The sequence below is a fragment of the Tauraco erythrolophus genome, chromosome 18, assembly GCF_009769465.1.
Source record: "Tauraco erythrolophus isolate bTauEry1 chromosome 18, bTauEry1.pri, whole genome shotgun sequence".
In the NCBI taxonomy this organism is placed as follows: Eukaryota; Metazoa; Chordata; class Aves; order Musophagiformes; family Musophagidae; genus Tauraco; species Tauraco erythrolophus.
In genome coordinates, this window is record NC_141482.1 from 15929826 (window position 1) to 16189880 (window position 260055).

General features: G+C 56.5%; 8 protein-coding genes and 1 pseudogene across 18 annotated transcripts; 6 read left to right on the forward strand and 3 right to left on the reverse strand.

Moving 5' to 3' along the window:
- Window positions 1-45040: 45040 nt before the first annotated feature.
- Window positions 45041-49304, forward strand: RGS19 (regulator of G protein signaling 19). Its single transcript, XM_086622857.1, has 5 exons — window positions 45041-45103; window positions 45278-45415; window positions 47044-47118; window positions 48019-48253; window positions 48848-49304. Exons 1-5 carry the CDS (start codon window positions 45087-45089, stop codon window positions 49034-49036), a joined length of 654 nt encoding a protein of 217 aa, XP_086478983.1. The 5' UTR covers window positions 45041-45086; the 3' UTR covers window positions 49037-49304.
- A 3619-nt stretch (window positions 49305-52923) lies between these two features.
- Window positions 52924-69618, reverse strand: TCEA2 (transcription elongation factor A2). Of its 6 annotated transcripts, none has more exons than XM_086622670.1 (11): window positions 69526-69553; window positions 68411-68503; window positions 68108-68317; window positions 66942-67004; window positions 66183-66288; window positions 64656-64746; window positions 58688-58821; window positions 57127-57183; window positions 56260-56414; window positions 55767-55913; window positions 53203-53869 (listed from the first exon to the last, which is right to left on the reverse strand). In XM_086622670.1, exons 4-11 carry the CDS (start codon window positions 66993-66995, stop codon window positions 53768-53770), a joined length of 846 nt encoding a protein of 281 aa, XP_086478796.1. In that variant the 5' UTR covers window positions 66996-67004; window positions 68108-68317; window positions 68411-68503; window positions 69526-69553; the 3' UTR covers window positions 53203-53767. The 6 variants fall into 6 exon arrangements, with proteins under 6 accessions (XP_086478795.1, XP_086478796.1, XP_086478797.1 ...); XM_086622671.1 differs by having other exon boundaries at window positions 68411-68478; window positions 69526-69542; XM_086622669.1 differs by lacking the exons at window positions 68108-68317; window positions 68411-68503 and adding an exon at window positions 52924-53196 and having other exon boundaries at window positions 53798-53869; window positions 69526-69618.
- A 16897-nt stretch (window positions 69619-86515) lies between these two features.
- Window positions 86516-89602, forward strand: SOX18 (SRY-box transcription factor 18). Its single transcript, XM_086623040.1, has 2 exons — window positions 86516-86924; window positions 88752-89602. The coding sequence occupies exons 1-2, from the start codon at window positions 86516-86518 to the stop codon at window positions 89600-89602; spliced, it is 1260 nt and encodes a 419-aa protein (XP_086479166.1).
- Window positions 89603-107680: 18078 nt separating this feature from the next.
- LOC104377930 (ammonium transporter Rh type A pseudogene) lies at window positions 107681-109075 on the forward strand (annotated as a pseudogene).
- Window positions 109076-114978: 5903 nt separating this feature from the next.
- On the reverse strand, window positions 114979-117351 carry C18H20orf204 (chromosome 18 C20orf204 homolog). Its single transcript, XM_086623168.1, has 5 exons — window positions 117346-117351; window positions 116669-116803; window positions 116363-116425; window positions 116092-116244; window positions 114979-115134 (listed from the first exon to the last, which is right to left on the reverse strand). Exons 1-5 carry the CDS (start codon window positions 117349-117351, stop codon window positions 114979-114981), a joined length of 513 nt encoding a protein of 170 aa, XP_086479294.1.
- Window positions 117352-122195: 4844 nt separating this feature from the next.
- Window positions 122196-148165, reverse strand: PRPF6 (pre-mRNA processing factor 6). Its single transcript, XM_086622864.1, has 21 exons — window positions 148081-148165; window positions 147015-147183; window positions 145954-146072; window positions 145253-145331; window positions 144440-144616; window positions 143464-143619; window positions 142666-142760; window positions 141797-141953; window positions 141431-141593; window positions 138489-138607; window positions 137616-137834; window positions 135592-135714; window positions 134295-134416; window positions 133019-133157; window positions 131916-132035; window positions 130546-130722; window positions 129578-129711; window positions 128996-129087; window positions 126806-126920; window positions 124650-124776; window positions 122196-123528 (listed from the first exon to the last, which is right to left on the reverse strand). Exons 1-21 carry the CDS (start codon window positions 148149-148151, stop codon window positions 123376-123378), a joined length of 2826 nt encoding a protein of 941 aa, XP_086478990.1. The 5' UTR covers window positions 148152-148165; the 3' UTR covers window positions 122196-123375.
- A 9499-nt stretch (window positions 148166-157664) lies between these two features.
- On the forward strand, window positions 157665-168758 carry SAMD10 (sterile alpha motif domain containing 10). The gene is made up of 5 exons (XM_086623034.1): window positions 157665-157695; window positions 163047-163231; window positions 166713-166881; window positions 168020-168160; window positions 168736-168758. The coding sequence occupies exons 1-5, from the start codon at window positions 157665-157667 to the stop codon at window positions 168756-168758; spliced, it is 549 nt and encodes a 182-aa protein (XP_086479160.1).
- A 14899-nt stretch (window positions 168759-183657) lies between these two features.
- Window positions 183658-210331, forward strand: ZNF512B (zinc finger protein 512B). Of its 3 annotated transcripts, none has more exons than XM_086622897.1 (17): window positions 183658-183778; window positions 187441-187520; window positions 188284-188412; window positions 188757-188929; window positions 189093-189346; window positions 189558-189559; window positions 190126-190201; window positions 192481-192615; window positions 193958-194082; window positions 196568-196660; window positions 197528-197626; window positions 198354-198626; window positions 199281-199472; window positions 206122-206223; window positions 207236-207298; window positions 209608-209706; window positions 210038-210331. In XM_086622897.1, the coding sequence occupies exons 1-17, from the start codon at window positions 183658-183660 to the stop codon at window positions 210329-210331; spliced, it is 2310 nt and encodes a 769-aa protein (XP_086479023.1). The 3 variants fall into 3 exon arrangements, with proteins under 3 accessions (XP_086479023.1, XP_086479024.1, XP_086479022.1); XM_086622898.1 differs by having other exon boundaries at window positions 198354-198524; XM_086622896.1 differs by lacking the exon at window positions 189558-189559 and having other exon boundaries at window positions 190130-190201; window positions 198354-198641.
- Window positions 210332-216244: 5913 nt separating this feature from the next.
- Window positions 216245-238120, forward strand: UCKL1 (uridine-cytidine kinase 1 like 1). 4 transcript variants are annotated; one of them, XM_086622651.1, is made up of 15 exons: window positions 216245-216303; window positions 224000-224193; window positions 224802-224908; window positions 225131-225301; window positions 225558-225629; window positions 226852-227041; window positions 227512-227573; window positions 228942-228958; window positions 234777-234875; window positions 235195-235288; window positions 235733-235795; window positions 236121-236243; window positions 236602-236709; window positions 237059-237215; window positions 237774-238120. In XM_086622651.1, the coding sequence occupies exons 1-15, from the start codon at window positions 216254-216256 to the stop codon at window positions 237848-237850; spliced, it is 1584 nt and encodes a 527-aa protein (XP_086478777.1). In that variant the 5' UTR covers window positions 216245-216253; the 3' UTR covers window positions 237851-238120. The 4 variants fall into 4 exon arrangements, with proteins under 4 accessions (XP_086478777.1, XP_086478775.1, XP_086478778.1 ...); XM_086622649.1 differs by lacking the exon at window positions 228942-228958 and adding an exon at window positions 232373-232392; XM_086622652.1 differs by lacking the exon at window positions 216245-216303 and adding an exon at window positions 220332-220399.
- Window positions 238121-260055: the final 21935 nt, after the last annotated feature.

Here is a 260055-nt window from a genome sequence, read left to right on the forward strand (position 1 = left end):
GCACTTAGGGAAAATCGTATTTCAGGACCAGTGAGACACATCTCACCATGAGCTGCTGGACAGGGAGCATAGAGAGGTGTGAAGAAACCAGGTAAGCAGAAGGTGTCTGGATCCAGGGCCAGGCTGGGCTGGGGCAGGCTGGGCTGGGACAAGCTGGGCTGGGGCACGCTGGGCTCTCGGCTCTGTTGGCCAGGACAGACACGGGAGCGATGCCCGACGTATCCTCACAGCTGGGTTAAACAGCCAGGAAAGGAGCCCCAAAGCCACACACACGGGGCTGGGAAGTAACAGCAGGTCCCTGGGCCAGGATATCTCAGGGCAAGGGAGAGAGATGGAGGGTTTGGGTCTGCCAGGGCAGGGGAATGGTAGAGCCAAAAAAAGGTGTGGGCATCCAGGTGAGCTGAGCAATGCGGGGGGACGGATCTTGCTGCTCGCAGGACCTGGGTGGTAAAACGCGTCTTTCCAACATCTCTCCTGCTTTCTTCAGCTCTGTTCCCCCAGCTCCCCTGTTTGGGCAGGGACCCATCCTCACCCCAGGCGGGTAAAACACCGAGCACGATGCTCGCTGCACATCACGGGGGGCTTCAGTGCAGGGCAGGGGAAAGCAGAGCCCCCGCCAGCCACAACACACCAGGACACAGCCCCAGTTACCGCGCTCATCCCAGCCTCGCCCTGGGCAGACATGGCATGCAAGGGCAATCCCAGGGGCTGCTGCAATGGGCTCTAAACCACCAGCCCCGCCAGCTGCTTTGAATTTTCCTTGTGTTTGCAAAAGAAAAAAAAAAAAAAGAATTAAATGGCCTTTTAATAGTTATTCAGCATCGCTCCGAAGGCTTTTTTAGCTGAACTAAAATGTATCACTGATGCCTGGCTGGTTTGCATTAATAACCCAAAGGGGAGATAAAGCTGGCTCCATTCGTGTGTCAAATGCCCCAGGGAGCTCAGCAGAGGCAGCGGGCGCTGTGCATGGGCTGGGAGCTCTGACAGCCCGTCCTCGGTTTATTCCCAGCTTGCTGGCATTGCAGCCAGCTGCTGAGCCCATGCCACCCGCCAGGCACTGCTCCCGGCTCCGCTCAGCTGCCCACGCTCACGCCGGAGCTGCCCTCTCACCTCCAGCTCACACAGGTTTGCATGTACCTGGGAGGTTTGGTGCAAAGATAACTGCTCTTCTTGTTTTAAGGTCAATCTTACCAAAGTTCTGTGCAGATAAAATGCTCCAGGTGCCAGGGCTGCTCCCAGGTCCTGCGTGGTCCTGCCCTCTCCCAGGAGAATGAGCTGGGCGCACAGCAAGGGGAAGAGGGTCCCAAAATACGCCTGGTGGCACCGTATCAATCAGAGGCTGCAGCGGGTGGATCAACCCCAGCTGCACCAGGAGAAGGCAGCAAGAAATCCCGCAGCAGCACCGTCCATCTTCCTGCCAGCACTTTCCTTCACACCCCATCCTGCCACCAGAAACAGGGCAGAGCTTCCCAGTGCTAATTTACTTCCTAGGAGGGTGTAACGAATTTGTGCAAAGTGCAGCATGATTACAGCTCATTTTAGCATCTCTCTCGACCCGGCACGGCACAAGGACCCGTCCCTCTGCCCCTGGTCCACGCACCCAGAGACGTGCGAGTCCTCCTAAAATGCATCAGGTCAACAGTATTCACCAAACTCAGCTCGCTCAGCATCTTTGTGCCAGCTGGCCTCAACCTCTTCCCTCTTCCTCTCAGGCTTTGTCAGGTTTAATTAAAATTCCTATATACGGTTAGTTCTTTCACTCAGGCTATTCTCTCCCGTGTGCTCTACTGCCTCGTTGAGCTCAGTTCATTAGGAATCCATCTCTTGGTGAATGGCACCATATTTAGGAGGCAATATCTGGCCTGTGTTTGTGTCTGAATGGGTCTATTCATGCGTCCCCGTGACAAGAGGGGTGTCCCAAGGACCCATTCTCCGTGCTTCCAAGGAAAAATAGGGGTTTATTTCCATCGAAGCGACGGTTTGCTTCGCTGGAGGAAATTAGAGTCGGGGAGGAGGAGGAGATGGAGGTGAGCCTGCCCTGCCTCTGCACTGATTGCTGTCGGAGTCGCAGGTCGCACTGCCCAGCACACTGCTGGGACCAGATGTGCCCACCCTGAGCACACCAAGTGCGTGGGTCTGTGTTTTACTCATCCTGAACCCAGCAAACACCTGCAGAGCTTCTCTCTTCCTCCCTCCCTGGGAAATCCAATCTCACGTGGAAATGGCATTTGATGCTGCCTTCTCTGGTCTTGCACACCAAACCTCCAGGGTTCCCCATGGTGCCTCTCTGATCCAGTGGGTTCAAAACAGGACCATGGGTGGTCTGCAGGGGATGAAGGATGAACCTTCTAGAAGAGAAGGAGGAACAACCCCTGGAAGAAAAAGCAACAGAGAAGTCCCTGCCTGTGGCAGCCCGAGACCAACCCCGGAACTGCCGTGCAAACCCCCAAGACTCTGGCAGCTGAGGGCTTCACAAGGGCTTGTCCTCGGTCCCCAAGACACCAGCCCTCTCCTGCTGTGGGCAGCAAACCAGCACAAGCAGGAGCCTCAGGCCAAGCACTCTGGACACGAAGCACTTTTTGGACCTAATTCAATCTTGAGCCCAGAATTCAGGTATGTTCCAGACATGGAGCGGTGAAGCAACACAACAGTCATAGATTCATAGAATCATGGAATGGTTTGGGTTGGAAGGAACCTCAGAGATCATCTAGTTCCAACCCCCCTGCCATGGGCAGGGACACCTTCCACTACACCAGGTTGCTCAAAGGCTCATCCAACCTGGCCTTGAACACTTCCAGGGATGGGGCAGCCACAACTTCTCTGGGCAACCTGTTCCAGTGCCTCACCATCCTCAGTGTAAAAAATTTCTTCCTTAGATCCAATCTAAATCTCTCCTCTTCCAGTTTAAATCCATTGCCCCGTGTCCTGTCACTACACGCCTTTGTAAAAAGTCCCTCTCCAGCTTTCCTGTAGCCCCTTTAGGTACTGGAAGGCTGCTATAAGATCAACTTGGAGCCTTCTTCAGTCCTCCTTCTCTTCTTCCTCCACCTCCCAATCCCCATCGTCCTTAGGAGGACACAGGTTCCAGCAGGCTCCTTTGGTCCCCACTCCATAAGCTGAGACACCCCCAGCCCCCCAGCAGCCCCCTCCCCTGCCCTCTCCAGCCGTGCTGCCCCTCCACACGCTCTCCGCTCGCAGCAGTAGCTGCTTGCTCCTTTTGGCCATTCGCTGCTGGTTGCCATCCCATACATTCCCTTCCATTTAGAGATATTGTCAGTTGAGAAGTAGAGCTCAGATGTTTGTTATTTGTAATGTCATTCCAAGCCAAAATACGAGGCAGCACTGTTTAGTCTTTCCCCCCCCAGCTCTCATCGCTGAAGTATGGCTGCTGAGTCAGCATTCTGCATTACCCAGCGTGGCGCATTCCCCACGGACAGATGGCAAACTCTTAACTCTTCGAGCAGCTCCTAGATATTTTTACTGCCTCTTGCTTTTTCCCCTCTGTTTGTTTTTCAAGCTGAAATAAGCAGAGTGATGGGAAAAAGAAATCTCCTGCAGAGCATTGCATCAGAAAGCAGATTCCCATAAGGATGCATTTCAGTGGAAACAGCAAGACCTCCAGGTTTTGGCAGGGGCTGAGCCCTGGATTACCCAGCACAGCAGCGCTGGTTTCCCGTGCTGAGCACCTCAGCAACCTCCTTTGGTCTGGCCACCCTGCCAGCACCTTCCTGACCCTCTCCCAGGTCTGGTTTCTCCTCCAAGCAGCATGAGCCCACACTGCCCGCGGCACTGGCTGAAAGGTGAGTGGGGACAGACAGAGCCCACTCCCCCTCCCCACTGCTGGGCAGCATTTGCCATCCTTCCTGCACTTGGCACCTCTGCCAGAGCTGTTTCCCGGCCCTCATTCATGCTTGGTGCAGCTCCTGGCTTTGGAAGATCTTCCTTGTTTCCCCAAGAGCCCAACACTACAAAGACAAGGAGAAGCTCTCTGCCTCCAGCCCTGTCTTTGCATATGAACAGGCTCTCATCCTACAAGGGCCACAACTCATCCTACAAGGGGCAGAGCACGGGGATCAGCAGGAACCATTCAGGAGCAAGCTGGTTTCTTCCCTCATGTGATCTTTGAGGTCCCTTCCAACCCAAACCATGCTGTAATTCTATGATTCTATGATTCTGTGTTGCTGAGAGCGCCGCTGCCTGCAGCCTGCAGAGCACTTTCCTGGAAGATAATGTAATGCCTAACAAGGAACCTTGCTTTTTTTCTTACTATTATTAGATGTGTTATGTGTCAGAAGAGCCAGGTCAGCTTTGACTCACTCCAATACCCTGAGCAGCAGAGCTGGCTCTTGTGATTGATGAATATTTCTCACTTAGTGCTCACATCCGTGAACGAGGTGCTAATGCTAAGTAATGCCCTGCAGCAATTTGTGCATTAGGAAGTGGGAGAACATTAGCAGAAACTTCCCTACTGTTTTCTCAGGAAAGGGAAGAGCTTTGACAGGTGGGACAGACATGAGAGCCCATCACCCTATTCCTCCTTTACCCCTAAGAGAGTAGAGGGGAGCTTCGGGGACTTTTTAGTAGAAAAGAGGTAAATGTGTCAAGACACAATCAGAAGACGTTGGTTGACTCAGATAATATCTAAAGATGCTGCAAGCACAGACCATCAGACAGTCAAGAAAGCCCCTTCCAAATTGTCTTGGGCTTGTTTGAGTTGGGCTGGTGCCAATCAGGCGGGTCACCCCAGGGGTGTGGGTGGCTCCCGGCAGGCAGAGCTGACCCAGGAGCACGCTGGTGCCCGGCCATGCCACGGTACCCTTCCCCAGTCAGAGATGGGCAGACCCCCAGCATCCATCCAGGCTGGCACTGCGGGAATGTTATGGGGATTTGGGAACATACGGGGATTTCCCGCCCAGCGTTTTTACTGACTTCTGGGGTGGCATCATGTGGCCCAAAGTCAAGTTCTCTGAAATGGGGATTGCGTCACCGATTCGTGTCTCCCAGCAACTGTGCTGTGTTATGTGCTGCAAAGCAAACTGCCCAGGGCCCAGCAGCTATTTTTAACTCCAGGCAGGCCATGGCCATAGGACAAATTCCCAGGAAAAACAAACACCTGACGCTGCTTTTGGTGTGCCATAGCTGAAATCCACTGAAGACAGAGCAAAAGTGAAGAAATCCCAGCTGGGAGGATATGGGGAAAGAAGAAAGAGCGCAGCAAGGCAGCAGTAAGGTTGTGTTACTCTTTCCTCCCTTAAATTTCAGAGAAATCACTAAGACCTTCCTGAACTGAACCTTTCCCCAGGAGAAAACAGAAAGGATCACAGCAGGAGGTGCAAACGTGCCTCTTCTGTGGTCACATTAAAACCACCCTGGACTGCTCATCTGCAGTTCTTGCGAGAGCTGCGATGAGGCACGCGGCACAGCCCGGGGCTCGGAGAGCTGCCGCGAACGTCGGCACACGGGGATGCCCATCAGCACCGGCACGGGGGAGCCAGGATGAGCTGCTTTACAAAGAAGCTCTTCACATCTCAACATAAAACTCCTGTTGATATGCACCTGCCTCGCTCCTGCCAGAAGAGAACAAGGAGATGCTTTCATCCTTCCGCATGAGCAGAGAGGAGGCTGGAGCCCAGCATCGGTACGTTAATGGAGAGAGAACTGCCTTGGCTGTCGAACAGAGGCACTGCACATCTCAGCAAGCCCATCGCAGCTCTCTGCCGTTGCCTAAACGAGCTCATTCAGCTGGCAGGGAAATGGGAAAGACTCTGCTGACACCCTTCTGGGACACCACAGCAGCTCTGCCTCGATTCTGTGGTGTCCTCTTTGCAACCAGCTGCCTTGAGACTGGTCCCGAGCTGTTCTGCAGGACACGTCCCGTTGGTAGAAACAAGCCCCTCACCACCCACCACGGGGACCAGACCCGGGCGTCCAGCCAGCTCCAGGCCCTCCAGCGTTTCACTAACACCCATCAGCGCAGCAAGCCCCTGTTGGCAGCAGGGACCTGGGGCAGAAGGCATCTTCCCAGCCTTGCTCCATTCACAGGCAAAAGCTCTACCCCACACTTGCTCCCCTGAAGCAGGTGTCCCATTGCCAGTCCCCATTCAGCAGCTTATTTATCCTCTGGGGTAGCTGCCCTCCCACAGCTGTAAGGAAAAGCCGTGGTGTCCTCTGTGCTTTGGTGTCCTCTGTGCCTGGGGCCAGGGCTGGGCATTTGCACTGGAAATCCCACCCGTTTGCTGGTGCCCCCCAGGCCTGGGCAGCATGGTGGGCTGGCAGGGACACAGGATGCTGCTGCCACCAGCCTGTGACGGCCCCATCTCCCAGCCTGCCGACCACGTACCATTGAGAGCAGCCGGGCAGTCTTCGAGCCAAGTCCCAGGCAAGACCCTGGGAAAATATTTTGCCCTGTCCAGCCACCAGCCTCCTCTCTGCTCACAAGCAGGACATTTCCCATTCGTGCTATTTAAAAGGACCTTGGCTCAAACACCAGCAGCCTGATTGTCTAGCCATGGTGAGAAGAGAATTAGAGAAAAGCTGCCTCTGACCCCAAAAGCTTACAATTAAGAAATAAAATGAGCAATTAACAGGACAATACACCTGAGTGGCACTGAGATACACAGACTGAGCAGGGCTGCAGTCCCGGCAGCTGGCACAGCCAACGGGCACCGGTGGGAAGCGAGGGGGGCATGAGGGCAGCCTGGAGGGGTGAGGCAGAAGAAGCAGGAGAGGTGGGAAAGCAAGGCCTGAAGGAGCATCCGAGTGGATGCATGCTGGCTCACCACGAGTCCATTGAGGCCAAAAAAGGGATATTGCAGCAAGTGGAGGGGGATGTGATGAAAGAGCAGGCGGGAGTTTTAGGTTTAGCAAAGGCTTAGCAAGGTTATGCAAGTCCTTGAGGTGGTCAGGAGATGAAGACACAGGAGGAGGCAGGAGATGAGGACAGCACTGGCAGAGGAGCAGCGCCCTGGTGCTGCTGAGCTCAGGGAAACGCTGAGCTGAGAAGGAGAGGTTAAAAATTCAGATTTTGCCATGTTGTGCTTAAGCGGGTGGTGAGACATTCACGAGATGTCAGAGAGCTCCTCTGAGACAGGAATTTGGACAGGGAGAGGAGAGCCCGGAGTCGGGATGCATGCCTCTGAGTCATCACCATAGAGATGGTATTTGAGTGTAGCTGCAATGAGATTACCCAGAGACACAGCGCAGGAGGAGGGACACGGCTCGGCGAACTCCCGTGGCAAACCAGCCTCCAACGACAGCCGAGGTGTTAGCCACCGAGGGGGACAGCAGGTGGCCAAAGCCAGGGCAGGCTCCGGGCAAAGCCCAGAGCCAGACCACAGCCACAGCCCTGCCTCGCCTCGGGAGCGTGGTCTGCGCCCTCTTCAGAAGATGTCCGTCCCTTCTCCATTGGCCACACGGGAAATCTGGGTCCCCAAACCATTAGACACCAAACTCAAGCATTTCAAAGGGGACAGAGCTGAGCTTCAGTCCTCCCTTTGGAAAACAGAGGGAAGCCCCACACTTGCATCCCGCAGGGGAGCCACAAGGAAAAATCCTAGGACAGTGAAGTGCCCAGTGGCTCCAGCGCTGGGGTCGGGGTGAGGGGGCAAGAGAGATCTCAGGGCAGTGCTGAAACGGGCTGCTGTGAAGTGACACAGCAGCTCCAGCGCCACTTGGCCAGGAACAGAAACCCCACATGGAGCAGAGCTGATGGAGAGGCTGAGACCTCTTGGCTTCCTCCTCCAGCATGTCCTCGCTGATCTCCAGGACCTGGAAGAGCCACCTCTTCTCCTCCTTCGGGCAGGGGTAGGAAGAAGGGTGTGCATGGTGCTCTGGGCATGGTACCCAAGGATTTTGCCCCCAGGCTTCATGCCCCGAGCTGTGGTTAGTCCTGGACAGTCTGCCCAGGAGGTGGCAGGATCAACTCATCCATGGACGAGGGCTCTTCTGCAGGAGGGGCTGGCCTTGGGACAAAATCGCTGGTCACGCAGTTCTAACCCGTCACCTCAAAAGGAAGCCAGAGCATCGAAGCTTTGGAGGAAGAGGAGAGGAAAAGACCATTTGAGCTTCTCTGACAAGCAACCACAACTCGGGAGAGCCGTTTCTGCAATCAAGGCCGACGCTGGTTGGGGTCACAGTCGCGCTCAACGCCGAGGCTAGCGTGGGGAGGGCGGCCAAACTGGTGTCGCAGGAGACTGTTTCTCTCTGCTCCCGTTTCAGATAAATAACATGAATCAATGGAGAGGAGGAATACGTCTGCGTTTCCAGCCATCCCTCCCCACCCCCGGCATCCTGGTCCCTGGGAGAGCATTTGAAAAATTGCAACCGCTATAATTAGAAGTAACACTCACTTTCCAAGAGGAAACTGTGCAAAAGGTTGACTTCCTCTTCAATGCCATTTCAACTCGTTAACAGCTACGTATCTGCAGCTCCACTGGAGAGGGGATTTGCTGAGCAGCAGTCTGGATCGCTAACAAGGAATAAAGAGTTTCCTCCCACTTTGATGAGGACAAGTCGCTGCAGGCGCACGACACCAGGTACTAAGATGCAGAGGAGACTGTGCTACTCTGTCCTCTCCCTCTGCAAAGAGCAGAGGCCAGAGGCATTTTCAGTTACTCATTATCTCCTCACTATAATGGATTGCCCCCCAAGGCTAATTGACACTGCTGCACACAGCGCCAGAGACATCGGGAACCTCATCGCTGGAGCTTTCAACAGAGCCACAAGTCACCAGCAAGCTCCTTGTGATTCCATACAAGGAAATATTCACAACACACAACAAAAATAGCCTCCATCACCACATGTTATAATCGCAACGGGGAGCTCCAATCTCTGCAGTGATAAACGATGCCCTCCCTCCTCACCGAAGCACGCGCCCGGAGCGCTCTGCAAACCCCGATTAACCCTCCCGACGCCCCGAGGATGGGCTGCACAGACTGCAGCCAGCAAAAAAGTGCGGCAGGGAGCCCGTAGCAAAGCCTGGACAGTACTGACCATTTTCTCTTCTCCAATAATCTCAGTAACACAAGGCCAGTTTACAGTGTGTCTCGCCCTTCCCAACCTTTCTGAGACATTAAGGCCAAAAGAAACCGCTACATTTTCTCCCCCTCCAGAGTTATTTTTGTGCTGAGCCCAGGAACTTGTGATGGATAAAGGCATCTGCAGAAAAGGGGATCAGCCTTAACTCAGAATTATCAAGAGGTAAAGAAACTCCCCACTACCCTTGGCAGCGTCCTCCAGTGGTTAAATCTCTCGCTATTCGAAATGTTTGCCTTATTTCTGATTTGAACTCATCTGCATTTTGCATCCAGATGTTGGTCCTCACTAAGCCCTACTCTGCCACGTTACAGAGCCACCTACTCCTGTGCAACGTTATTCAGGCAACACAGTCAAATCTTTTGGATAAGCTAAAGGCAAAGGGCTCTTTCATCTCCCATTATAGAAAGACACCAGATCAGTTACTGAAAATGCTCCTCCAGCCACAGCAACTCGCGATGATGGAGCCTTGGGAATTTCTGCAATGAACTTTATTGCTCAGCCCCCCAGCCCCTCATTAAATTCACCAAATACTCTCTTTCAAACCACCGCTGAGACGATGGGCATTTCAGTAGTCAGCCCCAAGATGGTTTTCTTAAGATAGAACTAGGCTCAGTTCATTTGTCTACAAAAAAAACCCTTAAAAATAATTTTCCCAAACTTTTTCAGACAAGTAACTGGACCCCATTTTTTTACTCATGTAAATCCAGCTTCAGAAGTCAGATGTGCCATTCCTGTGTCATTTGCTGCCTTTGACCTCCTCTGTAATGCCAGAATGAGACGTGTGTGTCAGCCCCAGCTGCTGATTCCTCCTGCCTCCCCCAAAAACATCTGCAAGGCAGTGAGCGGGTTTCTATGGAAGCTGTGGCTCCCATACAAGGCAACCACTCCCCAGCCAGCGAAGGACAGCTGGAAAAGCTTGACCAAGTAAGAGATTTACTTGGCTGAGCGTCATTTAATCCTCTACAACAGTGGGGGAAAGGCAAAATACAATTGGGTCACCTAAAAAAGCAAAATACCATCCCGGGTTGCTTGTTTACAAAGAGCACTTGAGTTTCTGCAAATGTCACGCTCATCCCCAGACAAGTAGGGAGGAAACTCTATCTGGTGATAAGTTAAATGTCTTCCCTTCTCCCACTCGCTTCAGAGGGAAGTGCACCTCGGATGGATAAGGTCCTCCACCAAACGTGCAGGTGTCTGCTGCATGGGCTGTGCCCACCCTTACAGCAAGGCCACACGGCCGGGGTGGGCAAGCAGGGGTTCCTCTGTGGCATCCGAGATGCAGAGCAGCCGGGGTGCGGCTGGCAGGACCTCGAGGAAGCTCAGGTCACTCCGCACGCGCCGCTGCAGACCTGGCCTCGCAGCGTTTCAGAAGAGAAAGGCACATGTCAGGCAGATTAGAAGGTGATAGATAGGCGGACAGGCAGGCAGGCTGCCTTTTAAATAGTCTTCATATTTTTCCCATGACATCTGTCAGCAGGAGTTTAAATTATGATTCTTACTTACAGCTTTGGAAGGATTTAAAATGCTTAAATCCTTGTTAAAAACTAAACTAACAAAGCTTGGCTGGATACTACATTTTTTAATCCACAATGAAAGCAGTGCCCTGTATTTTAAGGGCTGCAGAGCTCTCATGGAAATACCCTGCAAACACTGAGCTCCTCCTGATGATCAACCTGCTATGAAAGCGGTTTGGTGCCAGGTTCAGATGCTGGCTCTGTTATAGCTGTGCTGAAGTGAGCCCACCAAAAGTGCCCCCTCCTTCTGGGTGAGGGATCCGAGTCTGGACGTGCAGTTTGTCCTGTCTGGAGACACTACACACGCACTAGCTTTGATGGAGAGAGCCCGTATGCTGGCAGGGATACGGGAGAAATCATTTACCTGCCTCTCACCTCAGTGAGTGCAGGGAGAGGGCAACAAGTCCCAGAGCTAAATGCTTTCAGCAGGACAAGCTGCTGCTGCCCCCCATACATCCCACGTGCTCTGCTTCCCCTACACCTAACTGCGGCAGCACAGGGGTCCCGCAGTGCCTGGCACCCTGCTAACGTGGCCGAGCACTGCTGGGGTGCTCTCCAGCTGCAGCTAGGTCCAGAGGGTCTCTGTCTGAGCAAGAAGCAGGAAGGTCTGGAGAGGGGTCCTCAGCTCACCAAGCCAGAGCGGCCCTGCCAGTGTCCCCATGCCCAGACACAAGAGGGACATCACAAGCGAGGCAAGTCCCCGAGGGCATCACTAGCCCAAGCCTTTGGAAAAGCCCATTCGTCGCATAAACCACAGATGATAAAGCCCCAGGGGGGACCTTCAGTTCCCGCTCGCCTTTACTCATCATCCTCTTTGAGACAGCCAGTTTGACTTCCACCTTCCCGTGCCGAGCATAGCCCGCTGTCTGCAGGAACTGCACTGCTCGCAGGCAAGCCCCAAACTTCCCAGCTCCTGGCCAAAAAACTGAAGCCCAGCCAGAGCACGAGCAAGCCTGACACCACAGCAGCTTGGAGACCATCACCCTGCCCAGCGCTGTCCTCCTGCCCTGCGCTTGCTCTCGTACTGCACCATGGGAGAAGCAGCTCCATTCTGGTTTATCCAAAACTGTTGCGCTCTGATGGGGAATTACGGAGGCGGATCTATTAAGGAAGGTGAAAAAAGGGACAGGGGTTCACCCCACCAGCGGCAGTGCCCTGTGTGACACATGGGGACATCCTCGACACGGGGACTTCCCCGCCGGAGGAACACGACCGCTGCCAGCTGCAGCCTGTTCCCCATCCAGCCTGCAGCTGGATCTCATCGCCGGGGAAACGCTTCTGACTATTCTGTTGATTCTGCTCAAGACCATAATCATTCTGCTAATTGTTTGGGTTTGGGGTTTTTTTTTAGCAAGCTCCTATTTTTGTGAGGCCACGTGCTGCGCTCCCTCTGCTGGCAGGCTCACTTGGGCTGGAGCAGAGGCTGCCGGGGAAGGGGAAAAACAAATCCCTGCTCCAACTGCCTGCAAAAAGTCACACCACAAACCCTTCCCAGGCTCTGGCTTCGCTAAATGTGAGGGTTAGGACCTGAGAGTGCCATCCTTCTGCCAGCTTTATTCCTCACAGCCTGGTTATGCTGAGTCTTGTCAATAAAGAGAAATGGGTGGCTTGGTGAAATTCAGGTTATCTTTGCTTTAGATGGAGAAACTCTTACACCTGGAAGTCATGTCGACAGCAAAGAGACAGGCTGGTGTTGCTGATGACGGTTTTGAGCTGTGGTGCTCAAAGGAAGACCCTTGGTACGAGTAATTACCCCCATGACAAACTGCGAGCAAAACCATGAAAGCAGATCTCAGAATCATAGAATCATGGAATGGTTTGGGTTGGAAGGGACCTCAAAGACCATCTAGTACCAACCCCCCTGCCATGGGCAGGGACACCCTCCACTACACCAGGTTGCCCAAAGCCCCATCCAATCTGGCCTTCAACACTTCCAGGGATGGGGCAGCCACAGCTTCTCTGGGCAACCTGTGCCAGTGCCTCACCACTCTCAGAGCGAAAATCTTGAAAATCTTGATTACAGAAAACCTCCTGAAGGGCAGGAGGCATCTCCCAAGGAGAAACAAGCGGATGCTTCAGAAAGGCGCCTTCCCAAGCCCCGTGCCTCGCAGGAGAATCTCAACGGCACCTTCTCCAGCTGCAGGCTGCGTTTTTGTTCCGTGCATGCGACAGACACCACTGACCACGCCACGACGCAGCGTGGCCGGCGGCTGCGACACGGCTCTGCCCAGCACGCGGCACGAGCGCGGCCAACTCTGGCAGCACCGCGGCTCACGTCTGTCCCAGACAGCCCCGGGCGGTGGGCACGGCAGCAGCTGGAAGCGACACACGTGGGAAGTGTTTGACATCCTGCCAGTGGATTGACAGATATTTGGGGTTGGGAGCAGGACCTGGGGGTCAAACTCTTCCTCAGGATTCACTCAACCTTAGGCTCCCGGCATCACGCTGTCCTAAAAACGACCCCACAGCACCCTGTTTTCCTGGGGGTCCTTATTTTCTTTGGTAATTTGAGCAAAGCCCAGTGCAAGAAAGTCCCTTACGCTCCACAGAGCGTTCCTCATCCACAGAACTGGTGTTGAGAGCCTCAGGGCCACCTCCCCTTTCTGGAAAGGCGGTGAATGGGATGAAGCCCAGGGTCTTGCAGCATTTACAGTGCTACTTTCATCATCAGAGCAGCAGAGAAATCTTTTGATGGACATTTGTATAAGCCAGCAGCCAAGTCATTAACCGAAGAGCAGGGGAGTTTTTCATCAACCCTATTCAGTAGGAAAGTTAAGAAATGGTAAGGGCACTCTTAAAATCAGCCAAATAAAAGGAAAGACATCCCCCCATATAGACACTTTCTTGCTAAAACTATTAATAAACATTGCACATTGCGTCAATCTCTGAAGGTCAAAGCAATCTTTTTCCCTAGTGGAAGCTCTTAAAGTTTTTTTGAGCTGCATTTTATGCCTAAATGTGTTTCTTTAATGAGTGCAATCTTACATCTGCTCAGGTAAAACGGGTTGTTGTACATTTGCTTTCTTCCGTAGCTTTATTACGCCTATTTGGCTGATGATGCCCAGCTAAAAGAAATGAAAGGAGCCGAGAAATGAAAATGGAGATCCTGAAAGTATTTGTCTTAATAACAATAAAAAAAAAAACAAACCAGGCACATGGAGCAGCATGCTTCAACACCTGTTTACTGAGATTTCACTGTATGCCTTTTCCTAACATAAAACCCACTTAACTAACATTAAAAAACTTAATTCTTCTGCTAGACAAGCCATTTGCTTCCAACTATAACATGCAAAGGAAAAACAAAACGGCTGTGAGCTGCCTAAAGGGGCACAAAGGCTGCCTGGCACAGACACGCTGCTCCAGAGCCCCAAGCAAGGCATCCCACGGCTGGGGCACGGAGCAGGGAGTCGGGAATGCTAAACACAGCCCAGGCCTGCAAGCAGGAGCCGCTCGTGGAAAGCTCTAAAACACTCCAGTACGCAGCAAATTAAATCATACCAAGCTGCTCGTATCTCCGCTGGCAATGAGAGGGCAGCAAGAGAAACTCATAAATGAGTTTGTCCGTGAAAATAACGATAATTATGAAATATTATTGCAGCAAAGTGCCACGAGGGGCCTGACAAGAGCAGGGCCGCAACGCTGAGGCCTGCAGAGTGCTGAGGGGCGGCCTGCCATGCCTGGGCAAAATGGTCGTAGTTGTTATTATTATTATTATTATTATCATCATTATTATTATTATTATTATTATAATATCAGGACCATGCCAAGGGCTCCAGGGGAGCGCCAGGGCCCGGCCCGGGAGCAGCAGGGCACACCGGCTGACCGGCTGCCGCAGCGGGCCGGGCCTCACCCGGCCACCCGCCACCATCCGCCTCCCGCACCGCCGCCATTTCCCCCACGCCCCTAGCAACCGCCCCCTTAGCAACGCCGAGCCACGCCCTGCCTCCTCGGCCACGCCCCTTCCGCATAGCCACGCCCTCTCAGCCACGCCTCTTCCGCACAACCACGCCTCCCTCAGTCACGCCCCCTCCGTCCGTCGGCGTCGCGCTCCCGCCGGCGGCCCGGCCGCTGTCACGTGGCCACGTTGCCTAGCAACGCCGTAGCCATGGCAGCGCTCGGGCACCGGCGGCGGGAGCGGGCCGCGGCGGGCCGCGCAGGCGGGAAGGGGGACGGGTAAGAGCCGCCGTGAGGAACGGGGGGGACCGGCACCCCCAGCCGGCCTTGGGGGTCCGGCCGGCGGGGTAGAGGCCGTGGTGAGGGGCGCAGAGGCCGCCTGGCCCAGCGCGCGGCCTTCCCCAGGGCCCTGAGGCCTAACACTGGCCTGAAGCAACGGAAGGAGGAGTGGGGAGTGAGGAGGGGAAACCTCTGCGGCCGTGGGCAGCCCTGGCCCTGCTTCGCTGAGGTGCTGTTACCGTGCCTGGACCTCAAAGGAAACCCCAAATCTGGGGCTGGGGAAGGCGGGAGGTGGGGAGCCACGGGTCTGGGCGAGAGCTGTGCTGTGGTCCGGGTATGCCACTAACGGGGCGACAGGTCCAGTCCCCAAAAAGGAGCGTTGTTTTTGTCTCTTTTTACATAAATGTACTGTCTGAATAACGGTGGGCAACCGCCTCTCAGGGAGAGGTCCCTGCCATACCTTTTCCCACGACACTGAACTGCGGGATACCAGAATTTAAAAGATAATCCCCCAGCAATTTAGAACCAGGCTGTGTTCTTCCATGTGCAATTTCTCCCAGAGCCTCCTGGCGCTAAAATAAATAAATAAATAAATAAATAAATAAATAAATTCAGGCCTGTTTCTTCAGTGCCCACGAGAAATGGGACTGACAGTGTTTGAACCCAAACGCCTGCTGTTGGGGCCCCTGAGGTTGCTTGTGGTCAGCTCCAGCAATGTGTTAGTTACAGAGGTTTTCTAGAGAGCTTTGCTGGGTTTGGTCTTTTTTTTTTTTTTTTTTTTAAGTCTTATCATGTTTTATTTAGGAGGTGTACTTACTACAAAGGATTCCTGAGATAGAAGGGACTTTGTGCTGTCAAGAGGAACATCAGAAAAATTGGATTTCTGTAGCTCTCTTCTCATACCCTATTCCCTTTGTATTATTGGCAGTTATGTAATGTTAAAAGAATCTTAAGCAGAAGATGTAGGAAGACACGATCTCTGCTCCCAAAACCTCCTGTTTGGAGTTACAGAAACAACAGAGTGAGTGACAGGTGGCAAACGACAGGGGGGAAGAAGGCTGGAAGAGTTCTCTAATTCTATCAGTTTAATGAGTTCTTTCCTTATCAGCTTCAGCCCTTGTCCAGATCTGCTCAGTGGCTTTTCTTAGAGGTGGAATGACTATGAATTAGTGTGTGGCAGCTCCTTTTGTTCCGCAACTGACCACATTTTCCACAGCTCAATCTCTAAAGAGCTGAGCTGGTTTCAGAGCGTAGCTGCTGAAGCCAGGGCGCAGATGGCAGCTGAGCTCTTCTGAAAATCAAGCCTCGTGTGAGGCCACGGGGCCTGCACCCACCCAGGCAATACCCACGGCATCGCAGGGTGCTTCCAAGAAGTTTCCACCCTGAGCCTGTCCGTGGGTGGAAAGCCAGCATGGGAGACAAGACAGCCACGATGCTCGCGCTGGGAGCCTGAGTTCAGACCAAACTTTTGTGGCTGCATCCGCACCAGAGCAGCAGCGCTCCAGTGTCTTGGGAAGCACTTTGCACTAGCCTAGGAAATGTGATATGGTGTTTTGGGGAAAATCCTTCTTTCCTTCATTTGCCAAAGGGTTTTCTGTCTGGGAAGGCAGTGCACTGAAGCAGAAAATCCCTGCTCTCCACTCGTCTGCTCAGGGAGTGGATCTAGGTCAGGAAAGGCGTCTGTGGGGATAACCTTAGCCCCAGGTCTTCCTGCTTCAGGGCTCTTTGATCACTTTTACAGTGGTGTAGAATGAGACCCCTCACTCATCTCATGTCTACCATCATGAAAACCACTTGGACCACACAAATACGAAGGGCTGACCTCCTCTTGAGAACCTTGACAAGCACTAAACCTCAATGTGCAACCATTTATAGAGCTTTAACCCACACGAAGGCCACTTCCATCAGCAAAGACAAACCTTGAAACCAAAAAGCCAAACTGCAGGTGCACCTTGTTTATTAGGCAAGGGTATTTTTTTTTTCTCCAGCAGATTTGAAACTGAGTTGTGTTTTATAAATTGCAAATGTAAAACGTGACTATATTTATTCCTATTTGTCCATGATGTTTTCTTAGTGTTGCAAAAGCTTTCCCCTCAAAGTTCTTAAGATGTTTTTTTCTTTGCTGTAGAAGTCAGGAAGTGAAGTGACATTCTGCATGGAAGACAGAGGCACGCAGCACATTTCACGTGCACGAGGACAGGCAGGGCAGGCGCCACTGAAGCACGGGACCTTCCGAGCCACACAGCTGAGCGGGGTGTGTTTCCCTTGGAGACTTGTCCCTCCAGTGCTTAGGTGACTCCTAGCAGGAAAATATATTTTAGTTTTGTAGCAGAAGTTGACAGAATTGCTGCATTACTGCATTTGGGGGTTTCAGACACATGAACAGGCAGCTAGGTCTGCACTGGCTCTGATTAAATTAAGTTCTGTGGAGTCAGTCTCCTGAATTTCTGTCGGCGAGTAACAGCACGGAGGCGAAAGCCTGCCTTTTGTTGCAGACTCACTAATATAATGTTTTAATGAACCATTTAGGAGTGAGCCTCATGAATAACTGTTTTATTCCGAATTTGGAGTTATTTAAGGGCACTGATAGAAATTTAAGCTTTGTCCAGCTTCGCGTGGCTGCTGACCTGATTTTCATTACTTAAAAGCTGTATTGATTAGCTGAAAATAATCCGAGCTGCATTTCCTATACAGTGAAAGCAGCACAGAACAGACTCTGTGCAGAAATACACAGGCCTTCACAGAGAGGATGCTGAATACACACACACACACACACACAAATGTGTGTGCAAATCCTGTAGCTGCATCCCTCTGCATTGTTGGTGTGCAGTTAGCTCTAAGTGTGTGCAGAACTGTAGGAAATGACTGGCTGGAACTGAAACTGTTTTCCTTTGCAGTAACTGAACCTGTTTTCCTTTGCAGTGACAGGAGATGCACACGCCATCACTGCCATCACGCCAGGCTGTGCACACGCAGAGCTCTTCGAAACTTCAACTTCTGTTGCAGCACAGAGGTGTTGTGCTGGTGCCTTTGAACCTGTGCACCACATCAAGAGCAAGGAGGGAAAATCACATGCCAAGGACCTCAGTAAATGTGGATTTATCTTGTTTACGGTTAAAAATGGCAAAGGCGGCCTTGGGTTGTGCAGAAGTCAAGTGCTGTGCCCTGTTTCCATAAGAAGGCCTTCTCCTGCGTGGCCTGCTCCCCACATGATCTGTCGGGAGGCAAACAGGACTTGGGGGAGGTGGGGCCTTCACCAGGCAGCTCGGTAAGACTTCAGGAGTTTCAGTTCCTGAACAGGTTTTGTAACACCATGGCCCTGAAGCAAGAGATGACGAGGCAGTTTGGCCATGTTTAGGCATGAGGTTTCCAGCAGAGCTCCCTGAGCTGTCCGTTTCCAGCAGAGCTCCCCGAGTTGTCCGTTTCCAGCAGAGCTCCCCGAGTTGTCGCAGCAGCAGTTGGTGGTGTGTTAAACACACGCTCAGACACGTCTGACATCCCACTCGCAGAGTCCAGTGTCATCCTTAAAACCACTTCCTCCTCCTCGGCAGCAGCATCCTGTGTGATTTCCTGCGTTGTTTTGTAAGAGCAGTACAGATGAAAGGATTCCTCGTTTATAGAAAGCCATTTTCTGTCTTTGCTTTTAAATCTACTTACGAAACTCCTCTTTAAAGCAGTTTTCTAACAGATTTTCTTTTTTTCTTCCCTTTTTTTTTCTTTCCTGGAATTCAAATTATTTCTCTTTACAGTCAAAATCCTTTGGCTTGTTGGTGTTGGTGGTGTGTTGAGTTTGTTTTAATGCAGTCATCGTTAACATAGAAACCCCAGAATTCACTATTTCTGTAACAAAGTATATTTCCTGAGATCTGGCACAGCAAAGTTTTTATTGCATGCACAAAAGCTAATTTTTCACTTAAATCACTTACTGATCTTAATAGCTACAAACATCTTGGGCTTTATTTCAAAAAGAAATTAATTTCCTTTCCATCCTCATCCAAAAATCCACCGTGAGGAGCAAATGTATTCAGAGTAATTTGCATGCACCCTGCACCACTCCTACTATTGTTAGGATATCCATCCCTCCCTCCCTCCCACGGGCACGTAAAGCTGCTTACTCAATGCTCACGGCCAAACTCTAATACTACTTTGATGGATCCTAAATTGAGGTAAGTTGGCATCTTCTGGCAGCTCCTGAAACTAAGCTTTGGCAGAAATTTAACCTGCTTTACACTCCATTAGACTCTTTTAGTCTCACTTAAACTGCCACCCACCTTCCATTGTGTGTTATAATCCTTCCAAACACCCTAAACTTTCCTCTTTTGTATTAATATGTAAATGAAATCAATTTACCTTCCTGCTAGTCGTGTTCAGCAGGGTACAAATCAGTCTGAGGAGAACCCAGCTGAGGCAAAGGCAGACTGCAGACTGCTTGTACTGCATCATGTCCCTCTGCTCTGAACATGTTATTCTCCGTGTCTCGTTGGCTTGTCTGCTTAGAGTCAAACCAGTTTACTCTTTCTTTATTCAGAACATTGTCAATGAAATAGACTCGAGGATCTGTGTAGCACAGACAAAGCTGAAGGCTTGTTAGCACTGTGGGGACCAAACGCGTTTGTTGCTCCTGACCAACACCGTTTCCTGTGATAAGAATAGTTTCTGGTTACCACAGGCTGTCACTCACATATTTATGCACAAATTCCAGTTTCTGAGAACTAAACGAGTATGCCTCGGGCTGCCCTGCGTGTGAAACTTGACAGGTTTGGTTCACACGGCTTGGTGAAAAACAACCTCGGCTCCCGCAGTTCATCCATGGGTTTGTACTCATTCTCCCCGGGTCGTGCAGCTCCAGCAGGCATCTTGCCACATTTCGACTGTAATATCTATGTTTAATCCACCTTTGGTATAATTTTCCCCTGCAGCCATTAGCCACCTTGCATTAATACGCAGTCAGCTGTGTTTTTTACACTGAGGGCTGAAACCAGGAGCTAGACTTCAGGTTTTATTCTAGAATACTGGAATGACTCCAAGGAACCTGTTTCAGTAGCAACAAGCTAAATTCAACAGTAGTTTCTGTTTTACACAGACTGTTTCCACTTGTTGACCTAACCCCACATAGAATATATGTGATGCTTTCTGAGCAGCAGATGTAGTGAGACTCCTTGGTCACCTGAGCAGTTGATGTCCAGCGGCTGGTACCTTCTTCATCGTTTTCAGCCAGAAGTGTTCAGCACGCGTAAGGCAGTATCCAGCATCTTTGCCCTTTTTATACCCGTCAAGGTCATGGCATCCTTTTGTGGCCTTGACTCATGCCCTCAGCTCACGCTGCAGCTGGGTGACCTCGGCGTTTGGACTGAGATTGGACCGCAGTTCCAGGAACGCTGCCTGGACCGGCTTGCGCGCTGGCATGAGCTGGGGTTGCTCCAGCTCCTCAGCGGAGCTGCACTGACTTACTCTGGCCAGTGCCTGGCCACCTAGTTCCTCAGATTTCGGTTTGGTTTAGGTCACAGGCTGCCTTGGCATTGAGGACGGCCATGAATCGCTCAAGATTCTGATATGGTCTGAGCTACTAAAACAAAACACAAGCCATGGCAGACTTCTCCTGTGATCGCGGAACATTTACAATCTTCCTGGTTTACCTTGCAGGTGAAATTATTCCCGGTTAAGTTGCCTTTCTGGTGCAGCTATTCTGCCTCCCTCCAGAGACGGCTTTTCTCAGAACATGAAAACATCGTTCTGTAATCAACTGAATTGGACTTTGAACCCCGTGAAGTGGCAGGGACTGAGCACACTGTGTCCATAATGCCCCATCTGTCTTCTCTGAAGCTGTACAGAGCACAGCCAGAGGACCTTTGGGCTCAGCTGAAAACGTTACACTCGAATGAAACCTGAACTAAAAATAGTAATTACTGGAAAACAAAGGGGACAACCTGACCCCGCAGTTGGCAGTCTTAGTACAACAGCAGTGATGTGTAATTGTCTGCATATTTCTCAACTACACTTGAGAGCAGCTTCCAGGAGCTTCCGAGCAGAGATGCACACACAACTCTGGCAGATGGTTCCTCCTTGAAGGAGAGAGGGCTCCTTGGACTCTCCAGGCCACATCCCAAATACAGACTAGGCTGTTTGGCACATTGCAGCTCAACTACTGGCAAACGCTCTCAAGTGGACCAGACCTGACTCTTTTCCCTGACAGCAGAGGACTTCAACAAAACAGCAAAGCTCTGAATAACCCTGGTAAAATAAGACTGGCTCATTGTAAGACTGGTGCCCTGTGCGATGGCAGAAATCTCGGTTTAGGTCAGGGACCTGCGTTACTAGACAGTGAACAGACATCCTGCAATCAAGGTGGAGAAAACAGGTGTAGTAGAAGAAAGGACAAAGGTTTGAGTTTGCTAGGCTTAAAGGACAGGTCAGCATCAAAGCCACAAGCAAGTGCGTGTCTTCTGAGCCTGAAAGCAGTACTTTGACTCGCTGGCCATGCTGAAGAAACTATCAGTACTGTAAATTAGTACTAATGTCAGTGACATCTCTTCTAGCTGCTCCCTTGGTCAGACGGCCTTAAATTTTTCCATGTGAAGTGTACCAGGTAACTCAAGAAACCTCTGTCCTCACAGGCAAACATAATTCTCCTGTCGTCTTCTTCTTTTTTTCCTTTTAGGTTGCTTTGCAATTCACAGCTGAAATAAAGATGACTTCAAGACAGAGAGATTCGCCCGCACAGAGGACTATTCCCAAACCAAAAGCATCCCTCCATTTAACACAGCCCAAGAGAGGGCAAGGTGCCTGGTGTTCGCTGAGTCCACCGCTGAGAAATGAAAACCGTGCTGGCCTCCCACATCTTCACGATGGATACCAGTTACTTCAAAGAAGCCAAGCCTAGCATAGACAAAGAGCAAAAAAAAGAGAGCAGAGTCGTCAAGCTGCTGGGGGCTGCAGAAGCCCACGATCACCTCGAAACCTGAGATTCTGCTGCCGGGAGCTGAGGATGAGTTAGCCACGCCAGGATCTCAGCTGGGATCAGGCTGTAGCGGTGAGAAGCAGGGCTAACGGATGCAGTGTATCAGTCAGACTTGTTCAGCCTGTCCTGAAATGTCACTTTTCAGGTGTTCTCTGTATGATTAGAACCAGGAAGAGCAGAAATAAAAAGTACATTTTCATTTTTCTCCGTGTGTTCGAGTTTCTCCACTGCTTTTCATGGGGGGCACCCTCTAATCTGTGCTGTGAAATGGCATTAAACTGAGGGAAAACATTGCAACAATTATCATAAACATTGGCAGGTGGCAAAATTCTCCTGCCTTATGATAGAAAAGACGTGACATTTGAAATGGAAGTTTGTCCCGCAGTTCTATGGTCCTTTATACCAGGTTTGAGCACCACTGGATCATTTAGCAGGACAAATCCAATCCAGATCGTGCCTGGGCACACAATTACGTTTCTGATGAATTAGCCAGAGTACATAGTACAGCGTTCATGCTGGCTTTACGCCGGCAGCAGGAAGGACAATATCTAATCTGGCACAAAGCCTACCAAAACAGACTTACTGTGGTAACTTTGAACAATTTTGCATGGGATCAGGGTGCTGGGTTGGATGCTCTAGCATTTTGTATCCGGGAGCCCCAGAGCCAGATTTCCTGTATCATCAACCTGTGAACACCTCTGCTCTGGAGACAGGCTGAGAGAGTTGGGGCTGTTCAGCCTGGAGAAGAGAAGGCTCCAAGTTGATCTTATTGCAGCTTTCCAGTGCTTAAAGGGGCTACAGGAAAGCTGGAGAGGGGCTTTTTACAAGGGCGTGTAGTGACAGGACAAGGGGCAATGGATTTAAGCTGAAAGAGGGGAGATTTAGATTGGATATAAGGAAGAAATTTTTCACTCTGAGGGTGGTGAGGCACTGGCACAGGTTGCCCAGAGAAGTTGTGGCTGCCCCATCCCTGGCAGTGTTCCAGGCCAGGTTGGATGAGGCTTTGGGCAACCTGGTGTAGTGGAGGGTGTCCCTGCCCATGGCAGGGGGGTTGGAACTAGATGATCTTTGAGGTCCCTTCCAACCCAAACCATTCTGTGATTCTATGATTCTATGACCACTTTTGCACCGTTTGAAGTGTCTGTTTCTCCATAAAATTTTCTCTTATTATACCTCCTCACGCGAGCCCCTTGTCCCGTTTGAGGTTCTCGTTGTAGCCCATTGTAGCGCTGTGCTGTACGTAACATGGATTCAGGATCTCTCTCACAACAGCCTTTCACTGTTGCTCCCGAGGTCCTGCAGAACTGTTTGTGCATGTAATTGTGTGTAAATCTTGTAATGCACATATCCCAGTTGTTGGTTGGACTGGCCCAATGGACACACACTAGCTGGGCCTTGCTTGTGCAGTTACTGGAATGTTGTCTGTGCAGCCACAGGAACTGTCAGCGCCGATCTCTCCATCTCAATCCATCTTTCTAACGGTCGTTAGTGGCATCTGATCCCTGAAGGGACCTATGCTCCTGCGTGTCTCCATCATACAGAACTGGGCTTGGAAAAGGCTGTGCTTGCTCTCGTTCACGGAAGGTGCTGTTTTCTAAGAAAACCGACCGACTGCCAGGCTGGCATTCCCTGAGGAACTTAGAAGAATCTACCCTCTGAGCTGGTTTAGCTGCTGACGCTTCTCCTGCAGTCAGTTTTACCAAAGTAATCCTTCGAATTTACAGCTACAGGCTGGAGTTTCACTGTGTAGTCTTTGGGAGAAAACCCATCCTGTAAAAGTTGCTTATTTTAGAACCCACAGCCTCAAGGAAGATATTTTTCCCTAATCCTAAACTAAATGATATCATACTTGGCTAGTGCTGTAACCATGGTACTGAAGTTATTTATGACTCTGAAATTAATGCTATAGTTAGCAACACTGGAACAAGGTTTCTTCTATGCTACTGTCCAAGTGCCTCCCTCCCCCAGCCCGAGGCTACACTGGAAAGCAAGACAGAATGTCTCCGGAGGGTCTTTAATTTGCAGTAAACAATGTCAGCCTTTGCTGATCTCCGAAACTTGGCAACACACAAGTGGATATGCACAAAGATGCGTCTTCTAAGCAAAACAAAGCACTTGGCTATGTTTTCATTGATCTTATTTTGTTAGGAGATTTATTTGTTTTTGTTTGGTTTAGTTCTTAAAGTAAATGTTCATTTCCATGAAAGGACCTGGAACTCCAGCGCGCCGAGCCAAGACTGGCAGGAGGAGGGAGAGCTCGGGTGTGCTCTACTCATCAGCTCCAACATCAGGGAATCACCAGGAGGGCAAAGAGGACAGGTCAGCTTTTATGCCTGGGACACCGCGAAAGTCACCTCATAAAAATGGCTAGCCTGTGTATACAAGATATCTGGGGACCAAACCAACATTATTCCAGTCTGATCCCTTTGAAAACATCCCAGAGAGGGTTGGGAAGAATCCAGCAAAGTAGAGAACAGAAGAAACACAGAAAACCATGCGATGCTGAGTCCCTCCTGGTCAAAGATCAGGCAGCTCCTTGCTTCCCCGCCGCAGATCACTGGGAGCAAAGCTCAGCCGCATCCCAGACGGCAGCTCGGTGACCCGGCACCTCCGCTCCCATAGGGAACCCGTGCCAGCAGCAGCAGCTCCTGCGGGCCTTGCAGAGCAGGTCAGGGAACGAAGAGAACCATAAAAGAAGCCTGCAATAGAAACATTGCAAACAGAGTTATCAATAAAGGGTGAAACGCAAAAAGAAGAACACAGCAGAGAAAGGAGAGCCAGGCAGAGAGTCAGGTAGTGTGAAGTGATGGGATATGGCACTGGGAGGCAAGGGCACAGGGCAGCCTGGCTGCTGATCCACGGCACAGGGCAGTTTGAGCCAATTTAGACATCTGATGTCACCAAGGAGGTAAGCCTGTCCCCCTCCTCAGTGACTGCTTTCGGAGAGGACACTGCCCCATGCTGCGTTTTTGGTCACTCTTGCCACTGCCATGGTTCGGTTTGATGTAACGCTCTGGCTTCACGTCAGTTCTGCTGCCTGAATTGACATTTTAAGGCCTTTCTTTGAGCACCGGTTTGACACAGGGTCTAATTCTGCTCACCCCAAGAATAACAGGACCCAAATCCCTACCGCTGGTTTAGAGCTTTTCAGATTGGACCCTGATCTGATTTACAACTCAAGTTGATGGAAGAAACTCTCAGGGCCCTCACTGAGAGGTAGATAAGGCGTTCTGGGAGAACTTACTGGGGCAGAATGCAGCATTTATTTGGGGTTTCAGTTTGATTTTGCTTTACAGTCGAAACTTGTGATTCCCAGAGCCACAATTCTCCCATTGCCTTCATGGGATTTATATTGGAGTCACTTGACCGGGTTTTGCTATGTCTAACATGATTGCCTTCTTTATTTGTGCTTTTTTCTCTTATTTCTCCTTTTGACCACAGGCGAAGGAAATAAATCATCTGATATCCTGCCAGCAAACTGCCATAGGGCGCTTTGAGACGGGAGGCGTTTCTCCTGCCCCGAAAGAGCATTAAAAAAAAAATAAAAAAAAATATGGCTGATAACTTGGACACGGTTCAAGTATGTTTGTGCACATACCAGCAGTTAAACTGATTTCTTCTACTATCTTATCTGTCCATTTCTGGTTTTAAAGGGGAGGAAGTTTGGCAGGCAAGTTACTCTTGGAATGCGCTCAGTAAACCATGGGCGAGAGAAGTGAAGAGCATAAATAGAAATAAGCATAGGTGCAGCAGCTGGGAGCCTGGCTGCTGCCTTCTATTCCTGGCTTTCCCCATGACTCACTTGGTGACCTTAGAAAGCCACTTCACCTCTCCCTGCTCCAGCTTTCTCACAGGCAAAATCACCCATGTCACAGGTCACCCCAGGTAGAGGGACCCAGCGTCCCCCAGCTGGGCATCCTTGGAGGAGAAGCCTCATCCTGCTCCCTCTGCCAGCCCCATGCCGTTCTGCTGTGCGGGGTCAGGGCATGGCAGACGTGGCGCCTCCGTGCCCGAGGGGGGCTGGCCACTGTAACCGAGTGCATTTTGTGAAGCTTTTTGGGATCCTTCAAGGAACGGAAAAGCACTATAACAAAACGTTGCTAATTATAGCGTGTCAGCGTGCACCACATTCCTGCTCTGGACAGAACTCTGCTATCAGCCAACTTAATTAGACATCACCTTTGGTAATTGTGGCCAAAGCACTGAGCAGAGCCAATTTGCTGCTCGCTCTCCATTTCTCCTTAGTCAAGACCAGTTCCTTGACAGTGACAGCTAGACCGTGAGACTGTTCCTCTGGGCTGTGTCTGCTCCTCTGCCCGTGCTCCCCAAATGGCTCTCTACTTTATTCCTGCCCGCCTGGAGCAGATTCCTGGGATGTTAATGCCGGATACAGCCCTGGCCTTGGACGGGCAGTCCCATGGCTGGAGCAGGATGGAGCTGCACTACTGCAGCAGGAACCTGCAAACACCCCAGGATGGGCCACTGGGCAAACAGACCCCGTTTTTTCAGGAAAGGCTTTTAGCGGTGTTTGGGAGCATCCCGCTCCGTACACCTCAACGCCGAGGCTTTGGCCACGGTGCGGTGCTGGGATGGGGGAAGGCTCAGTACTGCAGCAAAAGCCACAGAGCCCGCGTGCACTCGTGGCCCCTCTGCGCTCATCAGGACCAGCAGCAGCACAAAGACATCCTGGATCAATCTCATTTCTGTATAAAAACAGGAAACTGCCCCTCCCTTCGCCAAAACAGAGGAAGAGCTGCATGGCCTGTATCTGTGTCACCGAGAGAAGGGGCAGGGGAAGGATTCAAGACTGAGAAAAAATAAACCCTTTCCCTTCAGAAACTGCCTCCCACACTGGACCGAGCGATTTAAAGTAGGGGTGAGGTTCTTGCTTGTGACACTTTTACTTCTGTAATGCAAAACGTGCAGGGATGTCAAATAATACCGTCCCTCTATCCCATGTCCCTTACAGAAAGAAGAGGGGAAAGTGAGAAAACATCTATATTCCTACTTCTTGTCTTGATTCCCCTGCACTGAGGCGAAGCTACCACCGACAGATATAACTTAGGAACTGGCATCTAAGCCAGCGTTTCCTCAGCGCACAGCTCCCAGCTCTCCTTTACTCCATCATCTCACACCACCTTTGTGCGTCAGAGGAGTCACACAAAGGCAACGCTAGAAGATGAAAGAGGTGAAATATTTATTAGAAGACCCTGAAATTTTGAGGAACTTTTTAGAATAATTTGAGGGACTTGATGCATTGGGACAGAAGTCCAGGAATAGCCAGATGTTTCAGCTACCAAGTTAAATAAATTGTTTCCCAACTCGTGCAACAGCTTCAGCTACAGTAGATGGACCTTTGGTGCTCGCGGTGTAGAAGAGCCAGGGGAACAGGCAGGTTGGCCACGTGAGTTAGCCCAGGATCTTCCCAATGCAAATCCTGCAACTTGATTGTGTTTGCTCTGGAATTGCACTCACATAAATCAGGATGTAATCAAAGCTTTACCCCTTTCAGTGTCACCTGATCAATTAGAAATAGAGATTGTACGGTGTTAAACCAAAAAACCACAGACAAAAATTGTTACTCTGCATATAGAAGTCGTTCTCAGCTTAGCATGTATGTGAGAAACCTCAAAGTCATGAGCAGTTTTTCCTGACAATGAGTCCTTGCTGTGTTGAAACAGAAATATCAGAATGATATTTGTTCCCCCAGTCATAAGCATCATTTTCTTTGCCTGATGTTTGTAGCCATCAGGTCAGGTACACTTGTGCTTAGATGTGTCCACAGAGGAATCCAACCTGCAAATAAAGAACTGCAGCAGAAGTTGTGGTTTTGGTATTACTGCACAAGACTGAGATCGTGTGAGAAAAACACTTTCCAGTTCAGATGGAGGAAATGGAAAGCACAAAGATTCATTACTTTGCTATTCAACAGAACAGATTTCTAATGAACTGTGTCTACCAAACAATTTTGAGATGAGGAAGTGATGGAGATGCTTTTCACGCAAGTAGAATAAAAATCAGATAATGTAGTTCTCAGACTAGATCGCACAACCAAGAATATATTTTACATTCCCCTCTTGTGCAAAGTATTTTCATTATAGACACTTGACTTTGACTTCTCAAACCTTCCCCTCAAATACTCTCTTCCCATCTCTAATCCTGTACATCAGCTTCCTCCTGCAGCCGAAGAGCATAGACTTTCCACTAGTTCTCCACCATAGCAGCAGCAGCTGTTCCACCTGCCTGGGGACTTTGGTACAGAGACCAGACCAAACCATGCTCATTTTTACAGGTGGAAGGTCATTTTAAAAAGTCAGAGATGCTTTTGAACTACCACAGCAGATGTAGGTTGGAACAGACTGGCTTTGGTCTAACTTTTCCAACCCTCCATCTCGTGGTCAAGGAAAAGGCACAGCTGTCCAGATCTCCTCTGCCTGCCTTGATTTCAGCCAAAAGAGTACATGGAAAAGTCCAGCCACCTCAGTTTTGTCCTTGTTGTCACCACTTTCAACTTCTTTCTGACATACTTCATCACAACTGTTCAACCTGAACAGATTTCCCAGAGAAGTTCTGGATGGCTCATCCCTGGAAGTGTTCAAGGATGTTGGATGAGGCTTTGAACAACCTGGTCTAGTGGAGGGTGTCCAGGGGGGTTGGAACTAGATGATCTTTGAGGTCCCTTCCAATCCAAACCATTCTATGATTCTATAACCTTCTCCCAAACTGTGATGAGAGTTTGAGAGAAAGTTTGTAGATCACCGAGAGGCTCAGATGAAAACCGTGGTGGTGACATGGATCAGTGCACCCAAGGGCCCTGACAGCTTGCACCACTGGCAGCAGAGCTGATGATTCCCAGTGATTCCTTCAAGGAGGACATCTCGACAATACTAAGGGCAGGCTTTGGGGCTGCGGCACCTGAACTGCTCATAGTCCCTAGTCCAGCTGGCTAATGCCAGGACTAGCCCTTTTGGCTAAGGCTTCTGCTGAGCTCCTCCTCCCTGCCTGCACCCCCCAGCTTGGCACTAAAAAGCAAACAAAAACAGCTCTGTGAGCTGCACAATTTGCAGAATCTGGCTTTCAACAGGCTGGCGTCTCCTGAGGGACTGACCTGGGTGCCTGAGAGGGCACAAACTCTGCCTGAAGCTTTTCCCACGGTTTGGGCATCAGTCAAACGTCAGATCCGTGCGGATTCTCTAGTGTCTAAGAAGGTCTGACAGCATGTGTTGGTCTTTCTCACAGTTGCAGCCCTGGCAGGGGCTGCACTTACCCAGCGGTTTCTAAGTGCGGGAGCTGAGCTCTGTATCTCTGTCCGTTTTGGATAAAACTAGCCAAAGGGTTAAAAAGTTCTTAAAGAGAGGAATTTGGAAGAATATGAGTGCACTGATATACAATGTGATTGCACAAGCTCTGTTACATTAGGAAAACAAAATAATCGACCCTTTTCCCCCTAAACATGATAGGATTTATAGTTTATGTTGCTCCTGGTAGTGCAAAATCCCCTTCTAAACTTTGCTCCACAACCTGAGGAGAGTTACACTCCAGAACTTCACGTTTTTGCTTTATCTTCAAGCTTGAGTACCGGAGAGACAATCTTTACACTTCAGGCCTCCGTGAGAAAAATGTGACCACGACCAGAATGACTCTTGAGTCAGCATGTGAGCAGCCCCGGGGAGCCATGAGCTATGCAGCTTTGTAGCACACCTGACAGCTAAGGTAGAGATTAGCATGGGAAACATGGCTCCGACATTCCCTGGGAAGCTCTGGGGCCTTAGAAGAGCAAAAAAGGCTATAAAAGGTGCTCAGGTATTTCTCAAAAAGAAATAAATTAGCTGTGATGGGACTGCACAGCTCCAACCAGGTATTCTGCACAGACAGCTGTGCAACTGAGACACACCGGGTGGATTTACACCCCGGAGCAGGGCTGGTCTCTGGGGCAGCTCTGCCTCCTGCACCCACACGTGCCAGCTCTTTGCACGCACAGAACCTCGCCGTGTCCTGGGGCTGCCGTTGGCGGCCAGGAGATGCAGATGCAGGGACAGGATGAACATGACCTTTACAATCTCGGCGCTGACAAGCGCTTCCTTCGGGCTGACAGCTGAGCTGCTTCTCCTGTAACTGTAGTAGCTCAAGTGCTGATGCTTCCTCAGAGCTCCAGACCCAGGTGCATCTTTTTCAGTCGCTCCAGTCAAACTACTGCTGCTTGGAAAGGTTTAAAAGGCTCAGGTAGCCGGTGGGAGAAAGAGGCTTTTCTAAGAGAAAACATCTCAGCAGCCTCCATACATCCAGTTTCATTGCTCACCAGTCTCTCAAGGAACACACAAGCTGGAAACACCCTGGGAGAGCTCAGCCCGCTCTGCCGCACCAGTGAGGCCGGTATTGCCAAGCGCTTTGGAGATGGGTATTGAGCAACTGTCGGCAGGATTTCTCCATCGAATGGTGCTTTGCAGCCCCATCGGGAGCCTTGCTGTATCTCAGTCCTGACACAGGCTGACTCCTCTCACTCTCAGATATTCATCAAAAGAGCCTTACTGCTCCCTAGCACCCTACCTGGTGTTACTGGACTTCTCCTTGGGGAGGAAAACAAACTTTGCAGGTGCTTGCTGGCATAGAATCATAGAATCATAGAATCATAGAATGGTTTGGGTTGGAAGGGACCTTAAAGATCATCTAGATTCAACCCCCCTGCCATGGGCAGGGACACCTCCCACTACACCAGGTTGCTCAAAGCCTCATCCAGCCTGGCCTTGAACACTTCCAGGGATGGGGCAGCCACAGCTTCTCTGTGCAATTTGTACCAGTGCCTCACCACCCTCAGTGTGAAAAATTTCTTCCTTATATCCAATCTAAACCTCCCCTCTTTCAGTTTAAAGCCGTTGCCCCTTGTCCTGTCACTACACACCCTTGTTCAAAGTCCCTCTCCAGCTTTCCTGTAGCCCCTTTAGGTACTGGAAGGCTGCTATAAGATCACCCTGGAGCCTTCTCTTCTCCAGGCTGAACAGCCCCAACTCTCTCAGCCTGTCTCCATAGCAGAGGTGCTCCAGCCCTCGGATCATCTTTGCTGCCTCCTCTGGCCCCGCTCCAGCAGCTCCATGTCCTTCTTGTGTTGGGGACCCCAGAGCTGAACGCAGCACTGCAGGGGGGGGTCTCATGAGAGTAGAGAGGCAGAATCCCCTCCCTCGACCTGCTGCCCACGCTGCTCTGGATGCAGCCCTGGATACAGCTGGCTTTCTGGGCTGCCAGCGCACGTTGCCAGCTCACGTTGATCTTCTCTTCAACCAACACCCCCAAGTCCTTCTCCTCCGGGCTGCTCTCCATCCATTCTCCACCCATCCTCTGCTTGTGCTTTGTGCTTCACTCGCAGTTCCCCGCTGCCCACGCTCTCCACGCAGACCTCACCTCCGCTCACCCAGCGCTCTCTTAACGGCAACACCGTTAATTAAAGAAAACACCCAGCGAGAGCCCTGCTCCGTGCTCTCAGGGCACGCGCTCTCCCTTCGGAAATACCTAGCGGGTACCAAACGGATGCGGCATCAGCACCTAACAGGATGATGCCCCGGCTGCCCAGGTGCTCCTATACTGAAGCTGCTCTGCAAAACGCCCTTATCCTCGGCCGGGAGAGCGACGGGGACCGAGCCGGGGCCCCGGTGGGGCCCCGGCTCGGTCCCCGTCGCTCTCCCGGCGGAGTCGGGCGGCACCTTCGGGCGGATCCCGCTACTGCATCGCCGGGCGCGGGGGCTGGAAACCCTCCGGAGCCGGCAAAGGATTTGGGTGGGAGAGCCTGGGGAATGCGTTAACAGCTTGGAGAGCAGCCGGAGAAGCTGCTACGGGACCGGTATAGGGTGAAGTCGGGGCGGGGGGTGTGGGGGGGCAGCACTTTTGCCACCGACTGTCACCATTCGGCGCAGAAATGGCTCGAGTGAGGCTGTCGCTGCCCTTCTTGGTGTCTCCAAGAGCAGGCAGGATGCTGCTTGTCCTTCCCAAGGAGCTCCTGCTCCAGTCCTGGCTTCACAGCCCAGGCTGGCACCCGGCGAAAGCAGCTTTTCCGAACTCCAAGCCGAATGGGAGCAGGGATCCTGGCTCTTTATTGCTAGAAAAGATGTGTTTCCCTCCCCATTGTCTGCATGTTTCAAGAAGGGGGTGTAGGCCCAGCTAGAAGCACAAACTGCTGCGAGTTTCGCTATTCATCTTTCAGAGCTCCAAATATTTTCTCCCAATCCACACTTTCTTTTTAAAAAGGTGACTTCTTTTAAACCAAGCACCCACGGTCTTTTCACCACCCAAAGGGACGGACTGGCTCGAGAATCACAAAGAACCACAAGCCCAAACGTTCATGGAGATTTCTAAAAATCCCAAACACACACTGCAAAGCAGTTCCTGGAGGTGTGGGAGCCTTTACGGGCATTTGGGAGCTTCCAGTAAAATGAACCACTACAGCAAAGCAGAGAGCTGGCAGCCTGCTCGCATGGCAGGAGGGAGCAGCCTGGCAGCACCGGAGCTGCTCCAAAGATTTGGAAAAGTTGCAATGGGAGGAAGGACCTTGCTTTGTCCGCAGAGGTCCTTGGGCAGATGCTCCCTGGGCAAACGCCTTGTAGCTCTCACTGGAGTGGGTAAAAAAGGGGAAAATTGGGCATATTGGAAAGAGCAGGTTGAAATGGCGGGAGGCAGAGTGGGTGCTGCGCGCAGGGGCCGGGGGGCTCAGCTCGGAGACGCCGCTGGCACGGTCGGTGTCGGTGTTTTCGGTCATATGTAGGGGCCTGATTTAAACATGTTCCCCACGTAGCAGAGTGCACATCTCCAGGATTGAACTAGACAGTGGTTTGATCATTGTCTCTCCCAGGGAAATGGGTTTTAATGAGGTTTTAAATAATAAAGTGGGATAATTTCCTTGGCTGGCAAGATCATTAAATTTTTATGCCTCCTTTCTCTCCCAAAGTTTTATCACCCTTTATTTTTAGTGATGCACAATCCCTCCTTTTGAAAAAAATAGAAAAATAAAAAAAAAAAATAAAAAACAAAACCAGAGAAACCACTGATTTCAGGAGAGCCACTCCTGGGCAGGGACACTCAGCCGGGAAGCAGGCCTGGGGGCAGCTCCACAGGCTGCCCGGCCCCACGTGCCAGGGGTGGGCGAGGACCCCACTGGGGAAGAGGGACCTCCGGTGCTGGCACAGGGTGTCAGTATTGGGTGCTGGGTGCTGATGGAGGGTGCTGGTATTGAGTGCAGGGCACTGGTGCTTGGTGCTGGTGCCGGGTGCCCATACTGGGCACTGGTGCAGGGCGCCAATATTGGGTACTGGGTGCTGGTGCCAGGTGCCAGTATGGGGTGCATGGTGCTGGGTGCCAACACTGGGTGTATGGTGGCAGTACTGGGTGCCAGTATTGGGTGCATGGTGCTGGTGCATGATGCTAGTGCTGGATGCCAGTACTGGGTGCCTGGTGCTGGTTCTGGGTGCCAGTACTGGGTGCCTGGTGCTGGGTGCCAGTACTGGGTGCCTGGTGCTGGTGCTTGCCGCATGCAGTAGGTGCTGCTGCAGGGTGCCGATGCTGGGTGCCCATGCCGGGTGCTGGGCGCTGGGTGCGTGTGTGTGTGTGTGTGTGTGTGCGTGTGTTTTGACGTGAGGAAGTGCCAAAGCTGCAATTGCTTTAGGAAGTCAATCGCAGGGGCCGGGGGACGCGTGCGCAGTGCAGCCGCTCGGCTCCGCTCCGCTCCCGCTGCCTCTCCCTCTCCCTCCTCTCCCTCTCCCCCCGGTGCCGAGCCCGGAGGCAGCGCAGAGGCGGTGGCCGGGGGGCAGCGGGGCAGCGGCGGCCGCGGACGGGGCTGCGCGGCGGCGGCGCGGATGCCCGGCCCGTGAGTACCCCCCGCGCCCCGGCTCGGGGCCGCCGCCGCCCACGGGATGCCGCGGGGCGGGGAGGGGAAGGGAGGGGAGGGGAGGGGGGTGGGGGGGGTGGGAAGGACGGGGACACGGGCCCATCGCCCCCTCTCGCGCCCCGTGCCCAGCCCAGCCTCCCTCCCCGCCGGCTGCGGGCGGACCCCGCTTTGCACGGCCCCCCCCTCCCCGTCCCTTTGCACGCTCCCCTCTGCATGCGCCCCCCGCCCCGGGCATCCCCCTCCTGCACCTTTCCTCCCCCGCCCCGGGCACGCACCGAGCACCGCGGAGCGCCGGGGTTGATGGAGAGGTGGGTCGGGCTGGGTCTGTGTGTCTGGGTGTGCGTCCGTGTGTCCGGCTGCTGCCTGTCAGCAGCCCCGGGGGCGAGGGCTGGGGAGGGGGCAGCGAGATGCTCCGTGGGGACCGGCCGGCGGGGCGGGGGGACTCCGAGCACCGAGCGGGGGGGGGGGGAAGGGGAGGGGGGACCTCCCCGCCGCATCACCCCGGGGGAGGGCAGGGCTCCTGCGAGGAGGAGGAGGATGGAGGGGGAAGGAGGGGGGCACCTTCCAGCCACAGGGCCGGCTGCACCGGGGATTGCCCAGCCCAGGGGGAGAACTTGCAGGGAGGATCCCCCCCCGCCAGAGGCCTCCCCCGTTCGGGGCAGCCCTGGCCCTCCGTGCACCCACAGGTGGGTGCCAGGGTGGCCATAGAGCATCCACACGCCCGCTCGGCCAAGCAGGCTGCCCGTGCGGCTCCCCGTGCCCCCGATGCAAAGGGATGCCATGGATTGTCGTGGAGAGCAGCAGCAATGGGGAGCTCTGACCTGGCCAGGGAGGTTGGCTGGGGTCAGAGTGACGACAGACTTCGGTCCCCGCTGGGTCCTCCAGCAGTGGCACGGCCAAAGGGTTGGGCGGAGAGACCTGGCTTGGTGGTGTCCGGGATGCAGCTCTCCCCCGTAGGGACATGCCATCCAACTGTTGCCCAACATGAGCCCAGCGTCCGTCGTGGGATGCCGCGACTCGGAGCCACGTCCCTGTGGCCGAGGGATGGAGAGGGTCAGGAGCGGCTGCCAGAGCCGCTCCACGTGTGGATCACGGTGCGTCTCTGGGCACGGAGAGGTTCCCCCGGGAAGCTCCCTCTCCCCGCTGCTTCCATGAGGCTGCTCTGGCGCGGATCCATGGCCTTATTTAAGAAACTAAACAAAAGTGTTAAGTGAGTGGGAGGGATTTCCCTGCCGCGAGGGGAGTTCATTCCCTTCTGGATGCGTCTCCACCATCGCCGTCGATAGAGACGCTCGTCCCGTGCCACGCTGGATGAGCGGAGCCCGTGGCGTTTGCTGGCCTGGTGGATATCGTTTTCTTTGGGAAAACGGGTCGCCCCAGTGGGCACATATTTCAGAATATCTCCCAAGGGAGAGTGCCACATCAGATTTCCCTACAAGGATTTTAGCTCCTCCGCGTCAGCCCTTCCCCACAAATGACTCAAGCCGCTAATCAAAATACAGTCGTGTTCTTCAGCGATTAAACAAACTCCACCTCACAAGATTATAGTGGAGAAGCAGAAATTTAGTGACACGAATCTATCTCAGTCAGGGTGCGGGTGCCCATTTCAATATTGTTATTAAAAAAAAAAAAAAAAAGAAGGAACCGAAGGCAGATAATCAGATAATGCAACTGAAACCCAGAGAAAGTCAGGGAGAAAAATACCTTGGCAGAGTAATTAATGCTGAGTCTGCCCGAGGTGCGGGAGCAGCACATCTCTGCCGCCTCCCCGAGCGCATCCTCTCCTGGCTTTGCTTCTCCCTGGTTGTAGTCTCATTTTTGGGCTGGACTTGGGCTGCAGCATCTTGAGTTTCAGCTGGGCTCGTGCCAAGGGGGCTGGTGGGCTCAGTGCTCGGGGCTCTTCCCTGCCAGCAACAGGTCTGGAGCGGCCAAGCAGCCGCCGTGTCGCTCCTCGACCTCTGCGGAGCGTGGGCTCCGGCTGCTGTGGCTTTTCCTCTTTTTTCCCAAATTTTTATCCTCTGGATAAAATTATTTTGGCAAGTCAGCTCAAGAGGAGGTAAGAGCCACACTCGGCGCCGGCACCACTCCTGAGCCATCCCGTGGGCTTTTCCCTGCCTTTCCCTTCCAGCTCCTGGGGCCGGTTTCTTGCACCAACCCCCCGGCCATGCCCGAGCACCCCGAAAGCAGAGCAGCAGCAGTGGCAGCGCGAGGCTGGGAGGCATCGCTGCCTCCGTGCCACCGCTCCCGGGGTTCGGCGCTTTGGGCTCTCGCCTGGAATAACAGCGGCTTCCGGGTGTGCCCGTGCCCACGGCCTCCGCCGAGACTTCCTATTACTCAGTTCCTTGTTCGTCTCTGCACATCTCTCTGTGTCTTTCCATTACAACAGTTCTTCAGAGTGGGGTGGATCGGAAGCTGGTTGTTTCTATACATTATTTCATAGCCACCTCTTAATTTGGGGGAGGGAAAAGATTCCAGACATTATCACCGGTTGTTTTCATCCCCCAACATATGACAACGTGGTTTTCCCCCATGGGAGGACGGGATGGGGGAAGTGTCCGACATCTTCTGTGGTGTAAGAGGGGAAGAAACTGAACTCGCCAGCTCGTGGGGATTCCGACAACCCCGTGGCAGACCAGGAAGCTGCTTTGCGGTGGCCGTCACTGCCCCTGCTCCAGCCGGCTCAGGGAACGGGCATCCGGCCCCGCAGCATCTCCCTTTCCATACCGTCCTGCACCCAGTGCCACCTGAGCCTCATCCGGCTCGTTTCCATCAGTGCTGGGCTCAACCAGCCCATTTCTTTCCCCAGCTGCTTCGCCACGAGTTGCCCCGTGCAGCACAGGGAGGGTGACCTGCAGAAAATCCCGCATCCTTGCTGCTGCCGCCGTGCAACCGCAGCATTGAGCCGCAGCGTTGTTTGCAGCAAATAACTCCCTCGGCCGGCTCTCCCCACGGTGCCCACGAGGGTCAGGACACCCCTAACTTTTCACGGGGATCGGACATCCATGAGCCATGGGGTGAGACCCCTGTGCACCCTCCCAGCCCGCCCAGGTGCTGCGTGGGGCCTGGGGACACAGGACCTGGTGGCTTTGGGGTAAAACCACAGTGAAGGCAAAATCGTGGCTCTTGCTGGGTCCAAAGCACCGTGTGAAACAAGGCAGCAACCCCTGGGTTTTGACTGACCCTTCGCCCTTCTGCAAAAGCCCTCTCTGGGAGCACGGAGAATTATTTTATTTCTGTTATTTTTGGCTGGAAATCCACTGGGTTCCTTCTTCGGGGGGGACCGGTGGCAGGGACCTCCTGCCTGTGACTTCCCCCTCCCCAGCCGCTGGGGTGGGCACGGAGGGTGATGCCACAGCCCAACCCCACTGGCTCCTCCGGATCCGTGGGACCTCGGCCATCCGGGATGAGTTTATGGGGAGAGGCAGGGAGCTCTCCGCCTCTCGCCCGTCTTGCAAACCTCCTGCCTTTGGCCATTTCATGGAAGCAGAGATTGAACCAGGGCGAGGGTGGAGCAGCAACAACAGGGAAAACACCACCACAGTCCTTTGGGGTTCAGCTTTAACGTTCACCTTAGACATGGAAAAAAGGGGGTTTCCTGCCAGCAGGAAAATGTGTGGTAGAGTTTTATACCAAGCCGCCCTTCCAGTTCTCCAGCCGCGTGGAAAGAGCCTCGGTTGACCTTTGGAGGGCTCTTTGCTCAGACTGTGAAGACCCGCTGGGTTTGGGGGCCCGGCTTCGCCACGCTCCACACTTGCTTGTCAGTGCTTGCCCGCTCCAGAGGCAGAAATGCCCCGGAGCCTCCGATGTCCCCGCGCGTGGCTGTGCCTCTGAGCACAGGGCACAGGCTGTGGGTGCACAGGGTGCCCGCGCCCGGAGCCGGATTTACCGGCTGGTTCAGTATAGAGGGGGTCAGGGAACCAGCAAAGGGGTTTGGGGTAAAGGGTTTGGGTTTTCCCATTGCTCCCCCTCCTGCAGGCGTGAACCCAGCGGGGCCCAAAGTCGTTTCCTCCGGCAGAAGGCGAATGCCCAAGCAGCGTTTCAGTGCAAAGGGCAGGAGAAGAGCAAACAGGTACATATTGGTGTTAGCGGGCAGGAACCCCGGAAAGGGAAGGGAAAGCTTTAAGCTAGGCTTGGAAAACAAGAAAAAAACATGGAAGGATGCTGCCTGTCGGTCTGGTGGGGGTTTCACCACGAGGAGGGAGCTCGCAAAGGGGATTTGGGGCCAGGGCAATGTATTGCTGTGATGGTGGTGGCAGGTGAGCTGCTGTGTGCTGGTGATACAGCCGAGCCCCGCAGCATCCGTGGGCTCGAGGAAGGGCATCGCCGTGGCCGGTCACATCAGGGTTCTCACTGAGATCCCAGCACGGGCCAGTATTGTGATCTGAGCCCAGAACGCCTGCGGTGGGCACCCACCCATGGTCAGGCTCCTCCTGCCCCAGCTGTCTCCCACAGTGCTGCGTACAGGGCTCATCTGTGTCCCTTGGGATGCTCCAGAGCTGGGACAGGGCATCAGGTCACCAAATCCCCCCTGCCTTGCGTGTTTGCCCACAGGAGGACTCCTGCAGAGTCCTGCTAAACCCTTGCTGGTTTAGCATTGGACCAAAGTTTGACATGGGAGGGAGTTTTCTTACTGGTGCAAGCAGAAGCTCAGCTCTGCAAGCTCTGGACCCGTGGTGGCATTGGGTCTGGGGCAGAGGGGCCAGCCCTGTGTGCTCAGCAGCAAAGCATGACGTCTGCCTGATGCCAGACCCCAAAAGGCATCCATCAGGGCTGGCAGCGTGCAGGCAGCGGGGCTGGTGCTGCCCAGGTGAATAAACCATGGTGGGCAAATGTCCCTGGGGTGCAGCGTTTTGGGGTGGTCCCTCATTCCCAGCCCTCCTCGTGCTGGCGTGGCCCTGGCCTGGCCAGTCCCACCGCTGGTTGCACTGGCTGCCGGGCTCAGCCCTGCCCTGACCACATCAATGGGGCGCGGGGCCACGCTGCGGGCAGGGAGTGTGGCTGGGGAGCAGGGCCAGACCTGTCCTTGGCACAGCCGGACCCACCTCCCGCCCATGCTGGCTCAGGCTCCCAGTCCTCCTCCCTGTGCCCGGCTGGCTCTCGGGATGCAGCTGGCGGGGTTTGTTTCTTGTTGGGGCTGGGGAGAAAATTGCCCCTCGGCTGCTTCGGGGAGCGCTCGGAGCCGCGGTAAGCGACCCCTTTGATCCAGCGTTTCCTGGTGATGCAGAGTCCCTCCTTCTCACCCCAGTCCTGGGTTGATTCTCTGTCTGGTTCCTCATTTCCTTCGAAGGGGTAATTCCTTGTCTTCTTATCCTCGGTCCAGTTCTATACCCCGAATTACCGCTAAAGCCCCCTCCCCTGCCCTGTGGTCCCCCGGGGACATGGTGCTGCCCGCACTGGCGTGCGCTGGGATAGTGACAAGCAGGTCCTGTGCTGGCAGCACCCCGTGGACAAGGAGCATCCCGCAACCCACCCAGCTCAGCTCTCACCCCGGCCACATCGATGCCATATCCCTGCTTTTCCTCTTCCCTTCCCTCCCGTCAGCTGCCGGGCTCGGTCCGTGCGGTTCAGCCCCTGCTGAGTATTGATTACCGTGATCTTTCTTCTCCTTTGGCACGGATCATTACCAAATGCTTAATAGGAGTCTGCCTTAACGCCGCCGCGATACCTCTACTAATAGAAACATAATTGTCAGGGCTTGCCTTATTAAATCCCCCAGCTGATTGTCGCGGGTGCTATTTTTACGCTATGAAATAATTAACTCCGTTTCTGTGCAAGAGCTGGGGCCGGAGGGGAGGGTGCTGGCAGCGCTGTGCCCATCGTGCCGCCTGGCAGCTCGTGGTGGATGTCTCAGCCATGGTGGCTGCACCAGGACAGAGCCGTGGGTCCGCTCGCCTCTTTCCAGCGGGTGCTGGAGAGGTTCCTGCGGTCCTTTCGGGAGGGCTCGTGGTGGGGTTTGGCTTGGAGGATGCTCAGTGCAGAAATACACCGCGGCTGCAGGTGGGGAGAGGGGCAGGGAGCAGAGGAGCCGGCTGGGCTGGAGAAGGACCCTGGCATCATCCTCTTCCCGGCAGCAGAGGTGCCCACGGGGCTGTCGGCCCTCACGGTGCGAAGGACTTGGGAGGTGCTGGGACATGCTGCGGCATCTCCCGGTTCCCATCACTGGGACCTGCCTTTCCAGTCTCAAGGGATGGCAGAAAAACCACTGCCGGGCAGAGGAGCTCCCCCAAAAGGCATCTGCACGCTGACAGCACCACGTGCGCGGGCACATCTGCCAGCGTTATCGGCGACACGCGCTCGGCGCAGCAACAGGGATGCAGCCACGTGAGCACCATCACCTCCTCATCCCGGTGGGACCAGGGCAGCGACCCGGCTGGTGCCCGGGACCCCTGGCACCTCCGTGGTGGTAGCACCCTGCCCTGTCCCTGCAGAGTGGTGGGACTCGAGCTTCGCCTCTTCAGTCTTTTTCTAACAGATTGCTAAAGGAGCCGGGGGGAAAGGCGGCTCTAAAAATAGCTCCTAAAACTTCCTGCGCCGCTGGCAGGTGGCTGGGGCAGGCTGCGGGGGCGGGCGGCAGCTGTGGGGCTCGGCGGCGGTGCCCGCCCGTGGGGTAACCCCGGCAGAGCGGGGCCCGGGGGGTGCCCGTCCCCCACCGCTGGTTGCCCTCGGTGGCCGGTTGCAGCCAGATTTGGCAGAGGTCGGAGGTGATGGGTTCCTCCTGGGAGGAAGGCAGGAGGACGGCGGGAAGCTGCAGGCTGGGCTCAGCCCTTGTTAGACACCGGAGAATCCAGCGTGGCCGTGCGGGCGGCCGGGGCTGCCGAGCTCCGCTCACGCCGAGCCGGCATGGCCGGGCTGCAGGTGATGGGCGTTGTGCCCTCCCGGCTTTGACCCATAAAATACAAAAGGAAGGTCCCGTCTGGGGCTGGAGGCATCCGGGAATAAAAATATCCTTGGTGCCAGTGCGTGCCCTGAAACCGGCGAGCTGGGGGTGCTGGGGGCTGCCCTGGGGGATGGTGGGCACCTCTCGGAGCTGGCCCTGCCCGCCAGCGGCAAAGGGAATCCTGGAAAACCATGTGGAAAATCAATGAGGTTCAGGTGGCTGGAGAAACAGCGGTGCCGGCGGCTGAGGATGGCAGCGATGGGTGCCAAAGCAGAGGGCGACTTTTGGGTGCTGGGGGGTTTCCATTCAGACTGGGTGGGCTTGGGGGCGGCGGCACTGTGGCCGTGTTGGTTTTTGGGTGCCGGGCTATGTGACGTTGGGAAGAGGAGAGAACAGCTCGGCGTCCCCGCGGAAGGCGAGGGAAGAGGCTGTGCCAAGAGGGCACTGGGCCGCGCCGGTAACGGGCACTTGCCGTGGCTGGGCACCTGGCCCAGCCCTGAAGCCCCGGGGCAGTGTGCAGGGGGTGCTGGCATCCCCCAGCTCCCTCTTTTCCCCTTTTCTCCCGTTTCCACCTTTCGGGAGCCCACACGAGCGAGGGAGCAGCCGCCAGCAGAGCCCACAAACCGGTGTTGGTCACTGCTGCAGTGCCAGGGCCAGAGCCCCCTCTGCCCACAGCGGTGCCGAGGGCAAATTTCATCAAGGAAAAGGAGGTTGGGTGTCTGATTTCTCTCTTTTTTTTTTTTCCTGAAGAGGAAAAAAAACCAACCAACTTTGTTTGTGAGTCACTCTTGGCCGAGGGAGCCAGGCTTCGCGGGCTGGCACATCCCCACGTCGCAGCTCTGACTCAGCCCACCCCCAGCCACCGGGCTCCGTCCCTCGCTGCCCACCTCGCTGCCGGCATCCTGGCTCCGCGGGCAGCGCCGGAGGCACCTGCGGCACAACCCAGCCCAAAAGCACCATCCCCTGGACGCAGCCATGGCTGGGCACCGGGCACCGCTTCGGGGACGTATCCTGCCCATCGCTTCTCGGGAAAGCTGCACTGGCTGCTTCCTTGGCCACGGGGCTGTTCCAGCACCGGTGTGCCCAGGCTGTGTCTGAGGTGCCCAGCTGTAGCTGGCACCGCAGCGGGTGCCAGTCTATGCCAGGGAAGCCTTGGCTTGGCTGCCCTTGTGCCTGCGGCAGCTGCTGGATGCATCCAAGGGGTGGGAAGCAGGAGCACGACCCGGCTTGGCCGCCGGCGGGGCTCACTCTGCCCGGCTCATGCCCTGCCGGGGCAGCCGGCCCCGCGGCGGAACGGCGAGGAGAGCAGCCGGGCCCTGCCGGGGCTTTCCCAAAAAAGGTCTGAACTCTTCGGTTGAGTTTGCCACTTCCCTTACCACTCCCTTTCCTGTGAGAGGATGTGTTCGGCCGCTTTTCTTTTCTCTTTCTCTCTTCGTTTCTCTCCCACCTCCCTGACCTCAGACCCGGCGGTCCTGGCGATGCCGCACACCCCCTAAGCCAGCCGGGGTCACCCTGGCTGGCACCCGCCGCCGCCGCCGCCACGATGGCCAGGCTGCAGGTACGGATGCACCGGCAGCTCTCCCGCACCCCCTGGGTCCTCCTGCCAGCCACGGCACGGGGTCGGGTGGGCACACCGGGGGCTTGGCACAGAGGGTGTCCCCGCACTGGGGTGGGCACTGGTTTGTGCCGCGCTCTGCAGAGCTGGGGTGGGCTGGAGGGGGATGTCGCGCTGCTCCAGGCATCGCTCGGGGAGAGCAGGGTGCATGGAGGGGTGCTGTTCCCATCGCTGGTGTCACCCATCACCTTGGCTTTGCCCATGCGGGCACCCCGATGCCACGACTCCTGCTGTAGCTGGCACAGGGCAATTTTAGCGACCGCTTTGCCCAGGGCGAGCAGGGCACACGGATGCTTCGTGTGCAGCTGCGCAGGACAGGGCTGACCCTGTGCCCAGCTGGGAGCGGCCCAGTGGAAGGGGAGGTTTCCCTTTGAAAGGGATTTTGGGCAGCGTTGGCTTGTCTGGTTGCGTGGGGGGGTCCCTCTCTATTTGGGGAGAGGACGGGGCGGCCCCCAGCGGGGACATCACAGGCACGTGAGCTGGCGCAGCCTGGGGACACCCAGCACGTGGGAACTCCTGGGCTGGGTGCTGCAGCCGCTGGGCACCAGGCAGGGCTGGCGAGGGCTCACGGGGGGCTCAGGGAGCTCACGGGGTTCGGGTAAGGGCAGTTTTTGAGGCGCCTCTTCTCTCTGTTGGGGAAACGTCCCCTTTTTGTCAGCCTTCCTCTTTTCGCAACCTCGCACGCGCGCCCTCGCCTTCCCTCCGGCGCTCGTAGGCTCCACCGCGCGCCGGGACTTCCTTATCCGCCGGCCCTGGCAGCCCCGCAGCGATGCCCGGCCCTGGGGCAGCCGGAAACGGCCCCACGGCACGCAGCCCCCGCCGGTGGGGTGGGGTGCTATGGAGGCGTGAAGGGTGGGGAAACCAACCATGCAAATCCAGAGCACACCGGCATCGCCGGTTGGTGCAAATCCAGAGCACACCAGAACACACCGGCGTTGCCTTTCGATGCAAATCCGGAGCACGCTGGCATTGCTTTTTGGTGCCAGGGGGGTGTTTGCAGCCTCACACCACCCTTGTCTCCCCATCCCCCTCGGTGCAGCCCGTGCAATGAGATGGCCCCGGGTGGGTGCCGCAGCACCCAGGATGGGCAGGGAGCTGATCCTGCCTCCTGGCCGGGTGCTGAGTGCCCCCTGCGGACGCGGGGACAGGATGCTCCGTGCTGGGGATGCTGCTGTCCCGCTGCCTCGCTGGGGCATTTCGGCTCAGCCCAGTGCAGGTCTGCTCGGACCGAGGTCAAGCACCGGCTGCAGAAGCCTGGGCATCCCCCCGGAGTGATGCCATGCGCTGTCCCCTCGTCCCTGTCCCTTGGCCACCCCAAAACCACCTGCTCCGCACCCCAGGGCCATGGCAGAGCTGGGACCCCCTTTGCTTCGAGGCAGGGTTTTCCCAGCCTCCTGGTTTTCCTCCTGCTCGCCCCGTTCCCACAGCCTTGTCACCATTTGCCATAATTAGTGCCACAGCCCCACTGGGAGCCGTGCCCAGAGCTGAGCTCCCCCCACACCCCTGTGGGGCTGCAGCCCCCCAGCAGCCCTGGGCACGGCAGCATGGCCGTGGCACTGTGGGGTGAGCGGGCTTGGCAGCGAGATGGCGCTGGGGTGGGCAGGGGGAAGAGCGGTTGCTGGGAGTGGGAGATGGTCGGGCCGGGGGATCCGATGGGAAGGGAAGAAATTGGGGGGTTAAAGGGACGGAGGGCAGCGGGGTGCGAGAGGGAGCGGAGCCGGCTGCGAGGTGGGTGACAAGGTCACAGCCGTCCTGCCAGCACTTGGGGCTAAAAATAGGGACAATTGGGAGCGAAAAGCAGACTCTCCTTTTTCGTTCCTGCGGGAGCGATGGGAGCCAGCGGGAGGGTGTGCCAGGGCTCGGGTGAGGAGCTCGCGGGAAGTGCTGCCAGGGGCCGTGCTGGGGATTGGGAGGGGGCTGCACCCACTGGGGCAGATCTTGGGGATCTGGGAAGAACCCTGTCCCCAGCTGGAACGAACATCCTGGCTCCATCCCGCTCGCTGAGTCCGTGCGGGACTCAAACCCGGAGTGCTGAGACCTGGCGCAGCTCGAGACAGGGATGCTGGGGCTGGGGCGGCTGGGGGGCTCTCCCTGCCTGCTGCCCCCCGCTCCTCTTCCTTCCTTCTGCCAGAGGAAGGACTGTGATTGCTGCCCGCCGCCCTCGGCAGGGCACAGGGAGGCAGAGCTGGCTGTGACCACATCCTTACCACCGCCCCGCGCGGAGGTGGGCACTGAGCCCCGGCACCTGGCACCGCTCCTGCCCTGGAGCATCCCTGCTCCGGGCTCGACGGGTGCTGCAGGCAGGGACAGGCAGGGACAGGCAAGGACAGGCAGGGACAGGCAGGGACAGGCAGGGACAGACAGGGACAGGCAGGGACAGGCCTGTGGGCATCATGGGGACCATTCTGCAACAGCGGTGCAGAGCGCTGGGCTCGGCCAACACTTGGGACGGGGCGAGTTTTGGTTTGATGCCGGGAGCTGTGATAACTCCCCCCCCCCCCCCACGCTGTTTCCTTCCACTCACATGATGCCGTGGAGCAGCTCTGACTTCCCCATCCCGGGCCCGAACACGCCGGGAGGTTCTGGCTCTGTGCACCCCTGGCCATGCCCATATCTTCTCCACAGCACGGGCACGGCCAGGGGTGCACAGGTGGGTGCTGCTGCCCGCAGGGCTCAGCGGCACCGCCAAAGCCGGGGGGTCCCAGGCGATGCGTGGGGCTGGCAGAGCATCTGCCGCTGTGTCCCCCCTTCTCCTTTCCTTCCTGCTTCCTTTTCTTGCACCCGTTCTCTGCCTGCCATGCCCCAGTTTGCCACCACTAAAGCTTTTGCTGGCACGGCGCAGCCCCCCCAGAGCTGCTGGAAGCTGGGGGGGTCCCTCTGCGAAGGTAACGGGGTGCCGCTCCTCTCCCTCCCCGCAGGCTCCGTCCAGGAGGCGGCAGGGACGTTAGCCGGGGGGTCTCGGCAGCACGGCTCACCCGCGGGCTGGGGGGAGCGGAGAGCAGCACAGGAGCCCCCGAAGCACGACCCAACCCCGTCCACCGTGTATGAGGCTGGGACGCAGGTGAGGGGGTGACCATCCCGGGGCTGGCGGCGGGGCGGGATGGCAAGTGGGAGCCAAAACGGAATCACGGCAAGTCACTGCATGGGGGTCCCCCGTTTGCCCCCCAGTGCTTGCACGGGGAGGGGATGACTGGCAGCTGCACGCTCACCCTCTCCCTGCCCTCTTGCCTTCCAGTACGCAGGACCCGCGTCCGCAGAGACACCCCTTCCGATTGTCCCGGCATGAGACTTCTCCGACAACGGTGCAACCCGCCAGCAACCACCGCCCCAACGCCTGCTGCTTCTGCTGGTGCTGCTGCTGCAGTTGCTCATGGTACGTCCCACCCCCCCCCGCCCCAGCCCAAGGATCCTGCAGGGGCCGGCGAGCATCACCCACCCACCCCCCCCCATTATCTTCTGATGTTCAAGGGTCCCATAAGCGGGGGAGACGCAGGATCCTCCGTGCTTTGTGCGGCACCAAGTGCTTGGATGCGGCTGCTGTCCCAGCACGGGTTCAAGGGAGGTGGGTTCCCACCCCCTGGGTGCTCTGCCGAGCTGCCTGACCTCCGTTCCTTGCAACTCGCCCTTCCTGGGCACGCGGCCGCTTGCCTGCGGCTGCACCTCCCATCCTCTCTGAGGATCCCCGGCTCCTCGTCCTCTGGATAACCCACATCTTGGAGAGCCCGTCTGCTCTTCTCCATCCTCAGCATCTGCCCACTCCGAGATTGCTGATGGCTCCGGACCACCAGCAGCGCTGGGCTCGGAGGAGCAGCAAATCCCAGAGCTGAGCCCAGCACCGATGCCTCAGCCCCATCCCTCGTGTGTCCCTGCGGCTCCGTCTCGTTTCCTCACATTGGCAAGGCAGTGAGGGTGCTGAGCGGGCACCTCGCAGCCTGCCCCGAACATCCCCCCCCAACACCTCCCTCTTGGTGGCATCCGGCTGTGGGCAAAGTGACCCATCCCTGTGTCCCTCCTCCACCTCTGCAAGAGCCCGTGAGCGGAGCTGGGATAGAAATCCCTCCTGTATCTCGCTCCCAGAGCAAGCAGTGACCGGTGCCAACCATCCTGGGGCTCGGCCATGCCAGGCAGTGAGCCCTGGCAGCAGCGACGTGCCCACAGCTTCGCCCACCCCGGCCACCCAGGGGAGAAGTTTGCACATTTAATCTTGTGCGAGCTGCAAGGGACAGTGTCGCAAGCAGGAAACGCTGCGGTTGGCGCCGCCGAAATTCAGGGGCCCGAGGGAAGTTGGCTGGAGGCTGTTCCCCCCTTGTGCCACCGGCACCACCGGGGGCGAGGGATGGGGCTCAGGGGACACCAGCAGCCCCCAGCCCCAGCGCCACCATCCCACACTCAGCTTCCAGGCTGGACAAGTGCTGGGGTGTCCCGGGAGTGCAGGATCTGGCCCTTGGCATTTCCCCATCTACCCTGGCCACCGGCTTCCTGGACAAGCCGGGGCCATCACCAGCTGGAGATGGTGATAACTGGTCGTGGCGGCCGAGCGCAGCGCGGTGCTGAGCCCCGATAGCCGCAGCCCTGGGCCCCACAGCTGCCCCCATTTATTTATTTATGGGTGTTTATTCCTGGTGGTTCATGACGGCTTTGCCATGGGCTGAGCCGGCACTGACCTCTGCCAGCTGCCACTGCCCAGCCCCACGGCTGCTCCAGCTCCAGCTCGGCCCTGGCACGTGTCCTGGGCAGCAGAGTGGGGCCGGTGCCACGGCAGTGCCCGAGCACAGGGAACACCCTTGCGTGATGACAGCAAAATTGCACAAGGGAGCCTGGGTGCTGCCGGGGCGGCGGATGCCAGGGTGGGCAGAGTGCTGCTGCAGCCAGGGAGGAGATGGATTGGGGGGTGCTGGTCCCTGCAGAGGAGATTCAGTGGCTGCGGCCAGTCGAGGGGTCAAGGTGGGGGGTCTGGGTGCATCCCCAACACCCCTGACTACCTTTCCATCTCCCCGTTAGGAACGAGGACCGGGAGCGAGCATGGAGGGCGTCCCGGGAGACCAAACTGGAGACCATCCCAAACTGTGAAGCGTGGTGAGTGCAGAGGCAGCGCTGCAGGGGTGGTGGCTGGGGGGACCAGCATGGCACAGCACGGCATGGCACCCACTGCCACCTTCTAGGGCAGCCAGCCCCACATCTTCCCTGCTGGTGCATACACAGGGAGTGGGATCGGGGTGCCAGGACTCAGGGGTTCCTGGTCCTGCTTCCAGCAGCGTGTCCCTGGTTCCCACTGAGAAATAGGGAGCCCAGAGCCACACTTCTGGCCCTTGGACCCCCTGCAAAGGGAAACTGAGGCACACAAGGACCTCAGCAGCTTCCAGGCAACATCCCAAGGGCAGAGCCTCATCCTGTAGGCACCCTGCTTCAGGGATGCCCTGCTCTGAGCACCCATTCCCTAGGGGATGAGTACATCCCCCTGTGTGCAGTCCAGCCATGGGTGCTCTCTGCAGCGCCTGGTGCAGCAGGTTAGGGGTCAGATGTGCTAATTAGCCACTGATAATTGCTGATCCTGCCCTGCTGGAGCAGGTAATGAGCATTTGCCAGGGAGTAGCCTCCCTCCCTCCCCCAGCTGTGACGGGTGATGGACCCATGTCGATGTCGGTCTCTCTCTGGCTGGGGCTTGGCACGGGAAGGGATTCTGCTTCTTTCTACGTTTGTGCAAAGCCAGCACCAAAATACGTCTCAGCTTGGGAAATTCAGGAAAGCCAAGCCCACGCTCCAGCCCGGCTGAGCGGAGCGGGGACAGGCCCTGTGAGCGAGCTCCTAAAGTCTCCGTAATAACCAGAGCCCACAGGATCAGCCTCGGCGTTCGGGCACGGTCCCTCCAGGATGGGACCAGGGATGGGCACGGCAGGAGGGATGCAGTGAGGACCCCTGGTCCTCCCCAGCTGGCCGTAACGCTGTCCCCTTGTCTTCCTCGTGGCCACCTGGCAGCACCAAACCCACGCCGGAGGAGGTGCGGGGCTGGGCACAGTCCTTCGACAAGCTGATGAAGAGCCCGGCGGGTCGCAACGTCTTCCGGGAGTTCTTGCGGACTGAGTACAGCGAGGAGAACATGCTCTTCTGGCTGGCGTGCGAGGAGCTCAAAACCGAGTGCAACAAGCACACCATCGATGAGAAGGCCAGGATGATCTACGAGGACTACATCTCCATCCTCTCACCCAAGGAGGTGCGGGGCAGAGCCCCTCCTGTGGCTCTCGGGGAGGTGGCTCAGGCTAAAATGGGGCTGGGGGGTGTTTTTTAGGGAAAGGGCTGTGTCTGGGGTGCTGCTGCAGCCCTGCGGCAGTCTGGGGATGGGGTGGGTGGGTGGGGATGGGTTTGGCAGGGTAATGGGTTTGCTTCATGCTTGCAGACGGTGGTGGGGAGGGCATCGCCAGCCCCCCAAAACCCCCAGGGTGCAGCCGGCAGCGGGTCCCCAGGTCGGGTTGTGCTGCGGGGCCGAAACCTCACGAGGGCACCAGTGGGCTGAGATGCCGCATCCCGGCTCCCTGCATCCCCAGAGCCGGGACACCAGGGTGGGAGCACCCCGACCCACCTCCCTGTGCCCAGCGAGGGGACACGGGGAGGACCCGGAGACCTCCTTGCAACCCCCTCCAAAACCCCCTGGCTCCGGTGCAAATATCCTCCGGGATGGAGCACAACCGCGGTCTCCCCGCATCTGGCCACGTCAATACCCAATTTCTCACACAGGGGTGGGTGCTGGGGCTGGGGGGGGTTGAGGGACCCCTGGTGACAAACCCCTGTTTCTCTCCCTGCTGCCCAGGTGAGCCTGGACTCGCGGGTACGGGAGGTCATCAACCGGAAGATGCAGGAGCCGTCCTCGCACACGTTCGACGACGCGCAGCTCCAGATCTACACGCTCATGCACAGAGACTCCTACCCTCGCTTCCTGAACTCTGCCATATACAAATCGCTGCTCCAGAGCGTCTCCCGCTCATCCTCGGAATCCTAAGGGCGCCCACCAGCCGTGGGGACGCTGGCAGGGACACAGCGACCCGGGGGGGGCTCAGTGCCTCCTCCCCTCTGCCGCCCTCCCTGCCAGCCCCACAAGTTTTTAGCTTTTTACCGATGAACCGTCACCCTGGTTTCTGGGCCACCCTCCAGGACTGTCCCCGGGGCTGGTGGCACTGTGGCAGCACGGCCCAGGCCGGCTCGTACTACTGAACCCCTGCCCCGTCCCCGCCGCTGGCCGGAGCGAGCCGGGGGAGCTCGTGGGAGCGCCCGGGCCGGGCTCCCCCTGCACCCTGTTTTGAAGAGGTCACTTTATCCCCTCTCCACCACACCAGGGGACACAGCACGTCCCCATTTCCCACCTGAGACCCAGTTGGGGACTGGGTTAGGGTTTTTTTTTGGGGTGGGAGGGGGGGTGAGGTCGATTGTTGTTGGATTTTGTTTGGGGTTTTTTTGACCTTTTTATTTTAAATTCTTTTTTTTTTGTTGTTGGCTTTTATTGAGGGGCTTGACGGGTGGGAGGGGGGGTTTGACAAGCGTCTCTGTACATATAAAAACTCGTCAGGTTTACATCGCTCCGTCTGTTTGAAGTGGCCCATGGAGCAGGGGGCAGCGCTGCTGCCCAGTTTGTATTCCCGGAGGATCCAGGGGGCAGCGCTGCTGCCCAGTTTGTATTCCCGGAGGATCCAGGGGGCAGCTCCAGGGCTGGCTGGAGCAGAGGGCAGGCAGCCCCACTAAGGTCTCAGCCCCCCATCTCTGAAGCTGTCTGACTTCAGAGGGGCCAGAAGGGACAGTGGGGCCATGAGGATGTGCTCAGAGGTGGGCAGGGGGTACCCTACAGCTGCGTCCACCAGTCCCCAGCGCACACGTCAGCACTGGTGCAGCCCCGGGACACCACACGCTTGTCACCCCAAACCCAGAGCATCCTGCATCCCCTGTTCATGGACCTCAGGGAAGGGGAAAACACAACCTGCAAGCACCAGGACCCCAAAAGCAAAGGCTCCCGGGGGGCCCACACCTGCCCCACCAGCGGGGAGAAGCCCACAGGGCTCTGCCCCTGTGCCCCAGGCACAGCTTGGCACCAAGCAGCGGGCGGGCAGGACTCCACGCAGGATGGGAAATGGCACAGGGATGATATTCTCTATGTGTGTATTTTTGTATGGCGTGAGGAATGGTTCACTGGAGCCCCGGCACCCAGAATGAAAACATTTCTGCCAGCAGCCCCGTCCCCTACGCCGAAATGAAGCCAACACCAGGGTCGTGCCAAGGCCAGGGTCCTGCCACCCAGCACCAACCTCTGCTTTTCCTGACCCAGAACAGCCCACAGTTTCCTATTTATCTACCCCTTCCCCTCTTTTCTCTCTCTATCCCATTCGAAGGGGGGGGGGGAAAGAAAGAACACTGGTTCTTTTTATTGAAGATATTTTTTAAACAAACAAAGAAAAATTCTCTCGGCTTTTTTGTTTGTTTGTTTGTTTCCTAGTGGCACAACTGGGTGGAAATTCATGTCAGTAAGATTTAGTTTTGTTTGCCAAGCTGGAAATACAGTTCAAGAAAATGTATTTTTGAGAGAGACCAGAGATAGATTGTTTGTGCAGGAATGTCAGTATTATTATTATTTGGTTGTTATTGGCAGGTTTTCCCCCTACAAGTGCCGAGCCTGCACCGCGACAGGCCCGCGGCATCCCAGCCCTGCACTGGGGAGGTTTTGGTTCTGGGTGCTTGGCTTGATCTGCAATTAAAGGAAACATTTCATTCTCCACACGTGGCCCCAGCTCAAGGTTGGGAGGCTGAGCATCCCTGAAGCTGTGCAAGAGCATGGCAGGGGGGTGGCACTCCGCCTCTCCGCACACCACAGGGGTCTCAGTCCAGGGAGGACCCCGCTGCTACTGGATAATCTGGTTTGTCTCTTGCTCCCAATCCCAGCATTTTTAAACACCTTGTAAGCAAATCTTTGCTTCCTGGACACCTCTTTATCCAGTGGTGTTCCCTTCACTGGCTCTCCTTGGTGTTATCCCAGAAACTGGCACAGTAAGATGCCCTGAGACGTGGTACCTGTCCCTCGGTTCGAGGGGCTCCTTCTGCTCGGGACTCTCTACCTAATTCAGGATTGTCAGCAAACTGCCCGAGCTCAGCTCCCCTCCTTCCAGTAACCCCAGAGAGGCCACAGCAGCCGGTAATTAGCTGGCTCCCGTTCGCAGCCCACGAGCCAGAGCACCCTGGCCAGCTTCGGGTTTCGATCCTGAAGCTTTTTTTTTAAGCATTACTGCCAGGACACTGTTCCCTCCCAAGCCTGGCTTGGATAATCCCATTCGCCACAAGACTCGTGAGGCTTAAACGAGTTGTCAGCATCTTTGAATCTTTTCCTTCTTGGGAGACTTGGCTGTACCCCGTAAAGTGAAAGCCCCAAGCGAAGGATCCTGTTGGGAACTCTGCCTCCTGTTGGGAACAGCCCTCAAAGGGGCTGTGAGCACATTTTCCATTGCTTTCATGTGGCTGCTTACTCCTCTCTGAATATCTCCAAGGTCTCTGTTGAATGTCTGTAGTCTCAGCATGCTGAAAAGCCAGTGGAAATACTTGTTTTTCGCTCTGGAATAGGAGAATAATGCCGTAAGAGATGGGACTGCAAATGCTCTTGCACAGCTGCAGTGCAGAGTGCTGCTCCTGAGGCCTTACTGGGGTCCCTCAAATGCTGCATCCCCCCAGTTAAACACGAGGAAAGAGAAGAGGGATTTCAAGTCTCCAGCTGAAAGCTGTTGTGAGGACAGACAGAATTTCCCCACCAGGTTCTAGTTACCTCCCAGAAGGAGCCTGATCCTGCAGGTGCCCATCACCGGGTCGTCTGCAGACATGGCACCTGAGGCTTGCCTTGCTATAGCTCCTCGTCTCACCCCTTCCAAGCACGAGCTCCTTCAAGCCTCATCCGTTTCTAGAGCCAAGTGCTACCAGCTCCCACCGATATCTGTGATCTCTACATCGTCCAGGTCCAAGCCTCCAGAAAATTTCCTGCATTTGCAGCATTTCCCCTCCTCCCGAGCCTCTCCAGTGAGTCCCTCTGAAAATTCAGGCTGCCTTTCAGCCACGAAGCCAAGAGCAGAGCATACACAAGCAGGAAAGTGCCTGGGATTCCCTTTTAACACTCCCACTGGCTTCCCTCCACTTCCCTTATTGATGGCTTCTCCCTGTACCAAGATTAACCGTTCCAGGTTCCCCATGTGATGGCCATGGGGAGCCTTCCGGAAGGGAGCAGACCCTCCCTGCGACTGCCCTGACCTTCCCTGCTCCCAGCCAGGGGCTGAGGGAGCTCTTGGCTACAAGGGTCTCCTTCCACAGAGGGATGGAGTGCTAGGAGATGCTAACCTCACCAGGGCCTAACACACCTTTCTCCCTCCTCTGCTCCCCCAAATCAACAGCTTGGGTCTTTGTTTTGTGGCTGGTGTCACCCTGCTTTCAGCCTCACATTCCCATCTTTGCAGCAGCCTCTGCTGTTGGCATTAAAAGGCCTGGCATGACAAGACGTGCATCACTGCGAGATCAAATGAACGCTGCCAAGATGGAAAGCAGCATCCCACGGTGCCCCAAAAAAGCTGCATTCCATCAACAGGTCTTCTCAGCCAGGTGAGGAAGACCAGTACTGCCCACCCAGCCACCCCAGGACTTGGCCCAGTGTTTTAGGTCACTAAATACTCATGAGTTGACTAGGAACGAGCCTTCATGCACTGAGGATGTACCTACAAGTGGCTTCTCACTTTCCAGTGGTCCAAGCAGCGTTCAGTCCTCATCCATCTGGCCACTGACCATCTGCCAAGCTCCCCTGCCGCAAAAGCAAAGTACCACACACACAGAGTTCAAGTAAAAGTCGGAAACTGACAAAAAAATGTTTAATATTAGTTTCGAAGAAAAAGTGACCGTACTTAGATGAGAAAATAAACGACTAACGTGTGTTTAGTGAGCTCTCCTGCCAACCTGCCAGCCCACAGCTGTGGCTCTCCACGGGGGCCCACGCGGAGAGGCAGGGCCTCCCCGCGGCTGCTCGCCGCGCGTGACAATGCAAACTCACTCGGGACACAAAACACAATGGCCGTGGGAGCCGGCGGATGGAGGCTGCGCTCGGGTCTGCGTTTGGCTGCCGCTCGTGGGCCATGGCACATATCAGCAGAACTGCAAGAGAAGGGAGTTTAAACCCCGATTAGAAAAACCTCACTGCCAAGAGGAGCTGCGGGTCATGCACGTGCTGCCTAGAAGAAGGTAAGGATCCAGTGGTGGTCTCGTTTCTGAAGCTGGCAAGGGCTTGGGGGTTCTGCAGAGGCAGGGGCTAAACCGAGCTCCCGTTTGCATCTCTCGGCTGTGGCTCTTTGGCACGTGGTAACGGTGCCCTTTCTGCTCACTGTTGACTGGAAGATTTCTGCTCACCCCCGAGCTCTGCGCCCGGTACAAAAGAACGGCTTTAAAATCCCAAATGTCATCGCCACCATCTCTCAGGGGGCAGAGGGAACATGGTAAGCACTGTGAAGTTGGTCATGGCAGAAGAGGGGGTGTGAGGAGGGAAGCAGGGAATGCGAAAGTGAGACTCGACCCCAGCTGGTCTGCAGAGATGGGATGAACCCAGGAGCTCTTGCCTCTGTGCTGGGAGGAAAGATCACTTGCTAGAGCCATTCACCGTTTGGCAAGCACCTCTGAGGGCAGCAGCTAGGCATCTGCAGCATCGTGGGTGCAGCCACCCTAACACCCCTCAGTGCCAGTAATATCCTTGGTGCGCTACCTTCCAGCGATTCCCACACTCGTTGCACACGACGAAGGTGGTCATGGGCTCATCGGAGCTGCGGGTCTGCACCTGGGGGAGGACAGGAGGGAAATGAGAGCCAAGCACGGCACACGGCCCCGCAGCGGGGTCACGGGGAGCTCCTTGTCCCTCTGGCCACCAGGATTCGTGCTGGGATCACATTGTTGGAAATCAACGAAAGCAAGGCTTGGGAGGGCAAATGGAGCTTCCCTGTAAAATGAGCGTGGTTATTGTTTTACATGCATATACAGCTCTACACACATCCCATGACCCCTCTCTAGCGTGACACCACCCGGAGCGACGTGTTTTGGGGCAGCAGGTATCCTTCCTCACCCCTCTCTGCTGCCCACTCCTTGCAGGAGGCTCCGGAGGTGGACATACCCACAACCAGACCCTCCCCATACTGTCCCCCAGGACAGGATGCAGCCAGAATCCAGACCACAAACCCCTCAGCCCATCAAGCACGTGCTCCACAGCGACACATAAAAAAGCACTCAAGCCGTTCCCTTTTACAGACCAGTCCTACGTCCCGGCCTCACAGGAACACGCTCTGGGTTACCAGGTTCTGCACAGTTCCAGTCTGGTTTGTATTTAAGCCATTAAGGCACTTTGATATTTAACCCAGATGTGACTGCTGCCTCTGACTGGCTCTTGCCAGAAATACATTCTTTGCTAAAAAAATCAGATTTTCGTGGCATTTGAATATCGCAAGGCAGATCTACGCTGGAAATACTGGCACTCCCTGCACAAGTCAGACAGCAGAACTATGTCAAGGGGCAATTACAGTGATCTGCATGTGTAATTATCCAACATGCAAGAGTCAGATATTTGCATGATGCAGATTAAGCATGTTTTGCAAGCATGCTGGCATAGCTAGATTCTGTAATTCTCGACATTACTGCCTGGCTTCAAACGCTCTCATAAATGCCAGTCCATCTACTTGGCACTTACAACATCTCAGTCACCAAACAGCAGTTTCACTGGAAAACTAATAAAAAGAGAGAAAACCTTCTGGTATTTTTATTTGGAAGACACTGCCATCACCTGCCCCAATTCCAGGCAGTCGGACTCCAGTCCACTACAGGTGGAGATGGAGTCCCACGTGCCACCGAGGCGAGACACAGCGCAGGCAGTGCTTCCAGCTGACTCACTGGGCGCGCTGCGAGCCGGAGGGAAACCCCCAGCCCGCTGCCTGCCTCTCCTCTGCGCCCGCACGCCACGTCCAAGTGCACGAAGGAGTCTCACTCGGCACCGGCATGCGGGGTTGCTGGTGCATCTTTGGGTATCTGCACATTCTGAAACACTGACTCACAGCAAAGGCACGTTTATCTCCAGATGCCTGGTGCAAACGTGGGAACCAAAAAGCACTGGTAATGCACAAGCTGCACAGCAGCTGTCCGTGGAGGAGAAAAATCCCTTTTGCCTGCTCACATCGCTGCTCCGTTTATTTCTTATGTTTCACCTGTTTCATGCTGTATGATTTTAAATAAGTTGAGATTTGTCCAGCCACAGCTTATCTACATTCTTAATTTGCACTTTTTAATATCATCAACATGCCTGCCTCGCTTTCTGCAGTCTCTCTCCTCTACGCTACCCACTCCTTTGTCTGAATCTCCACATTCCCAGCACCTGCTTTCCATGTGCAGCTCTCCTGAGCTGCAGCACTGTTGGATTTTGGAAGCTTCCTTGGTGCTGCACCAAGCCTGCTCTTGTACAAACGAGCCAAAAAAAGTTACACAAACCCCAAGGAAAGACGTGTGTAAAATCATTGCACAGAAGCAGCACATTTTAGAGAGCCTCGAGCATACAAAAAGGTTCTCCCCATCAGTGGCAAAATTTGTGCCGTGCTGCAGGGCCTGTCACGGAGCAGCAAGAGCTCATGACAGTGACAGATCATGTCCTGTGCAGAGGCCAACAGTGTGGAAGCTGTAGGAGCAGGAAGACTAACCTGGGTGTAGGTGCAGTTCTTCTTCTTGCACTTCCCACAGGTGAAGAGGTCAGTCTGCGTCCCTCCTGTCTTGGCCATCTGATGTTCCCGGATTGCTTCTTTCGTCATGGCTTTCCTGATCTCTTTCAGCTCATTACTGGCCATTTCCTTTTTTTTAAAAAAAAAAGCAATAAAATCACATCTGTCCAGTTTTACCACCACACCCACTACAGTGGAAAGAGTCAACAGGACAGAGTGGCCTACCAGATGGGTATGAAGACAGAAAGCCTTTCATTGCTGGCTTCTGGTTCATACCTAGACCCCCATGATGATCCAAAGGCCCAACAGACAACTCTCCACATTGCAAACCCCACTGTTAGCTCGCTCCCCACGCCCTCTGGCAGCAGCAGCTGAGAAACCTGCAACCCTGGCAGCAGAGCAGCCCCTTGCTGCAAGGTAAACCACAGGACACGTCCCCTGTAAGCAGCAAACTCCACTCCTCAGGCTTCCTCACCTCCGAGGTCATCACCGCGATCTGCTCGGGGGTAATGGCCCCACACAGCACGTTCTTTTTCAGCTCAGGATTTTTAGAGTCCTTCAGATTCGAGATGCGGCTCCTCACTCGGTTTTTGTATTTCATGTCGGTGTTCTTGACGTCTTGGTATATGCGTACACGGCAGTCAAGGAGTCTGCAACCAACCCAGAGGACTCCGAGTGCTTTTTACACCACTCGTGAACAGCAGGGACTGTTACCCACTGCCGGGACACAGATGAGGGTGCTGGGACCCAACAGCAGTGTCTGCTCTGGGAGGTTAATGCTGGATTTGAGAGAAGGCTTACACAATCCCAGAGTTCAGGGGCTTTCAGTTCTGGCTCTTTCACTGTGCTGAAAATAGTCTTTATTCCCAGTTATGCTCAGGTTCTTCAACCTGCTCTCGCAGCAAGGTAGTCTCAGCTGCAACCCCTGCCCCACAGCCTCCAAACCAAGAAAACTCCATCTTTCTCCCATTGCTTTTGTCTATTTCAGCACACTCTCCTCAACAGGGAGGCACAGGGAAGTTGTGTGTATTTGGAAGCAGAGCTAAGAGCAGGAAACAGCATTTTGATGGGATTACAGTCCATTATGGTGCAAACAGGAAGGAAATAACCGCCATCGGACCAGCAAGGGGTCTGCCCTGAGCTCCCAACACCACACTGGTGGTTTGTTGGTGAACCAGGGCTCAGCCAAGCAGAGCTGCAACCAGATCCAGAGCCCTGACAAGCAGAGTTGCAGCAGAACATTCATGCAAAGAAAGACTGTCCTTTTTTTCCCTCCAAGCACATTAATTTCATGGCCTGGGGACCCGCAGGCCCTTGAAGAAGCCCTGTACAGGAAGGATATATTCTTCAATCTGGGCTGCTATGTGCTCACAGTCGGCGCCAATGGCAATATAGTCGTCTGTAAGACACGAGAAACATGAGGTCAGTGACTCCCAAACCAGGCAAAGGGTCCCAGGCTCAGTATTTCTGATACACAAACCTAGATAGTTTGCTATTTTGATTTATCTGCTCCTTCCATCAAATGGCATCTTGGCTAGCTCTAGCTTCCCTTTCTTTAACCCTTTTGAAGAGGGCAGTGATGAAAACAGACCGATCCAGCCAGTTTATGCTCCCTGCCTCTCTAGGAGAGAGACTGCACTAGACGAAGCTAACAAGAGCCCGGCCCTCAAAAGACACAGTTTTCCAATATATTCTTGATATAGCTGAAAACAAATATATACAGGCAGGAATTGAGTCTCACCAGATACTGGTGTCAACAAAAAGTAGCTCTGCTCTCAGAACAACAGTCTGGCAGGGCCTGAGAGCACGCAGCATCAGCCAGGCCCTCGTTTCTCTTCTCAGGTCATGACTCTGTCTGCCCCTTCCCTCTTCCCTCACATTCTTCTTGCCAATTAAACAGCATCATTTCGAGTGCAATAACTGCTATGAGTTTGGACACTGGGTATGGTAACCAGCACCATAAAGCAGGGAAAATGGGGCAGAACAGGGCCGAGCTCAGCAAACGACTTGAGGGGACTATATCCCAGACTTCACGTGGAAAGGGTTTCTCTAAGAGTTATACAAAGTATTTAATGCAGCATATACATATAAACACACGCGTGCACATAGGAAGGCTAGAAATAAAAACTTTGGGGACTCCTCCATCTGCTGTCTACATTTCTTGGCTCCAAATTTGTAAAAGTCTGCAGTGCTTAGACCCCAATTTTCCAAAGGGATCTGCAGTTTGGCCAGAAGCACATTGCTCAGCTTGAGGTGTTTAAACTCTGACTTTCAGAGATGCTGAGCACCTGCACTTGCCTCTCATTTTAGATGGCACAGCCTGAGTGCAAGAGAGACCTATTGCACCCCACATCCGCAGAGGACCACGGTATTTAAGGGGCTCCAGTCTGCACAGGCAGGGGAGTCTAAGGGCAGACAGTGCCTGGCATAAGCACCATTGCCAACAAATTCCATGGATTGAGTTACAGCTTCATTTTGTGCCCCAAAGGTAAGCAGAGATGACAGCTTCACTTCACAGCAATCAGACAAGACTGAGACCTAGAAAGGGAAGCAAATACCCACACACTTCAAGATGAAAATTCTGGCCAGACCACCCCAGGCTGCAGAGCAGAAGACCCCACGTAGCCCCACGTTCCTAACAGCCATCACCTGGCACATTGCCATGCCTCTGGCTCAGGTCCATGCACAAGTGCCTAGAAATGTTTCGATGCCAGCCAGTTTGTCAAAGGGGTGACCAGTGGCTAGACTGAGCCGATGGCAATAATCCTTTGACAAGGCTGCTCCAGAAGAGCACATCTAAGAGTAGCTGGCGCTGACCTACATGCAGAGGTCTCCATCAGAAAGTACCAGGAGCTGTGAAGCACTTCAGGCAACGCAGGGTTGCCCCCTACCCCAGCACTTACCATCAGCCTGTAGAGCTGTTGTCAGCATTTCTCTGCATTTGTTGCGGACAGCGTCGCAGGTGACGGGCGCTGGGGGGAAGGTGGTGATTTTGGGGGTGGTCGGAGTCTTCGGAGGCTCCTGCCTTTTGGTGGAGCTAAAAGAGAAACTTCACCTGTCAGAATACCTCTGTTCAGGTCACTAAGAGCAGAGAAGGGATCAGCAGGTATGTGGCCAAGCATCCTGTTAATCATAATACAAAACCAGTCAGAGGAAAACAGTGCAAAGACTTGCCCCAAATCAGCACACAGTGCAACACAGCGACCAACACCAACGCAGGTACGAGCTCTCCTGTGGACTCTGCTGAATGCAAATGGAGGGTTTAATCCATGAAACAAACCTGCCAACCAACTTCTGTTATTCAACACATCGCAACTGCTGCACCACTGGCCATCAAGAGAAAATATTACAAAGCCATTAGATGCCATCAGTAAGTCAAATACACTCAGGACCTCCTGAGAACCCCAGTGCTCCCTCAGTCTGGTAATGCAATGCACAGATTCATGGTCCTTTATTTTCTCTTACTTCATAGGACACCAAGTCCATAAGTGCTCATAGCAGAAAGGGAGCAGAAGCCACCACTCAGGTTAATCTCAGCTGGTTCCTCATCTCACATCCTTTACTGCCAAGCTGTCAGACACAGGAAAGAGTACAGCTAGACAAAAAAGCACTTGAGCTCTCTGTAGCTGTCAAGGAGTGCAGCAGGCTGCCTTCTGGGCAGAAATCAGAGAAGTCTACGCTGGCCCCTCCAGCAAAAGGAGCTGCCATGCTAAGGAAAAGAAAGAAAATGGCTCCTTCAGCTCCAGTTTAAAAAAAAAAACAACCCAACAACAACAACAACAACAAAGCATAATACATAAGAGGATCTTTCTTTTTCCTGTAATACTGACAGGAATCTTTGATTACTCATCCCACAGAAGAGCAGCACCCCTACACAACCACACACGGCTCACGCAGGTGCCAGGCTGGCAGAGGACTAATAAAGACTGTTTCACTCACAAAAATAACTTCATTTCCACCTGCAAGGGAATGCAAACACCTGCCTGCTGTGGCTGACTCAGTCCGGGCATCTGCCAGAGGAGCCGGCTGGCAGGACCGAAGGTGAACGACCACCGCGCCGGCTGGGCTTGCACGCACCACGGCGAAGTTCTGCGTGCCAGAGAAGTAACTCCACGGAGCAGTGCAGCTGGATGGACACCCACGGTGTGGAAACATCTTGTCCATAAAGCCTTACATCTGCATGTAGAGTTAGTTAGCCCTGCAAATACCACTGGTAAAAGATTTGGGCTATTATGATTCCCAGATGATTTTGTAGAGCTGCCTTCCTTAAATCTAGGCAGCAGAACTGCCAATTTTTCAGCAGAGGTTGCTCTGACTTCGGTGTTTGGGCCACAAAATGTGCTGTATTTACAGCCAATCCTGGTGACATTAATGCAGTAAGAGGCAAAGGGCAAAGAGAAACCCTGATATTTCACCCATGGCATATCGGCAACATCACCTTGAAGATGCAAGTGGCTTGGCAACTGCTGTTAAGCTGGGTCACTACTGCCAGTTCTTTGCCATCAGAAATACATCTGTTATGAACAGGCACTTCCACTACACTGTCCTGGAAGGGATTAGTCAGCCCACAGAAAAACTGCGAGGCTGGAAACTTTCTGAATCTACTGCTGTAGAGACAGAGTCAGAGAACTTCGGGGACTTATCCTGGGAGACCTTGCTGCTGCTGCTCAGTTCAAATCCAGTCTGGCTCTGCAGTGCCTCAAAGCCTGTAGATCATCATTAGGGCTACTGGATTCCTGCAGCTCAAAACCTCGCCAGGTCCTTTTAAGAAGCACCCACCACTGCACCTTCAGCAAACTGTTGAGCTCAAACCCTAGCAGAAGATTAATTTCTTGCTCAGATGAAATAAATGCACTCTACGAGGGAGTGAGCTTTACTGTAGTTGTCTTTGACCAGTCGCTGAATAAAACCCACTTTTTTTGCCAGCTAGTTTTACTGGTCAGCACTGCAGGAGGCTATTAAGGAAGAGATTTCATAGAACGTCAGGTTGGAAGAGACCTCAAGGATCATCTGGTCCAACCTTTCTAGAGATTTGCATCCAAACAGCTCAAAACACTCAATGGAGTTTACACTGCACATATTACAAAAAAAAAAGAAACAACTTATCTTGCAAATAATCAATTAGATCTTCTCCCATCTGGGATGTACAAATCACCACCAGGTACTTCGTGCTCAGGCTATGCACAGATCACAGGCAGCACACATGGAGGTGTGTATGGCAAAGCACACACAATGCAGGAATAACTCATCCAAAAATCACAGCTGATCGTGTTGCATAAAAGTTTGGGAAAATGAGACTTCCCAAAGGACAACGGCAAAAAGCCTAGAAAACATATCTGCAATAAAAGGAAAGACTGAAGGAATTCGAGTGGCTTGCAGCAGGGAAAACTTAGAGCAGACAAGTCCTAAAATACCTTAAAAACTTGCGACAAAGATGGTAGGAAAAATCCTCCATCCTTGCTAAAGACAAAGGCATGAAGAAACAGTCTTGGCATGCCAGGTTTTGATTGAGAGCGAGTTTCAGACTGTAAATGATTTAGAAGATACTGCCAAGGGCAGCTGTGGAAATGTCTGACCCTGAGGGTTTTTAGGGTTGTCAAAGAAGAGCTTCGAGAAAGACCTGTCGGGGACAGCTTGGGCAGAGGTTGTGCTGTCCTGCGAGGCAGTGGCAGGAGAAGCTTTCCTGAGAGCTCTTCCAGCTTTAACTTTTGTCTCATTTTGCAAGCAACAGTGACTAAACAGATGTTTATTCCCTGGAGGTGGGAAAAAAGCTAGACAAGATGCATGGTTATCCCACTTCTGTTAGCTGATGAGTAAAGACACACTCGCCTACGCACATACATGTCACACATGCCCTGAGATGAGAACTGATCACTCACAAATTAGGTGAAACAGACTTTTCAGTCATTCCAAAGACTGTACAGAAAGTTATTTACTAAGCTTTAGAATCATAGAATGGTTTGGGCTGGATGTTACTTTATAATTAGAATAGTTGGGAAATAGACCTCGAACACACCTAGAAGACTTATTTCAGGAAATCCTTGTGGTTCACACTGTTCCTGTTAAACGGGAGAAAGATCTTGGAAATCTACCCAGTCAACAAAAGTTTATACATAAAAAAAGGCTACGCTGGAACAAACTGGTGGCAAAGCCACTGCCAGGGACTGCAAGCAGAACTCAGGGCAGCACTAGAAGAAAATCCCACGGAAGAGCTGAATTCAGGCCACAGATCCAAAACCTCCTAATAAAGGCAGTTTAGAGAATCCTGGAAAAGAAAAAGCTTATGCAGCCAGAGACAGAGAACCACTAGACACAGCCCATCATAACGTCCTACATTAACGGTCCAAAATACTGCAGCACAACAGAATATGCTTTGGATTCCAGTAACACAGCACACAACTTCACAGGTGCCAGCTCCACACCGCGGGCTCCGAGCCTCCAGGTCTGCAGTGCTAGCTCTCCAGTCACTACAGACAGATTTCTACATCTGTGTTCCAGAAAGCAAGACAAGTTGCAGGCCAAAAGCTATTCAAGTACTTCTCCCTGACAGAAGAGGAATGCCTGGCCGAAATCTATCAGCCTAAGTGGCTGAAATAGCTGAACACAAGCTGGTATCTCCTTGGTGTCTCAATAGCAGCCTCGTCTGAACCAGCTATCACACACAGAGCAACTAGTCTGACTCCCTTCAGCATAGCCTGTGCTTCAAGAACAAAGACTCTTCGCCGCTAATAATTTCTATTTTTTTTTGGTCAAGGCAGATCAGTGAGTTCATTTTGCAGCACTGGAGAATAAGCATTCCTGTCTCTGTAAAGGGAACCTGGCTCAGACTGACATCAGGAGCTAACCACTTCTGCTGGTGTATCCTACGCTAATCCATTTGCTTCTGTTTATCCTTCACAACCAAGGGGATGCTTTGCCATTCAGGAGATGGAGGCTGAATACATGCAGAAAGCATCAAGGAGAACAAAAAAAACCCCTGCAGTATCTGCAGCACATCCTCAAGGCACAGCATTAGCAACACAAGCCAGAAAGCTCCACTCTACATAACTGTCTGACTAGCAAGGAGACAGGGGGGTTTGCCTCTCTACCTATTTTGAGTGAAGGTGCTAAAAGTCTCAGCCTTCAAACCAGATGTCCTAGCAGGCTCAGCTAGTTTTGCTCATGAAGTGCCTACTACCACTGTACCCAGGGAATGCCTCACACTTCCTTCCCTCCGGGCTCTGCACTCCCTAAGGAGTTAAATCAGATTCTCCAAGGGTTAAATCAGAAGTTTCCCTTTTTCTTTGAACACCAATATTACTTCCTGGCTTGAGCAGTACCAGTCAAGTCAGTAATACTTGTCTTCTTCTTTCCCCATAAGGAACAGCCAACAAGTACTTCCATGCAGGCTTCTGCCCTTACCCTGGAGGGAAATCTGCCTTCCCTTACCAGTAAGGGCAGGCACAAAGGCTCTTGCCCATGGCTGACTCAGTTCCTACCCTCATGAGCCCTACCATAAGTCTTCCCTGTGTCCACACCCTGGGGAATGCAGTACCAGTCTGCACTTTAGAGGACAGGGATTATAAAGAGAAGGTATTTGCATCCCAAGGCTGGTGATACTGCTCAGACTAACTCAGCTTACAAAGCAACCCCTTCTCCACTATCAGAGAGTGCTCTTTGGCCTCCAACCTTTATCTCCTCTCAAAGGGAGGAAAGGAAACAGCAGTCAGGAAGCCCCATCCTACTGCTTTTACCCCCATATACCACTGTCACACACCAGACTGCCACTGGATGTGTCATACACACAGATCTAGACAGCCCCAGTCCCCGTGTTGCACTACATCACTACAAGACTCCATTCTGGCTGTGAAGTCTCCCCAGTACTTTCAGTGCAACGCTCAGCAAATCCTTTTTCACATTTTATGGAAGGCAGATCACTTGAATTGACTTGCATCTTTGGTTATGTAGCTCAGCATCAGCAGCCTTCTCCATCAGCAGCTCTGTGCAGAGCTGCAAGGGGTCACACCAAAGTGCCAAGCCTTGAGAGATCTGAGCAAAAAAGGAAAAGGAAAAGCAAAAGGTAGAGACACAAAAAAGTGACCAGAGGCAGGCTGCAAACATGGAAGAGCCTGTAAACCAGCAAGACTATAGCCTTCACACTCTACATCTTCTGGCAAGCTTGGGAAATTGCCTAAATGGCTTAAGGGTCAAACCTGTGAAGCACACATCCTGCTGGGATCTGAGGAGGAGAAGTCTCTCGCCCCTGGGACAAAGCTTTAAATGGCACTTGCCTCCACTCATGGGCTTGGCACGCGCAGCCACAGGCAGTGAAAACGGGATGCAACGTTCAAGGCATGGCAAGAAGCAAGCATGCAGCAGACCTGCCAGATGGGCGGACATCGGTCCAGAGTGGCAAGAGGAATTCTGCTGGGACTTGTCCAGAAGAGGACAAAGAAATGGAAGTTTTACTACAGCGATGTATGAATCAATCCCATCCATCTCTTGAGATTGCAAAGGCCAAAAATGATCTTCACTCTAAGGAGTTCGAAGTCAGAAATAAGCAAAAATACAGGCGAATGCAACACAAAAAAGAACAGAGGAATATTTTACTAATGGAAAAACCAACACATAACCAAGAGCAGAAAAGTATGAAATAAAATGTGAATAAAATCAAAAAACTCACTTTGTTTTGTACATGTATATTTCTCCATTACAGTTTATTAAAAACACCACACAGATCATCTCTGAAGAAGTCTACACTTCTGCTGTTTCTGATCAGGAATTTACTACACAAAATCTGCAACTCACAACACTGAAAAAATAAAAATTAATGTAAGGTGCCTTAATTCAAACTCTGCAACAGTATCCTCTTTGGTTAAAGGGAAGCATTACCTGTGGTCTCTTGAGTTACCAGTCTCCTTCGAGGAAGATGTTGGCAAAGACAGGCTCCTCTTTTTCTCCTCGCTTTTTTCCTCAGAAGCATCTGTATTCCAAAGAAGAGAAATGGATGCTCGAGGGTTCAGAACTGGTCTTTATGCTGCAACCCTGCACACACTAATCAACGTCTTTACACTAGACAGCGTTGGCCGAAGGCAAGTTATTATTCTCCAAAAATAATCCAGAGAAAGGATGCCCTTAAGGTCTTCTACGCTTTCCAACAGACTTTGCCTCTAAGTAGAACTAATTCAAACAAAAGCTTTCCTCACCAAACTCACGAGCTATCACCTTCCCTTCTTCCTCACCAGACACGCCTCATCACAAAAGGTTCCTTCAGAGACACCCTGGCTGCTGAGCACAGAGCAGATCAAGTTCTCTAAAGCACCACTAAAAGCAGCATCTCCAGCCAACACCACCCGAAGGGCCAGTACAGGCCAGTCCTTCTGGGAACACAACTTCTAGTGTTTCCCCAAGTGCTGTTGAAAGCCAGTAGCACAACCCTGGTGGAGAGGACTTTCACTACACTGTAGAACAAGTCTGACCCTGAGGTAAACTGTCTCAGCCCAGCCAAAATACATCAACCCTAACGTGGAAGTGACAGTCCCAGCCAGGACAGGAAAAGTGCTTCCAAGGCTCATGTGGCCTTTCAAGAAATGGGGAGCCCTGGGGTGCAGACTAGAGCCAGCCGCACATTTCCCTTCTTCTCAAACACCACGTCACTCTTGCTCTTTTTACACACAGCTGCCCCAAAGATCTGTTTAAAAAAAAAAAAAGGAATGTTTGAATTTCACATTGGGGTACTTTGCCACACACACGGTCTTGCTAGCAGGACACGGGTAGAGCCGCCCTTGGATCCCAGCGCTGCAGATGCCTCATTCTTTTATCACAAAGGTAACTAATCTCTTCATCTGTAATTTTGACATTAGTCTGTGCTACATCAGCACTAAGATTTCCCAGACAGAATGACAAGCTACTGCTCTTCCTCACTGTCCATCACCACGAAAGCCTCCCCAGCAGGAAACAGTCCATGTGAACCGGTCTACGAGGTGTTAAACTAAGGCCCTTCTATAACCCATCGCCCAAAACGCATTCCAGCATTTCTCTTTCCAAGCCGTTGCACAAGGCCGACAGCACACGCTGTATTAATGCCTCAGAGCACACGAGTGGGGGCGGAGGGTTCAGAGTGCAGATATTGTTTCTGCAAATAACGCTGCTAATTATTACATGGACAGGTACGCGATAAGAATGGTCCTGAAGCTTCCTGTGCTCTTTCTAGGACGAGCTAAGCTAAACAGGAGCCAAATCTAGAGGAATGCATGGTCGGAGGCAAAACTTGACAGACAGAGGGTGCAGTTGTAAAGGCTGATTTATCTAGAATATTCTGTTCAGATCAATAAATAAGCTTTTATGAGACACCCAGCCTCCCACAGAAGCCAGCTCCTTCACAAGTTGAATCTGACAGGAACATGCTGATTTTCTTACCTAGAAGTTTCTTCCAAGATTTGATGAGGGATTTGGCAAGCGATATCACTTCTTCATCTGTGCTCTGCTTTCTCAGGGCGTTTACTGACATCCCGATGCGGGTGGACTGCAAGCGAACATCCAAATGAATCATTCAAAACCAGATTTGTTATTTGTTACTAACCGAAATCAGAAATAAGCATGACGAAGTCAAAGCAATGACCAGGAAATGAAGTACCCAAGGATGTGCAGAATGATTTTCTCCTTACAACTTCGGAAGAGTGAGATGACACTCTCCAGTTTACTCAAACAGATCACAAGCCAGACATCCAATCACCCACAAATACCTTCTCCGCACATCTGTGAGTGACATTCAAGCTCAGAGTTAAAAAATCTAAGATGCACATCTTAATCTCCAAATTGTAACTCTGTTCACATCTCCCCAGTGTCCTGAATGTCACCATTACAAAGACTTAACGAACTTCTCTCACCACTGTCCTTGGTGTGGTCTTTCCTCTTTTTGAAGCCTAAGAAAGGATTTGAGCAGTTTCCCACCTTTGCCTCATCAGCTGTGCACAAGTTTTAGGCAGCCATGGTGGCCCAGAGCTATTTCATCACCAGTCCAAAACCCAAGTTCAGTACTACTTTCTGGATTTATTGTTTATTTTGATGTTTTGAGTGAAGCAAGAAGTGAGAGCAAACCTATTAAATTTATTTAGATAACGTTTTGAAGTCATCCAGATGCAGACTTCAGCTCTTTACCCTAACTGTGCAACTCACCTGCAATAAGTCCAAAGTCATAGGCATATTTTTCAGTTCTTTCAGTAAATCCATTGCACCATCCTGGAGAGGAAAAGAGAAACAGAATGAGCACCTCAGCTTTTAGTAAGGAAATGCAACAGCTTGGGAATAAATTCAGAAAGTTGAATTCAAAGGGAAAAACACCAACGAGCCTTCCCTAAAGCATCTGCAAGGTTACTGCCGGGATTGCTGCTCCGGACAGACAATAGATCCTGCAATCTGGAGGTGCCTGAGTTATGGGAATGGGCTAAACAGAAGAGCACTGGAGCACTACAGATCTTTGCTGGTATATGGTACAACTGCAGCATTAGCTTATTATCCTTACCTGGCAAGCTGAACATTTTTAACACCTGAAAATTACACTCTGAATCACAACTGTCCCCTCAACACACCACTTGGCTTGCAGGAGTAACCCTACTACCAGACTCATTATTTTGGGGGCCTTGATTAATGACATTAGCTCAAAAGAACAATTCAGCATAGTTACAAGAACTTAAAGCTCAGAATTACTGTCCAGAGCCAGTATCCTCTTTCTACAGCACAAAACTTACTGTAGCTGTTTCCTAGTTTTCAGATTATTACTCCACTCCGCTCAGGACAAGAAGTGACACCAGGGGCAAAGCCATCAAGCAGGAAGCTGAAGAGCTAATCACTTGAAACTCATTATATGAAGTTTCCTTGCATCAGCTCTGCATTCCAGAACCCAGATCCAGAAAAAAGTCTGACTAGGCAACCTGCAGATACCTAAAACTGGTAGTCACTCAGAGAAACGGCAGGGACAGAGGCACTAGTCCCTCTGCAGCATCACTCAGCAGCTCACAGCTTAGAGCATGTCTGTCTCCATTCAGCGGGCTCTTTCCTCCCGTTCCCCTTCCATCAAACAAGGCCTTCCAGTGTTCACATTTAAGAGCCAGTTTAAAACACCAACCACTCCAAGCTCATCAGCAGCACAAGCCCTACAGAGCCCGTCCTCGGATCCTGCCCTCCCTACGCAGAAGGGCCCTTTCCCGTTCACCGCAGGAAGCAATCCAGCTGCCAGTGCCACCCTACAGAACAGACGCCAAGAAAGCCAAACCAAAGCAGAGTCAAAGCTTTCAGCGTGCACACAAGCGACTCACACCAGCATAAACCACACGTTACCGTACCAAATACGAGCGGCTTCCCACTCAGGCAGTTTCACACCTTCCCGTTCCTCCAACGGCCAAACGGACTCCGTTAAATCCAGCCCTTAACATACAAAATGATTGGGAGACTCCTGTCTCTGTTAGCAGAAATGAAGCCACTTGGCACAACGGCAGCAAATGGGGATCCACGCAAAAAACTAGAGCAACAAACAGGTATTCCAGGCAACCGTCCTGCAGGAAGAGTTCGCAAATTAGCCAACATGCAACAAACACACCGTGGTTCAGTACCACGTAAAATGCCAACCAAGAGGAAACATTGCGTACCGCTCGTTTAAGAAGCTGTCTCTTTCTCACTGAGGCTCGGAAGCAAATCCTGCAAGGTTGCTCCTTTCCTATTTCAACAATGGTGCTGAAAATCTGCCATCATCGGGAACAGACATCACAGGCTGCGGTTTAGCCCCAACACTCTTCCCTGGGTTGTTACAACAGCTGCACAAGTGCCAGCGCTCACCCCATCCGCGGCTGGCAGGGTCGGTCCAGCATCCCAAAGTTCACATGACGACAGCACCCAGCATCCCACCACCCCCCTAACCCCTTCTCCTCCTCACCCACCGCCTCCCACTCCCCACAGCCCTCCCTGGCCCCAAAAGCCCTCTCCCCCACCCCAAACGCAGAAGTACAGCCCACCTCCGTCACAAACCCTGGTCACCCAGCTTGCTGCCTTGGCACTTGCATGATGCTGTTTGTACTCGTGCGAGCACCGACTGATGTATCCCACAAGGAGGGGAAATGCTCGCTGCTGTCCCCCCAGACAGTCACACCAGTCTGCGAGCCCCCCAGTGCACAGAGGGCAGCCAGGCCAGTCCTCCCCACCCCAAGCGGAGAGCAGAAGTGGTGCTTGCATGGGATGGGGATGCAAGAAATTAATACAGAAGCGTTCGGGTTTTCTCTGAGGGAAAAACAGAGCCCCAGGCCAGTGGTTGGGGGGACCCCCGTCTTCCCAAGGGCTCCCAACCGGGCAGGGGAGAAGGGCTGAGGATGCTCCCCGGGAGGCGAACACCGCAGCAGGCAGCACAGGGTGACCCCAGGGTGCTGAGCTGCGGGGCAGGGGGTGCAGGAGGCCCGGGGTGGGGGGCACGGGGTGGGAAGGAGGGGTTCCCACAGCACAGCGGGGAGCGCGGAGCAGCGCCCATCTCGATGGGGGGGCAGGCTTCTGCTCCACCATGATAACGACTGCACGGAGAGGGAGGTCCCCAAAATGGGGGCCGGGGAAGGGGGAGGCCCCCTCAGCTGGCAGCCGGGGCATCCGTCTCCGCGGGGCCGCCGTCCTTTCTGCCGTGCTGTAGGACCCCCCCGCGCTCCCCCGGTGCCAGAAACCGAGGGACGGGGAGGCCTCGCACCCCAACCGCGCTGCGGGGGCCCGGGCCGCCGCCACTCACCGCGCTCTTCTTGGCCACCATCTTGTCCAGCCGCCTGGCGATACGCACGATCTCCTCCTCCCAGCCCATTGCGCCGCTCCCCGCGGCGGCCGGTCCCGGGGGCCGGTCGGGGAGGTGGGGGCTGGCGGCGGCTGCCCGGTGCCCACCGCAGCCGCCGGTCGCGCAGTCCGGGCGGGCGGCGCGCGGGGCACGACGGGACTCGTAGTCCTCCAGGCGCCCGCCCGCCTCTTCCCGGCGCGCGGCCCCGCGGCGGGACTACAGCTCCCGGCGTGCCCCGCGCGCGCCGCCCGCCCCGCCGCGGGGCACTGTGGGACATGTAGTCCGCCCCCCTCCTGAGGAGCCGCAGCCGCCGCCCTGACGGCGCGGTGAGGGAGCTCTGTGGTCGGGAGCTCTCGTGCTCTCCCCCCGCCCCGGTGCCGTTGCAGGGTCTCTCCGACCCACCGAGCATCGCCCGTGGCTGCGATCCCGCGGCGGGTTAACCCCGCGGCCCTGGCTAAACCGAGACGCGGGGCCGCGCAGCCGGGCCCGTGCGGCCTCAGGGAGTCGGGAGGGGTTAACAGGAGAGCGGCGAGGGGCCGGAGGGGCCGCGGGTGCCCGGGCCGGAGCGCGGAGCCCCCCTGTAGGTGGCACTCGTACACTGTGCGAGGGCGGCGCGTCCCCCGGGAGCTGCGCAATGGCCGCTCCCGAATGTGGCTGCTCCCTCCAGCTGGTTCCTGGCAGCGGGAGAACTGCGATGCCTCTTCCTGCACAGCCGGCCTCGCAGCCCTCGCCAAGCGCGGGTGTTTCGGAGAGGGCCCTGACTGTGCTGGTAAAGAGCGGCCATGTCCTGCCCCGGCAGGGCCACAGCTCGAGCGAGAGCGTGGAGATGTGCCATGCGTGGCCTCCGGCTGCAGAATTCCATGTTGGGAACCAGGGCTCCCAGAGCTCAGCTCCAACCCTGCTGTGTCTCGTGGCAACTGGGTTGCTGAGGGCAGAGTTTAGTGTTACCAGCACACAGAGGTGGGGAGTGTCGAACGGATCGGTGCTAACCCTCTCCTAGGTGGCTGTCTCCCAAACTGCCTGTTAGGTACCCAAAGCTGCCAGCTTGCTGCTCTTTGCGGCAGGTCACACGGAGTCGGACAGATCTCCGGGATCCCCTGGAGCAAGAGCTGCTCCCCAGATGTGCGAGACACGTTTCGATTCATCCCCGAACCAACAGAGGTGGCCCCAGACCAAACGTGAGCTCCAGACCCTCCTGGGCATGACACTTGGAGCTACCTTGAAGCCTCTTGGCTTGGCCCCATGTTTGTGAACACAAGTTCCCTCCAACCCGCCGTCTGGAGCCTCTGCAGCATCTGGAAAGCCTCCATCCCTTGGCAGGGTCTGGCCGTGGAGCAAGGGGGTGCCATTTTGGAGAGGCCCACCTCTGCGAGGGAGCAGGAAGCAAGTCCCAACAAGGAGACCTTCTGGAGCTCCTTGGAAGCGGGCAGCTGCCTGTCCCGCGTGTGGGGTCGGGTCACGCCGGTCCTTGGCGTCAGAGGCGCGCTCGAGCGGCACTGCTGCCGCTGTGAATGTGGTTTGCAGCACTGCGACGCGAAGATGGTTCCTGACCACAAGTATGGCCGGGGACGTGTCTTGAATTCCAGAGCACGCAGTCACTGATGCCGAGCGCCGTCACCCCGTCGCTCCCTGCCTCCGAGCGAGAAACGTGTCACCCCGCCAACGCCAGCCTCCCGCCGCGGCGGACCGTCCTTGCCCAGGCCCCGCCACTGCCTGGTTGGCAGCGAGTCCCCGAGGAACATAACGGCATGAAATCCTCACGCCTGCAGCCCTGTCCGCTGCCTGCTGGGTGGCAGAGGAGAATGCCCCCTGCCCCTGGACGCCCACGGGCCCAGGCCAGCTCTGCAGCCTAACCCTGCCAGCCTGCGGCTCCGCTCTTCCCAAGGGTTAACAGGAGAGGCGTTTGCAGAGCGGGGAGGGTTCCTGGCTGACCTTGGCTGGGAAGCAGTGGTGGCGTCTCTCAGCCCAGCCCCCCCGAGCATGGAGCCGGTGGCCGGAGCGCTCCCCAAGCCTGGGTGGAGGTAGATCCAGAGGAAACTCCACCTCCGCGGGAGCCAACCTGCTATTGCAGGAATTCCCAGAGAAATTCCCGCTTGGGCTGATCTGTCAACGGATCCATGAACTTTCTTTTACCTCTTGTGAAAGCAGCTACTTGAATGTGCTAAAAACAGAGCAGGGGCGAGTCTGTCGCTGGAGCTGGGCTCGGGGGAGAGGTTGGGAGGGGGCTGTAGCTGCCCCCCACACACCGAGAGGCACCGCGGAAGTCTGCATCCATGGTGCCTTTGGCAGCTCCCCTCGGCAGGCAGAGCTGCTGGAGCCAGGGGAAGAGTTTGCTGCAAAATAAAAACCTGGTTTTCCCACTGGACTAAAGTGACTCTCAGCTGATTTGAACCTCGCAGATGGGCTGGATCGAGTCAGAAGAGCTTTCCTAGTTTCCAGTATCCCCAGTAGATTGAAGTCATAGAATCATAGAATCCTAGTTTGGGTTGGAAGGGATCTCAAAGATCACCTAGTTCCAACCCCCCTGCCATGGGCAGGGACACCCTCCACTACACCACATTGCCCAAAGCCCCATCCAACCTGGCCTTGAACACTTCCAGGGATGGGGCATCTACAACTTCTCTGGGCAACCTGTGCCAGTGCCTCACCACCCTCTGAGTGAAAAATTTCTTCCTTATATCCGATCTAAACCTCCCCTCTTTCAGTTTAAAGCCATTGCCCCTTGTCCTGTCACTACACGCCCTTGTCCAAAGTCCCTCTCCAGCTTTCCTGTAGCCTCTTTAAGTACTGGAAGGCTGCTATAAGATCACCCCAGAGCCTTCTCTTCTCCAGGCTGAACAGCCCCAACTCTCTCAGCCTGTCTCCAGAGCAGAGGTGCTTCAGCCCTCAGATCATCTTTGTGGCCTCCTCTGGACCCACTCCAGCAGTTCCATGTCCTTCTGCTGTTGGAGACCCGAGAGCTGAACGCAGTACCACAGGGGAGGTCTCACGAGAGCAGAGTAGAGGGGCAGAGAGCACCATCATTTGTTTGGAGATCAGCCACCAAACCCCCTACTTTCTCTTGCTCCCAACCACCAGAGGCTCCATCTGGTCCACTTTTGGAGAAGACAGAGACAAGAGGCCCTCCTGGGCCCAGCCTTGCCCACCTACTCACCACAAGACCCCCGGGGAAGCTCTGTCCTGAGACACCCCCTAACTTCAGGTGTGCCCAGATCTCCAGGATGTCAGCCTTGGGATCACGGCTCGTAGGGACAGGAGGGTTGGCTGTCCCTGGGCCATCACGCTGCGCTCCGAGCTGGTAGCGAGAGACCCCATCCAGGGAGCAACAGACAGCAAGCAGCTGGTAGACCCCAAGCCCTCCTCCAGCACCATGAACGCCAGCCAGGAGATGGGAGCAGCTGACATAGGCTCTGCCAGAGCAGCGCTGATTTTGGGGAGGGCTTTTGACGTCTCTCCGCTCCTTTTCGCCCTCGTGAGCCGGCCTTGGCAGTGGCGAAGGGCTCTGGGCTCTGCTGGGTGGTTCGCTTTTGGCTCTCAGCCGTCTCCACCTGGCAAGGCAGCAGCAGCGGCGAGGCTCCTGCTGCCTGCACGCGTTGCTGGCGAGGATGCCCGCAGCAGCCACCCTCTTGCACTGATGGTCAAGCCTTTCCCAGCACTGACCTTCCTGGGAACGCTTATTCTGCTGTCCCTCCCTGAGTGCAGGGCAGCTCAAATGTGGGAGAGGAGGAGGAGAGAGACAGGAGAACCAATCCCCTAGACGTGAGCTTGTGCCCAGCCCCAGAACAGAAGCAGGGATCCTGCCTTTTGTCCCCTTCCTTGCTGCAACTGTCTGATGTTCTTAGTGTCCTAGCCCTGGCATTAGGGACGTCAGACCCTAGAGGCCAAAATGCTCCATCCAATCACTTAAGAAACCTGAAGAATTTGGCCTGAATGGTGACTCATGTTTCTGTCTTGCAGACCATCCTCTTTTCTCCCCTGAGGAGCCAAAGGACCTTTCCAGACCTTGTCTGGTGGCACAGGTCCTCCTAATGCAGCAGAAACCGGCATGGCTCCCAGGAGATATCGCAGGCTCTGAACATGCTAGTCCGGCAGAGCAGCCCACAGAGGCTCTGTGTCCTTCACTCTCCCCAACTTCTCACTGCATCTGGCATCTGTCCCGGAGCTGCTGGTGAGCAGCCCATGCCTGGGGACACTACCATCTGGACCTCCTGGGACAAGCCCTGCACCGGGAAGGGCTGCAGGATTTGGCTGCAGCGGGCAGCAGCCGCAGAGGGGAACGTGGCCAGGACCACCCCACGTGGTAGTCCAGCCTCTGCCACCCTGCGAAACTGGGAGCGTGGAAGGGAGAACGTGGAGGAGATGACGGTTCCCCTGGGCCCTGCTCATTGCGAGCACCAGGGTGGAGTTTGGACCTCCAGCTTTGCAGATGCTCTTCGGAGACACGTTGGATGTTCCCTGAATCTCCTCCTTCTAACGATTTTAATTATACTGGCTGCTGTTCAAAAGAATAATGGCAGGGGGAGGAATAAGTGCTGAGCAGCAGCCTGTCACGCTTCGCAAGGTGTTCTCAGGGCACGCTGGGCCAGACAAGCAGCTGGCACAGAGCTGTGCCAGCCAAGTGGGTGCAGGCTGCCTTGCCACACCGGCCAGCGATGGGCTCTGGGGTCTGGGCTGCCCGCCGTGTGCGTGAGAGCATGTGCAAGCGCTCAGGTCTCCTTTCTCTCCCCCTCTCTGTCTCCTTCCATTCGCCTTCATAAAACATAGGAAGTTCAAGCCATTCATTTTGCTATTTGTGTCTCCCTCCCCACGCCCCGGTTCCCTCCCTTGCCCCCTGCAGCCTCTCGGCTCGCTGCTTGCCCAGCATCCTTGACCCCGAGGAGTCTGGTGTGTATGCACTTCCCTTTTGGCCCATGGAAAGCGCCACGCTGAACTGGTGCCTTGATAAGTCTGCTGTGGGAAGGCAGGGGCTCCTGGGCTCTCACACAGGGCTTTCCCATGTAGCATTTCCTATGCTGTCCCTGCTCGCCAGTGCGATCTCCAGACCGGGGCGGTGGGGAAGCTCACCGGATGGCCGTGCCCCTCCGTGGCAGCAGGTCTGTCCTCCTCGGGCTCTCATGACTTGCTCTGTGGCAAAAGCCACGAGGAAGGTGGCATCCCAAGGAGGAGGAGGATGGTTAGCTTCTCATGGACTAGCATGGCACCTCCCAGCTCACCTACAGCAAAGGGCTTCAACCCCCCCAGCCCCTTCCTCACGGTGGTTTTGCAAACAGAGCTCTGATACTGTCTCCCACAGAGTTTGGGATCGACGGGACCTATGTCCTGCCTGCAAAGGAGCAAGCACGTGGCTGGGCAGCCAAGGCTGGGACAGAGAGCTCAGAGGGGCTGGAGACAGGGAGCGACTGGCAGAGATGGAGGAAGGAGAGGCTCAGCGAGGAGGGCTGGGCAGCATGGGGGAGTCTTTTCTCAGAAATAACCCCCCCGAGCTGCCTTGCAAAGCACAAGGCCCTCTGTGTTTCCGATGGGGGCTGGGGGCCATGGTGGTCCCTCCATCACTGCCACCACGGGGGCACAAGGACGGTGCCCACGCAGAGGCTGTACTGACATACACCTCCCACTGCCCGCCAGCGAGGCAGAGGGTGAAATACGGGCAGTGGACAGGCAGCATTTCCATGGATGGAGTGAAAGCTGCACCTGCACGGCTGCAGGTTCCCCACGGTGAGGGTGCCCATGCTCGAAAAGCTATTGGAGCTCCTAGGGCTGTGTCTGGATTCATCTGAGGGTGCTACTGGGTGAACTGGGAGGATAGGGAGGAAGAGTGTGCATGGCCGAAGTCAGCAGAGCAGGCGGCTGCACCACGGCGTGCCGGAGGGCGAAGGCAGCGTGCTCCCTGCCCCATGCTAACCACATGGAGCCAGGTCACTGGGATTTTGCCGTGCCCTCTGCTCTCCAGCTCTCCCCGTGGCAACGGCACCACCAAGAAGAGCCTCCTCCCGCTTATCGCCCCATCCACTGCCCCACCGCCGAGCACCGAGCCCTGATCTCGTCTGCGTGCCGCACACTTGCAGCTCGAACAATAACCTCCTTCCCTGCCCGACACAATTCCCAGAAATGCACAGCCTCCTGCTAAAGCCTCCCTGGGGGAAAACATGCCAGCCGGCCTGTCGGCACCAGCGCGCACGTCGCTGCCAGCCGCTGGCAAACACAGCCTGCTGCGTCCCCGGCGGGGACACCTCTGCGAAAAACAAGGGTGTGCTGGGTGGGGTGGAGGGAGAGGCCGAGCTGGAGTCCTTGGAGCCATCCTTTAGCCAGCCGTGCTCAGGAAGTCCCTCTCCCTCCGGGTGTTGGCACCCAGACATCTTGCCACATCCCAGCCACCCCGTTCTCAGTCCCCGCCGCTCCGCTGCCCTCACCCTGCCCGCTCCAGATGCTCACTGGGTTCACGGGGGCTGCTCATGGGGCCAGGAGGCAAAATCGAGCCTCAGCTACCCAGACTGGGAAGGTAAAGATGGGGCTGGTGCCTCCCCTTGCCCCAGCGGACCCCTAGCCCGGAGAGGCTCTTCTGCATCTCAGGGCATCACCAAGCGCCTCACTCTGCCGGCGCTTTCCCTTGGCACGTTTGAGTAATCGCTTTTGCTGCTTCCAGATGGAATATCTGGACACTGGGCAGGCATGGCTGGATGCTCAAGGCTGGTATCTACCCTGCCCCAGCTGAGCTGGGAGTGGGAGATGGCCAGGCCAGCAGCTAGCATGGCCATCCCTTCTCCAAGGGCTTCCTTGGGGGCTCGCCAGCCTGGCTGCCCCACGTGTGTGCCATGTAGAGGAGCGCAGGGACAGCCCTGCCTGTGTGGGCAGGGGCACGGCAGCGCAGTGGTGCCAGAGCGGTGCAGGCTACAACCAATGCCCGCCGGGGTTTTCCTCCCTCCACATCCCAGAGCGATGCAGCAAACACGCCAAATCCCCGTGCGAAAGGTGCAACGTGGGCACGGTCCCGCAGCTCACACGTATGGGAGCAGCACCCGGCACAGAGCCACGGCTGGGATGCCAGCGCGGGTGCAAGGCGCGGGGTCCCCGACCCAGGAGGGCCAGCCATCCCAGTGTCCCTGACCCAGGAGTGCCAGCCTCATCGCGTCCCTCCCGCAGGGTGCATTGTTCACGAGAACGCGTGGGGAAGGCCGAGGAGGACAGACTCGCTGGCTGCGTCGGGCTTCCTGCCTCCCGGCCGCGACTGCCGCCTGACATCATTGCTCCCGGTGGGAATGGCCGTCCCGGCCCCGCTCGGCCCCTGACACCAGCTGATAAGTTCCTGACCTCCTGCCTGGCTTTCCAGCTCCCCACAGCCCCCTCCGTGGTGTGGGGGCTTTAGTGCTCACTGTGCCCCTGCCACCATGGCACAACAGCTGGCACACCTGTGTCCTCTTCCTCACCACCACGGGCACGGCAGAGGTGATGCTCCCCGTCACCTCACCATCCACCTCGGAGGGTGCGGGATGGTACCGTGCCTGGGTCCTGGCATCCTGTCTGTTGACCACCCCTTCCCTGTCCTCTGCGAGCCAGGTGGCTGAAGACCCTCCATCTTGCGCTCTGGGTCCTGCATCCCTTAAGCATCCTCTCGGTGCCCTTACCGGTGTGTGGCATCCTGGATCAGGACCTTGCCTGGGTCCCAGGGGCACAGCACAGCATTGGTGTGTGGCATCATGGATCAGGACCTTGCCTGGGTCCCAGGGGCACTGCACAGCACCTGGGCTGGGGCAGGCAGAGCCGCTGCTGCCCAGGGCAGGATGGTGCCCCCACCCCACTCATCCTCCTGTCCCAATCATCCACTCACACATCCAACCCAGCCTGGGAGTGTGTGTTCTCCAAAACCCCCTTGTTTAGATCGACAGGGGCCCAGGAAGGCTGAGGAGGAAGAGTGTGGGGGCTATGTGACCTGGGTGCTAGAGGGACTCTTCACCCTGCGAGAAACGCATGGTGGTGCCACGGCCCCTGTGCACCAGCCCCGGCTGGTGCAGGGACACCGACCTTCTCCCCACCACCCTCGTGTCTGCCCAGATGACAGCGGGCACTGGGTGCAGCGTGGGCCGAATTGCCCATCCACCCCGCGCACACCACCGAGGGCTTTTCCAAATACACAGACCTTGTAGTGAGAGGGTGCAGAGGGATTCCGCCAGCCTCGGGCTGGCACGGCAGCAGCCCCCCCTCACCTGGCAGCCCCCTCAGTCGTGTACAGCCTCGATTTTTTCCCTGGGTGACTTCTCAGGAGCTGGCAGAGCATGATCTCGGGTGGACGCTGCAAACCTGCCCCTGCCCTTGCCCAAACTCGCTGCCATCAGCACTTGGCTGCAGCTGCTTCCAGCGCTGCTCTACGAGTTTTTCCTTGCAGCCCAACCCCCCCCGCACCCCCCGCCGCCCCCGGCTCCATCCTTCTGGCTCCAGCCCACCAGGGATGGAAGGTTTCTCCTTCCCGAATACAAATAGAACTGTAATCTGCTAAAGCCCGCTGTTGATCCCGACTGCATCCTCCTGTCCTGAGCTTTCCTACAGCGCCCCTTTTATACCGGTAATAGCACCAGGCTCCTTCTCCCATCATTGTTGACTCGACAATGAAAACTGTTTGGATTGTTGTGTCCCCGAAGCTTTGCCAATAGCACATGTGTCCCGAGCTGATAGCAACAGGCTTTGGCAAGGCTGCGGCTCCATCAGATAAGAGCCTTTAACCTTATTTCTGCAGCTCGAGCACGCCACGCAGGGCTGTTCTGCCGGGAGCCTTTGCTTCTCCTTCCCGAGTGCTCTCAGATCCCAGCGAGGTCGGACGGGCCAAGCAAGAGGGAAGCGGCCTCGGCTTGGGTGAGAGAAGAGCCCTGGAGGGAGATGGAAAGATCGAGCCGCTTTCCCAGGCAATTGAAGGGCTAAACGCGCGCTGGTCCCCTGCCTTCCTCGGGGACCCGCTCCACCCCGCCGTGCTCCACCTTGGCCCGGCTCCCGCGCACAGCGGGAGCGAAGTGGAGGAGAAACGCTGGAACCCGGAGGCCCTCGCACGCTCCCGCCTGGCCCGTGAACAAAGCCTTCCCCTTGGAGCCCTTCCCCGCTGCCTCCCTCCTGCCCCCGGCCCCCTGCACCCTGCCAGCCGCGGGGATCCCCAGCATCGCCGTAGCCTTCATCCCTGGACATCCACGCCGTCCTCCTCCTCCCACCCCGCATCCTTGCGCCAAGCCCCCCTGCAGCCACCCGCAGCACCCCCAAGCCCCAGCCCCGCTGCTGGGGGGTTTCGCTGTCGCGTTCCCTGAGCTGCAGCACAAAGGATGCTCCGAAATCAGAAAGCGAAGAAAAAGACGCTGCCTGTGGCAAGCTTTTAAATCTAATTTTTAGGCCAATTTATAGGGGGGGATGTCACAGTTCTTGCAGTTTTGAGCTGCAGATGCAGCGTGTTCATGGTCATTTCCCTTCCCTTGATGTCCCCAGTACAAGACTGAAAAGGAAAAGTTGTTCCTCTGCTTGCAGGGAGGGAAAGCTCTCAGGCTCTTTGCTTTATTCTTAGTATTATTATTGTAATTATTATTATTGTTCTCTCTCAGGAAAGAAGCACTCTGTCAAAATTACCCTGATACATCCTGCCCTTTGCTGGGGAGATTGTTGTCTCTAAAGGGCCCAAGGAGGGGCTGGGAGGCCCTATGAGCTGCACAGCACATGGGGAAACTGAGGCACAGAGCCATGGCAGTGTCTAGAGACAAAACCCCTCTTTTCAACTTGGGTTTGGCACTGAGGGTTTCCCTGTCTGTATGAAGGTGAGGTTGCTCTCAGCAACATCCTCATCCTTGCTGCTGGGCGGTGAGAGCCTTGGCAAAGCAGGAGAGGTGGCCATGAGACCCCACGGGCAAGGAGGTGGGCTGTGAGTTTCAGCAAAGGTTGTTGGTGCCGGGGGTGCTGCAAGGGGCTCCTCTTCCTCCAGGGATGCTGCAAGGGGCTCCTCTCCCTCCCGGGATGCTGTAAAGGGCTCCTCTTCTTCCAGGGATGCTGCAAGGGGCTCCTCTTCCTCCAGGTATGCTGCAGAGGGCTCCTCTTCTTCCAGGGATGCTGCAAGGGGCTCCTCTTCCTCCAGGCCTGGCTGGGGCGATGCTCAGAAACCAGGTGCCTGCCTTCCAGGGATCCTGTGAGCAGAAAGCGGTGGGTTCAGGGGCTGCAGATGAAGCAGGGACTGGGGAGAGGGGAGCGCGGCGCAGCCAGCAGCCATCTGCCATCCGCGGCGGCCCGGTGAGGTAATGCCTTGCACTGAGTTAAAACGTGTCGGGAGCCACGGCAGCTCTTGAGAACAGCAAACCTTTCCAGATGGAGACGTCCTACGCTGCTGCCTCAGCCCTCCCAGCGAGGAAGAGGATGGGCGACCCTCCCACTGCCGGCCCTGGGGCTCAGTGAGTGCAGGGGTGCTGCCAGCTGCCCCCCTCCCTGCTCGCCTGCCGCTGGAGTTTTATTTTAGGGGAGCAGAGAGGCAATAACCGGCTCTGCCCTTGCTGCCAAGCTCCTGAGGACTGAGAGGCGAAGCGGTGGAGGTGTGATCGCTGCGTTGCTTTCCTTAAATTCCCCTCCTCTCCCCTGCTTGAAAGTGTTATGCTCATCCGTGATGTAGCACAAGCCCATGAATCCCTGGTACTTTCAGTCGAATGATGCTGGAAGAGCAGAGGATGAGCAAGCACGCAGCAAGGCACGGAGGTCGGGAACCTGGAGAGCAGAGCCCCGACGAGAAAGGTTTCTGCAAAAAGGGGAGGGGGTCTGGCTTTTCCCTGGGGGCATGTCATGTCCTGGCTGTGCCCAGCGTGGCAGGGCCGTGCTGTTGGATAAAAGTGGGGGACACACTCGCCAAGGCCATGGGTGAGGGTTCACTGCTCCACGGAGAGAGGCCACGGTGAGCTGCACCCGGCCGCGGTGCTGGTGGGCACGTGTGGCTGCAGGGCCACAGACCAGCAGCCCCACCCCACCTCCCCCAAAAAAGCCAGGCTCAGAAATCCTCCTAATTGCAATTTTCCTTTCCTTTCTCCAGCACCCAGGAGGAGGTCAGGCGACCCGGAGCAGCGAGCCCGGGGAAGCAGAAAGAGCAGGAGCGCAGTTCTTGGCTGCGTCTCCTGCACAGACACCAGCGAGCAGCATTTTCTGCCAACTCGAGTGATGGAAGCAGCGAATAACCCCGGTGTGCCCGGGCTCCGCACAGCCCAACTGTCGGCCAGCTGCCCGTTCCTGGGAGGACGCGGTGCCACAGGCAGAGCACATTTTCTTGCTATAATCGAGAAAAGAAATTGTGCCGATCGGAGCAGCTGAACAGCAGCCAAATCTGCTTTTCGGCGGCTTTTCTACACTCTGTGTTCAAGTATTTGGCATGAGCAGCTCTGCATTGAGGTAATTCATTAATGCTGAACCAAAAATGTGTTTATGGGAGTCTTGAAATAGTTGGTAGAAGTGTAAGACTTTCCTTCCTAAAAGCTTGGGCTCTCTCCGTGATGGGAACCGGGTATGAAAGCAACCACGGCTGCCGCAATCAGCTGCCAGCGAAGCGGCTGTGCCAGCGCTCACCCGCGTGCCCCGCGCGCGCCCGCCCCGGCGTGCTCAGCCCTCCTTGCGCACTGTGCCATGCCGAGGCCTTTCTGCAGCATTAGCTTGGCTGTAAGCACCCATGGGTGGGATTTGCAGCAGCTTCGCTCATGCTCGGGGGGCTGGGGGCTGCACCCCGGGTGTCGGGGGAGCAGGTTGGGAAGCAAACACGGCGGGATGTGGCTGGAAGTGCAACACCTGGAGCTGATGGGACCATCACCGGAGAGCCAGGGCTGCGCAAGAAGGGGCTGTGGCAGGGGAAGGGGTGGCAGGACAGCCCTGGGGAGGACCAAGGGCTCCGGCCACCGCCCAGGGGGCTGTGGTGGCTGCGCCGTGCCAAGCAATAGCTTTTCTGAGTTAACTGTGGGTTTAGGTGCTCGCACAACGGGCATTGCTGTTGTCGTTCCAGTTATGATCCTGTACAAACAAGGCTGACCTCTGGTTATTGAAAAGAGCTGAAAAAGAAAGACAACTTTCTCCGCTTCCTTGGATGTGGTGCCTGATTGCCGGGCTCGGCCGGCGTGGTCCACACCGCACTGCCGGCTCAGCCCTGCGGCTGTCAGGGACCTGCCGGCGTGGGTGGCAGTGGGGCAGGGTGGCAGCGAGCACTTGGGCCAGCACACTCCCACTTGGGCAGAGAGCCACTGTGGCCCAGGGCACCTTTCCACTGTCCCCAGTGCCCTTTGCTTGTCGGATGGAGCTGGAAGCCCAGAAAAAGAGCAAATGAGCGGAAAACAGCTGAGCCGGCCATTCCCAGGGCTGGGGCTCACCAGGAACACCCGTTCTCCATCTGCCCTGGCTCGAGTGAGAAAGAGTCTGGTCCCTGGCTGGGGACAGAGGGGACGTGTCACCCTTGCACAGGCATGTGGCTGCTGCCAGGTTGCTCCAGGATGCCATACCACATCTGCCGGCGCCCAGCAGCCCCCGGCCAGCTCGCTCGGCGCTTGCCAGCTCTGCCTGACCCACTGAACTATTTGTCCACAAGGAAACCGGGCGCTGAGCTGGGCCCTGGAAAAAGGGAGGCTCCGGCGAAACGCGGAGCATTTCCCAGCAGATGACTTCAGCGTCCCCGCGGAGCTCACACACAGCCCTGGCCCCGAGTCCTTTGCTCTCCAGGAAGCTCCTTTCTTCGGGAAGCCTTTGTTCCAGCAAGGCTGCAGCTGCCCCGGGGGAACACATGGGACCCGCCAGCATGGCATGGGGGCACCTCTCCGGGCACCCAGGGAGTCACCAGCCCAGGCGTCCCACGGTGGCACTGAGCAGCCCTGCTCGGGTGCCCTTGCTCCCCTCAGCCCCCCTGGTAAAGGGGGAGCATCTCCTCGGGATGAAGAAGTGGGTGTGGGTGTAGGTCACATCCATCCTACTTGGCTGCACCACTCTAGGTGCCCATGTGGTGTGGCCTCCAGGTAATTATTGACTGTAATTAATAAGAAATCTCTTCCTGTGAAATATCTCATTCATCCAACCAGATACACCTCGGCACCAGCCCCACACCGGTAATTGCATGGTGATTAATTCGTTAGCAGTGTGAACACACCTAGAAGTGAGGCTGGTCCATGTGGGTGATGAAGAAGGTGCTGGCCACTGCAGGAGGGTGCAGTGCCTGCACCCAGACCCGGGGATGGATCCTGCTCCCACTCCTGCCCTCTTGACTACGCCCCTTGTGCCTTGCACCCTCTGCAAAAGGAGAACAAAAAGACATTTTCCCATCCTAGTTCGGGGCTTTGCTGCCGCTGTGCCGCTGCCAGCATCCACCTGGCACTCTGCAATCTGGATGCAGATTTTGGGGGTAAATCCCTTGGATTTGGTCACACAGCCCCTAGCCCAGCCTGGAGCTCCTGCACCCACCCAAAGCCATCAGCAGCAGAAATAGCCATGAGGCTCGGCCAGCAACGCTCACTCTTCCCTTCTTGCCATCCCCACCACCCCGCCTTGAGCCCCTAAATCCCTGAGACTCCCTTGGGATGATCCAGCTGGTGCCACATCTATTTTTAAGCGGGTGGGAGCTCGGCATTGGACCTGGCTGGGAGGAATAACCAGCAGCCAGAGGCGCAGGCTGGGGGCAGGGAGGGAAAATGCCTTTGTGCTGGGGAGCGGAGGTGGCCGTCCCCGCCACGCTTCCTCTGCTAGGTGTGGTGCTGGGCTGCGCGGGATGCTAGGAAGGGAAACCGGGGGCCGGGGTGGAGGCGGCGAGCCGTCAGCCTAATAAAACTAGGGAGGGGGGAGAAAAAAGGGAAAAAAAAAATTAAAAAAGGGAAAAAAAAAAAAATACAACTCCTGAGGTTGTGTGCCGGGCTTGGGTCCAGCTCGCCCGACGCCAGGCCCGGCGAGGAGGGCGCGGGGAGAGGTCACCCAGCTGGCGCACGCCGATCTTATCTCTGCCCACGGATGTCCAGCGCTTCCTCCCCACGCGCAGCCGCAGATGCGGCCGGTGAGGAGCTGGGGCCGAGGGTCACCAGCCCCCAGTGCCATGTCCCCATGTCCCCGGGGCAGCGAGGTGAAAGGAGGGGTTGTGCTGCGGGGGTTTCGTGTGTGTCCCCCTCCGGGAAAGCTGAGCTGGGCACAGATCCTGTGCACTTCACCCGCATCCCGGCTGGGTGGGGGTGATTTTGCTCTGTGGGGCAGATGCTGGTTGAGGGAAGGGGGAGTGAAGCAGTGCGGCATTGCCCCCTCATCCCCCTCCTGAGCCAGTTCAGGCATTTTTGGGTGCTTTGCACCTAGGCATTTTTGCACCCAGGCATTTTTGGGTGCTTTGCATGCTGCTCCATCCCTCTGTGCAGCCCTCCTGTCCCTCTCTCCCTGCTTTGCAGCTCTCATCCCTCCTCCTCCAACAGCCGTGCCCTTCCTTTCCCCCTCTGCCACCCTCCCTGGCTCTTCCCCCCATCCCTGCACCAGGATGCAGCACGAACAGCAAATGCACTCCACGGCAGGGTTTGCACCACACATATGCTCTGAAGTTGAAGCACCCAGCTTTGCTCCCTGGGCAGAAGAGGTCCCAAAACCACTCCAGTGCAACAGACAGCAGCACCACTGGGACTGCCCGCCCCACACCATCCCTGCGTAAGGAAAGCATGGCGAGCCCACTGCCATCCCAAAAGCATGGTGAGCCCACTGCCATGCCAAACGCATGGTGAGCCCACTGCCATCCCATGCGGAGGGGGCCCAAGCTTGGAGCGGTTGCACAGAGCGGGCATGAGGCTCTGCCGCTGCCTCCCCCTGGGAAGGTTTGCCCTGGATCTTCGCATCATCTAAAAATGATCTAAAAATCTGAGCTGCCCTCACTCCCATCCCTCTGCAGCTCATCCCCACCACATCCCAAATGCCAACTGGTGGCACCAGGTCCAACCCTGACTCCAGGGCAGTTCTGAGCTCATCCAGAGGCCAAAGATGCTGCCAGGGCCATGTGGATAGATGCAGCCCGGGACAGGGATGTGCCTGGGGTGTCCCCAGCAGCTGCCCAGAGCTGCTCACTTCACCCCACGAGTAGCCATGTGCCCTGGGCTGGGCATCCCCCCAGCACCCACCTTGCTGCTCCCAGGGCAGAGGCAAAGAGCCAAAGCCTCTGGCAGCTCGGGGGCTCGGCTCCGGGCAGTGGCACGTGGCTGCTCCTCCGGCGTGGCGATGCTCTGGCTCCCTGCTCGGCTGTACAGCCAGGGCAGGATGGGGGAGAGCGGAGAGGAGGCTCCTCGCAGCCGTACGGGCTCTCCCGTGGACTGGTGCTGATTTGCTCTTGCAAAATATTAATAAGAAGCTCCAGGAACGTGAAGGAAATCTAGCCCAAAACCTCTGTCGCTCCCGGCTAGCGATTGAAGAATAAGTGAGACAAGATTTTTTTTTTTTTTTTTTTTTAAAGGTCTTTGTTTTGTTTAGGGTTAACAGCAGATCGGCTTTTTCAAATCACTTCCAGACACACAGAAACCATGGCATGCAATACCCCACCGCTGCGAGGAGGCTGGGAGCCGGGCTCTTGCGCAACCCAGCGCCCCAAGTCTTTCTTCCAAACGCTGAGGTTCACATTTCAGGCTGGGATCTTGGGCACATTCACAGTGGAGGGGGCTTGGAGGCACATACCCAGAGCTGGGGCATCTTTCGTATGTCAGCCCGATAGCCTGGGGGGGGTCAGGGAGCAGGGACATGGTGCAAACAGATCTTCTTGCTTGACAATAGGTCCTGTGGTTCCTAACTCCTCCGTGCCAAGGGCAGGAAGGGCACTCAGAGCACCTCGCCTGACGCTTGGAGCCTCAAATCTCTGCTGGGTGGCAGCCGAGTGAGCGGAGCAGTGACCTGGCAGCGGGGGACACGCTGCTTCCCCGCAGCTGCGGGTGGCAGCGTGCCGCGGGTGTGCTGCTGTGCCCACGACCGTGCCAGCCCCAGCAGTGTGGCTCGGGAGGCAGGTTTTAGCTGCAATCCCCCAGCTCCTGGTGAACCCACCATTCCTCAACAGTCCCTAGGCTGAGAGGCTGGAAACACGTTTCTTTTCATGTGAGCGATGCTTAAAAGCAAGGAGCCATTTCTCCCTGCCCAGCACTGAAATTCCCACCAGAAAATTGCCAGGGGAAGTGGGCTCGCCTCTGCCTGTGCCCCAGGGCTGCTCCCGACCCTGGACGGGGAACGCTGGCCAAAACACACACACGAAATAAGCCCTAAGAAAAATAAACGCCAAGCCTCAAGCATCCCTGTCCGCCTGCAAACAGGCAGCCTGGCAGGCGGGTCTGAACGCTGGGCTCGGCGGGGCTGCGGGAGGTGCGGGCGGATCGCGGGGAGCCCGGAAAGGGGCTTAAGAAGAAAAAAAAAAAAGAAAAGAAAGAAAAAAAGAAAGAAAAGAAGAAAGGAAAAGAAGGCAGAGAGAAAAAATTAACAACCCTCCTCCTTGGAAGGAAGAAGGGAGCTGGGTAGCCGCGTCCACAACGATCCCAGCCCGGCCCTCCCCGGGTGGCTCTTCCTGCTGGTGCCTGGGGACGCCCCCCTTCCTCCTCCTTCTCCTCCCCTTCATCTCCTCCTCCTCCTTGTCCTCCTCCTCCCCCTCATCTCCTCCTCCTCCTCCTCTCCCTCTCGTCCTCCTCCTCCTCCTCCTCCTCCCCTCCGCTCCGCTGATTGGTCCAGCCCGGCTATATTTTGCCCCTTCCAGCCCAGCATCATCCCAAAAGTTTTTTTTGGTGGGAAAAGGGGGGAAAAAAAAATAAAAGAGGAAAAAAAAAAAAAGAAAAGAAACCAAAACAAACCAAGCCGACCCCAAATTCCCCCCGAAGCGCAGGCGAGGGAGGCGAGCGGCGGGGCTGCTGCTCGGAGGCTGCTGGACCCGGTGGGACGCGGCGGGACCCGATTTTCTCTCCGGCACCCGGTCGGGTCGGACACAAAGTGCTGTCCAGCTGGAATGAATATATCTGAGTCTAACTACTGCCGAGAGGAGATATCGCAACCCCGGGGCGACTGTTCATGGGTCACCGCCGCCGTGCCGGCCGCTGAGCCCGGGCTCGCCTTCCCGCGCCCCCCGGGAGCCGCCTCCCCCGCCAGCCGCACGCCCAGCCCCGAGCCCGGCTTCGCCTTCGGCCCCGGCGGCGCGGCCCCCGGCGCGGCCCCCGGAGCGGCCCCCAGCCGCACACCCAGCCCCGAGCCGGGCTATGGATACAGCCCCCCGGCCGGGCGCGCCGAGGGCAAGGCTGGAGAGGATTCCCGCATCCGCCGGCCCATGAACGCCTTCATGGTCTGGGCGAAGGATGAGCGCAAGCGGCTGGCGCAGCAGAACCCCGACCTGCACAACGCCGTGCTCAGCAAGATGCTGGGTGAGCGGGACGGGCTGCGGGAGGAAGGGTGCGGGGCTGGGGATGCGGGGATGCGGAGGTGCGGGGCTGGGGATGCGGGGTGACGGGGGTAGGGAGCTGGGGATGCCGGGGTAGGGAGCTGGGGGTGGCGGCTGCAAGAGTACGGGGCAGCGGGATGCGGGAATGAGGAGCTGGGGATGCAGGGATGCGGGGATGTGGAGCTGGGGATGCGGGGATGTGGGGCTACAGAGCTGGGGATGTGGGGATGTGGGGTTACAGGGCTGGGGATGCGGGGATGTGGGATTACAGGGCTGGGGATGTGGAGCTATAGAGCTGGGGATGCAGGGATGTGGGGCTACAGGGCTGGGAATGTGGGGATGTGGAGCTATAGAGCTGGGGATGCGGGGATGTGGGGCTACAGAGCTGGGGATGCAGGGATGTGGGGTTACAGGGCTGGAGATGCGGGGATGTGGAGCTATAGAGCTGGGGATGTGGGGCTACAGGGCTGGGAATGCGGGGATGTGGGGTTACAGGGTTGGGAATGCAGGAATGTGGGGCTGCAGGGCTGGGGATGTAGGGATAGGTGGTTATGGAGCTGGGGGTGCGGGCTGCAGGAGTCCAGGGCAGCAGGATTACGGATACAGGGCTGGACATGTGGGCTGCAGGGGTGTGGGGCAGCAGGATGCAGAGTTACAGGGTTGGGGATATACACTGCAGGGGTACGGGGCTTTGGGATACAGGGATACAGGGCTGGGGATGTGAGTTGCAGGGGTACGAGGTATTGGGATGGAGGGATACAGGGCTGGGAGTGTGGGATGAAGTGGTACGGGGCACTGGGATGTGCGTTGCCAGGGTACGGGGCTGTGGGATATGAGACAGTGAGATATGGGATGCAAGGATATAGGGCTGTGCTAGCCAGGCTGCCAGGGTACAGGACTGTGGGATGCAGACTGCGACGATATGAGGGTGCAGGAGCTGGGTTACAAGGTTGGGGTGCTGCAAGGTTAGAGGGCTGCGGGATGTAAGCTGAAAGGATCTGGGACCAAGGGATGCCTGCTGCAGGCTGCAAGGATGCAGGGCTGCGGGATCAAGGGCTGTGGGGTGCAGCGCTGCAGGAGTGTGGGATATGGTGGTGGAGGATGTGGGAATATGGGGCTGTGGGTTGTGGGATGTGAGGATACAGAGCTACACGTACGCAAGATGCAGGGAAATGGGCTGTGGGTTGCAGAGATACGGGGCTGTGGGGTACGCAGCTGCGGGGCTGCAGGATATGGGAGTACAGGGCTGCAGGATGCGGGATACGCGACTGTAGGATGCGGGATGTGGGAACATGGGAAGCAGGATATGGGTAGATGGAGTTGCAGGATGCGGGACTACGGGAAGCAGGATATGGCCAGATGGGGCAGCAGGATGCGGAGACACGGGGCTGTGGAGCGTGGGGACATGGGATTCGGGACACAGGGCTGCAGGGTTTGGAGGTGGGGGATTGGGGCTGCAGAGGGGCGAGGCTGTGGATGCGGGATGCGGGGAAGCAGGCACCCCGGGGACTAGGCTGTGCCGAGGGGCAGCGGGAGTCAAAATCCCCTGTCTGGGCAGAGGGGTTCCTTCAGCCCTGCCGGCGCTTTGCACCCCCCATTCTCCCACTGTGCCGAAGCACTGGGCACGGCTCGAGGCTGCTGCTGGGACAGCCTCACTTGGGCTCCCATTCCCCAGCCCCTCCTCATGTCAGCTCAGGTGCCGAACCAGCCGAGGGAGCCCGTCCCACCCCAAGGGTGCCCTCTCCCCAGGTGTCCCAGCCAGCACCGGGTGGCCGAGCCAGTGTCACAGAGCTTTGCTTTCCTCTTCCAGGCCAGTCATGGAAGGCGCTGAGCGCCAGCGACAAGCGTCCCTTTGTGGAAGAGGCAGAGCGGCTGCGAATCCAGCATCTCCAGGATCACCCCAACTACAAGTACCGCCCAAGAAGAAAGAAGCAAGCCAAGAAAATCAAGAGGATGGAACCCAATATCCTCCTGCATAACCTTTCCCAGCCTTGCAGTGACAACTTCAGCATGAGTCACCATGGCGGCAGCCAGCCGGGCCACCCCCAGCCTCCTCCACTTAACCACTTCAGAGAACTCCACTCCATGGGGTCGGATATTGAAAACTATGGCTTGCCAACTCCTGAGATGTCTCCCTTGGATGTCTTGGAACAGACCGAGCCGGCGTTTTTCCCTCCGCACATGCAGGATGACTGCAACATGATGCCCTTTCGGGGCTACCACCACCATCACCAGATGGAGTTTCCCCAGGAGAAGTGCATGGGGCGGGACGTGGCCGTGCCCTACGCGCAGACCCCCTCGCACTTGGCCGACGCCATGAGGACTCCCCATCCCTCCAGCATATACTACAACCAGATGTGCTCGGGAACTCAGAACGGGCTTTCCGCCCACCTGGGCCAGCTCTCGCCCCCACCCGAAGCCCACCACATGGAGAGCGTGGATCACTTGAACCAAACCGAGCTGTGGACAGACGTTGACCGCAACGAGTTTGACCAGTATTTGAACATGAGCAGGACTCGTCCCGAAGCCTCGGGACTCCCTTACCATGTCTCCCTGTCCAAAGTGACTCCTAGGAGCATCTCCTGCGAGGAGAGCAGCTTGATATCCGCCTTGTCCGATGCCAGCAGCGCCGTTTACTATAGCCCCTGCATCACCGGTTAGGTCGGCCCTGCCACCCAGTGCTCTCCCCAGGAGAGCCCAGACTCTCCTCTAAAACCAAAAAGCCATCCTCCTTTAACCACGAGCTCCGTAATATTTAGAGTATCTCATTAAATGCATCGCTTTCTTTCATTTGTGGTATTTTTTTTTTTTTTTTAATTTTGGTTGGTTGGTTGGGTTTTTTGGTTTTTTTTTTGGTGGGGCTGCTTTTTTTTTTTTTTTTTTTTTTTTTTTAGGAGAAAAAACCCATGCTGAACTCACTGATACGCCGTATAACTATATAACACAGATAGACGCCTTCCCCACGCACTAGCCTGCCTGCCGCGCTCCCCGCTCCAGCCCTCGGCAGGGCATAGCCATAGCTCCCACCGGCTCCAAGGGGCATTTTTAAGCCAATTCCAGCAAATCCTGCCTGGAACAAGCACAGCCAGGATGAGCCCAAGCGACCTGCCCCCAGTATTTACCCCACGGGCTGGCGAACTTGCCGTGGGACACACAGGACACTTCGGAAGACTTTGCCGGGACCGTTAAAGAGTCGGCGCCCATTAGGGGTGGGCTTTAGGACAGTTTTTACTGTATTCTCAGCAATATATTTTAATTGGGCAACAAAACTATATTTTTACTAAGCATTTTTATATATAAAATGGTATTTAATGTCTTTTTTTTTTTATTAGACTTTTTAAAAATAAATCAAGGGATATCCATGAGATCTAAAGCATTTATGTAGCAAAGCTGGATTTTTTTTTTTTTTAAAAAAAAGGGGGGGTGGGAAAGGAGATATTTTGTGAAAAGGGAATGACAATGTAAATATTGTGGAACAATTGACTGGAATTTTGTACAAAAGAAAAATATGACTGCAAACACTTTTATTGTCTAGAACTGTATGGAAAGCAAACTGTTTTATATTGGTTAATTATTAAAACATCTTCATATAATTGTTCCCATCTTGTGTGCTTGTTGTGTGAACACATATTTTCCGCAAATACATGTTGTCCCAACCATTTCCAGATTTTTGTATCCGTTGATTAATGTTTTGACAACCTGGCAAATGTATTAATTTCCAGGCTGCCGCCCGCCCGCCCCGGCAGCCGCCTCGGGCTCCGTGAGCCGGCGGCTCCGGCAGCGCCGGCAGCGGGATGGGATGCTGGTGGCCGCCCCACGGCACCGCGTTGTGCCACCCAGAGATGTGCTCTGCAGGAAAAGCAGCTGTTCTCAGATTAAAATATAATAAAACGTGATATCCTCCTCCGAAACGAGCCTTGGTGTGGTTATTATTTTGCCAGCGCATCGGTGCGCGGTCCTCACGGCTCACCCTGTTTTCCCATGAAACACCCCAAAAACAGAGCCCGACTGCTCCGATGCCTTCACTCTGGTCCTCGGAGCTGGAAGAAAACCCTGAGTCCCAGAGCTCTTCCACCTCCCAGCCCTCCTGGCCTCTTTTCCGGCTCCGGCAGCCAGTGGGTCTTGCTGAGCCATCGCCGTGCCCGGCCAGACCCTGCTTGGAGCCGCTGGCACTTTGCCGGAGCTTCATCCCCCTCCCATGAATCCCTTTATGATTTATGGTATTTTTTTGTTCAATTCGAGAAGGAGAAATGACAATCTGTTGCATAAAACCCCGGTGGCATCCGTTCCTTGAACGCCAAGTGATTTAAACCAGGCTGATATCGCCAAAAAAGGCTATTTAAAAAAAAAAAAAAAAAGAATAGAAGAGTTTTTTTGTTGTTGTTGTTGGCAAAGAATTGCCTTTTAGGGGAAATGGATATTTAACAAATGACATTAATTTTCAAGCTTCTCCTAAATTAAATTCACATTAGTGTTAACAGGACTAAATCCTGACTCCCTTTTTTTTGTTGTTGTTGTTGTTTAATGCGAAGCGCTAATAAACGGGACCACTTTGGGGGCTGGCGACGCGTTCCCGTTAAACGCCAGAAAGGCGCTTCATTGTCTTTCCATATACAGTATGTAAAAAGGGGGAATACATGGAAAAATGACCTCACTACCTACACGGGAGGGCTGGCGGGCGCCCGGCGGGTGCCAGAACCCGCGCGCCGCAGCAAACAAACACGGCACCAAATGAGAAGCATCCTGTGCCGCCGCCGATGACTATGAAAGGAAACAGCCGTCTATAGGCTCCATCCCGCTCCGCTCCCCGCAGCGGCCCGGGAGGAAGGAGACCGGGAGGAGGAGGAGGAGGAGGAAAAAAAGAAAAGCCCTGACTTATTTTCCAGCCCTCAGCTTCCAGGTACCTTCCAGGCGAGGATGCGATCACTTCCCGCCGTTCAAAGCAGCGACGCGCGCGCCGGCCCTCGCCCAGCTGCCCCGCGGTGCCGGGGGAAACCGGCTGCGCGTCGCATCGCGGAGGAAGCGTGAAGTCACTTTTCTGCAGTAGAAATTTCCTTCTTTCCCCACAGCTCAGCCCGTGCCAGCTCGCCCTCTGATCTTAGACCATGGCTAGAAATCCTTGGGGTGTTTTTTTGGCTGCGTTTCCTCGCTCTGGAGCAATTCGGGTCCGGCGTGCCCTGGTTTTGGGCGCTTGTTGGTGCCGGCAGCGTGGCTGGGCATGGCAGGAGCTTTCCCAAAACACCAGAGCTGCAAAACTGTTGAAAATATAACTTGGCCATGGGGCTGGGGAGAGGGAGCCGGGGGATCTTCTTGCTTTTTGCCCAAGGATGCTGCGGCAGGGCTGGGATGGATACCGGCCCAAAAACCACGGGGTGATGGATAGTCACTCCCATCCGTAACTGGTGCACCAGGGATGCATCATGTTGAAGCTGCAGCTGCTGCGTGGCTGCAAAGGCACCGAGCAGTGTCAGGGCCATTTGCAGAGACCTGCCGTGCCCATCCAGCCCTGGGTCATCGAGATCCATCACCACGTTCCAGTTCCCCGGGTCTGCACGGCTCTAACACTGCGTGGCGTTTGCCAGCAAAGCCCCAGCTTGCTTCTGCACAAAGGCAGGCAGGGCTCTGCCAACCCTCCTGCCTCACTCAGCCCTGGGTGGTTTTGTTAATAACGAAGCTGAATTGCCATCGAGGGCACGGGCAACGTGTGGCTGCCCCGTCTCGCTGGCTGACCCTATCCCAGGCCATGGGCAAATGAAGGAAAAGGAGAGAGGAAGAAAACAGGAGCGTGGGCTTGGGTCAGATAACGAGGCAGAAGGACCAGTGCCAGACCCCAGGTTCTGTGTACGTCACCTCTTCCCATCACTCGGGGTTTCGCACCACCTTTTCACCTAACTCCACCTTTTTCACCTAAACTCCCTGGTTTGATGTGAAATGCCCCAAGAAGTGCCCCAAACCGGGCTGTTCCTCCCGCCTCGCCCCCGAGCAGGCAGCGCGTGGCTGGTACCATGGCGGTGGTCTGGGCAGGCGCCTTCCCGCGCCATCGGAGCCGCAGCATCAAGGTTAGCCGCAGCCAGGGCAGGATTTGGCCCTTTCCAAAGCCAGGCTTTGGCTGGGCTGGTTGGCACCGGGGCTGGTCCGGCTCCGTCAGGAGGGCAGAGAGGCAGGCGGACCCTGGAAGGGATGCTGGCTCCTTGACGAGCTTTAACCGCTCTGCTAATTAGCTGCGTTCCATTTGATGCTAAATCCTCTGTATTCCAGTTCCACTTGGCTTTGCCTGTTGGGTTTGCTCAGCTCAAGGTTAGTTCACACAAACAGAGGTTGGAAAACCCACCTGGGGCTGGGCAGGGCTGTGCCAGCCGTGCCCACCCGGGATGCATCCTGCACTGCTCCAGACCGGGGCCAAGCAGAGACAGGCAGCCCCGAGCACTGGGAGAGCCTTTTTATTTTTACCATCACCCCCTTTCCCAGCCCCCAGCCCCGCAGAGCCGCGCCAGGACTGGGAAACCATCCGCCGGCGGTTGATTTCGCTGCGAGCCGGTGGCTCAGGTGTGACATGGGACTGGAAACGGCCGGGGCTGAAATAGTTTGGGGATGATTTCACTGCCGTTATGGCTCAGGCCGGAGCTGTTACCGCGCAGCCCCTTCCGACTTTTATGACTTAATCTCTCCAAAGCTCAGGGCCTGATGGTTTCGGACTGGGGAGGAGGAGCGAGGGGCTCTTAGCAGGTCGTTACGGCAGAAATATGGCGAAGGTATTTGGCAGGTACGTGTAAAACATGACAGACCCATCCTGCCGCCTTTCCCGGGATGGCTGCTGGGGAGGGAGAGGGGGAGGCACAGCCAGGACCCGCCTGGGCTGTATGGGCAGGTGGCACCTGTCCCACGGCCCCCGGGGCTGTGGGGTGGTGGATCCCCCCGGGACTCGCTGCCCCTCAAATCGTGGCTGCTTCTGCAGAGATCCCCCGTGTGTCGTGACACATGTGGGTGCCACCGGCCCCGGGGCAGCGTGTGCCCCGTGCACACCCATCCTGTCCTTCCCGTGCCGTCCGCCACGGTGTTGCGCACCAGGGACAGTGTCAGGGTGGCATGAAGAGTGTGTGCGTGCACCCGCGTGTGCATCCGTGTGTGCGTCCCAGTGTATCCGTGTGCACGCGTGCGTTTGTGTGTATCAGCGTGTGTGCATCCGCGAGCATGCGTGCATCAGTGTGTACGTGCATTGCCGTGTGCATCCGCGTGTGCACACATCTGCGTGTCTGCTGGCTGTGCACACTGTGTCTGAGTGCACGTGTGCATGTGTGTAGCCATGTGTGTGCATCTCTGCACGTGCGTGTGTCCTTTTTTGCATAGCTGCACGTGTGCGAGCCTGCGTCTGCATCCGCGTGCGCATCTGTGCGCATCCACGTGTGCAACTGTGCATATCCTCGTGTGCAACTGTGTGCGTGCATCGGTGTGTACATACACACGTGTGTATCCACGTGTGCATGTGCATCCATGCCTCTGTGTGTGCACACATGTGCGTGTTCACGTGTGTATCCATTCATGCCCGTGTGCATCCATGTACGCGCACGTGTGCGCGTCCGTGTGCGTGCATGCGTGTCCGTGTGCGTGTATCCGTGTGTGTGTATCCGTGTGCACACCCGTGCGCGTGTGTGTTCCGCCGGAGGTTCGCTGGTCAGGTTTATAGACGTTCTGGTGTTTTTATGGCATTATAGAGCGCTGGATGACATCACTCCAATATTAAAACAGCATGTGCTAGCCGGCCTGGCCCGGCGATCCGCGGCTCCGGGCTCGCCGCTCCCGAGGCCGAAGCCACGGTGGAACTGGGGCAAGTGGGACCCGTCTGGGTGGCCGACGGCAGCTCCGAGGCAGCCCGAGCCGTCCTGGCCCGGAGAGTGCCGGGAGGGGAGGGAACGCCGACACGCGCCCGTGGCTGCGCAGCCTCGATGAAGTCGTCTCAGCTGGGATGTTAAGGGGGAATTAGAGCTTCTTGGGCCACATATTTTGGGAGCCCACCACCACACGTCCCCACGGTGGGGACATCGGTGGGAAGAGGATGATGCTGCCGGTGCCGGTCGCCCACCCGCGGCACCAGGCTGCGGCTCTGCAGTTAATGATGGGATTTTATTCTTTTTTTTCTTTCCCTCTTCCACAAAAAAAAAAAAACCGAAAAAATAATAATGAAGATTTATCAAAACCAACCTGTTTGTGGGAAATGGCTCCAAAACATTTCCTGACTCGAGAAAAAGAGCGTTGGAAAAAAAAAAAAAAAAAAGTTTCCAGGTTTTTTACGCGGGAGGTAAACCATTTAGAGATGTAACGGCGTTATAATGTTGCAGAGGTTAACCAGAGGGAAAAGGTCGAAACGCAAAAAAAAAAGTTTCAAATGTTCCCAGCACAACCTTTCCTGAAAAGAAGTTCCCAAACCTTCCCCAACTTTCTGTTTGCAGCCCAAGTTTGGGAAAGGAAATATGTGAAAATCTCAACGCTCCTCGCGGGACAGGAAGGGCCCCGTTTCCTCCGCGGCCGTGCCCGGAGCGGCCGGCCGGGCGGCAGAGGATGCGGGGTGGGGATGGATGCCCGCCCCAGCTCCGCTGCCCAGCAGTTTCGTGGTGCTGCCAGACACGTTGAGCACCACTCCGCTGCCCGCTGCAGGCAGGGAGGGCAGCTGCCTGCTGGGAGCTGGGGCCACGGTGTCGTAAATATTACGGATTTCGTGAAAGGCAAAGAAAATAAGCCAGCAAGGAGTCCTTAGTGCACCCTGGAAAGTCTGTGCAGCCTGAAACTTGGGGTTTTTAGCATTTCCCTTGCTGCGATGTTCAGCCTCTCCGTCACCGGTGGAGTTCTGGCTGTGGTACCCCAGCTCCTGGCATTGCCCCCACTGGCCCTCGCCTTGGGGCCACCACCAGCCACTGGGTCCACAGCCCTCAGTGCCTCCTCACCCATCCACCTACCAACATCATGCTGGCATCCGCTCTGGACCATAAGGGAGGCAGGTTTGGTCCTCATTGCATGAGTCTTGGGTGAGTATGGGAACTTGCTCTCACCAGTGGCTCTCAGCTCGGAAGAGCCCCATCGATAGCCATCCGAGCCACTTTGTGGTCCTCTTCTGAGCTGAGTCAGCAATGCACTGTACCCAGAGGACTAAGGATCACAGAAAGGTTGGAAGCACTTGTCAGAGGTCACCTAACTCAACACAATACAACCCAACTCAGTGCAACACAACCCAACACAACCAATGCAACCCAGCACAACCCAATATAACTCAACTTGGCCAACCCTACCCAAAATAAGCCAACGCAACCGAAGGCAACTCAACCCAACCCAACTAATCCAACCCATCTTAACCAACATTACCTAACAGAACCCCATCAATCTATCCCAACCCAACCTAACCAACTCAACCTATCCTATCTAACCCAACCCAACTCAACCTCCTGCGCAGAGCAAGTCTCCCCATCACCCCCCATGCAGTCGAGCTCAGTGCTTCTGGGATTTTGCAGGGGTCTTGGTGGAAACCTGTCTTTCCTCTTGTGCTCAGCAGCCCCTGGGGGTGTGAGCCCGGCAGGGAGCTGAATCATGTCCCCCCTGCCAGCGCAGGAGCGTCACAGACTGTCTGAGGCTCGTCAGGAGAGTCAGGCCAGGCCGCACGGGGCCGTTCTGGGAAGCCATCCAGCCATCCGCTGGAGAGAGGAGTCTGCCTAAAAATGACTCTCCTGGCTCCTCTCCACGCTCCGACCGTCCCATATGGAACAAATGTACATTTTCCATCAATTGTTTGTATTTTTCATTAAAGAAAGAAAGGGAAAAAAAAGAAAGAAAGCAAGCGGGCTATACATATACGCGAAGCATCGGTGACAGCAGATAGGCCCCATCACGGAGAGGGAGAAACACTGGCCGGCGTTCAAGAGACTCAAACGTATGGTATGAAACAATAAATTTTAAGTGTGTTTTGACATATTTGGTGGTCTCTGCCTCACGCTTAATGAGCGTTGGTCCACGTTACGGGGGAACCGCACAGCTCGGGGTGGTTGGCAGGCTCTCCTGGGCGGGGGGTTGGTGGCCAGCGAGACCAGAGGTAGACGTCGAGGTGGTCCCAGCATGTGTGCCCTGAGGGAACGGCGCATGGGGACGTGGCACGGCGGGCTGCGCCGGCACGCTCGGACGGAGGGATGCTGCGGGCACCGCGGCGCCTCGGCATCCGCGGGGGATGAGCTGCGGCAGCGACGATGCCAACTTGCAGGAAGAAGCACCAGGAGGTGGAGTTGGGTTGAAGTCGGTGGGGGATGATGCGATGTGATGGCCCAGGGCAGCATCCCTCACCAACGCAGGGCTCGGGCAACCTGTGCTTGTGTCTCCGGGCCGGGTCTCGGCTGGGCTGCTGCTGCCTTGCCTGTGGGAAGACCACGGGGTCCCACATCCCCATCACCGCTGGGACAAAGCCCGAGAGAAGGGGAGAAGCGGCAGGAGAGGTGAGCGCAGCCCTCCGCGTCCCCCGCCGCTGTGCCAGGCTGCCCGGCTCCCCCCATCTGACAGAGCTCCATCAGAAAGATGGACATGAAAGTGGAGCTTGGCTCTGGTTTCTCTCTCATTCAGAACATTCAAAAACTATTAACTGTGGTGGGGGTAAGCAAGCAGCTGGTTTTAATATCGTGCTCTTCCAATTGTGTTGGGTTTTTTTTTTTCCCCCTGCTTTTCGCGAGCACTTTAAGTGACATGGTTACATGTATTTGATTAAAAAGCTGTAATTCAACGAGTGCGTTTTCTTGTACTGTACAAAACGCCTTAAAGACACAGGATTTATTTACGGTGGTCTCCCGCTTTTCCAGCTCTGCCGAAAGACAAGATGACAGGGAAATCGCCGAAGGGGGGGGACGGAGAGCGGCGGAGGGGGACGTGCGATCCCGCCGGGCTTTCCCAACACAGGGACCACGACCGGATCCTTCCCTCTGCTGTAAGGCTCAGCCTGCTGCCACCAGCTTGGTCCTTGGGCCATCCACTGGTCCCGAAGGCACGAGCCCCTTTTCCATGGCCCTGAGCCCGGGTCTCAGCCCACGGGGGCTGGCAGAGAGGGCACAGGGAGAAGAGGACATCTGGGTTTGTCCAAACTGGCCCCCATCTTGCCCGCAGCGAGATGCCGCAGGAGCTGGCAAGGGGGGAAGATGTTTTCTGCCCGTGCCCACCCCCTGCCCGCGCAGGGACGCTGTCAGTGCTGAGGAGCCCATCCCAAGACAGCAGCTCCTTTTCCTAAGGAGGAAAAAGCTTTTATGAGATCCCAGCAAGGAGCTGTGGCCCAACGCTGCCGAGAGCCCTGGATCATCTCCCATTAACCCCAGCATCTGCCGCACCACTGCCACGGCCTGGAGCCATGAGCACCCGTCCCCCATCGGCTCGGCTGCTTCAGAAGTGATGTGTTTCACCCCAAAAGGCAGGCGGGAAGCTGCGGAGGAGGTGGTGAGAGAGTTGGGGGGCTGCTCTGCAGCCCCTTGAGCACACCGATAACCCCATCTCCCCACTCGGCACAGCTTCACCCCTGTCAGCCAGATTTGCTTAAATATTACAAAAAATACCCCAGCAAAACCTCCACCTCACCTGCCCCAAAGCCCCCAACACGCAACCCCGGGGACAAGAACAGCAACCCAGCATCACCCAGAACCTCCCGGAGCATCCTGGCCATCCCCCCCATCCCTGCCCGCGTGGTTGGGGTCCTCCCGGCTGCCGGCTGTGCCTGAGCCGTGTCTTTTCCTCGGCTCGCTCCTGCCCGGGGATCACCTGCAGTTCAGTTGATTTATGAACGGAGAATTTTTCAAGCTCCGTTTCCTTTTCATTGTTGTTTCAGTTGCTGCGCTCCCTTCCGCCCGCCTTTGAATAACTCCTGCCACGCTGCGAGCGGTGAGAAAGGCAGCGAGTAAACACTCACACTCGGCCCGGGACCGGGGGGCAAGAGCCTTCTCCCCTCCCTGAAACTGGGGGGATGCGGGGCTGCCCACCGGCTGATCCCTCCTGCGGCGGGAGGATGCTGGACTCGGAGCGACCGAAGCGCGAGAGCGCATCCCTCTTTTCCCGCGGCTGCGGTTTGGGATGGGGGAGCAGCATCCCGGCCCCCCCGCCCCGCGGCACAGCTCCAGGGAGGCGCAGTCCCGTGGGGATGCTGCTCTCCCACGCCGAGGCTGGGGGGGGTGGTGTGCGGTGGGTGGTTTTACTGGAGGAACCCTAAAAAGTGCCTCTGGGAGAGGAGTTCATCTCCCCGCAGAGGGCAGGGACCCCCGGCCCGGGGCTCTGCCCCAGCGAGGCTGGGCTGAGCAGTACCCAGCTCCATCCCCCTTCTCATGCCAGGGTGATGGCCACGGGGGGGTGGTCTTCCAGCCGATGTCACCCACCGCGGCGCAGAGAGGATGCTCTGGAGGGAGCTCGGGTTGATTTACAGCAAAACCTTTAAAGACTAAAAAAAAAGAAATAAAAAAAAAAGGAAAGGAAAGAAACCGCATCTGCAATCTCAGCTGAGCCCACAACCCATGTCCCCACTGCTGCCACCTGCCAGCCCCGCTGCCACCCCTCTGCCCCCCTCTGCCCCCCTCCAACTCCATCCCAGGCCACCGAGGAAACCACCCCCCCCAGCACAGACCCCCCCCTCCCCAGGCCTGGAAGGTGGGCAGCTGCCCGTCCCTGCCTGCGCCCATTGTCCTGCCCTTCCTCCCCGCGCCCCGCAGCCCCCCACCACCGCCCCGGGCCCGGGGGGAAAACAGGAAGCTCTCCCCAGCGCGCTGCTGCGGAAATGAGACAAGCGGGCTGGAGCGGCGGCGAGGACGGCGGGAGGAAGCGGACGGGATATTTGGAACCGACGGCGAATTCTTGGGCTTATCTCTGCGCCGCAGAGGCTCAGGAGTCCTTACAAAACAGCGCCCAGCTGGAGCGAGGCCCGCGGTCGGGGACGCGTCCTCGTCCCCGTGCCACCGCCCCGGTACCCGCTTGGCAGCGGGATGCTGGTGGCAGGGAGGGATCCCCCATCCCGGCGTGGTGGGTGGCACCTGCATCCCATTGTGGTTGTGGAAGGGACCCGGCGCCTTGCTGTGGGGTGGGGAGGGGGACGGGCAGCCCCTACGCTCAGTGGTTCCCAGGTTGTGTGTCCTGTGCTTCATCACGGACTTGGGGACCGGGGCACCCCTCAGTATCCCTGAAGCCTGGGCAAAACTCCCCTTGTTTAATGAGCCCCGGGGCACAAGTCCTCCCTCGCCCATGGGGAACCCTTCCCCATCCATCCCGCAGTCCATGCTGGGACACCTCAAGCTCATCACCTCCCCTTCCCCTCCCGCGGGCACCGGGGCAGAGCTGGGATGCAGGATGCGGGTCCCCTGCCCGCCCTGCCCGCCCTGCCCGTCCCGCAGCCCCCCACACCGCACCGCCTGCCCGCGAAGGGTTACAGCCAGGCTGCCCTGCTCCGATTCAGCCCCTCCAGCTGCTGCTCGCCGTTTTGGTGGGTTTTAATTATTTTTCGTAACAATGCCATGTTACTTTATATTCAGCACATCGGGCCCGGCTGGGGAATAGAAAGCGGGTCCGGGCTGGGAGCGCCCGACCCCAAGGCGAAGGTTTCTGCAGCACTTCCCAAAAGTGGGCAGCTGCCTGTGGCAGGCAGGAGAGCGGGGCCAGGTCAGTGGCATCATCCCAGGGGAGTCAGGGCTGCCACCAGCACCCAGTTGGACTTTGGTGGGGGTCAGCCCCTTGTTTGTTAATTGATTGTGGAAATTGGGCAGGAGCCCTGTGGCGGAGGCAGCTGGCACACCCCAAGGTCAGCACTGGGAGCAGCTCAAGGTGGAGCATTGCCTTTATGGTGTGTCCCCACACTCGGTGGGGACCCCCCGGCCAAGGGCACCCAGGGCGATGGAACCAAGGAGGCACCTTCAGAGCTGGAGCGCGCTGGCGGTGCGGGCGATGCCCATGGCTGGGACCCGCTGGGGAGGGCTGCCACGGCCAGTGGAGCTGAATTTGGTGGCTGGGGAAGGGGGGGGGGGCCAGGGTGTGAGGGGTCACCCTGGCAGAGGCTGAGACTCCTCCTCTGCGGGGAGGAGGACAAAGGATGGAAGCGGCTGCCCGGTTGCAACACATCCCCGGCGAGCACAATGGAAATGCCATCCTCTGTCTTGTGAAACAGGAACCTCATATGATCTCGCTGAAGGCTGGGGACACTCTTGTAGGTCTGAGCGTGACGCTCCCCGCGCTCCTTTCTCCAGCCGGAGGGGACTGGGACGGTGGGGACTCCCCCAGCACATCCCTGCCCTAACGAGGACCGAGCCGCCGCCGCCATCCCCAGCAGCACCAGGAGCAGGGGTCCAGGGGTGACCCGATAGCGGGGGGAAAAGCGATGCCCCGCAACCCACCCGGGGGCCAAAACACACCTGGGTCCCCCCCAGCGCTGTCGAAACACCGTCCCACCCACATCCGCACCCGCGTCGAGCAGCCCCCTCCCCACCACCGGCCCCGCTCGAGGGCTCCTAAATCAGCTGCGTTGGCCCTTTATGGTCTTGACCCCAGATTTAATTAGACCCCCCCGTTTCCTGCCTCCATGAAAAATCACTTCCCCGAGCAGGTGGCTGCGGTACCGCCGGGGCTGTTGTTGTTTTCTTCGGGGTGGGGGGAAGGTGGTAAATGGGGGGAAGAGTTTGTTGTTTATTTTTATATTTACAAAGCGCAGCTTTTTCCTGGTGCCGGGCATCGGAAGAGTGGCAGGATGTGACCTTCATCCATCTCCTCCTCGCTCACACAATACGGCCACGAGCGCCATGGGCCGTCGCCGGCATTGTCCCCCCACGGCCGACGGGCACCTCCCGCGTCGCCCCGTCGGCACCTGGCGCCCGCCGGCACCCGGCACCACCGCCGCCACCGCCGCCGCTGCCCCCCAGCTGGGCCCCGCCGCTCCACACATGCACAGGGAAAAAAAAAAGGAAAAAAAATAAATAAATAAAAAAAAAAATCGCAAGGTTGCCGGTTTCCTCTCTGGAAAACAAGCGGGAGCGCCAAGCGGGGCGGCAGCGTGGGAAGGTGGGAGCGGGATCCCTTCGGGTTCCCCCCCAGAGCCTCCCCTTCTGCCCCCGCCTTCGCCCCAAGTATGGGGCAAACGCCCCTTCGATCCCAGCCAGTGGGGCAGCCGGGCGAGGAGGGGGTGCAGACCACCTCTGATGTCCCCCCCCCATCCCAAGACCCCACCCAGAGCCCAGTGGGGACTCGCAGAGCGGGTGCTGCTCCCCATCCCCATCCCATGCGGCTTCTCTGGAGCACCCCGGTCCCTGTGGGGCTGCAGAGGCTCTTTGCCAGCTCCGGTGCGGGCAGAGCAGGGCTCGGCACAGGGCTGGCAGTGCCCGGCCCCCCCGCACCCAGCGTGGGACGGGTGAAGACGTAAGGAAGAGAAATCTGCTTTTTTTCATCCTTCTCAAGAATATTCCGAGGGCTGCGCTGCCGCTTGTGCCGGGGAGAGACGCGCTCCGGCCCCGGCTCCATCCGAGTTTCTGCAAATGAGCATCTGCGGTGACGAAGCTGCGGGGACAAACATCTGATGTGACACCCCCCCCCAAAAACCAACGCAGGCACTCGCGTGCTGCTCTCCAGTGGCATCGCTGCCCTAGATAAAGGGGCATTTGCTGCGCTGTTTTGCAGGGACAAAGGGTCTGTCACTCAAAAGCATCTTCCCCAGCTGGTCCCTCTGCGCGGCCGAGCTCTGCTCCGGAGCAGCCCCAGACCCCAGGCCAGCACTGCCCAGGGGGCTCAAGCAGGCGTTGGCACAGCGGTGCCCTGGTGTGCCATGTCCCCAGTGCAGCCCCAGAGCCCAGCGTGGCAAGCTGGCATAGGGCTGGTGTGTCCCTGTGCTCTGCTCAAAGTCCTGTCCTGTGGCAACGAAACCCTGCTGCTTCTGGAGCAAAGAGTGGTGACAGCACTGGCACAGCATGGCATAGCACGGCATAACACAGCATAGCATGGCATGGCATGACACAGCATGGCACAGCATAGCACGGCATAGCACGGCATAGCATGGCATGGCATGACACAGCATGGCACAGCATGGCATGGCATGGTATGGCATGGCATTGCATGGCACAGCACGACATGGCACTGGGGCAAGCCTTACACCTGCAGAAATGCCAACCAGACTCCAGCATCCCAAGGCCACTTTGGTCTCAACCCGGCCGAGCGTGTGGAAGCAGAGCCGGGAGGTTTATTCTTTATCAATCCTTTAACCCACTGCCACCCCCATCCCATGAGCCCATCGGGCCCCATCCTGCTCAGGGGCACCCACGGGAGCAGGTGCAGCCCTGCCGGGGTACAGCACCCACCGCCCCAGTGCAGAGCCCCCTCAGCACCCACAGGACCCCCACCCCACGGGACCCTCACCCAAGGACCCCCACTCGCATGTCTGGCGGGCCATGGGTGCCCACCTTGGGGGGGGTGGTGGGGGTGGCACGCTCGTGCCCGCTCTGCCCGGCACAGTTGGTTATCGTTACGTTTGGCACCAGTCGCTTCCATTGGGCTCCATAGGGGAGGGAGAGAGAAAAAGGAAAACTCAGCTCAGGGCGATTTAATAAGTTCAGCGTTACGAGCTGGGGAAAAGCTGTGGAACACACAAGTGGTAACGCAGGATTAATCTTTCCTTTAGTCTTGGGAATTATGTTTTCATTAATCCTAATTTTTCCAGATGTTTCACTCCTTATACCACGCTCTTCAAAGCCTCTGTGGCTGCAAATTCTAATGAAGCCATGAGAACATTTTAAAGAGAAAGATTCAAAGCTTAAATTGCTTCCTTTTTTTTTTTTTTTTTTTTTTTTTGTCTTTTTCTCTTTTTTTTTTTTCCCCCCCTCCTCCTTCTTTTTTCCCCCCGGTCGGGCTGTCGGGGGGTGCGTGCGTGTGCGGTCCCCGCGCTCCACATGGCGTGTTACACAATGTGCTAACAAGATGGAGCGGGCCGCTCGGACCGCATGATGCCGGTGCGATGCCGGTGTGACGTCTGTTCGGCTTCGTCCCCCCGCCCCGGCAGGACCCGGCTTAGGGGGGCGGGGGGGGTGTGTGTGCTGGGGGGGACTGGTCCCCCGCCTGACAGCGGCACTGGGGCTCCCAGGCTCCGAGTTGGACGGGAGCTTTTAAAACACTCGTGGTGCTCGTTCCCAGCTTGCTCGGACACGGACGAGGAGGAGCGAGTAGGACCTACAGATGTTTATGTAGGACCTACAGATGGGCTGGAGAGGGAGCCAGGCGTCGCTCCGCCGCTTGCCAGCAGGATATTTAGGGAACGGGGAATTTCGGGGTGCTCCGGGCTCAGGAGAGCGGCTGGAGGGGTCGGTGGGGAGAGGAGCGATGGCGAGGCCAGGGATGCCCTCAGCAGTCCCTCCTCACCGCGTCGTGCCTTTGTCCGCAGGGATGAAGCTGGAGCTCCCAGTCCATCCTGCCCGGCAGCGCATCCCCAGCACCCATCCCTGGGTGCCACGGGTCGGGGGGGGTACCCAGCCGCCCCAGCGCCACCACGGCGTTCCCAAACGTGCCAAAGCCCAGCCCGGCATGGCCGCAGGATCCGGCCGCCGCCGCCCGGAGCATCCTCTCCTCGCCGGGAGCCCTCGGCTGACGCAGGAGGTCAGGCAAGACGATCGGAACAATCCTGCCGGTCTCCAGCGCCGGGGATTCAGATCCATGTACTTATATGGCCTGTGCAACGCGGCGGGAGCATGACCAACGTCTGGAAATCCAGATACGACTAGATCCCTTCATTAGTAATTTCTTGTACATGACTTTCTAGACCGTGGGGATTTGTTAAATTTGCAGGAGCGTTTTTTTCTCCCGGTGCCACGGACTGGCTCCTGCCAGCGCGTATGGGCTCGGATCTGCCAGATCCTGTTGCCTTATATGACCCTCGGTTAATTCAGCTTTTTCTTTGTATCCAGCCCTCAGCGGGGAACTCCTGGAGCAGTCTCAGCGCGGATCATGCTAAAACGGTTCCCCACTCCTCCCGCCATAAAACAACTGCCCACACAGCGAAAGGGGGGACGCGGGGGGTGGAATTCAATGCTCCCCTCCCCGCCGCCCCGGCCCTCGCCAGATGCTTCCTCCAGTCTTGCTCTTTCGGTGCCGAAAGAAAACTCTCCGTGCCTGGAAAACGTTACTGGAGGGACCGGACCTTTCCCATTCCCACCCTGCCAACGCCGGGGCCCCGCCGCACCGACCGCGGCATCCCGCCGGCACACCCCGCACCGCGGGGTTAATCATTCGCCGCCCTTGGGGGTGCTCCATTCACCTTGCCAGCGACCTCTTGAAACTTCGACCTTCTTTTATGGGTGCCATAAAGGTTATTTTTTAATCAGCGCCCCAGCAGGTTTTCCCCCCTCGCTGCAGCAGGGTCTTTGGGAAGCGCTTGGGCATCGTTGCTCTCCGTACCCCGCCTGGTTTGGGAAGCGGGAGGCTGAGCAGGGTGACCTTTTTCCCAAGGGAAGGGGATGGAGGGACCCAACGGCTCGGCAAAGGAGGTGGGTGGCCCCTGGTCCCCACGATGGATGCAGCAGAGCCAGAGATGCTGGTGGGAGGGATGCGAGGGGCTGCAGGTCGCAGGGAAGCCCCTCTGTTGGCTTCTGCTACACATCCCAAATCCCCAAGCAAGATTTCCAGGTGGAAAAAACACGTGTCCTGCTGAGCCTGCAACTCCTTATCACCCGGTGAGGGAGATAAGGAGCCGTGTCACCTCCCACAGCACCCCTGGCCCCGAGGCTGGCAGCCCAGCCCCGCGCTCCCGCTTCCCCGCGTGCCCCGGCACAGTGTCTGCCGACCTGGCAGCCGAGCGTGGCAACGGCAGCCCGAGCTCCCGGCACCCCCACACCTCCGCCCCTCGCCAGAGGTGACAGCCGGATCTGGGAGGCCCTTTACATCCCAAACCTCCTCTCCAGCACATCTGGCAGCACTGAGATGCTCCAGGAGAACACATCTCCTCCAGCATCCTCCTCCTCGCAGGAGGCGTTTTGCCATGACTTTGGGATCTTCAAAGCGCTCTGCTTTTCTGAAAGGCCAGTTCAAGGGCCACAACACTTCCCGCAGGGCTCCGAGAGCAGCACGCTCCTCCATTCCCGGAGTGCTGCCTGCTCCCAGCATCACCCTGGGCTTTTGTCTCACTCACCATCAGCAGAAGAGGTTTCACTGCACCCAGCCATCTCCTTGACAATCCCTTTGGTGGGCTGGCATGGCACGTGAAGGGTTACGGGTGAGGGTTTGGGGGGCTGAAATCACCTTGCTTTGCCTTTTTTGTACAAGCAGGGGGTGGGGGAGGCTTCTCCTGCATCCTCTCGTCCCTCCCATCCCCTGTTGCTGGTGGAGGCAGGAGCCAGCAGCAGCCACAGGCGGTGGGTCAGGCTGTGCCCCCGGTGCGGGCATGGGCAGGAGCAATGGGGCATGGGTCCTGCCCACCCATCCCACTGCGTCCCCCAGCAGCCCAGGGACACTGGACAGAGCCATGTGGCACCACGGGGACCCCAGTCCCATGTTCCCTTGGGCGAGGGATCCCCACAGGAGCACCGCTGCTGTTGGCAGCGCCAGGCACATGGCAGGGACGTGTAATGGGTGGATGAAGCCCCCTGGGTCCCATCGTGCAAACCCTGGCAGCTCTCACCCCCCTCCGCTGCCGTTGGCCATGCCTTGGGTGCAACCCAACGTCTCCTCAACCCCCAACGGCGCTGCCTTCCAAACACCTCTTCCTCCTGTACGTCGCCCCCATTTCCAGCATCTTTGGGTTGAAAAATGGCCGGGGAGGGTTTGGCAGAGGAGCCTCGCGCGGATTATTCAACAATTGTTTCCCATTTTGCGCCCTCGCCTGCCTCATCCTCCAGTAACAATGACGAAGAGCGGCGCGGAGCCAGCGCCCGCGGCAGGGGTGTTGAGATCAGGGACAGCACAAAAATATCTTCTCTCTGGAACAAATATTTACCAACCCTTCTGCCTTTTGTTCTTGTGGTTCTCATATATTTTATTTTTTTTAATTTTTTTTTTTTTTTTTTCCCAGACGTTCGCTGGCAAAATGTCACACTGAGCAGCAACCCAGAAACTTTGGGGTAGCTGCTTGGCTGCTCTGGGCTTTGTTTTTCTCGCGCGCTAATTGTTAATGAATTCCCAGCCATTCAAGCCGACGCAAACCTGTGAGAAAACGATCTTTTCGGCCCTGATTTCGGAGCTTTGTGGCGTTTCGCAAAATCCGGGCGGTTGCCGAGCAAGACGTGCATCATCCCGCAGCGCGGGGTGGTGGCGGTGCCGGAGCTGGCCCCGGGTGGGATGCGGCAAAGCCAGACCGGGAGCTGGGGGGAGGCTGAGCTCCCAGCATCGCTCCTGGGGCTCCAGTGGCACGGTCTCTGCTCCCAGGGTGGGTTAACTGGGAGTGGGTGCCGTGGTACCCCCATCCCCAGCCAGCTCCTCGCAGATGCTCCTTCTCCCCCCTCTGCCCCATGACAGGTTTTTCTTGTTTTCCTTCAAAATCACAACCCCCCCTCACGTCCGCTTTTTATGGTGGCCAAACAAGAGCACATGGGCAATTTATGGGCGTTGTGTTTAAAGAAGGAAGAGGGAAAAACTCCTCTTCTGGCACGTAAACTTATATCTCCAGTTAAAAATTAACCGTGGCCATAAAACCCCCAAGTAGGAGCGAGCGGAGCTCACCTTGCCGGTGCTCCGAGGCTTGCGCCCCGTACCCAGCCACCCCACTGGTCCCTGTCCCCTCCTGTCCGCCCCAGGATGGCCACGTCGCCCCTTACTTGTCCCCGCCACCTCCTGCCCCTCTCCCTGGGGCTCTTCCAGGGCGCCCTGCTCCTCTTCTTCACCCTCTTCGTCACCTATGATGAGCCCTCGGTGCGAGCAGAGGATGCCGACTTGGTGGCCAACCAGCTCTACGGCATCTTCCCCCTCTTCCAGGACATCCAGGTGATGCTGGTGGTGGGGCTGGGGCTCCTGCTGGCGTTCCTGCCCCGCTATGGGCTCAGTGCCCTCACCCACAACTTCCTCTTGCTCAACTTCTCCACGCAATGGGCACTGGTGCTGCAGGGCTTGCTCCATCACTTCCACCACGGCCAGGTCCACCTGGACCTCCGCAACCTCCTCACTGCCGAGTTCGCTGCCGTGACAGTGCTCATCTCCGTGGGAGCCGTGCTGGGGAGGATCAGCCCCTGCCAGCTCCTTGTCGTGGCCGCCTGCGAAGTCCCCGTCTACCTCGCCAGCGAGTGGGCCATCATCACCCGTCTGGGTGTCCTCGACGTGGGGGGCACCATCACCATCCACGTCTTCTCCTGCTATTTCGGCCTTGGTGTGTCCAAGGCTCTGTTTGGGGCGGCGCGGTGGCCGCTGCACACCAAGGAGACCCCAACACCCAGCTCCGACCTCCTGTCCCTCGTGGGGACGCTCATCCTCTGGGTTTTCTGGCCCAGCTTCGTGGCCGTCCTCTGCCAACCAGGAGATGCCCAGCACCGCGCCATCCTGAACACCCTCCTGGCCATGAGTGCCAGCGCCGTGACCACCGTGGTGGCCTCCAGCCTGTTGGAGAGGGATGGCAAGCTCAGCCCCGGCCACCTGCAGAACGGCAGCCTGGCCGGCGGGGTGGCCATTGGCGTGGTGGCCGACATGGCCGTGCCACCGGTGGCCGCCCTCGCCTTGGGCAGCCTCTCGGCCATGATGTGCGTCCTCGGCTTCAGGTTCCTCACCCCGCTCCTGGCAAGGAAGCTCACGCTCCAGGACCAGTGTGGCATCCACAACCTCCACGGCTTGCCTGGCATCCTTGGCGCTGTGGCCAGCACCGTGGCAATCCTGCTGGCATCCCAGGACACCTCCGGGTCCCACTTCTCCCAGGTGTCCCCCGCTGGGGGCAATGCCAGCGAGGCAGTGGGGGGGCAGTGGGGGGACCGTGGGGCGGGCGGGCAGGCGCTGTGCCAGGCAGCGGGGCTGGCGGTGGCCCTCGGCGGCTCGCTGCTTGCCGGGCTGCTGACTGGCACCGCGCTCCGGCTGCCCTGCCTGGCCCGGCCACCCGAGCGGCTCTGCTTCGATGACTCGCTGTATTTTAAGATCCAGGATGAGGCCGGGAGCCTGGCACCGGGCGACACTGCCGAGGAAGGAGCCCTGGCTCTGAAGGAGCGGGTTTAGGCACTGGGGTGTGTGCAGCCACGGTGATGGCCGCGGCACCGGCTGGGGGTGGCACCTTTCTGCCTCCATCACTGTGGGATCATCGGGCAGGAGACGCTGCCTGCGCCCGCTCCCAGGGTCCCACGCCAGGGTCGGGTCACCCAGGGTGCTGGCAGAGCCGTGGCAGCACCGCGGTGCCAGTCCCTCCTCCGTCCTCCCATCCTGCAGCTGCAAACCCCTTCCTCTGCCCCGGCTGCTCCCAGCATCGCTCCATCCCCGGGATTCCCGTACCCACCATGGGCAGCACCTGGCGAGGGCTGCTGGCTCCGGCCATGGCTCCGGCTACAGCTCTGGGCTGGAGACTCGGCATCTGCTGCCTGGAGGGTGAAAATGCAGCGGAGCGGTGAGCTGAGCCCGGAGCGAGGGATTTTACTGGGATTTGATACCCTGTGCTGGGCGATCTGCTTTCCGGGATACATTGCAAAGGGATGTGCCGGCGTTTTTTACCACCGGTGCAGCGAGCGGTGATGAGGGCTCAGCCCGAGCATGGCGAGGAGACTTGGAGAGAGCCAGGATGCAGGAGGCACCCCCACCCCACAGCACCTTCATCCCACTCCGAAGCTGGCAAAAACCGGGAAAGCTCTGCCAGCGACCCAGGGAGCCGAGGGGCCCCGAGGAAGAGCAGCAGCCCCGTCCCATCCCGCTGCGGGCAGAGAGATGCTTCCACCCCGCCGAGGACAAAGCCTGCGGTCCATCGCTCGCTTGCGGCGCGCTGCGAGCGCGGGGCCGCATCCTGCCCAGGGAGCGCGGGCTGTGATTCACATCCCCCCCCAGCCATGAGTCACGGCTGCCCCTGTGCCACCACGGATCCCGCTGCTGCGGAGACAATGTCGGTGATGCTCGCAGGCTCCCGAGGGGGTCGAGGCAACCAAAAACCCCCCAGCACCGGCCGCGGGAGCGGCGGGCTCTGGGCACAGTTGGGGATCGCCAACCTCGAGCCGGAGGGAGCGGGGCTGGATCCCTTCTGCCCGCCGCGGCCCCAGGCGGAGCCGGCACCGAGAGGGAGCGAGGCTGGGGAATTCGCCCTCCAATAATCACAAACAGGCTCGCGGGCCCGGGCGGGTTTGGTGAATTGTTAGAATAAAATATTGCCGAGCTCTGACAAAGGAATCCTGCCCCACAGCCCGGCGCGGCCGAACAATGGGCCCCGGCGCAGGATGCCGCGGGCCGAGCAGTGGGGCAGGGGCTCACGGCAGCGGGGGGCAGCGCGGTCCCCATGGCCCCCAGCTGAGCCCCGGTGACCCCCGGCTTCTCGGCAGCTCAGCATGGACGTGCCTTGTGCCAGCGTTGGAGCTGACATGTGCCCACTCGCTGGCACGGAGGGGCACCGGGGTCCGGTCAGACCCTCTGCCACTGCCTGGCTCGTGCTGGGCATCGAGAGCCACCGGAGCCAGCGCCCGCCCGGGGAGCCGCGATACCATCGGGGCCCGGATTGGCAGCATCCAGCCTCAGTGTAAGCTGGCGCTCCCGCTGAGCCTGGCATCCCAGGCCCGCTGGCTTCTCCTTGTGCCAAGGCCTGCCAGCTCCAACGTCTGGCTCCAGCTCCGGCAGCGAGGAGGAGGGTGCACAGGGTCGGTGGTGCCAAGGGCTGCAGCCACCCCTCGGGAAGCAGCCATGGAGAGGAATTGCATGCACACACCCATGCACATGCACACACACACCCACATGCACACGCGTGCACATCCATGCACACACACACATTCACGCGCACATATGTGCACATCCATGCACATCCATAAAACAGCATGCATGCATCCATGCACACTCACATAATCCCATGCTTCCACCCATACACGTGTGCCCACACTCATGCATGCATGCAGGGACGTACACGCACATTTGCACACGCACGCGCAGCAAACCTCAAGGCAGAGCTGCTTCCAGCATCCCCCAGCCCTTCCCAGTCAGGACACAGCCTCCTGCTGAGCGGTTGGCAGCACCCAGTGAGGGAACGGGCGATGGGGACACAGGGAGGGAGAGCACTCGGAGCTGGACCTGGGTGCGCCCTGCCTCACGGCTGGCATGTCCTGGCACGGGCACCCCAGCACACCATGGCACAATCTGTTCTGCAGATGGCTCCAAAACCAGCAACGGGCCCAGGAAACCAGAGGGGTTCGGCACTTTCCTGCTGCCCAGAGGCGCTCAGGCACCCAGCATCCCATGGCAGCGGGAGTGCCAGGACCCACGCGGGCTGTGGCATGGCTCCGTGCCGCTTCGCCCATCCCCGTCCTCCCGGGACCCGACGTCCCACAGCTGGAGCCGGGCAGCGACGCCGCTGGGTGTGCCTCCCCACACCCGGCTCTCCCCGCTCCTCCAAACCAGCCTCTCTCCAAAGGATGGAGCAGTAAAACATCCAGCGGGGCCCGGAGCGTTTATCACACCGTAAATCTGGGCTTTCAGCAGCTTTACGATGCTGCAGGGAGACGGGCAGAGAACAAAACGCTGCTCCGCTTCGTCACACACAGCCTGCGTGTGCCAGTGCCACCGGCGCGGGTGCTGCCAAGGGACACCCCAGCCCCGCTTGCGAGGGGGGGTGACGGCCAAAGCGGGGGGCTCATGTGGGTGAGGACCCCCCCTTCGACATGGGCCAAGGGGGCTGCTGGCATCCCGGGATGGTGACGGCTCTGCTCCAGCCCAGGGATAAACTACGTTTTGGTGGGATGGTGACACTGCAAAGGGGTGAAAATTGCCTCCGGCATCGGATCTGCAGGAATACCATGGCCGGTGGCCCCCAGCATGGTCCCTGGGCATGGTACCCCAGTATGGTCCCCCAGCACGGTCCCTGGGCATGGAAACCTAGCACAGTCCCCCAGCACGGTCCTTGGGCGTGGTACCCCAGTATGGTCCCCCAGCACAGTCCCCCATCATGATACCCTGGCACAGCACCTTGGCACTGGTGCCTCCAAGCTCAGCCATCAGCTGGGTTGGGATGCAGCACGCTGGTTGGTAAGGAGCACCCATCCCCACCCCTGTCCCCTATCCCTGCAGCCCCAGCAGCACCCATCACCAACCCTGGTCTCCCAGTAAGCCCCTGCTGCGGTGCCAAATCCTGCGCATCCCACCTCGGACTCGAACACACGCGTGTGCACCAACACACGCATGCTCTTAGCGTGTTCGAGCACGTGCATGGCATCCTCGCACCCAGCCGGACCATGGGCGATGTGGGGGCTGGCGGGGTGCCACCCGGCTGGCATGGCACGGGGTGGGGGGGCCACAGCGGCAGCTGGAGCCACATCAGAGCAGTTCCCCCCTCTCTTTTCCAAGAGCAGCCGGGAGCGTGCGGTGCTGCCCTCAAGGAAATGCGCTCACTCCCATGTGCTGCACACTTGGGTTCGCCTCGCTGCTATTTTTATTCGACTTTTCAGGGCTCGTTTCCTTTTTCCGGCTGTTTTTGCCGTGATTCCACCGGTGCTCCGACCTCGGAGGGAGGTTTTTTTATTTTTTTTTTTTTTTTTCCCCTCCCTCCCTTTTTGCCTCTTCCTTCGCTCTTTCCTTCCTTTCCATGGACTCATTCCTGCCGCCACACCGGGCTCTCTCTTCCCCTCCCCAACCTCCCCGCAATCGGTGCTCGCGGTGAGCTCGCTCGTGTCGACGCCTGTAAACCCCCACGAACGCCAGCCCGTGCCTCCCACTGGCCACCCAGATGTCGAACTGGCAGTGATGGGCAAAACCATGCGGCGGGACCCCCATCCACAGGGACGCAAGAATCAATAGGGCTATTTTGGGATGCTGGTGGGATGCAGGGGGGATGTTGTTATATTTGGGGGTGGTGGTTGGGATGAGGAGTGGGAATAAGACAGAAAATTTTAATCCAAACCCCCCGTAGAGGCAGCAGAAGGGGCAGGAGGAAAAGAAGGCAGAGTACCAGGCTGGTCCCCCCTTCCCTGGGCACCCTGACAAGGAGGATGGAGCCGGGAAGAAGGAGCCCAGGAATGGTGGGGCTGGCTGGAGAGGAGCGTGGTACCAGCAGCAGCTCCAGCATCAGCATGTGCCAAACTGTGGCTCCCCGGATGGGCCTCGCCGCCTGTGCCAGCTTGTCCTGTGCCACGCAGACGGCGTCTCCCGGGGCCCACGGGCCCGATCCTGCTCAACACGCACGGGCCCTGGCAGGACCCCACAAAAGCAGCATCCGTAGCCAGCACCACCCCCAAACCAGGGTGCCCCTGTCCTGCCCCACCAAACCAAGGGGTCCTACCTGCACCCTGCTAAACCCCAGGGGTCCTGGTGTGCCCAGTGAGGACCCTCCCCTGGCAACACAACCCCCTCCCCGGCTCCTCTCCCAGCCCAGCTCCCAGAGGCAGGGAGTGAGCAAGGACCCCTGAGCATCCCCTGCCCTCCCTGCATCCCCGCCTTGAGCCCCAGAGAAACCCCCCGAGGAAAGGTGCCCCCCCGCCATCCCCTCCAAGGCACAGGGGTGGGGGGTGCCACTCATCGGCAGCACCCACCGCCTCCCCCCGGAGCGGGGAGCGGCCGAGGCCCCGGTGGGGACGGGGCCAGGGGATGCCGGCGGCTGCGTGGCCCCGGCCGGGAGCGGGGGGGGCACACGGACGGCCGTGGGCAGCCGCCCGGCCCTGCGCACAGCCCGCTGCTGCCACCTCGTGTCCTCCGCAGCCGTCCCCAGGGCCACCCGGCCCGGGGCTGGCCCCGCTCACGGCCGTGACAGCGTCCTCCCGGGTGGCGAGAGGATGGGGAAACTGAGGCAGGGGCGCAAGGCCAGCCCTCCCTGCCCGGCCGCTGCTCCAGCCCTGCCCGCAGCCCAGGCACGGGGGTCCCCCTCCCAGAAAAGCTGCTCCTGCAGCATATCCCCTTCCTCCACCACCCCGTGCAGCAGCGTAAGTGGGCAGGATGGGGCCCTGTGGGCCGGGGATGCAACCACGGTGGGCACAGGTGGGATGCCACGGTGCCCGCTGCCGCTGCCCATTCCTTCCTGGGCTTGTACAACCCCTGTGCCATCCCTGGACCCTGCACCATGCCCAGACCCTTCACCATGGCAGCCCCTTGGTCACCAGATAAAGCACCCAAAGGGCTTCCAGGGAAGGAGAGGTTTTATTTCCGGCTTCCCAGAGACCGTTGGCTGCTCCATGGAGGAGCAGGGACCCCGGCCAGGGTGCTGGCAGAGCGTGGTGACGAGGGAGGATGCTCCTCATCTCACTGAACCCCACGGCCCTCCAGGCTCAGCTGGCCGGAGGGGTGCCAGGGCACCCACACTGCCAGGCAGCCGGGTCCCTCTGCAGTGCTGCCCGTTGCAGAAGCCAAGCCTTGGCCTCGAGCCTCCGCAGCTGCCTGGAGTTTTGCTGTTTATCAGCGGGCACTGGCGCTCCCCAGCCCTCACCAGGTGATGCGCCCAGGTTTTCCCACCCACCACCGGTGCCCAGCTGCTCCACCAGTGCCAGCAGGGCGCCAGGGACACAGGTCCCTCTCCGCAGCCTGGCTGCCCTTCGAGCCTTGCGGATTCGCAGCGGTTCTGCTTCCAGCAGAGCCCACCAAGCCGTGGGCTCATTTTCTGCCCCAAAAAGCAACCGTTGTCCCCAAGAAAGCAGCAGGTGATGGAGGGCCAGGAGCATGGCAGAAATCCAACACCTCACCTCCTTTTCTCAGCTCTTCCCTTTCTTCTCCCCCACGTTTCTGGTGTTGCAGTTTCTTGCCGCAGCCACCCCACGGCAAACCGACCTGCCAGCCCCCACCGCGTGTGATGGCGTTGGTCCCCGGGCACTGCTTGAAACAGGAGGACGAATTCAACTTGGGCACCCGCCGGTAGCAACTCCGCTGCCTTCAGGGTTGAATTTTCCCCAGGTTTCCAAACAAGACGACGGCAGCCACGGTGCCAGAGCTCTGCATCCCTCCGGCATGCGGCGAGGGCATCCCTACAAGTCCCACGGGGCATGGCGGGGTGCGTGCAGGGCGTAGAGCTTCTCCCAGCAGGTCGCCAGCCTCTCCGCCTTCCTCCTGATCTCCCGCAGCTGCTTCCTCCTGTGGCCAGGGCCCCCGCGCCGAGGCTGTGCCGGGATGCGCGGCGGGCTCTGCGGTCAGCATGTGGAGGGAGCAGAACCCCCCCCCCACCACGCAGGTATTAGTCAATGGGGACAAAAGCCACCGTCCCTGCACCACGGGTGCACCTGGAACACCACACCCCACACGCATGGGGTTCGTGTGGGCAAAGTCACAGGTTGGGGTGGCCAAACCGTCCGTGGCCACAGTGAGGACGGGTTCTCAGGTCCCCAGGGGTCCCTGGAGCTCGACAGACCCTCTGAACTGGCATCATCCACCCCACGGCACATCCACAGGCAAGGCAGATGGCCAGGGTGGATCTGTAGGCGGCTTACCAGACCAGCAGCACCTCCGTCTGCCACCGGCAAACCCCCAGGCTGGGTGAGCCCCAGCTGATTTCCCCGGTGCTGGCAGGGAGGATGACCCCAGCACCGTGCCAGAGCCAGGCAGAGCTGGGGAGCCGGCGCGTCGCTGCCCTGGGGTTTCCCCGCTAGTTAATGAGTCTCTGGTGGCTGCCACAGGGGATCCTCCCACCAGGGTTTCCCCAGCAGAGCACCGGGGATGCCGGGGGAGCCCAGACCAGTCCTTTGGGGAGAAATCCCAGTTCCCACCTACGAGCACCCAGGCACAAGAGCAGGACTGGGCGCACCCACGCACTGGGTGAGCATCCCACCAGGACAGGGTTCTGTGTTCCCATCAGCCATGGCATCGTGGCACGGGCGGACAAATCCGCTTGGGAGCTGGTGGTAAAACCCCACCAGCTTGTCCCATGCTGCCACAGTCGGACGTCCCTCCCTGGCCAGTTTAAAGCTCACCGGGATACGCTGTCAGCATCCCCCAGCCACATATTCCCCCGGGATGCTGTGGGCAGAGCCTGGACACTCCCGGTACAGAGCCAGGAGAGCTCACACAGGGCAGGCGATGCCGGCAGCCCCCATGCTGGGGAACTGGGAGCCACTGGGGTGACCGGGAAGGGGCAGGGCTCCCACCTTGCTGATTTTCCTGCAGTTCTCCCTGAGCACGAAGTCAGTGTTCCTGGTCACCTTCCGCACTGCCAGCTCCTCGGGGCCGCGCAGGGTGCCGGCCGCCACCTCCCGCAGGGACATGCTGATGTTGTAGATGGAGAGCAGGATCTTCTGGTCCTGGAGAGGAGAGAGGCACGTGGCCCCGGGCGAGGAGGGGGGCTCGACGGCTCTGCCGGGGGCTCTGCCAGGGGCTCAGCCCACACGATGCCCCAGCCCTGGGTCCCTTGGTGCTCACCTTGTCTGAACGACAAGCCGGCCCAGCCCTCCTGCTCCTGTCCTCCGACCCACTCAGGTTTTTCTGGAGAAATAAATGAAGGAGAAGATCAGGCATCTCGAAGCATCTGTGCCTCCCACGCGGGGCAGGAACCCTTCACTTAAACACAGCGCTCTTCCCAGAAACGCCGGCAAAGCAGCCAATCCCACACTAAGCTTTCCATGCTCATCCCTCCTCACCCACTGTCCGCAGCGGGGCCGCATCCAGCTCGGCAGCATCCCCCAGAGGCAGGGGCTGAGGCCCCGGGCAGACCCCCACCCCGCTCACCAGGTTCTGGATCTCGTGGAAGATGACAGCGCGGTACTGCCGGAGGATTTTGGCGATGCTGCACCTCTTCCCTCGGCTCAGCACGGCGACGAGCAGGAGGAGCAGAACAGCGCAGGAGAGCGCCCGCGGGAGAAGCTGCGCAGGGAAGGGCTCGGTGTCAGCCGAGGGCGGGGAGCCAGGGATGAAGGGATGCTCAGGGCTCTGCCTTCAGCCCCTCGCCACAAGCCCCCATAGGACCTGACCCCCTGTGCAGGAGGGACGTGCAGGAGGGGGCTCAGCTGTGTCCTGTCCCAGAGGAATCCTCCCAGCCAAACCATCTCCTGTTGGAGCAAAGCCCTTGAGAAACTGCTCCGGCTCCAGTCCTGGCAGCGCTGCCCCATGGCACATCCCGAGCTCTCTCCAGTGCCAACAGCCAGGTACTTGGCACAGAGGTGGCAGGGACCTTTGTAGGGTCTGTCCCCAAGCTCTCTGCCCCAGCAGGGTCCTCAGTAGCTCCCCAGCTTGCAGCATTTCAAGGCTGGACCCTCAACCATCAAAAAATCAATTGGAGCAGAAAGGGACGCGCCCTGCCCTTTGGAAAGGAGCTGGAGGCCGGGAGCTGCCTGGTTCCCTGCCAGCAAACCTGCACGCCTCGACGCGAACGCTCCCGGGCACCCTCGGAGGGATGCTCCCCGCACCTCCATGAACCCCGCAGCACAGACGCACTTATGCAGCGTTTTTCCAGCTCCCACTTGTCCCAGGCTCAGCTGCCCTCACGCCAGAACCAGATAGAAGCAGCACAAGTGCCTGCTCTCGCCAGCACATCCCAGCTGCTTCCGAGCCTCCCGGCTCCAAGCCTTCCCGGCAGCCCCGAGCTGGCCCCGGCAGAGCGGGGAAACCCAAGCGCTGACATCCGAGCTGGCGGGGGAGCACGAGGAGGGGGCGGCCGGACCCTCCGAGGGATGAGTCCCAGGGCTTTGAAGGAAAGCCAGCGCAACCTCAGGTGACCGGGGATATTCGAGCAGCCCCACGGCAGCGGGGCGAGGATGGGAAGCCGGATACACACACAGCATCTGCCAGGAAAGGAGCCTGACAGCTCTCTTCGCCCCTGCATCGCTGCGATGGCACGGCACTGGGGCCCCATCCTGCCACTGAGGCGTTTTTATCATCTCCCCATTTGCTGGAAAAGCCCCCAAAAAATTCCCCCCAATCCCCCCCCCCCTCCCAGGTGTCAGGTCTGGGCAGGCAGAAAGCAGCTCAGCTCCTTCCAAATATGCAACCCCCGTGCTGCAGCCAAAGCACGAGAGAGGAGGAAGGGGCAGGCAGCTCTGCCTGCTGCCAGCATCTGCCTGCCCCGAGCCACAGCTCCATCTCCGCGGATTCACTGCCATCCCAGCCACATCTGGCTCTTGGGCTTGGCCTTTTGCTCGGAGAAGCTAGAAGGAAGAAGTTCCTTTGCCGAAGTCCGAGTCCATCTTGCCCTTTGGTGGGAACATGGAGGGTTTGTTTGCAAAACCAGCATCCACTCCGTGCTCCCCACTCTGTACAGGGCTGGTCCCGGCTCCAAAAGGATGAGGAAACCTTTCCCCACCCTCCTGCTCCCGGCAGCTCAGCAGGAGCCACGGCAGATTAACAGGAGGTGAAGCCCAACGCTCCGCAAGTCTGGGAACCCACGGACAGAGGCGTCACCTTGGAGCAGAAGCGCTTGCGAGCAGATGAGCAAATCCATGTGCAACCAGTGCAAATCCCACTGGACTCTTCAGCTTCCTTAATCACCGCACGCCTTCCAGTAGAGCTGTGCTGGGCCCCATCCAGGGGCCAGGAAGGGCAGGGAAGAGCCTCCCCATGCTGCTGGCTTCGCTCTCCGCAAACCCACGGAGAGATCTTGCTCCAGAGGTGATTCAGCGGAGAGCCGAGGCTATAATCCTCAGGGACACCAAAGGAGAGCGCTGCTTCCATGAGGACACCCTGTCCAAAGTCTAAGGGTTGCTCTCAGGAAGCCTCCTCCACCGGGAAGACGAGGCCATGCGATTTTACCATTAAACTGGGAATGACTTCCCTGAAGTGGCTTATTAAACAACTGGGACCAAATTCCAGGAGAAAGCACACCATTTGCAGCATTTCCAGGCAGCCGAGCCTGGCACTGACTCTCAGTGCTTAGCACGGGAGGAAGCTCAGCCTGCAGTTAAAAATGCCAAGTGAGCAGCCAGGACAGGAGCTCGGAGGGTGCAGTAGGTGCTTCCCACCACCCCCGTGGCGAGCAGGGAAGCAGCGGTGACAAGAGAGGGATGCGGGGAGAGGCAAGGCAGTGAACCCCAGTGATGGCCATTGCTTCCCACCCTTCAGGATGGAGGAAGATATTTTCAAGCAGCTGATTTGGGTCATTCCTTCTCCCCTTGCTCCCATCCCCGCAGCACAGGCAGGGCAGCTCTGGGGTCAGGCACAACCGTTCCCACAGGAGGGCTAGCAGGGAAGGAGCAGCCAGAAGAGCGCGGGTGCGGGACGGTCACCAACTGCTCCACCTGGCAGGGGAAGCTAATCTCTTCCTCGGCTCTAATCCTCCAGCAAATACACGGAGATAAGGGAAATCACCATTATTGATAGAGCAGCTCCTGGTAGCACTCGCGCCAGCTCTGGCCACCCAGGCAGCGAGGGGCAATGCCTGCTGCCTGCCCGGGAGCCCCGCTGGGGTCCCCAGGTCCTTCCAGTCAAATGGACCCTCTCCCCGACACCTTCCTACCCAAAGGGACCCTGCCACCGCCCAGAGCCCCAGCTGCAGCCCCTCGGGCAGGGACAGACGCTCTGTTCTCCACCTCGGGACCAGCCAGGTCCAAGCCCCATCCCAGCCACAGCAGCCTGGTCCCTCTGGACCAGCCCTGCCAGCCGCAACGGAGCCCCTTCCCCACCAACTCCCAGCTCCATCCCGCCGCGACCCTCCCAGCCGGATCCAAGACCCATCCTGACCCAGCCCAGCCCTGTTCCGACGGGTCCGAGTCCTTTCCCCACTGGACTGGCCTCATCCCGACCAGTCCGAGTCCCTTTCCCGGCCGGACCAGCCCCTTCCCGGCCGGACCGGCGCCTCTCCCAGTCGGTCCAAGCCCCATCCCAGGCGAACCAGCCGCGTCCCGACGAGTCCCACCCCGGCCGAGCCGACCCCGTCCCGGCGGTGCGGGGGGGCTCCGGTCCAGCGCCCTCCGCTCCCGCTCAGCGCGGCGTGGTCCCGGGAGGGGGAGCGGAGCGACCCCCCCTCGCAGAGCCGCAGCCCCCGGGTGGGGAGGGGGCAGCGGCTCCGGCGCACTCACCATGGAGCCCCGCGGGAGCTGGGGGGCCGCCGGCGCGGACCCTGCGGCGGCTCCCGGGGAGCCCGGCCCGGCGCGGCCCCTCCGCCGCGTCCCGCTCCGCCGGGGCTCGCGGTTTGAACTTGGCTCCACGGTGGGAGGGGACGGGCCCGGCCGCCGCGGGGGGGACGGGACACGGCGGCCGCACCGCCGCCGGCCCAGCCCCGGCCCCCGCGGGGGAGTGCGGCCCCGCGTCCCCTGGCATCGCCGCCCGGGCCCCCCGGGGCACCGGCGGGAGGGCGAGCGGGCCCGGGGAGCCGTGCCCGCGGCTCTCGGTGAGCGGCCGCGGCCGGAGGGGCCGGGCTCCCCCGGCCCGGAGGGGCCCCATCAGCAGAGGGGGCACCCACGGTGCCACCCGCGCGTCCCTACCCCCGAGCAGGGCTGGGGCTGCGTTTCGTGCCGCAAAGGTGTGCGGAGGAGCGTGCACAGGAGTTTGGATTTCTGTTCCCGTGTGTTGATCATTCCCATCCCGGATTTGCCGTTGGAAGGTGCCGCTGACTCCGCTTACAGCCACGTGCCACAGAAGCGACCCTCCAGTGCAGGACCCCCCAACACCAACAGGCTTCCAGCCAAAGCCCCCTCCCGTTCCCCCTCCCAGTGTTGAACTGGCACACGGACACCAGCGGCAGTGTCCTGACTCAGTTTCGGTTGGTTTTGTACAAGATGCAGTGGGAAAAAGGCACCGACAGCAACAGGGCTCCACTGAAGAGATAAAATAAATGGTTGGATAATCCAGCTCTTCCCAGCTTGGCGAGAACGTTCCTCCCTGGGAAGTAGGAAGCACAGCACACGCAACATGCCGCTGCAGACAGGACCCACGTAACTCATTTATTGGGCTCTATACAGAGAGAAAACTCGTAGGTGCCACAATCCATTTAAAAAATGCAAAGACACCTAAAACCACTAAAAGGCTCCAAGATTGACAACCCCTTTTTATCTAGGAAAAAAGCCCAAACCCAAGGAGTGTAACCCCTGTGGGCCAGGGGAAAGGGAAGCTGCAGATAGGAAGAGCAGATGACAAACGGAGCTCGGTGCTGGGAGGACACAGCACCATCCAGTGCAGGTCCCCTCGCCCAGGGGCTTCCAGCACATCTCGGGGCACAGCACTGGGAAACAATCTCTTCTCTCACCACCCACAATGAGCAGCTTCCCACCCAGCAAGTCCTTCCCACGTGTTTTCTCAATCCCAGGGCTCCTGGGTGGCCTTTCCCAACAAATCCTTAAGGGACACGGTGCTGCCACCTGAGCAAGGGGCCAGGGAAGCACACAGATCCTGATCAGTGGGCACGCACAGAGTATTTGGCTCGAGGGAGATGCTCCCAACACCAGTCAGGAGTCTCTCCAGTGAGAAAAGCCATGCCACTGTGGTTCCAACCGCCCTTCCCCATCTCAACTCCACAGCCACCAAACGGGAGCACCACAGGGCAGAGGAATTTCCGTACCACTGGCACCTAGCTTTCCCCAAGTGCTTCACAACATCAGGAGTGCCACGGCAACCCAAACGCCGTACTCCCTTCCCAGAGAAGCAGGATACAGTCCCCAAGTCCGAGCACTTACACAGATGACATTACTGAGGAAGAGTAAAAGCCACGTGAGAAGCACAAGGGGCTGAAGGACAGTACACGCTGAAAATGATTTTTTAAACAGTTTTTCCTCCTGCAGTTTCTGGCTGTGTCTTGAAATCCCGGTCTAGCCATGTTCCCTTCCCGCATGTCCACCCTCTCCTTTTCACACCAGACTGCTGTCTCCATTCTCCTCCCCAAACTCCCCCCCAGCTTCCCCTTTAAGTCCCCACACAGGAAGGATGCCAGTGATGGCACAAAATCCTTGTGCAAGAGCCTCTCAACTCCCAACGCCTCTCACTCACCTTTGGGAAACTACAATCCCACAAGACATCCGTGATCTACCCCCTCCTTAAGGAAAATGCGGCTTCACACACTTTCACCAGCTATTCAAGAGAAAGCACAAGAGTTTCCGTTACAAACCCCAAGAAAAACAGGAGTTTGCTTCAAGACCAACCGTTTCTACTTCGGTGTTAAAAGATGGGCTTCTCAGCCTTTTTGGCAAAAGGCTGTAGCACAACTTCGTGTAACCACGGCAGGCAGATACCTTCCCAGAGTGGCAGGAGCCTGATAAGTTCAAAGGTTTCTGCTATCAGGCCCACTCTTCCCAGTCAGAGTCAAAGAACAAGACCACATTCAAAAAGAACGTAAGGAAACAGAAAAAACAAGCTGTATTTTATACATATCATCCAAACAAGTGACAAGGGCTTTTCTCCTCCAACTAAATACATCATACAATGCACATACACAGACCTGGATACTTCTGCTACATCCTAACGTGTAAGACATTACAGCTTCTCATTCAATGATCACAAGAAAATCAGGTTTGGGGAGGTCAAAATCACACAGATCACTAGTGTAGAAAATTGAAGATGGCTTATAAAGGGTCCCGAACACAAAGCTTTTCCTCTCATGAATTTGCTTTTTTCCCCACCTGCGCTTGGAGAGAGTCATCCCAAACACCCCAACTGAAAGCAGCTGCCACGGGAAACGTGCACAGTCTCGCAACAGCTCTAAATAAAGGTTGTTCCTTCAGAAAGACCTTCAGGGATTGCTGGATTTTGCCTTGTTGCTTTAAAATGCCACTGTGCTTAATGAAATCAGACACCTAAAAGAATAAGGTTATACTATATACATTTAAAAAATTGAGGAAAAGGTCTCTAAAAATATGCTCTTGAACGTCACAAAATGCTCCATCTGCTCAGGTCTGAGGAATACTTCTGAGCTGTGCTGCAGCTTGCCAGCAGAGAAGACCAAGCTAAACCAGGCTGTGGCAAAAAAAACTAAAAGAGAGGGGCCAGCCCAGCCATTCCCCTCGGCCACCGGTCTTCCCCCAGCAGAACTCACCTCCTTCAGGGACATTCAGTGCGTTCAAACAGCAGCAAACCAGATCTGCTGACAAGGAACCAGCATCAGATGGGCCAAACACTAAAGAAACCGCACAAAGAGGAGCGGGACAGGATGGGAATGCATGCTAGGGAAGAAACCAGAGGCACTCCTAAACATCAGAATCCGTAAAAGCACTAATTAAAGCTTGTTTTCACGGGGGGGGGGGGTCAGGCATCAAAGTGGAAACGCCAAGGGAGCCTCACAAGACCGCTCGTCTCTCCTAGGTGACACGAAAACAACGTTCGGATGCGCTGCGGAAGCTGATGGCCACGTGGCTTGAGCCAAGAGCACCAGCGCTGGGAAGAGAAGGAAGCAGCTTTTCTTTTTGGGAGAGAGATCTTTCCTATCACCACCGATCTCCTGCCCTCCGAAAGCCGTGCCAGAAGGGGTAAGCAGACAGTCCTACAGAGATGACTAACGCAGCTGAAGCCAGCACACCCTAGAAGGTATTGGTAAGCTTGGCTGCCACAAGCGTGAGAATCTCTCCGATCTTTTTCTGCCAGTTCTCTATGTCCTTGGAGACATCACACCAGAGCTCTCCGTGGCGAGGTTCAGCATTCTCACAGCGCTTCCTCACCTCTTCTTGTTGCTCCTACGAGGAAGAGAAATGACAGTTTGTGAGTCTCTCAGTGCCTTGGTTTGCTCCAGCACAGAGCCAAAAATCTAACCACCCCCCTCCCTGAATCAAACACTCTTTCCAAAGCTTATGGTGGTTTGTTTTGGTTTGGTTTTTTTGAAGGTCATATCAAAGCCCGAGACAAAATTCAGTGGCAGCAACTCTCCTGTCCTGCTGAACAAACTGGCCGAATTACAGTCAAGCAAGTTTTGGCTACAGGAGAGAAACTGCGGCAGAAACTTCCTTTGCATTACCACCCGCACGAGATCTGTCAAGTGAGAGGCCTCTCTGGAGTCAGAAGACAAACACTCCCATCATTTCAGTAACACCGGGCAGTAAAAACTGCCAGAAGAGATTAGAACAGACTGTTCCTCCGGTTGTGTTCACGTGCAACCTGCACTTGACACTTGTGAAGAAACACAACTAATTACACAAACCCAGCACCGCAATTACAGGAAAGTCTCCGATGAGAAAGCTTCCATGTTACAGAAGGAAGATTGATTTCATAGATTTTTGCACAAACTAGCAGGACTGCGGAGAGCAAAGCAGCCTGAAAGATAGCTCAGCTAACGACAGAGCCCTTTAGAAACCACCACACAGGCCTGTTCATGCTCGTTCGTGACCAGGCGTGACGGCCGTGGCCTCATCCGTGAGCCACGCGGGCGGCAGCGCGCTCAGCCCAGCGCCGCAGCAATCCCCAGGGCTGGGTGGCCAACACAGAATCATAGACTGGTTTGGGTTGGAAGGGTCCTCAAAGATCATCCAGTTCCAACCCCCCTGCCATGGGCAGGGACACCCTCCACTACACCAGGCTGCCCAAAGCCCCATCCAACCTGGCCTTGAACACTTCCAGGGATGGGGCAGCCACAGCTTCTCTGGGCAACCTGTGCCAGTGCCTCACCACCCTCTGAGGGAAAAATTTCTTCCTTATATCCAATTTAAATCTCCCCTCTTCCAGTTTAAAGCCATTGCCCCTTGTCTTTACACACCCTTGTCAAAAGTCCCTCTCCAGCCTTCCTGTAGGCCCCCTTTAAGTACACATCAGCAAGGGATTCCTGCTGCCTTCCCTGGCTCCCTGTTCCCAGGCACACACTCACCTCTGTGCCATGCTGGAGCTCAAACTTGTAGAAGAAAGCCCAGGCATCCCCCAGGTCAGAGTCAATCTTCACCGTTCGGTGGAACCATTCTCGGGCCTTGGTTATCTTACGCTCACTCCAGAACAGTCTGCGGAGAAAACCGAAAGCGAGTCAACAAAGAGCCTCTCTTTAGAGGAACGTGGCAATCCACAAGCATTCCAACTTCAAGGCTCTAAGGTATCTCAATTTTTTGCTCTCCCAAGAAGGAAACAGCAGATTTTGTAGGTATCTGCTGACTGTCCTTCCCCTGGGAAGGGAAGAGACACGAGAGGACTGGAAAGAACACCCACGACTTCCTTTTCACTCTGCCCCGCAGGGAAGCAAGTTCCGTCAGCCCCAGGAAGAGACAGACACTCCTGAGAAGGGAATTATTGCTCTCTGAGCTCAACCTTTCACTCTTGGAGCTCAATCTTTGCCAACTCAATAGCTTAATTCCAGATTTGGTGGAGAAAGAGACAGGAACATATGCCTACATCTACTTCCTCTCCTCCCATTTCTTAATATCTCAAGTCGATGTCAGCATCTAAGAATTAATGAAGTTCTAAAAGCTGAAAACTGCACGCACGTTCCTAGAGCCATGGCTGCGTGCGGTCACACGTTCACATCCCCAAGGAACACTCCCGTGGAGCAGACCTCCACTGGATTGTCAGCTCTACTTCACGAGGAAAAGCGAGCACGTAAGCTTCCACACTCCAACCCCAGCCTGGCGCCCGGCCCGACTGCTGCCATTTCATCAAGGTCCTCATGAATTCTGAAATTTCTCCCCAGTAATTAACCAGCTGAGTCAATAGTCTCTTGGTTTCACTCCTTTGCATTAAAGAGTTCACTTGAGCTAGCAGAGTCTTTTATCAAATCAGCCAGCCATCCCTCATAAAGAGCTTAGCCAGTCATAAAATTATACAGCTTATGTGATTGTTTTTAAGCCCCATAATACTCCTGATTGTTCCGTGTTAAATAAACTGTGATTTAAAAGAGCGCGAACAATGATAGCAGAGGGCTCACCACCTGTGAGTAGTGGCCATTTTCGGCAACACATTTAACAAAAGCTTTTCCTGATGTGTGACACTACGGTATTACTGCACCTACGTGATGGGAGGTGGAGGCTGTTTGTGTTGGGATTAGCTGCTAAACTGTCTGAGGTTGCACCAGAAGGGGCCTGGAAGCAGTTTCCATAAAGCAAAAGCAACATTTTTCTCACTTGCTGCTAAAGCTGAACAAGTCAGCTGTCATTGTCTGGCAGAACCCAGTGGTGCAGTCACTGGAGTGTATCCTACAGTTTTCTTGGCTTACAAAAATGAGTTGTGAAAGAATTGGGCAACTGTTTGGGCAAAACGCTTCCTGCATTAACCTCTTCTGGTATTCACAGAGGAAGAAAAGGAAGTTTGTTCCAATCACAAGTGCCGTAGAGCTGTTCACACATCAGATCAGCAAGGATATGGCATGGGTCAATTCTAAAAGCGTTTTTTCCACCACTGGAAGCCTCACAAGGCCATCTAGACAAGAAGACAATTCCTAGTAGATTATCTTGCCCATTTCAGAGAAGCAAACTGCAGTATGACTGGCAGTCTGCATTCCAGAAAGGGCCACAACTGAAGAAAACTGACATCACAGAAACTCAGGAGAGGAGAAGTCTAGGAGAGCACAGAATCTAGCTCAGCATTAAAAATATCTGACAGGATACAGGATAGAGAGAAAAGACAAAGAATACAATCAGCCACACAAATATTGAAAAATAACCAGCAAAAATTGTCCTTATTTTCAGAAATACTTCAAAAATATCCTATAAAGCTTAACTAAGCCTGGTTCATCTGAAAACCCACCGAAATCCCTTCCAAGGGACACAAAGAGAGCCATTTTCAGAGTGCCAGTACCCAGCACTGGAAAAGGACCATGTGACCGTTTTGCTGCCTGTGCCGCAGTCCCAGAACGGCTTGAAGGTGGGTTGACATCCCCTGCTTTGAATCAAGGGAGGGACGTGCACAGTCACTAGGAGACAGCTTGAGAGCTGCTACAGGCTTGGGGGCTTATTAGAGCTGCTTGAGTCAATTAATTAATCATCACGGGTGCAGCCACGCAAAGAAACGGGAATTTTTACAACATCAAGCACAGGAACTCACTTGGCCACAGCCAACAGGACATGTGGGTCATGTTCACACTTCTTGAGAGCATCCACACTCTTGGTCTTCCGTTGCGGTCGCGCTTCAAGGAAAATTGCCTCCGACCACAGGATTCCTTAATGAAGTCAAGTAGGAAGATTGTTCAGCGTTATTTCCGAGATTAACCCTCCCCATCCTGTCGTCAGGCCAGTGCTCCCCAACGCAAGCAGCACTGCTGTCCCCACCCTGAGGGTTACCCATGCCCCAGCCTCATCCCACACCGCTCTTTCTGCACGGATACTTCATTCAGCACTCTGAATTTTTAGCTGCCACGTGCACCACACTGGACCTTCAGATCTGAAGGTCTCTGCACCACAACCCTCCTGCAGCTTCAGCGCTCCCGACGCCGGCGTGCGCCAGCCCGGAGCTCACGCCACGCAGACGAGACGCTGGAGCAGAGGAGGGCAGCTCAGCATCTCAGAAGCTAAAGACATCCATCTGAAAGGGAAATGGTAGTGCAGAAGCTGTCCCAGAAGGTGCAAAGCACACCCTTCGGAAGCGGTTTCAAGGAGAGCACCACAGTCTTATTGATGCTGGCTCTCCACACACACGATGAAGGACAGAGTAGGTCCAGGAAAGCCAGGTTTAATCCCTAGTTCTTTTCACTGCCAAAAGCAAGACAGGAAATATGCTCAGAGGAGCATGAAATCTTCAGTTTGTCACGTCAGCCAACCCTACCTGCTGATCAAAGCCAAGCCTGAAGGCTCGTGTCTGCCAGGACTCCATCAAAGTGCTCCCGCTTCCCATGAACTGCACCACGGGAACAAGCTCTGATGACTGCAGCGACAGACTGGAGCAGAACTCAGCTCTTCTTGCTCTTTATATATAGGGTCAAGCCACATTTTTCAGGCCTCTACATTCAGGTCAACCCTAACCATTCTATGATTCTGTTGAGGACACAAACACCATGATATTTCAGTTTTCCTTTGTGCAGCCTGCCTACATCAGCCATAAGCAACCAGGAATCAATTCAGCAATCGATGGACACAAGCCTCTGGTTTACATGACCATAGGTGTCCAACGAGCTAATTCCTGCAGGCTTTTGTTCTGGTTTGTAGAGTTTTAAGACAGAGCTGGAAGCAATTTTATCTAAACAAAAACTGAGATCCTGCTGCCCATTTCCATAGCAACAGGCAGATTCTGTAAAAAAGCCTGTGGTGGCAAACACTCATTAAGCATTAGGTCATTCCCAGAACGAAGTGGGACTTGGGTGGTATTGCTCTGCTGACCCACTCGCATGGTGAGCAGCTTGCAATGGGTTTATTGTGTCGTAAAAGTCACTTAATTTGCAATTATTTCACTGGGACTTCAGCAGTCACCAAACACCTCTCAAAACCCAGCCTGAAGGCGAGCTGAAAAGGCTTGCCCTGCAGTAGAATACTACAGTTTGTAGTTACTTGATGTCTTCTTCCCAAAGATGTCAACATGTTTAAATAATTCAGCCTTCCTGCAATTCTGCCAAAAAACAGGGAAGCGTTATGCACTTTCTCCTGCCATCCCAAGAGGCAAATGTCTCCACTGCTGGTTAGAACCAATTGACTTACGTATATGACCTGTGTGCCTTCTCTTAAATGAGTTAAAATAATCAAAAAACAGGACTAAACATTTATGGTACCTGATCCCCTAATCGTGACTGCAACTGAAATTAGCTGCCAGCACAAATTATTAAGCACAGAGTTGGTGCAACCAGTGCAGGCAAACCAGCAATGGGAAGTCTCCTACGGCCAGCTCTACTCCAACGAGACAGGGAAAAACCCGTTCTTTTCCACTGAACTTCCTAACTACAAACACTCCAGAGTCTTTCTTCAATTTTAAACGTTGGCAGACTTCTAACAGCTTCACAGAAAAGCCACCCTATCCAAGATGCTTTCCCAGGAAATCTGGGAACAATCTGTGGACCACAGACCCAATAATATACTGGATACTGCAGCAGAACAAGCACCAACCCATGACCTCTGTGGTGCGAGACAGCACAAAGCAACTGGGATTCTTCACCAAGACCCTCAGTGTTTCATTTGCAGAAGGATGACTGACACCTCTACGAAACATAGTATTTTGGGACCTGGCCAGAAAAAACATCTTGGAAAAAGATGTGTCTTTATCAACTGGGCAGAAGAATTGTGTCTAAGGTAGAAATGAGATCCAGCTCACCTGAATTGGGGCATTCTTGCAACGCCTTGGCCATCAGAGTATTTGCAATATTCTTCAGCCCAGCTCTGTACTCTAATCGCACAGACTCCAACCTGGTAAGGAAGAGACTCAGTGATGGTATTTATGACAACATATTCACTATGCAGAAACACACACAAGTCACATGGAGGTCACTGGAAACTGCAAACATCTGCCCATATTCTGAATATGTATAGGTGACTGACATCCTCCCATTCCTCTCCATGTAAAAATAAACATGACCTTTATTCTATAATGGCCCAGATCAAAACCAATCTGAAAAAGGGACTATAACATAAATGAAAGATCCCCAGGGTTTCATGCTCTGTGCACTACGACTATCAGTAAAGAAATAACTAGTCCCCAGCTCCTTAGAGTAGCTACATACTAGCCAGGATCACCAAGCATTTCTGGTATTCAGAAAAAGTTGTTAATCCAGAAGAAACTCCAGGATGGGCATGGTCATAAGCTGCAGCCTCCAATGGCTGAGAAGATGTGAAATAGCTGGCCTGAAGAATGCGTTGGCTTTGTAGCCCAAATTCAGTTCATCTCCATACAACTCACCAGAGATCTGGATTCTTTGGATTCTTTAGGCGAGACTTTTCCAAGATGGCTCTTGCTCTAGTCAACTGCCCAACTTTCTCCTCCAGCCTGGACAGCAAAAGCCATAGGGGTATGGAATGGGGGCACTTTTTCAACTGTTTTTAAAAAAGAAAAAAAAGGTATGGTAATATGTAGATTTGAAAAAAATCTTATAACCTCTATAGAAAAGAATTTCCCCCCCTACATCCTCCTGGAGAACTTAGAAGAAGAGAGACAAAGCTGATTACTTCACTCAAATTTCTCCTAGTCAGTCTGACCAGCACAGAAGTCAAGTTTCTCCAATGTCCAAAACAGTTGGGTACCTCAACTCTGACTGAGCCATCCCAGTAGCAAAAGAAAGAAAACACCTCCACCAATAACACATCCACAGTCTGAGCTCCATCTGGAGCTGGAGGGCTCTCATACACGACCAAGCCACAGGAACAGTGTGCAGGAACAGACTGCCTCTGAAGCCTGGGAAGCCATTAGGATGTGACACTGGCAGAAACCTGCTCCCACATCACTTTAGTGGCTGAGGAGTTTCAGAAGCATTCATACCCAAGGACACAACTACCATTTAAAAGAGACCTGAGAGCTCTGTAGGTCACCTCCTTTTACAGTGTTTATCTAAGAGGTCGTGAGGAGGCTTTTCTTTTAAGAATTCTGCTTTTAGTCTTTACAGGTCTTGGAGAATTATTGTGCAGTGACTGTTTTCCTACCAGGAGTCAAGCATACAGCAAACTCTCTCAAGCAAGAAAGTGAATTTTGCATGTGGATACTGAGAAATTCTTGCTGCTTATTTCAAGGTCTTAATTTTTTTGTTTTAACCAATGTCAGAGGACAGAAATCATCTCTTTCATCTGGGAGAGAGCCCTCTCCATTTTGATTCACAGACAGACATCTCTCCAAACCAGAAGCACAAAGCAAATTTGCAACAACATACGTCTTACCCCTAGATTATAAGCCTCCCGTGCTCTCTCTACCAGCTCTTGTTGTTCCTGGATTTGTCCTTTCATCATCCACAGTTTGGGGAAGTCCTCATAGTGCCTCAAGGCTTCCTCACAAAGCTCCTGGGCTGCAACGATGTTCCCAAGCACCCATTCCAACTTCACAGACTTCATGAAGACCTGAGAACAAACCAGAGCGGTTTATCACTAGCAGCCATTGAAAAAACATTAGCCCATCAAGGCAGTGGGTTCCCACTTTCACATACTCATTGGAATGTTACTGATTAGATACAGTCTGAAATTAAAAAAAAAAAAAAAATACCAGAGTTAAATAAGAGTGGGAACAGGTAACAGCGAGAAAGGTAAATGCAAATATTAAAGGAGCTGGAACAATGTGATCAACCTGTATCTCACCTATTAGTGTAGAGTTGATATTTATATAAAATTGGTATAAAAAGCATAGCTTTAAGAGCACAATCAATAAACAAATTTGAACCTGCTCCATTGGCACAATCTGATCTCCTCAGATCCAAGCTACCAAGACCACTTATTCTTACTTATGGCTTCAAGTTGCAACTGTTGTTCTGTTAATTACATACTGCTACACGACTTTTCTGCCTCCAAACACCTTTCTTTTAGCTACACCTGGAAGTTCCAGCTGGGAGAAACACATTACGGACCGAAGGCTGTTTCACTACTCTTTGATCTCCATCCTCCCCACTCCCTCCACCATGATTTTGCAAGAGAGCCACTAAGTCTGGGACTGGAGTTTCAGCCACAGCTGCCAGCTGGAGAGAAGCTCCCTGGCTGGCAAAAGAGGAAGAGGACAGTGTAAAAGATCTAGGATGGAGCACAAATGTGTGGGGGAAGGAACTAAACTATTTTTTCTTTTACTTGGACAAGATAAAATGGTTCTGCACGAAGAGCTGAAAATCGACAAAGTTTATCATAGCAGAAGTAACACTAGAGACAAATACAAGAGCATAAATTTAAACAACAAACTCGACCAGAGCTGTCTTTAGCACAGTAAGCATAAGTGAGTCTTCTATGAAAGCATTCTCCTTCTCTTTTTTCCAAGATATGCTTTTATGCAACACGAACATTATACAAACAGCTGTAAACTGGGAATTTCCTGACTTTTGCCATTTGTGTAACAAAAAATAATGAAACCCTTCGCTTGATCCTAGCCCTTTTTTCCCATCATGCCGTGATTTCGTGTCGCAATTCGCTCGAGAAGCGCTGCAGCAGTGGCCACACGCCTGCAGAAGGCGATGGCAGGGGGCCACGCGGGCCATCACAAAGGCTGCAGCACTGAAGGAACTCCTCCACGGCCAAGAGAGGTCCCAGCCTCTCCACCCTTCACACATCCTTACCCTTGCAGTGGGGGCACTGCTGCGAGCCTTGGCCAGCAGCCTCCTTGCTCTCTCGTATTCATTGTTTTCCGACTCGAGCTTCACGGCAGCCAGCCAGATCTCCTCGCTGTTGGGGTTGGCCTGCAAGAACATCAAGTGACAGACAAACACATACAGTGAATCAACAGCAGATTTAATCCTTCGTTTGATCCAGATTAAAATTGAAATCAGAGCTTTGTCAATCCACACCAGGAGGTTTTTTTTTCAGTTCAAGCTCCTCCCAATCTGCTTTGACCTTTGAAGTTTATAAAATTCTCCAAAACAGATGCGCAACACAAAGATACATGCCCGTTTAGAAGCTGGATGCTTCTCAGTTGTTGAAAAGCACTAATGCTTGATCTTTTGAACTTCCAGTTTAAATACTGAGAAGATCACACAGTCTGCCACAATGAGACCCTCGTTTTATTATCCCTAAGCAAAAAAACTGAAGCTTCAATTCCCAACTGAGGTCTGCGAGCGCTCCTCCAATAAAAGTCATTTCAGCAGCAACCACGTCAGGATGGTAACAAAAAGCACCCAGAACAAATTTGGGAAGTAAATATCTTTTACCTTCCATCTCAAGACCTGTCATTTGGGTTTGCTATCACTTAGCTTTTAAGCCTCATTCCCGGTGTTAGAACTGTGCCTCTCCGTGCATCTTTCCTTCAGCATCCAGCAGACAATTCCCTTCATTTTGCTGTGGGTTAGTGGGTTTGGCCCTGGCCATAAGCAAAGCAGTAACACCATTAATTAGGGCAGACCACTACCCTTTTTATTGAAGGGACAGATGACCCAACACAAGGGGATTCTGATCCACAACTGGCGTTGCCGAGAGCCATGGCAGTAAAATTAATGGTTTGTGAACTCAGAACCTGGTGTGGTGCTACTAAAAAGAGCAGTAACGCAGTCTTGCTTCCAGCTTGCCGCTAATTTACAGGAGAACGTTTGCCACATGAAACAAAGAAAGAACAGCGGAAGTCCCTCATCATTTTGAAAGGCAGCAGTCAGCAGGTGTTGACAGAAAAAGCCTGCTCTATTCTTTACCAGTCACACTTCACACCATCACACAAGTCGGACATACCCACCTGGAAAGCCAGGGCCAAAATGCTTCTGGCTGCTGGCACATCTCCCGCCAGCCACTTCGACTTGGCTCCCATGAGCCAGAGCACTTCTGCTTTGGGACAGTGAGCAACAGCTCTCTGCAAAAGAGCCTCCAAGGATTCTCTGCAACAAGAAAGAGCAAGTTCCAGTCACTCAAAACGCTGCCAAAGGCGAGCTCTCTCACACCATTTCCACTATCGCTCAGCGTTATAAATACTGTCGCAAAGTCCAACGTTGTAAACCTTGATAAGTTGTTTCATAACAAGGAAAGGGTGGGGTCTTTTTTCACGAGGGTTCTGAAATCAGCACTCCACAAACGGCTCATTGTTCAGACACCTTTGTTTGATAGCCTCTGCGGAAAGACCCTGCACACAAACAGCTCATTTGTCTTGGAAAGAGCCATTCTTCCTCACAAAACTTAGCAGCAACTGAGACAGGAAGCTTTTCACAATTATTAGATGAAGTTGGCTTGATGTCATTGAAATTTTTTTTCTCCTCTGGAAAATATACTTTCCAGGTAGAACAAGGGGTTTAAAAGCCAGCCACCACTGGGAAACATGGGGGAATAACATCAAAAGGAAAGACATACTTGTTCAAAACAAAAGAAAAAAAAAAAAAAAAGGCTTGAATGAGGCAGAACTCAGCATCCGAAATCAATTCCCCACTAAAGCCCTATTGGCTTTAATAAGGATGATTTCACATGTAGAAATGGTTATTGCATAGATGGTTTGCTTTATTCTAAACTTTGGGCAGAAAGTGTCAGATGTGTAAAGCTTTATGGATAAATTTCAAAATAAGAGGCCTGAACTGTGACAGTGTAACACTAATTTTAACAAAACATGGGATTCACATTCACAGTAGGTTTAATCAGAAAATGCCAGAGATGCTTCAGCAATAAAGTAGTTTATCGATGAAAACTAAACCAAACACATGCTGTATTTCTGGGTGATTTGTATTTTCAATTTTTTCTAGAAATGCCTTCTCAAATATGACAGTCCCCACCTTGCCTATTCGTAGCTATTTTAACCGAGTAATCCTGATTGCCAAAAATCTTTTTATGACTCCATAAAAAACAAAGATGCTTTGACCACAAAGAAGGTCAGACCTGCAGACAACACCAGTGAGTTTCCACCAGAGGAACTGACTCTGCACGTGCAACACACCACTTCGGGGATCACCTCGTAGCTTTTCTTCCTCTCCAGTCCACCACCCTGTAACGAGGATGAACCCCTCCACCCAAGGATCATGCAGCACACGTACCTGGTTCCGTGGTTCTTTTCAAAGTACGCTGCTCGCAGCCACACGCTCTTCTTGCTGGGGAAAACTTGCAAGGCATAGGCATAAATGGCTCGGGCACACTCCAGAGCGTTGTGAGCAACACACTAAGGAAAAACAGATGAGAACTAAGTCAGTTCAGGGCTGCACTGAAATCAAGGGCAAGAAAGAATTGCACATGGATAGTTCAACACAGAACTCAAGAACATCTTGCCAACACAGAACTTCTTGTACCCAGCACCAGAAGGACACAGAGCTGCTGGAGCGGGGCCAAAGGAGGCCAGGAAGATGATCTGAGGTCTGGAGCACCTCTGCTATGGAGACAGGCTGAGAGAGTTGGGGCTGTTCAGCCTGGAGAAGAGAAGGCTCCGGGGTGATCTTATTGCAGCCTTCCAGTACCTAAAGGGGCTACAGGAAAGCTGAAGAGGGGCTTTTTACAAGGGCATGTAGTGACAGGACAAGGGGCAATGGATTTAAACTGAAAGAGGGGAGATTTAGATCGGATATAAGAAATTCTTCCCTCTGAGAGTGGTGAGGCACTGGCACAGGTTGCCCAGAGAAGCTGTGGCTGCCCCATCCCTGGAAGTGTTCAAGGCCAGGCTGGATGAGGCTTTGGGCAACCTGGTGTAGTAGAAGGTGTCCCTGCCCATGGGAGGGGAATTGGAACTAGATGATCTTTGAGGTCCCTTCCATCCCAAACCATTCTGTGATTCTATGAACTCAGTAGCTCAGAGCAATACATGAATTGGGGCACCATATATAACAGAAGTCTAATTCTCTTTACAGGAAGCAGGGAGGAAACCTTCAAGCGTCCTTTTACCAGAGCACAAGAATCACTGGCCTTTCAGTGGGACTGACACACACACGCCAGCTTGAATCATCAGTCAGGCATTGTAAACGCTCTCATGTTTGCACTTAATTTTTTTTTTTTACAGGCAGAACTGTAAGCACGAGAGCATATGCCCCCCTCCTGCTGTAAGCCCAATTCAAGGCCAGCGAAGTGAACGTTTCTCATGCTGAAATATAATTTAGCTTTTAGTGCATGTTCAAACTACTCCCCTAAAGCAAAGAAAGCCTGGTAAAACTTTTACCCACTCCCCTGTCCAGTCTTACATTAACCCATGAGCTGCAACGTTTATGCCTTGAAACTCAACTCCCAGTTCCTTTAACCAGACCCTCACATCTGCTTTTACTGATAAAAAATGTCATTTCCCAGGCTGCAGTTCAATTTCCCTCAATTAAAAAAAAAACAACCAAAAATCAGCATCACAGCTGGACATACACTGTCTGCGTCTTCCATCCAGGTATGTTTCCGATCTTCTTCCTCAATCCCAATCCCAATCACAGCTCGCATGATTGCCTGGCACGTGGCCACACTTCCAGCTTTATCACATTCCTCGGCATCCTAGAAACAAGAGTAAAGCCCTGCTCATTTTGAGAAATCAGCACGAGAAGTTCGATTCTGCAGCAGCAGTTCCTCACGTGCAAACACAGAGACATCGTGGGTCACCACCATATTAACAACATCTTATTACTCAAACGTATCTTGACACCAACTGGCGAGCCCACACCCATGAAGAAGGTGCTGTAACTACACAGCATCAATCAGAAGTTGGTTCCAGTACCTAAAGGGGGCCTACAGGAAAGCTGGAGAGGGACTTTTGACAAGAGTATGTAGTGATAGAACAAGGGGCAATGGCTTTAAACCAAAAGAGGGGAGATTTAGATCGGATATAAGGAAGAAATTTTTCACTCTGAGGGTGGTGAGGCACTGGAACAGGTTGCCCAGAGAAGCTGTGGATGCCCCATCCCTGGAAGTGTTCCAGGCCAGGTTGGATGAGGCTTTGGGCAACGTGGTGTAGTGGAGGGTGTCCCTGCCTATGGCAGGGGGGTTGGAACTAGATGATCTTTGAGGTCCCTTCCGACCCAAACCATTCTGTGATTCTAAGAAACAGCACGTCAGCTGCAGCCACTGAACAGGACTGAGTGCGACAACACACGACCTTTCCAGCCTGAAAAGTCTCCTCTGACAGCTCCACTGACCTGCCCTGGGTTGGGCCAAGCAGGGACCTGGCCAACAAAACAATGTAAGAATTTGAGAAAGAAGAATCGTAACAAAGCTACCGACCTTTTTTCAGCTTTGGGCTGATTACTATGTCTCAACAAGGGCTAAGCAATAGCTAAATTCAGACGAAGACACCCTTGGTGACTGTGAAGTTCAAGGTGCAAAGGCTCTTCCCAGAGTACGTATGGAAAAGTGGAGTTTTCTGACATACGAAGCTTTGGGAAAGCCAAGCACATCGTGCTTGAACTTGTTAAAAAGACCTCTGATCAGGTAACAGAAAGGGAACAATTCTAACACTGAAAAGGAACTCGAGAAGACCAGGATGCAGAGGCTATAGTGGTGGTTTTTAAAATGGAAATTAACCTTTAATTGGTTTACTGCTGTAAAGGAAGTTATAATTCTTTTGGATGTTAACAAGAGTATCCATTTAATATTAAATACTTTGTTCATTATCGACACTATTTTAAGCAGTGTGGCAAGAAGATTTTGCTGCCTTGACCCACTGTAAGTGATTTCAGTGGTAATTTGTTTGAAAGACTTATGCTTACACAAAGCACAGTACGTACTGAGGAGGAAAGAGGTTCTTTTAACCTCAACATCAAGACATTTAGGTGGCAACAGCCTTTGAAGCGTCTTACTTCGAGCACCACAGCTTTGGAATGTGACCAAGACACTGGCAACCCAAACAACTCCTTACTACTTTTCTAGTAGAGAACACCAAAAATATGAGGACCTGGGACTGTGTTTTGCAAATGTCACTGTGCACCACAGCTCCACATGTCAGCTGTGACCACTGCACACAGTCTGAGGACTACAAGCCAGTGAAGGACTAACAGAGTATTTCCTGCCTGCTGTATATCCAATATTTGTATTGACTTCTGACAAAGAGTTATTTGACAAACAGCTACCTTTTAAGCCACAAGAGATATATGCAACACACACATAAATCCTTCACTGGAGGCCTAAGACTTCGTCCTACCTAAGGCAGCAGCTGCTTCATCCTGAAGCTGGTTATCTTCCAAGACAGAAGTAAACCAGACACTTCTCAGCTCAACACGCACTTTGCTACCCCAGTGTTGGCCTTGGCCCTCCTCGACTTTTTAGTTGTGCCTCTTGTATCTTCACAAGGATCTCCACTGATAAACCTAGTGCAGAATTACTCCACCTTACAACATCTAGCATTAGCAGCCTTCAGAACTCAAAGAGTTTCTCTGGGTCTCCGACCGACACCAAGCAAATACCTGGATCCACTGCTCTCTGTTGATTTCCACACCGTTAGCCCGAAGAGACGTGATGGCTCTGTCAATGATTTTCTCCACCATCTGGGTGTTCCCATTGGCTTCCTCCAGTTTGGCAGCCGTAATCCAGATGTGACGATCTGTTGGAATATTCTCACGGGCTTTGTTAAGGACTTTACGAGCATTCTCATACGTCTCCAGCCTTGCCAGTGCCAGCCACAGCTGCGGGGCAACAAGAGATGTATTTTAGATTAGGACAAGGAGTTGACAACGCCGCCGTACGGCAGCGGCAGCCCAAAGAGATAAGCAGCTTTCTGCTGGTTGCTACCAGTTGGCAATTGTCCTCAAGCAGGCTGCAGAATACAACGGAGAAACAGCAGGAACAGAGTCTGCCGTTGTCCCAAAAGCTCAGTCCTGATCACCTGGAGATATCACCTCCATTTGCTGGGCTGCTGCACTCAGATGTTCTGCCCACATCACCTTTTAAACAGGTGAATATTCCACTCCGGTTCAGCATTCCAGGAACAAGCAGCCTTGTTTTAGATTCCCCAGGCTATACGTGTGCTCGTGTCAACAACTGTCGAAGCACTCAGCACAAACAGCAACGGGGCTAACTGCCTACAGCAGGCACAGCAGCACACTGGCATGACTAACACAACAATTATACAGGAAAATGAGGCATATAACGACCACTAGACAAGGAACTCTGGACCAAAAAAAGCACAGTCCACTACTCATCATATCCTTCCCTCATTGTGGCATGAAGTGCATGGTAGAAAACTCACACCGCACTTTGCCTTTTGTTTTCAAAGCTCTATTGCCAGCCTGAAGTGATGTGTAGGGGGCTGCTTTATTTTACATTTTTTTTAAACTTACTTCAACACTAGTTGGACAGCACTCCACAGCTCGACTCAGCATGATCCTGGCATCCTCAGGTTCTTCTAACTCCACAGCTGCCTTCCACAAACGCACCGAATTCGGGACATGCTCAAGGGCTGGAGAGGGAAAACAATTATGTCAATCATGACCAGGCAGTTTACCAAAGAGAACTGTGTTTTTTAAAGATCATGTATTAAAGGCTTTGTCCTACTACAGATGAATTTTCCTGAAAGAGAGGAGGGAGGGAACTACACTTATATTAGCTCCCGCTTCAACAATGAGAACTTAAAATCAGAAATTAAAAAAACTTACTTAATCATTTTAACTGGAAACAGGTTTTGGAGAGCAAAGGGCTTTTTCCCTGTACAAGCTGTACTTGCATCCTCTCCAGCTGCACAAAGCCTCCAGTGATGGGGGACCCTAATCATGCTGATTCTCCCTTTATAAAAAAAGGAGCATCTTCAATACTAACCAGTAACACAACCTTATTCCTTAGATGTTGAAACTGTTCCTGCACAATTTAGTTTTCCTGTGAGCGTCTCCTGACAGCTTAACGCATCCCAGTTCAGCTTCCTGAAGAGTTTTTTAGTTCCCCTATGCAAAAATACCCTAAACCACTGAATCCAAAGTGTTCTTTCAGCAACCCAATGACAGCTCCATCTAATTAAGTGTCTTTCAGGCTGCTTTAGTCCCAGAGTTAGCTACTGCTGGTAGAAACATTCTCTGCAGACCATCCTAGACCTGCTGTCTGAAATATTAAAGTCTAAACAACAACTTTTCTCAGCCTGTCTCTTCATACCCTCAGATCTTAAACATACACCGAGAAACTAAAGGGGTTTTTTTTAGCCTTTTGTCACCACTGCTTCCAGCATGGATCACCAGTATTCGCTGCATTGCAGTGTTGGTTTCACTGCTTCCATGGTGACTGTACACAAACGCACTACAGTCACAGAGGACCGAGCACATCTTTCTCCAATAAAGCAGGCGTAACTGTGGGACCACAGAAACGGGTGGGAAGAGGCAGCTAAACCTATTTTGAAACCAGCCAGGCTCCTAGGCTGCTCCTTTAAGCATTCCTGCAAAGGCAGAGGCACACTGCTGAGCCTGAACTTCAGAGCACACCCCAGCTCGACAGAAATGCATTTCTAAGCAGCAATGCACTGAGGGCTTGGGCATTAACCGTTTCTCCTCGAGTCTGCAGCAGCAGGAGATTCTTCCGAAGCACTTCAAGTGAACAATATCAGCCTGCAAGAGCTGAAAGCATCACTCAGCATGACAGAATATGTTTTCATAGATAGAGCATTCAATTTTTATACCTCAAGATGTATTTGAAACACTCGGCTTGCTGGCCCCTCCAGTCAGAGAGAGGCCTTAAGAACTCCAGAGGTTCTGCTGGATGGCAGGAATGCACACAGCCAGCAGATGAGAGAAACACCTCATGAAAGATCAGCAACGCTGCCTGGCAGTCAGCCTTTTTTATTTGGAGAGAAACACCAGATTAAACTGCCATTTATCTTAAGGCTGTCCATACAAACAGCTCCAAGCATCTATTACTGATGTTGCCCACGTAGCAGAGAAGCAGCGAGAAGATGCCAACAGGCAGAAACTGGAAAGAGAACGATGAATCATGTTCCGTTCCACCACCAGCTTTGTATCAGAGATTAAGTAAGTGATTTCAAAAACTGAAGCAAGATGTTTTTCTCTTTGCAAATACAACGTTTAAAGCAAAAATCAGTGCTTAACACGTTAAGTTGCAGCTTTCACACAAGATGCTCTCCTACCCCAGCTGGACTCAGAAATCTATTTCTGCTCATGTCCAAGTGTTTTCCTGTTCAGCATCTACTATTGTTCTTGCAGAAGGACACACAGAGTCACAGGAGAGATGCTTCGCAGCACACTGCACTGCTTAGCCAATGAAAATAAAACCAAGCTACCGAATAGTTAATATCTGAACTCTTACAGCTTCAAACCCACCAACCTTTGAGTGCCCTTCTCTCACCCATATGCAGCAGGAGGGCATTTCATTTACATGCCATAGTAAGAAGTAGGAGGCAATTTACTGCCTTTGAAGCCAAGCCATTTAATACTGTAGACTGCTTCACAGAGATTTAGTAAACGAGATTTTAGTAAATCCAGACCCTTTCCCCTGTCTAAAGTCACGATATATAATTGATGCAATTCCATAGTCATGACGGATCTAATCTCCACTGAGAGAGGAGCAACATCTTAAAGTAATAAAATAAGTAATACTATGAATCTGCGAGGAAGACCTGGGTTCAGGACAACACAACAAACTGCTGTTGGAGATCATTGTTTGGAAAAGACAGTAATTCCACAAAAGAGGAAAACCTCCAAGTGCAATACGACAGAAGATGTAAGGTTTCATTCAGCAAGCACCAGAGAAAAGCTGTTTGCCAACAACACGGAATTTGCTACCCTGAAGCAAACCCCAAGGCCCACCAGGCTCAGCAACATGAGAACCCCGAGGCCTCTAAAGCTCCTCCACCAGGAATCACGGTGGTCTCCAACAGGTTACAGACAAGTTGGAACTCTAACATAAAGTCCAGTATCTTTTCCAAAACGTATCACAAGGTGACAACTAACCCACCCTTTTCTCCTTAGAGCATCATTTTTATTTAATCCCTTTCACCTACCTGTCTAACTTTGATCCAGTTGGAATTAGTTTTGGTAATTGGAATGTCATTCTGCAGTTGCTCAGTAACAAGTTTTCTGCTGAGGGATGTTTTACAGGTGCTACAACTAGTCTACTCTGACTCAACAGCAGCAAGCTCCATTGTTAAGGCACACATTAACAACTATTTTCAAGGAGACAAAAAACCCACTTTAAAGACTTACGGACAGATATGAACAATTCACAACACAATAAAAGCAGAGGGAGACTCCAAGGCTTTGTTCCCTGACCCTGCAGAAGCTCTCACCTTTCCTAAGGACGCGTTTCTTCGCACGGATATCTGTCTCCAGCTCTGCTGCTCTTATATAGATTCGGACCGACTGCGGGAGGTGGCGGACAGCTTGGGCCACCACGGCCTTGGCTGTATCTCCAGGCTGAAGCCGAGCAGCTTCTAACCAAACATCTTCACTCTGTCAGGAAAAAGAAAACATCTTCCTTTACATCAGAACAAGGACTTAAAATGAGAACTTCTAGCTAAGTGTGTGTCCTTTTAATACTGCATATAGTGAAGCTGTATCAGGCCATATCTGATACGAGATGAACAGAGAGATGCTGCTGCTCATAACCAGAACCTTTTCCTACTGTCCTGCACGGATCAGCAAGGAATTCTGACCTTGGGGCACATCTCCGTTCCTTTCATGATGAGGTTTCGAGCCACTTGGAGTTTGCCAGTGACTTCCTCCAGTCGAGCTGACGCTATCCAGGCAGGCGGATGATGAGGATTGGTCTCTCGGACAGATTTCAGCAGCAAACGAGCTTTCTTGATATCACTAAAGGAGGAGGAAAGACAGGTGGGAAAAAATTCAGCATGCTAGCAAGCAATTCTTCTGAATCAGTAAGTACTTTACAGTCGGTTCTTCAGAGCCACACTCAGATGTCCAGTAACTGTGACCTCAAACGTTTCCATGTTGGTGACACAAATTATAAACTACCAAAACAAGCTTACAAATATACACTAACACAGCAAGAACACAGTGAAAACTGGTTTCGTATTTCAGTTAGATTTTTAGGAATCACAGCTGGGCATTTGCAGCTGGAAGCTGATACGAACAAGCATTGAGTTAAGTCAAGTATTAGTATCAACATCTGCACATATCACTGACTTAAACAGCAATTCTTTATGGAACAGGTGTCAAACTTCAGGTTAAAGAGGTTTTCAGGGTCATCCATCAAGCCTAAACTACCAGCACACAGGTACCATTAACCAGGTTATTTCCTGGCTGGCAGGCAGCCACACACTGCCATCATTCTGGCATGTTAGTCCAGGGATAGAATATTGATGCATCCAGGTCAGATGCTAAATACACCAGTTGAAAACTACACCAAATCTCATGTTAAAAGAATACATTCTGAAAAACTTACCTACCATCTCTTACAAATTAAATGCTAGCTGAAAGCCATCTGCTCAGACACATTTCCATTTATATGCAGGATCGCAGCCATTACCAAGAGGATAAACCAGTTAATCCTTCTTAAACTTACTTGATGTCTCCTCCATGTGTGGGAATCATCGAATTCAAATCTGTCAAATATCCTTTCGGGTCCACTACAGTCTGGCCGCTCACAGAGTCCGACACCTGGGAAAGTCAAGTCAGCAAATGACCATCCACAGCCCCCCAGTCTGCCTGCACACATTGAAGACTGGAGAAGACACTGCAGATAGACAAGAAACCTAGACAGTCATCTGTTCCCAGAATCGAGGAAGGAAAACACAAAGCCTTGCTTGTTAGCTTTTTTCCACTTCTAAAATCCGTGACACTAACATTAAAAATTCAGTATCACTGAAAATCCACAAACCAAGTAGCTTGTCTTTCAGTCAACAAAAGGTCTTGCAGCTCTGCCAGCTAAAGCCCATCTTTTGAGTTTAAACCAGATTTAGATGGGAAAAATCAATGAAAAAGAACAGAAGTCAGCAACAATTTAAAAGTAGTATTTTTCAGCATTTTGTCCTGCATCTCAAGGCAGGACACGAGTCATCCTTCCCCTGGTACAACTGCCAGTGCTGTTTGTCTGAAATCCTCCTCTGGTATACCAGGGCAGTCTGCTCTCCCACAATGATCAAGACTTCCAGAGACACTGTTATTTCTCAGGAAATTCTGATAGCGTAGAAGGCATGAGATTTGAGGAGGAGTGCAAAATTTCTTTCCAGTCACAGCTGAGCTATTCCTTCTGTCCAGCACCCAAGAGAAAGACAGACTTTTCTAAAACCAGGTCCTAAATAGCAGCACACCGCCAACTCCGGGTGCACCACTGACAGATCCTGCTTTCTAGCATCCTTACCTGGCTTAGCCTCATATCCATCAAGGTATTCCTGGCTTGGCCAATCTTCCTCATATCCAATTCACCTGTCCCAGGTGTCATTAAACCTGGTGTCATTCCTCCTGGGTACGGAGTATTCAAGCCCCCTGGATACGGAGTATTCAATCCACCAAATTGCTAAAAAGAAGAGCAAGAGAAGGACATTCCAAACCACTCTTCTGAGACTTCAAAGTAATTCAGGCTGTCAGCTGATCTGCTCTTCTCCAGTGGCTACAGGACAGAGATACCAAAACCCCATAGATACTTCTGAAACAGTGGCTTCCCTGAATCACAAAACGTTTCTCATCCAGGTTTTGCAAATCTGTAGGTAATTACTCAAGTTTAGTCAAGTCAGTGAAATAAGTAACAAGAAAGTGAAAAATACGAGCACGTTTAAACAAGAATATCTACAAAGAAGTCCTGTGGACATCTGGTGTCAGTCAGCTTCTCCTATAACTGTTCGACCACAGTAGCCTGCAGCCATGTAGCAACAAGATAAATTTCTTAATTTTCAGTTGACTGTAAGGCAAATGATTTTTAACCCAGTTGCTCCAGGGTTGAGCAAACCATTGGGTGAAACTGAACTTTATTTTCTGTTCCATTTTTGCAAAACGTTGTTATAACGGAAACAGAGGCTGGTTATGCTCACCAAAACTCACCATCACCATTCTACAAGAGGTCAGAAAAGAGGAATAGAAACACTTTCTTCCATTTTTAACACAAGAGCCAGGCTCTCCCCATCTATCCTCGAGCTTTCTCTGGTAACAGGCATGCACTGAAAGACTCCAGCAAGCACAGGAGTTTAACATCCAGTAATTCCTTTGACAGACTCAAACTACAGCAGGCTTTGTTGGTCAAGTATCTTTCCCCACCGCCCCCTCCCAATCCCACTATTGAAAGCACAGTTTAACCCTTTTCTCTAACTAAAAACCTTTCCCAGGTTTGCTTTTGTACTCACTGTCTGGCGTGGGTCCACAGAAGTGTGATTCTCCCCCGACTGTAAGTGCTTTGCAAAGAAGCTGTCGGGTACAGGAGTCAGCTTCTCGTAACGGGGATTCCTCTGGCGCTTGTTCCTGGCATCACCAACCTCTGGAATACTCAGCCACTCTTCTTCTGTGACCTCTGCTAGCTTCCGCTATTAAAACATGAGTTGTCATCGTTCTTTGCTGTACAACTTTTTTCTTTTTAACTCCTCTTATGCCTTAATACATTTTTTTTTCTTGAAAGAATTCAGATCAATTAAAGACCTAAAGGTCAAAGATCAGATTTCTTTCTAATCCAACGTAGAAAAGAATTAGATGCCTTTAATTAGAATTTGGTTTTAGTCCAGATTGTGATTCCAAATCAATTTTGTTCAGTGCTACAAATATTCAGATTAACCTCAGTGCCTGCAGCATTGAGTGTTTTATTACTAATCATTAAACAATAGCTTAATCAATACATTGTAGTCAAAAGAAGATTTAGAATCAGGAGATCCTGCTCAACCACTAGTTCAATGCCAAAAGGTTATCAGTCTCTCAAAGACAGAACTGTCTTGAGAACTGATGTGAAGCCACAACAAAGCACAAAACAAAAGCCTGAAATCAAAATTTCAGGCTTCGCATTCGTTTACTTGTTTTTCCAACAGGGAGTAACTCTAACCCGGAGAATAACCAAGTATTTGTTTGCTAACACACAAAATCTGAACACAGAAATGTAGAACACACACCACCCACTGCCTGTATGTCATAAAGATACAAACCACACCTCAGGCAACGTTTTTTTCCCTTACCTTCAAGTCCGAGAACTGCTGCTGGATCTTGGGCCGCTCCATCCGGTATTTTTCGATTTCCTCTTTCTCTCGTTGTTCCCTTAGGAAAAGGAGTACTGAGGTTATGCTCAAAGTGACATTCAAAGTGTCGATATTATAGAAAAACGTGTTTGATGAGAGCCAAGGCACAAAGAAACCACATTTTTTCCAAGCTTATATTACCAGCATTATGCAAGCAGTGTCTGACCAAGCAAGACAGTATCAGGGTGTAAAACCAGACATCTCCAACCAAGTGGGTGTCAGTCCTCAATGTCCTCCTACCTGCAGACCAGGCAGTGACTTTAACAAGCCAAGTGACACCCACAGGTTTACCAGAGCCCTGCATTACACGACTTTTCTAACCATTTCCAGTGAGCTGTGCAGTATGTGATGTGTTCAAACCAGTCACTCAACTTAATGAACTACAGGGAATCTTAATTAACTGCAGCGAAGCAATTCAACCACATCATCTCTCACAACAAGCTGTGCAAAATACTCGTCATCCTTAAATCCTGGAGCCATGGGGTCAAAGGTACAGCAGTAAAGCAAATAAAAACTGCGTACGCTTCCAAAAACACACCCAGCAGACAAGAACAAAATCTGAACTGGGAAATGGAAGAGGTAGAGGAAAACTGAAACACAAACTAGAAAACGCCCTGTGCCAGTGCTGTAATTTATCATACCTTCTCTCTTTTCTGCGTTCATCCATCCTCTTATCCAGAGCTGCATAAATAGCATCTGCTTCCTCGTCATCTTTTTCATAGGGACCGCTTGAGAACAGGCTCCCAGCATACCCATTGAACTAGGAATTCAGAGAGAGAGAGAAAAAAGAGGGAGAAAAATGAAAAGCAAAGTGGCACCCTCAGGTTAAAGCTCCTATTATGCTCCTGCTGCAGCCAACAGCTGCCCAGAACAACAAAAATGCATGAGCAGGCTATTTCTAACAACACTGCACCAGACTGACACATCCCCAGCTTTCTTCTACCACCCCAGTGTTCATTCTCCCACACCATTTCAAAAGCAAAATGCTTCAAAACTGCTTCTCTTTCAAAATTGCTTCTATTAAGCAATGAGATCCCAGTATAGAAAAGCCATTTTCCTCCATTAACCACTTTTTTTTTAAAACTACTGAAAGCAAACAGAAAAAAATAATGTAACATTTAACGAACCAAAGTGGGATTTAAACACAAGGGACTACACAGGCCACAGAAAGACAAATACATGTCAAAGCACAACAGCTTCAATTTCATTTGTGCAGGAGAACACAAAGTACATTCCCCAACGTACTTAAACCAGTATTTTATTTATGGATCTCTTCCCGAGACTCTCGGGGCTCTGTAGAGATAATTAAACCACAATATGTGGACCAACACCACAACAAAAGTCTGCAAGCACTATGCCATTACGTATAATCAGGTCTCAACTGAAGAAAGAAAGAAAAAAAAATAAAAAGGAAGTGCTGCCAGCAAACTACAGGAAATTATGGCCTTGAAACCTCAGCTAATCTAGGTTTTCATAGCAAGAGAGCAGGGAGCTAAAGGAGTCCTCTTCCACTTGGGGAAAAACACCTCCAGGATGATGGAAATCCTGCACCATCCCTGGGAGTGTTCAAGGCCAGGTTGGATGAGGCTTTGGACAACCTGGTGTAGTGGAGGGTGTCCCTGCCCATGGCAGGGGGGTTGGAACTAGATGATCTTTGAGTTCCCTTCCAACACAAACCAGTCTAGATTCTAAATCTCATCACCTCATCATAATTGGTGTCGTTCAAATCCTCGTCATCATCATCAGCCGTCTGGTTCTTTTTCATCTGGTCCCCAACAGTCCTCTTCCCCGGCGGCGCGTGCCGGTCGTCCACGGGGTCGTTGGCATCGCGCGCGGGGCCGATGTCGGAGCGGGTGGTGAAACCCGTGGCCCTGTGTCGACAGACCAGTGGCAGCTGCTTAGCACACTGCACGGCAGGCTGGCACAATTATTATTTGTAACAGACAACAAAAACACTGTTCTTTTGCAAGGACAGCACCAGCCAGCCTCCATCCCTACCATAAATCCTGGGAAAAAACTATCCTTTTACAGGGAAATCTTTATCCACAAACACTGCAATCACACGGCTCGCTGCTCTGCCATCCGCCTGGTACTGGGAGATGCTCTCTCTTCCCATTTGTCTCACTCTCAGTGGCCACATTAGAAAAGCTGGTCCTGCAGGTTGTGGGGCGCCATGGGGTGGGAGCCTGAGCACAGGGTTGAGGCGACCAGGGCTCACGGCAAACGCCCCATTCCATATTTCCCAGTATTTCTCAAGGCACAGCCCACAGAATCATCCCAGCGTGAGGATACGAACGGATATGGCGGAGAACGGGCATAACTCACACCGTAAAGGGCAACTCCCGGTGCCCACCCGCCTCCGACACGGCCCCTCGCTGTTCCAGGCACAAACGCTCCGGGATTTAACGGTTCTTAACGGGGCCTCACGCACGCACCCAGCTACAAACCCCGAGACACACAATCCCCCTCCCAGGCAGCGGCGCCTAAAGCCCCCGGGAGCTCATCCCCGGTACCGATCCGCATGCAGACACCGAACGGCCGATCCGAACGGTGACGCGGCCCATCGCGCAGGGACAGCGCTCGGGAAGCCGCGCAGGCCGCGCGGCCCGGCCTGCCCCGAGGGGACCGCCGCAGACGGGGCACTGGCAGCCGGCCCGGCACGACGCGGGGCCGGGAGGGTCCCGGCGAGGGGGGCGGGCGGTGAGGGGGGCCCGGCGCGGGCGGTGAGGGGGGGCCGCGGCGGGGAAGGCCCGGGGGCAGCGCCTCACCCGCGGCCCAGCCCCGGCACGTAGCCCAGGGGCGCGGGCATGCCCAGGAACGGCTTCTTCTTCTTGTTCATGGTGCCGGCGGCGGAGCGGGACCGGGACCGGAGCTGCTCGACCCGAGCTGGGAGGCGGCGGAAACGGCGACGCGAGCAGGCGGCGCCAGGGGGCGGGGCTACCCGGGCGGGGCCGCGCGGCACTTCCGGGGAGCAGAGCGCCCCCTGGCGGCGCGGCGGTCCCAAGCGGCGGCGGGCGGGGCGGGCGTGAGCGGGGCGCGCCGCTTCCAGCCCAAACCAGTCTGTGATTCTGTGATTAAACAACTGGGATCTTTTTTTGCTGACTGATTATGGAGCCGATCCCTCTCCTCTTGCGTTTGCAATTGGCGGAGCAGGTGCTGCGCTGTTCGCGTGGGGCCAGCGGTGCCGCGGGCTGCTGGGGCTGCGCCTGCAGCGGGGCGGCTGCGGTGGGGACGGTGAGGGTGATGGGGATGGGGACGACAGGGATGCTGAAGCCGTGCCACCGCAGCATTCGAAATTTATGACTATTGTTATTAGGAAACAAGTAGCTACTGATGATGGCTTAGAACATCCCCGGGAGGTGGGCGTCTCTGGCCGGGAGCAAAGCCGACACTCCAGATTTAGCAACACCCCGCCAGACCGGGGGCAAAAAATGGACAAAGGGGCCAGAAATGTCCCAGCAGGGCCCAGAGCTGGATGAAGCCCCCAGCGCTGGTCACCCTCGTCCCTCCCCAGTGCTCGCTCGCAGGGCTGCGATGTGCCAGCCTTGCTTTTCCTTCGCTCCGCTCCGCTTCCCACCCACTAATGATTTCCAAGACAAATTATTTATCAGCCATTTTTTATGCTCATTCTTCTCCAGCCCGGGGGTCTCTCGCCCCCGGCTTCGCTGCATGGAAGCAGCAGGGACGGCCATGCCGAGGGACCGAGGCATCCCGCGGGGAAGGAGGGCATGGATCTGGCCCCTCGGGGCTGGGCAGAGCAGCAGCCCCTCTGCCTGCACCATCCATCATCCCAGGGGACCCAAGACCATCCCAGGGATTGCTGCCTCAGTTTCCCCAGCTGGCAGCACAGGGCAGGTTGTTCTCGCCCACCCACGCCAGGGGTGTCAGGATTAATTCGCTGCCATTTGCAAACTGTCCCGGTGCCACTGAGATCCGTGCCCCGCTGTAATGGAGAACCAAAGGGTCCTTGTCCCTCGGGAGAGGCTCAGGGTCACGGACCACAAAGGCAAGGGGGAGCAAGAGGGGTGCGAAGAGCCCGGGGCTGGTTTGGGGGCTGCAGCCCGTCTCACAGCCCCCTCCCAGCACCCAGCCCTGCCTCCCGCTGCCAGCCCCTGCCAGGTTTCCACACTCCAAACCTTAGAGCAGAAACCAGCTGCAGGGAAGACAAATAGCCCCATTTTGCATGCTAATGGCAACCCAGCCCCCAGCCGCTTCCCATCAATCTATTTTTGGGTTTCGCTGGAGATGAAAAAAAAAAAATTAAAAAAAAAAAAATCACTTTTGCCAAACAGTTGGGATGGTGGAGGGGGGAGGGAGGATGCAGCATCCCAGCTCCCCTGGCCAGGCACCCTTGAGCAAGGGTAAAGCCCATGGAGCATCCCCTGCACCAGGGGCAGGTCTGGCCCCCTTTATACAGCACGAGGGATTTTCTGCTGCATCCCAGCTCCAACACATCCCACACCACTGAGTGCTGAGTGAAACCCAGTGGGTCTTGGCTGGGGGGTGGATAAATCCCCATCCCTGCCAGGGCATGGGGGTGAAGGGGCACCCATCCCACCCAGCAGCAGCCACCAGAATCCTCCCGGACTCGCGAAGAGGAGCTGTGGTGGGAATGGGGGAGCAGTGTTGGGTCTCTGCTGAGGCCATGGAACCTGCAGGAATTTCACTTTTGGGAGATTTCCTGAAAAACAGAGCTGAGGGGGCGGCAGCAGGGTGATCCCAGCACGAGGCTGGTGTCAGGGCTATGAATCCACTCTCTTCACACAACGCCGGCACAAATCCAGCCTTTCCATCTGCAGGAGGAAGGTTTCCCCTCTCCCACAGCTGGCCAGCGTTCGCAGTGTGCTCCAACCAAGGAGAAAACTCAGAATAACTTATACATTGAATAAAATCAATCATAAATGATTTTTCATCGACTCTCTGCATGGACCCGGGGTTTCTTATGTACTGGCGAGCGCAGAGGAGAGCCAGCAGCCAGACACCGGCTGTGCATCCTACTGACATTGTGCACCGGAGGCACTGGGAGCTCTGGTTTGATCTTCCAGCAGCATGGCAGGGATGAGCGGTTCAGGATCCGGCCCTCATGCATCCTCTCCAGCCTAGTCTTGCTCTTCGGACATCCCTGCAGATTTCTCCTGGGGTTTCCTTTTGCTACCCGAGCCCTGGCACCGGGCTGCTGCGGGCATGCAGCCGAAAGCCCTGGGGGGTTATTAATCAACAGTTACTCTGATTAATGCAGCCGATGGGGTGGTGGGGCAGGAAGCCGGGCAGGGGGAATCCCTCAGCTCCTCCTCGAGTCACAGCAACGGAGCGGGATGGAGCGAGAGGTGGCTGGTTCCCGCGGTGCCATGGCAGGAAGGAGCGGGATGTCTGCGGAGCGCGTGCTGCTGGCATCACTCTGCCCCCCAAAACCACCTTGAGATGGGGTGAGGAGCGGGGAGGAGGTGCTTTCTCCCGGGTGCAACAAAATCAGAAGGGGCAAAGGGGTAACAGCACCTGTTAAATTCACAATTATGATGCACCACCTGCACGGACATGCCTGCTTGTTTCTATGGATGGGGAATAAAACCCCGGAGGGATGGAGCCGCCAACGGCAGCCGCTGTCGGTGGCTCCTTTCTCCTGGATGCACAGAGTCACTCCACTCCGGGCTTAGGGCTTGTGGAGCTCAGCATCTACACGCCTTGGTAAGGAACGTGGAGATGGGCTGGGGATGCTGCGCACGTCGGCGCATAATCGCTCAAAAAGGCTTGAAAGTGAAAAATAATCACTTAGATAAGGGCACGAGGCTGAGCTGGTTTACTGCGGATCCCGCTGGGTGCCGGGCGGCTCAGGATCCGGCCCGAGGCTGAGCCAGGAGCTGCCCAGCCCGTGGCCCGGGCTGCTGCGGAGGGGTCGCTGCAGCCCCCTCGCTCCCGCAAAGCCGCCTCTGTGCCCCCGGGGAGAGCGGAGGTGGCGGCGGCTTCTCCCGGGACAACAAGAAAACAAACCCCAGGGATCTCCCGAGGCTGGAAAATCCTGTTTTTAAATATCACATAGTGCAGCAAGAATTCAGCTGCGGGACTGGATCAACAGCGGGGCTCGTTCCCAAGCACCGTTTCCCGGTGCCTGCCTGCAAAACTCCTGCCTGCAAAAGTCCTGCCTGCAAACCCGGAGCAGAAACTCAGCCCCACGTTGGCATCACCAGCCTGTGTGCCAGTGCCAGCACCGTGCACAGGGACAGGGCATCGCGGGGGTACCAGGGGGTACCCGGAGCGATGCAAGGTCCATGGCTGAGCCCTGGGAGGTAAAAGAGACCAAATTTGGCCACTGCAGCCCCGGGCACGTTTGCACCTGCAGCCAGCACGGTGCTTGCCAGGCAGAGGTGCCCACCGCTTTGTGTTCCCAAATGGGATGATTAATTGGATTTCAGCCATGGAAGTGCGAGAAGAGACTAAAACAGGGGCTTGTTTTTAATCCCTGTCGGCTCAGCTACTAAATTAACACTTTTGGAGCCTGTTCTCACTTGATTATCACCCCGTGCCGTGAAATCCTCTGAAGACAGGATGTCCTACTTAGCGAAATCAACTCTGCATTAGGTAAATATACTTCCTGAAATTTTAATTAGTCCCATGCAACCATGCAGACGGGCCCCGAGGACGCGTCTGCAGCAGCTGCTCTCCTCCATGCACCGAGCCAAGCACCAACGTGCGGCGCGGAGCTTCTCCGGAGCCGGCAGCAGGCAGGTGCTGAGCTCCCACCGCAGCTGGGAGGGAGCAAGGTGCCTTTGAACGTCTCCCCCGAAGCCGTCTTAGATCTCGGAGACAATTAGCAGAGGCTGCTAAAGCATCTTCACCACGGAGCTCGCACCCTTGGCAATCGAGCTGGCATCAGCCGGAGGTTTGCTGGGAATAATCCCCACGTGGGAGAAAGCTGAAGGGCGCGGGTTGCTTGCCAGCAGCATGCTAATGATGCTGCCCGAATGGCATTCGTTAAAATTGCCTTTTAATCCAGGGGCGTCTGAAGGCAAGAGCTTCTGGAGATGGACCAATGTTTCCCAAAGTGTCCAGTGATTTGGGCAGGTGGATGAGGCAGGTGCAGGGCGTCCCTGTGCCGAGGGCAGCATGCCCATGGTCCTGCTTACCGGTTCGCCATGCTGGACCCTGGACCTGGCCCATCTCCAATGGTTTGGCCATCAGTAAGCCTACCCGAGCCCATGCTGCCTCCGGTCTCCACTGCCCCAGAGTGACGGCCTCGAGTTTGTGGGGATTTCACTCGTTCCTGCCCCCCAAGGCATTGCAAGCTCCAACCATGGGCGGGGTAAGGAGTGAAGATGAAGGTGATGGTGAAGGTGGTGGTGGAGGTGGAGATGAAGATGAAGGCGATGGTGATGGTGGGGATGAGGATGAAGGTGAAGTGATGGTGATGGTGAAAGTGATGGTGAAGGCAAAAGCAAAGGTGATGAAAGTGATGGTGAAGATGAAGGTGATGGTGATGGTGATGGTGAAGGTGAAGGTGAAGGTGATGGTGAACGTGAAGGCCTGCTAAGCATCCTCTGAAACACCAGGGCTCACATTGGTTTCCCAATTCTGGTATTTCCCGTTGGTTCTGCTCTTCCCATCTGCTCTGCACTCCTGTCTATGGCTCCTTCTTAAAATCTGGTGTCACTTTGCCCTTCCTGCTCCCCAGACCCAGGCTGCCTAAACGAGGGGTGACACATTGCAACTGCCTGATCTCTCCCACAGCAGTGGGGTGGATGACAATCCTTGGGGGGACACCAGTTAATCCATCCTGCTGATCCCCCCAGGACCAGCTTTCCCTGCATCCCAAGAGATGCAGCAGAACCGCGCGGGAAGTTTTAAGCCCGGCATTCCCCAACCGTCAAATCCCTGATTTTTGCAGCCTGACTGCGTGAGCAACCGGTTTCCAGATCCCACACCAGCGTGCAGCGGCAATCAGAGCACGGCAAATCAATTCGAGCCAGGCTGCACCTTGCGACGTAAACAATAAATGGGATTCTGTGAGCGATGGAGTACGGCTCGCGAGCCCTGAGATCAGCCTGGAAGAAAACGAAGAACCTCAGGCTGCTGAGACGTAACGGGGCCGGGGTACGGTCGTTAACTTGCTCACACTGGTTAGCAGCGAGATGCTGGGAAACCTTTCCCAGGGTGATGGTTTTCATTTGTGGCTATTCTGGGCGCTGAAATAGCAACCGCAGCGCTGGGGTGAGGGCAGTGCCCGGCCTTGGGGGGCATCCCTGGTGAGGATGGCAGGATCCGACCTGCTCGAGCTTCAGTTACCTAATGGAAAGCAGATGGAGCTGGATGAAATGATTTTAGCCCCCCCAAAAAAATTGCAACACATGTTAAAAAAAAACCCAACCCAAAACCTAATGGCAATTTCGTCAAGTTTCTGTTGGGAGGGAAAAAGCCTGAGAACAGTGTCCGACCGCCCTCCTCTGCCACGGCCCTGGGTTTTGCCACAGCCCCAGTTTGCCGGCAGCTTCAGCCGCCCTGAGATGATGCTCAGGATGCCCCTGCATCTCCACACTGCCCAACATCTCCGCACGGGGTGGGCTGAGCCACAGCAGGACCAGCAAAACCTCCCCAGCCCATCAAATATCCATGAGCACAGAGCAGCTTCTTAAAACACATACACATTTCGGTTTGTTGTTTTGGGTCTTTTTACTGGAAAGAATGAAAATATTGCTTTGACTTTTTTATTCTTGCTGTGAATTGATTAGGAAGCCGGGAGACGTGACTCACGCTGCCTCGCTGTGCCCGCGCAGACGGCGGCATCGCATCCATCCTCTCCTTGGGTTAAGTCACAAATTCCCAATTTCCAGATCTGGCTGAAGATGTCCTTGCTTACAGCGGTGGGGTTGGACTGGGTGACCTTTAAAGGTCCTTTCCAACCCAAACTATTCGACGATTCTATGAATTTCGTTTCGGGAAGCAATATTAAAAAAAATCCCTCTGCGCTGAGAGGAAGGAAGCGGTCTGGGCTACGCTCTCAAATAATTAGAGGCTGCCTCGAAAAGAGCCGTGACACGCCAAAATCCAATTAGAGCTACAGCTACACAAACCTCCGAATGAAAGAGCCTCCATGGTCAGAAGCCCCCGCTGTGTCCCAGGGAGCAGAAAACAGGGAGCGATGCCTCGGATGTCCTCTGCCAGTGACTCGCCGTCCTGGGGCAGGTGCGGGCGTCGCGCTGCGAGGGGGGGTCCGGCACGGCCAGGGATGAGGGGACACCACAGGCTTTGCAAACCAGAGCTTCGGTGCCACCTGAAGCAACCCCCACCCTGCAGCAACGAGGTTTGGTGATTTCTTATCATCAGCGTGAAAATGAATTATTTTCAGGGAGAGGTTTTCATAGCACTAAATATCTCCCTGCCCAGCCGAGCTGAGCACCATCCATCACCCCGCGTCGGGCTGGAGGCTTCAGGCACGAAGCTGTTTTCGATTCTGTCTCCCTGCGAGTGCCTTAACAAACTCATTTTAAACTCTTTGCACAAAATTTCGGGGTGGGGGGAGAGGATTGGGAAAACCCCTTGGTGGCATTTGGCTTCCCAACACCCGGCTGCATCCGCAGCCCCCAGCTCGGTGTCCGGATGCTGCGGGGGGCTTTGCAAAGGTGACATCCTGATGCAGATGGGACATCCCAAGGCCACCAACGGCCACCTGCGTGGCCACCGACGGATGATGCGGTTCCTCCCCCCTCACTGGGTGCTCCCTTTTCCTGCTGACGAGCGGTTTTCGTTAACGAGCAGACAAGCAAAGCAACAGAGAAATTAGCCACTTTTCTCCTTAGACAAATAACTTCCGTCTGAAGGCTTTTTATCTTCCTCCTCTCATCCTCGCAGGGCTGCGGTGGGAGGGAAGCTGATGTTTAATTACTTCCTTTATTCTCTGGAAAATGAACGTGCTGAATCATCCCATCCTTGCACCCTCGCGGGAGGCTGGCGGAGGGGAGGGATGGGGTCCACGGTGACATGGGGGATCTCCCCACCCAAATCCATACACATGCTGGGGGGAAACCTGTAGGTCCTGGACTCACTGGAGCCGGTGTCCCCAGCTCGTCCCCCTCCCATCCCATCAACACATGGGGAAAGGAGCCCCTGACCGGTGCTTTGAGCTTCCTGAGATATATTCTGGGTTTAGGTTCAAGCACAGGCTTTTCCCCCCAGCCCTGTTATTTAACTCCCGTTTAGCTGTGGAAAACCCTCGATCAGACATTAAAAGACCCAAAGGCAGACAAAAACCCATGAGAGAGTTGCTGAGACTGGTTAAGAGATGCCCCAGCTTGGGAGGGATTGAGTCAATAACCCAAGAATGATGCTGTAACAGCTGAGGGTGACTGGAGCATGGAGCAGGCACAGGAGCGTGTGGGACCACATCATCTCCCAGACCTTCTCCAGGTAGCCTCGAGGCTCAAGATTTTTCTGAAAATCCTTTGGAATTCCAGAGGGATGAGCAGCTTGGGCTTCTCCGGGCACTCAGACCCCACTGCGGCATCACCAGGCATCATCAGGGTGCCAGGTTGGCATTGGACTTGTTTGCAAATGATGATGGGGAAACAAATTCCTTCCCCAGACACATGAAACCTTTACTGGAGAAGTGCAATTACTACCAGAAAAATCAGGGAAAGCAAAGGCTGGGAACAGTGCAGCTCTTATTTTTAATAACAGCTTGGCGTAATCTGCACACAATTTTCAAGCGACATTAGCCTTTCCCTGCCAAGGCCCGTCTTTCACCATATTTCTCTTGGAAGATTTCTGCCACCGCTAGAAAGCCCCGTGTACAGACAGAGATTGAGGGAGAACTGGGAATTTCAGAGTAATGGAAAATAGGTTCATTCTTTATTTGATGGAGTCGGATGCCTGCAACAAGCAATATTGCCCTGACCGCTCTCTCGCAGCGGTAGGAGCAGGATGCTAACACCGGGGCGGGGAGTGGTGTTTGAGCAGCAGACTGTTTGCAGGGTACGTGCACGGTTTGTGGCCCGCTGTGCCCGCTCCGTGCATGGCAGTGTGGTCGGCTCGCCGAGCGCGGTGGACCTGGCTGGCTCACAGCATGGAGCTGAGCTGGTGTCCTCAGCACCGAGCCTGCCCAGGGGCTTGAGCCCCATCCAGAGCAGCTCCTGAGCGAGCATCCAAAATTTCGGAAAGCTCGTAGTGGTTTGGGGAGCTGAATTTCATTTTGACAAGTGCTGCGCAGGCTGGATCCGGGTGGATTTTATGCCATAGCTCTGCCAGCGCCGTGAACAGCCGCTCAACCCCTGGCACAAGGCCACGTAGGGTCAGTACCACCCACTGCACCTTCATAGCCCCAGCCCACGGCGGCTGATCGCTGCGTGACATGCTCAACCCTGCCAGAGCTGTTTGCCAAGGCGGGAGCATGGTTTCGGAAGCAGCATCCCACAAGCCTGAGGTTTTCCTTGTCTTAAAACAAGGGCCCGGTGCTGCGGGAGGCTTGTGGTGGGGAACACCTTGTGAAGGTGAAGCATCACAGCACGGGCATCCTCGTCCTGGACACCCAGTGGTGCCCCCATCCCTGTCCCGCCCCAGCGCAGGATAACCACAGGGTGCACGGCCGGACCCCCGGCCCCTCCGCAGCTCCAAGGGCTGACAGTGACAGTCCCTGGCTGGGAGTCAGGTGCCATAGCTGAAGGAAGGCACCTCCAAAAATACTCGCGGGGTTGCCACCCCGGAGGAGTGACGGATGCTGGCAACGCCGTTATGCTCCGTGCCGCCGTGCCATGCTCCAGTGAGGTTTGGCGGCTGCCCACTCATGCTGCAGCCGCCCACCCTCCTTCACCCACCCAGCTGGCACCCATCCGGGGAGCTGCGGGTCAGGGGGGAAAGGGAAATTTGGGGAGGAGGGAACAAGCAGGCATTGTTTCCCGCTCCGTGCTCACCGCAAACATGAGCAAAAACCTCTGCACGGTGCCCACTGGATCCGGGTGTCCCCAGGACCTGTCCCCCCGGCTGGGGAGGGATCTGGGGGTTATGCCTGGCACATCGAGCAGGGATCACGGAGGGGGACGATGCCCGGCGGTGTCTGGGCAGGGATCGCGGGGGGAAGATGCCAGGCGGTGTCCGGGCAGGGATGTGGCGGGGGGGGCGATGCCCGGTGGCCTCCGGACAGGGATACGGGAGGATGCTCGGGGCATCCTCGGGGAACGGAGAGGGCGGCAGCGCGGGGCGGGCTGGCGGCGGGCGGCGCGGCGCGGCGGGCGGAGCGCCCGGGGGTGGCGGAGCGCGGCGCCGCCCCCGGCTCGGGCACCGGGGCGGGGCGGGAGTGCCCGGTGCCGGCGGCGGCGCTGGGGGGCGCGGGGCTCCGTCCCCGCCTGAGCGCGGCCCCGCTGCGCGGAGGATGAGCTGCGGCCAGCCCAAGGACATGGAAGGTACCGGGCACGGGCGGGGGTGGGCTCAGGTGCACGGCGGGACGCGCCTCCCCCAGCCCCAAACGCGGTGGGCACGTCCTTGGGGGGCTGCCCCCTCCATCCCGGGGGTCTGCGCGCCCTCCTCGTTGCTACCTCCTCCATCCCGAGGGTCTGCCTCTCCTTTTTGCCCCCGTGCTGCCCCCTCCATCCCGGGGATCTGCCCCTTCACATCCCCTTTTGCTGCCTTCAGCATCCCAGGGAGGATCTGTCCCCATCCCCTACCCCCGGTGTTATGGGGTACCAGTGAAATGGACTGGGAAATGTGGCTGGAGCGAGGTGGGGTGGGTGTGAGGGCAGGGCAGGGCAGGGCAGGCCTGGGGGTGCTGGAGGAGGGCAGGACCCCTGGGAAGAGCGTGTCGAGGTGGAAGGGGGCTTGCTGCAGCAGGGGTGTCCCTGCCTGTGGGCTGCCGGGGCTGCCTCCTGCCAGGAGAGCGTGTCCTGTCCAGAGCTGCCCCAAAGTCCTGCCTGCTGCCAATACCCCACGCTGCCAATACCTGCACGCTGCCCATACCCTACAGAGATCCGCCATCCTGGGGTGCTCGAGGACCTCCTGGCAGTACCCACAGGGGTGGCTCAGGAGCACAGACAACCTCAAAGACTCGCACCGTCCCCCCAAAGGCTGTGCCCCAGGGACCCCGGTTGCGAGGCTGCCTGCCCCTCCACGCAGGCAGCACCCACTCCTGCTCCCCGATGGGCACCCTGGGCACCACTGCACGAGGAGGATGCAAAGGGCATCTGCCTTTTGTTCCCTTCACCGTGCTTCCTCGGGAAGCACCAGTGCTGAGCAGCCGCCGGCCTGAGCTCTGTCCCTGCACGGGGCTCCTGGCTCACCTCCACGAGCAGAGAATTCAGAGGGAAACGCTGGGGCGATGCTCATTGCAGCCAGGGCCTGGGAGAAGAACACCCCGGGGAAGCCTGGAGAGGCTTGAGGGGTGTCAGTCCTCTCTGAAAGCGGTCTCGTCCTCCTCAGGGCCAGCGAGTCTTAGAGAATGGCTCAGGGCAGGATCTGGTCCCTAAGAACATCCTGTGGGTACGGCTTCAAAGGTTCCGTGCATTGGGGGTCCCGGAGACCAGCACTGTCTCCCCCGGGGGCGCCGCCAGCGCAAGCAGCAGCTCTTCCCTGCACCAGGGGGAAGCTGCGTGGAAGGGACGGAGGGGACCAGGGCAGTGGCAATGCCAGCTGGGATCATGGCTCGTGCAGATGCCACTGAAAGCAAGATGAGTTCCTTTGCAAAGCTGCTCCATGAGCAGAGTGGATTCCTCATCCTTGGAATCCCCGGAGAGCTCTGGTCTCAATCATGCTTCTCCTGCCTGGAGGAACACAAGAGGGACAAGCAGCTCCCCGCGAATCGCTCTCCGACTGTCGACAAATCTCTCGCCCCATTTGGTGCTAAATGTCTCTCTCCCTCCCAGTCGCCGGGAGCCGGGCAAATCGACAAAGGGATTTCATTCCTTGTGAAGCCTGTTCCAAGCTTCTCCCAGGGCCCGCCGTTAATCCCCGGAAGGCTGGCTGACCCCGGGAAGCTCGGCTGCCCCCGCGGCAGCTGCTTGCAGACACGATCCCACAGGTCTGCCAGACACCCAGGCGTGTGGCGGTGGCACACAAGGATGTCCCTGAGGCCATGCTGGGATGCAGTGGCAGAGGAGGGGGCTGCATGCAGGCAGTGCACTGCCTGTCCAGGCACTGGGCTCCCCACTCCGTGTCCCTGCGTGCTGCCGCTCCCCCCGGAGCAGGTCCCGGACACCTGCGGGCAGGCAGTGCCCACAGAAAGTCACCTGGAAGGCAGTTTGCTGGTCGCGATCAGCCCGTGCCCACCTCGGGACTGATCTGGGGACGCTTTCGCTGGTGCGTGCTCCCACATCCTGCCCCGAGGTCTGTGTCTCCGGGAGTTTTCCTGTCCCTCTCCCCAGCAGCGATGGCTGCTGCTCTGAGCCTCTCCAGCGCTCACGTTCACCAGCCATAAAAGTGTCTGGAGAGGGAAAGGCAGGGAGCGGCGGTGTGCCAGGCGACGGAGGGAGCGGCGTCTGTCCCTGCCGCTGCCGCAGACCCTGTCCCACCGCCCGGGGCAGGTGGCTGCTGGTCCCCCTGCAGTGACCTGGCCCCTGGCCTCCCCCTCCACCCGTCCCGTGGGGCTGCAGAGGTGCCCAAAATGAACCAAAGAGCCACCGAGAGAAAATGAGCTGGCAGCGGCTCCCCAGCCCACGAGCAGGCGGTGGGGTGTCCATCGCATGGGGCGGCCACACAGGACCAAGGGGCCACAGGCTGGTTCACGGGGACCCAGAAAGATGGGGGCACAGTGGCCATTCGGGGATCAGAGCCACGGTCTCCCCTCTGCTCCCTCTGGGGCTCAGCTGGCCTGAGGACTCCTGCGTGCCTCTTCCAAGGTGCCGTTCCCCACACTCAGCATGGCATTTCCTCACCGACCCACGCTGCCGGCTGCGGGCACCCCCCCTTCTGCCCGGTCTCCCAAAATGTCCGTAACCACAACAGCTTTGGCCGAGTGCCGGAGCAGCCCATGCTGAACCCCACAGCCCCCGCCTGGGAGGGATGCTCATCGCCGCGCTCCCTCTTTTCCTCCTGCATCCCAAACGCCCCAAGCCACCGGTGACCCCGGTGCTGCCACACACAAGCTGGCCACGGCTCCGCTCAGCCCTGGGGCACTTTGATGCCCGCTGGGTCCAGTGTCCCCTGTGGCATGCCCCCACGCTTCCCATCCATCCTGGTGCCAGCTGGCCCTGCTGTGGGATTAGGCTGGAGCACGCAGGGAAAACACCAAGCATCTCCCCGGATCAAACGCCTACGGGATGGCGGGGAGGGGGTGTAATTCACCCCCCTTGTCCGTGTGAGGCTGGCTGGGGGGTGCCCAGCGCCGGGGCCAGCGTGCAGCCGCTGTTCATTGGCAGCAGGAGGGAGGCGATCCGGGAGTCAGTCAGGTGTGGCCGAGGTATGAGGGGAGGCAGGGATGGAGCCACGCTCGTGACAGCCGGTGCTGCCGAGCGCTCGCCCGCATCCCTCCTCCCGCCGAGATGCAGCAGGGCCGGCCATCCCTCTGCTGCATCTCCACCATCCGCAGCTCGCAGGGACCACCCGAGCCAGGTGAGGGGGGCTGCAGGGCATGGCCAGGGGGGCTGCGGGGCCGGCAGGGTTTGGGGAGGGGGGAGATGCTGCGGCTCAGCAGAAAAGGAGCAGAGGGGATGGAGGGTGGCTGGGTGCTTGTGGTGTTGCTGTGGGTGCTCCCGGGCATGGGAAGGAGAGAAGAGTCCGTGTCGGAGCCCACCCCCGTGTCCCTGCGTGGAGCCAGCCCAGGGGCTGCCCTGTCCCGGGGCTCCTCTGTCCCCATCCCTCCCTTGCTCCGAAATGCTCCCGCGTGCCCTGGCTCAGCACCCCCTTACCCTCACCCATGCCGAGTGCTGCCGGGCTATGGGAAAGTTGGGATGCGAGGGCTGGGCTGGGGGAGCAGGAGCCTGCGGAGGAGCTGCCGGGGTTTGGGGTGCCAGGGCAGCAGCTGCCTGCCTCTGCCGGAGCGGTGCTGCCGGAGCGGTGCTGCCGGTGCTCCCGGCCCTGCCTTTCTTCTCGGCTTGTTTTTCCCTTCGTCTTTGCCCACTCTCTCCCATCTGCTCTCGCTCCGGCTCTCTTGCCTCGAGCCGTGTTCGCTGGAGGAGCGGAGATGGTGGCAGATGCTCTATAGCCCCCTATGGATATAGGTCCTGATGATGGCCAGAGCCCTGTTCCCCACCCACCCCTAACTGAGCCCTTCTGCAGCAAGTCCTGGGGAAACTCCGGCACAACCAAGGGACACAGCTCTGGCACCAGCCCCTCCGCTCCTGCCAGGTCCATATCTGCCCCCAAGGCCCAGCAGGACGGATGGTTTTCGGCTCAGGGGGTAGCCCAGCACAGCCACAGCAGGGCTGGGTGCTCAGGGTGCTGGGGGCAGGACAGCACCTCAGGCATCCTTGGCTGGAGGGACCACAACTCGCTGCGTTCCTCGCCCACCAGGTCCGGGGTGCCTGAGGTTGTAGGAAGCTGTCGGAGACATCTCCATCACGCGGGACAGGCACAGAGAGCACCCCTGCAGCCCTGCCTCCGCTTGACACCGAGCCCCGCCGTGGATCTCCCTTCAGCTTGTTTTCTATAAAACCTCTCTCTTCCCCAGCTGTTGGTCAGGTCCTCTGCCTCAGTTTCCCCATGGCAATGCTTGTTGCTGGGTGTGTTTAAGGAGCAAGGAGGTGTGATGTGGTCTGGATAACCTGGGACACACGGACACATGAACAACTGTTTTCTGCTCCATTTTGACTTCTTTTCACTGGCTCGTCTCCTCTTGCATGACAGAGTGCTCGAGAAGTCTCTGTGCAGCCTCTTCCTTCTTAAAACCCATGAATTGGGAAAATGAGCCGCAGCGGGTTTTCTCCAGCCCTTCTGCTCTCCCAGGGTGGGTTATCCCCAAGGCTGGATCCCCTTTGGGTGCTGCTCTGCTTTTGGTGGTGGTTCGTGACTTCCCGGCTTGCTGTGGCGGAGGCAGGTGAGCTGGGGGATGCTCTGGTCTTCGCTTCCACGGATCAGTGCTGCTTATGTCAAGCCAGCTGGATTTTATCCGGAGCAGATGAGTGCATGAGCCCCTAATACCCACGCGTCCTCCTCCCACAGCAGCTGGATCCCTTCAGCCTCCCCCCAAAGGAAAGCTTGGCATCCTCATTGCAACCTGAATACCCCCAGCTTATTAAAACATGAGGAGTGAGGGACAAAAACTACTTGTTGTGGGTAAATGGCTCTTTGTGGGTCGTCATTGATGGGCTGGTGTGTGTTCAGCCATTGCTTGGGGGTGAGCATCCAGTCTGTGCTCGGGGGGACCAACCTGCATCCCCTTCTTCATCAGGCTGCCCAGGGTGGGCTTTATCCACTCCCCATCCCTCAGTGGTGGCAGTTTGATGCCAGCCTGGTCCGTGGAAAGCAGCTCTTCCGCTTTGCCCGCTCCCGGCGTCTCGCCCGGCAGAGCAGCGGTGACGCGCGGGAGGTCGTAGCCGCGCGGCGAGGAGCAGCTGCGGGTCCCCGCGGCCGCTCGGCAGGCGAGTGTCAAAACAAGCATCGCTCGCAGGGGGTTGTGTGGGCAAACATCTTGTCGGCACCTGCCAGTTCCCGGCGGGTTTAGGGGCTGATGGGTTTTCTCCCTGGCAATGGGAAGGGAAGGTGGGAGGAGGGAGATTTTGGCGGCCTGAGCTCAGCGGGTCTCACGGGGTAGAAGAGGCGTTTTTGGGTGCCCGAGTGCGGGGTGGAGGGGCACCGTGGCCGTGTCTCACCCCCCTTCCCTCCGCAGCCACCGCCGCTCACTTCAGCTTCTGCCGCAGCCTCCTGGAGCACACGGTCTCGGCCGAAAACCTCAGCTACCGCCTGCAGAGGAACCCGGGCAGCAGCCTCACCTGGCACGACGGCCGGAGCCAGCGGGCCGACAGCGGCCGCACCGTCAAGCTCCTGCGGCAGCCGGGCACCGAGGGCTCGCAGGTACCCACCGGGCTCCTCCGCACTCCCTGGCCCCTGCCCCGGGGCTGCCCAAGGGAACGCAGCTCCTCATCCCGCCCCCCCCACATCGATTCCCCGCAGGAACATCTCTCCTTTCTCTGCAGTATCAAGCCTTTAGATCCCGTTCTGCTGAAAGCCCTGGTGATTATTTGGCATTTAATTATAGTAATCTATATAAATATAATAATTTCATTATTACCATCAGGCTGGGGGCTGTGCTGGGGTGAGCTCTGTGCACCACCTCCCGCCGCACCCGGAGCTGGGACTTAATATGATTTTGCAGTAAATGTGCCAGAACCAAATTCCGTATAATGCCTTAAAATCCCTGAGTGCTTGGGTATGTCCTTTATCCAGGTTTGGGCCATTGTCCTCCTGAAATTCTGAACTTTATTGCACTAAGGAGGCCATGAGCCGAAGTTTTCCAGCTGTTTGCCTGCTGCCCTGCCTCTGCACAGCCGTGGGAAGGAGCATCTTCCCCGCCTGCGGCTCCTGGGGCTTCCTAACCCCGTCGTAACACCCTGGGAGTGACGTTCAGAGGCAGCACATCCAGCTGGTGAAGACTGGAAAGGGAACAGGAGAAATCCAACTGCCTGGCTTCCAGCCACCAACATGCTTTTGCATCTTGAGGGTCTGGCTGGTTCGGCATCCCCTGGCTGGAGGGGAGCTGGGACGCTGCAGGGATGGGTACATCCCACCGTTCCGCTGTGATGCTCCAGGAGTGTGGTGTCCCCTGTCCCCATCGCCCCTCCAGGCACCCCGGTGACTCTTTCTTTCTCACACCTCTGGGAAAAGCGTGGGGACAGCGCTGCCTGCGCCGGGACACGCCGGGTGCCGGCTGCGTTCATCAGGGCTCTCCCTCGTCTCCCTCCATGTGCCTCCCAGAGAGGTTTGGTGGGGGGAGAAAGGCTTTAATTTTGCCATAAGCAAGCAAAAATGCCCGTGAGAAGGGAGGTGACTGGAGTTGCTCCTTGCAGCTCCCAGGGACGGCTCCCACCACCCAGCTCCCCTCCGTGCCGGAGCGGCCTCCGAGCTCTCCCGCCCGCTCTCCTCGACACCGGCACTCGATATTCACGGCTGAGAGTTTATCAGAGTGACAGCGCAGCTCAACCGGCTGGAAAACGAGCCCGTGATTCATTACACCTCCCCTGCCCACCCAGAGAGCACAGGGGCTCACTCGCGGACCTGCCGGGGGGGCTTCGCCTGCCGCGGGGGACGATGCCCCCCGAGCCGGCAGCGCAGGGTTTTGGGGTGCTGAGATGGGTCCGCGGCGCAGGGCTGTGTCCGATGGGCGAAGCGCTGGCAGACACGAGCACGCTCGGGGAAATTGCAGGTTGTTTGTCACCTCTTCCCCCTGTGCCTCGGAGGGTTAGTTGGATAATAGCTGCGGGAAGCTCGCGGGAAGCGCGCCGTCGTTTCCCACAGCCCCTCCGCTTCTCATCATCGCTCGTTAGTGAATCCAGAGCAAATCGCCTCCTCCTCCTCCCCACGGCACGCTCCCCGGCACGCTCAGCCGAGTGTGAAGGAGCTGAGCGGCCGGTGCAGGCTGGGGCTGCTCCCGCAGGCAGGCAGCTCCCGGGATGTGCCCAGGGTGGGGGGGGGACGGACAGCTGCCGGGGGTTCTCCCAAAGGTGAGGGTTTGGTTGGGAAACCAAATCGTGCGCGTTGTCTGTCGCATTTTCCATCTGCTTTGGAGGCAGAATCCTCGATTATTAATTTACAGCCTCCCAGTTTGCCTTCTTCCCTCTGGCTCGAATGTTCCCCGCTGTCACAGGCCAGCTCTGCTTGAGGAAAAGTCCCTTTCCAAGCCCAGATTCTCCACTGGGCACAGGAAGGAGCTCCTGCCAGGCTGGCGGGCTCCGTGGGGGCAGCAATGCCCGGCACGGGGCCAGGGGAGACGTCCTGGAGCCCGCTGCCCTCCACCGCATCCTCTCGGGCATCTCTCAGGGACGTGTCATTAGTTTCAGTAACCACGGGATGTCTGGAGTCCCTGTTACACTAATTATCTCCGCTCCTCTATTAGGCATGCTTAATTAGCCAGTGCTCACACACGGAGGTCGATGTTGGCAGACCGCGGTCCAAGCGCTGGCGGCCTTTCCCACGCTGGTGTGTCCCACATCGGCTGTTGCTTCTGCCGTGCCCCTGCCATGTCCTGGACATGGGTGAGGATGGTGCTGGTGGGCACCCTGGCAATCGGGTCCCCTCCTGTTGTGGGTGAAGGGGACCCCTTTCCCATCCCCACCTGCCCACAGTCCAGCCCAGGACAGTCCTGGCAGCTCAGGCGCAGGGAGCTGCTGTGGAGGAGCGGCGTTTGTTCGAGGATGAGGTCTTGGCATCGCTGGCAGCGGAGAGCTCACCAGCCCCCCTGGTGGGTGCTCGAACCAGGGAATGGTGGATTTCTGCCTCCCCCAGCCCCGTTTCCCAGCCAGCCTTAGGGCCCCCCGGGAGAAGCGGGCTCGTCCCCCGGCGCTGTTACAGCTCAAGGTGTTTGATTTGCTCCGTGCTGAGATAGATCCCGGCTGCAACAACCTCGGGAGGCCAGAATTGCTGTCATGTGAGCAAAGAAATGGAGTGGCCGCTCCAGGGAGGGATGCTGGTAGACAAGTCTCATCTCCCCGCGGACACCACTTCTCCCCCTCCATCCCCTCTGCTCTGCAGGTCCTGGTCCCATCCTGCCACCAGGCAGGTGCCTGCTGGGCACCAAAGCCAGGCAGGCAGCCGGTGCCGGAGGGAGCAGCTTGTGTTGGGGGCCAGGGCAGACCGGGTGAGGGGTGAGGATACGTGCCAGAGGTGTCCAGGAGGTGGAGGGTAGCCAGGGCACACTGGGGCACTGAGGAACTGCAACTCCCGTTTATCCCAGGGGTCTCTGGGCATGGCAGCACCCCTAGAAAGGGCTGCAGGGTTCAGAGGTGGCTTTAGACGCCCTCAAGGCTGCAGGACCTCGCCATGGCCGGTCAGCTCAGGGTTGAAGGAGCCTGAGCAGGTGAGAAAGGGGGGCGGCTTTACTGGTGCCGATGCCCCCAGGATCTTGCTGGCTGCATCCGTGCTGAGAGCTGCCACCAAGCGCCCTTCTCTGCCCGGTAAGGGGGGACCTGGAGACCCCTGGGATGTCTCCTCAACCCGTGCCATGCTCTGCTGGACTGGGAGACACATCAGGGAGGTGGCCTGGGGCTCTTGCCCGCAGCAGGAGGGCCGGGGAGCTCCCAGGTGTGGGGTCTATGCTGGGCAGGACCCCCACCTCCACGTCCCACCCCCACTGCCCCCACTTCCCTCACCGGTTCCTCTGATGCTGCTATTTCAGGGTGAGCCCAGAGACTCCAGAGGGTGCAAAGCCAAAGTCTGCCGGTGTCATCACACCCCTGTGCCACTGGCCACCATCTCCCCATCCCTGTGTGCCGACCTCCCAGCCAAGGTGTTTCCTCCTGGGACCAAATCCTGCTAACCCCTTCCCTCCCACTCCCCGCAGGGCCGTGCCTACGACCACTATGGCATCTACCACACCAGCCCCACGCTGGGCAGCCTGGCCAAGCCAGTGGTGCTCTGGACCCAGCAGGATGTGTGCAAATGGCTGAAGAAGCACTGCCCACATAACTATCTCATCTACGTCGAGGCATTCTCCCACCACGCCATCACAGGTACGGGAAACATTCCAACTTAATTCCCAGTGCTAATTGCCATCGGCACGTGCTCCTGGGAAACAGTTGTTGGGAGGTTCATGGTTTGGAAGGCAGATGTACCCCCCATTTCTATCCCCTCTCCCCACAAAGATGCAGGTAGGGTGAGAGCCACCCCATGGCGCTGGGCACAGGGACACCCACCCGGGCTGGGCAGGAGGCATCTGCCACAGGAGCAAGTTCCAGGACAGGCTGGAGGTTGTTTAAGATGAGCATAAATTGCCCAGGAGAGCTTGTGGTTTATAAGATAGGGAAGAGTCTTCTCCTTGCCTGGATTAATATAATCAGAATATCTTAAGTACTGAACATTTTTGCAGAAGAGGAAAGCTCTCTGCCCAGCTGGAGTCTGAGTTGCAAATGTCTTCGTCCAGGTCTGAATCCAACTCCCAACCAAACCCTTGGAGCAGGTTTACCTCTAGGACCTGCTCCCTCCCCTTTCCCCTGGGGAACAGTGGTTTTGACCTCTACATACGAGCATCGTCCTGGTGCGACCGTGCCGTGTGCGTGGCCGGGCAGAGCTCTGCCAGTGCCAGGGGAAAGCAGCGGGAAAGGGAGCGCTGGAGCTGCCCGGGAGGGATGCAGAGCCCTAATGCAAGAGCTCCGCCAGCCCTTGCATGGGAAACAAAGACAGCATTAGCGAATGTACGCTGGGAAATAAGGACAAAAGCTGGTTGTAAATCCCGTGTCTAATAGCCCCTGGACTGGAGGAGAGTGGCTCGCCAGGGACCAGGGACAGTGGCAGCAACACTAATGCGTTTTGATGGGTAACCCCGTTCCCCCGGCACGGCCAGCCCGCGCGGGCACCGTGCGCTCGGAAAAACATCTCCTGATGCGGGAGGTGGAGCGGAGAAATGGAAAGCTCCTGCCTGCAGGGATGGGTTACGTGATCGCTGAAGTCAGTACCTGTCCCAAGGCTGGGGACATCAAGCTGCCACCTGGCATCCTCCAAAAGCAGGGCCACCTGTGAGGCTCCTCTGTCCCAGTGGGTCCAGGTGGTGAAAGAGCATTTTAGGGTTTTTTCCCTTTCCCCCTCCTTGTTCCCATGTGAACACGGGTTCCCTCGTCGCTGTCACGACACTGAGCGACGCCGTGTTTGCAGGTCGGGCGCTGCTGCGGCTGAACGGGGAGAAGCTGCAGCGCATGGGCATCGCTCACGAGGCGCAGCGGCAGGAGGTCCTGCAGCAGGTCCTGCAGCTCCAGGTGCGCGAGGAGGTCCGAAACCTGCAGCTGCTCAGCCAAGGTAGGGCCAGCGGCAGCCTGAGCAGGGAGAGAGGCTGCAAAGCTGAAGCACAGGGAGGTTGTGCCCCTCCTGCAGCCGTCCGGACAGGGGGAGCGGTGGCCGGATGGCTGCCAAAGCCAGAGGCACCCACCTGCTTGTCGCTGGTGCAAACGCAGCCCACGCCGTGGCTGGGATGGGCCGTGGAGCACAGGCTGGGGTGCACGGGGATGGGCTGTGGTGCAGACGTGATGGTGCACAGGGATGAGCTGTGGTGTACAGGTTGTGGTGCACAGGGATGGGTTGTGATGCAGAGGTTGTGGTGCACAGGGATGGGTTGTGATGCACAAGGACAGGTTGTGGTGCCCAGGGTCAGGCTGTGGTGCACAGGTTGTGGTGCCCAGGGCCAGGCTGTGGTGCACAGGTCATGGTGCACAGGGACAGGTTGTGGCACACAGGGCCACGCTGCAGTGCACAGCACAAAATCCTCTAGTGGCGTTTTGCATGGAAGGGACGGGATTCTCCAGGGCTGGCTGTGGGTGAGCTGGAACGTGCCACCCCGCAGCCTGTTTATTCCTTCCTCTCCCGCCTTGTTCCAGCTTCTTTTGGAAATGTCTCCTAGCTGATCCGTCTGTTTGGCAGATTGCACCAACACTGTGAACCGAGCACCTCTGGGATGGGCTGTGCACCGCTGAGACCAGACCCGAACTGCACGCTTGGAATATGAAGAGACAGCTTCCCAGCCGCTCCGGGGCTTCTCCCCTGCTTCTTCTCTCTCTTTCTTTTTACAAATCCGTTTCTGTGCAGAGATGGGAGGTTTCCTCCAGCAGACGTGGCTCTTGGCTGGAGGCAAATTGGCAAAACAGCCGCTGGGACAGATGAACTTTCGTCCACCTGAGCCTGACGGTTCACAGGGAAAGAGGTGGAAAAAAGGAGGCGACGACAGGCAGGGCTCAGCGCTGCGGACAAATCGAGCACGGTTATTCCCAGGACGGCTCAGCACCGTGCACAGGAAGGTGAAGCCTTATGCACATGGGCGACAGCCCAGCACCCGGCGGCTCGTGTCCGTTCCTTGGAGCTTATTTAGGGAGCTTTAGTTTTCTCTTCAGACTGGGCTGTCTTCCAGCGTCCTAGGAGGTAACGTTATCTGTAGCAAATAAGGTGACTCAACCAGCCAAAAAAAATGAAAAGCAGGGCCAAGGCACCAGCGCTCGGCTCCCCTTGGTGAGTTAAAAAGGGAGCTGAGTCATCGGAGCTGGAAAATCTGGGAGTGAAGGCAGGGTGGATGCACCGGGAGGGTGCCGTGGCCTGGAGGAAGCTGTGCCAGGAGCTCATCCTTCATCTACCCTCGTTTGCAGACAGACAGAGGAGCCGATGCTGGGAGTGGTGCTGGGTGGTGCTGGGTGCTGCCCGGGATGAGGCTGGGGACTCCTGGGTGCCAGGTGCTCCCTGGCCCCAGTGCCAAGTCGTGCTCCCTCCTGCACCCCCCAGCTCTTCGCAGAGCTCTGCTCCTCCGGGCACTTGGAAATGCTGGTCCCGACCTCCTGCCCAGGGGCTGGTTACGGTGCCACCCAACCCAGGCACCGTTCCGCTCATCCAGCTCATCATTAAGGTGAAGCCACATTTACTGTTACACCCCCCTGCCACCCGAACCCCTCCTGTCCGGAGCCACAGACTGCTCATGCGGGCAGGTAAGGAACAACCGAGGATTTAGGGGCAGGTGGATGCTGTCACCTCCCCACGTTCCCCCTCCGGTGACGACGACAGGACTGCAGGGGGTCCTGAAACGGCAGCACCCCAAAGCCCCTGGGGCATCAGAGCTGGCAGGGATGTGGTGGCCAGTCACCGTGGCCACCCCAGCTGGGTGCCCACCCACCACCCTCCTGCTCCTCTGCTGGTAATAAACCAAGAGACTGTTATTTTAACTGGCTGCTCTTCTGGCTCGTCCCACGCCTGGACCTGCGCCGCAGGTTTAGTCCCTCCAGCCCTTCCTAGAGATGCTCAGGAGATGCCTACAGCCCCCGGGACAAGCACCTCCACGGGGATCAGGGGTCCCGGTGGGTGGCCCTGCAGGAACAAGCCTCAGCCTGGGGGGTTTTGCTGATATTTAAATCCCACCCCGGCTCCAGAGAACCTCTGAGAATTAAGAAGCTGCCAATCTTCGCCGGCGGGCAGTGGGATGAGGGCGGGGGGGGGATTTGGGGTTGTAGTTACCAATCTGGCACAGGTAACAGCTCGTGGCGAAGCAAAGGTCTCCAAAGCTCGTCTGTGAGTGGCATTACCCCGGCTAACAAGCCATACTAAGCAGGACGGGGGAGCACGGGGGTCCAGGCAGGATTAAGGCAGCCAGCAGCGGAGCCGGGGGCTGGCACGGGGCAGCAGCAGGCTGGACAGGGGATTTCAAGCCAGCACCTGGCTCCAGGCTCAGGGAAGGATGTGGTGGGGTGTGCGCGGGATGCGGGATGCACGGAGCATCCTCAGGCTCCAGCTGCGGTGGCTGCACTGGGTCCCAGAGGGGGTTTGTACAAGGTCCAGGTGATGGAAAGGTCTCAAAACCAAAATCCAGTGCTCAAACCGTTTTGGTTTGGATGATGGCTTCACCAAACAGTACCCAGGTCCAAGCAGGTGAATTCTCTCTCCTTCACCAGGGTGATTTCTGCGACACCGACATCGCCAAAGGAGTTTATAACCCACTTCTGCCACCCTGAGAGCAGAGGTTTGGTGCTGGGCTGAAGGCAAAGCCTCCAAATTTCCGAAATCCAAATTTCCTCCAAATTTCCTCCAAACTTCCCAAATCTAAACGTCCTCCAACTCAGAGGAAGGCATCTCCTGGTCTGTGCCCGCCCCAGAGCGTGGCAGCCGCTCTCTCCCCTCTCTGCATGCGGGTCGGCTGGGCCGGACCTCGATGGTGGGTTGTTCCCGTTTGACCTTTGCTGTGGCGGGGGCAGAGGGGGGTCATGGCCCCCGGGCTCCGTCTGCAGGGAACCAGATTTGGGGCTTCGCTGTGAGCAGCCCCCAACCCCCTGAGGGCACAGAAGTCAGAATTTCCTCCTCTGCCCATACTGACCTTTTAAAAAATGCAGGGAAATTGGCTCTTCTCACCTCGCTAGAACCTCAGGAGCAGCAAAGCTGAGGGAATTTATTGAATTTTAAGAAAAGGAAAGAAAACAACTAGGAAAAAAACCCCAACCAGCTCCTCTGCAGCAGCGACGCTCTGCACTGATGGCCGCGATGGAGCCACGCACCCATCCCAGCCGGCGCAGGATCCGCGTTTGCTCCCCGTTACCCCCTCACATGGAGAGCAGAGCCCTGTGCAGGATGTGGCCCCATCCCCTCCTGGTGCAGCCACGTAGGGCACTATTGAACCTTCAATCCTGGACGGATCAGAGCCAAACAAATCCCAAGCAAGACCAACCTGTGGCCAGGAGCCAGGTTGATTCTCCCCCTGCTCCGTGGGTTTAAGTTTCTGCTCCAGTGGTGGGTGCTGGCGAAGGGGTGCTGGAGGGTGCTAGGTGGCAGCAGGAGCGGTGGGTGGCCGGGGAGCGGGCAGCACCCCCGAGAGCAGAGGGTGGCTTGTCTGGCAGGGTGAGGCACATCGTTAGAGGGAGATGCTGAGCTGCTCACCAGAGCTGCGGAGCTGCGTGGGGGAGAAATGGCTTCTCCAGGCGCCGGCTCCGGGCTGTGCTCACGCAGCGAGTGGTGCTGGTTTTGCCTGAAATGCAGCCGGGGTGCAGGGAGCGGTGCTGGGGCTGCCCCTGACCCTCCTGCAAAGGCAGGGTCCCCCCCAGAGTCCTGCCCCAAAGCCCAGCTGCCAAGGACGCATGTGGCTGTAGGACCCCCCCATATGCCATGTCCACCCGTGCCGGGCTGTGCTCCAGCTCCTCATCCGCACAGAGGAAAGGAGGCACAGAAGAAAGCAGAAACCCCACCAGTGCTTGGCCAGATCCTGAAGCACAGCCCTGCTGGGGTGTCCCTCCGAGACCCACCTGGGCTTGCCGAGAGCTGGCAGGACAGGGCTGGAGGAGCCGGGGAAATGATGTTCATGGAACAGGCGAGAGGATGTCGTCCTGCCCCCCAGCGCCTGCCCTGGCAGGTTCTGTGCCAGCTGTGCCTTCATCCTGGCGAGGATGGTGATGGTGAGAGTGGAGCATCCTTCCAGCCAGGCTCTGGACCACTGCTCCAGCTCTGGACCAGTGTCTGGTGCCATCATCCGAGGGGCACCCAGGGCCAGACTCTGCCCGGGGCAGCAGGGACGCATCGGGAGCAGCCCTGAGTACTTGATTACCTTTGGTGGCTCCGGGTATGCAGCAAAATCCATCTGCACGGTGGCACCGAGGAAGCACCATCGTCCCCATGGCTCATGTGCGAGCACCTGGGCTGTCGGGTGCTGCACTGGGACCCCTGGGCGCTGGAGAGAGATGGGTGCTTGGGCTCTGCTCCGGACCAAAGGACAGCTCGGATCCTCCTCAGCCTATGCTGAGCAAGAAAAATTCCTTCTATTTGTCCAGCACTTATCTGGCAGCGGTATTCCAGGCACTGCCCCAAAACAAACAGTGCCAGACAACGAAACGCAGATGAATCGGGCTCAGATTAATGCAATATTAAAACCAGACAACAATTAAAGTAAACAGAAAACACCAGTGAGCAGAAGTCAATCCCCTGCAGCGGGCAGGAGGATGCGGGCAGCGGGGCGGAGGGGCGGGCATCGGCGGCTATCGCAGAGCACGCAGCTTCGACGCTTCTGATTAACTTTTTCTGCTTGGGGCGATTTTTTGCAATAAGCAGGACGATGCTCTGCTGGCGTCGGAAACAACATTCAGCATCGCCTTGTCTTATAAAGGAAAAAAAAAAAAGGAAAAATCCAGCGATGCCTTTCCACTGGCAGAGGCAGTTTGCTGATTCTAGCGAGGTTTTCAAGCAGAAGAAGAAAAAAAAGAAAGCCAACAGAGTTGCACATAGAAAATGCATGCCTAATTTGTCCAAGTAATTACCGAGCTCAGCTTGATGATACAGATACTGTCAGCTCTGAAACGCTGCTGATTGCGCCTCTGATTGAGGAAACGATCCCTGTTCCCCCAACACTGGCAGCCGGCGACTTCCCCGGCTGCGCAGGGCTCGAGGACACGTTTTGCCAAGCGGAGAGCGCTGGCAGCGCCCGCTACGGGCCCTGCTGAACCCAGGCCAGTGTCAGTCTGAATGCTGGTCCCCAGTAGACTACACACGCTTCTAATTAGGAGCCTGTCCTCCCATCAGGTGTCCAGGGAGGATTAAAACCATCCCAAACCGTCGCATTTTTGGTGCTTTCAGGCAGCTCATTATGAGTTTTTTTTTGCACTGGAGACTTCTGGGCACCAGAACGCACCGGGGAAGGAGGGTAGGCAAGAAAAAAGGAGAAATCCCAGTTGCTGGTGGCACATGCCACGTGTTGGGACCACGCAAGCCCCAGGGAAGGAGGTGGAGGGGGGGGGGGCGGGCACAGCAGGCTGGCAGGGCTGATGGGTGCTAGTATAAATCAGAGCATCCTGGGGAAGAGTGAGCTGGGGGAGATGCTGGCACATGGATGCTCCTGGGATGCTCCCAGAGCCACAACCCAGCACTGGCAAACCTCCCACTGCCTTATCCCAGAGCCCCCAGTCCCCGTCCCGGCTGCCTGGTGTCGGAGGAGTGGACGGGAGGTGGGGACATGCAGGGTCTCACGGTGATGTCAGGAGAAGCCTTCAGCCCCAGTGTGTCCTCACTGCACGTCCAGGACTAATCAATCTTGATTCATTGCTAATGAACTTGAGAACAGTGTTGGGATGGATCAGGTGCCACTCAGGGTGAGATGGATAATATAATTAAGATTTCCTCAAAGGTCCCGTCTTTCTTACCTTGTTAATTAAGCTGATGCGGGGCTCTCCATGCAGAATGCATAATGAGAGGCTGCTGGAGACAGAGCTGGCTATTAGCGGGAGCCGACGCTGGGAGAAACACTGACCTTAACCACAGGGCTGGGGACATTTTGGCAGCTCTTTGGGGGTTTGGTTCAGAGAGCCGATCTCCACCGAGAAATCGCCGCGTCCTTTGCACCACAAACACACTCGGACGTTGCAGGGCAGAGCGCGCGGGCACAGGGATGCAGGTGGAGGTGGATGGGCTCATCCCTGCCCCGGACCAGCTGAGCACCGTGGCAGAGCTTACGGCTTCCTAAAGCACCGGCCGTGGCACGGGGAGCAGGGCACGCCTCGTGGAAAGCTGTGAGCGGCCCCGTGGCCTCGAAGAGCAGCTCTCCTGCGGTGCTGGAGTCCGTGGCGTGGGGAGGAGAGGATGCTGCCATGGCCCAGGCACGTTTTTGTACTTGCACTCTGGTGATGACTTATGACGATGAATTAACGGCCTTTTAATAAGGGTGACAGTTCCCTTGATTAGAAAGTATCGGAGCAGGGATAATTGCTTCATTTCATTTTTTCCCCCTATATTATTTCCTTCACTTTTGGGTCCTCAATCTCAGCTCTGGGATGCCTCCCCGGAGCCAGAGACGTTCCCAGGGCCAGCGAGCGCGATGCAGAGCCGGGAAGGATGGAGAGGGATGGGTGTGGGTACAGCTGTGGCAGCAGCGTCAGGAGCCAGGCAGCCCTGCGCGGCAGCTGAGATAAGGGCTGAGATAAATAATTTGCCCCAAAATTAATAACTTTTGGGTCAACCAGCCCCGTTCCCCAGCCTGGTTGCTTTGCCATGAAAACAAGCCGCTGTAGAAGCATGTTGAAATATTTGCAGTATTTCACTTGGGCCCTTTTTTGGAAGGGAAAGCTTCAGGCTTGGTTTGGACGCAACATTTCCAGGCTGCGTTTTCCCACGGGCCGTTAGCGTGGGGCTCCACTAAAAACCTTCAAACCCCCAAACCAAAATGAGCTGCTTCGCTTCCCAGCAGAAGATGCTTTTCTTTAAAACCTGTGGGGATTTGGGGGATTTGCAGCCACTCAGCTTCATCACCAAGCCCGTGGTCCCCCAGTCCTGTCCCGCACCCCTGCATCTCCCACTGCCCTCCATGGGGCTGCGGGTGCCCCAGGGACCCAACCCCCCCACCTCGGGGCTGGGTCCCCGCGGGCGATGCCCCCCCCTATGCCAATACGACCCTGTGAATAATAAATAGCAGCCTCAGGGCTGCTGGGAGCTTCGTTTCTCTCTGCAGGAAGGAGCGTTCTCTCCGTTAACCGTCCCTCGTTGCGCTGCAGCCATTTTGCTCTCTCGCCATATCTAAAATTAAATCTGTTGGATTTTCTCTCGCTTCCCCCCCGCCCCTCCTTTATTCCTTATATTTGCTGAATGCATTCAAACACAGGGAGGGGAAAAAAAATAATAATAAAAAAAAGTCATCAGCATAATTCATGGCTCGCACAGTCATCGCGGGCTCCGGTTTCCAATCAGAGGCCCGGGCTGCGGAGCCAGCGCGTCGGGGAGGAGGGCTGGGGCTGGCCCGGATGCTGCTGCACAAACCAGCAACGATTCTTTGTTCTGGGATCGCTCTGCTCCAGCCAAACCAGCCACCGCACAGCCCGTCCTGCGGATGCGGGAGCGCTGAGCCGGTCCGATGGGCTTTGTCCCCCTCCTCTCCGAGGATAATAGGGGATGGAGCAGCTGCTGAGCGGGTTTGCAGGCTCCGGACCCCGCTGCGATCCAGGGATAAAGCCCTGGGAGACACGGAAGTGCCAATCCCCCACTCTGGATCTGAGCATCGTGGTCGTGCCCTTTCCCTCGCGCACCTCTGCACCCGGTGCATGAGGCTCAGCAGATATGGGCTGAATTCTGGGCTCCCAATCCCTCCCAGTCTGTCCCAGTCCCATGCACTGAGCATCCCACCACCCTCCTAGTGGAGCTGCTGGTGCTGGCCCTGCACAGCCCCATGCACACGGTGTTTAGGAGGAGTCTTTGAGATGTCTGTAGAGCCAGCAGCGTGTGGAAGAGGCTCTGCAAACCCCGCACTTATTTTATTCTAACAGTTAAGGCTCCGAAGGGCGCTGCTGCGGCCACGTGCGTTAATACGTGTTGTAAAGTTACTCGCCGTGTAAGTGCCCGATCACCCAGGCCCAGTCTGGGTGAGGGGGACAGTCCTAGCTTCAGGTCCCAACACCCTCAGGAGGATCTGCAGCCAGAAAATCATATTATTTCCTGCCTTTCCTGCAAAAGGGTTTTTTTTTTCTCTCATTTCTGGTGTTTTTAACTCTTGCTTAGGTGTCTTTACAAGCCAGAACTGACCCTTGCCAGGGTTACCAAAGATCAATGTTGGGTCATGGGTGGGGGTCACCACACTGGCTGCACACCAGCAGACACAGGGGAAGGTCTGGGGAGACCCAGGGCAGCTCCAGAGGGACCTTCTGCTTGGCAGCAGCACAAGAGGCTGGAGAAGTGATGTCGGGAGCGCAGGTAGGATGGCAGCACCTCGCTGCGCACGTAGCCTGGCTGGGGACCGCTCCTGGCAGCGACGGGGGGGCTTCAAGAGGGCTGGGGTCCCCAAGGGGGATGTGAAGCCTGGTCTGTGCCTCCTTGGGGGCAGTGGAGCCACTGGGATCTGGCCCCCGGGTGACACTTGGCTGTCCTCGCTGAGCCAGGGGAGGGAAGGTGCACATGTGCTTGTCCTGGGTGACACCCCGCTGGGTCACCCCGTTTCACCCCTGCCCATCGTGGGGGGACGTGGCTGGAGTTGCCAGCCTTGGCAAAGGCTGCCTTGAACACACCTGAATTTCCTCTGCCCTCTTGAGAAGGCAGAGCCTCCCACCCTGCCTGCATCGCTGCCTGCAGCCCCTGCCCTCTGCCCAGCCTGACGCGGGCACGGGGCAGAGCCGATGCGAAGGAGCAGCCACACGAAATGCAGCATCCTCCGTGGGAATTCCAGCAAGATGGTCTGCATACCAAGATTTACCTGATCCTGGTCGTATATAATTGCTTTTTGCCCCCCATCTCCTCTTCCTGGAGTCTCTACCGATTTAATTTATGTGCTCGGTGTCTTGGGCTGCTTCATCCTCCACTGCCAAGCACCTTCTCAGGAATTTAGGGCCTCTCCTCTGCCTCCTCCTGCCCTGCGTGGTGGGAACGCCGACCCATGGGCCAGAGCACCGGGGCATCACTCCTCGGCACGCGCGGCCCCGTCCCCGCCACCGCATCGTGCCGGTCTGCGAGGACGAGCTCTCGACCACGACCCGCCTCTGCGACGAAGCCACAATGCAAGAGGAGAAGTGGTGGTTCCCTGTGAACACGTGGAGAAAAGCAGCACTGCTGTCCTTGCTACTCTTCCTCCTCCTCCTCCTCCTCCTCCTGTCCTTCCCAGCACAGCTCTTCCACACCGATACAGCTCTGCACGTGAAACAAAGTGCTCCTCAGCATCTGCTCCACATTTGCTGTTCTTTTCAAGTCCATTTCTTGGCCCCTCCCTTCTGCTCAGCAGGGCCTGAAAATAGCAACCGTGATTGCCTTTATATTGCATTATTTCAGAGTTCCTGAACCTCAACCAGCCCGCGGCCGGCCGCTCTCCAAGCCTCTTTATAACCCCCCCCCAGCATCTCCCTCTCACCCTCACACCGCTCCTCGAGATGCAAAATTGTGCTCTGCAGACCAGAAAACCAGTGCGATGGCTCTTCTGCACACACAGGGTGCCATCGGGGTGCTGCAGGGACGAGCGAGGGTGACTGGGCACCGCTTGCAGCCTCATAGCGAGGAGGAGACTTGGAAGGTGCTGAAGATGCTGCCCGGTCCCAGCGGACACGCGAAGCTGCCCGACAGCCCTAACAGGCAGCTGCATTCCTGCCTGCTCCCGGTTAACGGCTCTCCCGGCAGGCAGCTCGTTGGCTGGGAAGCAAAGCTGCCTCGGATATGCCTCATTTTATACAAAGAAGGTGGGTTGTGCCTGGCCCTCCCACCCCGCTGATCACCCTCCGCTCCGCCGACAATAATACCTGGCAATTACACAAAGCTCCCCCTGCTCTCCGCAGACGTTAATTAAGCTCTTTCCCCTCGCTGGAGACAAAGAGGGGATCCGCGGGGAAACTCCCAGCTTGGGCTGGGTGGGTTTTTTTTGCTTTGGTTTTGCGTGGCCGTGCCATGGTGCCTCCTCCCAGCTCCTGGCAGCACCGGTGACAGTGCTGCAGGGTGGCCTCGACAGCGACTCGCTCTGGGTTTTGCTCTCACATGGCAAGATTTGTCCGGTTTTCCCTCATTTCTAGGCAGCTGCAGCCACTCGGATGGCGGTGCTGGATCGTGGCACGGCTGTGTGTTCCGGGTGCTGGTAACTGAAGCTGGTTCTGCCCTGTGGCACCTTCCTGGGTGCCACTGGCTCTGTGGAGGTGACACTCGAAGCCCAGGAGGTGGGAAAACCAGACCGTTTCATGGGCACCGCGCCAGCCTCGCACCCAGCCTCGTCCCCAAGAGCTGGGCTGGCTTCGCAAGGGGACCCAGAGCCACCTTCCAGCTGCCTGGAAGGGGAGATACCTGGTGTAGTGGAGGGTGTCCCTGCCCATGGCAGGGGGGTTGGAACTGGATGATCTTTGGGGTCCCTTCCAACCCAAACCAGTCTATGGTTCTATGACAGGTGGGACACCCTGCCTGCACCCTGGAGGGCACGACGACGGGCAGGTCACTCTGGAGAGGAGGGTGACAGACAGGATACCCTGCCCGCGCCCTGCGGGGTGGGGTGGAGCAGATGGCAGGGCTGCCATGCCATGCCCTGCCCTGTGCCCTGCCCTGCCATGCCATGCCATGCCCTGCCCTGTGCCCTGCCCTGCCCTGCCATGCCATGCCCTGCCCTGTGCCCTGCCCTGCCCTGCCCTGCCATGCCATGCCATGCCATGCCATGCCATGCCATGCCATGCCATGCCCTGTGCCCTGCCCTGCCATGCCATGCCCTGCCCTGTGCCCTGCCCTGTGCCCTGCCCTGCCATGCCCCGCCCCGTGCCCCGCCCTGTGCCCCGCCCTGTGCCCTGCCCGCACCTGCCCGGGCCGGGTCCAGCCGGGCCGGGGGGCGCTGCCCGTTTCCCCCCCCGGGCCCCGGCCCCGGCCCGGTCGGCGGAGCCCCGCGAGACCCGCGCGGCGCGGGGCCGGCGGCAGCGGCGGCGGTGGCGGGCGCGGGGCGGGCCGGGCCGGGCGGGGCGGGCCGGGGAGCGCGCATGAGCCGCGGCGGCGGCGGCGGCGACGGGCGGGCGGGAGCGCGGCAGCGGAGCGCGGCGCTGCCGCGGGTGTGGGCGCGCCGGGGAGCCCCGCACGGCGGCCCGCAGCCGGGGGCGGCGGGCGGCACCGCCTCGCCGGCCGGGGGGGCGCCCGGCCCTGCGCGCCCCGCACCGCGGCCCGCTGCCGCCGCCGCCGCCGAGGTAAGCACCGAGTTGCGGCCCGGCCCCACCGGCACCCCCCGGCCCGCCGCGGCGGGGACCCCCCGCGCCCCGCTCCGCTCCGCCCGCCGCCGCGTCGCCATTTTGCCGCTCGCTCTTCCCCTCCCGGCGGCGCGGCCGGGCCGGGCCCTCCCCACCGGCCCTCGCTGGGCCCCGGGCCACCTCCCGGGGATGGGGCGGCCGGGCCCGGGGAGGCGACAGGCCGCGGGGCGGCCCGGCTCGCTGACAGGCGGCGCGGCGGCCCCGCTGCGGCCCGGGGCGGTGACAGGCCCGGGGCGGCCCTGCCCGCACGGTGACGGGCGGAGGGAGCGGGGTGACAGCGAGCCGGGGCCGGGTGACGGGGAGGATGGCACGGCCGGGCCCGCGGGGGTGCCCGCAGGACCAGGCAGGGCAGGAGTCCCCATGCCCGCTCACCCCCGGGGATGCCCCGGACTCGGGGACACCCGGTCCCCACCTCGGCACGGCTGCCGGGCGGTTTCCGTGTGCTTTTCCCTTTGCGTTGGTGCCCGGCATGGGCACGGGGGCAGGGGCTGGCTAAAGTGCTCCACGCAGAAACTTTACACCGTCAAAAAGCCATTTCTGTGCGCAGAGAGAGCCGTGGCGTCGGTGGTTCCCTCCCGGAGAGCCTCGCCGGGAGCAGCCACCAGCTGCTGGGCTTTGCTTGGCACGGGGCTGCTTCCTTGTCTTTATTCCCGGGAAGTTTCTCCCAGCACATGGCCACAGCTCTGGTTCAGCCTCGAGTTTGTGGCTCCTCTGATGGCAGCAGAGACCAGCAGTGCCCTTCGGCATCCATCATCCGCGTTGGCCTTGTCGCATCCCTGCATCCTGCCTGGCACGCTGCTTGTGCCAGGGCACCGCGGACAGGGGCGGGCAGTGCACTTGCCTTTTCGGCATTGCCGACATGTACAGCCGTTGGGAAATTATTAATGAGAAGTGGAGGAGATCGACGGGTGACCGGGCTGGTTGGCGCACAGCACGGTGCATCCATAGCAATGGGATCAGAGAGGGGGCATCCCGGCAGGAGAGTTTGTGCCAGGACCCATGGGTGACTTTCCCCCTCGGAGCCATACGGACATTGTGGGGCTGAGAGGGCCACTGCCGTTCCTGGCTGCGTGGCGCTCCTGCAGACCCGATCCAAGGTCACAGATGGGCATTTATACTTGAAATTATTTCTCTTTTTCCAGTTTGTGCCCAGTTTCTGGGCTGCGCCCAGCCTGCGGAGCCCAACAGCTCCACAGAAGGGGTCTGTCATGGAGAGAAAGAGCCCGTTGGAGCTGCAAGTGTCTGGGATGTTGCCATCCCTTGTCAAACCCAGCAGAGGAACGTGTGGCCATGCCAGCCGGGCAGGGCTGCTGGTGGCTCGGCAGCAGCCCCTTCGGCATGGCAGGTTCCCGGGCTTCGCTCCCTGCTTCCCGCAGCCACAGGCTTCCACCTCGCCCCCACTCCTGGCACTGCCAACTCAAGCTCTGCTCATCCCGCACTGGCTCCCGTGTTGAAATGGACTTTATTTCCTGGAGCTGGCGTGGGATGCTTTGAAAACACTGCCGCAAACTTGTAAAAAGGTCCCTAAAACCAAGCTGGAGGCTTCACCAGCAAAGACGCTGCCAGCCCCGACCTTCTCACGCCACATCCCAGCCCCGCTGGCAGGCAGGACCTGCTGATATCTTCCCGCTGCCAGTTGCAAAAGTTTTCACCAAAAACATAACGGAAGTGTGGAAGGGTGCGGGCTGTTGCCCAGTTTTAGCATGTGTTACTCAAAAATGAGGGAGAAGTTTGGACATCACAAAAAACACAATGGGATGATTTCTGACTCCGGGGCGATTGCTCTGGGATGCCAGTATTGATGGCCAGGGAGTGGAGTTCAGCTCTCGCTAAGTGGTTTATGGCATTTTTATCTTTCATTTAGCCAAAAAATAAGAAAGGGGAAAAAAATTCAAGAAAGTGTGTGGAAAAACAAAGGATGTTCACAACCTTCTAAGCTGGTCAAAAAGGATCTGTGTAACGGGACAGATGTGTTAAGGGGAACAAGAACTGTCTGGCTGTGGGAGCAGGGTCAAGCCGGGCACCTCGAACGTGGTGGCAGTGATTTTGGGAAGGGAATGTTGGGGTTGATGCTCAGTACTGTCCCGGCTCCCGTGGTTTGGTGTGCACTGCGGCGGAGTGTCCCGGGGGCAGGAGGTGAGCGCCTTGGCCACCACCGGGGTCTGCCCTGCGAGTCATCCTCGAGGCGGACACGGAGGTTTGGTGGTCCATCGCCCATCCTGCCTGTGCCGGTGTGTCCCGCTGCTCAGGGCATGGGTGTGCTGGTGGTCACCGTTCGGCGTTGTGGGGTCTGCTCAGCCTTCGCCCCGGTGCCAGCCCTCCCTCCCCTCTCCCACTGGGATGTGTGCCTGGCCCAAGGAGCGAAGCCACGGTCGTGTTTCAGCACTAGCCCAGTTGGATAAAGGCGTCAGCTGCGTGGGTTTCCCCTTCATGGAGATCTTGTTGTCTTCAGCTTTCGGTTTGCTGGTCTTTCGTGAGTCTTTTTTTTTTTTTTTTTTTTCCTTTTTTTTCTTTTGGGCAACTTGACTGAGGGTCGCTCAGAGGTGCCAGGAGGCAGCGCACAAAGGAAGGGGACTGGAGTGTTCATCCCCGGAGGGTCGGGGACAGTAGCAGTGCCCTCATGGGTGAGAGTGGAGCCATGATTTGGGAAGGGTCTGCAGGGACCCCTCTCTGTGCCTGCTCCGGGGACCAGCTGTCCCCAGGAAGGAGCCGCTGGCGGTCAGTCTGTGGCTCCTACACCGGTATCCCACCAAAAAAAGCCCAAATTAGCTGAATAAGTGATGCCTGTGTTCAGCACCAAATGCCAGAGAACCTGTTACCATGGCTGGAATTTTTCTCTTGATCCAATCAACCTTTGTGTCCCTGCAAACAACCACGTGTCACCAGCCAAACACGTGCCAGAAGTTTTTGCCAGGTCTTCTCGGAGCATCTGGGCTGCATGCGATGTGCGGTGCCCATTCCTATGCGTAGAGTCCCCGAGGGCACCTCGGAAAGGACTGTTGAACCCTCGTGTCCCACGTGTTGATGGCATGGCCGGTGATCTGGACACACAGGAGATGCTCCCCCAACCTCCGTTGTCCCTTTGGGCACAAGGACAGGTGGGATGAGTCTGGATGCCGAGGACATCAACTCCATTGAGTTAAATGATGCTAAACATGATCTCGTGGGAGGAATTGGGGGTGACGAGTCAAATCCGTGTTTTTAAAAAACCTGTGTGTGGGAGAGAAGTGTTGAGCAAAGGTGAAGAAGGCACCAGTTAGCACTTCCCTCGGTCACACTGCCGGTGCCTGGCTGAGCATGAGCATCGCGTCTCGACCGTGGTCTCAGGGCTGGAAGTGGCCGTGGTGGCCTGGGGAAACATCTCCCAAGGGCTTGATGCTCTGGTTGCGGAGGCTTGGAGGACTCCTCTCCTCCGGGGCCATACGCGGCGTCTCTCGATGCAGCCCGGTCCTCAGACGTGGCTTTGCCTGTGCTGTTGGGAGAGGGGGAAGGTTCTTGAAACCAACCGGAGCAGAGCCATCTGTGCCGCGGGCTCCATCCTGGCAGCGCCGAAGTGGAGGGGTGTCCTGCTGCCCGCTTGTGTTGGGAGTGAGATTGGACCTTCTGCGATAATTCCTGATGTTCATTATTTATAGAGAAGCCAAATTGAATTATTAATACGGAAAATTCAGATAACATTAACAATTCTCAGTTTATAACAGTTTCCCATTAATAAGGAAAATTGGAAATTTATCACTACATCTGTTCATTAAAACTCACTATTTTTTTTTTTCTTTTGGTGTCTTAAATGAAAGCAGAGAAATAAACGAAGAGGAAAAGCCATTTATTCGCTACTTCTCTGGGCAAAGTCAGCCCATAATTTTTAATAAAGTCTTTGCCGATGCATGTGGAGGGGAGAGCAGCCTATAATGAAAGCAGCTTTTCAGCCGCGTTGATGGCGTTGCTCGACCGTAGAACAAACACTCGGAAACATTTTCCCGTTTCTTCCCGTTGTGGGAAGCTCTAAGCTGCACGATAGTTTTCTAATTTCCCTCCCTCCCTCCCCAGCAGCTCTCTTTGCTTTCAGCATGCGTTGCTCCCGGCTCCGAGGAGTGAATTTTAACGCCTCCCCTGCTTCTTTCAGAGATGGCGGATTCCTATACCTGTAAAGGTGGAAGGAAAACTGCAGGCTCTAACAAACCCGCTGCCAGCAAAGAAAGCAGGACAGAGACGAGGATAAACCCGCCGGCAGAGCTGCCCAAGCTCGGTAAGGAACTGAGATTTTCTTTCCTTGGAGGTGGGTGGGGAGGAGAGGACGAGACCAGGGGTTGGAGGCAGCTGCCAAAACAAGGGGGTGTGAGTGCGTCGGGTCTCGTCATGCCTTGGCTCCTCGCTTCGACCCACTGGTGAGGGCTGTGCTGGGCCAAAAAAGCCCCAGACCCCCCGAGCTGCAGAGAGCTGGTCCCTGGAAACAGGAGGGGAGGGATGGAGACGGCCTCTCCCTACCGAGAGGCGTGTGTCTGGCTTAACAAGATGGGTGTCTCGCCACCTATTTACCGTGTTGGTAGCTAAGTGTTACATCAAAGGGTGGAAAGGCTCAAATGAGTTCAGCCCATCTGCTGTCTCCGGTGTCGCTGCCCCCGGGATGAAGGCTTGTGAGCGTACGAGCCCCGGGGGACCCGCTTGCTAAGGGCTGTCGCTCTGATGGATAGCTGATTCCTCTATCCGGGAATCTCCAGGCCCGAGGAGATTTTTCTCCTGTCTGCTTATGCTGGGCAGATCCGCTCTGTGGGTGCAGAGAGCCTCGCGCTGCCTTTACCTCGCTGACGGCAGCCCTGGGCGCCGAGGGGTGCCTGCACCCAGGGCCAGGGGCGGACCCCAGGGGTGTATCTCAGACCGGGCATCCAGAGTCAGCGGCCTCGCAGGAAAACACGTGTGCCCTAAATGCTTCCCAAATGCTGCTCTTGAAGCTGTAATTGCTGACAGAGGGGTGTGAGTTGTTGGGAAGGGGAATGGACTCCAGCTGTCCGCAGTACGAACATACCTGTGTTCGGGAGAGCGCTTTGCCCTGCACCACATCTTACCAGCACCTTTAAAAGTTGAAAAGCCTTTTTTTTCAGCCCTTCCTTCTGGTTCAGGTGGACTGAAAGCAATGAAACAGAGTGAACGATGTTCCTCGATGAAGATATTTTGTTGTTCTCCCTGGGAAAGTGCTGGAGGTGGAAGCATCTGCCAGGGTTCGCTTTGTTGGAGTGAATTAGGCCTCTCCTGCAGTCGCTTTCCCGGCCTCCCCAGGTGCAGCTGCCTGGTTGGTTCTGGGATCATTCATTCCAAGTCAGGTCTTGGTCTGGAGAAGCCTCGAGTCCATCGGCAAGCTGTCCCTGTTTCTAAAGAGCACACCATTTCCACCCAGTTGACTCGGCACATGACTGCAGTAACCTGCTGCAGGGGCATGCAGCTGCGGTGCCAGCTGTAACACTGAGCACCGTTGGGTTCATGCCTCCTGCGAGTGCCTATAAAGTCCAGGGTTTAGCAGAACTGGTGGGTGGTAGCCAGAAGTGGGACTTTGGAAGAGGAGATGTGTTTTCTGCTCCTCCACACCTGTCCTCGCTGTTCCCAGCCAGCAACTGATCAACGAGAGCATTGATGGGCGGCTGGACTGAGTGCTCGTGTTTGGCACAAAACATCCCCAAAAGTTCTGAAACCTGTGCAAGTTGTGAAAAAGAGAGGAGAGCTGTCACTGAGCTCTTGTGCCAAGCTCCTGGGACAGGCTGCTGTGGGACGGGGATGTGCTGCTGTGGGATGTCTCAAATTTGCACTGTTTGGAAGTGTCTAGGAGTGAAAGCAGAAAACGAGGAGAGCAATAAGCAGATAACTGCAGTGTTGTGAGCTTTTGCTGCAAATCCTGTATTATTTGGTGGATTTTCATAACCTGCCAGCTCGTGTCCAATGATATGCACGAAACGTAGCTCTGTTCCACGTGTAGAGTGAGGCCCTCACAGGAGTGTGGAGGAAAAGCCTGAGCATGTGATCTGAGAGCAGTGGAGAAAATACAAAACACAGCGGGCAGCTGCGATGCACAGGTGTCCTTCACGGGTACTACGAGGGTTTTGCCTGAACCCTGCACTGTTGCTCCAGAAGGAGCACAGTTTGGGGCCAAGCTTGCAAAACCCTCCCCTCTCCAAAGGGCCGTGAACCGTTTTGGGGCAGGAGCTGGGCAGGTAGGAGTCCAAACTGAACAGGGTGTTTTCGAGACAGCTTAGAGGCTGCCTTGCAGGGTTGGTGGGTAAGTGGCTTTTTAGGGACTTTCTGATAGTCCATAAGGGTCACCACCTCCTGCAGACAAAGTGTTCTGGGCTAGAGAGATTCCCAAAGGATGCTACATCACCAAGTGGAGCAAACCAGCTGGCATGACTTCAGGGGACTGGAAATAAATGAGCCAGCTGTCTTGTTTGCTATTTTACCCCTGGCTGCTGGGGCAGAAGGCATGAAAGGGGAGAGAGCGTGTGGTTTTGGCAGTGCCTTTGTAGGTAACTGGTTGGCTTTCTGTTGAATCTCTTGGTCTTGTTCCAAAAAATCCTGGATTGGCTTCTGAGTACAGCCAGTGCCAGGCTTGGAGCTCAGCTCCCGTTTCTCAGGAGCCGATGAGTTTGCCAGTTCAGCTTCCAGCCTCTTCTTCTTACCCGATTTTCACCAGAGAATGGTGTTTTACAGGTTGAGTTTAGTTTTTTTTGATCTCGATTATCCTCTCGTAGCTGCTCTGGGGTTTCCTTCTCAGGGATGCTTTTTGGCTTGTTTCTGTCCTTGTAGCCGATGGCTTTTATTCCCAGTCCTGTTGATTAAGCCCTCCCAGATCTCACCCCAAGTTCTCTGTGCATGGCGTTTGCTGTTGGCTGCTCGATCTGTCCAGCTCATACGCTGACTCTGGGCATCACGGAAAGTTACAGATTAGCTCTGTTCCTGTTGGAGTGATGGGAGGTTGGATGGGAAGGTGGATTGATTTGGTGAGCTGCCCTCAGCCCCTGCATACAAACCCTGGTGACAGTTGTGTTTGTACCATTTTGCTCAATCCATTTTGGATGTGAAGTAGGTGAAGTCGAGGAATTTGCCACTGTTGTGAGCCGAAGTGTCTGGTCTGGGGCTTGGCAGTTTAACGTGCTTGTATTTGGTGTGCCCCATCACGAGATGTTGGAGACTTTGTAGTCTCTCCCGATTGTGCTTTCTGGGTGAACTGGGCACATTTCTGCCCTGCTGGCATTCAGCCCATGCTTAGGATGCCACGAGAGCCTGCTTCAAGCTCATGAAGAGCCATGACCCCTTGCAAGGGTATCCCTGTGGCTTCACTTCCCCCACCTGAGCCCCCAAGCACTGCCTTGCCCTGTCCTCCCCCACCAGCTGACCCCATCCCTGCTGCTCCCCATGTGCTCGTCACATCTCCTGGGCCACCCTCCTCCTGCAGCCCTGGGGCTGTGCAGCCACCCTGGCCGTGCAAAGAGGATGGGGCGTTTCTGTCCTCGACAGCCTGCCCAGGGCCCAGCGTGCTGACCTGGACACAGATTTCTCTTGCTAAGTAGTGTAGTAGTTGAAGGATTTCTTCCTATGGAAGAATGGTTTTCCAAAGCAAGCCCCAGCTGTGCTGAAACTGCTCTTTGTAAATGAAAGGAGAGGGGTTAGCAAACCCCAGGAGAAGCAGCTGTCTCTGTGCAGGCGTCTGCAGGTGTAGGGGCTGTGCACTGAATTGCAGTGGGGCTGGCGTTGCCTTCCAAAAGGGAATCTCCATCCTTGCCAGGGCTGGAGCAGGGCAGCCCAGAGCCAAGGCAGACCCCATGCAGAGCGAGGGAGCCGGCCAGGCAGCAGGATTGCCGGGACGGTGGCTCCTCCGGCATGGCTGGCCGGACAGCGGGTGACGTGCCATGTGTCTGTTTGCAGGAAATGCAACCAGTGACAAAACCGAAGGCAGGAAGAAAGGACGACCCAAGGCTGAGAACCAGGCGCTGAAAGACATCCCTGTAAGACCCCGATGCCCGGCCTGCCTCACTCCCTGGGACTCGCCCTCCGTGCCTTGCTGCACCGTGCCCCTGCGCGGGGTTAACCCTGCCTTCCCGGTGGTTTAATCTTCAGAGCAGCCTTGTCTTGAGCTTGTCAAGGTCTTGCCCCTGAATCCCCTCCATGCGAGCACCCAGCATCCTCCAGAAGCCTGGTGGGGAGCAGTACCCCCACTTCAGCCCACCCTTCATGGGACCATTCCCAGATGAGCTGGATTCTCTCAAAGCCACATCAGGTTTGGCTAATGATCCGGCAGCGCTGGAAAGGGGGTGATTTATTCCCCGTAGAGTTGTGCAGTTTAATTCCTGCATGGTAGTATGGACAACACACAGAGCAGTTTGTCATGAGAGCATGGACATGGGGTGATTTACTGACTAGATGAAATGTGGGATGGTTAAATCACCCAGGCGACTTCTGGCCTGATTTATTGCCCACCCTGGCTGGGAGCGTGTGTGTGCTCTCGGAAGCACAGTAAGGTACGTTTTTCTAGGGAGGAACCGTTAGCCTGTAGAGCCTGTAGCTCTGTCCCAGCAGCCCTCGCTGGAGGGAGCACCACTGCACTGAAACACAGCCCTGGGGTCTACTTTGCAGCTGCACCATGGGAAGGGGTGGACAGGAACGATCGGAGATCTCTGTGCCCTCCCTGCCCCCTCGGGATGCACAGGCATGCACCCGGGCACGCAATGATCTTTGCTCAGCTATGTCTCTTGTCTCTCCTGTTCCCAGTTACCCCTGATGAACCAGTGGAAGGACGAATTCAAAGCCCACTCCAGGGTGAAATGTCCCAATTCAGGCTGCTGGCTGGAGTTCCCCAGCATTTATGGCTTGAAGTACCACTATCAGCGCTGCCAAGGGGTAAGGAGACCGGAGGGCCGTCTGTCCTTCGCAGTGGCGAGCTCCTACACAACTGTCTACAGGGTAAAGCCCTGCTCAGGCCTTAAACCCTTGGGAAACCCTGGGAGATTAAAATGGGGAGGGCACAGATGGGCCAGGGCTGGTCTGCGAGGTGTGTATGAGAGGGACTGGGGTCCCTCCAGCTCAGTGTGTGGTCTGATCTGGGAGGACTGCAGACCATGGGTAACCGTTTGGAGGGGAGGGAGGGTATTACACACGATTCGTGTTTGTGCCTGCGTCAGAAAAAGCCTGTCCCTTTTGTGATCTAACATCCGTGCCTGCCTGTCTCTCCCTGCTCCGCACAGGGTGCGATCTCGGAGAAGCTGACCTACTCGTGCTCGTACTGCGAAGCTGCTTTCACCTCCAAAACCCAGCTAGAGAAGCATCGGCTCTGGAATCACTTGGACCGGCCAGTGCCAACCAGCAAAGCAGAAAACAAAGTGCCGAAGGCCATTGGGAAGAGCAGTGGCAAGAAAAGGTACCAGCTGGGGCTGGGCTGGGGGATGGTGGCATAGGGATGGCTGGGAGAAGGGGAACGTGCCCATCTCCATTCCCATGATCTGGGCTGGGGAGGGGGGAGAGGTGTCAGGACGTTTGTCTAACAACCCCTCTTTAAACAAGCCCTCTGTGCTTTGCCCTAGAGCTGCTGAGAGTTCAGCTTGCCCCACCATCCATCCCAAACAGGCAAAGACGGAAAAAGCCGTGGCCCAGGACCACGCCGAGAATGGCGAGTGCCTGGCGGAGAGCCGGGAGAGCAAGGAGTTTCAGATCGCAGCGGCCGAGGCGATGGCAGCCGCCACCCCCACGGCGAAGTCCTCGAGCGGCAAGGATGCCGTGCAGCAGGGGGGCAGCCAGGCCTCGCTGCAGGAGGAAGACCCCGAGAGGATGAAGCACAGTAAGATTAGAGCCCGGGGCTCCGCTGGTTCAGGAGCCCAGAGAGGGGCGTCCCACGGGAAGGGAAGGGGCTCTGCTGTAGCCAGCGCTGCTGCGAGTCTCTCTCTGAATGTATCCAAGCCTTTTTTCAACATCCTGGTAATTTGCCCTCCCCTGGTTTCTTGCAACAGTGAGTTCCACCAAGAGTTAAAACCAGGTTGCAGATGTGCTAGAGGTGTTTCTATAGGACTGGTGGGATTGGAAATGGATTGAATTCCCTGCAGCGTACCAAGCTGCCGCGTTAGCCCGTCTGTTCTCGCGGATCGTGGCAGTTTAAGCCAGGGTGGTTCTGGCAAATCCGTTTTCCTGAAGTCTTGGGATGGGGGAGGGAGGCTCAGTCTGCCCGTTACCACTGCAGGGCTGCCACGCAGGGCTGTGGCTGTCCCCATGATGGCATGGGCCAGCGCCAAAGGGAACCACCACCACCAGCCACCTTAGCTGCCAAGGCTGTGGAAACCACGCGGCTTTTGGCACTAGGTAGAGCCACGACTTCTGCTCTTTGAACTGCCCTTGGATAGCGTTATTCCTCCTGGTTTTGTGGGGTGGGAAGCAGCATCCTGTTACTGTTTGGGGGGTGGCTACTTCATTCGGCAGCCCTGTGTTTCACTGTGGTAAAGGCTTCTTCAATGTCATCCACTCCTGACGTGGAGTGTGTGTCCACCCCTTGCCCCAGGACTGCTGGAGCCCCCCTGGCAGTACAGTTATTTGACCAAATCTCTCTCTCTGTTTCTCTCTTTTGAGTCAGGAAGGAAACAGAAAACTCCTAAGAAATTTACGGGGGAGCAGCCATCCATCTCTGGGACGTTTGGACTCAAAGGTAATACAGGGATGGCTCTGGCCAGCCGTAGGGTTGTGACTGCTCCCTGGGGTGTGTTTCAGGGAAGCTCCTTTCCCAAGAGCCCTCTCTGTGGTGGAGATACGTGCCTCAGAGCTTGGGGACATCACGCGGGAGGAGCTGGTGCCTTTGACCATAAGAGTGTGGGAAAGGGAATGAAGGGCAGCAGCAGAGCTGGCCCTGACAACAACCCCGTCTGCTCTGCTCGGGAGCCTCTTGCTGGGAAATGGGGGAAGAGAGGAAAGGACCTGGGAACGTCCAGCCTGTAACACAAGAGTAAGGAGCCACTGACATAAGCGAGACATGAGAAACGTCATCTCATCATCATCATCCCACCGTCCTGCGATGTCACAGTATCTCCAATAGTGTCGAAAGGATTTCTGCTGCGTAGAAAGGCTGGATGACGCATCCATCCCTCAGACGTTGTCTCCAATGCTGGTCGCCCACGTTCAGCAGAATGAATTCAAGGAGGAAGAGATGTGTGGCCGGGAGGCTTTCTGAGAGGCAGCTCAGAAGTTGGCTCCTTCAGCCTGACAAAGCAAGAGCGAGTGGGACTGTGGTCGTGCTCCATAAATGCACCCGGCTGGGCTGGAAAGGAGGGAGGAAACCTGGAGCATCCCTGGCACGAGAGCAGCTGGATTCAGACTGGCTGTGAAATTCGTTCAACCAGGGAAATAAACAGTGAGTTTCCAGGCGCTGCAGGAGGCAGCACCTTCCAGTAGGAGAGGCACTCTGGGGAGAGGCACTAATGGCTTTGAAGGAATTCAACACTTACTGAAGAGCAGGCTGGATGTGGTCTCTGCAGTTTCCTGTCCGCTGGCTCCTGGGAAGTCTGGACTCGTTTCCCTTCACTTCCCCACAGAGGCACCGCCATAGACTGAAACGTCTGCTGGGGGTTCCTGGAGAATAAGCTGGTCCCGCCGGTGACCCGCTGCCTCAATGGCGAGCGAAGATCGGGCAGACGTTTGCCTACATCCCCCGGGTTCAGCACGGCGGTTCGCTCCCCAGAGACAAGGGTGCTGCCAGCCCGTCGTGGGGTGCTGTCTCCGTTCAGAGCCCGGGTTTGCAAGAGCCGTGGCCCACAAGTTCAGGGGAGCGTGGACCCTCACGGAGCAGGCGTGGATCTGACCCTGGCACCCACCACGTTGCCTCCAGCACCTTCTGTGGAAGCGCAGGCACAGGGCTGAACTGCACGTGGATTTGGGGCGGGGGGTTGGACCCAGGAGACGACCCCCCTCCTTTTTTCACCAGCCTTTCCAAAGCATCCTTTACAAGTTGTGTTTTCTATTTCTTACGTCAGCCTAGGAACTGCTGAGGGATTCTGTGTGGCAGAGAGGGATCGGGCAGCCCTGCTGCTGCTGGCACGCTCTCAGCACGTGCTGAGCCTCCTCCTGCTCACTTGGGAGGATGCTCTGGTGGCTGGCAGCGATGCCTTTGGCAGGCTGAATGGGAAGCACGCGCTTTTCCCATGCAGTCGTGCGGGGATGAGGCGCAGACAAGTTGGGAGGCTCGGCGTGTCCGGGAGAAGCTGGCTGAGATCTTGGTGCCCTGCCTGCACAGAGCCCTGCCCTTGAGTTCCTCTCTGCTTTGCAGGCAGGCCTGGTGACAGTTGCCAGCATCCCAGGATGGCTGTGTCAGGTTTCCTCTTCCCCGTGTGCCTGTCTCCCGGTCATCCCTCCTCTCCTTCTGTTCCTTCCTGACCCTTCCCAGCACCTGGGGAGATCGGGAGAGACCTGTGTTCTTCGTGACAATTGCATACAGATCCAGGGACAAAAGATCCTGTGGAATCTAGTGTCTGGGATCCCAAAGTTTTCCCAGTTTTCTAAGGGGGACCCCAGTTCCTTGGCGTAAGCAGTTAGGCAGCCTTCCCAGTGCAGGTTCATCAGCAGGAACATCCCTTTTATATCCCGAATTTACCGTTCCAATTCCCCCTTTTAGTGTTTTTTGCAAAACATCCTTTTGCCTCCCAGCCTGTCTTCCTCACAGTCTGCCTTGCTGGAAGCATCCTACCCCGCTTTGCCATGGTGTTTCCATAATTCATAAACTGCCTGGGTTGGGGAAATGATTCTGTTTACGAAACACCACAAGCTTTTATGATATTGCTTATCAGAATTACGGACCTGGTCCTGCACACACAGCCTTGGCAGACCTACAGCCAGCTCAGTGTCCCTGCGTTAGGGGTAGAGACTTTCTACCTGCTAAATGTGAGTTGGGCTGATGATATTAAAGCAAGTACTGAATAAAAACCCTCTTTCTTACAGGTCTCGTCAAAGCAGAGGACAAGGCAAAAGCCCATCGAGCTAAGAAGCTGGAGGGAAATGCCAACACGGAGGAGCTGAAAAAGAAACCCCTGGGAGCTGGTGTGAAGAAGGAAATGGCTGTGCACCTGCCGGCAGGTGAGGCTGGGGGAGGCTGGAGGCTGCTTACCGGCTCAGCCCCGTGCTCTGTGGGCAGCCTGCACGGTCCCCACCTTCACACCACGGCTACTGGTCCCCACACCCCTCCTAGCCCAGCGGGCTGTTTGCTGGGTGAGTTTTCTGGCAGATTTGTGAGCCAAAGCAGCCCAAAATCAGAAGTAGGAGCACGCAGCTCCTGCCTTTTTGAGGTTTAGTGCAGATGGAGGAACAGCTACTGCTCCTATAATATTGGTGCAGCCACAAATGGCGTCCCAAATGGTTCCTCTACCTTCACTTCACTGCCAGGACAGACTGTGTTGACAGTTGATAGCCAAATCCTGGTTCCACCTGGCTTCACTGTGACCACAGTTTGGGTCAGCATCTGGGATGATGGCATTTTTCTCACATCATCTCCATGAACAATGCCAGTGTATAACTCTGGGTGTGATTATGTCTTCCCTGAGCCTCCGAGGTGCAGCCTACACCCTAGTGCAGGTTGCTGACTTTCCCTGGTAGCAGGAGGAACGCAGGATGTGCAAGATAAACACAGCTGCAATGCCTTACACTGCTTTCAAATTCAAATAAGTGGCTCTCTGATCTCACAGCCATGCAGAAGCATCCAAATAAACAGACTTGGCGGATTTTATTCAGACCAAGCTTCCCTTGCTGGAAGCCCAGTGCTGTTCTGCTGAGAACACAGTGTGAACTCTGGACCTAGGAGCAGGTTTTGGCCCCATGTATCTCTTATTTTGGGTGTTTTTTAAGCCAGTCACAGCCATTCAAATAAACACATGCCTGGAAGTTAGCACTCCCCTAGCTGCCTGTGTGTCTGCTGGGAAGAGGAGTGCCAGGGAAGCTTTCCAGGCACACGTCTGGATGGAGCCGAGACGCTCACCTTTGTTTCACTCCCGCCAATTGTTTTGTTTGGCAGGGAGGAGTTACTCCACATAGGGCAAGATGAAGTGGTCAAAGGCATCATCATCATTTAACTCCCAGTGTGCAGGATCCCACCGGGGTTGGAAAGGTGAACCTCTTGTTCCACATGAAATGCCAGCAGGTCGGGTAACCCCACGTGAAGTCACCCAGTGACCCGCTTTGCTCAGGCAGCTGCAGGAGCTGTGGGGCAGGCAGAGCCACAAGTGCCCACATGGTTTGTGCCTGGCTTGGCCCATGCCTGGGAGAGTTATTTCTCTTTTTTTCCTTTTAACATCAGGAACTTTCCTGATTTAGTGCTTTTCAACGTAGCAAACTAAGGCTTGCGACAGGGCTGTCCTCTCCGGAGCAGCCCAGGCGGGTTGCTGTCTCTGCAACTGAGTGTAACATCTCTCCTCTCCCTCACCAGCAAACCCTGAGGACCAGTGGCAGCGGGACATCAGTGAGAAGGGAGAAGTCTCCTGTCCAACCTGCAGCGTTATAACCAGGAAAACTATTGTGGGACTCAAAAAGCACATGGATGTCTGCCAGAAGGTGAGGGCTTGCCTTATTCAATCACGCACGTAGGGATTTTGGAGGGGAATGGACATGTACGGGGGCTGCTCATATGTGTGTATTGGGAGTCCTAAAACCAGTTCTGGGGCTGTTTGACAGAGCGCTTGCTAGTCATCTTCAGAGAGTTGGCTGCCTCGCTTCGATTGAGATTCACAGAGGGATTTGGACACCTAATACTCAGCAATTCTGAATCCCTTTGTGGTCTGGGCTGCTTGCCCCGGTGTCTCCAGCAGAGTCGGGTATTTCTAGTAGCTAAAGGAATAGTTTGAAGGCTGGAGAGATTGTTGGGGTTGTCTCTAATCTGGCCTCCTCTGGAGGTCCTGGCTGCGGGATCTCTCCGTGTGCCGTGCCTTGCATCAGGCCAGATAAATTGTGGTTGAACGAGAGCACGTCTCGGGGAGAGACCGAGCTGGGATGTGCTCAGGCCGGCTGTCAGGACGCAGGAGTTCAGTAATGGTGCAGTGAAAAATAGTCTCTCTGCCACAGTGCCATCCATCAGAGCGCAGGATTACGTCTGCATCCGTCACCTGGCGCGGTGCAGAGCCGTCGCCACAGAAAGCAGACGTGGGATCGATGCCTCCTGCTTTGAAAATATGTGGCTCGACCTTTATTCCACATTCATTTTCTGTAAATGCCGCCTCAGCCTTTGCCTGGCTATTTGTACACCAGTGGGAGGCTACTCTTCCTTTCAAACCCTGTAATACATCGATGCCAGGCAGAATCCTGCCTCCTCTGATGTCCTCCTGGCTTCAGCGGAGTGGGAATCTTGGCCATTGTGGCTCATATCTCCCACGCTTTGGAGCATCTCCCAAGCCAGGCGGGCTCCACACGGGCTGCACGGCCAGCCAGCCCGCTGAGCATCGCTCTGCTGCAGCAGTCGGGGCTGTCGTCCCCACTATAAATAGGCCAGTGGGTGTTCAGCCGAGGAATTGGGACTCCAGCCCAAGGAGCAAGTGTTTTGCCACCCTTCCCCGGGTGGCACGCTCCCTGCCAGGGCTGGTGGTGCCGCTGCAGGAGCTGGAGTGCTTTGCAGCATCCCTGCCAGAGCAGCCCTTGGCCCAGGGAGGACAGTCCTCAGGCTCTGGGGTGTGCGACTCTCAGCATTTCCTCTCTGAGATGAACCTGTGGCACCTCCTCAGCGAGGCCCCACTGCTGCAGGCACGTGGCAGCCCCATCAAAAGTGACCCTGGAGTGCAGGCCCCCTCTCAGCTTGCTCTCTGCTTTAGTGATTGCAGGATGTCTTAGCTGGACAATGGGAAAAGGATACGCAGGCTCCCGAAACTCTTGTAAAACAATGGAAATTGATTCCTCTATTCCTTGCTTTCTGTTCTGTTTTCTTTGGGTTTGGAAAGGAAATAAGGGATGGGGATGGTTGCAATGTGCTCAGGCCCGAAGGAGACGAGGGCAGGTATATCCTCCTAGCGTCCCAGGTGGGAGGGCTTGTTAGAACAGGGCATGTTCTTCAGTGTTGACTGGAGGAGTAAACCCCAAATTGGCTGCCATTGGCACCTGATGAGTAAAGGAGCTTTTAGCATCCACCTTGTTAGGATCAAGCGCTTGGGTCTGGAACAAGATTAATGTATGGGAGCACAGGTACAAGTGAGTCATTCCCAACTGGCTGCAGTGAGTGTTTTCTTCAATTCCTCAGAGCTCCAGGACAAGGAGAGATTTACAACTCCATCTTCATGCCCTTTCTAGCTTCTAGTCCAGACTTGATGGAAGGGGAAGTGGTGAAGGTGGAGCATCAGCCAGGCAGGAGGAGCAGGAAGGGCCACAGCTGTCCAGGCGCTGGCACCATATCGAGACATCCTGTCTCTTGGTGCCCAGAGTGTTCACCTCCTGAGTCAATAAATCCCAGTACCTGCTCCAGCAAAAGTCATGATCTGTTTACTCACTTTGCAAGTTCCCCCTGTACGTTGGTGTGTGCATTTAATGCATCTCCTCGGTCACTCAGGAGGCCAAGTCAGGTCAAACAGCAAAGCAGTATGAGATGGGAAGTATTGTGCTGTGATCATGTCCAGCAACATCTTAATTTCAAGCAGCCCAGGCACCCAGAAAGCATATTGTACACCAGCACCTGCCGTAGTTAATAGGGCTGCAGAGCACAGTCCGCTAACATATGGTTAGATCAAAGCGTCTACTCCTTTGTAACCCTTCCACAGGAAGACTAAGACACCAGGTCCAGATGTTTCCAGCCAGTGGGGCTTTAAATCTACATCCAAAATGCAATGTTTTCCAAAAATTGGGGCATGTGGGTTTGATAGCAGTATCCAGGACAACAGGGAAGACTCTGAGCTGCAGGCTGGGATTGGGACGGGGGACAGGGACCCTGTGTTGCCTGCCAGGTCCCACTGCTGGGCACTGCTGCAGCAACAGCTACCCGTGGGACTTACTGACCAGCAGCCCTTGGGAGAATGAACGGTGGACTGTCGCCTCCCTGGTGACTTGTCTTTAATTCCTTCAGCTGCAGGATGCCTTGAAGTGTCAGCACTGCAAAAAGCAGTTCAAGTCCAAAGCTGGGCTGAATTATCACACCATGGCCGAACACGTCAGCAAGGTAAGGGAGCTGGGCTGCTCTCCTCTCGCGCCTCGTTTCTCGGTGCAGATGCAGAAGACAATCAGCAGTCCACTTTCCTTTGTCTTTGTAAAGGAGGGATTCACAACACCACCTTTGCAGCGTTTCACATGCTGCTCAGTCCAGATATCAACCTTCCCCCTTCCCTGCCCAGCAAAGCCATTCCTTCCCAGGCAGCTAGTTAGACTCACGTTGATCCTGGGGAGTAGAGCAGAGGACTGGAAAAATAAAATAGGATTTCAAATCTCAGCACAGGGGAAGATTCAGTGAGTAGGATGAGGCAGATTTTGAGTGGCAAAACTCTGCCTCCAAAACTGTGCCCACAAATCTGGGACTGATGGGTTCTGCCTTGCACGAATCTCGAAGTGCAGCCGTTAGCTCTCCACCATGCGTGTGAGAAGTAGCCACAAAGTTTATCGTTCATAAAATGTAGCAGGCACCAATTTAGATGCTGTTCTTGGAAAATCTGGTCGTGTACGTCTCCAAGATACCAGAGCAAGGCATAACAACATTTCTACGTGTCCTGTGCTTACCAGTTGTGACTTGTCTTTTACCTGTGCGTTAATCTCCTGCTCTTCAGTCTGGCTGGTGAATCCTCCGTGCAGGAGCTGCTCCTGGGTCTCTCAGCTGGCCCTTTGGGTGCCAACACAGGAAAGGCATGAGCAGATCTGACATGTAACGGCAAAGGCATTGGCATGCGGAAAAGCAGTGGGAGATCTGGCTCTTCTAACGAGGGGTTCCCCCAGCCAAGGGCAGCTCCTGCGAGGCAGAGGTTTACCACCCACTCCTGGCACAGAGGACATGAGTAAATGGTTGACTCTGTTGCTTCTGTTACTTCCTTGTTTCCAGCCTGTTCCTGTGGAAACCGCTGGACTTGGTGAACAGGAAGAACGGGAAAGGCTGAGGAAAGTGCTAAAGCAGATGGGAAAACTGAAATGCCCCAATGAGGTACGAGAACGATTCCTGTTTCTCGTTCTGTGAAAAGGTGGAAGGAGTGAGTCCGGATGCAGAGGGGAACATGCACTCTCCAGGCATTCCTTGGCACGTGCTCGACTTGTCCGCCTTAGCTCAGCCATCCCAGTCCCGGTGCCTGCTGGCTCCGTGCGCTCCGGCAACAGCCCGTCCCGGCAGGAGGGTGGGTGCAGGGCAGGCTGAGGAGCACTGAAGGGCAGGTTCTGCCCCCTGGGCTCAGGAAGGGGCACAGCCGGCGCTGTCCTGGCCACAGCGTAAAACTAAACCAAACCACACCGAAAAACGCTCGCAAGCCAGTGGCAGACAAGTCACGAACAGGTAATGGGGGCGTGTGGCAGAGGTTGTCCCCGCGGGTGCTTTGCTCTCCATGGGGGCAGTGCCTCCCCGGTGCCTTGCCATCCCGCTGCCCGCCGTGCGTCTGTCCGCAGAGCCCTGTCGGGGTGCTGGGGCAGGTGGGGACAGGGGCTGCTCCCCCCATCCCTCCGTGGCACTGTCGTGCTTGTGCGTGGCTTTTTGGGGGAAAAGGGGCTGGCCAGTGATCCCCCCCCATCGTTTGGAGGGGATGGGTTGGCAGAGCTGCTCTGTGGAGGGGGCTCCCTGGGACGTGTTCCTCCCTGGAGCAACGGCCCCCCCACTGTTTTCACATGTTTTCAATGTAAAACCCCAGCCCTCCTTAACTCTCCCCTTCTCCCCATCTCCATAGGGTTGCGTGGCCAACTTCTCCAGCCTGATGGGCTACCAGTACCACCAGAAGCGGTGCGGGAAGCAGCTCGCCGAGGCCGACAAGCCTGTCTTCAGCTGTCCGCACTGCGGCAAGAAGTACAAATCCAAGGCCGGCCATGACTACCATGTGCGGTCAGAACACGCGGCCTCGGTGAGCCCCCCGGATGCCTCCACAGCCCGAGGAGCGGGGCCGTCCCCCCCCGGGGGTGACTGCAGAGCTGCAGAGCCTGTGGGCCGGACAGAGCCGGGCAGGGCCGGGCCGGGCAAGGCAGGTGCAGACGTCGGACCGATGTTGTTTTCTCCTTCCCATCACCACGCGCGTGTCTTGTACCATGCAGTGTCAGGGGGGAATGACCTGCAGCTCCCTCCACCCTTCTGAAAAAGCGAGGAGCTGTGTTTATGGGAGCAGAGCGGTCGGCAGCGTTCCCTTTCCCTGGTGCCTGCGGGTCTGTGCTCCAGCCCACCCTGCATCCATGCTCTGCAGGGAAATAAACAGAGCTCAGACCGCTCCCTCGGCAGCAAACAAGCGCTGGCTGCTCGCCAGCGCTGGGGTGGCAGGATCTGTCCCTGGGGAGCATCCTTTTCTGTTCTGTTGATCCCTACTGACAGTGCATCCGATACTAATAACTCCCTAACTCTAATAAACGGAGATGTTTATACACATGGGAGCACGAACGGACGCAGTCAGCCCGACGCGTGTTTGTCTGCTGGGCTGCGGGAGGAGGCGGGTGCTCCCCTCGTTCCCGTGCTCGGTGCAGAGGCACGCTGATGTCTCTGCAGCCCCCAACCTGCACCAAGCAGGTGTGCAAACCCACAACCCAAACCCCAGCATCAGCCCCGTTCTGGAGCGAGGGACCTCGCTGCTTCACCCCTCGTCATCCCGTTCCTGACTCTGTCTCTCTTGCAGCCTCCGGAGGAGCCAGAGGTGAAGCCGGAGCCCAACCCTGTAGAAGATTTCGAAAGGACCCCAAGTGGCCGCATCCGTCGGACGTCGGCCCAAGTAGCCGTCTTCCACCTTCAGGAGATAGCGGAGGACGAGCTCGCCAAGGATTGGACCAAGCGGAGGATGAAGGATGACCTGGTGCCTGAAACGAAGCGGGTGAGCAGCCTTATTTCTCCTTTTTTTGGTGTGCTAGCTGTACACAGAGATCTTGGGACGCCAGCGTGGCCCCAGCTGGCTGAGGGCTGGCGTGTCTCGTTTTCTGTGTTAGATTAATTAGCTGTGATGGCAAATCCGTTGCGCAAGAGCCCACCCAGCACAGGCTGGGCCCCAGTGGTCGGGAGGCTCCGTACGAGCCTGGCAGAAGGCAGCTTTGCCCTCTCTACTGCTGGCACCCGAATCTAAACAGGGCAAAAGGTGGTGCTTTGTGGGCAGTGGGGAGATCAGAGTCCAGCCCGGAGGGTGTTGTGGAGGGAGGTCAGTTCTGGTCCGTGCTCAGCGGTGCGGTGGGGCTGGCAGCCAAGAGGAGCACGTGGAGAGAGCAGAGGTTGGATCTGGAGTGATCTCCCTTGCGCTGTCAGAGAGTAAAGCTGCCCCAGGTGGAATTTCCTCCCTTCCGTGGCTCTTCCTGAATTTCTGGGAGATGCTTCTCTGGAGGCAAAGGGCCTGCAGCATCGCTGGAGCAGTGCTTCCTGCGAGCGGCGGAAGCCGGAGCGTGGAGGCAGGGCTGAGCCCCGCAGTCCCCGGCAGCGACGCACGCGTGGCCTCGTGCTGCGGGATCGGTGCCCCAGCAGTCCTGAGCTTCCTGGAGGCATTGGAGTAACATGCTAAATCAAACGTCCCTCCTGGCCGTGGGAGGAGGTGATTCCTGGGATTGTCCTCAAGCTGAAATTCCCTCCAGGAATGCTCCTTCTGGACTGTAAAAGGAATGAAGCAGCAGCAAATCATAAACCTTTCCAGTGTAAAAGTCAGAAAAGAGAGGGAGCCGGAGATTTTTAATCCTGTGGTCGATGCCTTTTGGCCAGTGCTGGGACTCAACGCAGAGACAACCTGCAAGTCTGTGCCCAAGCTGCAGCCTGTTTCCTGAGCAGGTAATTCTGCAGTTGTGTGCCAGGTCTTTTCCTTGCTCCGAGCAGTTGTGTGTCTCTTGTCCAGTGCTTCGAAATTCACCCTGGGCAGAATATCGGGCATTTGCAAAGAAGGGAGTGAGGGACAGAGGGAAGCAGGTTAAAGCCTTGCAGCAGCAGGAGACCATGGCAGTGCCTCTGCCATGAGCCCCAAGGACCTGCCTCAAGTCAGGAAAACAGCCCGAGCCACAGAGCCAGCCTGGAGAAGCGAAGCAACTCGCTCCAGAAAAATGGGTGGCACAACAGCAGCGCTCCAGTGGAGATGCCTTCCCGCTGTGGCAGCCCGTCCCGCGCTGTCCTGGCACATGTGTGTTCTGGGCAGAAGTGCCACCGTCGTTCTGCAGAGACCAGGAGGAGCTCAGCCTGGCTCAGCTCCCGGTCTGTACGCGGTGGGCAGGTGAAAAACCAGCACACAAACAAACCAGCGTCTCCTTTACCCGCCCTGGCATCCCAGTGAGGTGGCCGGTGCAGAAGGGGATCTGCCCACCATGCTGCCATCCGCCTTGGAGCAGAGCTGAGGGTTTTAGGACCAGATCTGGTTGGAAATTTTATTTCCCCAACGCTTGGTGTTGTCGTTGCTGGTTTCTAGCTGACTTCAGCTGCAGTGCATTTATAACGTAAAAAAAAGTCGAGCCCAAAGTAGCTATTTTGTTTCAAATACTGTGGGAGGAGAGGTGTGGTGCTCTCTTCTCCTCCCTCCAGCCTCAGCACTTGAATTCCTCTTTCCTCCCTGAATTGCTCCCCTTACTCTTTACTTTGGGTATTTTCTGTTGGAATTGAGGGAGCAGCCAGGAGTCCCAGGCCTGGACGAGGGGCCCCTGTGCAAGCTGACACACAAAGGCATCATGTATGTCTCAGCCGCTGCCGTAATTGCGCCGAGAAATGCTGGTCGTGGTGGTAGTTTTATTTTTTGGGGGACATTTCTTGTACTCAGAGTCCAATTGTTTAAGTTCAACTGAGCCCCATCTCGGCATTGAGAAACAGAGAATTGCTGCGAGGTTGGCAGAAGCAGGTTTGCGTTGAAGATGAGCGTTGAGGGGGCAGTTGGACCAGCTCCCGGGGGGCAAAACAAGGCTCTTGGTCTGGAGGATCGGGCTGGGCACGGGCTGCTCTGCGGCTGCGCTGCCGCGTGCCACGCAGAGGGATTCCGGAGGAGGTCGGTGCGGTGGGCGAGCACGTAGGTAGCTGTGAGCGTGGCGGCGGGTGCGTCTGGCGGTGACTGTCACGTTCCCTTGACAACACTCTAAAATATAATCTGTTCAGTCTATGACACTTTTTCTTGCCGAGCGGTGCTGGAAGGAGGTGGGAGGCAGGTTCTGCCCGGGGAGGCTGGTGGGAGCTTGCTGACTTCAGCACGCTCTGCTCGCCCTGCGTCGCTCAGCACTGGGCTACGTTTGCAGGTTGCTTCAGTTCAGAGAAAAACCTCCCGACTGTGAGTGACCCAAAACAGCCTGACCCTGTTACAGCCCCAAAAATAGCCCTTCCCTCGCAACTGGCCGCAGCCTGAGGCAGGTCCAGCCCCAGGTGGCATGGGAGGCTCAGAGGAGTGGGCAGCATCCCCGTGCCACCGCACACGACGCCGTCCCTCCGAGGGACCCAAGCCCAGAGCCACCGCAGTGACAGAAGGACAAATAGCAGCAGTTAACCAGTTAACCAGTTAGCTGTGACTGGGGCGGTAGGACTGGTGGTTCCCAGAAGAGCCATCATGCCATCACTTCTTCCCACGGGCTGTATCCAGCCGTTGGGAGCATGCTGCCAGGCCCGCACCCCCTCGTGGGCTTGGACCTGGAGAGAGGTGGGAAGTCGGGGATCAGCAGCAGATTGCAGCTGCTCCTGCACCATCCCAGCAAGACCTGGGGATTTCCAGGGTCCCAGAGGGACGGACACTTCCCAGCTCTGGTCTGTGACCAGGGGTGGCTGGAGGCCTCTGGGCTCGCTGCAGTGCAGGACCCACTCCATCTCCCAGCTCTCCAGTTACCCACCATGGTCCCAGCAGCCACCATGGATTTCAAGGGAGCTGATGAAGAAAGCCACCCCTCCTCTTCATCCCTTCTCCAGGCAGCAAAGCTTTTCCACAGGGGAAGACAAGCAGCTCCTCAGCAAGCCGATGGGATACGGGGGTTCGCAGCCCCCCAGCAGACACAGCCCCGCAGCAGCCCCCGCTCCGTGGCCTGTCCTCATGGCAACCAGTCCCAGCAGGGCAGAGGGACTTTGGGTTTGGATCCTGTTGGTGGCCCGTGGTGGGATGCGTTCGCCTTTCCCCAGGAGGACGGATGCCTTCGCACCAAAGCAATGGCATTAGAAGAAACGATTTCTGCTCGGTCCCAGGCCCTGCGCTGCCTTCATTCGGCTCTAACCAAATCCAGCATTTCTAAATATACACTGGAGTCTTATTTTCTCGCTCCGATCTTTATTTGCCTCTGGATAAGCTGAAACAGATGGGGTGTTTCACAACGGCCGCTTGCTGGGGATGTCAGATGGGGAAGGGCACACCCCTGCTGCTTTTCTGGGAAAAATCCCCTTTCCAGAAGCTCCGTGAAGATGATGCCGACCCTCCTCTGGCCTTTGCTGGGGCCATTGCTGGCCTGGGAGCAGTCTCAGGGCTGCCACGGACGGAGCGAGAGGCCGGCAGGTTCCCAGCTCGGTGGTGCGGACAGGCGGTGGTGGACACTGGGATGATGCCCTTTACCCACTTTGGAGGCTGGATTGGGAGAAACAGCCTCCTCGAGCAGGGAGAAGAGGCATCTAAGAGGCAAGAGGGGAGAAAACGCCATGGAAATCTCACTGTTTCATGGCATGATGCTTTCCCTGCAGAGCTCGAGGTGAGGTTGCTTGTTTCAAGGTGCCACGAGCTCTGTGCCAGAGGTGGTGGCAGGCTCTTGCATCCCAGGCAGCCCCTGTGCCATGCAAGGAGGGATGCAGAGCTCATCTGGGTCCGTGGGGTGCAAGGGCACCCCGCTTGCCTCCCCACAGCTCGGGGTCTGGGTGTTGCTGCAGGGCTGGGGGCAGCTGTGGAGGCTGCATGTCGCCCCGGAGCCCGGGTGCTGCGCCGGGGGGTGCCAGGGGTCCGGAGCGAAGGGCTGCCACAGGCCAGTCGGAAAGCTAACAGGGAAAAGTCATCTCCAGGCTTGAGTTTTTAAGAAAACCCCATCCTGGAGCCAGGATAAATTCCAGAGCAGAAGAGCCTGGCTCGGGCTGATCCCCCGAAACAATGGCCCTGCGATGTGGGCAGAAGCCAGACTGAGCCCTGCGGACTCATGACACTGGTCGGCCAAACCGGATCCCAGCTCCTGCTGCCGCCCCGGAGCTCGGCGGGGCCGAGTCCATCCTTCCTCCCCGTGTTCGGCAGCGCCAGCGCGGTGTCACCCAGCTGCCCGGAGCCACGTACACCACCCGCCTGCCAACCAGCACCCTTGGAGTGTTTTGGCTTCACCTCCCGGGTGGCATCAGCTGCGGGTTCCGCAGGGCGACGGGAGAGCCGTGCCAGCGCGGGGCACCTTGGGGAGGCTGCCAGGGGAGTTTGTTGGCCGGGGCCGAGGCAGCCTGCATGGTTCTCATTTGCTGCGATGTATTTTGGGGAAGGGGAGAGCTGTCTAGGGAGCGGAGAGGCTTGAAATATGAAAGTTAATTAAATAAAACCATCAGCGAGAGAAAACAAGCCTTCCCACCCCAGCATCCTTCGACTGTTCAGAAGAGATGGGCTGCGGCCAAAACCGGTTGTAGTCGTTTAATGGTTTGGCCATGAAGATTTTCACTTACAGGCTGTTTGAGGAAAATAAATGGGAAAAAAAAAAAATATTCCATGCCTGGGGCTCCCTCTTAATAGAGACATAAAGATGACTTTGACATTCCCAGAACCGCAGCGCCCTGGGAAGACATGGGATTTGCATGTTATTGTGCAGGGCTGCTGGAGGAGAGCGGGGAGGGATTTTTCTCTGGAGTGGGAAGCCGGAGCAGCAGAATCCACATCTCTGAACATCCCCCCTCGTCTCTTCCCCGGGGACGCGCGGAGGGAGAGGTTGTTGCTGGGGCTGTGTGCGGTTGCCGTTAATGTTTGCTCGTTCGTGGGATTGATTGGGTTTTAATTAAGGAGGCCGTTTGGCATCCTGGCTCTCAGTATCAATGACAAAAAGGGACTCCTGTGTTCTCCCCCGGAGGTGCCGTTGCCTTTCCCGGGCGGGGGACCAAGCGGTTGGCGGATGAACCATCCCAGCACTTCAGAGAGCTCTGCTGGCATCTCCCCCAGCCGCAGAGCACGGCGGAATAGCGGCACGCTGGGGCTCGGGGGATTTTTCCACATCCGTCCTTACCGGCCTTCGCGGCTGTTTCACAAGGCCCTCTGCCCCTCGCGCGGAGCCCGGCTCTCCCTGGGATCTGATGTGGGATCCGCGGGGGCTTGTGGATCACTTCAGTTTGGGTGGAAACAAGCAGTTCCTGTCTGAGCCCTCCACCTCGCCGAGCCCTCGGTGGGAGCTCCGCTTTGCAGCATGGTTTGGGATAAGCCTGTTTGGACGAGCTGGACAAAGGCAAATTCACAGCTTTATCAGGAAAACTCACGTTCAGGAAAGCTCACAGCTGGAAAAGATATCCAGCCAGCGCCTCCCCGCCGCGCCGGAACCGCGAGCTCCGGGTCCTAAGGGCACGTTTCCAAAAACAGGCTCTGGGTTTGCACCTCTCCGCAAGCACCGTTTGTGCGTCCTCCCCGGCCAGCGCGGATGTGTTGATGCCACCCTGCCCCGCACTCGGCAGTGCCCACGGAGAGCAGCGCATGTTGGGGTACCTGCACACATAGGGTGCCATGCGCGAGCTCGCCCAGCCCTGCTCCAACTCTTTGGGGCCAGTTTGGGGCTTGGGACCCGAGCAGCGTCCGTCAGACCTAGCAGAGGTCGCTAGGTTGGGCTGGGAGCTGTGCCAAGGTGGTGGGCAGCGGGCGGGCAGGGCAGCCCCGTGTGCCCTGCGGACCTTGGCACAGTGGCAGACAGAGACCAGCCCCGCAGGTAGGGCCGGGCACGGCGGCACGGAGATGGCCGCAGCCGCGTTCGCTTGTGCTGAACACGCAGAAATGGCATGGAGAAGGCCGGTCCGCTGTGCAAAACCTCAAAATCGCTAATAAAGCGGTAATTAAAAGCACTTGGAAAGAGCAGCCCTGCCAGAAGGAGAGGCAGAGGCACAAGGGCCTTTTCATTGTTGGACGAGTTGTGCCCATTCAGGGGTGGAAGGCAGCCATGGAGGCTCTTGGCACCCATCCCCTCTGCCCAGCGTGCAGGGTTGTTTATTCTCCCGGTTATGAAACGCGGCAGAAGGGCCACGCCGACACGATGCACCGAAAACGCCGAGTCCGGGCCTGGCCCCGTGGTGGGGCATGGACCCGGGAGCAGGAGCCTCCCCTGTCCCGTTCGGAGCGCCGCGTGGAAGTGGCTGCAGTGCTGGGAGCTCCTGCCCTGCTCCTTGCCCACAGCCACCCCCCAGCCCAGCTGCCAGTGGCACAGCAGCGGGCAGAGCCACGCTCATACTGTGCTGTGCCCGGGGGGTAGATGACATCTCGGGGGGAAGCCTCCCAACTAGTTTTCAGCCCCGATTCACTTCTCCTGGGGGGGGCAAGACCCACGCAAAGAGCAAGGACTCCACCACGGTCCAGACTGGTGTGTGCCGCTCTGCTAATCATCTTCTATTGTTTGCAGCTCAATTACACCCGACCGGGGCTTCCAAAGCTCAATCCGAGGCTGCTGGAAAACTGGAAGAACGAAGTGAAGGAGAAGGGCCACATCAACTGTCCCAACAACGTAAGGACCGTCTCCATTCTTTACTGGGCCGGCTGGTCTCGGTCTGTGGGTGGAAGGGGGGAATTTTGGGGGCAGAAACCCACCAAAGCCAGGTTCTTCTTGGGCCCCAGGTGAAGCTGGCGGTGATGCTCAGACCCTCGTGTCACCTCCTCTCCCTGGAGCTGCTGCCATGCCTGGTCGAAAGCGTGTCCCACCTTTGGGCCCCTCCTGCTGTGCCCGGGGACCAGCCACCCTGTCCCCACGTGCCCTTGGCCTGATGGTTCAGCGCCGCCCGATGCGGGCTCTGGAGCTGCCTTTGGGAAGCTCCCGAGGTCCGGACGGGATGAAGGCTGCACGCTGTGTGCTCGAGAGCCTTTTTATGCAGAGAACCTGCTTTTCCCAGAGTAAAGCCGGGGCTGGTTTTAAGCCGTTCTTTTTAAAGCCCTGGGACAGGCGAGGACCTCGGGGACATGGTGTGTGTGCTCCATCTCGCTGCAAAACACAGCCTTGGCCTGAGCTGGTGGGGAGGTGAGCTCCCCCCTCGCGCTGGGCCGCTGATTTATCGTCTGAGACAAAGCCTCGCTAATGGGGGTTGTGAGCGGGGCCGTCACCGCAAGGCCGGGGGAGACGCGCTGCTAATTAATGTCATGCACATCTTGGAAAAGATGTTGCTCAGAAACTGGTCATGCTGCTGCCTGGGTGATTTCTCTTCTCTGTTAAGCATCTGCTGTGGCTCCAAGAACTCCTGTAGCCCAGCAGGACCTCCTGACTGCTCACAAATGTACGTTTTCCACGGAGACGTTTAGGGAGGACGTTTTTCAGCCCGTTGCAGAGGGATGTGGCCACATGACTCCCATTAGCACTAATAGGAAACGTGTGACCGGAGCCCTCCGCGTCTCGCGGAGCATTAACCTCACGCTGCTTAGCCTGGGCCGGTGGCCTTGCTGGCGCAGCGGGTTCCTGGCCCCGGCGTGGAGGAAGGCTCAGAGACGAGGGGGGATCGTGGCAAACCCTGCTTTGTTTCTTCCCGCAGTGCTGTGAAGCCATTTACTCCAGCGTCTCGGGGCTGAAAGCTCACCTGGCCAACTGCAACAAGGTAGGTCCCTCTTTCCACAGCCCTGACTTGGAGGTGGGGTGGGGTTTTGGTTTTCTCTCCCTGCCCCAGCTGGAAGCAACAGGCTAAAGGACAACGACGCGGGTTAAAGGATCATGACCGCAGAGAGGGCTGGCCAAGCCATGCCACTGCCCGTTGAATTGTCACCACTCAGCCCATTGTCACGCCATCCCAGTCGAGCCACCCGTCCTCAGCACTGTCCTCCTGGGCAGGATCAAACCCACAGCCACGGGCAGAGGAAGGCAGAGAGGCTCAAGCTGAGCAGATGTGGCGGGGAGGGGATTTAGCTACTGCCCCAGCCCTGGAGGAGAGGTCTTGCCACGCAAATATGTCACCCAAGGGCCCAGACCTCCGACACGCCAAGTGCCTCGGAGATGGGGCCAGCAGGAGTGAGCCCGCCTGCCTTACATCCTCCCACCTCGGCGTCCCCGTTCCGCAGCAGCCCCTGCCCAGCTTGGCCCCTGCAGCCCCCGAGTCGTTCACGAGCCCTCGGCTACCCAGCGTGGCCAGCACCTCGCACGCAGCCACGCATCGGCCGCAGCAGCTCAGAGCCCGGGAGCTGGGCCTTGGAAGCTGAACATTTCCCGACGCAGGTGGGAATTGGGAGTCTTTCTCCGTTGATTTGGGAAGTCCAGCTGGAGGGACGCCGGTGCGATGGCTCCTGGGGATGGAGCTGAGGCTGGAAGGGGCGGCCAGTCTGTGCCCTCTGGCTCGATCGAGCAGCAGCGCTGCCGGCTGCAGCGAGCTCCGGTGGCCTGCAGCTGCCACGGGGGAGGGATCAGGAGCTCAGCGTAGGTCCCTCAAATTGGAACTGAGTAAGAGCTGGTAAAGCTTTATACCCTGAAACGCTTCCAGCTGCAGCTTCCATTGAATGGAGCTTCCAGGAGGCAGCTCCAATATATACCCTGTGGTTATTAAAAACAAACTCCCACGCTCCTCCAGCGCTGGCTGGAACATCAACCCCTAATGAGGCCGTTTAGAAAATGGGCTGCAGAGATCCAGCAGAAGAAGCTGTATTTGTGCAGGATAAAAGTGCAAACGCAGGAGACCGGGGCAGTTCCTCTGCCAGCCCGTGGCACCGGGCAGCCCACCAGCAAACGGGCTCCGAGAGCGAGCGGAGCCGTTTTCTGGCTAGTTCTGTGCTCAGAAAGCAGCCAGGCGTTTGCACGAGCATTTTTGTGAACCGCAGAGCTGCACCCCTCCGCGTCCAACGAGTCCAGTATAGCCAGGGCTGGGTGTTGGGGGTCGACACTGGGGGAGTTCGGTGCTTTGCATCCCCCCCAGCGCTGCTGTCAGCAGGACTCTTGCCCTTACGGAGGATTTAGTTTGGCAATGGCTACATGCGCCGCCAAACCTGGCGTAAATCGCAGCCCCTGCAGAGCTGGCCTGTGATTTCTGCTGTAAAATCCTGCAGAATTGGTTGAAGTACATCAAGCCTTACCGAGAGCAGAGGACGCTCCCAGGCAATGCCCCGTCCTCAGCGGGGACTGATGCACTGAGATGGTTTTTGCAGGAGTGTTTCTGAAGCCAGCCTGCGGTGGGGCCGGGCCTGCCTGCGTCCCCGAAACGCAAGACCTGTCTAACTCCAGATTTACAGCACGGAGCCAGCTATGGAGAAATTCCCAGGGAGCACATATATCGCCTGGAGGGGCCCATCCATAAACCCCTCGTCAACAGAGAGCGCGTTATCTCCCCTGTGCCGTGAACTGCGGCAGAGCCAGGAGATCCGTCATCCCCCCAAGGGCTCTGATGACAGAAATCCAGCAGTCGCTGTGTCTCTCTGACAGCGTAAGAGGAAAATTAGGTGAGTCCGTTGGACATAAATTAGACGGCGGTTCAGTCCCAGGAGATGACGGATCTGCTGACAGCGAGGAGATGGGGCGATCGGCCCCGCCAGCCTCCCACGCGCCCGGGGACGCACACGGGGGGACACACACGGTGTCGGTGGTGGCGCAGCAGCCGGTGTTGGGGATGCACAGGCAGCAAAACCTGCTGCTCGCTGCCCTCATAGGACCCAGTGCTTTGATGCCCAGTGCCCGTGTCTCAACAGCCAGCACCGCCAACGCTGCTGTGGCACAACCGGCACGGGCTGAAATTCAGAGCAGAAGATGTGGTTATGAGCTCCTGGCTGGCTCCTGAGGGCCGGCAGAGAGCCAGTGGTTTAGAAATGGAACATTTATTTTCTGTTTCTTTGAAGTTCAAGCCCCCTTTTATGGGGGGCCAGGGGGAGCCACCCCTGGAGGGTGTTTTCAGCTCTGCCTGGGGCTGCAGGAGGGTGCTCTGTCTTGCAGGGGGACCACTCGGTGGGCAAGTACCGCTGCCTCCTGTGCCAGAAGGAGTTCAGCTCCGAGAGCGGGGTCAAGTACCACATCATCAAGGCTCACTCGGAGGTAAGGAAATGGCTGGGGCTGGTCTGGGCTGGTCCCTGCTCCAACACACCCCACTCCATCCATCTTTGTCTGCCAAGAGCGGAGCACAGCAGCTCCCAGCAGCATCAGCAATGCTGGGACAGTCGGGGGGGACCTCCCTGTCCCTCTTGGGTCCCTGATACCCCCAGGCCAGTTGCAGCTGCTCAGCACTGGCCAACTTGTTTTGGGAAGGCAATGCTGGTGGGGCATGGGGTGGTCCAGGCTTGGGCAGGCAAGGCATGGGTTGTGTGTGCCGGTGGCTGTGCCCGGCCCCAGGACGGTCACTAACCCCCGTGTCACCCCACGGACACAGAACTGGTTCCGAACCTCTGCAGAGGCCAGCCGGAAAAAGAAAAGCAAGGAACAGCTTTCTTCCAGCAAAGAGGAGAAAAAGAAAAGCACAAATGGGAAGAAAAGAGGAAGGAAACCCAAGGAGAGGCCTCCGGAAATGTCCTCGAAGGGCAGAGAAAGCGTGGCAGCAAAGACTAATCACAAGAAAACCCTCGAGCACTGGGAAGGCTCCCGAGGCAGCGCCGACGGGGACGAGCGCGTCCCCAAGCCCCCGAGCCAGCGGAAGGGGGGAGCCAGTAAGATGCCCGAGAAATGAGCAGCTCAGAGACTCGTCTCCGAGGATTCGTTTACAGCCCAGGGTAACAGGGTGGGGGTCTCTCCCAGTTTTCTGTCTCCCCCGTCCCACCTCCCCCCCACCCTCCACTCACCCCCGTTTTTACAAAAAAAAAAAAAAAAAAAAAGAAAAGAAAAAAAAAAAAGAGACAGAAAATACCAATTAACCACTTTAAACAAGTCACGGACCTTGTTTCACACTGGAAAACAAACAGGATCAAGCAAGTTGAACCGTTCTCCGCCCCCTGCCCATGTACATACCCCTCTGCCCGCAGCCCTGCCTGGCAGGACCCTGCTGCCTTTCCCCCCCCCCGTGCCCGTGACTTCCCTTCTTACTCCCTGCCCCAAACTGGTGACGCTTGAGCGAAAGAAAAGTGCAATAGCAGCGGGGTCCCCCTGGCCGGGTCTCGCTGCGGCTGCGTGCCAGGACGGGGGGCTGCCCGCGGCGGTGCTGCCCGCAGTGGGCTTCAGCCTCCCGGTGCTGCATCCCCGCTCCCAGGATGATGTTTCCAAAGATGTTTGCCAGCGGCCGGGCAGGGACAGAGGGACGGCAGGGTCTGGCAGCGGGTGCTGCGGGTGTCCTGGTCAGGCTTTCCCCGCAGCCTCGGGCCGAGAGGGGACATGCTTCCGCAGGGACCGGCTCCGTGGTGGTGTGGCCGGCTGGGCGCAGGCAGAGGAATGAGCAGGGAGTGTGGCATGACACCGGCAGAGCATCACCTGGAGACGGCGGGGCTGGCCGCGGCTGCGGGAAGCGTGAGTGCCCCGGGACGCCGGTGGGAGAGGGGGTTTCTGTAGGACAGATCAGGTTGGAGGGTTTAACGGAAAGTTGTGGGAATGCCGTGAGTGCCGCCGAGCTCGAGTTGTCGTTGCAAATGTAGCCAAACGCGGAGCGCCGCAGCGGCGACGGCAACACCGTGATGGCAGCGCCGCGACAGCAGCGCCGGGGTCAGGGTGAGCCGGCAGCCGTGGAGTTGCCCAACGGGCGCGGGGGGGTCCAGCTGGCAGAAAGGGCGATTCAGGGTCCCCATCGTGCCCCATCCCAAAGGTGCTGGTTGCCCGGGAAGGAGGATGGGGTTTCAGTCCTCCAGCTGCGGCCGTGGGAGATGTGTCACGGGGACAGGGGACGGCGTCAAGTGACAATCATGGGTCCTGCTTTCGGGTGCGTTGCGCTCGCCGTGTCCCACCGGGCTGGGACCCACCACGGGGTGAGTCTCGGCTGCCCAGGATGCGTCCGAGCCCCTGACCATCTTCCTCAGGGACAGGGAGTCCCTGCACGGTGCCGCTGTCCCTTCCTTGTTCTCTTTCCCCGGGCTTTTCTTTTTCTGTACTAATTCCGTCGTAACACCTCGCTCCGGCCTGGAGGGAACCATCCCCGGACCAGGATGCGTCTGTCTCCAGACAAAAACCAGGCTACCTCGGTCCTTGGGAAACGGGCACGTTTTCTCTCCGTAACGGAACAGAAAACCTTAATTTGATTTTTTTTTTTCCCCTGTGCAGAGCCGGGAGGGTGGCGTCGGGGGGAGGAGAGAGCTTCTGCTTTTACTTTAATCAATTAAAACCTCAACCCTCGCTTTCCTTCACTGCTCTTCACCACGCGCCGGGGGCTCAGCATCGTCTCCCTGCTCCGAGGAGCCGCTCGGTAATAATTAACGTCCTTCTCCGCTGGCAGGTGATTACAGCCACGGAGGGAGGATGGGGACGGCGGTGCCTGATGCTGGGGCGGCTTCTCAGGGGAGCCAATGCCCCTGCTCCGGCCACAGCTGCCGGCAGCTGGATGCCACCATTGCCCGGCGCGCTCAGCCGTGAGCTGGGCACATGGCTGCGGGCGAGGAACCCGCCTGCGCGCCGCTGGTTGCGCCCAGCTTCGAAGCAATTAGCCAGAAAGCTTAATTAGTCACTGCAGTTCAGCCTGTTTGTTGCTCGCGCTTCATCAGATCTTTGTTTTGATGGTGTTGCCGTTACCCGTCCTGCCTCCCGGGGAAGGGGGCAGAGCTTCAGGAACCGTAGGACCCCCCCTCTCAGAGCCATCTCGGTCTTTGTCACAACGGGGACGCGGGGACAGTGTCCTGGGCGATGGCGTTTTGCTGTGCCAAGCCTGAGGGACGGGCACCAGCTGCCCGCAGAGCCCCGTGCCCGCTCGCCAAAACAATAACCTCTGGAAGGGCTGGCGAGGAGGGACCCCGCGCCCGAGGAGGGTGCTCAGGGGGCAACGCCGTGGCTGTCGGGAGGTGTAGGCAGTGGGCAGAGCTGGGGACTTGGCACGGAATTTGGCACTGAAATCTCTGCAAAGGGATGGAGGGAGCTGCTGGATCCCGAAATCGTGTCCCACTACAGGGAAAGGCCCTGGCAAAACTCCTGGCTCAGGGAGGGGGTGCCCAGGTGGCCCAGTCTGCTGGTTTGGGTGTTCACCTGATAAACCCCATCTCCTCCCCTTGGGGGTAGCACGGGGCCTGATTCTCATTAACATGCAATTAATTGGCTTCTCATTGATTAAATGTCCAGGCAGCACTGTGCTCCGCGGGCGGGAGCTCAGCCAGGAGCTGCTCGGGGTGGGGGAGACGTGGGGAAGGGCCGGCCTGGGGGGTCATGGTGGGCTCAAAACCCGTCCCACGGCGTCAGTAACGAGGTGTCTCCAAAGGAGTGTCCTGGGGGGAGCGGGGGGCAGGAGCGGGGCCGGCCCTGGCGGGGGGTCGGAGGGGACCCCGGGGGTGGCCTGGGGTCTCGGGGCAGGCGATGGGCGCAGGGCGGTGGGGACGGTGGTCCCGGTGCTGGGGCTGACCCTCGGAGCTGGGAGCTGCCCCTCGCAGCACCGCGGTCAAACGGGAATTTTTATGAGAAAGCGAAATCTTCAGTTTTCTTTTTACCCTTAAAAGGTATTTTTGCCCCACTAGTCAGCGCTCGAGGGAAGGCTCTGGGGAGATCCCGGGAATACGGCAGCGAGCTGGTAGGGACGAGCTGTGGTGGCACCGTGGGAGCCCCGTGGTTTGTGCCCGTTGGGTTGTGCCCGTTCAGGTGGTCCTGGCGAGGCAGCGGCCGGGGGAGAAACTCGCCGTGACCCGGAGGGGCGGCCGGAGGCTGCAGGGTGAGACGGGGGACGAGCGTGTCCTCTCCCCTTCCGTCCCCTCACCCCCGGGGGTGTGGAGACCCTCAGGTCCAGCAGCACGGGACCCCCCGGGCCTGGCACCCCCCTGCCCACCGTGCATCAGCCATGTGCCAGAGCCACAGGGTCATCCCCTGCGGCAGCGGGGAGTAACCTGCAGTTCATGTAAAGCCCCGAGAAGGGGAGAGGGTGCTGGGAAGTGGTGGCATGGTGGCACCCCGTGGTCCCAGGGTGCCCGTGGGGGGGTGCTCATGGTAAGTAAACGGGAGCACGGAGGGGGCACGGTCACGGGGAGGCTGCGGGGCGGCTCCTCCAGCTGCAGCGCCGGGTGGCACCTGCCTCTGCAGTGCCCTGGGGACTGTGACACCGCGGGCCCGCGGCTCCCGCACCTCCAGCGCCGCAGGGACCCGCCGTCCTGCCACCCTCATTCCCAGGAACAGGCTGAACCTCCGTGGGGCACGAGCGGGCTGAGACCCCACGGGGAAACCTCACGGAGCCATCCCCAAAAGCTTCGATGGCAGACAGGAAACCTTCACCGCCACTGTGGCACATGGCGAGGGTGGCTGTGCCGCGCTGGCACGGTCACGCTCCGGGGCAGGAGCATCACTCACCCCCGGGAACATTGGGAGCGTTTTGTTCTTTTCTTTCTCTCCTGGTGCCACCCATCCCACGGCATATCCGAATGTTTCTCGTCGATGCCAGTTATTAGTGCATAAGTGTATTTTGGGGAAAAAAAGAAAAAAACAAAAAAAACAACAAAAAAAAGAATTTTCAATTTATCACTTGTAACCATATATATAAATATATAAATATATATATTAAAAAGTGTTTATTTGCAAAAAATAAAAAATCGTTTTAACAGTAAACTATCTTATAATAAACTCCTGATTTGTGACGATCCGTTCTTTTGTTAATCCTTGACAAATCCTCAGTCGGAGAGTACTGTAACAGCAGCTCTGGCCAGCCGCGCCGCGAGCACCGCGGAGGGGAACTCGATGTACTGTATGTATTAAAAACAGCTGTATCGAATAAATGTTTATTGATTTTTTTATTAGTACTTTGATCATCGTTATTTCGCGGTTCGGCGGGAGGTGGTGATGCAGGATGGGCCGGGATTGTCCTTCCTCCGCCGGCGGCTGGTGGTGGCCGAGGAGACCCGCCGGGACGGCCCAGCCTCGCGCCAGGGATGGAGCGCGGGGTGGTCACCCCAGCGGTGCCCCCAAACCCAGGATGGGGCGGCTGGCGAGGGCCGCTCGGGACAGCCGCCGATCCCCGGAGCCAGGAATATCCCTGGTGGCCATGGGCCCGGTGACCAACTGCCCCCACTCCCTCCGGAAAAACCTCCCCAAAGCTGCCACCCCAGCGTGGGAATAAATCCTCTTCGGCTTCCTAATGTCTTTTTTGGCACCGAACCCAAAGAAGCGCCGGATTTAGGCCGATGTCCCCGTGCTGACCGTTCACCCGCCGTTTCCCGATGGACGCTCTCGGCTCCCCAGGGGTGCGACGGTTTCAGAGCGCGGGGCCACCCAAATCCCCGCTGCCCCTGGCTCTGCTGGCAGCCGCAGAGGGGTGGGGGGTGCTGTGTGTGGCACCCCTCAGCTGTTTGGGCATGGGTACTGCTGTCTAGCTGCCCCACAGCACCCACTCATTCCCACAGCACAAATCTGAGCCCCACAGCACCCGCCCCGTGCCCTACAGCACCCGTCTGTGCCCACAGCACCCACCTGTACCTCACAGCACTCACCCATGCACCACAGCACCCACCCAAACCCACAGCACACACCTGTACCCACAGCACCCACACCACCCAGCTGCAGCTTATAGCACCCACCCAAACCCAAAGCACTCACAAGCACCCCACAGCACCCACCCATACCCAACACACCCACCTGCACCCCACAGCACCCACCTGCATCCCTAAAGCATCCATCTGCACCCCCCAGCATGCACTGCACCCCCAAAGCACCCACCTGTACCCCACAGCACCCCCCCATGCCCTACAGCACCCACCTGCACCCCCCAGCACCCACTGCACCCCACAGCACCCATCCAAACCCCCCAGCACCCACTGCACCCCCAAAGCACTCATCTGCACCCACTCAAACCCCCCTGCATCCACAGCACCCATCCATACCCAAAGCACCCACTTGCACCCATAGCACCCACCTGCATCCACAGCACCCATCTGCTCCTCCCAGCACCCACTGGACCCCCTAAAGCACTCATCTGCACCCACCCAAACCCAGCTGCATCCACAGCACCCATCCATACCCAAAGCACCCACCTGCACCCCTAGCACCCATCTGCACCCACAGCACCCACCCATGCCTGCACCACCCATATGCACCCCTAGCACTCACTGCACCCCACAGCACCCATCCGCTCCCCCCAGCACCCACTGGACCCCCAAAAGCACTCATCTGCACCCACCCAAACCCACCTGCATCCACAGCCCCCATCTGTACCCCCCAGCACCCATCTGCACCCACAGCACCCGCCCATGCCCGCACCACCCATACGCACCCCTAGCACCCCACAGCACCCACCTGCACCCCCTAGCACCCACCTGCATCCACAGCATCCATCTGCACCCCACAGCACCCATCTGCACCCCTAGCACCCACTGCACCCCACAGCACCCATATGCACCCCTAGCACCCACCTGCACCCCCCCTCACCCCCCTCCCTCCCTTCCCCATCCCCGCACTACAAGTCCCGGGAAGCTCCGCGCCAGCACCGCCCCCCCCCAACCCGCCCGGCTCCGCTTCCCCGCCCGCTCCGCTCCCGCCTCTCCCCGGTAGCACCATGGCCGCGGCCCCGGTGGCCGAGGGGGCTCCGGTGGAACCTCACGACAGGTAAGACCCCTTCATCCAGCTCCGGTACCACCTTTCCCGGGGACGGGACCGCGATCGCAACGCCCCGGAGCCGCCGGGGCGGCTCCGGGGCGTTGCGATCGCGGTCCCGTCCCACGATGCCACTTCCGCGAGTGGGGCCTCCCCGATCCCATCGCTCCTTCCTTCCCCCTCCAAAAATCCCCACCCTTTACCATTTCCCAAGCTTCCCCCATCAGCAAACCATTTATCCCATCTTTTTTCCCCCCAAAACTGGGCTTTTTTTATTATTATTATTATTATTATTGGCTTTTTTTAGCCTTTATTTCACTAGTGGATGAACCAGGGTTGCAAACGAGCTGGCACATGCGTCGGCTTCAACAAGCACGAGGTGCCCATGAACAGGGAAAACTAAGGTTTCCTGCCCAAAAAACCCACACGGAATGGGGTTTGTTCAGATTTTTTCCCCCCTATTATATTTTCCACTCCCTTTTTCACCGCAGTCCTCCAGCACGAAGGAGCGGTGACTGCTCCCAAACACCGAATTCCCCAGGGATTTAGCTCTGGAGCATCACCGGAGGCAAACCCGGTTCTAGGGATGCCAACGTCGCCGGTTGTAGGGTAGCGGCACCCGGGTGTCACCGCGGCACCGATTGAGTCACCGCGAAACCAACCCGCGTGTTTCGGCGGCTAAATACGGAACCGGCAGCTGCCAGTGATGGCGTTGCCTTCGGCCTCACTGTGAGTCAGCGGAGGGTAGCGGAGAGGCTGAGGAGGAGCCAGGGGAGGAAGGAGCCACCCTGAGGAACGGCGACCGGGCGGGAGACGAGGGAGCGGGTTGTGTAACGGAGCCCCTTCCACCGCGGAGCGAGCCGCCGGTTGGGCTGACGGCGCAGTGTCCGCAGCCCTCGTTCCGTATAAATAGCAACGGGATAATTGGGTTTGGAGAGGGAAACGTTTGTCCCTTGGTCGTTAGGAGTCGGGGTCCATATTAGAGCTGGGAGAGTGTGTGTGTGTGCTGAGCCGCTCGGGGATGCTCTGTCCTGCTCCGCGGTGGCTCTGGCAGGGCGGCGGCAGAGCTTGGGACAAGTGGGCACGATGTTCGATGGGTTTGCAGGAGGGGCATGGCACAGGCACAGCGTGGCGAGACTACCAGGCAGCACCTCTGGAGCTGCTGGCAGTGGGGTGGCAGGCGGGTCGCTCCATCACTTGGGCTGGTTCCTCCATCCCATGGGTGGGTTCCTCCATCCCTTGGGCAGGTTCCTCCATTCAATGAGTGGGTTACTTCATCCCTTGGATGGGTTCCTCCATACTTGGGTGGGTTCCTCCATACTTGGATGAGTCCCTCATCCCTTGGGCAGGTTCCTCCATCCCTTGTGTGGGTTCCTTCATCCCCTGGGTGAGTTCCTCCATCCCTTGGGTAGATCCCTCCATCCTGAGTTCCTCCATCCCTTGGGTAGATCCCTCCATCCCTTTTGTGGGTTCTTCCATCCCAACGCTTAGGGCTTCTGGAAGCTTTTCCTTGTGTATTCCCTACATGAAATTCATCTTCTGGCCTGGCTGGCTCGCAGGGTGGTGGGATCCGGCCCAGTCTCACCCTGGTCCCTGACCGGGGGGTTCCTGGTGCAGGACCCCAGGGTTTTGCACCAGGCTGTTGCAGGGCACCCGCTTTTGGCTTAAGATGCTGTAGGACGTGAAAGGCCCAGCTCAGGGCTGGCACATGTGGATCTGGCCCAACAAAGACCACAGTCAAAGATGGAGGGAAGCAGGTTTGGCCTCCACGCACCCATGGGTGCTGCTCACAGGGGCAGGAGCTGGGAGAGGGTCCCTCTCCCGCGGGGCCAGGCACCCCTCCCCTGTGGGTTCGATGTGTCCTGAGCTTTTGCATGGAATTCGGGTCACCTCGACCAAACCAGCAAAAGCCATGTGCAATTCTGCTTCCATCCTTAAATCCCAAGGGAAACCTGCCAAGCGGCTGTCCGTCCCTGGAAGGAAAAGGGGATCCTGGCCTTTGCGCCTGCTCTCTTCTTCCTCCCAATTTTAAGTCCAGCTCCTGGAGGCCGCGATTACAGAGCAGAGATTCGCGCTTAAAAATCATCTAAGAAGGACAAAAGTCCAAATCCCAGGAACTTCGGCCCGTGCAAGAGCTCAGACACCAGGAAGGGAGTCGGGAAGCAGCAGCCATTAGCGGAGGAGCACGTGGCGGGAGGAAGGCTCGGTTGGTGCCGGGGTCCGGCGCCGGCGCGGGCGATTCCCGTCCCACCTGGGAGCCCCACTGGGATGTCGCTCCCGTCGCTTGGATGTTTGAGACAAAGGCAGGAAAAAAGGCACCGGCAGCGCGCGCCAAGGAACAATGTCGCCTGGGCGAGGGCTCCTCGCCCCTTTTTTTTGCTTCTTTAGTGAGAAAGAATAGAAATTGCGGCGGAAGAGAATTTTATTTTTAAACTTCTGAGAGAGCTTTTCCAGAGAAAGGGGAGCCCGTGCTGCCATGGCGGGGTGGGAAAGGTTCCTCACTGGCCGGGTCGGGGCAGCAGCGGCTCCAGCTGGGGACAGGCCACCTCCGGAGCCCCCCTGTCCCTGTCCCTGTCCCTGTCCTGTTCCTCCCAGAGAGACCAGCCCCATGTCCCTGCTCCCTAACAGCACCGCGGTCATCGAGACATGTTTCGGGGTGATGGTCCCCTCTGCAGGTCCCGTTCCTGGACAGAGGCACTGGCGATGCCAATCCCCATCCCTGCCTGCGCTTCAGCTCCTGTCCCCCAACCTCACTGGTGCAGCCGTGCCTGGTGCCCGTTGAGGACAGTGGGATGCAGTATGTGTTCCTCCCCTCCCCACCTCCCTCTCAGCAGCCAGTGCTGCCCAGTGGGACCAGCTCCTGCCCCAGTCCCTGTGCTCCAGGACTGGCCAGGACCCCTCTGCCGCAGTGCCCGGCCGTCTCCCACCCCTTGCTGGGCATCCTGCCCTTCAGCTGCTGCCCAGCTTCCCCCGGGGGCTGCTCAGTGCAGGGTGCCCGGCCTCCCTGCCCTCCCTGGGGAGGCTGGAGCCGGGAGAGGAGCCGAAATGGCCGGGGGGGCAGCAGGCAGCTGGCAGGGGGAAGGCTGGGAGGGCATGTTGCAGGGCCCGGGCAGCCAGCGGGACGTTATTCTTAGCCACCCGCAGCCCCAGGGTGTTGAGTTTCACCCACTTGTTTATTCCAGGGCCGAGGGGACGGTGAGGGGCAGCTCTTCCCTGGGAAGCTGAGAGCCAGAGGGTCTCGCAGCCGGACCCGGGAGCAGTGGGGGGAGGATGAATCCCGCACCGACAGCCCCGGCACAGCCAGCAGCACCCCAGCCCCGAGCCCCAGCTGGCTCCATCGGCTGGAACCGGGGTGCTGGCTGGGTACCCCCTCCAGCCCTGCCCTGCCACCATCCCCTCCTGCCCCCCTGCAGCCTCCTCCCCACCGGTACCAGTACCGGGAGCTCACCGGTGCCCGCGGCCGCGCACTTACCGGGTGGGCGGCAGAGCTGCCCTCCCCGCTGCCCCGGTGAGCCCCCCATGTCCGAGGTGGCTCCGCGAGCCCCGTTCCCAGGGAGCAGAGGCGCGGGGGGGGCCGGTGTTTATTGCCTGTGCCGGGGGCGGTGAGGGGAGGTGTCGCTTTGCCCCCCGGCCCCCCCGCTTTTTCTTTAATCAAGCCAGTGCTATTAATATCAGGTAATGAACGTAATCTCTGGGTTAAGCTATCCTCTTATGCGTGCTGACCACTCCACAGCTCCCAGCAAAAGACACTCCCCCAGCAGAGCTCTCCTCTCTTTCCTCCATCTTCCCGTCCCGGCCCCCCGGATCCGCTGGGGGATCCGTATCATCCCGGCCCCTCGGGAGCCCGCGGTCCCCGTGCAGGGGGGGACGCTGCTGTGCATGGCCCCTTGCACGGGGGTTCACCGGGGGAGCTCCGCCGACGCAGCCGCCCTCTCGCCGCGGTAGCACCGGGAGGTCGGGGGACAGGAGCCGGAGCGTGGGCAGGGACGGGGTGAGGACCCTCTGCCCAGCATCGCCTCCCGCTCTGCACTGGGGGGGAGATGAGCCGCCCCCCAGCCTTCTCCAGCGTCCGCATATCGGGCTGCTGGGCCCTCGGGCCGGATGGCGGGTGAGTTCCTCCTTTGCTTCGGTTTTGGGTGGATTTTTGCTCTTTTTCACCTGTTTGCTTTCAGTCCCTGCTTGCTGGAGCCAGCCCTCAGTGGCCCCAGTCCCGGTCCCCAGTCCCAGTCCCCAGCTCTCAGTCCGCCGAGGGCTGCGAACACGCAGGCAGCAGCTGGGGCAAAGCTCAGCTTCCCACGGGACGCGGGACGGAGCCAGCCCAGCGCCGCGCGGCAGTCGGCTGGCGCTGTGCCGGTGGGTTCGGAGGGCCGGGCACTTGGTTGGGCTCTTGTTTACGGGGCTGAGGACGAGCTCTCCTGTTTGCTTGCTGGTTCAGGTCTGGGGCTTTGCCACTTTTCCTTGCTGGCTGCAGGGGCTGTTGGGACCTGCTGCTTCTCCCATCCCAGCCCAGCGTGGATCTGGGATGGTCGGGGGTCTCAGAGGGCAGCGGGATGCAGAGAGCCTTGGCACCGAGGGCACGGGGATGGAGATGGGAGCAGCAGTAGGGAAGCGAGAGGGGTGCCCCTGTCTCCCCAGTAAATCCATGCTTGGAGTAAGCGGGAGCAAAACGCTTCCTTCATTTGTGCCAGCGTGTCTGCGGGGCTGGAGAGCCCTTTCAGGGAGCAGATCCCACCGCCTGGCATCCCTGCAGGGTCCCTCCTGGCAGAGGGACGCGGGCAGAGGATGCACCAGCTACGGGGAAGGCAAAGCATCCCCAAAAGCTGGGGACAGTCTGCAGAGAGCTGGCAGCAGCCGAGTCCTCCAGGAAGCTTTTCAGGAGGGGGGTTACCAAGCCCAGGGTGACATTTCCCTTCGTGTTGGCCTTGTTGTGGCATCGCGCTGCTGAAAGCCGAGGGGTCTGCTCTGCTGGGGGGGGTCTGCGTGGGACAAGGACCCTCCTTTGGCTTCAGGAGCCAAAGTATTAAAAGGAGATGGCTGCGAGATGGCTGGGATCAGCCGTCCCTTCGGAGGGGCGGAGAGTCCCTTCCTGGCAAAGGCGGCCACGGGAAACATCTACAAATCTTGAAGTGTAACATTAGGAGAAAATTCATGACCTTTGCAGAACTCTGGGACGGTCCCAGAGCCCTCCCCACCTCCGTGCTTCCCTGAGATAAATCACGGGAAACGTTGATTTAAGAGGTGTAGAGTATCTACCTCTTGTGTAGATATGGGCAGTATGGATAATATCCCAAAAAACCAGAATTTAGGTGAAAGCCCAGAAGTATTTGGATGGGAAAAGGCGAAGCAGGCCAACTCTTGGAACGGGATTAAAGTGCTGCATCCAAGAGCAGGCCTGGGTGCGTGCGGTGAGGACGGATCCGCTTCTCCCCGGGGGCCATCCTTGTGCCATCACATCCCTGGTGCCCTGACGTGGAGTTGCTGGGTGGATCCCCGCAGTGCCGGCACCCTCAGTGTGCTGCGGGTGCCCCGGGGACCGGAGGGCTGGGATGCAGGAAAGCGGGATGTCAGCTGTGGCCACAGCCAGAGCTGTCAGAGTCCAAACCTGGTCCTCACCAGGAGCTGGGTTGTGCTGGTGCTGATCGAAGGGGCCAGTAGCAGACCTTGCAGAGGTCACCCTCTCGCTCAGGCTTCGCTCCGACTCCAAAAACCAGAGTTTTCCCCAACTGGGAGTCGCTTTGGGAGTCGTGGTGGCCTCGGTCAGCATCGCAGCGAGCAGATCACGGTCTTTGCTGCGGCGTCTGTGGGCTGAGGTTGGCACAGGACAGCTTGGTGCTGTGTCATGCCAAAGAGCAGAGCTTCCCAAAACACCCGCCTGCCACGCGGACACCGGTGTGCATCCCCAGAGGAAAGCGGCTGCACAGCCCTTGACGGCAGCGCTGGTGGCACCACTCTGGAGTAACCGTGGTCCCGGGAGAGGGGCTGGGACACAGATGAAAGGAACTGGTTTATTTTCTGGTGAACAACCGTGGGTTTGTCGTCTCTGCTTTTATCAAGCCAGAATGACTTTTTTGTGCGCCGGCATTGCGGGCTGATGGCAGCTCCGCTCTGGGAACAGCGCGTGGTGGCCGATTGCTGTGCCGTCTTGGCACAGGGAGAAGCCCCCGGAGGCTTTCCCGGCGGGTCTCACCTCCTGGTGTTGCTTTTTAAAAGCGATCCTTTTAAAAGGATCTTGGGCGAGCCGGAGGCCAGCGGTGCTTGGTGCCAGCCGCGTGTGCTGTGGGGCTCATGGGTGGCACAGAGTGTTGGTGGCTCGAGGCTCTCGCAGGGGGACTCTGTGGGTTCATATTTGTAGGGTTGGCATCGGTGTGAGCCGTCCTGGCGCAGGGGCAGGAGCTGCAGCCTGCCCTTTGCTAGGAGGGGTTCCGCAGAGCCGGGCTAACGGCTATCTCCATGCCCGTGCCGCAGGGATGTACCAGTGCCAGTGGTAGGGATGGCGTGCCGGGGGGATCCTGTGTGCTCAGGGGGTTTGCCGGGTGGCTTTATGTGCAGATGGCAGGTCTCAAATGTTGCTCTTTATCTGAAATCGTTCTAAAAAGGGCTGGGGGAGGGAAGGGAATTAATCTTCATACCGAAACAGCTTAAAATCAACCCAAAATCTGTAAAGCCCCGCAGTTTAAGCCCTTTCAAAAGCAAAACATAACAGAGAGGCAGCAAAGCCCCGCCAGCTCGGCTGGGCTGTGCCAAACGGCGCGGGGTTTGGAGCGCTCGGTGCCGGGGCTCTCTGACCTTGCCGAGGTTTCGTTTCCAGCCCGGAGACAACTGTGGAGAGGAGCGAGCGTGAGCAGGGAGAGCCCTTTGCACCTTCTTGGAGGGAAGAGACAGCCCTCCCGAGGCGGCGGAACCGCGAGCGGGGAGGAGCGGGAGCGGGTATAAATAATCCTCCCCATCCCGTGCGGCTTATCTGCTGGCCAGAAGCCACTTATCACCTCGCAGCCGCTGCTCTCCCGCTGCCAACCTCCAAAGGGCTCCGGAGGGTGGTTTGTCCCTCTCCCTCCCCGGGCTGCGGTGGGAGGGAGATAAGAGAGAGGCGTTTGGCAGCTCCAGGGCTCCGGCTGTGCTCGGTGCCCGCTCAGCCCGCGGGCAAAGTGGATGCAGACGGCTTGGCAGCCCTGCTGCCCGGGTCTGGCCAGCTCACAGGCTTGTCCCCAGGGGTTTCAGCCCTAAAGGGTGGGAGAGCTAGAGGTTTGGGTGGGAGTGGAGGGCTCAAAGTGGGGAGAGGAAAGGGATTGTGCTTGGGGGGATGAGGACAGTTGAGCTGTAGCCCATGTGTTTGGCTTCCATCCCCTGGAAAGGTCCGTTGGCACATCAGGACAGGTCAGTGCCCTCTGTCGTGACACCCCTCAGTGCTTTTGAGAGCTCAGGGGAGCGTTTATTTAGCAGGGCTGTAGGAAGTGGTGTTTGTGCTGCACCTTTTCCAGGTCAGAGCGTGCTCCTGAGTGACAATTTCTCCATGTTGGCCATGGCCTGGGGTTGCAGAGGCTCAGGGGGTGGTAGTGCTGCAGCCAGGCTGTGGTTGCATCTCTCCCTCCTCCATCTCATCCCTCACCCACCCAGCATGGGATACCCAGGAGACCCCACTCCCATGCACGGGGAACGCGGGCCCTTCCCCACCACCCGTAACCCAGCTCCTTCCTCACCCCATCCCCAGCAACAGCAGTGCCGAATCCTTGGACCGACTGTACCCTGCGGTGGGCTCCACCAAGCCGCCCCGAAAGCGGACCACGAGCCAGTGCAAGTCTGAGCCACCCCTGCTGCGGACCAGCAAGAGGACCATCTACACAGCTGGCCGGCCACCATGGTACAACGAGCATGGCACGCAGTCCAAAGAGGCCTTCGTGATAGGTAGGAGAAGGCAGCGCGTGTCCGGGCTCTGTGCTTCCACCGGTGCGGGCTAGCACAGGCAGTGTTGTTGCTGCCTGCCCGGTGGCTCTCCAGGAGATCTTGGGGGGGTTCCTGCCCCACAACCTCCTTGGGAACTTGAGGTTGGCTCCAGACTGTGAGCTGCTCAGCCCGGGAGCAGGGAGAGTCCCAGTGGTTAGTCCAGCATTGACTGGGTGAGCTGTAGGATTGGACAGAAGCCGAGAGCTTGCAGATGGGCTGATGGATTATAGCAGGCATTGGGCAGACCACAGCCTTTGCTTGTTGTTCCCTCAACTCTCGTTGCCTGGATTGTCACGAGTTCCCAGGGATTTAGCCTAGACTGGTTCTCATGCCAGCTCTCGCCCTGTTACACAACCCTCTAACGAAGGGTTGCCCAGCCTTAGCTGTGCACATCGCCGGTGGTTACAGTACGTGCCATTTGACACTCTCAAGGGTAATCTCTCTCTTGTAGTGCATGTTGATCTCCCACTTTGGAGGTTCCTCCAACTTAGTGCAACGGAGTGGGACCTGGAAAGTGCTTGGAAAGGCAGATTGTGAGGTTGGTGGCTTCATCCCCTTTTCCCTGGCAGGTCTGGGAGGAGGCAGTGCCTCTGGGAAGACCACGGTGGCCACCATGATCATTGAGGCTCTTGATGTCCCGTGGGTGGTTCTGCTGTCCATGGACTCCTTCTACAAGGTGAGTCTGCGCATCGTCTGGCCAGGCCCCTTGGGCTGCTGTGGCCCTTGGCCTAACCCCCTGATGGGGAAACGCAATGTTGATTAAGTGACAACCTCATGGTTTCCCTTGGCCCTTTCAGATGGCTCTCGGGGCAGGAGGAGATGTTGCTGGGCACAGCAGTGGGGAGGGAAGGCTGCTGGTGGGTACGGCCACATGGACTAACCCCTTCTCTGTGGGCAGGTGTTGACCAAGCAGCAGCAGGAGCAGGCAGCCAGCAATGACTTCAACTTTGACCACCCCGACGCCTTTGACTTTGACCTCATCATCGCCACCCTGAAGAAGCTGAAGCAAGGCAAGAGCGTGAAGATCCCCATCTACGACTTCACCACCCACAGCCGGAAGAAGGAATGGGTACGGGGCACTGAGGGGGGTGGGACAAGGTGAGGGCACTGCCAAGGCAGGAGAGGGGGGTGCTGTTTGGACCCCTCCAGCCCTGCCTTTTGCAGTTAGACTCGTGCAGTCGCCCTTTGCTCTGTGGCTGGCTCAGGGCCCGTGTTCCAGGTGAGCAGCGCTGCTGTCGCAGTCACCGACAACCCAGAGGAAAATGCTGGGATGGGACATTTCTGAACACGTTCTGTGTCTAACCACATCGGTTCTGACTCCACAGAAAACCCTCTATGGCGCCAACGTGATTATCTTTGAAGGCATCATGGCATTTGCAGACAAGGAGCTCCTGAAGGTGAGGAAGGGTTTGGGAGCCTCCAGCTCCCTCTTCTAGAGCTTTAATCACAGCACATGGCAGGCAGAGTCCCCGGTGCCCTGGGGCTCCTGCGCAGCAGTGGACGGGACCCCATGCTCCCACGGTGCTTCAGCATCACCCCTACAAACCAGCCCTTCACCCCGTAGCCAGCTGGGGGGAGATGGTGGGAGCATGCTTTCTCCTGAGGTTCAGCAGCAGGGAGGTGACCTTCTCTTCCAGGAGACACCAGCTGCTGCAGCACTTCACTGCGCAGGAGGAATAGGCTTTAACTCTTGCCGCAGCAGGGGAAGAGCCCCCGGCAGAGGTCAAGTGCTTCAGCCATCCATTCCCAGAAACTGGGAGCCGAGTGGTGACCTGATTCCTGGCCGTGGTGGTGCATAAACAGGACTAGAAATAGCCCACCTCATGCTGCCTGCCTCAGCTTGCGTGGCCAGAAGCAAAGTCTGCTGTAATTCTACTGCACAAAGCCTGGTATTCCTAGGGTGGACTCATCCAGCGCTTCAGGCTTTCTTGGGAATTATTTGGATACATGAGAAATGCTGTAGGAGAGAGCGAGCCATGCACAAACTTAGCCAAGCTCAGTCTAGAAAGTTTCCTTCCCTGGGTTGCACTTTACTGGAGCAACGATGACCTCCAGTGGACAGCTGGGTAAGTCCCCCAGGAGTTTCCTCTGAGCATTCCTGCTCTTGTCCCTCACCATTAAGGGCATCGTCATGAGCTGCCGGGCTGTGCTTCATAGATTTCATAGATTTCATAGATTTCTAGGTTGGAAAAGACCTTAGAGATCAGGAAAAGACCTTAGAGATCGTTAAGGCTTGGCTCCCCTCCAGCCTTAACGAGCCCTCCTGGGTTAAACCTGCTGGTCTGGGCCGTGGGCGTTAATTCTCTTGTCTTCTCCTTGCTCTTAAATAACACCCAGCCAAAGCTGGGGCTGCTTAGGAGCAGAGGGTTTGGAGCAGGACAGGTCTCAGGGCACATGAGAGTAAGGGGCAAGTGGCAGCGAGGGGCTCACTGCACTGGTTGCCAGGTTCAAGTTCAGGGGTTGCAGAGGCAAAGCTCCCTCCAGAGCTGAGCTGAGCTCTGTTAAACCAGTGTTGTGCTGCGCACAGGGCTCAGCCTTCTGGCTGTGGCCGGTGGAGAAGGTCGGTCCCAGTCGCACACCTAACCCATCAAGGGTTTGTTCCCTCCCTTCTCATTCCAGCTCCTTGATCTGAAGATATTTGTTGACACGGACTCGGACATCCGCTTGGTGCGTCGCCTGCGCAGGGACATCAGCGAGCGTGGCCGTGACATCGAGGGTGTCATCAAGCAGTACAACAAGTTTGTCAAGCCCGCCTTCGACCAGTACATCCAGCCCACCATGCGGCTGGCCGACATCGTCGTCCCCCGAGGTACTGGCCCAGGGCTGCCGCGTCGCTCCGTCCTGAGCAGGACCTGAGAGACCCCGTCCCTCTGCCCTCAGCTCTGCTGGCCAGTCCCACCGCCCACCGGCTGGCGAGGACGGGAGAGTGGCTGTCCCGTGCCAAAGGAAAGGTCCCTCTGGTTGAGTGTCTCCAAACACTGGCCGAAAGCAGATTCCTTAGGGGAAAGCCTGCACTTTTCCCTCTACCGCTCTCCTGCCCTACCAGCTCCTGCAGCTTAGCGATTTAAAAGCAAGAGGTGGCTTGTAGATATTCATCAATAATAGATTGCTAAATAAGATTAATAAAAGCAGGACTGTCTCCTGCCTTGCTAGGGAAGGCTTGTTTGGGGAAGCAGAGGTATGGTGTGGTTTTGGACATAGTGGGGATCTTGGGGAAGAAATGTGTTTCAGGCAGTGCTGGCACTGTGGTCCTGACCCCGCTGTCTGGCTTTTCTCCAGGGAGTGGAAACACAGTGGCCATCGACCTGATCGTTCAGCACGTCCACAGCCAGCTGGAAGAGGTGAGAGCTGCCTGGTTCCCCGGGTGTTAGTGGTGGGTGAAGGTTGCCTGCACAGCGGTGGTGTTGCAGGAAGCGGTGCTCCGGGTGCCATGGTGGGAATGGCCCGGCTTCCCTCCGTGCTCCAGGCGTGTGAGCTGTGGGGCTGTCCCTGTGAACTTCTCCCAGCCCTGCTCCCTCCGTTTCAGCGATGGAGACTGCCTTGTCCCTGTGCTCTGGTTAGTGGAAGGCTCCTCTGGAAGCTGTGGTCTCACTGCAGCTTCCTTCCCTCCCTGGGGAGCAACTCATCTGGGGACACACCAACCGTGTTCCAGTGATCTGAATGATGTGCCCTCAGTGCCTGCAGCCCTCCCAGGGCCAGCATCTCCCCAGACCCTGCAGTACTTCAGCTCTCTGACTCTGGCTTCTCCTCTTTGCCCCCTTGCACACCCTGCTGCACCGTCTTTCCAGTCTAGAGCCCATTTTTCCACTTCCACGTTGGGTGCAGCCCATGGGTTTCAAGACCCAAAGTCTCCTCATGTTTGACTACCCAGCCTGAGCACATCCAGGCACGTGCTCCATCACTTCCCCATCACTGGCTTTAACAAGTTGTCTTCTGTGTGTCCTGGGCCAGCCTCGGGCAGTGGTTTGAGCCTGGGACCCCTCGATCAAATGCTGCTGCTGTGTGTTGCTGTTCCTCGAGCAGCACAGCCTCCTCCCGCCCCACCTTCGTAGCTTTGATGTTTAAGTGGTGGAGATGCTCAGGGTGATGTCCTGGGGGGTGGAAGGAGCGTGAGTTGGAGACGGATGCACTTGAAATTAAAGGGCTTGATTCCTGCAGGCCTTTCTGAGCTCCCTGGCGGCCGGATGGCATCGTGCCTCCCGTGCCCGCTCTGGAGGGACTGCTCTGAGGCAAAGGCATGATGGGAAGCTCCCTGCTCCCAGACCACCCTGCTGTCCGCAGGCTGCAGGCAGCAATCGGGGCTTTCTGAGTGCCCGGATTTACAGCACTAAGCTCTGACAAGTCAGGAAGTCACAGGAGCAAGGATCAGAGCCCTGGCATCGTCGCTAGCACCGGGCTGAGGAGGGCACACGCCGTGGGCGCAGGCCAGGAGCGGGGAAATGGCTGTTTCTCCCAGCCCCTGGGATCTGGCCAGGAAAGCTCGTGCAGCGAGCAAACGTGGCAGCTCCTCCCCAGAGCACTGCTTCGAGCCAGGCGAGGGGTTGGCTTTGGGGGGGGCTTTCATTTACCTGGGATGGGGAAGAAGGGGAAAAGGCTACATGTGAATGCAGGAAAATACTCCTATTTTTCCTTTTCTTTTATCTTGAAACGACCCTGGTGTTGACAATGCTTAATACCGGTTGCATTGTGTCTTTGTGTTGCTGCCGCAGCGTGAACTCAGTGTCAGGTAAGAGCCCCTAACTCTGTCCTGTCTGTGCAGCCCGAGGCATTTCCAATGCCAGGCACTGCTTGGCCTCACCCCGACCCGCGGTCGAGACCCACGGCTCCCGTAACGCACCGCCTCGTCACGCTCAGAGCTGACAAAAGGCCGCCTTGGCCTTGGCCTTGGGACCAGCAGGGACAGGGCTGCTCCCCAGGGATGCATCTGTCCTGCCAGGGTGCCACCAGCTTGAGCTGGGGCAGGGCCAGGTTCGTTAGCTGGGGACCCCCGGTCTCTGCCAGAGGGGAGGCTTCGCATCCTGGGGTTCTCTCTTATTTCCCTCCATCCTCTAAGACGAACAGTTGTTCAGAGCCATTCTCCATCCCTGATGATTAAACATCGTTAAGCATCAATTAGGAGATTAACCAAAGTGGCTCGAGGGTGGTGGGCGCCCTGGATCCCTCGCCAGCCTGATCCACCCGGGAGGAGCGTAGAAGCTTTGGCGTGGCGAGAGGTACCCGCTCTCCTGCAGTATCCAAAGACTACACAGCAGCTGCCTGGGGGCTAAGAAAATACTTAGGCCTTAATCCAGCGGGATTTCTCATTTCTCAGGATCTGCAAGTGGATGCTGTAAAGTAGACGTTGAGTTACTTAACCTCTTCAGTGTGTGGAGCCAGATGGGACTCTAGCTCTTGCTTCCATTAAGCAGCCAGCTAAGTTTCCAGGTATTTTTGTAGGAAGCAGAGGGGATGCATTACTGCAGATGGGTTTCCGTTTAGATCTCCGTTGTTGTATGGAGACACTTAGCTGAAGTGACCCTAAAATTTACATCTGGCTTACAAAAAGCTTTTAAAATACCGAAGATGAGCAGGAAAAAGGCTCTGCTTTACTTATTTCTGCTGAAGCGATTCGTTTCCTAGAGTAGGCAACTGGGTGTTTTATTCGATTGCTCTTTGCTTGTTTAACTCCATGGAGCCTGGCGTTTCCATGCAGACGTCGCAGCGCCAGGCCTAAGCTTCCCTGTGTGTCTGGAGCTCCAGGTGGGAAGGTGGAGAGAAGTCTGTTGCTTCAAAAAATTGCAGGAGTGACATTAGAAGGTGAACTGATGTGTGTATGTGTATAGGTATATATGCCAATACATATGTGTGTGTGTGTGTATATATCTATACACATATAAAATTTCCTTTCTCTCCAGGGATTCTCCTCTTTAATCAAAGTGGCCCTCAGTGCACTTTAAAAACCAAGTATTTAATAATATGTCAAGAAAATATGATAGCAAGTTTGGAAAGGTAACTCTGACCTCCAGAAACAACTCCGTGGTAACCACAGCCGCAGACGTTTTTATGTTCTGTTTAAGGCTCGTGCTTTCTGTTTATGCCTCTGCCAGAAAGTCTGGAAAAAATTTCCTGCAAAAAAAGTCTGTTTACACTCCTGGAGTCCCTGTGCTTCTACTGCTGCGGCGGTTTCCCATCAGCTGCTCTGCAGCCCCACGCTCGCAAGAGGAGCGAGGCGAACGGGGAGAGGTGTGCTGGCAAACAGGGGCTTTCATCCAGAACCATTCCCTGTCCTCCTGCCTTGAGTGGCTTCACCGAAATGTCACGGGTGTCGTTCTGATGTCACCGCCGTGGGGACACAGTGACGCCTCTGTGGCTGGTAGGAGAAAACCTGGATGCTCAGATCTGGCCCCAGTCCCAGGCGCTTCGCTGCTCCCTGTGCCCAGGGAGGCCGGGGTGCCTCTCCCCGGCTCTCAGCTGATCCGATGGGGGAATTCTCAGGAATTTAAAGAAAGTGGTGCCCTTCCCTGGACCTGCCGGCCTTTTTTTTCCTCCTGTGAGTGCTGGTTGCTGAGGAGCATCGTTGCCTTCCTCTGTGTTCCCTCTGAGCACAGGTCAGACCTTATCCTTGCACTTGGGGTATTTCCTGTCCAGCTTCCCCCATGTTTAACCATGCATGTGCTGGAGACGTAACTGCGTGCAGGCCCTCCCTTTCCATCCATGCCCAGGTGAGTACTTCTTCTCGAGCCCGTGCCTGCCGCGGCGCAGCGCTCTCAGCCGAGCCTGTTTTCCGGCCCTTGTGCCACGCTGTTTCAGCAACCAGCCCGACACTCGGAGCCAGTGCTCTTTTCAGCTGAATTCCCCTCGCCAATCAATATTCCCCACCCCCAAGGTCTCGATCGGCTTGGCATGCCCTTTGCCAATTGTGCCTTTAAATATCAACCCGTGGCGCGGTTTAATAGCCCTTGTTTGAAATGTCAGCCGTGAAAGCCAGCCGCTGTACGTGTTTGAAATGCCTTGACTGCATTAGCTCCTTTGTAGCTGGGTGTCTCTTGTCTGCTTCCTGCTTGATAGCATGCTCAACAAAGAGCTGAGGATGTTCCCTGAAGCCTTCCTGAGAGATGGTCACCTCTTTCTCTCTCTTTCTTTCTTTCTTTCTTTCTTCTTCTTTTTTTTTTTCCCCCCCTTTAAAGCTTTTGTTCTGGGGGGAAAAAATAAGTTTCCAAAAAGTGAGACGTTTTCTTGACGTGCTCATGGCTGCCCTTCTGAATTTTCCGTCGCGGTCCTGCCTGGCAGGGGGAGGGACAGGAAGCGTTGCTCTTGCAGGCAAGCTGCCTGCAGGTCCTGGTGGCAGAGACCCGCTGCCTCCGGCCCTCCCAGCAGGGCTGGGCAGGGGTGTCACCGCAGCGGCTGCTGGAGAGGCTGAGCTCTTCCCACTCGGGGGAAGCAGGAAGGTCTTCCCGCTGAGTGATGTTCAGTTCAGAGCTGGATTTCTCCCCGTGTTCCCAGTGCTCTCAGCTTTCCAGGCTCTCCGAGCCTTGAGCAGAGTTTCTCCAGTTTCTCCAGTGTGCTGGGAGATGGGCACCCCAGTGAGCCCACAAGCAGCTTGCAGGTTGGATGGAAGTTTTGTGAGCTTGGCCTTGAGCTGCCAGCACTTGCTCTGGGATTGCGGTGGAGCCCGGGATGAGGGCTGGGTGTTTCCTTCTGGGCTCCAAGAGCTGGTGGTGCAATGTGGTACCACCTGGGATGGAGATGGGGCAGTGTCCTTGTGGTGGTTCCGGGGCTGTGAGAGCGGACAGAGCTCTCTCCTGGTGGAGCTGGTGCCGTGAGGAACAGTTGTGACAACAACCTGATCTAGTTGGAGATGTCCCTGTTCCTTGCAGGGGGGTTGGACTAGATGACCTTTGAAGGTCCCTTCCAGCCCTAACCATTCTATGATTCTATGACATGACTCAGTCACCGAGTGAGGAGCTCTGGGGTCTGTACGGCAATGCCCGGGCACCGGGCAGGTCCAAGAGCCAGGGGATCAATTAGGGCTTTTTTTTCCCCCCCTTCGACTAATGACAGTGCTTTTTCCTTTGTTTCATGTCGTCTTTGTCCCTCTCCCCTTAAACTCTCATGTTTCCTGTCTTGTCTCCCCTGAACATCCCTCCCACCCGGTGACCAGAGGAAGCTGCGCTGGGATATGTGAGGAGACAAACGCTAACGGCCATGTTTTGGTTGTGCCACTAACAGCTGGGAACGGGGGCGAGGGCTGTGCAGTGTGAGCCGCGGCACTAACCCGGGCCGGGGGTCCTCGAGCAGGCTACGCGCAGGGTCCTGCTTTGCTGGGGCTGTGCAGGGCAAACTCGGGGGGAGACGGGAGAGAGCATCTTTATCCCGACCCGAAAAAGGGACCTGCCACTGTCCCCCCAGAAAGCACCGTGGGGACCCCCACAGCACTGGGCTGTCGAGAACAGGGGTTGCAGGGAGACCTCCCCGTCCCCGCGCCGAGCAGCAGCCGCTGCGCGGGTGTCGCGGGAAGGTGTGGAAAGCTCGGTGATGAAACGCTGACAGCGTTTCCCGGGGGGTCTGTTGACAGCTCGGGGTGCAGGGGAGGTGTTCCCGGGCACACGGGGCCGCTCTCGGAGGTAGGAGCGCTCGCTGGCTTCTGCGGCACGGAACAGGAGCTGGGTCACGCTGCATCTCACCTGGAGCCCCACAGAGACCAGGGCAGGAGAGAGGCTGCCCGTCCCGCTGGCATGGCGGGGTGCTGTGACATGGCCCTGGCAGTGGTGGAGGGGAGAGGGGCCCGTGGCAAGGTCAGGCATGTGCCCCTGGGTGGGCTGTGGTGGGTGGGAGGCAGCCCTGTGGGCTGTGACCCTGACAGCTCCTCTGGTTTGGGGGACTGCAGTTCGTCCCCTCGGCAGACCCCGCTGGGGCCATGAGCGATGTGTTGGGCTCTGTGTCGGGGGGCTGACCGGTGCCCCCCTGCCCCAGGAGCGGGCAGCCCCTGTGCAGGCACCAGCATCTGCCAAAGGCAGAGCTCAGGTCCTCACCTGCCGCGTGGGTCTGCATCCCTGGATCCCTGGGGCCAGGAGGGGTCCAGGCAGGGCTGTGCCCCTAGGATCTGTGCCTGGACCAGGTCTGGCGGATGGACAGCGGGAGGGGCCGCGGGAACATTGCTGCTGGGTGCCGCTGGCAGCACAGCCCTGGCAGAGGAGCATCTCTGGAGGCAACTAACCCGAGCTGCGGTGACTAACAGAGTGCGCTCGCTTCACTGACGGCAGGTCCAGGGCCTTGAGGGCTGCTTGTCCCAAACAGGCTGTGGGATCTGTGGGCAGTGGGAGGGCACTGGGCTTGGCACCAACTCTGCCAGCAGCGGGCACACCTGCGATGGGAGCACCACCTGTCCCAGGCACTGGGCAGCCACGAGCTGTCTCGGCTCTCAGGAGCGTTCCCTGCGTAGGGGCCCTTTGCTGCTACGCAGGACCGGAGTTGGCAAAAGCAAGAAGGAGCCCTTAAGTACCCACAGGCCTTGGGAATGTCTCGTTTGGTGTTGGTTGGCCAAGACCAGGAGATGGCTATGTGGATGGAGGCCTCAAGTCATCTAGCCCTGCTCTCCTCCATTCCTACCCAGTCATCTTCTCTGTCTTCTTCTCCGCTTGCGTGTTTGTGTGTGTGCAATTAATCCAGGTTTCTGCTTGATTTGGAATCTTAATCACCCCGTGCTTTCGTTCGTTTGCTCTTTCCTCCTTCTCCCACCATCTCTCTGATGGGATGCAGCCGCTGGCACGTTTGTGATCTGACGTGTGGCTTTCGGACCCCAGCCCTCCTCCCAGACAAAGTCGCTTGTCCGTCCTGCCCAGCCGCGTGGAAGCTGGAGAGATGTGACCTTCATCTCATTAGCACTGCTCTGAAAGAGAGAGGTGACTAATGGGGCTCCATTGTGCGCTTCCCCGGGAATGGTGTTCCCTTGATCCAAGAATAGCTCCCAACCCTATTAGTTGTGTGGAGATGAGTCACACGAAAGTCTTGAAGCTTTTCCCAATTTGGTGTTGATCCAACTGTCCTTGAACGGGCCAGGCGCTCTCTGAAATGGGCTCGTTGCCGCCTGGCTCCGATTGAGCCGTGTGCCAGCACTGTGGGCCTGGCGGCCTGTCCCGTTCCTGGTGACATCTGGCGCCTGTAGGACAGAGATAACCACAACACCTCCTCCTCACCCCAGGAGCTCAAGATCCACCACCAGATATGATTCCCAAGCAGGAGAAGGTTTTGATTTTATTTTCCACTGTCTTCCCAACCAGTGGAAACCAAGATGGGCCAACCACGGGTTGCTGCCCAGCAGGAAGGGCAGGTCCTTGGGCTGCAAGGTCCTCCTGGCTCCACCACTGCCCCGTTCGTGGGAGCAGGTCCCTTTGCCATGGCAGGGGACCGGGCAGGGCTGGCCGCTCGTTCAGCTCGGCTGGATGGCCTCGGGGTGCATTTGTGGTGTGAGATGACATCTGGGAGGATGGCTCCGGCCGTGTGCTGTGCACCAGCCTTCGGGCAGCCTTGCCTGGAGACCTTCTGACCGCGTGTTTGGTTTTCAGGGCCGCCCTGGCATCTGCCCACCAGTGCCACCCGCTTCCTCAGACCCTCAGCGTGCTGAAGAGCACCCCTCAGGTGAGGGGCATGCACACCATCATCAGGTAACCACCGCTCGGCTCACTTCGAACTCCCAAATCCCTCTTGTGCCCTGTCCTCGTGACTCGGGGACACGAGGCAGGAGAGGCGGTGGTGGGCCCTGGGTACAGGAGCTGTGCTGTGAGCGCTCCGTGGTCTTGGCAACAATTTTTCTGCTTTTTACCTTAAAACTGCCACCGCGATCCCAGGGTCAGCCGGTGGGCCCCATGCAAACAGGCAGACGGGGCAAGGGCTGCCCTTCTCCACGCAGCCTCTGACCTCTGCCAGCATCTCCTGGGGCACATTTTGGGCCAAGGCTTACGTTGGCTTTCCCCCCACCTCTAGAAACAAGGAGACCAGCAGAGACGAGTTCATTTTCTACTCCAAGAGGCTGATGCGGTTGCTGATTGAGCACGCGCTCTCCTTGCTCCCGTTCCAGGTGGGTTCAGGGGTGCAGCTGGGCAGCAGGCGCTATGTTTCCTCTCCGATTCCTAACCCGTAACTGCCAGGGAGCCGGGACAGTCCTGGCACTGCTTCTCCAACTTTCCCTGTGGATCAGCCCTTTCCTGCTAGGTTAAAATGGGGCAGGGCTCCCCGAGGCCGTGGGGCAATGGTGTGACCCTGGGTGACAACTCTTTGTCCAGCCTCAGTTTCCAGACCAGCACCTGACTGGGTCCCCGGTACCATGAGGATGAGGTGCCATTGGATGAGGCTTTGAGCAACCTGGTCTAGTGGAAGGTGTCCCTGCCCATGGCAGGGGGGTTGGAACTAGATGATCTTTAAAGTCCCTTCCAACCCAAACTGTTCTATGATTCTATGAGTCTACCAGGGCTCGTCCAAGAGGTCAGAGCCCCTGGTAATGCTTCTCCCATGGTTTTTGTAGAGTTGCACAGTCCAGACCCCTCAGGGACAGGACTACGAAGGGAGGACCTACAGCGGGAAGCAAGTAAGTGGAAGCAAAAGGTACTATTCAACCCTGCCCTGTCGGGCTGCTTTGAAAGCCCTGTGGGTGCAGGGTAAGGACACCCCTGGCTTCTTGGGGCTTCCATCAGGCATGGGTTTGGTGCTTGCCATCATGAGTACAATACCCTGTATCATCGGGACAGGTGGCAGGGTGGTGGCCAGAGGTGCCATCAGCAATGTCACTGGGAGAGGCAGCCTGGACTGGGAGCAGCACAACCCTCTTGGAAGGGACATGCTTTGGGGTTGCGCGTTAGAGTCCCAGTGCCGTACTGGCGTGGCGTGTACCTCCCGCACTGTGCCTTCCACAGATCACCGGGGTGTCTATCCTGCGAGCGGGCGAGACCATGGAGCCGGCGCTGCGAGCGGTGTGCAAGGACGTCCGCATCGGGACCATCCTCATCCAGACCAACTGCAACACGGGCGAGCCGGAGGTAAAGCCCATGGTCCTGGGCTGCCGAGTGCATCTCCCGGCGTTAGCTTGCATGTGGGGGTGACTCGGGAATTTCCTGAGAGCTCTTCAGCCATCCAAGGGTTGATCTTGGCAGGGCGTGAGTGCTCAGGAAGCGAGTGCTTTGGAAGCTTTGGAAGTGGGCTTTGCCAGCGTGGTTGTGCCCACAGGGGCTGGTTTGCTGTCCAAGTGTTTGCACCAGCGCAGGGCTCCAAACTGACAGCTGGGGTCCCGGAGGTGGAGATGCATGGAAGATCCTTCACCCCTCGCAGAGGAGGGCTCCAGTTGCTCCGTTTGCCTTCAGCCCACGCCCTCTAAGCTGATCTCTCTTCCCTGCCCAGCTCCACTACCTGCGGCTGCCGAAGGACATCAGCGAAGACCACGTCATCCTGATGGACTGCACGGTCTCCACGGGCGCAGCAGCCATGATGGCAGTGCGGGTGCTGCTGGTACGGAGGGTGTCAGGCACGCTGCAGAAGGCGGGTGGTTCGCTCCCAAAAACACCAGCTGCAGCCATGCTGAGGGGCCTTGGGCTGGAACTGCCTCTTCCTTGTGAAGGAGGGTGTCCTGGGAGCCAACACAAGATGGGGTGACTCTGTAACCCTTCCTTGTGTAGTAACAGCCTGGATTTAGTTGGTTTCTTGGTCCTGTGCCCAGTAACCCCGGCTGGACATGGAGAGGGGAGGAAAGTGGCTCCAGGAAGGCCCTCGAGTGCTGCAAGTGCCGCTCCTTGGAGGCACGGGCCATATCCTGCCGTAGGTGCCCTTACGCTGAGCTGTCTCTGTGCCTTACCTGTAGGATCATGATGTCCCAGAAGACAAGATCTTCCTCCTCTCCCTGCTTATGGCCGAGATGGGTGTCCACTCAGTCGCCTATGCTTTCCCCCGAGTGAAGATCATCACCACAGCTGTGGACAAGAAGGTGAATGACCTTTTCCGGATCATCCCCGGCATCGGTGAGTATCTGGGTAGGAAAGACCTGTTGCAGGGGGATTTTCAGTGCTTCTGTCCCACTCACCAAAGGAGGTGAAGCCTTGGTTGTCAGCAGCAGCTTACGTCTGGCCTTATTTTACACGGGACCTGGGTCTGCTGCCACGTGGGTGTTCGGATGAACATGCACGCTCTGAGATCCATAACCTTGTTTGCAAAGGGAACCGTTCCACGTGCCGTGAGCCTCCTCCAGCCCCAGGTGGAGAAGCTGGGATGGGACAGCTGGAGTAGACCTGTGCCCACCTCGTTCCCTGAGCTGCCACCTTAAACAATCTCATCCCAAACAAGCTCACTCTCTTCTTCTGTCCTCACCTCTGCTGTGCCAGGAAACACCCCACCACCCGGTGCTAAAACAGCCTCCGGGCTGCTCCAGTTTTGCTGCTGCACGAGTTTTGGTGCCATTTAAGCTGTCGGATAAACCTGCTTTTGCTTCCTCGCCTGGTGGGATGGGGGCAGGCTGGAGGACGGGTGCCATGGCTCCCTGCAGAGCTGCACCATGACTGCATCTCTTTTTCTCCCCACAGGGAACTTCGGTGATCGGTACTTTGGGACAGACGCTCCTCCCGACTGGAGCGATGATGAGGATGCTCTTAGCACTTAGCTGGATGTGGAGATGCCACTGGCGCCAGGCAGCTTCAGCACTGCACCTTAACCCCTTCTGTCCGTTGCAGAGTTTTCTCCTTCCTCCTCACCGAGCATAGATATTTTTTTCAAATCTTACATTGGAGATGTAGGGCATATTTTTTCAAAGAAACACAAATCCTAGTTTGACTTTGTGGACAGTCGCGTGTCCCGGCATAGAGTGGAGCTAATTTATTTTAATTTAAATATTTGCCTATATAACTTATTGGAGATATTTTATAAAGAAAAATAATAAATTTTTTCTCTGGTTTTCTTGAATGGACCCCTTCTTTGTCACACCCCCAGGAGTGCCCAGAAGGGTTCACAACCCTTGGGGGCCGCTGCCCTGGGAGGGGAGATGCCACGAGCGGCGGTGGGAGGTGAGGAGGGGGCTGCTGGGGGGCAGGCTGACCCTGCAGCCGCGGAGCGGTGCTCACCGCTCTGGGCATGGGCTGCAAGCAGCTGGTGGTTGTTCCTCTTCGGTGAACACTGGAGCTCTTACACCCTGGGAAGAGCCTGTCCTACGGGATGCGCTCGCTCTGCCTGATGCTACTGAGCCTTCACCTCATGGGAGCTGGTGGGCGCAGAGAGCACCCTGTGGCCTCTCTGCGGGGACAGGGTGACCCCCCCTCAGCACAAGGACTCTTTGCCTGCAGCAGGGCTGTGAGCAGGGGAAAAAACCCACCGCTGCCGTTCCCCAGCTCCTTCCTCTTGCTGCCCTGCACTGGGGAGGAAACAGCGTGCTCTAGATCCAAGCGAAGGGTTGGCACCAGAGGAAGGGCAGTTCTTCAGCTCTGCACGGAAGCTCAAGTCCAGCTCGGATCACATCAGGCTTCCGCTTAAGAAGCACCAAGCTGCTGTTTCAGTTCAGTGGCCGAAGTGAAGCCCAGCTCACCCGAACACCAGCTTGCTCTGGCTGAATCGGAGCTGCCCAAGACGTGGCGAGGAGCAGGTCTCATCACGGTCTGCAGGAAGCTGCGAGCAGCCAGAGTAACCTCAGCGGGAGGGAAGCCGGCCAGCCTGACGAGGAGGATTTAGTCAGAGGAGGCTGTCACCCCTGTGGCTGAACACAGAGTATTTTCCTTTCCTGTATGATTCAAAGCACCGATGCAACATCCTTGTGCTGGAGATAAACGGGTGAAGAGGGGCAAACCAACCCCTGGCTGGGCATCCCCAGCACGGAGCTGGCTCCGGAGGGGTTTGGCCAGGTGGGCACTGCTGGCAGCGAGAGCGGGGCCAGCGGGGGGGTGTTCTGCCAGGCCGTGGTGATAACTCAGTGTGAGTTAACTCAGGTGTGATAAGCCCGAAATAACTGGCACCGCTCTGCGGCGCGTTGTATAAATTCTCAACTAAATTTAAAAGAAAACACGCCCGAGTTCCTGCGAGCGCTCGGCGAAAGCAGGAGCCCTCGGCTTGAAAGCCACGCGCAGAGCCAGCACCGACACTTGATTAGTGCCGGCTAAAAATAGCTCCGTGCGTAGGTGGACGGAGAGCTCGTAAGCACAAACACAGGAGTGCAGACAGAGACAGGGGTGTTGGCTGGGGCACCGGGGAGCAGCGGTGGCACAAGGGACAGCAGCATCGCCGGGCCCATGGAGGAGCATGGCTGCACCCAGAGTCCTTCCTCTGGGCTGCAGCCGTCAGCACAGGAGCTCAGTGCTGGAGGAGCCCAATATCTTCTTTCTAGACCGTGCTTAACCCCGTGAACACATGCCACCATCATCCTTCATGCATAAAGCTCCAGCAGATCTTGTTTGAGCCATGCCGTTGGCCTCCTTGAGGGAGACAAAACCACGTGTGGGTCTTGAGCAGGGTTTGCCCCCAAGGTCCATCGTGGTGGTGAAGATCTCACAACATTGCCTTTTGGGGCGGGGGGAGGGGAGGGCAAAAGGCAATGTTGTCTCCCCTAGAATCCTTCATCCCAATTGACCCACCCAAGCTCCTTGAAACATCACAGATGCAGGCTCTATGCCCCTGATAACAGCCCTGAGGGGTAACATGTAGGAAGTGGCCCGCGGAGGCGTGTGGATCATAGAACCATAGAATGGTTTGGGTTGGAAGGGACCTCAAAGATCATCTAGTTCCAACCCCCCCTGCCATGGGCAGGGACACCCTCCACTACACCAGGTTGCTCAAAGCCCCATCCAACCTGGCCTTGAACACTTCCAGGGATGGGGCAGCCACAACTTCTCTGGCCAACCTGTTCCAGTGCCTCACCACCCTCTGAGTGAAAAATTTCTTCCTTATATCTAATCTAAATCTCCCCTCTTTCAGTTTAAAGCCATTGCACCTTGTCTTATCACTACACGCCCTTGTAAAAGCCCCTCTCCAGCTTTCCTGCAGGCCCCCTTTAAGTACTGGAAGGCTGCAACAAGATCACCCTGGAGCCTTCTCTTCTCCAGGCTGGATGAAGAAGAACTGGGTTCAATGGGTCTGTGACCCACCATGTAGTGCATCAGAGGGTGTCCTGCACCCATGGTCTATCGCATGTCCCTGATGAGCCTGTGAGGGGCATAGACAGCAGCTGTAGGATGCTCAGCCATGGGAGGGGAAGATAAAAATTGGGCTGTAGGGAGGTGAAGGCATCACCAGAGCCTCAGACAGCCACGTCTTGTTTTGCAGCACTTCCAGGCTGCTGAATGCCACCCACGCACCCAGGCAGTCCCCAGTGTCCATGGCCGGCGGCGGGCACACCCGCGATGGCACAGTGGAACGTGGCATTGCCCCCCCCCTTGACACTGCATTAAGGCCCAAATGCCCTACGCCCTGTCCCACGGGCATGGCCACGGAGAACATGCAGCCAGAAGGTCTGCAGGACCTTCCTCCACACATGAAGGTGGGGAGGAAGGTCTCGGAGACATTTGTACTTGGAGCGATTCTTGCTTTAACCCAGTACATCCATAATTTTCCTCAGAACATCTGCATTTTTCCTCAGCAAGTCCACGTTTTTAACTCAGATCCGTGTTTTCCCTCAGCGGATGTGCATCTTTCCCCAGTAGATCCCCATTTTGCCTCAGAAGATCGCCGCTTTTCCTCAGCAGATCCACATTTTCCCTCAGCGTATCCCCGTTCCACCCTGGCACACCCAGGTTTTGCCGCCATGCGGCCATGTTCTACATCAGCGCACCCGCCGTGTGCCCACACCCACACTCCCGCCAGGGCGGGCGGCTCCCACCGCTTCACAACATGGCGCCTTCCTCCCCCCTCCTTCTCCGCGCCCGGCCTGAAGTGGCCGTGGTGAATTCAGCAGCAAATGCTGTGGTCAGTGCCCTGGACCCCAAGCGGCTCCATGACCACCTCCATCGCCTTCACCCCCGGGCCCTGGCGCCATCTTGGATCCCCTCAGCCCACCATGTCCACGGTCCGGAGCGCCCGCCGGGCCCCTCTCCCCCACCCCGCCATTGCCAACGCGACCAGACTGAATTTCTTTTGTTTGCAACAAACTGCTGGCGGCAAACACGCCACGTCGGAAACACCGCGTGGGCGGCGGGCGGCTCCCCGCCCCGCCGCTGCCTCCCTGCCCTCCCGGCATGCGCGCTCCCTGGCGCTGGCCATGCCAGCCACTCGCGGGCTGGGCTGGTGAGAGCGGGAACAAAAAAAACACTCTTTTTTCCCAGGATATTTATCTAAGTCTTCCTCAGGCAGCCCCAGCCATGAGGCTGCAGCATGGTGGGACAACCGGTGGTGCCCGCGCCGCTGCTGCAGCCACCGGCACCGCTCTCCCCACCAGCCCAAAGTGCCCTGTGGGGTCACGCTATTATTTTTAAGAGATAAAAAGAAGAAAGGTGGTGGCTTGCTGAGCTGTAACATGGTGTTCAGCTGGCACGGTGCTCCCCGGACCCTGACCAGGAGAGCTGGCGGACCCGGCGCGGCGCCTGGACCGCCTTCGCTTGAGCTCCTGCGTCCGGAGCGACCCAAACCACAACCGACCTGACCAGCAGCAGAGACTCTCAAACATCATCCCCTCGTCGCTAAAAATAGATAGGAACGTTAAAAAAAAAAAACACAAAAAGAATGAGAACAATATCTGCTTGACCATCAAAGAGAAAACACATTCATTTTGAGGCAGGAGCACCTGAGAGGAGAACTTTCGGGTTGTATTTTCTCTTTCTGCAGCAGATGGGTTTGGTTTTCTTTGAAATAGATGAATTATCTCATCGCTGCCAGCCCGAGGAAACTGCCTGAGGCACCTCCAGTGCCAGCTTGTGGGCTTGGTGGGGCTGGAAAGTGATCCGGTGAACAACCAGATCAGAACAAACACTTCATTTTCCTTTCGCGCTTGCTACCCGCTTCTTTCCTACTTGTACAGAAAGAGGCAGAACTCGTGGGCTGAAACCCGCGCACTCGCCCCACCGCCCGTCGGAGAACGCGGCGATTCATCGCAGGAGTGGGCTCAGTGACAAGCACGAGCAGCAGCCCAGGGCTCGCCGGACCTGGTGGCTGCAGCCAACAGCTCTGCAGGGCACAATCTTGGCCAACAGCAAGAAAAAAAACAAAAGCCTAATTTCTGCGTATAATAAACGAGGAAATTTGTTGCAGACAGCCGCTGGCGGGGTTCGCGTTGAGACACTGCTCTGCTAGCAGAGGTGGTTTTTCGGGAGGCGGTATCGAACCAGCCATGGGAAATGGGTGTTTTCAAGCTGTTGTGTGAGGAGTATCCGAGATGGCCATCGGCCGATGCATCCCACACGTTGACACATTTACCTGGTGCCACTGGAAACTTCCTCACCAACACCTCAAGTTAACTTCACGCCGCTGTTGCTAAAAGCGATCCTTGGTCAGGCTCGCTCCCCGCCGAGACATTTATGAAAACCGAAGGCATTTGAGAGGCGTTACTCGGCCTCAACAAACGCCAAAGATCCATTTGACCCCGTTGGCCCGTAAATTGACTAATGGCAACAAGAAGAGGAAGGGTTGGGAAAGAGTTCAGTAAAACCATCCAGAGCCCAGAAGCAGCCTGGGGTCTGCCGCAGTGTCCGCGGCGCGAGCTTCCAGCATTTAGGATTTTAAAGTGCAGCACTTTGGGAAGTTTCTCCTTGTTGGGATTTTTCTCGTTGTTTTGGGAGTCCATCAGTAGCCCCACGGATACAGACATCCCTGTCGTGTTCACAGCAGCGCTGTGCAATTGTCCTGCTGTTCTTGCTGGCAATATCTGGTGACTGAAACACTCGGTGCCAAATTTCTGCCGTGGCCAAGCCACCGCGGCAGAGCGGTACCAGCCACCGGCACGGGGCTGCTCCACGTGTCGCATGTCTTGAGGTGGCTGGTGGTGGCAGGCTGGGGTGTGCAGGGGGTTGGGTGACAGTGGGCACAGAGTTTTGCACACACACATTTGGTAGCTTTTAGCAGCCAGTCCAAACTCACCTGGCTTTCTTTTCTAAGCCTTATCCCTAATGTTTTATATATATATATATATACACTATATATATAGTGTAATATATATATATATATAACAGTATAATGGTTTATACTGTTTGTTAGCCAGTAAAATCATAATGCACCCTGAAACTTGGTACAACATCCCTGAAAAGCGGCAGCGAGGGCTTCAGGAGTTTTTCAGACTGTTTCATTTCCCAGTGCCCAGCAAATACGTTTGCAAAATGGTGCTATTTCATCTATCTTCTTTGCTGCCACAATTGTTTTAATATTAATTAATGGGAAATAAGTTTGTTGTGTTAATGGTAACTTGCAGAGTCTCAGCTACAAAAGCAGCAGCGCGCTTGAACACCACAGCTGGAAAGACAGACAGCAGTGGAGAGAGTCACGTTACTTAACTGACCGTCATTTTGTCTCTGCAGCACCATGAGCCGTGTTGGGGAAGGGCAGGTTCAGCGTGGAGCACCCATGGGTGCAGGCTACAGACGTGGGGCTCCTTCCGGGTAGCAGCAAGGTGGCTCGTGCCAAGAGCACAGGTCTCTGCCGTGCCGGCATCTGCTGGGTGCATCCCACCGCTGCCAAGTTTGGGCACCTCCGAGGGAGGCAGCCGTGCCCTGGGAAAAGCATGGGTGTTAAACCGCACGCAGGCAGAGCGGAGGAAGAAACCTCGGAGCCTGAGTATTCCTTCTCTGCTTTTAATAAACCAAAAGAAAAAACAAAGAACATGCAAGTGCCCCCCTCCCTTCCTTTCTCGTGCAAACAATAGCTGAGAAAGAAAAGGAGAAAAGGAGAAAAGGAGAAAAGGAGATAAGGAGATAAGGAGAAAAGGAGGGGTTGAGCAGCACAGCCTTCCCAAGCAGCTCGCTGAGCCACGCTAACGAGTTCATTACAGGTACCACTCAGACCCTGAGCAGCCCAGGCCGGGGTCAATCCCTCCTCTGACACGAGCAGGGAGGACAACAAAAGCCCCGAAGGGCGAGACTGCGAGGGCAGGGAAGGAGTGGGGCTCACGTCCGTCCCGGCACCGCAGGCGAGGCTGAGCGGGAGCGAGATGCAGATCCACGCTCGCTGCGGCAGGACCCTGAGCCTGCTGCTCCCGGGGGCTGCTCCGACACCAGGACCTCCACTCCGAGCCGTGTTGGAGGGACGTGACTCAGTCGCTTACACACACCCTGCAAAGGGCCGCACCGACCACTGGTGCTGGTGGTGCAGCATTTCCCGTGCTCAGCGCTGCCTTTGCTGGTGCAGAGGGACACGCACGCTGCCTGCTGCAGCCAAGGAGGTTTTGCAGATGGTTCCCAGCACAGGGATCCCGTGCAGACACGTATGCCAGGGCCACGGCGGACGCCCAGTGTTGCAGCTTTGCCCAGGGATAACACAGTTTGCCCAGAGCTCCACAACCCCTCTGCCGTCGTGCAGGGTCTCCTGGAAAGGGGCGCTGAGGAAGCAACATCCCATCCGAGGCAGCAAACCGAACACAGGTCCTTCAGCCACCAGACTCCCTCCCTCCACCCTTAACACCACTCACCCGTTCAGCCCCATTTGATCTCGGAAAGCAGCATATGGGGTGTTTTACACCCTCTAAATCAGGACCTGGCACAGAGCCAGGATGAGACAGGGACAGCCCAGGGCACTGGTGGGGCTGAGGGAGAAACACAGGCTGGAGGAGACCAGGAGCTACGGGAGGCTCTGCAATGGCCGATGGAAATGGCCCTTTGCAGAAGGGATGAGTGGCACAACTTCCCCCCGTGGCGCTGTGTCCTGCCATGCACACACGCTGCTCCAGCCCTGCAGAAACATGCTGTGCCCCTCTGGACCGAGGGACAGGGCTTCAGATGTGCCAGGATCCTTTGGTAGCATCCATATTGTCATGGCAGGTGGTTTTCCACCTCCGCCTTTGCTTTCCTCTGTTCCACATCAAAACAGCTCTTCTGGGCCTGCCAAGGATTAACAAAAGATCAAAATAAATCACTCCCCGCCAGATCTGTGCTCTTAGAGTGCACGGGAGCTGCTCCCTGCTCTGGGTTTGGCCTGGGTGGAGGATCTCCTGCCTGAGCTGGACTGGCTTTAGGGTGGAGAGGGACGCAGACACACGCCGCAACCCTCGCTCAGGGCAGGAGGGAGCTTGGCCTTGTGCTCCGGCTCCATTCAGAGGGGCAGCATTTAGGTGACGTGGGTTTTTTGCTGAGTGGGGTGGAAACGAGGGTCTTCTGCTTGTTGGACTGAGGAATAGAACCTCTGCATCCCTCCAGGGCCAGGGAGGGGAAGACCCAGAGCAGCTTCATGCCCAGGCTGGACCTGGGCACTGGAGGATGCTCTGCATCTCCCACAGCTGGCGCATCCCTCCCTGGCTGCCCGCTCCAGCGACCAGCACCTGGGCACTTTCTCATTTTCAAATGAGTTGAGAGAACCACTAAAACACGGAGTTGGTTGGGGTTGTTTTTTTTTTTGGTTGCTTTACTTCTCTTTGCCGCCCTGTCTGTCCAGCGTGTAATGGAAATTTTACCACAGGCGCTCGCGATGAACAAACAGGAAGCCGGCAGAAAGCGTGGCAGCTCGCCGTAGCCCGGCTCAACTCAGCCGAGTGACAAGAGAGGCCATAAAAGCCGGCGTGGGGGTGGCAGGGTGGGGGAGAAGAGGCGAGAGGGGCCGAGACCGAGCAGCCGGAGCGGGGGAGCCAGCCTCTGCCATGCTGCCCCGGGGCCAACGCGGCTTCGCAGGTAAGGCAGGCGCTGCCCTGCACCTTCTTTTTCTCCCTTCTGCAGAAGTGATTTCGAATTATTCTTGGAAGTCCTCACCGCGTTTCTGCTCGGCTCCTTCTTGCAACGGGGGAGGTCGGGAGGAGCCTGCTGCTACTTCACTGCTCTGTCCCAAACTTACTAAAACTTAGCCTTTGGCAGAGAAACCGATTCTATTTGGCTTTTTTGCTTTCTTTGGTCTTTGCAAGCACATAATGCAAAGCTTAAAAACCCCCAAAAGCCCATCACAGATTTCCAGTAGAGGTATTCAAGAAGGTAAAGCTGTGCTGTGGCTCTGTAATCCCCTTAATTCCTGCCTGAAAGATTATTTTCCTTTGCTCCCGGGTGAATCCAGAGGCGCTCCATTGAAATAGCTTGTCTTGGCTGCACGTGGGGCACCTAGAGGTGCATCTGGCTGAGGCCATACCATACACGTGGGAACGTGTTAGGATCCAAACGAGGCAAGAAATCCAGACAGGGGCTGAAAATGGATCACAGATTCCTCTGTGCCTTTTTCTGACAGCTTTCTAGGCCACTCACCTCTTGCATGGAGCTTGTCGGTGCCAAACTGGAAGAACCCTTCCCTTTGATTTTGTAGGTAGTTCACTCATTCTAATCGATGGGCTTTTAACACTCATTTTTCCTCACTTATGGCAAATCACTCTGCCGTGAGGCCGCCAGATACGGCAGCCAGACACCTCCTTTCCCAGAGAAGCAATTTTCAGCATCCCATAGCTTTAGGAAGCGAAATCGGGAAACCCCTCTTACCTGCAGAGATGGGCAGAAGATTTTCCAGTTGCTGAATTGCAAAATCCAGGGCAGTCCCCGCAGAAACACGCCCTGCCGCTCACACGGTGCTGCCGTCTGCAGCCGCGGGAACGGGATGCCGATGGGCCATGGAATCACTGTAAGGGAAATGTGTTAGACACGAAGACAATTTTAAGATAATGAGGTGCTAGAGGATTTCCTGAGGTGCAGGCAGACGCCCCAGTAGTGATGTTTCCAGGAACAGGCAGCTCTCAAAAATGCTTAAGGCAAAGTTAACCCCACAGCCGGTGCCAAGCCCAGGCGCCTCCTGTGCCCAGCCCGTTTTATCCCCAGCAGCCCCATCCGTGGTTCTGCACTGTCCCGACCTGGGGCCGCTGCAGCCTTGAGCCCCAGTGTCCCCGTTTAACACCAGCACTGGGTGATTTCAGCCCCTCCAGGCTGGTGGAGCCCAGTGCTCTGCCCCACGCAGCCAGACGCAGAAGTCTGCATGTGAGGAGCTGCGCTGCTCCACGTGTTCCCTCTCTGAGACTGTCCCCAACTCATTTTGCACGTTGAAACGCAGCCGATGCCCGTTCCGTGCTTACTGCTTACAGCTGCCCAGCAGCACCTCTTTGGGAAGGGGCTGGTCCATGCGGAGCCCAGGGCTCGAGCCGGGACGGAGAAGAGGTGCAGCGCTGCTGTGGGAAGGCAGAGCCAAGGGGCTGCTTCTCTGCTTGCTCTTCCAGACTCCTCAAAGGCTGGGGAGGGGGTTCTGGGTGGGCACCCAGCACACGGCGCAGGAGGTGGGGCACAGGCCATGGGGTGCGGTGGCTGCCCAAGCGAGGGGCACCTCGAGGACTGTCTAACCTGAGAATGGTGAAACATAAGGGTCAATCTCAGGTTCGTCAGCCCATGAGACGCCTTCTCCAGAGCGGGACGGGCAGCGCCGGCCCCCATGGCCGCCCCCAGCACCTGGCACGCGCGGGATGCACGGCGGGGAGCAGAGGGGTGCCGGAGCTTTGTCTGCAGCCTCTCACCGAACACACACAGGAACCCCGGCACAGCTGTTTGTGGCTATAGGGAAGCACGGGGATGGGTGCCAGCCCCTGAGGAGCAAAGTGGCCGGCAAATCCCACCCATTCCTAAGGAGAAGCTGCTGGAAGCTCGGCCACACTTTAGCACCGAAGCTGTCATGGTCGGCAAAGCAGCGGCTGCCGCGTGCGACTCGCTGTTCACGAGACAGAAGGCTCCGAGCGCTAAAAGCGCCTAATTAGGAGCCTCTCCAGCTCCCACCAGCTGCGAGGCCGCCGGATCCGTGCCTTTGGGGTGAATTTGCCATCCCTGAAAGCATCACTAACACGTCGCTCCTGGCGCCCCTGACTAGAGGGAGAGACAGTGACATCCCTAAAAGTGACGATAATGAATCCCCAGGCAGCGCGCGGGGCCCTTCAGCGCTGAATGTGTCAGTAATTTATGAAGGGGGCAGGAAAAAAATAAATGTTATTTTTTTTAAATTTTCCAAGTTGAGTTTCCTAAATAAAACACAAGTACAAGACGCACTTGTCGGGTTCACTGTCTTTCCTACAATTAAATGACTAATCCTACAGCAAAACAATCCAAAGCGTTCCCAGTCCCAGAGCTGGCCATGGGGGTGACAGATGAACCGAGCCGCATCTCCCCGCATCTGCTCCCCGTTGTGAGGATGTCAGCGCAGCTCTCCCTGCCCAGAGCTGCTGGGTGATGGGGTGGGGTGGTCCCCAAAGCCCCATGGGCGATGCACCGGGCATCAGCCCCTCCTACTGCAGCTCTCCCCTTCCGCAGCCCCTCCTGAGTGCTGCTTCCGCAGCATGGCCCCAGGAGATGGGGCAAAAAGAGTTCTACAGAGGGAGCCCAGCCCCACGTGCAGGGGAGCAGACAAAATCGCTGCCGCTGGGACACCCGGGCACAGCCATTACAGCCAGAGGGCAGAGCAGCCCTGAAAGCGAGGGCTCCCTGGCTGTTGGTGCCCAGCTCTGCCACCTTGGCTGCTGTGGCCCAAGTCATCAGGGGTCACCTGTCCTCGTGCTAGACCAACGCAAAAATAAGCCCAAGACTCACTTGCATGCGTTGCCCCAGTGGCAGAGAGTGGCTGGGCAGGCAGGGGAGCAGGCACGGGAGCAGGCAGGTGAGTGGCTGGGTGGGCAGGGGAGCACCACTGCCTGCTGAATCCCCACCCAACTTGGATGAGACTTAAAACCACGCCGGGAGCCCCCACGAGCAGCTGGGCAGCACAGGGAAGGCAGCTCCATCCCTCTGCGCTGGGGCTACCTGAGGCTGGGACTTCAGTCACTGGTGGAGCCGCTTCCTTCTCCTACTGGGATTTGTGGGGTGGCATTTGCCCTCAGCACCCACCAGGTGTGGGAGATGCGCTGGGAGCCGCAGGCAGGGCAGCGGCAGTCCCTGGCCAGTAGCCGAGGGCTTCTGCCAGCATGGCAGGGACAGGCTGAGCAGCCGGCACAGCCGCGGCACGGGGTCAGGCTTCGGGGGACAAAGGGAAAAGCAGGCGCAGGTGGAGCGCTGGAAATTACAGCGGTTCTCGATGATTCCGTAAAGAAAAGGACTGACAATGCGCCGCGCACAAAGCAAACGGCCGGCAGATGCTCCCCCCTCCAACGGCCGCTTCCCTTCTGCTGGGAGTTATTTCGCAGTCGGGGGGTGCAGGGGAGCCCCCAGCTCACCACCCCCCGCAAACCCCCTTCACCTTTTCCAGTGATCCCCCGGAAACAGCAGAGCCCTTGTTTTTCCGGTGTCTCCTGATGTGGAGGAGAATGTGGCAGTACTTACCATTCATTCAAGTTCTATTGAACGTGGATTGTTTTGTGGGGTTTTTTTTTTTTTCCCTCTTTTCTTGAAATGTTTGGTCCTCATGAGAGAATTTTAATTTTAGAGGCAGCAGAGCTTTTGCAAGATGAAGTGATTGCTGAGCTCCAAGTGCCGAACGATGGAAGCTCCAGCAGGGAGGGAGGAGAAGGCAAATGAATCACATGCATGAATCCCTCAGACTCTGATTGGCATCCAGAGGTGTGCAGCTGCGCCGGGCGAGCGGGCCAGGGAGAGAACGTGCTCCGCACGCTCCGCCAAAGGGGGGGAAATTGCGCTCCAGAGCCGCAGTTACGCTTCTGAGTGAAGTTTTCATCTGCGCGATGCCAGGAGATGAATCACTCGGAGGAGCCGGGCAGGGTGCTGGGCACTCGCTGCCTTCGCCGGGCAACTTCCGAAGGAGCCACCGGTTCCGGCGAGGAAAACTTTCCCTGGGAAATGAAGCGCTGCAGAGCACAGGGCTGACCTCGCACACGCGTGGGCACACGCGGCCCCGTGGGGAGCACACGGCTTCCGGGGGACTGAGTGTGGATTCGTGTCCAAGTATCTGGAAACACGTCCCGGTGCGATGGGGGAGCAGGGGGCTCGGCCGGCTGCTCCTGCTGCACCCCCCATCACCCCCGTCACACACGGAGGGTCCATTGTGCACACGCATGTACACACCCCCCCACAAACCCCCTCACCTCCCGAACCCCCCACCCCTCTGACACCCACAGAAACACCCCTCAAACCGTCAGCGCCCACTCACACCCCCCCTGCACACACCCCACACCCCCATGGGCCCCCTTATATGTCCCCCAAAACACTCACCCCCCTCTCCCCCGCCATACCCCCAGACTCACATGCCCATGAACCCCTCTCCCTCCCCCCAGACTCTCACCCCCCCTCACCCCCCGTACCCCCACGGACTCTCACCCCCGTGTACCCCCCGTGCCCCCCAGATGCCCCTGTGTCCCCCTCCCCTCCCGTACCCCCCGTACCCCCTGTGCCCCCCAGACTCGCCCCCCGCGCCCGTTCAGCACCGCGGACAGCTCCCGCCGCTCCGGCCCCGCGTCACGTGGCGGGGGGGGCGCCCCGCGCCGCCCGGCTATAGCGCGGTCACGTGGGCCCCGCCGCCCCTATATAGCGCGGTGGCGGGCGGGCGGCGCGGAGCGGAGCGTCCCGGCGGGCGGAGCGGCGGCGAGCGGTGAGAGCGGCCGGGGAACCGGGGCACCCACCACCCGCCGCGGGAGCCACGGGGACGGGCGTCCCGAGCCCGGGAAAGGGACGCGGCGGGGGCGTGAGGGTCCCGTGCCCGGGGTGGGGGGTGTCCCATCCCTGGGGGCGTCCCGTCCCGGAGGTGCGAGAGTCCCAGAGCCTGTGGGGTCCCGTGCCGGCGGGGGGTGGTGGTCCCATTCCGGGAGCAGGGGTGTTCTGCCCCCGGGTGGGAGGGTGTCCTGTCCCCGGGGGGGTCCTGCCCCCAGGAGGGTCCTCTCCTTGGGACAGGGGAGGGGGAGTGTCCCATCTGCGGGGTGGGGGGGGGTCTCATTCCCAGGGGTCCTACCCCTAGAGGGACCCTTCCCCTAACGGGGTCCCATTCCAGGGGGCTCTATCCCAGGGGTGGGGGTCCCTCATGGTGTGAAGCCCCTTGAGTGCCCCCTGACCGCAGTGGGGGGGGATGTGGGGGTCTGGGGTGGGGGGGCTCTTGCAGGCGTCTGGCCCCGGAGCAGCTGCGATGCGGGTCAGGATGATTTCGGCTGCCTCCGTCCTCGTCCTGCTCTTCCTGCCCTCGGAGACCTGCTCGCCCCTGCAGTGGCCCCGCGGCCCATCGCGAAGGCTGACCCTGACCCCCCAACCCACCTGGGAGCCCTGGCTGGGAGCCCCGCGACCCTCGGTCCCCTCCGCCAGCCCCCTACCCCAAAGACTGTGCCAAGCCCATGGGGCAGAGCCCACCCCGGCCCCTCGCACCCCGCAGGCGCCGCAAACGGGCAAGAGGCGAGACGGCAAACCCAACTCCCTGGATCTCACCTTCCACCTCCTGCGTGAGTTCCTGGAGATGTCCCGGGAGGAGAGACTGGCCCAGAAGGCGCTCAGCAATAAGCTCTTGCTGCAGAGTATAGGAAAATGAGGGAGGAGGGGTGGGGGGGTTAAAAATGAAGGACACCGACCCCATAGTGAGTGGCCGAGCGGAGATGTGGGAGGGGGATGCTGCTGCCCAGCTGGAGCTGGAGCCATGGGACCAGGGACCCCCCCCTCACTGTTTCCTTGCCTGGCGGGGTCCCTGTCGCTGCGTCCCACGCGTTGCTCTCGCTGTTGTGCATTAAAGTCGCCCTTGCACCTGCCCTGCTGCTCTTGTGTCGTGTCCCCCCACCACATCCAGCCCTATGTGCCACCAAGGTGGCGATGGCAAAGGTGACCCCCCCCTGATTTTGAGCCCTTCACCTACACAAGGTCTGGGAATACTTTGATGTATGGATGTTGCAGTAACTGTGGGTACCGAGCATCCTTTCACCTTCCAGAGCTGCTCGGTCTCCCCCACCACCCATGGTCTCCCCAAAAAACACCAGAGCAATCCCAGATGGATCCCTGGGTGAAAAGAACCAGCGTAAAATGTTCTGAGTGGTGCAGTTCACCCCTGTCCCACCCAAGGAACAAAGTTCCTCAGGAGAGAGGTGATCTGCATCACTCAGCAGTTGTGTGTGCACGTGGACACACATGCATGGAGAAACCACCATCGGCTGCACAATGAGAAGTGAGGTTGCACGAACAGCCCCCCCCACCCCAGCATCAGGATGGGGCAGGGCGTGCTGCAGAGGGGCTCGCAGTCAGTCCTGCAAGAGGGGTTTGAGTTGGTTGGGATGTGGTGGTGGTGATTGTGTCCCACTGTCCCATGGTGGGCCCATCGCCATCACCCATGAAGGATCACCACCACCCATGACCCCATCACCCACAAGTCCATCACCATCATTCATGAGGGATCAGCATCATGAGTCAGCTCATCGCCATCACCCACAAGCCCATCACCATCACCCAGGACCCCATTGACATCACCCATGAGGGATCATCACCACCTGTGAGCCCGTGGCTGTCATCAATGAACTCATCACCCACGCAGCCAAACACTCGCATCCCACAGGGACCTGAAGGTTCTTCATCCTCCTCATCCTCCTTTCAGGGCTTCACTAGCAGCAGCTCTGGTGCTGACAACCAATAATACCCTGAGGTGCAGCCTTGGGGCTCTCAAACCAAGTTTGATCTTCTCCGAAGCTGGTGGTTACACGGGACAAAGCTTCTCCTCGCACTGCTAATGCTCCGTGATCACTCTGGGGTGGTTTTTTTTTTTTTCTGTAAAGGTACATTTTCTCCCATTATGAAAACAAGGTAAGGAATACATAAAAGTGGTAATTACTGCAAGGAAAGGGAGGAACAGTTTGTTAAACCAGAGGCAATTACAGGCAGCTGGAGTGGCTCAGAAGCACTTTCAACCCTTTCCAGAAAGCTGGGGCCTCGCTGGGGCAGGAGGGGGGTCTGGGACCCGCTGAGCTGAGGCCCCCAGATCCAGTGGGAGGAGGAGGAGGATTTCTACTGCTTGCCAAGCACCAGCAGCAGCTTAAGGCAGCACAAGTGCTCAGGGGGTGGCCTGGGACACAAGTAGGGGACAGCTGGGTGTGGGGTCCATCCCCCTGCAAGGGGGGGGGTGTCCCACCTCTGCCCTTGCTGCCCTACCAAAGGATCCCAGGATGCCCCCCCACCTCAGTGAGCCCTGTTTGCCCCAGTGCAACGGGTGCCCACAGCCGCCGTCAGTTCGGGCACTGCCACCCGCCCCAAGCCTCGCTGGAGGCTGAGGCCAGGGTCACTGTGGCAGGGTCCCCAGGTGCCACCGGTGGTCCCAGGCATTGAGCAGCTCCCAGGGGGGCTGCAGGGGATGTTTGAAGCCATTGTCCCTTCTCCTGTCACTACACGCCCTTTCAGTGTCATTGGGACAAGGTTTCGTGAAAGCTGAGCTTGGTGGCTCTTGGAGGAAGAGGAGCATCGGTGTAAGAGCTTTCCCAACTGTGCATCAGCAGCGACAGCATCACAGCCCCCTCCCCAGGGGTCCTGGCCTCCTCCCTCCTCACACTGTGTCCTGCACAGGGGCATGGACCTCCCCATTGCCTCAATTCCCCTCCTGCACGCAGAGCCCCGTGCTCGGAGCGGCCGTTCCCACGCTGGGGACGATGGAGCTGAGCTGGACTTGGGGACGGCTCCGGGCACCAGCCATGGCAGCGGGAGGGTTTGCTCTGCCGCAGCACCCTGGGCAACCGACCAGGGTGGGCACGGGGACACACAGGATCTCTGGCACCCTGGGGGCATCAGAAAGGGGATGGTGAGGGAGGGGTGCTCTGTCGGGTTAGGACAGAAATCAGGAGTTTCAGTCTTCAGTTCTCAGCGCCGGTGCCCAAAGCCACCGACGTGCCCCGCTGCGGTGGCTCCAGGGCACGGCTCAGCTTTGGCACGAGGGGAGGGTGGTCAGGGGCAGCTGCCCTCGGGGAACCGTCCTGCAGGGCGAGGGGTTGGAGCGGGACCGGCACAGCCGAGGCCGTACCCGTGACACCGGGGTGGGTCCTGCTGGGGAGCACACCCTGAGGTGAAACATCACGGCTTTGTGCTTACCTCCTCCCAGCGGATTTCCAGCAAACCAGAACCTCAAAGTGCGGGATCCAGGGAAGCCGTGCGGGCAGTGAAAGCTGCCGCAGTGTCCACCACGGCCCCAGGGGCAGGATCAGGGTTGTGCTGCCTCAGTCCCCACCTTGGCCCGGAAGCACCTCGCCTTCGGCACATCTCTCGCTCATCCTTGCTTCCGTCTCTCCACCAGCAACACCAGGAGCAAATCCAGTCTCCGATGACGGCAGCTTCTTCAGGAAACATTTTTACTGCAGACAGACCAACCGACCAACCTCCACTCCGTCCCGTTCCCCGGCACTCTGCAACCACCTCTCGCACTGCCTGGCAACTATAACCTGTATTTACACCCTGGATACCAGCCATGGTCTGGCACCATATAAAGGTCTTTGGCCTTTAATGCTCCAAAACCACCAGGGACTCCTCGGTGGGTGCAGGAGGAGGGAGCAGCCGCAGTCTCTCCGCAGGGACCCCGCATCCATCCGCACACCCAGAGAGCTGCCGGGCACCGCGACGTGCCCATCGTGGGGACAGCAGGAGACAGGAGACCCCTCTAAGGACCCACATGGCACAGGTTCCCCCTAAATCCGTGCAGGACCCTGGGTCCCTCGGGCTACGCAGACCCCTCCTCTTGCGCGGGGTTCCAGCGTGCAGGTGAGGAAAGAGAAAGGCGACGTGCGTTTCTGCATTGAAAACATTTATTTTACAACAGTGGTCTCCGATAACTTAGCAATCTTTATTTTAGTTTATATTCAGACATACAACACACGAATTACCATGCTAAAACATAAAAGAATTCCTTCTGCCGGAACTGCGTGTATGTACAGGAGCTCAGTAGTATCGAGTGTTAAACCCACAAAGTTCAGACAGCCACATCTACTTACATACAATTCAAAGTATGGTCCTTTAGTAACATAACAAAATATATATATGTCTATATTATAATTGCTTTTCAGATGCATTTATACTTCGATTGTGGGTTTTGGGGATTTTTTTTTTGGTTGGCTTTTTTTTGTTTGTTTGTTTTTACCATTTTTTTTTCTTTTTTAAAGATCGGCTCCCCCCGCCCCACCGAGGTGAAGTACAGTGCAAATGCAAAACGCGTCCTCGGCTCCCTCCGGCTTCCTAAAGAGGCCGAAACAACCAAACCCTGTGAAAATTCCTTAGTTTAGGGCTCACTCACACGCGAAGGGAATACAAACCGCCTGGGATGCCTGCGGTAACGCAAACCCAACCGTCCACCGGCCCCGGGACCGCGGGCGAAGGCGGAACGACGGCGACGGGCGTCCAGGCGAGGAAACACGGAGCGTTTGGAACTTGGCAAACCTCAGAGTTCATCTACCGTGACACAAACAGAACTGCAAACGTGTCAGTGACAAAGGAATCCCCCCATATTCCCCCTTGTCTGCCGGGAAGCGGAAACCCCTGGTCAGGGAAGAGCTCCTGGAGCACAGAGCCCGAGGGGACCGGCCGTGGGTGCGACTGGAAGCGGTTTGGTGGCACTCACACTGCGCCGGCCACGGCCGCCGTGCCTGGACACGGATCACCGCCTGACTCCAGCTCCGTGACGTGCAGAAACTCCAACTGCTTACGAATCCGACCTGCAAACACTGTAAACCGAGTCACCGACCGGACTGCGCACACGCGCCACATCCTCCGAGTGCAAACTCACTCGAGCAAGGAGGGAGGACCCTGGGAGTAGAAGATTGTGTCTTCCCTTTTCGAACAGCACAGCTCTCCCACTTTTACTACCCGTTTATCTATACAACAGGATCCTTCCACCGCTTCCTTCACCAGTCGTTTAACCTGACAGATCTTGTTTGGGTTTTCCTGCAGCTGAAAGGAAAAAGCACGAGCCTGGACACACAAAAATCACACCTTCCGCTTGTCTGGCTGCGAGTTCGTAGCAGTACTGTGAGCCAAATGTCACGTTTTTACCACCAAAGAAAAAACAGCAGCAAGTACTAGGTGCACACCTGTTGTATAAATATATACATATGTGCATATATACATAGATACACACACGGTGCTGCGACCCGGAGCCTACAGCGCGGGTCTGGACCTTGCTCTGAGCTCATCGAGTCCCGCTTTGGAGAGCACAACGTGGTGAAGGCGAGCACAACTTCAAAAAACCAAACCCAAATCCACGTGTTGTATCGCACCTCTGGCGACGAGCGCGTGTGCAACACCCCACGTACCCACCCCCGCGGCACTCCTGGCTGCCACGGGTTTCCCTGCCGCCCTCCGAAGGACTGCGGGAGCGGGCAAAGCCCAGCTCTGGCTGGAGGGGCTGGGGGTGAGGGGCAGTTTGCAGAGTTCAAGGAGATGGTTCAATTTTTGGAGGGGTACGACAAGCAACCGCGCTCAGACGGTGAGAGTGCACCTCCATGGCTGGCAGGGGAGCAGGAGCGGGGATGACAGCACTGGAGAATGAAGGGCCATTTTATATAAGAGCTTCCTCTATACATATACATATATATATATATAACCACCAGGAATTCCCAGCATCTATCCTTTTAACAGCAGAATTAACTGTGCACGTGATGTTGGCATTTGATTTCCAAATGAAGGTCCATCTTCCGGATTTATGGCATTTGGCTCGTGCAAACGTCCAAGACAGACAGCTTCCCTCACGCCGTTTCTTCTTGGAAAAGCATCTTCTTGGAAGGAAAAGGGAACTTCAGTCTTGCCGAGTCCCAGACGGCACGTACGCCTCCCACCGCAGCACGCGGAGCGGACCACGGTTCTCGCAGGACTTGAACGCCGACAAATTCCCTGCCACCTTGTCAGCTATCAGTCACGATTCTTTCCAGGTGTTTTAAGCAGTTGTTGGTGGAATGGTACACTACAAACTAGATGATTCCCACTAGGATACAGAGAAGCGGCATCGAATGATCAAGCATGTTAAGTTTATACCGACCTTACGCTACGAACACTTGTAACGGGGGGGTTACACTTCGGTGCTCCGAGATTAACGCGTGTTTAAACAGCATCTGGAATCGCCAACACGAGGCGGGGGCCCCGGGAGCCTCCCTGACCCCCTCGCAAGAGTCTCCTGTCAAACATGATGCCAATATCCAGTTGCATCGGGTAGGAAAAGCCCGCAGCACAAGCACATTTCCTAAATTATCTGGAAATGTCAAGAACACCGAAGGGCACCGGACAGCCGCAGGGCACCAACTAGCTGAGGAAAGCAGGTTCCTCTCCCAAGGAGTGCATTCGGCACAAACGCTCCGATATAACCCCCCCAAAACCACACTGGTGTCGCTCTACTGTGCACACCGTAACCACTCCACGGATGGGACAGGAACCTCCTGCCCTGGTTACACCTGTGGCGTTCGCGGGCTGACACGAAGGGTTTTGGACGCTGTGCCCCCCTGGCACTGCCGCAGGACTCGGTATGTCTCCGTACGGCGCTCGAGCCTTCCTCCTCAGCAGGTCTTTCTCTTCCGACGGCAGGCTGTGCTCACCCAAACCTCCAAGAGCATCACGTTTTCAGAACACCATGAGCACTAATATCTAAAGCAGTTTTAAAAGACTACAAATCTAAAAAAGAAGACTAAAAACATAACGTGGCTCTAAAACATCACTGCTTGGGATCAGCGGAACTCCACACCCTAAGGGACGCCACTGAGGTTTACGCGAACCCATTTATATACAGATAAATATTTAAGAATTTCCTACAAACATCACTAACAAAACGAAACTGGCATGTGACGGGTGCAATGCCCCTTCACTCACTTCAAGTGAAGCACTTCAAGTGATGATTCCCCCATCCCAGGAGGACGGGGCACAGCAGGGCCAGCACCACCTCCTCCTCCCACAGCTCCACCGCGGCCGGGACTGGGCGCTCGGCAGCGAGGGGCTGCCCTGCTCACCCTAAGCTACGGACGGCTCTCCACGCACCACGGCTCGGGAACAAAGCCAGTGGTCCTGAGCACCAGCCAGCGGAAGTTCTCCAGATCAGATTCTCCCCAATACTCCTCGTCAGGAGGAGCCGAGAAAATCCGTGCTGAAGAGGTTCGACGAGCTCTACGGAGGCGGCCGAACTCCCGAAACGGAGGTCTCAGGCAGCTTGTAAAAAACGATACAACTTTTAAGAAAACAAAAAAAATAAAAAAAAAAAAATCAAAGCTCAAGTTTTAATTCTGGCAGCACGCTGAACGGAGAGCAACGGTGCTCGGGTTTAGTTGTGGGAGGAAACACCTCGAGGGGCCGCGGTGCCGAGAACTGCTGAGCGTCTCCTGCACCGGATCACCGTAACTTCCACCGCCACCTTCCACTCGCTGGGATCCAACCTGGCCACTTGGAAGTGCAACTCATGTCAAGAGCCCTGGACACTCCTGTACCTTACATGAACGGGAAAAAGGGCACATGAACCTACTCCCATCACCCAATTTCTGTTTTAAAGACACAATGTTTAAATCACTTTTGTGTCTAGTTCAAGAAGAACTACATTAATACGCAATAATCTTAAATTCAGAGGTTATGGAGTAACACGGGCAAACTTAAAGCAGTTTCAAAACTCATGAATGTTCATCTAAAACTGTGTTTGCCCCTCATTCCCTGTAACTGGGATCTCCAGAGTAGTTTCCCTCGGAGCATCTGGCACATCGCTCTGGCACGTAAGAGCACGCCGACTAATTCACACACCACCCGCGGACACGGCTGAAAGGAAAGCAGTCTCTCTCAAACTCCTGCCTTGCCAAGCAAAGAACGAAACCAGCACATTTATCCTGGATGTTATTTTTCCCCAAGCAGTTCGAAACACGGATAGCAGCATCGCCTCTACCCCTCGCTCCCTACCCACACCTCGGCTCCGATGTCGGGAGTCTGCGGAGCGACCCCAGGGGCGTTACACCCTGGAGCCACCATCTCCCACCAGCTCTTTGAGTGCAGTGGAAGTGGCCCAGAGGGGTTAAGAAACAGAGTGTTATTCCAAATTAACACTGATAACCAGCTCTCAGCATCAGGGGTCACAGCTGCTCCGCAGCGGAGCAACAACCAAACCCAACTGGTTTGTGTCACCCACCTTGACGAACACGGGACACGGAGTACGACAAACTACTGCACGCAGGGAAACAGCCTCTTCCTCCTTCTCCCGAGTCACACTGACCAACTACGCTCATTTACAAAGCCCAAAAACCCACCCCTAACACTTTATTTTTCTTCTTCACCAAGAATATAATTTGCAGAGATAAAGGGCAATTTTAACTGGTGAGTTTTTAGGGGGACAAAGCCTGCAGGTATTCAAGCATATTCCAGTGTGCAATTCAACATCAAGAAGAGGGTTCAGGCAAAATCTACAAGGACAGCTGACAGGACATTATTTTTTGAAGCCTAACAATTGCTTTTCGTTCCAAGGGGTCAAACAAAGACTTTGACTAAACGAGGACTTCAAGTCAAATCACACACGACTGTCCTCAGGGCCACCCAAGCGAGCTTTCCAGACAGAAAAAGGACCCTCCAGTAAACCACCAAGTTTCAGGTCTAAAAGTACTACTGATGAGAGAGAAATGACTGCTCCTGAAACCTGGCCAGTTAATTAAAAGTAACGTTTCTTTTTTAAGTTTTGGGACCTGAGGTGGTATCACAAGCACGCTTATTTGCAACAAGCTCACACGCAGGCAACAAACATGTGCTTGTACCCACGAAGGCTGATTTTGCAAACATCCCTCGCTCCGCGTCGAGACCGCCGTCACGACATTTTCTTCTACTCGGCATGTTCAGCGCGGCTTCACGTCAGATTTGATGTGCTCCATCATCTTCATCTCTTGCAAAGACAGCATGAAAATACATTCGGAACGATTCTCTGGCAGGAGAG

What these genes read in the sequence shown, in the direction of transcription:
- UCKL1 (XM_086622650.1), top strand. Translation starts at nt 220,332, where the DNA reads ATGAGCCGCCCCCCAGCCTTCTCCAGCGTCCGCATATCGGGCTGCTGG. An exon ending in TCCACAGCCAGCTGGAAGAG is followed by an intron (nt 227,574 to 232,372) that starts GTGAGAGCTGCC and finishes CCCGGTGACCAG; the next exon opens with AGGAAGCTGCGCTGGGATAT. An exon ending in TGGCAGTGCGGGTGCTGCTG is followed by an intron (nt 236,710 to 237,058) that starts GTACGGAGGGTG and finishes CCTTACCTGTAG; the next exon opens with GATCATGATGTCCCAGAAGA.
- TCEA2 (XM_086622668.1), bottom strand. Translation starts at nt 69,594, where the DNA reads ATGGGCTGGGAGGAGGAGATCGTGCGTATCGCCAGGCGGCTGGACAAG. An exon ending in TGGTGGCCAAGAAGAGCGCG is followed by an intron (nt 67,005 to 69,525) that starts GTGAGTGGCGGC and finishes TTTCCTCTCCAG; the next exon opens with GATGGTGCAATGGATTTACT. An exon ending in AGAACTGCACCTACACCCAG is followed by an intron (nt 53,870 to 55,766) that starts GTTAGTCTTCCT and finishes GTCCTCCCCCAG; the next exon opens with GTGCAGACCCGCAGCTCCGA.
- C18H20orf204 (XM_086623168.1), bottom strand. An exon ending in TCCACGAGATCCAGAACCTG is followed by an intron (nt 116,426 to 116,668) that starts GTGAGCGGGGTG and finishes TTATTTCTCCAG; the next exon opens with AAAAACCTGAGTGGGTCGGA. An exon ending in CGGCTTGTCGTTCAGACAAG is followed by an intron (nt 116,245 to 116,362) that starts GTGAGCACCAAG and finishes TCTCCTCTCCAG; the next exon opens with GACCAGAAGATCCTGCTCTC.
- SOX18 (XM_086623040.1), top strand. Translation starts at nt 86,516, where the DNA reads ATGAATATATCTGAGTCTAACTACTGCCGAGAGGAGATATCGCAACCC. An exon ending in CGTGCTCAGCAAGATGCTGG is followed by an intron (nt 86,925 to 88,751) that starts GTGAGCGGGACG and finishes TTCCTCTTCCAG; the next exon opens with GCCAGTCATGGAAGGCGCTG.
- PRPF6 (XM_086622864.1), bottom strand. Translation starts at nt 148,151, where the DNA reads ATGAACAAGAAGAAGAAGCCGTTCCTGGGCATGCCCGCGCCCCTGGGC. An exon ending in GTGCCGGGGCTGGGCCGCGG is followed by an intron (nt 147,184 to 148,080) that starts GTGAGGCGCTGC and finishes CTGTCGACACAG; the next exon opens with GGCCACGGGTTTCACCACCC. An exon ending in TTTTGGCCCTGGCTTTCCAG is followed by an intron (nt 132,036 to 133,018) that starts GTGGGTATGTCC and finishes ATGTTCTTGCAG; the next exon opens with GCCAACCCCAACAGCGAGGA.
- ZNF512B (XM_086622896.1), top strand. Translation starts at nt 183,658, where the DNA reads ATGGCGGATTCCTATACCTGTAAAGGTGGAAGGAAAACTGCAGGCTCT. An exon ending in GGCTGTGCACCTGCCGGCAG is followed by an intron (nt 192,616 to 193,957) that starts GTGAGGCTGGGG and finishes CTCCCTCACCAG; the next exon opens with CAAACCCTGAGGACCAGTGG. An exon ending in AACTGAAATGCCCCAATGAG is followed by an intron (nt 197,627 to 198,353) that starts GTACGAGAACGA and finishes CCATCTCCATAG; the next exon opens with GGTTGCGTGGCCAACTTCTC.
- RGS19 (XM_086622857.1), top strand. An exon ending in ATCCCAAACTGTGAAGCGTG is followed by an intron (nt 47,119 to 48,018) that starts GTGAGTGCAGAG and finishes GCCACCTGGCAG; the next exon opens with CACCAAACCCACGCCGGAGG. An exon ending in CCATCCTCTCACCCAAGGAG is followed by an intron (nt 48,254 to 48,847) that starts GTGCGGGGCAGA and finishes CCTGCTGCCCAG; the next exon opens with GTGAGCCTGGACTCGCGGGT.
- SAMD10 (XM_086623034.1), top strand. Translation starts at nt 157,665, where the DNA reads ATGAGCTGCGGCCAGCCCAAGGACATGGAAG. An exon ending in CGGGCACCGAGGGCTCGCAG is followed by an intron (nt 163,232 to 166,712) that starts GTACCCACCGGG and finishes CACTCCCCGCAG; the next exon opens with GGCCGTGCCTACGACCACTA. An exon ending in CTCCCACCACGCCATCACAG is followed by an intron (nt 166,882 to 168,019) that starts GTACGGGAAACA and finishes CCGTGTTTGCAG; the next exon opens with GTCGGGCGCTGCTGCGGCTG.